Source organism: Eupeodes corollae, chromosome 3, assembly GCF_945859685.1.
Source record: "Eupeodes corollae chromosome 3, idEupCoro1.1, whole genome shotgun sequence".
Taxonomy (NCBI): Eukaryota; Metazoa; Arthropoda; class Insecta; order Diptera; family Syrphidae; genus Eupeodes; species Eupeodes corollae.
The window spans coordinates 52,121,478-52,365,270 of record NC_079149.1 but is presented as its reverse complement, the minus strand read 5'-3'; the positions used below and the strand labels follow the sequence as shown (position 1 = coordinate 52,365,270).

Sequence of the window (243,793 nt, the reverse complement as noted above, 5' to 3'; positions counted from 1 at the left end):
TTTGATATAGACGTCTGTCAAGCAGGTACTTATAGCTGTAAGAGCCACGTAATCCTATTGTAATGTTATTACTATTTTAAGGCGAAGGCTTATATAATAGACCCATTATCCACATTATATCCAAATAGGCTAAATTTCCTTGAGACTTCTGGAGTGGATAAATGAAAGGAGGAATTTATTGTGGTTGTTGCGCATTTATAGAGAATTCTTATAATTGGAATAAAGGGCTTTACGAATTCAATTATCTGTGTTGTGGTATAAAGTATCGACTTTGATTTTTGTGTAACCAGACCAAATATAAATTCCAGTTTGGAGATTATTATGTTCAGGCGAATAATCAAAGCGTTTACACCTTTTGACTTTGTGGAAAATTGGGGCATTTCTATCTCTAGTAAAATTTTGCATTCAGGATTGAAAGTTTTTTTTGAAAACTGTGCAACCGCCAAAGAAAAAAGGATCGATGAATTTTTCTTCTGAAATGTAAAAAGGGATTATAATTTTCAACCCTTTTGGAAATGTCAACTATTAAATGATATTTTAGAAATTTACCATTTCATTAGTCAATTGATAATATTTATTTGTTATAATGGACAATATTCCATACTGTTGTGAATAACAGAAAAATGTATAATTATAAAATAAATCTTCTTTTTTATTTTTTTAATAAATAAAGTTCAATTTCAGGAGGGGAGGGGGGTCAAAATTCGATGTTTATAACAGATAGTTCAATAAGGTTGTTTGTTTGGAAATATAACAACTTTATCAACAACTGTGTTAGTGTGCAGTTAAAAAAACTGCGTTAAGATTTGATTATTCCTTAACCTGAATAATTTTTGTAAAAAATTTTGTATTAATCGTAAAAATATTTGTGAACGTTTAATGGAAACTTCTCGCAAGAGAATTATACGTGAAAAAACTTTATTGGGTCCTACCCGAAGACCTCTGGTGTGACAATCCTACGCACTAACAATCACGCCGTGGGTATTACCCATCAAACAACTGAGGAAATATTGAGAACGAGTCAGAGATCAAGACGAGACTTACTTATACAAGACCGAGACTGATACCGGGAAGGGGAAAGCCCTTATCAAGTGGTTATCTCTAAAGCACTTATTTATTTAAGATATTTATATAAGATATTTCTTATATTTATGACCAGATGCTCCAATAACTTTTGATTTTCTTAGACAAAACAGAAAAGTGAGTTTTAAAAATGTTAGGTGACCTGTATTAAAATAAAATATTTGCAGCTCTTGAGTAAGCTTTAGTGTTTTCCCCTATCATAATTTTATAGATATTTTGATACATAACGTTCTAATGAAAAAGCAGGTACATTATTCAAAGGCAACCGTGTGGATGTTTAAACGTTGTGGGACGAGTTAAAAATGAATTGAACATATTCCAAAGGTGTGGACAAATAGTTAAGGATGAAAATTAGTCAAGCAACTTTTTGAATAGTTAAAAAAGTAAGAATCAAGTGCCTGTCAATAAAAGCTTTAATAATTTTCTGTTTCACCAAAATAAAGTTGACGACGACGAACCAAATTTCACTGTCAGGCAGGACGAAAGGCAACAATCCCGTCCTCCAGACTTAGACAATGTAAAGATTGCCATATCTAAGCTGAAGTCTTACAAAGCCGTTGGGGCGGATGGCTTGAATGCCGAGCTCTTTAAAGCAGCTGGAGATAATATGGTTACGAGCATGCACCAACTTATCTGTAAGGTATGATCGAAAGAAAGCATGCCCGATGAATGAAACCTCAGTATTGTTTGCTCGATCCTGAAAAAAGGAGACCCTCTAAACTGCACCAATCAGGAATCAGTCTCCTTAACATCGCTTACAAAATATTCTCTGCCGTAATATGTGAACGTCTAAAGCCCATCGTCAACAACCTGATAGGTCCTTACCAGTGTGGTTTTAGGCCAGGAAAGTCCACAGTCGATCAAATAATCATATTACGGCAGATCCTTTAAAAACCCCAAGAACACAAAATCGACAACCCACAATCTTTTCATCGATTTTAAGGCCGCATATGACACCATCTACAGAGACGAGCTGTATAGAACCATGTCTAGTTTTTGGCATCCCTGCCAAACTCGTCCGTTTGTATATGATGAGAATGGATAATTCTTGCTGCTCCATTAAGATTAAACACAACTTAACATAACCATCCGATGTCAAAAAAGTATTTAGACAAGGTGATGCCCTGTCATGCGATTTTTCTAACATCGTACTTGAAATAATAGTACAGAGCTCACACTTCAAAACTAAAGGCACTATCTTTCAAAAGGCTATCCAATAACAAGCATATGCTGATGATATTGACATAATCGGAAAAACAGAGTCCGCAAAAATGGGTTTAACAGTTAAAAAGGGCAAAACAAAGTACATGCTGTCGTCAAGAAAGAACCTACAACACCGACGTCTTGGTCAAAACGTCACCATTGACAGACTTAACTTTGAGGTAGTCCAAGAGTTCGTTTACCGAGGCTCCACTATAAACACAGAAAACAACACCAGCGCTAAGATCGAACGAAGAATAACTCTTGCTAGCCACTGTGTTTTCGGACTTAGAAAGCAATTGAGTGACAAAGGACTCTCTCGAAGGACCAAAACGTCGCTATATAAGACCTTTATCATCGCCGTTCTGCTATACGTTGCAGAAGCATGGACTATAACAAAAGCGGATGCAAGCACATTGGGTCGTTTCGAGAGAAAAGTTCTTCGTGTGATCTACGGTCCCGTATGCATCAAAGGGCAGTGGAGGAAAAGATGGAACGACGAGCTGTACAGCGACTTATACTTAGCCAGAAGGAAATTGATAGTTTAATACTTCTTGGACAAGTGTGTCTCCCTAAATCTTTCAAGACACATGCCAAAATTTTTGAAACTATGCTTCGACCCTTTTCAACATCAGTCTTGACCAATTGGTCTTTAAAAAATATTTTCCGTCTAGAATCGAAAAACTGCAAATGGTGTGGATGATCTGTAAGGATACGAAGCAACTGTTTCAAGTACCATTCGAAAAGCATCTTTATTAATCCGGTCATACGATAAAAACATTACAAAATATTTAATAGCAAACAAATTTTAGCTTAAATTTGTATTTCTTACTTTAATTCGGCAATATCTATTGGATTAGATGCCTGCGTCTTCTTTTGTTCTATAGTATACTTATGTTTCTCAACTTGCAAAACTGTATCAATGAAAATATGCATAATTTGTATGTTTATTTCATTAAAAGAACAAAACATAATAAAAACAAATAATTATACAAATTATGACAGTCAAACAAATTATTTGTTGATATATCTCAATTTCAATTACACTTGAAGTGATCTCGAAAAGTATTCAAAGTTATGAAATCGATCGAATCATAGAACTTAGAAAACAAACGATTTCAATTTACTTGATTTTGGGAACCTAGCTGATGATTAAAAAAAAATAGTAGTCACTTGTGTTGACTTACTTACATGTTTTTGAAAAAAAACTACTTTTTTTTACTGAAAAATCGAAAAATTGTTTTCTTTAAGTTTTCAAATTCATTTTTATTTCTAGAAAATATTCAATAAACTCTTTTTCACAAAAACAAGATAAAACAGTTTTGAGAATTTTTGTTTTTGTTTTTAAGAGACATAAGTTTAAGTTTTTTTTATTACTTATAGATACACATAAACATACTTAATTCTTATATGTTCTTATTTTTAAATATGTTAACATAATATATTTCTTTTTTATCTTTTGTTTTAATTATTCAGTACTTTTACTTGTTGTATTGCACATCTGCTATAATTTTTTTTTGTATTATTAAATTAAAAATTGGAGTTTGTTTCTTACAGTGATTTACTGCGAAAATTGTAATAATTTTTGTATTTATTTATAATTTCCAGATAAAAACTGTGCCCGTTCTTTGTTACATGTTTTTGTTTTTTAATAATTTTTATTTTGTTTGTTTTGTTGAAATGACACACGAATACAAAAATCAAAAGTATTATGATTAACCCAAAACTATTTAAATTCTATTTTATTTTGTTTAATTGGTAATTTATTTCTATATATTAGTTTTCGATAACATTTTCATTGAAAACAATATTGTTTTCGTTCATTCAATTTTTTACAAGATTCATTCACTTAAAATTAAGCAAGCCATTAGTTTTATTTTCGATCTATAAGCTTATTTTTTATTTCTGTAAGAAGTTTTGATTTAAGTTTTTTAAATTTATGGTATTAGAAAATTGTTTTTGGTGGATTGTCGAATCTAATCACATTTATACATATACAAGACATTAGTACTAAGTAAATTTTAAAGAACTATTTTATATATATATTTTTATTTCATTATTTGTTTTTGTTTTTTATAAAATTAAGGAATTTATGATTTAAACATTTTTTATCCCTATGTTTTTGTTTATACTTTCAAACTTAATTTAAAATATCTAATATTTTCTTTTTAAAAGTTTTTGTAAATATATTTAAGTTTGTTAAATTGAAAATGTTCAAATGTTTAATATTTGTGAAGTGAGATAATTTTTTTATTTATTAGTATTTAAGAAATATAAGACGTCTCTCTTTTGAAAAAAATTGTTTTTGAAGTCAGCTATACAAAATGGACGAAGGTAATTGCACAGATAGTGAAAGATAAAATCGAAAAAAAAAAAATAATATTAAATACCAATTTCAGTGAAATATTTTTATGATTTAATTTTAAATGTACCTACATATATCAATATATAATGAATTATGAAAAAAAGAATTACAAATTATTAATAATATTAGAGTGGGTATTTTGGATTTTTTGATAAGGGATGTAATTTGGTTAATTTGTATCATTTTTGTAGTGAATTTTTACAATATCAATGGGTTTTTGAATATTTCTAATTAAAAAATCCCTTAGTAAAATAACAATAGTTGTCAGAATTACGATTTTTTTTGTCCCAGAAATAAAACAATATTTTTTAAAGGATAACGATGTCCTTAATCTTGAATCTTGCCTTTAAATTTTTCTATCACATCAGGTTTTTAAAATATGCATTTTTAAAAATGATAAAATCAACCAAAAACGGATAAGGTTCCAACTGAAAATATCCCTTATCAATAAATTGTATGATAGTTTTGCACAAGTACAAACCTTTCTCTTCTAGATAAAATTTAAATTATTTTAGTAGCTTACTTAGTTTCTGCAAATCTCATTAGTCAAGAGTCTTTGATTGTCTTTATATGAATTTTTTGAAAAAAAACATTGAATTTGACACATTCATAGTTTTGAAAAAATAATATTTGGAATTTTTATTAAATTTGCATTTTTTTGATTTCGAATCTAAACTTAAATTTGAAGAAGTTTTAAAAATATCGGTTTTTAACATTATTGTAGTATTTTTTAACATATTTCAAAACCTTTATATAATAGAGTTATTGAGACAATGGATTCGTTTAAGGGCAAAACTTCATTTGAAACCTTTTGACGTTTTTGTGCTGAAAACAGTTTTAGCTTAATGATTTAGCATTTCATTTAGATTTTTGTAAGACAGGTGAAACAACAACTAACAACTTTACAAGATTCTAAGAATATTAAATGAAATAACATAAATATTTCAAATGTATATTAAAGAAAGGGATTATAGATTTGAAAAACCATCACTGATTTTATTGACAAAAATCTACTTTATAAATGAATATAGCCTCAAAAAGACTTATATACGTGTTTTTTTCGAATTTTATAAAGTAATACCTCATAAACCGTGAAGTGATATATTCATTTTGAAGACGGAATTGAATTAGAGCCATTAAAGCCCATTTGGGAAGGTTCAATTTTATTTCCAGGAAGAAAAACTTGCCGATCAGTGTAATTCTTTAGACTTTTAGAAAATTTAAAGAATTTTTTGGAGCAGCAATTTAGCCGAACCTTAAATGAACTATCATTATTTTTATAAACTTTCAATTGCTACTCACACACCCTTTTTGATTCCGAAGGCGGTATAGTTACCCTTTGTTCTATGGGAACATCTTACAAACATATTTGAGGCCATGGCATTGATATTGTAAGTGTTTTGTTCTCAAAAGCTCAATTTATCTCCAGACAACGAGAAAACCTCCTTGGGCTAAAAGGACTCCAAGATCAAGTTAGGTAACCCCTTAAGGCGCAATTAATGTTATATATTTATATTATCTCAGAACCGTAACTGTCATACCACACAGAATCAGTTTGGATCTTCCAACTATCGATACATAATATGGGACCCTCTTGTGCGTCTTGATAAATTGTTCCTTAAAGAAATAAATAGGGGCTTTTTTCTACCTTATCGGGTTGCTCACTCAGCCTCTAGGGTCATTTCATCATATAGCATACATATGAATCAAATTTAAGGTTTACCAAAGATCTTCCATCACCTAAAAAATCATAAAAAAGGGATGAATAATGAATTTAAGAAAAATAATATAAAATTATGTAGATGTAACTGGTGTAGGACCAAATAAACAAATAGTTTCTGGAAAAGAGTGCGTAAAGTCTTAAGCAAAATAGAAGCATCGAAATGTTTCCTTTTATCTCAAGTCAGACAAAGAATAGAAAATCATCAGTGGTTTAGTTATGAAAAGTATTTTAAAACATTTATAAACCTATAAAACACCATGTTTTGTTTATATATATTTTTTGTTTAAATATGAATTACATCTATTATATTAATATTAATGTTATTGTTAATTTTTTATTTTACTAAAAAGGTCCCTTACCAGTTTTATGTTTCTGTGTTTTTCATTTGAAAACATATTTCCATTTAAATTCTATATCAAAAAATTAAAAATAATAAAATTAAAAATATCTTCACTTCTAGTTTTGTTAATTTTAATTTATTAATAAAACTTTTATTTATAATACTTCATATTTTTTTTTATTTTTTTTGTTTAAAGTTAATTTGTATTGAATTCGATTGTGGATTGCATTTTATTTTATTGTTTTTGTTATGTTCAATTTGTTTTTTCAATTTAGGGTGCATGGAAACCGGACATTTATTATCTAACGATTATCAATTTGTAAACTTTGTTGGGTAAATAAAATAAAAAATAAAAAAACAAATTAAAATTATTTTAAATAGTTAATTTTTATTTAATATTAAATACAAAAAATGTTTACATTGAATTTAAAATTAATAGAACTTAAAAAAAAGTAAATAAATAAAATCAATATAATAATATAGATACTCGTATTATATGATAAAACAATAAAAAGTAAAATTAATTGCTATAGCTATAGTTTCTCTTTATATATATAAAACTAACCAATCACAGCTTTAATATTATACACATATATTTTAAGAATTTTCTTTATATATAAATTTCTCTTTTTGGTACATACTTTTAACTTCATATATTCTCATTTCTGTATTACTTTCTCTTCTTTTTATTTTTATACTCGTATGAATAAGATTTCTTTTTTAATATTTTCTCAATATTTTTGTAGGTTTTTTAGTTTTAAATTTTCATTTAATTCATCATAAGACTCCGCTGGTATTTCTTTGCATTTGTGTACAAAATGTTTTCCTTTTTTTTGTTTTCAATATTTCAAATATTTCGCTTGATTTTTCTTATCACAATTAATTTTAAAAAATGTTTAAGCTTTTGAAATTATTAACTCTGTATTTTTAAAAGTTGTATTTTGTACATAGAAATGATTTCTTTCTTTTTTCAAAGCTGTGTAAAATACTTACGACAGAAGGTTTTATGTTAATTAAAATAATTTAATTTTACTTTGATTATAGAAAAATGTTTGAATCAATATTTTCTTGAATGTTTTATTGATCCCTTAATCAAATGTCTTCAACCACAACTTGCACCAACATAAAAACGAAATTATAAGCCTTTAGTTCATTTTTCTAGTTGGTTCGATTTTCTGTGACATTCCTGTAAGGACTCTCTGGTTATCGATGACGCGTAAGCAACTTATAAACGAACGTATTTCACCTTCAGTCTTGGGTGAGGGTGGTTCCAAACCTGTAGATGGGAAAACCAATTTGAAAACATTCGCATAAAATATTCACAAATGCCGCATGTTATTAATTGGATGGCAAGACCATAAAGCATAGGTTAGGTACATGTATACAACTTCACTTACCAAGACTTCGTGACCGACAGAAACGTATCGTTCGCATCGTTTGGGCCATCATGTGCATCTTTTCAAAATTGACCAAACCATCGAGACTGGTTTTATTACCTTCGTGGGCAAATGTCATGTCCTTTAGGAGCAATGGCATAAATGGTATAACAGGTGGTTGCAATTTTCCAACAAATACTCTATACGCCCGGTGATTTCGACTTGGGTCAATTAAAGCTTCGAATTCTTGAAACAGTTTGCGAAACTTTGAGGGAATTTTATCCCAGGTTAATTGTAGACGAGATACTGCCATATTGGAGAGACCCATAACAATGGCAAAGAATGCATTGAGATTTTGGTATTCCTTGCAGCTATAATATTTGAGAATGCAAAATTTTTTAATTGAATTGGTTCAATTCAATGATATTGAACTTACTAAGCAGCTAATTTGATGAATTTTCGAAGGAGACCAACACGTTTACTCATACTCGATGTAGATACAATTTCCGTAACAATCCAATATTGTAATTCGTTGAAACGTCTAAGAAAAACATCAAGATTTGCAGTTATCTGGAAAACAAAAAGTTATAGTTACACAAGTAAATAATATATGAATAATGGAAGTAATTAAACAAATATTTATTATTATGAATTCATAATCTTGGAATATTTTTCTTTTTGGAAAATTTTTCCAACTAAATTCTGAGGTACTTTTCTACGAAACTTTATGGTCTTCCTTTTTCCTATAAACTTTATGGCGTTGTTATCATTTACAGAATTGAAATTTGATAAAAATTCTTCAGAAATTTAATTTCTAGTGTTTAGATCATTTTATCGTTGGTAAAAAGGTCAGCAAACTATTATTCGTCATCACCATTGTAAAATCTCAAACTTGCTTTTTAGAGTTATGATACATCCTACACCGATAACTTCCCATTAACGTCCTTCGTGGGCAAATGTCATGTCATTTAAGACATGTTTAATAAAAATCAACGTTATTATTTAAATAACTTAAAAAATGTTATTCAAAACATAAATATAGACTGATTTCTTTAAAAATATTCGAGACATCGAATATAATTATTACATTCGTTACTTTCCATAGGTGCACTTTAAACAATTATTTTATTGCAAATTAAAGTTTAGCCTCATTTGTCGACATGTTTTGGACGTTAAACAAATCACAGTGTGGCATTTTTGTTGGGATTTAACTAATTGTAAGGAAATAGTTAATGTAAATTTTTCGTACAAAGAAACTATCAGTACGATCGAAATAATAATGAATTTAAATCTTAAATGAAATTTTAAAAATAAGTAAATAAGGCTTTTTATAAATCTCTAAATATACGAAGTAGATTTTCAATAAAATCTGTGACCAAAACCTATAAACTTTCGCTTCAATATTCAGTTTAAATATTTACATATAATATTCGAAAAATCTTCATAAGTTGGTAGATTGCACCTCTCTTACAAAAACCTTAAAGAAATGCAAAGCAATATTTAAAAGAAATTGTTAGTTCAAAATAAAAAAAACATTTTTGGTTGCTTTAAACATTTTAAAGGGGCATATTTTAAACTTTTTTTTGTTAAAACCTGATCTGATAGAAAAACATAAGAATTTAGGACATCTCAATCGTTTAAAGAAGTAAAAAAAAGTTTCTTTTGTGGGACAGAACAAAAAGAAATATCAGTATTTTTAATTAAACTAAATTCGAAATCTTATCATTCTGAAAAATTCTTGATAATGTGATGGCGCATTTCAGCTGAATTCTATAAAAATGGAGCAGAAAAACAAAATTGTGGATTTTTTCTACTTAATTTATAGCAATCATCAAGTGCAGCTGTGTGGGATGGTTCAAAGTTTTCAGAATGGTTTCATACGTATACAGGTGTACCACAGGCATGTTCTTGGAGTGCCATTCTGTTCGCCTTTTACATTGATGTTCAAATTATATTCTACTGTGGAGTCTAAATCTTACGAGAGATCTCATTAAGGTTCTTCTCTATGGATATAACTTGGTAACTTGAAAACGCATTTAGTTTATCTAATAAAAGTGATGGAAAGAGATAAAATTAGTCTTCATAGATCAAACGTTCTAAGATCATTGAGAACCAATGCTTCTTCTTTCCGGGAATGGAACCAACTGGATTTATCGCATGACATCAGGCAGGACATATTTTTAATGATCATAGCTAAAGTGCACGACAGTAAATATGATTAGCACCTTACGAGACCATCATAAGTAACCCTAGACTGTTCTACACAAGCCTAAAAACCATCAATTGGCCGATTGCCATTCTTCCGTTTCTTTCGAAGGTGTTTGAAAAAACTATTTTGGGGCAGATCAAAAAATATCTTACAATCAACAACCTGTTAAGTAGCTATCAGTCTGGGTTTCGACCTGCAAATCCGCCTTACTTTTTGTCACTGATGAAATAAGGATGGCAATGGACAGTGATCATGTTACATTGCTAACACTGTTAGATTATTCAAAGGACCTTGGTACTGTTAATCACTCAATTCTTTGTAGAAAGCTGCGAATTAACTTTGGGTTTTCTTTAGAGTCCTGTAAGCTTGTTCTTTCGTATCTCAGCGCAAGGCAACAATGCGTGGTGGCCAATGGATACTCGGTCACCTTTCTCAATGTCATGAGTGGAGTGCCACAGGGATCTATCCTTGGACCAATGCTCTTCTCACTTTACATAAATGAGTTACAACGAGTTGCTAAACATTGCATATTTCATCTGTATGCTGATAATGTGTAGCTCCTTATAAGTAGACCTTGCAGTAGCTTTAATGAACGAGGATCTGCTCCGCATTTCACAGGGGTCAAAAAAGAACGATCTCCGCCTTAACCCTGTTAAATCAACATCCCTCTCCATTAATCGCAAAAACTTTAATTTATCGGGTTTAAACCCGTTGAAACTTGACGACGAATCATTGAATATGTAAGCACTGCTAGAGCCCTAGGCGTAGTATTCAATCGCACTCTCACTTGGGATGACCACCTTAATAGTGAGATTGGTAAAGTCTATGGAAGTCTCCGACTTCTTCAAGTCACTTAAAATTTCATTCCTATCAAAATTAAACTGCTACTTGCTAAGGTCCTTATACTACCGATTGCACTGTATGGGTGTGAAATCTTTTTTGTAAACTAGACTGTGTGAATAGCTGCAAATTAAATGTTGCTTATAACAATATTGCCCGCTATATTTATAATCTACGTCGTTATGATCACATATCACATATACAGACAGCTTAATAAACTTTCGATCTCTGAGTTACCTACATGAAATCATCCAAACTCAACAACCTGATTATCTATACCGTAAACGGAATTTCCCTTGCTTAAATATTCCCCCGATACAATTTTGTATGCCTTTGGAACTCTGTGCCCATCGAGAAGAATAAGAAGCATAATTAGATATAAATTTTTACTTTTCAACTACTTGGCAAATAATTGATGTTAAATTTCCATTTTTATGTAAATAGAAATCTTAGGTATGTAATTTTTATTCGAATTCGGAAATTAATGTTAACACAATCACCCTTTATTTGCCTTTTATTCTTTTTATGAAATTTCATATTCGGAAGACATCAGATTAATCATGTCCGAATTCTTAACTTAAATATTTTTATTCTTTTTTTGATATAACTTTGAAAAAATTCCCTTTTCGATGCTTTCTAATGAGAAAACTTTCAAAACCTACATTTTATGTTCGTTAACACCGAATAATAGGAGAAATGAAGTACTAATCCATTATATCTCTTAAAAATGACAATACATTTCAGTCTATCAAGATTGTACTTCAAAAATTTGTAAATTTTGAATCAGCCTAACTTTGGAGTATTATCAACCATCAACTATAGGCCTTAATCTATACCAGAATCACTTCTATCGTAATCGGCTGGAGAAATAAGTATTCCATCCACAACATAATTTTCCATTTTACAACCAAGACGTAGCCCCATCATCACAATGCACAAGTAAGATGTTTAACAATTTTCTAGAAATCGTAGGATTGAACAATCTTTTATTCAACAGATCCTTCGTCCTCTATCAATTGAAAATGAACCTAGTGCTAGGTTACAAAACAAAAAGCAAAACCCCATGACAAACAATAAAGCTTAGAAATGTTCCAACATAATGGTCTTGTTCTTGCATAAAAATATATAACTAACTATATCTCCATATAGGAAATCATGAAACATTAGCATTCCTCTTAAATTTACCACATTTGCTGGGAAAATCTCCTTACAACTCACAATGATATTATAAATAATGCAAATTGATTGCAAATGTCGCTTTTGTATTTGCAAATATAAAGGTTCTGAAGGTATACAGACAATTCTCTTCTTATAGGAAGATATATATAAAAGGTGGCATATCTAACACCGACTACAACGACTCCTCAGAAGGACAAAAATGAATCCTTTCCTTATGCGTTCCAACCACAACACAAAACAACCATCACACGTTTACGTACCTTTCCGAAATGATATCTTCCAAAGGTATGATACAGCAACTCATACTCGTGCACCGCCCAAAATAGGTCCCAATCGAAAATTGTTATATGGTAAGCCAGCTCTTTGGTACTTATAATTTCTAAATCCACATCAACTCCTTCCGTAGGTCCTTCTTGTTCGGGCAATGGAGTCTGTCAAGGAACACAAAAGCATAACACATAGAAAAACAAAAGAACAAATTAGTTTGTAATCCCTCTCTAGAGTACACTTCATGCATTTAATATTCCACTCAATAAGTGTGTGGGTATAGGGTATATATATATATAGACTTACCAGTGCGTCTAGGTGATCCTTAACAGAAACAAAGAGGCGGCCATTAAGACTTAATCCCGTTGGAATGCTAACATCGTTATCCTTAAATTTCGAACGTTCTCCGTTCGATTTTACTTCGACAAGAGCCAGGTCATCGGGTCCTCGGTTCAGTTGCAGCTTGTCAGCGGCACATGCCTTTATTATACCAGCAGTGGTGTGCAATGGGAAGCGTAGGGTGCAGTAGGTGTGGTCAGCACAATAAACTCGAAAGATGACTGTGAAATATAAGAGATGATGCACTATAAATATAGGTACCTAAATGTGGAACGAACTGAACACTCTTAAAAAGTGGTCAGTATTCAAAAGTGGAGTGGAGGTACGCTTGGAATTGCCACAAAATTCCAAATGAAATAATCGAAATTCTTCGGAAACTTACTGTCATCATCCGGTCGGATTACAGTCCTTGACGTTGTGGTATTTCCACTGAACAGACAAATTGGTTGGCCATTTGGTGGTAGCTTCCACTTTTGTCCAGCATTGGCAGTTCGGTCCTCTTGGTAGCGTGACAGTTGAGTGAGAATATTGTGAACGACGCTCGTTTCCTCATTTAAATCTGGATCAGCTTCGACATCAGCAGCCAGGTCCTATTAAAAATGAATCAACATTAAATCAACGAGCACGTCATGATGATTATGGAGCTATATTGAAATGATGGTGGTTCATGGTTGCACAGCTATAACATAGATATGCGAGTCGATGAGTTTTTTGATTATTTACCTCAATAAAATCACAGACGACAGATTCCTCGAATGCAGCATGGCGCACGGCCATTAACCATTTTTGTACGAATTGAACAACTCGCTTTTTAAAATTTAAATTATATTCTCGGTCCTCGGGCGTATTGCCCCCACCGCCACCTCCACCTGTATTCTCACAATGAAAAGTGCAAAGGAGTTAAGGAAACACAAATATTTCTATATATATGAATAAATAATAAAGTCGGTTAGAAGCGACTCCCACAAAGTACAAAGAGAACTTTAGTGTTCAGGAATTTCCTGCTCTCAAGGTTTGAATTTTAGCCCATATGATAATATTGTCTTGTGGTTTGAAATTCAACAGTAAACAAGTAAGAGTATAGGACGTATAGTAAAAGACGCACAATAAAGACTTATTTATTTTACTTTTCCTATGAAAGAGGAAATGTATAAATTCGAGGATAACTTCCTTTTCTATTCAGGCATAAAATTAACAACAAAATAAGAACTTTAAGGGCTTATCAACATCACTGTTTTGGGTTATTAAATAAAGCGCTTAAAAACCAAGTACTTCAGTCTATTGTTGTCGAAAATATTTGGTAAGAGTCTATATATCTCGGGAATTTAATGTCTAATTAATTTGTTTGTTTAATTGAGGTTAGAATTTTATATAATAAGGAAGTTGAATTAAACAAAAATTTAACCTGTGGTTAAAGCAAGTACAAACAATCACTTATACAGCCCCTTAATTTTCTGATACCTTTTATTTCTTAGTACGAGTATTTCAAGTAGCACACACCATTTTAATTTAATAACGGGTGTTTTCTTAGACTTGCTGTTTTTAATCTGGCAATACTTTTGGTTTATAAAACAATTCATTTATTGAACGAAACTTTTGTTAAGCGCAAGTTCGTACAATTTAACACTGCTGGACTATTTTCTGTAGGATTATGTAAAATTGCTTGTTGACATAGTTAAATTCGGCATATTAACGCCTAGAAGGAAAATATTTGGAGCGTCATTACTGATATACGGCCTCGAAAAGACCCCATACGGCAAAAAGTGGTAGAAAATTGGGCTTCTTGCTAGAACCGTCAACGCTAAAGGCACAATCTTCCAAAAGTCCATCCAATAACTCGGATACGCTTATGATATGAATATAATTGGAAGATGAAAGTGTGATGTCAGTGGTGTGTTTTTGAGCAATGCGACGGGAGCGGAAAAGATAGGTTTAGTGGTCAAAAAGGGCAGGAGCAAGTAGATGCTGTTATCAAAAAAGGACGTTGAACAAAGACGTCCTAGACAAAACGTCACCATTATAAGCTGTAACTGTGAGGTATCTAAGGACTTTGTCTACCTAGTCAATGCTATTAATTGAGACCACGACACCAGCGGTGAAATCAATCGAAAAATAACTTTTGGTAATCGCTGTTTCCTTGAACTTAGAAGGCAATTGAGCAGTAAAGTCCTCCTTTGAGCATATACCGACATCATCTACAAGGCACTCATCATCTCGGTTCTTAAACATGGCACTGAGGCTTGGACCCTTTCAAGGAATAATGAAAGCGTCTTAGGATGCTTTGAGAGAAAAATTCTTTGGACGATTTGTCTGCACAGATGGGAGGTGAAGAAAGTAGTAATGTAAGTGATGGTGCAGTGGAGGAAGAACTTAGACTCAGGTACCACACGTAGCTAGGTGGGAATGGACCTCAAAAAATTTGGCTACGGACTGAGTTGGCTAGAGATGCATATTGGTTCAGGCCCAGGTCCGTCGGATACTGTAACGCCACCTTAAGTAAGTAAAAAAGTTCCTGCACCAACTTGCAACTTGTAAATCACTTTTAAAACATAAAATTAAACCTTATTTTTATAATAAAGATAAATTACATTAAATTGTATGGGTTTTATTTCTTCTTGAAAATCACAGGTTAATAAAAAACACACCTTACCTTATTCACACTAAATATTATATAAAGTAAAAAAATAACATCAATTAATCCGAAATGAATATATAAACAATTGATTTTAAAAACAAGAGTACTTTATAGTACACGAAAAATAAATTAAGGTGAATCCACTATACACATAAAAACTACAAAATAACATGTTTTTAAAAGTATTTTAGTTTGTAAAATTGAGTGCTTTTGGTTATTATTAATTTTTGTAACGACAATAAAAGACCGAAGCACTTTATATTTAAACTTTAAATATTCACAAACGAATATGATACACAAACTATACAATCACTTTTAAGAACTAGGTTTGTTGATTAGCCAAAAGAAAGTTCAAGGAAAGGTGTGTTATTCGACTTAGTTACTAAGATCAGGGGTTTTACAATAAAAACGAGTATTTTTATAGATGATTATTTAGTTTTAAAGATTAAGGTATGCCATTAGGAATTGAAAAGAACGTCAGGTTAACAGCCAACATACCTGAGGTAGCAGCTTGTTATCAAAGTAACTGCCCACAAACTGCTTAGACACCACAGGAAAAAATGCGGCTTGTTGACAAAGGCATATGCAAGAGATGAAACGACGAGGAAGAACACGAGTGCACTACTAACAAAAGATACAAATTTTAAGAAAAAAAATACTTCTTCGGTAGTCTAAAAGAATTCGAAGACTTTGCAGAAAATAGTCTTTTAGGTTTTATCAAAGCCTGAAAAATGACATGAGCTAGAATCATAGGTTATACGAGGTGTGTTCAAAAAAGTACCCAGAATTTTGGTTTCGACACCATAACCGTGCACCCATGTTTCATCACCAGTTATGACCCTTTCTAGCAAACTTGGATCTTCGTTATCGTCATTTAACAGCTCCTGAGGGATGTTCATGCGATTGCTTTTTTGGTCAAAACTCAGCAGTTTTGGAATGAATTTTTCTGCCACTCCTGTCATGCCCAAAGCACTTGAAAAAAATGTATGAGAGGAGCTAATTGTTATGCCAACTTCATCAGCAACTTCTCTAATTTTAATTCGGCGATCATTCATAATCATTTCCACTTTTTTCCCATTTTAATCGATTATTGAAGTGCTGCGTCGATTGGAGCGTTTGTCATCTTCAACGAGTTCGCGGTCATTTTGGAACTGCTTATACCACTCGTAAACACTTGTTTTTTTCATAGCGGACACACCATAGGCTTTTTGTAACATTTCACGTACTTTGTTACAATTTATTTCATTTAAAACCCAAAAATTAATACAAATTCTTTGACTCTTCAATTCTTCCATTGTTTAAACAAGCAAAAATCACCAAGCTAATAAAAACACGTCGAACTTTAGCCACTTCCACAGACAAAGTAAACAGGGATTATAGCTGTTAATTGCATCATACTTTAGGGGCATGTATACCAACAAAATAAAATAAAAATGACCTTCGAACTCTCAAGACTCGCGAAATTTAAAAATTCCGGATGCTCTTCGATACACACCTCGTACACTTAATTGTCCGAGAAATTATAAGAATAATTTCAGGGAATCATAAGAGATCTAATTTGATCATTCGCCCATTCACTTAACCTAACCTAAGGTTGTAGTACCCTAACCTTTTCAAGAAATTTTCTATGAGCTATAAGTGACATAAGTGGCTATATGTACTAGATAAATTCACAAATTTCATCATATAGGTCTTAAATTGATTGTGGATTATCATTTAATGAATTTTAACAACTCCAATTCTGCCCGAGTAGCGGTTGTTTTTTTTAAATAAAATCTCGTAATGGAAAACCCTTACTTTAAATCTATGCTTTTTGAGTTGCTGACACAAATGGCGAAAAATTCTAATATCTCATGTTACTCTTTAAAAACTATCCGTATCAGTGTGTGATACAATTTCTCTAAAAAAATTCATTTTACAAAAAGGACTTAGATTTTCTTAAAGGTTAAATTTTATCAAAGGAATTAATTTTCTTGAAAAAGAATTTTATTATCACTACGTCAAGACTCTAATTGGTTTAATTCAACTGAACCAAGCTGAATGAATGTATCTATAAACAGGGACAAACCTGAAGTCTTATTGGCTATGTGGTTGTCATTTATCAACTGTGCCAAGCTTGTACCACCCCTGAATCTAAAAAATATTATCAACTTTAAAGGATTTTATAGGAATCTTTTCCTTGTTCCAGTAACAATATAAATTGATATGGGATACAATTTCAGTTTTCGTTCTATGAAATAACAGACCCATCATGTTTCAAACTCAAAAAATCTAAACCTTCTAGTTATTTGCAGTATATTTTTTATAAACAAATATTTGCATTAGAAAATTAGTTTGGCTAAAAAGTTTTGATTGCACCAATGCCAACATGAAGAATTCAAATAAATTGCGTTTGTTTATATGAAATAATATCACATTCAGGGAACAAAACACTCTCGAGAGTTTGTTTTATACAAATCTAGTTTATATTTATTTTAATGGAATGTGGAGAAAACTTTTATTGTGCTGATTTAATTTCAAATACTTAACTTTAAGTGAGTGATATTTCCACAAAAAAGCCATAGAGTTTTTGAAAATAGTTTTTTTTTGTTTCTAATAACTTTTGACGGTTTTGTGTTACGTTAACATGTTTTTAAATGTTTCGTTTCAAAATACAAATTGTGTTGTGACTAGTTACAGTTATTTAAAACCAATAGCAATGGCTGCGAAAACTTTTGTGGTAAACTTGTGTAGTGTAAAAAAATATTTAATAAAAAGCAAGAAATCTAAATGGGTTAGAAGAGCCAAAGATATAGATGTAAGTTTCGGAAAAAATCTTTGAGGAATTTCTTACCTACACGCAAGAAAATAAATAAGGAAATAATAATAAAATAAAATAAGTTTAAAAAGGATATTAATTAACCAGCTCATCGACAAGTTGAACCACAGGCATAAACACAATATGAGTCAGCAGGAAATCATCTAAAAACGGATCTATTCCCACAACTTGTCCACCCAATCGCGTCTCCAAAAGATGTTCTAACATTTTTGACGGTGTTCCCGACATTACTGTATACCTGAAAGGAAACAAAATAAAAATCAAAATTCATCAGAACTGAAATTATATTATTAATATTTATTTAAAAAAATGACAAACACAAGCAAAAATTTAGTGCTGCAAAATAGAATTGAATACAATTCTATTTAATACAATAAACAATACAATAGGTACATCTATGCAAAAGTCACACATACAGAAATAAACCTTGACAAGGGATGCGATTTTTTTAAAAACAAAGTTTTAAGAAATTTGACGGAAGACAACATTTTATGAAAAACAAATTAAACGGTCTGCGAGCAAAATCTAGAATTAAAATTACTTACCAACTTTTTCGGATGAAAAACACTTTTTTTTTTAAATTTAATTCTAAATAGAATTCAATTTATTAAAAAAAAATACATATAAAAGATAAATAAAACTTTTCAGTGAGTAGCTGCTTCGATATTGTGATTCTTCGAAATTCATAATCAGAATCAAGATCTAACGTTCAAATCTCAAATAAGCAAATAACTTTAAACTTTTGTTCGTTGGCTAATCAAGCGTTCATTAAGGTATGTATATGTATTAACAATTACAATTGTACATCTACATAACATCAAAACAACAAAAAGGACTAAGGATGTTTCAAAATTATTTCAAAAAGATTCTAATTTAACGCCTAATTAGCCTTCCCCATGCTCTCAAATTATATTCAAAAAGATAAATCCCTTTCCTATGTACAGAAATCAGCATAAGGGTTAAATTAACTTTGAACAAGGACAATAATTATGAAGGACAACCGAAAGGATTCATTATAAATTAAAACTTGAAAAGCAAAACATGTTCTTTTAGCGGCATAATATTGTAAATATATTGGATGAGGTATATTTGAGTTTTTCCCTCGCTGTCCGTCTAAAGAAAACAACAAACCATAAACACAGAAACACCGAATGGAATCTTATTTCAAGAAATAATTTTATGATGGTTGTAAGCCTTTTCATCGAGAGAAATATACCACCCAATCCATTAAAAACCAAACAGATGTGAGGTTTCATTATAAATGCCTGAGAGGATCTTATTTGAGTTGAAAAGGCGATTGGCCTGGCCTGTTTAAGAGTTTCCACATAAATCAAAAGCAAAAACTGGTCGAAGTTTATTTTATTAGTTCTTTTTTTGAATTTTGTATTATAACTTTTATGATTATTATTAGTTGTAAGTTAAGTGAAGCTGCACCAGCAGGGATTTTCATAATTAAAAGAAAATAAGCGCGGGGGTGGTCTAGATGGGAATTTAAAAATTTAATAACCCAGAAACATTAAATAAATGGCATTGATACCACCACAAACAACAACAATTATTTATTTGTTTTAGAATCCTTCGGTTTGATATTAATTAAATGAGAATGAAAGTCCTTTTTTCATTAATTGTTTGTATCATTTCTTAGAATTTTCCTTTAAATTCTTGGAATTTGTGTTTATTTGAGTTTTAACATGGCTCTTTGTTGCCATGGCGACTTGTTTAAGGGTTGGTGTCGGCCAATAATTTGGCAGGGTGTTAATAAGTGCTTGATCTAAATGCGTATTATAGTTTACTTTAAGCCAATTATGCTTAAGTTCACAAAGATGAGTTAAATGAGTTAATCTAAAAAGCGTTTGAAAAAAAAATTATGAAAAGTGCTTCAAGGGTAATTATGTATAATCAAGTCTTCACAACAATCCGAAGTGGCATTGTAACACCGGTTTTGAAAAATAGGACATCTAGCACTAACAAAGTTGCAAAGTAGAACTCAATATCGGTCCTTATTGTATCTATACTTTTGGCGAATGCTTATAAAGGGTGGTATAAATACAATTTTGTTTAAATAATAGTTTTTTGTCACACCAATTTACCAAAATTTTGTTGATGGTTTAGGGCAAATAGGATTGTTTGAATTATATTGGTTTGATTTAGTTAAACAACACAATTTCCAACAAACAAACAAAATTCCAAACGAAATTGAAAATTCGGTGAACAAAATGTAGATTGTATCTTGGGCTGTGTGAGATAATGATTTATATTGCATGTACTGATCGTTCAAACCTATGATTTTGACATTTTTAAAGAAGAATGATTCCAAAACTCCATAATTCACACCAAGAGGCATTCTTAACTAAAGAACCTAGCCAAAGCGCCTTGCTATTGGAGATGAATCTTCGCTTAAAATTATTCTTCAATTCAAGCTGCTTTAAGACCCAATCTCTGAAGCATGTCATATAACCCAAAACAATTTTATTAACAATATTTTGTTGTAAAATTTAGGCAATATTATTGAAATTTTATGAAATTTCAAATGAAAAGAAGCACAATAAAATAACGTCAAAATATTAAAAATTTCATACCGCCCAAACTGCTTGTTCACAGTGTGAGCACCTTAAGCAACCAGCATTCTAGCATACAAGCAGTGAAATATGTATTGGGGGATACTGCCCCTCTGTAACCCCCCTGGATTTGGAGTAGATTGTGTGAGGGTGTATGTATGCAAAATTTCATAAAATCCAGAATCGTTAAGTGCAAAGAGAGTACCTAACGTTTATAAATTTGGGTTTTACGATAAAGATTGGTTTGGGTTCATTTGGGCTCTGTAAATATTTTCTTTTGTATTAGGTAGTGTAAGTCCGTTGAGAACTAGGGCCTAGTGACTTCGACTCTCCAACCATTCCTGTGTGCGAGAAAAGTTGTCAGTTTTAAGCCGAATCCGAACGGCAATTTTTAAAAAAGCATTTTTCATAACAAGAATTACTCTTGGAGGATTTGTCAATTCCTCGGCAGTACCTGTGGAAAAACTTTAGATGGTATTGGCAGAGTTTCAACCCAAGACGTCTGGCATGACAGTCTAACGCACAAAGCATCACGCCACGGATACTACGTGAAGTTTTCTTAGTGATATTTTGTACGACGACGTTTCGATTTTTTGATTTTATGCCATTTGGTGTCGTTGGGTGACGAAAAAAACGACACAAATTCTAGCTATTGTAATGACCAAAATAAATGCCACAAACTCTAACTCCTAAATAAAAAAAGAGGCTGGATGTGACCAACACTGATAACTTCCCATCCCGTCTGATGATTTGGCTTTTTTAAAAGTTTGTAGATTTTCGTGTTCTGTTAAAAAATTTGTCAGTTGAATTTTTCTTAAAAAGTTAAAAAGTAAAAGTAAAGATTTTAAAAAACTATAATTTTTGTGTCGGAAACCAATTTTTACCAATTCTAGTAGCATTTCTTAAAAGTTTTTATTTCTTTTATAAACAAATACAAATTGGATGAAGGAAATTAAATTGAAAGTCAATGTATTCTATTGTTCACGAGATGTCGAGAACCGAACATTCATTTTTAACAAATTTTCGTATTATTTTTTTTTAGATTTTATTTTGTTTAAAAAAAAAACCGGCTGTTAGATCTTTATAAAAAAATTACTGAATGTCAAAAACAATATTTTTTATGAGATTAAATTAATTTGAAGTCACTATTTTTAGTTTTTGAATAGATACTTGAGTCGAAAGTAAATATTTACCAAGTTTTAGTTTTTTCTTTTAGTTTTTGGAAGAAAATTGTCACTTTGACTTTTCTCAAAATTTTACAGAACGTGGAAAACAATAGTTTTCATAAGATAAAATGAGTTTGAAGCTAATATGAAAAAAATTGTGAAAAGATATTTGAGTCGAAAATCAATTTTTTACCAACTTTTATTATCTCTTTTATTTTTCGTAAAAAATCGTCAATTTGATTTCACAATGTTAACAAAAATATTTTTTAAAAGAATCAAGTAGTTTGAAGCCAATATCTCAAACTCTTAATTCGATTTTGCTCAAAATTTTTCCGAATGCTCAAAAATATATTTCTTATACGAGTAAGTTTAAATTAGTTGGAAGCCATAATATCAATTTTTTGGAAAAGATATTTGAGTCGAAAAACAATTTTTATCAACTTTTATTAATTTTTTTGTTTAGGCGTTTAATTTTTTGTTAAAAAAAAATTTTTACCAACTTTGAGTAATGTTTTTTGTAGGTTTTTATTATATACAAAACTTTCAATTTGATTTTTCTCAAAATTTTACTGGATGTTAAAAACGTTTTTTATTCGTAAAGTTTTCGAGGTGACACATTTTTTTAAATTTATAAGTCTTTAGCGTTTTTGGTTCATGGGATATTTAGGGTTAACCACAATGTTCACCTTTTTTTGAAACTGCTATGGTGAAAAAACTATCCACACAATTTTCTTGAGAGCCCTTTCTGCATCTTTCTGCATTATTATCTGTATAACACAATTTAAATAAAGTCGATATTTCTTCTCGTTTTTGAGCTTTAGACGACGAAAAAAACGTAGCGAGCGTACGGACGTACGAACGTACGTACACAACCACGCACTGAAACCTCTATAAAAACTTTTAATTCGGCTCTAGTGACCTTAAAAAGTTGAGAAATGTCAAAATTTTCAATTTGACAAATTAGACCCATTACAATAACCCATTAATAAAAAAGCCATTCGGGTGAAATAAGATTTTTCTTTTTAAAATTATTTTGGTTTTTTGGCGATTTTTTTTAACTTTTTGTTCTTTGTGTCCAATTTTGGGCTTTATGACATGTTAGGATTTGAGCGTTACGGTTTCTGGCAAAAAGAAATAACACCGTCAAGAGATCCATGAGTATAAAATAAGTTTTCATTTTGTTCAGCAAAACTATGGTACTGACTTTTTTCAAAAATTTTGACCGGTAAACAGCTGTCAGTGTAAAATTAAACTATCATTTACTATCTATCCTGTATTAAATCTTAAGTTTGATTGAGTTTGGGTGGTGTGAATACCCTAAAATTGCACATTCCTGAATTCCTGAATATTAAAATGATTAGGAAAGACAGAGTCTAATAAGGTATTTCACATTCGCGTAGTACGGCTTAAAACAAATCTCTGTACTTGACAGTGCAACCGTATTTTGACTCGGCAGAATTCAGCATTACTAGAGTTACTAGACTAACAGTTAAACTGTTTAAATTTATAAATGTAACTGGCTATTTCTTTAAAGCATAAATTGCCTTTCTATATTTTAGTTTTGTTCAGTAAGTAAGAATTTCCGCCTCCCTCAAAAAACATATACTTTTTTATGTTTAGAGTGAATAATATTGTTAAACTCAAGATGCTACAACACAAAAGAATAAACTCCTTTGGGAAAAGATTTGTTAAGTATAATATCATAGGACACCTGTATTCAACCGCAAAGAAAAGTTTAAAAGTTGTTCATAACAATAAAACAACGTCTCTTTACAACAACTTTTCACTGATGGATATGAAAATATAAATTTTAATTTTTTCAAAATGGCTTAATCATCAAGAAAAAAAGGTTCAATATTGATTAGTAATTAAATTAATGATTTTTATATGTTTTTTGGATATTTTATTAAGATTTAACAAAGGATTTTTTGCTATATTATGCATTGTTAAAGGGAAAAGGAAAGCTATTAGTGTGCAAAAAAATCATAACTTAGTGTGTTTTTAGCATGCTTTTTAAATATCAAGTTTATAAAAATAGAAAAAAAATTATTTCTAAAAGCAATCAAAAAATAATAAAATACAAATCTACAAAGAGGTAAATATGTACAAGGAGAAGCAAATTAAAAAAATTATAAACGAAAAACAACATTAAAATCAAGTAGTTACATACATACATACATATCTATGTATGGGATATGTTTTTTTAATTTTCATATTTAACATACTTAAATGCTGAATGTTGTCCTCGTTGTTTTGCTACCCTTTCCAATACTAAAACATCCTTTCCATGCTCCTGTAACCTTAGTGTATTTGCTTCGACATCCCTAAGGATACGATTAAAGTGCTCCTTGTCCACACGCAGTAGGTGACAATTATTTTCTTTTAGTACTATTGTAGCAGCTCTATAAAAATTTAATTTTTAGTATGTTTTGTTATAGGTTGTTCAAATGTTCAATTTGTAAATACTTATTCATTTTTTTAAATTAAAAGTTACGCTTTATTTTATTAAAAAGTACAAGTTAATTACAAATAAAAGGGATCCTGATTATAGTCTCCAGCCCTTAGTTATTTATGAAAAAAAGCAACACTCAAAACACTAAAAAAATTGTAATAATACAGCGGTCAAAAACGTCTGATAAGTGTTTTCCTAAATTTTATATTTTATTATTGGAAACCCTGACACAACGAAACAATTTGACAGCTGATGATTTAGGGACCGTATCGTTTAAAATGAAAACTACTACTTGATAAATAGATAGTCGTTTTGGTGATAGCTGTCTCTGTCATGTCTATAAAGGAAATGAAGAGAGAGAGAGAAAGAAAAACCAACAATCAACTATCACCTTAGCCGATTTTACCCCAGGGTTATTTGCAAATTTCACGAATTAAAAAACAACATGTTTTGAACACATCAGAGGTCGTTTTTCGGTTGAAATAATTAATTTGTAATAACAGACACCTGTCAATTTTGCTTTTACAAACCTACACAAACTACGGAAAATTCAAACAATTTGCGATCAGACATACATTGCGTGTTTTTGTCACTTAGTTCTTTGTTTATAAATTGTAAAGTTAATGTTTCTCACACTCAATACACTAAATATTAATCAAATTAAGCAATACCGCAAAATATGTAATTTATTTCCTTCCCATCACACATTAGCTACGGGCTTTTGTTCTAAATGTAAAAGAATACTTGTTTTAACCACAATATTTTAATAGCCTCTTTTTGTTAAACCGTACATCATTGAATGAGAAGCAATCTGTTGTAAAATACCCATGGCAATATACGATGTACTTTTACTTTATTTATTAATATTTTTTTTAATGAACAATTTTCCATTGAACAATTTTGCAAACTGTGATATGTTTATAAAATTGGAAATTTAATAAAGCTTTTTGGTCCTTCGAGTCATTTAATTTAAATATACGTAGTTTTCTGCACTTCATACGGAATTATGAGAAATATTGCTTACATTGAAATAAAATAATTTTCATCAATCGGAATTTGAGACGACTGTGAAAATGGACATACTTACATGTTATGTATGCATAAAAAGCATTTTAACTCATTCAATTAAAAATATTATTGGTTTTCCGCTGATCAATTTCCAATTTCAAGTTGACAGCAGATTAATTGGTTCGTTTTTTATTTTTCATTTTTGTTTTGCCTTTCTGAATGAAAGAGTTGGTGATATTTTTTAAAAAAAGGTAAATAAAAAAATCAGCATTTATTGGGCTCTGTCGACAGAATAATTTGCAGGAATCGACAGTCTTTTTTCCAAGTAAATTGGACTGGCTAAAGTTTGGAAAAAAAAAAACCCCATCCATGTATAAATAATATATGTATGTTTGTAGTGAACAGTACATACTATACATAAAAGGAGGGATATTGGATTTAAATTCGTGCATGCGAATATGAAAAATAGACTTCTTTCCTGTGCTTAATTAAAAAGGAAAAAGTTGAATGTACGAAATTTAAATTCATGAATACGAATATATGTTTGGAGACTCATTTTTAACCCAAAGTCTAGATCGAATTTTTATTCACAACGTAATTAGAAACAACTTCGTCCATGGATTGCTTTGAAAATCAACAGAAAATAAGATTTTTAATATTCTTGAAATATGTACATATTTGGGGACATTCAAAATTTTTGTTTTGATAATTATATTTATTGAAGCCTATTAAAAGTATAAAGGAAGATTATTTTTGCTTAAGAATTCTGCCTAAGATGCTTTTTTAAAACTGTTTCTTGTGGGGAATTAACAAAATTTTACAAAAAGATCTGATGTTACGAAATGCTCAACGGTTTTCATTTAGTAATAAACTGGAGCTTTCTAACTTTTCATTCTTTGTTTGCATTAAAATATATTTTTCTTTTAACTTTGATGAAAACTCGACATAAGACCTTGGCATAACTTTTGTTTTTGATACTATTCACCACATGATCTTGGACAAAAAAGTATCTAAAAGAACACTCGTTCTCTGAACATAGATATATCCATTTCAATATCAATGTAAATGAAAACTTTAGTTCATTGGCATTTCGAAAGTATCGGATATGGATTACTGGCAGGGGTACAAACGGAAACATAATGAAAAGTTTAATACAACCCAGGTCTATTAAGTCCTTCCTTCGTGATTTTGGCAATAAAGTCAATGAAATTGCTTGTCAACTTATACTTATAAGAGGTAAGACCAACCAAAATGGTGGCCCTCAGAACTTGACTCGCTCAGAAGAGAATATACGAAACTTTTTAACCGAGCCAAAGCCATAAGAATTACTTTTCACTGGAATTCTTACAAAGAATCACTAAAAAGTTATAAGAAGGCACTAAGGAAATTTAAGCGATCTTCATGGTGGTCCGGTCCTTCTGTGGCACGAAGTAATTTCTATCATTCAAGTTGTCTGAAAAATTCAGATGGCTCCTGGATAATTTAAAGTGAAGATTCGCTGTATCTACAAGCTCAACTTGCAACAGCTAAATTCGTTCAAGTTTTAATATAATATATCCATAAGATCTGATCACAAGGGAAAATCTAAAATGGGCCCTCAATAGCTTCAAACCATTTAAATCTGCAGGGCTAACAGGCATTACACCAGCCGAACTACAAAAAGCTACATAATCACACAAATCTTTAAGGCAATTTTTACCAGCTGTCTATATCTGGTCCATATTCCCTAGGCATGGAGAGAAATGAAGCATTTACCCAAAGCAGGTAAATGCTCCCAAGTTATCATTACTTCCTAAGACCTTAGAAAGATTGATTGAAATCCATTTAAGGGCAAGTAGTGATACAAGACTTCTGTTTATATCTTAACATGCCTACTGAATTAGTAAATCTGGGGAAACAGCGTTACACACATTAGTACGCACCATTGAATACCTCTCCATCATAGAGAGTTCACTAAAGTTGGGTTTCTTGACATCGAAGGCGCTTTTAACAACATGGGCACATCTGCAATTAAACTCAAATTTATGAACGTAGAAAATGCGTTTTAATCCTGACAAAAAAATTAATTGACTCAAAACTGGGCATCTTTTCTGCTAGAAAAAATTACTGAAATTAAGTCTCTCATTCCGCCTTCCCAATCATTGTATAGCGTGTTCCAGGCGGAACTTTTGGCAATAAAGGGAGTCTTGTCCTGACTTAAAGAAAACGTGATATCAACATCTGTTATCCGTATTTTCTCAGATAGTCAGGACGCTGTCAAATCGGTGGACTCTGTCTCTTCAAACTTAATAACAGTCCGTAACAATAATTTCTAATGAAGATGGCACAACAGTTTAATATTCACCTGGGTGCCAGGCCATAGTGACATTCCAGGAAACTGTGAGGCAGATAAACATGCCAGGAATAGTACAGTACAACCAATTCTACTATGTTTGGCAAATGCTGGCATACCAATCCTTTACTAGATTTAAAGTGATCAAGGTGCTTGCTAATTCTGAGCACATCGCATATAAACTCGATAATGGATGCCATAACCGGACAATGTCTAATAAGAAAGCACGCCACGCGGCTAGGCGTATTCTCAAATGACTTTTGCAGAAGCTGTATGGACAAGGTAGGGGAGGAAACAGTTCTTCACTTTCTGTACATGCCCTGCTCTACCTCAAAAACGAAAGAATTACCTAGGAGAATTCTTCTATAACTATCTAAACGATCTAAATCGTATTAGCATAACCAGCCTCTCGCATTTCGTAAGAGACTCAAACGGGTTTCATTGAGCTTAGGAGGAAGCCTCAAGATTTTTGTGGTATTACAATGGGCCATTAAACTGGCCTAAGTGCGTCCTACTCCATCACGGACAGCCACTTTTACCTAACATAACTTACCATTAATCAAGTTAACAACTTATATAATAATGTTGAACCCAATGTATAAAGGTTGGTTGAATGTATAAAAATTGCAGTGGATATCAATGTAGTGCGGCTAAAAAAAGAATCTCTGTTATTCAGAATATAACAAAAAAATTGGGAGTTTAAAGGGTAAACTTATGTATGTTATGTATGTATCTTTATAAAAGTTCAAGATTCAATGTTAAGTTTTTCAAGGGGAGGAATGCTGAATATTACACTAAAGACAACAATATTAGCCTTGAATTTTACGCTTGTGTCCGCACTTTAAGGTCATCCATTACTATTTCAGATTATGTATACATTTTAAAGAACAAGTCAGAAACAGATTGTTAATAAGTTAAATTTGCTGGTCGGCAGAGTTTTCTTTCTAGCAATAAAATTGCACTTTTCCAATGGGTTTTGGTGGCCTTACTTAAAAATGAATGTACTATGACAGGTGTTTGAGGTACTACTTTTTAAAATACGAACAAAATCGTATACAAGACATTTTGAGACTATCTTTATTTATGAAATAGCTTTTTTGAAATAGAATCCGTGATGGTATTGTAATTTTATAATCCCTTTTTTAAATATTCAGTTGACATATTCATATTATTTCACATAATATTTTCGAAAAATCTTCATAAGCAGTTAGACTATACCTGCCTCAAAAGCAACGCTAAACCGTTTATTCTAAAATGGACTTCCACAGAAAAAGGCAAATGAAAGTAAGTTTTTTTCTTGTAATGAATCTGTTGTCTACATAATTCTATTATATACAATTTTTAAAATATATTAAAGAATAGAAAAATAATGTTGAAAACGGGTATTTTTTAAAATTGAAAATTCAAGGCATTGTCAATTCGTATAGAGTCAAATAAAGACTTATAGCTCATGAGGATCATGAGGACTAAAAAAGATACTAAAATGATTTAAATTGTATCTTGAAGAAAAAAATATTTTTCTTTGCAAAATTATCATCATCATTTCATTGTTAAGAGATATTTTGAGTTTAGAAACCCCGTTTTTGGCTGTCTTTAGCATTTTAAAAGGGACATATTTAAAAAAACCTGATGTGATCGAAAAAATTAAAGGCGATATTCGAATTTAGGACTTCTTACAAAATATAATTTTGTCAACCAGTATTATGAATATACATTTTTGGTTATTGTTTGTTTCAATCATTCTCTCGAAAACATGAAGGAAGCTACTAGAGTTATCTTCTTCACGAATCTTCAATTTGAATTTCTTATTTAATTTTGTTTCTTAAATGTATTTTACATATTTTTTTATTTAAATTTCTATTATCAACATAAAGAAATTGACGAAAATAAAACTTTAAAAAAGTACGTACACGCCTGAGTGTTCTAATATTATTAAGCGCTGAATAAAAATAAAATGTTTGACATTATAATTTGAAAACTAACGGCTGTCTGATTATTTGATTGAATCTGTTGGTCTTATTCGTTTCTAGAAATATGTAGAAAACACTTGAACACATTAAAAAAAAAGAATAATGCAGATATGGGAAATAAAAGTTTGCTGTTGATTTTTTGAATAGTCTCTCTTAAGTGGAAATGTTCTATGATCTTTCGTTTTTTTAAAAATTCACGAACTTTTTTTCAGATACGAACAATTCCGGCAGATGTATCATTTTCGAAAATAACACTCATTCCTCCCTTTTAAATATAAACAAAAAACTGATAGAGGATTCATTTGCTTGTTATACTATTACAAGGGCATTCATAAATGTTACTCCATTACCTCCAACAAATACTCTTGTTTGTTCAACATAAAATAAAATCTTTTGAAGCCATAAATTTTGTTTGTTTTGCCCATAAATAACATTATTAATATTTTACCAATCACCATGAAATTAATAAAAAATATTAAATAATACGAATTACAAAAAGTTCATACCTTGGTGCGTCGTTTATCAGAGCGAGTTTACCAAAATCATCACCAGTCTTGAGTGTTGCTACTGTTCCTTTGCCATGAATGACAACATCAACAGATCCTTTCAACAGTATATACCAGGATCGTCCTTCGTCTCCTTGATTGAATACTAGACAAAACAAAAATCAAACAATTCAAATTAAATAAAAAATACGTGCATTATAATTTTAAACAAAACTCAAAGAAAATGTATTGACCCTCCATTCGTCCTCAAAGTAAAAGTATATTTGTTAATGTTAGATTATTTTAGAGTTTTTCGGTCGGCTCTCCTTGTGGACACAGTTTTTATTTTTTTTATTTACAGTTTTATGGCACAACATATTAAAGAATTATTTTATCAATCTAGTCAATATGGATCGAAGTTACAAAGTTTGATCCTTAATTTGTTTTTGTTTTATTTTTATTGCTTTTGAGCTAATCTGGTAAATGGGATGTATAATTTTATTTACATTGCCATGTCTTCTTCTAGTTTTGTGGGGTAAAAGCAATCATAAATAAATTGACAAGTGGTTTACCCTAATCGGAAATTAAATTTAACCTCAAAGGACAACACCCTTTCATAGATAAAAAAAAGAGATTAGAGTTATAATCATCCATGGTTTTAGCCTCCAGGCAGAAATAGTTTCTTATTGAATTATCCTCCTTTTAAGAGTCCTTGGGTAAAACGTCTCAGATTTTCTCATTATTATGTCTTTGGCCTTTTTTTAACGTAAATTATTGTCAATTGACTACGGTAGTTAACTTTGTTTCTACATAAAGTGAAGTGTGCTTTCTCTGGTATGGTGTATGAATTTGTGGTGGCTTAATAGACTGCAATAATTATTGTTACACAGAGAAGTTTTCCTTTAACCTCAAGCTATTTGAAGAATTTCAAAGTACTTTTACGACGGCAATGGAAACTAAGTAAAGAACTAAAGAAAGCTCATTTCCTTTTAATTACGAAATTATGCAAATGTTTATGCGGTGGGTGTGATTTGTTTTGTGAACTACTAATTGTCTTCGAATTATCAAACAAAAATTTAAAAACTCATTTCAAAAATGTATTGTGAATAATAATAATAATAATTGCTAAAAGTTTCAACAAAAGTAAGAACTTTGTTTTTGTTTTTAGTGGAGTTGTCTTTGAATTGGTTGTAAACCAGGTATTAAGTGAAGAAGTTCAAAATATTGATTATCATATTCTTTGAGTGGGTTGTTTTAATATTGAAATGGGATTAAAAACTTTTGTTAAGGACACAAAGTGCTGAAATTTACTGCATCTGCAAAAACCAAGTAAAGCTTTACATAGTTAATAAAGGTTTTGTAGAGTTTGTAATGATTTTCAGCATTATAATTAACCTTTCGCTAAAAACGAGAATTAGTTTTTTTTTTCAATATTTCCTTTTTAAATATTCATGATAATGATTTAAAAAATTCTAGTATGTAAATTGATAAATATTACATTATTGTTTATTTTCATATTAATTGTATAATTTTTACCTATATATTGCCTTCAACGAGCATTTAGTCCTTAATTAACTTTTTATAATTGAAAACAAGTTGTCACGTTATGAAGTTATTATATTCATAAAGGTTTTAAATTTAACGAACACCACAAAAGTTAATTTTCATTTATAATCTTTATTGAAATGTAATTATTTTCTGTATATCAATTTTAATATTTTATAATCTAATTCCTCAGCATAATAATCTAAAAATTATAGTCATGGAAATAGAGTTGATTCACTGGTTCGCAAGGTTTTCCCACTGGCATTAAAATTGCAATACTGATACTGTCAGGTTTTTGATGTATTACTTTTTTACACTTCAGAATTTTCAGAAAGTAGTAAGCTTAAAGCAAGCATCAAACTACGGAAATTTGTTGCGAAAGCGTAACAGATATTTACAGTTTTTAAAATTGAAAAACAAGCATTTAATTCTATTTGAAGCTATCTAAATTTATGGATTTGATTCTTTCAATAAAATCCGTGATAGTTTTTAAATCCATAATAACTTTTTTTAATATTTGGTTGAAATATTTATTTAATATATTATTTCATATGATGTAGACATGTAAATTCAAGAGGACACAAGCGTTCACAGGTTTTTCTCAAACCCCACCTCTGTTTATCAACTCCTACTCTCACATTTTCGCGATGAACATTGGGTGCCTAGTACCTCAACTAAAGATTGGGTTCCAACCCGAATGGATAGTTGTTGGGGGCAGCAAACGAGAGAGGGGAGAAGGAGGTATTTTCACTAAGACACCTTTCCTTATACAGACGGCAGCCGACGAATTCTCGAGATGGAATCAACGGTGGCGGCTACAGTTCCAATAAAGTTGAACTACTTAGTGAACACCTTATAATGCTTCTACGACATATTCTGAGCCCAGGCCTATAAGGAGCGGCTTACCCGGCTCTTCGGGCTTTGAATTATACTAAGGATCTGGCCCTCCAGGTTGGGGGTTGTGCCGCCGGGGTGACTTCCTGACTACGTAAAAATTCCTTAGTTGCGAAGCATGAACAAGCCTCGGATATGGACGGTTGATAACCCAAGCAAACGAAATAAGGACACTGAACTTCGGATCTGTAGGTTTAATGTTAGGTCCCTTAACAGACCACGTACAGCCGAACAATTAGCGGAAGCCCTAAACTGCTGCAAGGCAGATATTGCCGCCATCCATGAAGTGCGATTTGATGGACCGGGCAAACGCAAACTAAAAGATTGGGATGTATACTACGGCGACTGCTACCGAGAACAAAGACAGTGTATATTTGGGTGTAGATTTGTTGTTGAACTAGAGTCAGGCAAAAAGTCTTGAGTTCCAACAGTGTGAGCGAGCGCATCACAACAATCCGCATCAAGGCCAAATTCGCTAACATAAGCCTTATATGTGCGCATGCCCCAACAGAAGAGAAAGATGAAGACACCAAAGGCACATTCTTCAAGCTCTTGGACAATACTTATGAGCAGTGCCTGGCTTATTATTAAAATTATCTAATGAGATCTTAACGCTAAGCTAATAAGAGAAGACATCTTTGGGGGCACATTTGGGAGATACAGCCTACACGACACCACCTCCGACAACGGATTCAGGCTGATCGATTTCGCTGCGGGGCGAGACGTTGTGGTAGCTAGTACGCAGTTCACACATCTTAATATCCACAAGATGACATGGAAATCTTCTGATCAATCAACTGTCAACCAGATTGACCACATTGCGATCGACGCACGACACTTCTCCAGTATACAGAATATCTGAACTTTCCGAGGGGCCAACATTGACTAGGACCACTACCTCGTTGCAGCCAAGGTACAGCTACGGATATCTCGGTCCAAGCCAAATCAAGAAAGTACAATCGCAAGAGACTGCCTGTCCTTTTCCGATCGAGTCTCTAGTAATCTCTTAAGGAGTCCTATGCTGCCTGCATTAAGCATTGAAAACCAGTGGCAAAATTGCCTTGCAGCCATCAGAGATGCTGCCTCTAAAGTGCTAGGTTTCATACGGCCACAACAGCGAAACCTCTTTGATGCGCGCGATCGAGGAAACAGAGGGATGTCACAACAGGAATGAGGTTCCTAAATTTTACCAAAAGGTAAAAAAAACTCTCACAGGTACAAGCCACGAACCACGAGAAAGATTCAGGCATTGTTTGCCTGATACATACAAAAGGAGACCCTTTTAATTGCGCCAACTACAGAGGCATCAATCTCCTTAACTCTGCATACAAGATCCTCCTTGCCGTATTATGTGAACGTTTGTAGCCGTTTGTCAACAACCTGATAGGTCCTTATCAGTGTGGCTTCAGACCAGGAAAGTCCACTATCGACCAAATTTTCACCACTATCTCTTTATCGATTTTAAAGCCGCGTATGACAGCATCCATAGGGAAGAGCTCTACAGAGCAATGTCTAGTTTTGGCATCCCTGTCAAACTTATGAATGATGGAGAATGCATGCTGCTCTATTAAGGTCGAAAAAGATCTCACCCTTTTAGACAAGGCGATGCACTGTCATGCGACTTTTTCAATATCGTTCTGGAAAGAATTGTGCAAAACTCAACCGTCAACACAAGAAGCACAATCTTCCAAAGGTCCATCCAATTACTCGGATACGTAGATGATATTAACATAATTGGAAGATCAAATCGTTATGTGAGTGGAGAGTTTTTGAGCATTAAGACGGATGCGAAGTAGATGGGTTAAGTGGTCAATGGAGGCAAGACCAAGTATATGCTGTCATCAAAAAAGGACATTGAACAACGAACTCTTGGACAAAGCGTCACCATGGACAGCTATAACTTTGAGGTAGTTAAGGACTTTGTCTACCTAAGCACCGCTATAAACACAGACAACGACACCAGTCCTGAAATCAAACGAAGAATAACTCCTGTTAATCGCTGCGTCTTTGGAGTTAGAAGGCAATTGAGAAGTAAACTCCTATCTCGAGCATCTAAAATCACCATCTATAAGACACTCATCATCCCGGTTCTCATTTATGGCGCTGAGGCCTGGACCCTATCAAAGAAAGATGAGAGCGTCTTATATGCATAGATGGAGAATGGAGGAGAAGATATAACGACAAACTGTACGGGCTGTACAGTGACACTGACCTAGTTAACAGAATTAAGGTCCAACGGCTTAGTCATGTAAAACGAATGGACATCAACGCTCGCGCCCAGAAAGTCTTCGAATCCGATCCCGAGGGACGGTTCTTAAAATTAACTCAAAAAATTATTTTTCAAAATTATAGAGGTATTAAATTCAAGGTTCCCTCAAAGCTTTATATAGAGTCTCAAAACTAATGATAGTTTACAGAAACTAAGTAAGATAATAAAATGATTTAAATTTTATAATTTAATTAAAAAATGAAATGTTGCGCTTTCCTAATTTATCAAAAAAAGAAGAGAGAAAAACTAAAGTTTCGTGGACTACAACACCTTATTTTCTGACTCTGACATTGGCAGCTATTTTTCTCATGAATCTTGACAGAAAGACGGCAATCTTGACAGAACAACGTTTGAAAATACTGAAAAATTATTTACAAGCAGCATTCGATGTGTAGCCAAATACAGCCTAGTGCGTCATTTGTAAAAAAATTGTGTTCGAAATGAAGCACTTACTAAAAGTTCGTTAAGCTGTGTTATAGTAAACAACACTCAAGGTTCCAGATCGTCGATTTCAAAGGCTTAATATTTCACGCACTGTTTAAGGATATCGAGTTTTGAGATCGCGATGCCCAATTAATTCTGGAAATGAAGGTACATGAATATCGATTTCGTTGTAGCATAACAGTAAGGGCCTTAGAGAAGCTTTGATTGTACGAAAAAATTTTGCGAAAAATCAGGAACTTTGTGGTAGTGGGTTGGGTTATTTTCTTTTCAAAACAGAGCTGATAACAACATTTTAGATAAAAACGGTATACATTACATACATTTTTTTAATGAAATTAAAGACATGGATTTGGAAGACCTCTGGTTGATAGAGGAAGGAACTTCATGTCATAATCAATATCTAGAGCTCAAGATTCCAAAATCGTATTAAAAGAAGTCTTAAAGACTTCAATTGGCCGCATCGGAGCTTCGGTTGGCTTTTTTTGACATTCCGTTATTTTCAGGGAATAATGTGTTTTGACAAGGACTTTATAAAATTAAGATTTAACTTACAAGTAAATTATTTACAGCCATAATTTTAATTTTGTTGTAACTCTGTCTCCTAGTCCAATAAAATCGTAGATGCAAAATAATTAGATATTTTTGTTCACATAAAATAAAATATTACACTATGTTCTCTTATCATAGTAGTGACAAACTTCAATTTAGTAACAAACTAATCCAATAATATCCATTAGCTTATGGTCCAATGGATTACTAACAAAAATCATGTTCAAATAAATCTCCAACCAAACCAACGTTATAAATAAATCGACTACCAACAGCACCATACTATGGAGTTGAGCTAAAATGGAAAATAATTGAATCAACCAACCAAACGTAACTGAAAATTCAATTAACAGAAATATTCAGCAACGAGAACGCGGACGATCAATGCCATATAAAATATCCCTCGGGACTTATGTAGGGTTGAGCAGCATAGAGTCGAACAACCAAACGGTTCACTTACTTTTCAATTTTAACACTTTCATCGAAACAGCAACAGCGAGAAACAGACAGAACGACAGGCAAGCCCGCAATCGTATCATTTGACTATGAAGATTGGGGCTTACTACATATTTCCTACATTGCTGTGCAAGGAGATTTTTCAAATTCAATCATGTTTTCTAATAAATCAGTTTCTAAAGTAGCTAATAGTTTTGAAATGCTTTCATAATTAGGATGTTGCGATAAAATAAGCCAATACGAAAATCTGATTTTTTTATGACAGTAAATTGAGATTTTTTAAAAAAATAGACCCTAACTGCCATTATATCAGAAGCGAATAAGAAAAAAAGCAATCATAAATGAAGTGTCAGCTGTCAAAAAGACTTAGTCCGAAATATTAATAAATAATATCTCCTGTAAATAATTTCTAATAATGACTTAAGCCTCAAATTATCAGCTTTCTAATGTTTTAAATAGTTAATGATTTTTGAGAAAAATCAAATTTTAAATATTATTTAAAATATATCAAATATGTAAAGAGTTTGAAAAAAGTTCTTGTTTCAAGCAAACTCAAAAAATTCTTTCTACAAATTTCCTTCCACACGCCGGCCGCCGTGTCTTTACCAATTTAATTTTGTGTTTAAATTTTCAAATACTCACAAATAGTTCCGGCTTGTGCATGTGACTCGAATACGATTATTGATGCCAATTCTCTTTTGATGCTAGTCGAAAGATGTGATAGTGCTGCAATGTGTAAAAGTTCTTCAAATACCAATTCCAGTTCCTCAGGACTTCGTTCGTGTGAACTAAATTTAGTAAAAAAAAAAGAATATGAAACAAAATAAGAAAACAAATTTTATGTTATATTTTTTTATGAAGAAAAAATCGACCAAAAATCTATATAACATCATTTAAAATATTCGTTCTTCAAGGAATTTGCCCGGGAGCAAAGAACTTTTATAACAACAACAAAAATCTATAGAGAAGTTTAAATGGGTTCGGTATATATCTAAAGGACAAGGACGACGTCGAAGACGATGCAAATATTTCTCTAGAAAAATACCAACATTTTTTCAGTATTCACCCGTGTGTGTATCCTTTGGAAGCGAACGAAGTCAGAAGGTTAAGGAAAATCTTAAAGTTCATCTTCTTGTTAGGATGCAGTTCCCTGAAGGAATATGATCAGGGCCGCACTTAATATGGTATGAAGGAGTGTTATGTTTTTATATAGGGTCTGCCATCTAACGTTTTTGTTTTTATCTAGTGCTTATGGTAAAATGTCTGATTTGACAGATAACTAGTTGTATCCTTTCTTTCAACGAATATGGTTGCGTATACGCTTGAACAACGCTAGTAAATATTGCCTGCGATCGACTCAGTGAAGATGCCCATTTTGCCAAAAAATTTTCTTTTCAGATGAAGCGTATTTTGATCTTGGCGGGCATGTAAACAGCAAAATTGTCTCATTTGGGGCATAGAAAACCCGCACAGAAAAGCCGATACAACCAAAACGAGTCACTGTTTGGTGCGGATTTTGGTATAGAGCAAGGAGTGGCCGTTACAGTTAATGGCGAATTTTTTTTTCAATTAAGGAGGAGGACATTGGCAACATTTGGTTTCAACAGGACGGCGGCGCTATGTGCCACACAGAATGACATATACTCAAAATTTCAATCGTTTTTGTTTTATCCTAAAAATACATTTTGGCCGGACTCATAACATAGATAATTTTCTCAGAAAATAAGCCATGTCCCAAAAAGCTTACTTTTGTCAGCCCAAAAGACGTTACCATGACAAGGATCTTTCAAAAATGACAATTTGATTTCAATTCAAACAAATCGCCCCCATTTTCTTTGCTTGCCTTAACTTAAAGTGATGCATGATACAATCCGGCTATGTGCATTAAAAACTTAAAAATCAAGAACTGTGATACAAGAATATATTTTAGTTCTAAGACTAGATTACTGTGCTATGTTAAGCTTAAGCAAAGCACTACTGTGTACTGCAGTACCAACAGGTACACACATAATAACCATGTACTCGTATGTATGTGGAGTAGATAATTGGATGCATCCTGTATGAGATGTAATTTCTCCGTTTTATTTTCTTTGTTGTTGTTCCTAAAGTTTGTGTTTAATCTTTAAAAATATCTCAAAATACATTATGGAGGATCTTAAAAAGAAAAGAAATTGTAGATTGAAGGTTGAAGCACAATAAGTTAATGAAAGTTTGTCTAATAGGATTCGGGGAAACTACTGAATTTTTCTTTACCATTAGATGAGTAAGCTGATTAGAGAAAATTTTATCCCTTGATACTTCGATTGGAGTATTATACTTTTTGGTAAAGGAAGAAGAAGAAAAGGAAACCGTTTATGGTTATTGTCATTCATAAAGTCATAAAATAAGAAAAGGAATTTTTTTGTCAAGATATTGGTAGTTTAAAAATTATTTTTTCTTTAGATATTTTATTTAGAAAGTTATAATAGATTATTTGGGAATGTGTATAATAATATGAAAAAGTTCCTTTATCTTTAACAAAAGTCATATTAAAGCTTCTTTAAATTTTTAAGTAAGCTGTTCGATACAGCGCAATTTATGTTTGGATATTTAAGATTTTTTTCTAATAAAAGCATCAGAGCGAATTTCGATGTTTGGAGTTGTAACTTTCATGCTGTTTAGATATTGGATATGCAATACTTCTAAAGTAATATTAAGAATGGGAAAGTCAGTTTGTTTGTTTGTTTGTTTGTTCGTCTTTAACGTCACAACGAAGCAATATTATGGAATGGTTTTTTATGTGAAGTTAGTTACGAGCCTATTGAGTAGTTTAAGTTAATTTTTACCACCCTAAAATATCTCATTTACAACTCACCCTAGCATATCCACCGGTAACACTTGTAACAAGGTATTCAATATATTCTCTTTATAGAACGCTTATTAGTAGCATATCTTTAGGCTCTACCTGTTTTTCACCCTATCATAAGTGTCTATAATAAGGCGTTTCTTGTAATGACATTTACGAACTAACTATGCTGAAACACTATTCCAAATAGGACATTAGTCTTTAAAAACTCATGGCGAAAAATAATTAAACCGTATGGGAGTGCCAGCCACATTAAACAGCTAGTATAGGTAGAATGCCCGATTAACATCCAAAATGTCAAGGTATTGCAAATACTTGTTCGCTGTACACACGAATCATTTGATACTTAAAATAAATTATTTTCCAATAAGATGTTTCAGTTTGAATAGATTGCTGTTTGGAAAACTGTTACATCTGAATTTATCATATTTTGACAATTAACATGTAAATATTACACCATAATGAATATTGAAAGCAATTGTTAAAATTTACTGGAAAAGTAGTGAACATTTTGCAGTCACAGTTTGCTTCGGATTTTTATCTAAAAACTTATCTTCATTGATGAGCTATATTTTAACCCCAGACCACAATGTCAGAATTGTCGAATGTGAGGATTTGAAAATCCAATAATACTTCCTTAAAGGCCTCTCATCCTCATCCTGTAACTGTTTGGTGCGGTAGGAGTTTGGGTTGCAAAGGCAATCGAAAATGAAGCTGGTGTTATGGTTCTGCCAAATTATTATTCCAGATTGCTTATGATCAGTATTAGAAGATATCGATGGGTATTTTCCACAAGACAGTGCAACGTGCCATACAAGCTAACAAAAAATAATCATAACATTTAGTTAGACAAATATTTTGTATGTGTTATTTTTCAAAGAGGTGATCAGAATTGGCCACTCATCATGTGGCTAAACACCTTTAGACTTTTTTTCTTGGGGACAACTATAGATGACGCATATTCTGTACTTGATTCAGGGCTCAAAAACATATAACTTCTTATTGCAATTCTCATATTTAAATCGGAAATCAAAAGAATATAATGAAATTTGTTGGAGAAGAGAGGATTAGATGTTTTAAGTATGTACTGTTCCTGTCAATTCATATAAGATTCTAAATTGAGCTTAAAAACATACTATTTATGAATACACGTTACACATACATAAGTGCACACACATTTTCAGTGTTCTTAATAGAACTATAAAACCTTAATATTCAGCAAGGACAGTTGTTATAGAATGAGACTCATAATTAAAAAAGATACATGTAAATAAATAAATCTGATCCCTTAAGAACATTTAACTGGAGCTTTTTTAAAGGATTATTGCATCCTTTATACAATTAATATCCAAGCTATCATTCAACACGCAGACAGGAAAAACTTCCATAAATCTAGGTTATTATCTTTTGGGATTTAAACTTTTGTGAAAATTATACAATATCTATCATATTTCTTATTTCATGGACACATGAGTATTTTTTTTTAAATGAAAGCTTATTAAAATGAATGCAATAAAATTCATGATAACTGCTTTAAGCGCGTAAACTACTTGTTTGGATGATAGTTTGGGGTAATTTTAAGATTTAAGCACTGCAGAGAAGAAATAATGAATTTGTATAATTAATATTAAATTACATTTTACTTTATTATATTTTTGCTTTTGAATACATGAAATAAATTAAATATAAAGAAATAAAACTAAGGGAGAAACATGAATTGTTGATATTTTGATTTTCAGAGACAAAACTTTTAGATACATTTTAGAAGAAAAACCACAGAAGTTTACATTTTTATGACTAATAAAATCTAAAAGACAAGTCAAAAGTTTAATGAATGTCATTGTTTTGTAAGATTTTTTAAGTTTTTTAAATACTACTTTTACAATCATAATTTGTGAATTTAAGAAATATGAATTTTCAAAACGCATTCAATGAAATTTTCAAGCATTATAAGTACTGAGAATAGTTAGTGAAGTTATTAGTTTCCACTTACTGACATCCATGCCAATGTTTGTTTTTCATATGTGGTTTAAAATTAAGAGATTCTATTTTGAAAAATCAAAATACGAAACTGAAATCAAAAATTTCTTTCGGTACTTTCGATTCTTGTCTAGGGCAACAGATTGTACCTTCTTCTTATCTACCAAAAAAAATATAATAATTTAATATTAGTTAAATAAATTATATAACAAATCATGTTAAGCTATTTTTGTTATGTATTATATAATGAAAAATTCTATTTTGTTAATTAGAAGAAAATAAAAAATAAAAACAAAAAAAAATTCTAACAAAGTTCAAATTTAAGTAGAGTACTTAAAGTTTAAATCTCGTGCATTTTCAGACTTTTACTTTTGGTATAATTTGTTTTGTAGAGGTAGAAGAGTATTCGTCTGTTCTTGTGGGAACATCAAGAGCGACATCGTTCTATCTAAAAGGTATGATAAACGAGACTGTATATCCACTTCGTGTCGCATGAATAAGGATAAGCTTTTTTAGTGTTTTATATTTGATAATATTTTCAAAATACTTAGGGTTTTTTAGAAAAACCCAAATGTAAAGTGTGATTTTTTTAAAGCTATAAGAAAGTTTTTCAAAAAAAATGCATAAAAGTACGGTAAATATTGATTGCGCTCAAATGGTCCATCCAATTTTGGCATACTCTTTCCAACATTTCGGCCAATGCGTCACTAGAAGTGGGCTTGTCCGTATAGACTAAAGGTCCTAAATGTAAAGAAGTACGGTCCAATGATGCCACCAGCCCATAAACCGCTCCAAACTGTGACTTTTTCTGTATGCGTTTGTAGCTCTTGAAAACTTACCAAAATCGACAATTCTGCATATTTACGTACCCATTGAGACAAAAATGAGCTTCGTCACTAAACACAATTTTTCGGTCAAAGAGTGGATCTACGGTTTCGATGAACTTTTTTAACAGAGCACGCATTTAAATAATAAAATTCAATAATTTGCAAGCGTTGTTTGTTTCTAATTGGTTAAATTATAGACCAAACTGGAGATGTTTGACAGTGAAACAAAACACGAAACGTGCGTCAGCTTGCCAAAAATATATGTAATAGCTACAAAATCACCTTTTATAAAGAAAAGGTATGTTGGAGTCTATATTACAAAGCAAGTTGATAAATACAAGTTTTATGGCAGTTTTTCTGAAGAAGGTCATACAAAGCACGTGTGTCACATGAGGAACAAGATCTTAATTTACCTGTAAGACCCTCTAAAGCAGATAAATTATCATAAATCTTATGGTTTATGTTAACACTGGTTTTTTAGAATGAATTAAGATAATTATTAGTAATGTGAGCTGCCTATTGATTTCTCAATTACTTTAAGTAACGTGCATGGATTCGTAGAGTGCTGTCATTTAATTGAGCGAAATCTGGGCCCAGAACCGTTTTAGGCCTTCAATGATCTCTTCGGTTTTTTAGTATTGTCGTCCTTCTTTGTAGACTTTTCTTGAAAGCCATCCCCAATTTTAAAATAATTCAGAAAACTGCGGAAAAGTGTGTTCCAGAATCGATTTGTGAATGATTGTCGTCATTTTAGAGCTTTGAAAATCACGATCCCGTAATAGTTGATTGCTTTCCATACCTCTACACCGCCTGCTCTGCAGTTTTTCAACATAGATTTCTTCCTTTCTTAAAGGATTGTATACCAAGCTTGATTCCACCTTACATGATTATGTGCAAAATTAAGGCGTTAGGTCTTTCGTTCAGCATTGAATGGTGGCCTTTTCTTTATTTTTTGGTATATTATATAGTATGTCAACTGTATCACCTGAGCAACAATCGATTTATTAGCATTTACTTTAGCTTCTGCCTTGACTTTACTAATAGAAAGCTTTTAATTCGTAGCAGCTCTCACTATCGTACGCATTCCTGAAATGATGTGGCTTTCTCGACTTGAATTTGGCCTATTTCATCCCTGGTCTTAAAAGTATTTTCTAGAATTAAAGATGATTGTTAAAATTGCTTACTGAAATATTTCCTAAAATATAAATATGTTTCTACAATGAGTTTAACACATTTTAGAACGTTAAATAATGAACAAAATTTAAATTTCAGTTTGTAGTCTATATTTTCAAAAACTGCGTTTAGTTGTGTTGATAAAAAGTATGTTTTCCAAGAAACTCATTAGCTATGTATACATTTTCTTCCATGTTTATTTTCTCAGTATTTTAAGACTTTGTCATTAGACTTAGGATAAAACAAATTATCCTATTCACAAGAAAAACCACCAGACAAGGTCTAAACGAGACTAATATGTATAAAACCGAGACTTTACCTAGCCGAGATTTTTTGATTTTGATGAGATTGTCAAACGCCTATAGTCTCGTTGTCAGTCCTTATTGATTAACATTCATTTTAGTTTGGAAGTATTTTTTTATCAAAATATCAGACAATGGGGTATAGGTTTTTTCCACAATAGTACAATTAAAATTAGCAGCCATTTTGTGTAATTTGTATGTATTAACCCCACTGAATCCCAAATCCTAAAAATACAGCATATACTAATATTGACTTAAAAAATAGTAAAAGACTCAGCAGTTATAAGAATTTGAAATAAAATTATTTATTTAAATTAGGCGATTTCGTCAGGAAAATAAGTAATTATTTTGACCATAGAACGCTGCACTAATACTTCTCTCTATCGACCTTTAACTTGTGAATTCTGTTGTATGACGTACGTACGTTCATAGTCATTGAAAGTCTATATTGAACGAAATATGCACTAAACCATCATAGAAAACATGAGACAAAAAACAAATTCAGCAGGACACAGCTGAAAACCTTTTAAGGTTATAAAAGCATAGACTATTACTTAAAAAACCAAGTTACTAAAATCTTAAAAAGAACTCTTTCTAAAATCGATATGGCCATCTGTGACTCAAAGTAAAAGGCTTTGAAATCAGTACCTCATACGAATTCATTTTCAAAAGAAATTCTTAAATTATCAAAAGTGCAATAGCTATGTCCTGCGTCCAAAACTTTTAGGTAATTAAAAAAAAGCCTTGTGAAGTTTTAGTGACACCAAGTGGTTTGAGTTTTGGAAACAAAAGACAACAAAAAACCGACATTTACCTAAAAATATTCCCTCAAAGCCCACAAGTCACAATATCACTAGGACTTAATTGTAAGTGGTTTTTACATGTTCTGGCCAGACTCAGTTCACCACCATCGTTTGTCAGTCTATTTTTTGAGTTATTTAAGTACTCTCCACAGTACCTATACAGTTCCACAATCAAGTGCAACATTGAGGAGAAGGTACTCACATAAGCGTAGGTTTATAAATAAAAGTTAAGGTGTTCAAAACTTCAAGTATTTTAAATGCAGCCGAGTAGAAAACACACTCGACAAACCAACTTCTACCCTACCATACCCCATAACCTCATTTTGAATGCCACAAACGTTCTACCTTTTCAATAAGGTCACATCACAAAAAAAAGTAAAATGAAATAAAAATAAAAACAAAGCAGAACTTACGGTTTCCTTAGAATCATGCGAAGTGTAGCATCTGGTCCTCGCTGGAAGAGCGTTCCTAATGCCTCACGAACATGATCGTTAGATGCATTAACATCATCCGTTTGTGGTGCTCCGCCACTTGTTCCTTCCTCGTCAACACGAAATCGATATAAAAAACATTTATCCTTAAACGGTTGTTCTTTGTTCACTGTTTTTGAAAAAAGAGAAAAACAAAAACTAAAGTGAAAGAAAATACAAGAAATGTACAAAGAAAACATGGGGAAAATTGTAAATGAAAAAGAATATCTAGCAGCATCAGCAACATAGAAGGATATACCATCAGCACACTTCGACATTCTTTACTTTGCCATCAGAGCATATAACTCAAAGCCGATGTAAGCCGGATTCAACACAAAAAAAAAGGATTATTCATACCATGTGAAAGGACCCCTTCTTCTAGTAAAGCTTGCCACATGCCCGCCGCCTGGGCTCTGGTGTGTACAATCGGTGACAGATTCAATAACCAATCGACCAATTCAGTGCCTGGAGCGCACTTTCTGATTAATTTGCCCGATACCTGTGGAAAATATTCAATTTGTAACTATTTTTCTTCGCAAGAAAAAGGATAAATAAAACGAAAACTTACTTTTCTATCTTTCAAACAACTTGAGCTATCTGTGACCAGGAGAGTTCTGAGCGCCCATCCCATGCGGGACATAGCAGGACTCGGTGACTAAAAGTATAGAAAGATGAATTGCGTTATTAGGGTTACTTATAACAGCAACAGGAAATATCGAAACTTAATACGAGTACTAAAGTTAAAGAATAATAAATGGACATATAGTGTTAACAATTATACGAATACAGTATACAGTATGTATTGCAGGTAGAGGGCCATATAACATTTTTTTGTGAACGGTTTTTATTGGTTTTACAGAGGGTGCTTACAGGTAAACATTTATAACAGGTTTACTACACAACGTTGAAATTTTGTGAATGATAAATATTCTAAGGTTTGATGATGAAATTGATTTTAAAAAAACACATTCTGAACGACACAGTTTTGACTTTTTTGACATTTATGCATATTTCTTGGGGATTCAAACTATTTATAATTGGCAGTGTCACGAAAACGTACACAACGACGAGGAAAGGGATTCAACATAGATAAGTTTAAAATTTGTATTAAGTGTACACAAATATTTTACCACTTGCTTTTTTAATCCAAGATTTTCTTTATCCCCACGTTTTTTCATTTTTTCACTTGTGTAATCCTAAATTTTAAACGTGTTAAGTTATTTTTTTGTAATAATTTTCAATTTACACAACTAAATTAAAAATAAATGAATTACAGTTGATTTAAACAAAAATCAAGTGGATGTGATTTTTTAGGAGGCAAATGTGTTTCATTGAAACATTTAAAATTCAATTATGTATATTTTTTATAAGTTAACTCATACAATTGCATTGGTACATACGTTTTTGTTCCTGGCAATCATGTACCATTTTTACCATGATTTTTCAAAATTACTCATCACATAAGGTTTGTAAGATATTAAGGTTTTTAAGGCTTTCAATATTTGTGAAGTAGATTTTCTTTAATACAATTTTTGATGGTTTTCGTCTATAATTTCTTTCTTCTATTTAAGTATTTCATAACATTTTCTAAAAATCTTCTTAAGTTTTTAGGTTTCACATGTCTCAAAATAATCTTTAAAAAAAAAACACTGAAACAAATTCGTCGTTTAAACAATTCTGTTCTTTAAGTTTTTGAATTACATAAAAACTATATAAACAATAATTTGAAAACGGGTATTTTCAAAATTTAAAAAAAGAAAACAAAACCGAAGTTCGGATTCGAAAGCATCACTACAAATTAACATCAAAACTTATTTTTTAAAACTATGACAGTATTTAGCCCGGCAAAATCCTCATTCAAACCCTCCAAGTGGGTGCCAGGCGGGCAATGATCACCACAGTAGTCCTGTGCGTTTTTGGCAGGATGGTGATTAGCTAAGGTTGAGTTGGATCGCTGAATTGTTGTAACTCCTCAATAGTGCAACGTTCGGAAACCCAATTTAATCATAGTTTAGAGGTTCCTAATTTCAGTGGTGATGTGAGCGTACTAGTACGAAAACCGTGCCGAAGAATGAAAGGCTGGGGGATAAACCAGCCGTTAACGAGCTCTTTCGGATGCTGTGGCAAGGTCCGTCATATTTCTGCCTTTCCCCGGCAAGCGGTTCTGCCGGGGCTGACCGTCTTTCCGCTTTACTCGTGGGAATACAATGAAAAAATTTAAAAATAAACAAACAAACAAAACTATTATTAAACAAAAAAATCGCACCAAGGCTGCCAATGCGGTCACATCACCTGAAAAGGCTGTCGAGCCAAATCAGGTGTGTGAACGTGTTGTCAACCCTGTGGTTGCAACTAGTGGCGAGAGTCCTTCTCCCTCTACTAGCCGCAACATATACTTGAAGGAATTACCCGTCAGTGGAACAGCTGTGACGCTCGGCAGTCCCAATGGCGGAAATTCCACACCCCACCTCTTCCCCGCTCCTGCTAGGACGTCGCAAGCGACCCCAAAAAGGGACACCCCATCCGGAGAGACAAAATCTGCGACATGTGGAATTGACTCAAAGGGTGAGGGCACACCCCGATTGGCATCGGTAGCGATTAAATCTGGAGGTGGACCCACATCTGTGACACACGGACATAGTTCTGGGCTGGCCAAAAAGAAGTCCAAGAAGTCACAGGCCAATCGAGACCAACGCAATGCCGAAAGGATTCTAGCCGCAGTCGGTGTCATACCGGCGGCGGAAAGAACCCCAGAGCAAACGCGTAAACTCGAGTGGGCTAGTGGCTTTCTTAGCAAAAAAGCTAAACCGACCTGCGGCGACTCAACGTCAAAGCGAGATAGGTCTTTCGAGGGTGACAAGCCCGAACCAAAAAGGCAGAAGGTGCTTTCCAACAGCACATCAGCCGTCAACAAAGATCTCTCCTTCAGCGACGCGCTCAAAGGTAAGATCATTGCCGCGGTCATTGACAGGAGTCATGTGGATGGTAAAATCTCTCATGATCATTGGGCAGTGGTCAAGGCTCACCTCGGTTTCAGATTTTTATCTGTTATCGAGGAAAATCCGGGGCCTCTCCCAGACACAGCCGATGCAGGATGGTACCAAAATCGTATCAAACTCATCGCCTGTGGTGATCAGAGATCTTTCGATCTATACAGGGCTGCTGTCAATGGCTTGCCAGAAGTCTGGCCGGGTGCCAAGCTCGAGGTTGTTGCAAGGGAGAATATTCCTTGCCGGCCAAGAGCACGTATAATGGTCCCGGCTCTTCACAACTGTCCAGACATGATCATGAAACTGATCAAAACAAGTAATCCGGACTTGCCTACTCACGACTGGAAAGTACCAAAGGTTGAGAAGGAGACAGTTGGTCACTATAGATCGGCTCTCGTGCTGATCAATAGGGAATCACTGGCTCCACTGGCCGCGACCAAAGGTGTGATTAGGTATGGTTTCGATGAAATCATGATGCGTATATACAAAAAAGATGAAGATACGCTAAACACGCCCCCCACAGAAGCCTCTTCAGCGGAGGGAAGCGATTAATTGAAGACCTGCTTAGGTCCTCCTCAGACGAGGAAAACGCCGACAAAACAGTGGTGGAGGTTGATCTGACTAATAGTAGCAATGCTGCGTTTAGTACAGATTAATCTCCATCACGCCATCATGGCCACGAACAACCTGATACTCCGACTGCATATGAACAAGGAAGACATCGTCTTAATACAGGAGCCGTGGGTCTCAAACTCCATCATCAGAGGTCTCAGGACTCCTGGCTATAAAATATTATATGCATCGGAGAAAGGTGAACCAAGGTCATGCATGTTAGTAAAAAATGACTTAAACATATTTTTACTCCCCAATTACAGCGACAAGGACACTACCACCGCTGTCCTTACAACAGATAAAGCCACCTACTGGCTCATATCCTCCTACCTTGGCCACGACAGCCCAATTCCAGGAAACACCTTGAGGAAGGCAATTGCGGACGCGCAATCGAAAAAAGTTGGTCTCCTAATTGGTTCAGACGCTAACGCCCATCACACGGTATGGGGTAGCTCTGATATAAATGAGAGAGGTGAGTACTTATTTGATTATTTACTAAGCACTAACCTACTCATAAGTAATATTGGTAATGAACCCACATTTGTAACCAAGAATAGGAAAGAGGTACTTGATATTACACTTACCTCTGACTCGATCCACAATATGATTTCAAACTGGCATGTCTCAAAAGAAAATTCCTTCTCTGACCACAAATACATTCAGTTTGAGCTCAAAGATGTAGCAAATACATCTACGGGATTTCGAAATCACCGGAATACCAACTGGAAGCGTTATAGAGAGGTACTAGCACAACTGCTTAATCATAACCTTCTTAAAAGCTCCTCCAGTAAAGATGAACTAGACCTTTCTGTAAATCATCTCACCGAAGCCTTAAATGAATCAATGAGATCTTCATGCCCTGTAACCATTTTAAAGGGTAAAAAGAAACCTCATTGGTGGCATAAAGAATTAGAACCATTCAGAAAGAGCTGTCGTAAACTCTTCAACAGATCTAAGTACACTAGATCTCCTTCTGACTGGGACTTATACAAACAAGCTCTAAAGCAATATAAAAAAGAATTAAGAAAGAGTAAGAGGTCTTCTTGGAGAAATTTTTGTGGTAAAATAGAAAATACTTCAGAAGCCTCAAGACTCAGGAAAATTCTCTCAAAAAGTCCAACAATACCTAGTGCTTTAAAGACAGAAACAGGCACGTGGACTATCACAGATGAAGAATCTCTTAATCTGTTATTAGACACCTACTTTCCAGGTAGTTCTAACATACTCAACGACTTAACATCAGAGTCTCAAGCTTCTACAAGCGATTTAGTTGATCTAATAACGCGGGAAAAACTGCAATGGGCCATAGACAGCTTTGATCCATATAAATCTCCAGGACCAGATGGAATCATTCCGGCCGAACTACAAAAATGCTCAGACATGATTATTCCACCATTGGAAATCATTCTGACAAGCTGTGTAAGGTTGAGATATATTCCCAAAGCCTGGAGAATGGCAAAAGTAGTCTTCATTCCCAAAGCAGGGAAACCCTCACATGTTAACCCTAAAGATCTACGACCAATCAGCCTATCATCCTTCCTTCTTAAAACCTTGGAAAGATTGATTGAAATTTATATCAGACATAATTTAAAACCATGTCTCATTTCCACAGCTCAACATGCTTACTCTAAGGGAAAATCAGTAGAATCAGCACTTCACTCACTGGTACGTACTATTGAACATTCCCTCGAATACAAAGAATATAACCTGGTAGCGTTCCTAGATATTGAAGGAGCTTTCAACAACGTCAGTTACCAGGCGATCACAACAGCAATGGATAAGCTGAAATTAGAGAAGTCACTCATAGATCTTATAAGTCTCATGCTCAAAAGCAGGACAATAATTTCTAACATGAGAAGTTTTACTACCACCAGATCGGTGAATCGAGGCACTCCCCAAGGTGGAGTTCTTTCGCCTCTTTTATGGAACATGGTAGTAAACGACTTACTTACAACATTGGAAACAGAAGGTTTCAAGGTGATTGCCTACGCTGATGACGTTGCGATATCCGTATCTGGGAAGCACCCCCAAGTTCTCTCGGAACTCCTACAAAATGCCCTAAACAGGCTAACTAAATGGGCTAATCAATGTGGATTGGACGTCAACCCACACAAAACAGAATTAATACTTTTCTCGAGAAGATATAAAATTCCTCAGATTAGCCCACCCAAGATTAAAGGAATACCATTAAGCTTTTCCGACCAAGCTAAATATTTGGGCCTCATTTTAGACAAAAAACTAAATTGGAAGGCAAATATTGATGAAAGAGTCAAAAAGGCTACTGTAGCGCTTTTTACTTGTAAAAAGGCCATAGGATCAAAATGGGGCTTCTCCCCAAAAATAACCCACTGGCTATACACTTCGGTAATCAGGCCGATACTCATTTATGGCGCCGTCGTATGGTGGACCGCACTGGATAAGATGGTAAATCTAAATAAACTCATTAAAGTCCAGCGGTCAGCAGGTATGTGCATCACAGGAGCACTTCGCACAACACCAACCGCAGCACTGGAAGTGCTTTTAAACCTTACACCACTTGACATCTTCTCTAAAAAGGTGGCTGCCAACTCATGTGTAAGGCTTAGAGCCACCTCTCAATGGACCAGTAACAATACTGGACATACAACCATTCTAGAAAATTTCAGATCTATCCCAGATCGCTTAGACTATACCACCCCAAAAATGGTATTTGGTAAAAGATTCCATGTGTCCATCCCTTCAAGATCCTCCTGGGAAGAAGAGGGACCCCTGGAAGACGATGCGGTACACTTCTACACTGACGGTTCAAAGACCGATCACGGAGTTGGAAGTGGTATCTTTTCAGAACAACTGAATCTCAGTCTATCCTATAGACTTCCCAATCAATGTTGTGTATTCCAGGCAGAAGTAATGGCGATTAAAGAAGCACTATCCTGGCTCAAAGAAAACGTTATATCTTGTAAGGATATACGAATATTCTCGGACAGCCAAGCCGCTCTTAAATCTCTCGCGTCTGTCTCCACAAACTCTCAAACAGTCCACAATTGTCAATCATCTCTGAAGGAGATGACGGAACAATTTAACATTCACCTCATTTGGGTGCCGGGCCACAGAGACATTCCGGGAAATTGCAAAGCCGATGAGCTCGCCAAAAACGGAACACTTCTGCCTTATGTTAGACAAAAACATAACATAGGAACACCACTTGCTACATGCAAATATCTTCTCAAGCACAAAGTACCACCTGCCTGGCAACCAAGGAAATATGGCCAAGTATTGACTTAAAACGGTCAAAAGGCTTGATATCACTAAGCAGACAAAGTATAAGCTCTACAATTGGAGTAATAACGGGACACTGCCTCATAGGTAGACATGCTCTGAGGCTAGGGGTCTACACAAATGACTTCTGTAGAAGCTGCATGGACGAGGAGGAAGAGGAAACAGTCCAACACCTTCTATGTACATGTCCAGCACTCTCCATTAGAAGGAATTACTTTCTCGGTAAACCCTTCTTCGATAATACCAGTGAACTGGCAAATATTGACACAAAACGTCTCTCTAACCTTATTAAAAGCACAAAATGGTTTGTTTAAATTCATTACTCTCCCATGAATAACCTCATTAGTGGTATCACAATGGACCCTTGAGGTCTACGTGTGTCAATGATATCTGGACAGCCATTCTAACCTAACCTAACCTAACATGACAGTATTTAATTTTAGGTTAGCTCAAAACTTCATTTAGAATTAAGTAAAGTCTAACTACTAATGAGAATATCCATAACCTAAATAACATATTAAAATGATTTAACCTACACAGAAGAAAAGGTTGTCATATTTAAAATCGTCTATAGTTAACATGAAATTTGGGAAATTGTGGCATTGACTACCAAAATATTCAATATGACAACCTTATTTTAAAAAATTGACTGATGGATAGTTAGTAGAACAATTTTTGATTGTCAATTTTTAGGGTAGTCAATAGGATGACTTTTTTCGTAATGTATAACTAAAAGGCAAAGATCTGGAAAATTATCGTACAGTTTAATGTTAAGAGATATATTGAGACTTAACTTAGTCTTAAAACCCCCATTTTGATTTTATTTCTTTCTTAAATTGCATATTTTAAAAACATGATGTTCTTGAAAAATTGTATTACAAGATTCAAATTAGTTACAACTTGTTTATTTAAACCGTTAACTATCTAACGTTAATATAAACTTATAGCTATTTACATAATTTTTAATTTAAAATTTTAACTAACAAAGAAATAAATAAATACTATAACATATTAAAAAAGCTTTCTTTAAATTGCTTACTTTTAACATTGTCATTAACAGATGAAATTAAATTATAAAATTTATTGTAGACTGAAATCAATTGATTTAAAGGGCTATTCATACCATAGTTAGTTCTGCTAAAGATCGGACATAAAGGTATCTGTCTTCTTATGCTAGTTTGGCTGTAGCTAAAATTTAGACGATTCAGAGCTGTTGCGGATATAATAGAACCATTAATTAATTTTTAAATAAAACAAAATTGGAGATATTGTCTATGTTGTGAAAGTGTAGGTAGGTTTATTAGCAAAAGTCTCTGACAATAAGGAGGTGGTGTGAATATTTGGGAAAATGGAAGAAAACGAAGACAAAAACGCATAAATCTTTTTTGGATACTTTCAAGTCTGTCAATATGGACTGAATAGTATGGTGCCCATATAACACAGCCGTATTCAAGTATTGGCCTGACAAATGATATATAAAGAAGTTTTAAGACGTAGACGCTTTTTTAACTATAAAGTTATAATGGTCACAGAACGTTAATTTACTGTCAAGAATAACATCTAAATCAGAGAAAACGAAAAACTAACAAAGGGAGGAAGAATTTAATAAATAGTTATAATCTATAATTGTTTTTTTTTTTGCGTGTAAAACACATAGTTTTACATTTGTCAATATTCAATAAAAGTCAGTTTGTATTGCACCATTCCCTAAAACTATGAAGATCTTCTTGAAGCGATGAGCAGTCATTAATTGAACTAATAGATTTGAAAATTTTAATGTCATCAGCGTATATTAAAACGGAGGAGTTTTTTATAACGGATGTTATGTCATTTATATATAAGATAAATAATAAAGGACCTAAATGGCGACTCTGTGAAACACCAGAGTTGACGTAAAATTGGTCGGAGAATTAATTTCTGAATATAACGCTATAAGTTCTGTTCTTGAGATCAGACGAGATCCACATCAAGAATTAGTCGTTAAAACCTAAGGCCTTAAGTTTATGGACTAAAGTCTTGAGACACAATTTGTCAAAGGCTTTGCTGAAATCTGTGAATAGGCAATCCACTTGCTTACGATCTTCGAAGGAGTCAAGGCAGAAAGAAGTGAAGTGAAGTAGGTTTGTAATTGTTGATTTATTCTGTACGAAACCATGTTGATTTTCACATACAATTGAATTACAATTAAGGGATAACATCTTACAGATAATGGACTCAAATAGTTTGAGAATAACAGAAAGTTTGGCAATCGGCCGGTAATTTTATATTTCATTCTTAGACCCTTTTTTATGAATCGGATTTATAAATGCACTTTTCCATAATAGTGGGAAAACTGAGCTTCTAACAGATTCATTGAACAAAACAAACAGAGGGTACGATAAATGAGACACACATTTTTTTAAAACACATGATGGTACTCCATCAGTGCCAATTGAATCCTCACATATTGTCAAGTCAAGTGAGTTAAGGTGAGGATAATTTTGGGCTGGAAAGAACGAATCGGGAATTTGAAAAGAAGGAGGTACGTCGAAAGCATCTTTGAAGAAATTAGCAAACATATTTGAAATTATTTGGGAGTCATGACTTGTTGTGTTATTAAAAGACATAGAGTTTGGGTAACCGTCAGTTTTTCTTTTACTTTTCACGAAATCCCAGAAGTTTTTTGGGGTCTGTTTCAATTCATTATAATATAGTCAGAGTATAGAATATTGTAGTAGTCAATGAAAATATTTTTAAGTTCGGAGTAAATCCTGGAATCTTCTTCTGCTCTAGTTTAACTAAATTTTAGCCATGCCTTATTTCTTTTATTTTTTAAGTTTTTTAGTTGAGTGTCAAACCAAGGTGGAGCTTTAATCTTTTAACAAAGTATTGTGTTGTTTGTGTAAAAGAAAAAAACCTAATTTTGTCGACCAGTGTTATTTATTTAGCTGCGTTAGCGATGCTTTGTAAAAGTAAAATTGAAAATTTAATTTTGCCTCAAGGAAAATTTAACTGTTTCAAAATTATATGGCAAAGATTTGCATTTATTTAATTTTACAATAACTAGACTTACTCGTTGTTTCATATATTCCACTTTAAAAATATCACTCATTTATAGAATAAAAGAACATAAAAGCCAACAATCCCGTCTTCCCGACTCAGGCGAAGTAAAGATTGCCATATCTAAGTTGAAGTTTAATAAAGCCGCTGGAGCCGATGTTGAATGCCGAGCTCTTCAAAGCAGCTGAAGATAATTTGGTTAGGAGCATGCACTGACTTATCTGTAAGATATATTCGGAAGAAAGCATGGAACCTCATTATTGTTTGCCCGATTCGGAAAAAAGGAAACCCTATAAACTGCACCAACTATAGAGGAATCAGTCTACTTAACATCGCCAACAAAATCTTCTCTGCCGTAATATGTAAACGTCTAAGGCCCATCATCAACAACCTGATCGGTCCTTATCAGTGTGGTTTTAGACCAGGATAGTCCACAGTCGATCAAATATTCACATTACGGCAGATCCTGCAAAAAACCCATCATCATTCATCGATTACAAGGCCGCATATGACAGTATCTACTCTTCCGTTTGTGCAGGATGGCTATAGAGAATTCGCGCTGCTCCACAAAGGTTGGAAACAACCTAAAAGAACCTTTGGATGTCAAAAAAGGTTTTAGACAAGGTGATGTGCTGTCATGTGATTTTTTTAACATCGTGCTTAAAAGAATAGTGCAGAGTTTACACGTCAATACTAGAGGCACTATCTTTCAAAAGTCTGTCCAATTACTAGCATTTGCTGATGCTGATGACATTGACATAATCGGAAGAACTCAGCGGGATGTCAATGAGGATTTTGTAAGTATTGAGGTATAGGCGTCAAAAGGGATTTAACGGTTAATGAGAGCAAAACAAAGTACATGCTGTCGTCAAGAAAGGACCTACAACACCGACGTTTTGGTCAAAACGTCACCATCGACAGACGTAACTTTGAGGTAGTCTAAGACTTCGTCTACCTAGGCTTCGCTATAAACGCAGAAAACAACATCAGCACTGAGATCCGACAAAGAATAACTCTTGCTTACCACTGTTTCTTTGGGCTAAGAAAGCAATTGAGTGGCAAAGCCCTCTCTCGAAGGACCAAAGTGTCGCTATATAAGACCCTTATCATCCCCGTCCTGCTATACGGTGGAGAAGCATGGACTATGAGAAAAGCGGATGAAAGCACCTTGGGTCATTTCGAGAGGAAAGTTCTTCGTGCGATCTACGGTCCCGTATGCATAGAAGGGGAGTGGATGAGAAGATGGAAAAACGAATAAGATGGCTGGGTAACGTAGAGCGTATTAAAACCAGATCTCCGGCCCAGAAAGTCTTCGCATCCACAACCACATGACAGAGCAGTAGAGAAAGACCTCGAATCAGCTGGCGCGCAAAAGTAGAAAGTGACCTCACCCAACTTGGAGCGCGAAACTGGAGACATCTAGCTATAGACCGAGGGTAAGAAGATGAAATCCTGTGTCGATACCAGTTATAAAACTTCAAGTAAGAGATTTAAAACTGAGTATTTTTTTAGTACCGAAATCAAAAGCATAATATCCTTTCCATAAATTAACTGCATGTCCTTTTGATAATCTCACGAATTCCATCTCTATGGTATTTAATCGATTGAATTGGAATATTGACATAGATTTTATTTTTCACGTACGTAGCTCAAAAGGCTTGATGACGGAGTCCTCTTTTGCAACAATTTATGAATTAAATAAAGGTTTTTTTTCGGAAGATGATTCATTTATTAAAAACAGGATCCTTAAAGGCACGACGTTGCTGGCAATCGGCTGAACATTAAAAGCCTTGTGTGCTGTTTTTGTCAAAAAATGTTTTTTTATTGTCGTTTATGGAATGACTATTATTCCAAAGAATGACGAGAAATTGACGAACCCGAGTTTTTGCAAACAGAACAACTAAATCATCAATACACATCGTTGTTTTTGATTGATGTACTTTAAGCACTTTAATTTATCCCAACGGTTCAAATGTTTCCAGATGTTTCACTATAAAATGTCGAGAAGTCGCTTAACGACGAACCAAAAGAATGTATAATGCTTTTTTGAAGGATGCATCGTTTTGTTTTAGTAAAGCCGAAGGTTTATTTGTAAAATATCAAATGATGAAAGCTTCAAAAGTTGCAGCTGTCCAAAAATAAAAGGCTATTTGATATATTTCCTCTTATTTGAAAAGTTTTTATTGATTTAATGATACTCTTATATTTTTATATAATCGTACATAGTTTTGGAAGACAAGAGTCTTAAAAATATCCCTAAGCCGTCAACATTTGTATGACTGGTCTAAGTTCTAATGACTAATCAAACAATCTTTAAAAACTTACTCTCCAACTAAAAAAAGTCAAATATTTTGAATAAGGATTTTGATTTTTAATTCACATTGTCCGTTTTTCATGACGTATTTTTGTAAGGGTTTTTCAGTTGTATGGTATGTTTATTAAGCAAATTTAACAAACTTGTTTAACATTTTGTTTACCATTTTAATTTGATGTAATATCTTTTGATATGAAATGAAAAACCTAAAATGTGAAACTTATTATCCCAATTGTTTCGTGCATAATACACGTGTCCTTATCTTAACAAGACAGTTGAGAATAAAGGAACCTTGTTCTTAACTTTAATTTTACAAACATTTAAGAACTTTGTTTTTGTTGGACAGTCCCTATATAAAAGGTAGCCGTTTAAGCTATCAATCTACCTACTTCATAACAAAAGCTGATTTGCCTTCAATCTATTTTGTATTCTATCAATTTAGCCAATCAAATTAATAGGCCATTGTGTTTCGATTTAGGTAAGAAAAATTGTTAAAAAAGTTTTCTTGTTTTTATTTCTTTGTTACTTTGTCTTTGAAATTTGACAAATCATCTTCTCTGAGAAACTTTAAACATGTCATTATAAATGACCCCTAAATCATCAGTTCCAACCTACTGTTTTTGAATTTTCGAAGTAGGTTGTCTAACTTTCCCAAATTAAAGGAACTTCTGACCCCAATACAGATACCTTCGGAAAACCATTAAAACCCCTATAAAAATCCATCAAACCGGATGTTGCGTTCTACCGGGTGTACTTAAAATCAAAAGAAACATGAAAAATGTCTTATTCGTAAAATGCCACACTCAAAAAAGAAAAACAAAATTGAAAAGTTTTTCATTAAATTTAAATTTTTTTCGGAACCTATTTCTTCTTTACTGTGGATAGCCGGAAATAGAAGAACCATGAGCCAAAAGAAACATTTTCAAACCAAAGGACATATTCAAAGAAGTTTCTTTTTTTTTCAATTTGTCTCATGTCCTTCTTGCTTTTTCTTTGTTCTTAAATAAATTTTTCTTGTTACTCATTCTTACCTCTGTAATTGGAAGTGCCGGATTTGGATGATCCGGGCTTAATGGCCTTTTTGTTGGAGACGCTGGAGCTGCTGACATAGCCGCCCCAAAACCTGTAATAGATAATGAGATACATACAGTAAGCACGGTGTTAAGATACGTATATATTTTTTGCAATTAAATGATTAAACATCTATGTATGTGTATATAAATAGGACACTTTTGCTGATGTTATATTATAGTGGCTATAAAAGGTTCCTGTTGAATTCTATCCAAAATCTTTACGATCCTGAACTAACTACCCCATCATAGCTCATCCCACTCTCCTACACACTACACTAATAAACAAACAGCTTGTTATTTATCCTTAAAGGGCCAAAGCAAAACCCTGACTTTTGTTAAATCGCAAAGTGCCTGGCTACCTACAGGTAGGTAAGGTATAAGATAGGTATAATATTGGATTTTTTGTTGTTGTTTTCGGTCTGTCTCGAACTCTCAGTAAGGTGATATTTGCGTTGTTCAAGGTGTGACAGGTGCGGTGAAAAATGACTGGCTGATAACTTTATTTCATGTTTCGTAAGGATAAAAGGTGTTTTCATGTTTACTTTTCATATTTGTTGCTTAAGGAAATATTAATATACGAGTATGTTTTCTTTATTTGTTATATGAAACAGTACATGTTACTTTATATATTTTTGTATGTACATATATAATATACATTTTTATGTGTAGGACTTTTTAATATGCACAACAAAGCACACCTGGTGATTTGTAAACAAAATTATATGAAAGAATATTAAATGGGGAGTATCTACATTCTGAAAGGTGTTATATTGTGTAGGACAATGAAAGTGCTTTTATCAAATTATTATTTTATGTTTCGAAAATTTATTAAATATCTTTCTCTGTGTTTTCTTATTTTTTCTTCTTCTTATGAAGTTTTTATTTTGGGAATATTATTCCTTTGCAGAAAAATAAAAGCAAATAACTGCAAGGGTTTATTTTGTATCATTTTAATATAATTTGCAGATATTTTGCGTTAAGCATGAGCTCTCTTCAGTTGTTGGATTATACTGAGAAAAGCAATTACCAGAGGATATCTTGTAGACGTAAGGAAAACATGTCATTTATTAACATTCGCCATGTGTCCCTGAGCTAAAATCTCTTTTTCTTTGGCAATTTAATGTTTTCGACCAAGAGTATTTCAAATATAGTTGTGCTTGAACTGGATGGTGGTAACTTAAGTCAAACTTTATGTGTTTTTCATAAGCTTCTTCCAATTATACTTAACATAATATGATACAAATGATATTTAATAACTTTCTTAATAGGACCGAAATACACAGAATCGTGGTGTTTAAAGAAATAAAAGACTTTGGGAGGAGGCCCATACTAAACTTCCCCTAAAAAATTGTTATAAGTAATTTTTGTCTTTTTAAGAAATTGTAAAATTCTGGAATTAAACATTTAAGTTCATCCGTTTTCTGTAGAAATATATTGGAGAAGTGAAATCACAAGCAATATTTTTGAAATGCAAAAACACTTTTTTATGAGAGGGAACAACTTTGAAGTCTGTATGGTCCACGATATTTAAGTAAAAATCCAGATGTTTTTTTGAAATTTGTATGTTATTGTCAATAGAATATTTTAAAAAGTCTTATGTCCGATTTCATAAACAAACACTAAAAGCGTTTTATCTAAAAGCTTTTTAAATTTTATCTGGCCTTTAAAGTTTGTCAGTTTCACCAAGCTTAAAATGGGAAATTTCAAGGATATTTTTGTTCAAAAGGGATTCTTGTGAACGAGGAATACTCTTGAATCTAGAATGACTTTAATGTTGTTCTTCTTCGACAGATGAAGATGTCCAATCTTATATTCTAGTTAAAAATTAAAATCATAAAAACGGTATTATAAATAGTAATGCAATGCTGTTTACCTATTCATTCTGTATCTCCAAATATTGGGAATAGAAAATTTAACAAAACAAAATATCAACTGTCAATCTGTCATATTCATTTTATAATGACACTTTTAAAATTTAATGAGCCAAAAATGGACATTTACTTTTAAAAGGAGTTTAAACGCTTGTTTACTTTAAAAACGCTTGGTAAAACTAAAATATCCTTTATTTTACAGTTTAAAATCCTGCTATGTGTATAAAAGTTGTTTATGAAATTGGGCATTAGTGCTGCATGATATTAATAATAACATTTAGTAAAACAAAGTTTGGATTCAATATTGTTCTTTTTTCTTAATATAATTGAGTTGGAAATCAATTACCAGTAGTTTTTAATTGTTTTTTTTTTTTTTTTTTGTAAAAAGAAATTTGGATTGGATTACTAAAAAAATAACAACGATATTTTTTATATGATAAAACACGTGTGATTTCAAAATGTTTCATAATAAAGAGGATGGGAAGCGGATAACTTCCCATTCCGTCTGTAGATTGGTCTTGCTAAAAGTTTTAACAAAAAATTCATAATAATTTTTGTGTGAGATAAATAATTTGAAGTCAATATAATTTTTCTTAGAACAAGCTCTAACGTTTACAACAAAATTTAGAACAGAATGTAATCATTTTAAAGTCATTCCATTTATTCACGATCAATTTTTTTTTATTTTTCGTAGATTTTAAATTTGTATGAAAAAATTGTTTTGTATTTTCATAAAAGTTGTACTGAATGTCAAAAATAATATTTTCTTTAATATGAAATTAGTTTAAAGCCAAAATATACAAAATTTTGGCCCTTTTCTGATCCTTAAAAGGATCTTTTCTCCTCATTTCCTCCTTCATACAGAAAAATGAACCTCATATCATCCTTAACGATTTTTCATCGTCTTCATTTCGTTCTGCATGAATCTTAAGAATTCTTTCCGTTTTTCTGCGAATATTTTGTGACCCTCATTTCGATCTAAATGAGGTCGACGAAGAATAAGATAACAAAGAAATTAAGATTATATTTGTGCTGTTTGTATTACTGTTAAATTAATTACTAATGTTAATAAAAACTTCTTTGTTTACTGAATAAAAAAAGAATTAAATAAAAATATGAATTGTATTATTTTTTTACAAAAAGCTTTCTAATAAATAAAATGAAACAGAGTAAGGGAGAAAGAGCAAAAGCAAGTAAGAAAGAGAGAGAGAAAAGAAAATAAGTAAGGCAGTGAATGAGCGTCTAATAAAGTAGTATGAGAGAAAGAGTCATGGTTTATTTGAGGCTTTTGCTGTCGTCCTTATTTCATCCTAGTCATTGTATTTTGTCTGATAACTGCAACTATTGGGTTCAAAAGAGGAGCAACATTTTGACAGAAAGCGATCCTCTTTTCAATCGTTTTGAACCTTAGAGAACCTGAACTTTGGAGACGAAAGTAGGGCCAACATTTCGATTTGGGTAAAGTTATTGGTTCGTGAGATATTTCAGGTTAATCAAATTGCTAAGGTTAAAACAAAACACTCTATTTTCGTTGAGAGTCCTTTCTACATCATTATCTGTATACAAAAATTTGAAGTCGATATCTCTACTGGTTTTTGAAATATGGACAGCGTAAAAAGCTTTTAGAACGTACAAACGTACGTACACACGTACGCTCAAACATACCTCTACAAATCTTTTATTAAGATTATAGGGATCTTGAAACGTCTGTTATCAATACCTTTAATCGTTGCCTATTTATATTCGAGTAGGGAGTCAATTGTTGAGTAAACATTTTTGTAGGTTTTTATTTATTATAAATATGTCAGTTCGATTTCCATATTAATTGGTCAAAAGGTTGTTAAAAAAGATATTCTAAGATTCATAATATTATTAATTATTATATTCGATTAAGTTTTTTGGATTTATAAAAATAATCGTAAGTCGATTTTTTTTGATACTGTATACCAATTTAATTTCACGTTACAATGTATAGTTTTAAATTTAAATGCAGTCGGTAGCGTTATTGGTTCATGAGATATTTGGCTTCAACCAATATTTTTAAAAATTGATTTAGTAAAAACATTACCCATTTAATTTTTTTGAAACTTCTTTCTGCATTTTTTCATGTAATTTTATGTGGAAGAAAATTTATTTTAGGCGATATCTTAAGATATGGCCGATGAAAAGGGTATCCTGAACTAACGAACGAACTTACAATCACATAACACAGACATCTAATTCACATTTTTGATTTAATAAACGTCGAAAAATGTCAACATTTTTTTTTAAATTTCAATGATTACGCTAATTTTCTATGGGAAAATAACTTTACAGATGTGAAAGATCCATCAATGCTTTAATTACATTAAATAAGTTTTAACTAAATAACAGTGTGCTAAGGAATTTACTAGAACCAGCTTGGAGCTGAAAGGCATTAAGAAAGGTGTAATAATTTTGATGCAATCCACATTCGGGTTGTACGGTTGAAGAACTTTTATCTGTACTTCATATTAGGACAGATAAATATTCCTAGAGGAATGGAAGAAATAACACATGGAATCATGTTTTTACACATACCAAAGACTAACCCCATGTTTTCAGAATAGAATAATAATCTTTCTCTTGATACCAAAATCAACGAATGATTTAAAAATGCTGTCGTTTGTCAAATGAAATAAAGTATACAAAATTGGGCAGCATTTTAATATTACCTAATTATTATTTTTGTTATTTGTATGTTGCTTCAAGATATAGCAGGATAAGTTTTTGAAACTGATTAAGACTTAGTTTCAAAATTTTTAATACAACGCCATTTAAAAGGAAACAAAAATGAAAGATGTATGAATTGATCTTTTATTTTGTTAAGACTGAGATTTTCGTATCTTAATAAAAATTGGTTTTTCAATATCAATAAAACCCAATTATTAAGCCCATATTTTATGAAAATCTACAAACACCAGCTGTTTTCAACAATAAATAAATATTATTTATTGACCACATTGATAATACAAATTAATGAGGTTATTCTTAAAACCCAAATTCTATTCTTATTTTAAGCAAATAAACAATATCCTCAAGTATGGATAACGTTGCATTCTAGGACAAGACCACACACTTTCAAGATTAATTCTAAAGGGGGCAAATTATTATTAGTTAATCAATTACACATATGAATGTTCTTAATTAATGATTATTTTCAAATATATGTGAATTAGTATATTTTCATTTCAGGCTAAAACAAAAAACATCTGCTAACATGACCTACATGCCAATATAATTATAATTGAGTGATTTTCTCGGTCATTTTTAATTAATTACTCTCTACATTCATTCTCCCGCATCATTATCTGCCATTATTGGCCATTGAAAGCAGCTTATAATGTTCATCAAAATTTATTAATATCTCACGGCACATAAATTTGTATTTAATTATCTCGTATATTAAAATCAATTTCATTTTATGGAAATTTTCAGTGTGAATCATCACTCATTTATGGCCTAACAAATTCACCACCATCATATCCATACCACCAGAGATTCCGTAAATATTCTCAAACAATTCGAATAATTTATTCTAATTATTAATTTGAAATTTTCATCTAAAAGGTTGGTCGTGTGTTTCGTCGTACAAGCAAACTGGCTTAATTCACAGGAAATATTATATAGGCCAACAAAAATATTCATCAACCATCAGATGTGGGAGAGTGTAGACCAGAATAAAATTCTGATTGCAAGTGATGTCTCTGTACATAGCGGGTCGATCTTTTGGTGTTTTGAATTAGGGTTTTGGTTTATGGGAAATTTTCAGCACTCCATTCTGAAGAACTGATTTAATTTTAATCAAATACAAAGGGAATAAATTTATTATGATTCAGGTTATCTTTTAAGCCCTGAAATTTTGTTTGAATAATTAAATGGAATAATTTAAGCAGCGCAGAGTATGTACAAGTTGCACAGTGACATGAGAAATAAAAAATAATTATTCAATTTTGAAATAGCAAGTATACGCCATGGTTTACCAAGTTGGATTATTATTCTGCTTTTTGTTTCTAACTTATTAGGAGGAAAAACTTAATCGGGAACAATCTTCTAACGATTATCTATTGAAATTCTGTTTTTTTGGTTCTTAAATTGATTGAATTCATACTTATATACATTAACATCTGACAAGATCTTACTTAACGTGTCCATATACGAGTTAATGCATAATTCTACCGCAAGTTTTCTTGCGTATTTTGGAGGAAGTTTTGGATGTATTCTAGGTTACAATGAATACGTTTACAATGATAGGAATAGCTGAAGAGAATATTGACGAAAGTTATCATCGAAGTATGATTCTAATATAATCATTGAACACTAAACTAATCACTCTTTAAGTAAGGGATATTCTATATTCACCACTCTCTAAAGCTTTGAAAGAACAAGTATTTTAAATTTAAAAAAAACGTATGACTATGAAAGCTGTATACTCTATTTCTATTCCAATAACAAGTTACTACCATTTTTATTTTTTCGATTACAATTACGTTTAATTTTAATGGAAAAAAGTGAATTGCCACTCAATTGTTACGAAAGTTGAAATTAATTATTAAAAGTAATCATTATTTCCCAGCTTCTAAACTTCTTCTGCATTTTTATAAAAGAAATAAGTTAGCGTGACTGTCTGTTGATAACTAAGGGCTAGTTACTTACAACTCTCAATCATGCTTGGCTGAGAGTCATGTCAAGGATGGAGGGGACCTAAAGTTTTATGCCGAATCCCAAAGACTAATTTGAGAAACCCTTATAATGAGTGCACATTCAAGGGGATATTTCTACCCTTATTATGCAGAGACACAGCGTGAGCATTACGATAGGGAGAGAGGGTATGAAAGAAGGTATCGTTGCACATTAGTTTTGAATTCCTGCATATTACAATGTCTTGGAAATATAGGTTGTGGTAAGTATTCCCCATTCGCGTAGTACGGCTAAAGATCGAATCTCTGTACTTGAGAGTACGGCCGAAGTTTGGCTCGAGGGTATACTGATGAACATTCTAAGAAGCGCAAGTATTATTGTTAAACTGTTTAAAATAGGGTGATATAAGAAACGACGATATTATCACCAACCAATTTAAAAGTTTTACGTTTAAAACTGTCCAAGATGCTTGAGTAAGTAAATAAAAGCACCAGCCCAGAGATGGGAGTTATACTCAAGCTTTGAAAATACATACATATGTAAGTTTTGTAATCAGAAGTGGAGCCTTAGGAACCCCAAACATCTTGCAGCATTTTTCGCCTGCATCGCATATGTGATAAGTGCCATTCATGGATAATAGCAAAGACAGCATTTCTCTCTTTAACGCAGCAATAAATTCCACGCGGTTTTGTATTCCCCTTTAAACAATGCTGTTTAGGTTGGAATTTAATATTTTTATCATATTTTGTCGTTGCAGTTCCACATCCGAAGAAAATGGGTGTGAATCTGGAAACGAATATGAACATCTAAGAGAACTATCGTCAGCGAAACAATGAATTGGATTGGGAATTTAGACGGGAAATCATTACTAAAAATTAAAAAGAGTATTGAAGATAAAACAGAGCTCTGGGGCACACCAGCATTTATTTTGTGGTTTTCAAACTTGAACCTTTCCAATATTACTTGTATTTAACGACCCGAAAAGTAGTTAATAATCAAATGAATAATTGATTAATGAAACCCGAAAACTCGCATTTTCGATAAGGGAACCTGATGCCAAACCCTATAGAATGCTTTTGAAATATTAAGTGCAATAATCTTTATTTATCCAAAACGATAAGATTTGTTCCACTGTTCGGTGAGATGAACCATGAGATCACCGGTGGACCTATTGCTGCGAAAGCTGTGATGTCGATCATTAAGGAGCTTTAATTTTTAGGAAATTTCTTGGGCTGATAAAGAATAATCTTTTCCATGACCTTGAAAAGGAGAGGCTTAAGTTTAATCCGTTGATTAGCAGAGGGTGAAGAATAGTCACCTTTTTTCTGGATGGGCTGGACAAATACTGTTTTCCATCCTCTCGGAACGAAATCTAAGGACTAGGATAGAGGAAAAAGCTTATACAGAGTAAACTTTTCTTGGAAGGTTTGTCAATTCCTCTCAAGATGCAGTTATCGCTAAAAAATACTTTAGGTGGCACAGGCAGATATTGAACCCAAGACTTCTAGTACGATTATGTGCTAGCAATCACGCCACGGGTACTACAATCTTTTGAATCTGGTACCCTTAAAACTTCAAAACGTAAGTTCTATCAAAAGACAACAACAAAAAAACACAATATAGCAGTGGGTTTTCTCTGGCATTCTTACATTATACAGAGGTTCACGATATAACTCTAAAGGATTGTTCTGTTTTTAAATGTGAACTTAATATCTCTTGTTTCGCCGACTAAAGCTCCTTTAACAATTCTTTAAAGTGATTTACAAATTAAAAAAAAGGCCGATAAAGTGTTTAGTAAGTTTGTAGGTCACGGTGAATAGACGTTAATTCTGTTATTCGAACTTCATTGCATAAACGAGAAGCCAATCTTATTGTAGCTTGTTAAAACATTTTTTTTTTGCCTATAGTTAAAATTTTTCATCTTACGACCTTACTGAATTTTCTAACCGGAGGTTTCGTTTTACAAAATAACTTTTTTTTTAAAACAGAAATCAATTAATTACTTGCGTCTAAAAAAGTCTAAAAATGTTAAATCACAAGATCTAAATGAGAAATTGTGATCAGCTCTTCGACAGGAATTATTTGGTCATGAAACTTTTCTTTCAAATGTATGATTGTTTTGTTTCTTTTATGTCACGTAATGCCTTCTTGCTGGAGACAAAAATCATACACATACATTCTTGATAAACCGGCATTAAAATTTCGGTAGCTCAATACATTTGCCGCAAAAGTTTTAACAGAGTTAATGTCGAATACGTAGGGTCCAATAATACCGCCTAATAGTGATGCATTTTACTGACCCAATCAGCGAAAAACCGATGTTGCTGCTGTTTGACTATCTTGAGTTTTTATGTTAGCCGAATCTTAAAGGCTTAATTCCAAAGATCGATGAGTAATCGATAAACTTGCTAAAATAGTCGACTATTCTAAATGGAAACCTGTTACTGAAAATCCCATTGCATATAATAGGTAAATAATATATTTTTTCATTTGTTTATGAATTTTAAATCAATCAAATGTAATTCAATCTCAATCATTAACGTCGCATTATTAATCCTATAGAGGATACGGTATAAGGAAAATTAACTATTCGCAGTTCTGAAAATCACTGACAATAAAAATAATAATATTAAAGTCGTTTGTACACTTTTGTTATCCATCCATTTCTGTGGTTTTAATTAGTAAAGAGCTTTGAATCACAGCGGAATAAACAGCTATTCTATATTATTCTATGTACAAATTCAATTTTATTATAGTGACAAAAGAAGATATAAGTTTTTCTTAGATTTCATTAATTAATAAATTGCATTCAAACTTACACATCGCCAGATACATTTTCAATTTTTTATTATAACCCTGTTTTCTATCACAGACACTTTATAGTTTCTTTACTCAGACTTGTAATCTTTTATTAAACAAAGTTATTTCATATTAAATTATCAAAACAAACTGTTAAAGTTATTTTAAAACAAAAACAACTTAGCTTAACTAATTTTATCGAAAGATATTCAAGCTGATAAAATTATTGTTATTTCTCTAAGATATTGTTATTATTATTATTTACTTACCATTTTTCAGTTTACAGTTTGTGATTATATCATTCATCAATTCTTTGTTTTTCTGCAATGAAAAAAAAAAAATAAAAAAAACACATTAAATAAATTAGTATTGGTGCCATAAAAATAGTACTCTAAGTTTTAGTTTATTTAATAGTATTGATCATAAAAAAATATTAAAAAAGAAGATATATTGAACTTAGTTAGAAGGCAAAGAGAAGTTCGTAGTGTACCTAATATGACTTTAACACTTACGCGAGTAATAGTTGCACTATCGCTATTATCGTGTTCAGACTCAATTTTTGAATATTTCATTAACACACAAGCGCCAGTTTCGAAACAGTCGCCGACGCCGCCATAGCCGCCACCACCACCGTCGGCAACGCCACTGTAAGCAAGTTTTTGAGACCATCGCTTTATGGTCGAAGATTTATTATCCATATAAATCAATAGATCTCAATCAGTCAACTTAACTGCGAAGTTATAACTTTTACTAAATTGATTTCGGAAAAAACACCCACGATACGGGGTTAACTTATACTTTAAACAAATATACTAAACAAAAATAAATAAAATATAGGTAACTTCAGTCAATCGAAGGCGCTGACACGCTAAGTTTCTATATAGATACGAGTAGGTGTTCATAAATATGACTTTACCATGCGCGCGTTCTTGACACGTACCACCACAAACACCTGAACAATTACAGTCTTATAACATGTGTTGTATTCGTATTGGCTTCATGTTGGGCTTATCAATTTTAATATGGCTTGAAGGTGTTTGGAGCGATATGACAAGCTAGCTAATTATTCGAAGTGTATAGAAACGATATCGAAAGAGAAACACAGTTAATGGCATTGAATGAAGGTTTTCCGATATTGTATGTACAGTAGCGGGCTATAAGGTACCTAGAGCCTGATTGAATGGTTCTTAATTTTTAATATTACTTAAAAATCGAATTTTTGTTTATTTGAGTGGTAGAGATTGTTAATCTGTAACTGAATACTATTTTCACTAGTTTTAAATTTTATTCACAAAAGGAATAAAAGTTCGAATAAAAAAGTGTATATATTATTTTTAAAAGTCGCTTAACAACTTTTTTCTACGTTCTATACAATTTTTTATTTTTAGTTTTTGGTTCTATGGTTCTTAACCTGCTACATGTAAATTATAAGTATGACGTTTTCCTTGAAACTAGTTGTTTTTATTGAAATGATTTACAGAATTAACTTACAAAAATAATACGAGTTTGCAATAATTTTGATGTTCTCAATTCGAAGAAAACTGAATTTCTTTCATAAAAATTGGGTCTTATAAAGTTGTATATTACAGCGGATAATTTGAAATAAACCTTTAATAATTATAAGGGAGAATTTAAATTGAAAACAAAACTAAACACTTTCTTCAAAGACCCGAACTTAATCGCCAAAAACTTCACATAGAATTACTTACCACACTAAGAAATATTTGCACAAGTATTTTGCATTCGTAAGGCATTTCAAACTACAAATTATAAAATATATACAAAATTAACTTCAAAGAAAAAAATCTAACGATTCTCGAAAATCAATTGATAAATGGTCATTAAATGTATAGATATAAACTTATTTTCCAAGTACCCCAAAATAAATGAACTATTTAAAAAAAAACTCTTTGGATACAGAAGCAAGTTCGTCTGGCTCTACATTTTTTGGAGCTAGTATTTTTGACAACTGTCACTTGATTTATGATTCATTTGGTTAGCCATTTCATAATGAGTAGATTTATACTAAAATACTAGTTCGGTTTGCACTATGCATGGAAATATCACTTTATTAAAGAAAACTTTTGGTGAGGTCAATATCTGGTCTCGTGCAACTGTGGCGTGACTTCAAGATCGAACACTTTTGGATTATTTTTTGTAAGTCACTTATCGACGCTGATAAGACCTTCTTGGTCTTATTAACGCCTTAAAGAAGAAGAACAGGAGTGTTGTTTTTAAAGTGCATACATTTTTGGTCTTTTATTTTTCTTGAAAACCACACGTCAAAAACAGCATTTATTACAAAAAAGTGAATGTTTCGTACTTTTTCGGACTTTTTTTTTGGATATTCATTGAAAGTTTTATAATGCGATACCTTTGCCTGGCTTCTTAAAAAATATAACCGTTTCTAAGGTCTCCTCAGCCGTGAAGATTCCTTTTTACGAAACGAAGCCTTGTATTTAGGGAGACCTACACAAGAGTCAGTTATGTAACCAAGGTTGTTCCCGTGGTGTGATTGTTTGTGCGTAGGACTTTAATGCCAGAGGTCTTGGGTTCAATCCCTGCCTCTTGCGAGGAATTAACCAATCCTCCAAGAGTAATTCTTGTCAAGAAAAGTGATTTCTCAAATAAGCCACTCGGATACGAAACAAAAACTCTGGGTCCTCGATCCCTAAAATGATTTGCACACAGGAATAATTGAGAGTTGTAAACCAGGTCCTGGTTCTCTACAGACTGTTGTTTAATTTAATACGGTACCGAGATTACCACTTTTTGAAAGAGACTTAAAAAGCCTCGTCAGCCTGGTAATGAAGTTCCATTCTAAATTACTGTTGAATTTTCGTAAAAGGAATACTACGAAATGTGATTTAATTTTTTCTTTTATCAAACCATTTGAACTTGTTATGAATTTAATTGATAAGTTAACGACCCTACAGTCTTTATTTTATATCCTATGACTGTTTCATGTTTACAAAAGTCATAAATAAATTTCTAAATTACAATTTTTCCCACTAGAAGAAGCCTAAATAATTCTTTTTAGAGGTCTTCTAAACCAAGTGGTAAAAATGTTTCTTAAATTTTTGGAAATCCCAGGACAAATAAATTTATGGTTTCGGAGGAGATGTGGGAAAACAAAAAAAAATTAAAGTAAAGTATTTTTGTTTTACCATTGTTAGGCCCGTACAGTAAAAACATCACTCGTGTACGCTGCCATGGAACTTTTAAACCCTACAATAACCCCTAACTAAAATATAATTTTTTACGAAAGTGAGTTAATACATTTCTTATAATTATGAAAAAACTAACAAAATGTCAAAACTAATTATTAACATTTTTCTGACACTTTACCCAACTCGGATTTTCCAATAGGGACTTGATAATGAAGACTTGAATTTAGTTTGTGAACACATCTTTTTACTTATTATGAAACTATCATTGTCAATTTATTTAAAAAAAAAAACTAAATATTTTCATCATGGTTAAAATACACAAAGGAGCAACGTCTGACAACTATACAAATTTTTCTACCGAATTTCGGAGTCGGTGACCGCAACTTTAAGAACGTTAACTCCAGTCAAATCATCTTTAATGACGAAGGTCATTTTTGGCTTAATATGCTTTGAAAACTCCAGTTTTGCTTCACATTGTCACGTTATTGCGAAGGGACAGTATTATCGTGCCTTGATTATTGATTATTTTTATATGGAATTTAAAGATATGGATTTGGGTGACATGTGATTACAATAAAATGGTCCCGAAACCACACAGCACACCTTACAATCGATTTATTGAGAAGTGAGTCTTATGAACGTTATATCTCAAAAAATGGGCCAGATTATTGGTAGATTAATCGGTGTGATTTGCCAATAAGCCAACGAACGTTTGATGAACTTTGCTGAAAGATGTGACTAAGTCAGCGGACATTGGGTCCAACGAATTGACCACTGCAAAAGTGTCCACGGTGGCCACATGAACTACTCGTATGTAAGTAGTGCTTCAGTTTTGATTGTTCTTCAAGCTAATAATAAACGCTTGAAATATGTCAAATAGTTTACATTTTATTTAAAAAAAAAAGTTGTCAAGTGCTTATTTGGTAAACCCTTTACTTGGCCTTGAATTTAAAGTATTTCATGGGTCTTAATAATGAAATATTACTATTTCAATATAATTCTGTAGGAACTTTTCCAATAAAACACCAATTATTTATCATCAACCGCTTCTCTGAGCAGTTTCTTGCTTAATCAACTTTAAAAACACTTTAACGCCAATCAGGATATCAATGCCAAAATATCCGTTTAAATATTTACTTCTCGATTAAATATAGCCTCCTATTTCCAGCCCTGATGTTAATGACATCAACTGATAAAAACTCGCTCATTTAACATAAATGTTTATCTATCTTTCTCCATTACACAGAAAAGGTTAACAACGTTATACGCACCAAAGAAAGGTGCGAAATTCTTCTAATTGAGATCTTCGATAAAAATTCCATTTAAAATTAAAAAAAAAGAAGCAATTCAAATAGAAAAACACCTCAACGAGATCTAAGATATCTTAACCTAGGTATAATAAAAGACGGGCAGACAACGGGACGCAGCGGCGGCGGCGGCTCGTTAGGACGTGCTTTTTAGAAAATAACTTTCATATTTTGCCAGACCATTAATGCTTATGCAAATGGCTTTTTGCCTCAGTTTGCCGCACGTTATTTAATCTTATCTCGTAATCGGGTGTAAGTGAGCGAAGCTATCGACTTGAAAAAATAAATGACCATGAAATTGTGAAAATTACATTGGGAAATACCCCCACTAACCCATCGTTCGCGTCGCGTCGTCATGAAATACAATTTATATTGATTTTCAGGGACATCGGACATGAATTTGATTCGCGAAATGCGTGATGAAAGAATGTTTCTTTTTTTTGAGAAAATTTGTTAGAGTCGTTTACGAATTTCCCAGTAAAATATGTCATTTTAAACAATTACTTTTATTCCATAGAATTTCCCGCTTAAATCTCGTCTCGGAAAAAACGCAATTTTCTGCTATTTAAATACACGATTATCTGCAACACATGTTTTTTGAATAAAATCCAACGTCTCCACAATATTCTGGGCAAAACAATTGCTTGGTTAGCGGAGCACATTTTGCGCGTCCTGATTTTTGGGTTGGCATTTAATGCCAAAAACATTGTCAACTCCGCATATCCACATCATAATAATTACCCACCGCTGAAATGCCATTTTCATTTTAGTCCAAGTTCTTCTGCGAACAAAGCTTTTGTGGTTTATTCTCATTTCTGGTGATATTATTTGTGTTATGAAATATTATGCTATGGTTGATCTAGAGCTAGAGGGTAATTAAGTTCCGTGAATACGAATACGATGTTTAGACTTTAGATACAAATTGCAAAAAGCCGATTTGAATAAACTTCCTCTCTATCTCTCTTACCATCATCACAACGCAACACAACCCCACTTTTAACCTTTATTATGTAGGTACCAGCCATGCTATATAACTTTTCAATTTAAGCAGAGGTGAAAAAGTGTATAAGGCTTGGTGCTTGACTTGGAGTAGAATGACAAATTAAGGGATAAATTAGGTAGCTCATGTCAGTGACAGGTTGATTTGGCATACCACCTTAACCATTAATAATAATAAAATGACATGCAGGTTTTTGGTTTTAAGTGGAGGGATTGTTTTTGTGTGGCTTTGTTTTGGGGAAAGGGAGGGGGGTAAATTTAAGTGGTCAATCAAGGTGGATTTAAAATTTGAATGAACAATGAGTTGTTAGGGAATAAAATTATAACAACAAGTATTTTAGGTATTAAGTAGTATTACTTTGTTACATCGTTTACTTTTACTTTTATGTTTTGATGATTTGACAAGAAACACTTTTCCTTTCGTTTTTTAATGATGTTCAAAGATAATCAAAAGTCGTTTGTTTGTTATTTGTGCGAGTTTTTTAGATACATTATTATTATGGAGTAGCAAAATAATTATATTAATAAATACCCAAGTCTATAGATTAAAAAACGTTTACTTATTTCAAAAAGTAATAACTTAACAAGTTATTCTCTTTAGTTGTTATAAAAAGCTTTTCTAAATTTTGAGTTTGAAAGTTATTGTGATATACGCTGCCAATTACTAGGATAAGCCCACACATGTTGAATTTGATTTTCGCTTTTTATAGCTCGTGGTTAATACATATTTCACCAATAAAAATTCATATAATTTAAGTTAAAATTAGAAACTAGCGTTAGAATTTCACAATATCAAATAAAAAACTACTAAAAGGCGTATACAAAAATGATCCACCAGGATGAGACCATTGGGAATATTTCCGTGAAGGAGTTTAGAAGTGTGGTCCTTTAAATTATTTTGTATAGAATATCGAAAAGAGTGTTGAAAACAATTGTCTTAATTTAATTTGTAGCACATATGGGCTCTAGAGATACTTTGACAACTACATAAAGAGCAAAATTAGATGCTTTGAAGAATTTAGGACTCTCGTGATGTAAAATAGGAAGGAGACTTAACTCAAGCAAGAAAGTTGAAAGCAATCATATTGCTAATCCACAAAAATATGGTAACAATCAAAATGTGTTCAAGGCAGACACAAGAACATCATGAGAAAAGTGATTAATTCTACGGCTTGTTCAGTTCAGTTTTCTTTATTGAGACTTGAAATCCTCAAATTAGTTTTAATTACAATATTTTTTAATTATGCTGCTGACTTCATTAATATGTCTGGCTTATACAAGATGTTTAATAAAGGATTACATACATACATACTTCAAGAATGTATTTCATCAATATAATTGTGTGTTTGCTCCCCACACACATGGCTCTTAAAGAACAAACTTTAAACTAATGACTAGAACTTAAGACTAAATAACAAAAGAATTATTCCATATGCAAAGCTACGATTATAAAAGAATTTTATTTTCCATCAGGTTTTTTGAGTTTGAAATGAATATAGTAAGAGCAGTTACTAAGTTCGAAATATAATTTAATATACCAGAACAAAAAACTTTTGATTTATTCAAACAAATACAAATAATAAAAAAATTAACTTAATTAACTTTAATTTAATTAAACGGCTATACCAACTATAACTGTATGTATTATATAAAATATTTGTATATATATTTTTTTTTTCAATACACAATTTTATCTTCAAGGAACGTTCAATGTGGCTTTCTTATAAAATTTAGCTTTCTATTAAATTTAGGAATCTATTATGCAAAAGATCGAATAGAGATTGATAATACTCGAAGTATAATCTTTCATTGGTAATATTTTTGTCCCATAATCCTTTGATAAGTGGATTTGGATGATTTTGATTTTGTTAAATTATACAATGTATAGTTAGAAAACCATTTTCGACTACATATTCTCCACTACAAAATCGTAAGATAGTTCTTTCAAACTTTTCGAATTCTTTTGCTGCCTTTGGAGAAATAGAGAAAACTTTACGAGATTAAAGGTCTTATCAATGCTTTAAAATCAGAATTTTAGTACTTTGGGATAGATGCTTGGAAGAAAGTAATTTTTTTAAGGATCTTGGGTTCAATCCCTGCCTGTGCTACCTTAATTTTAAAAAATAATTTTCGCGGATACTGCCTCTTGCGAGGAATTGACAAATCCTTCAAGAGTAATTCTTGTCATGAAAAAGTGCTTTCTCAAGCTAGCCGTTCGGATTCGGCCTAAAATTGTAGGTCCCTTCCATTCCTGACAACAGTACTCGCACACAGGAATGGTTGAGAGTTGTAAGTCACTAGGCCCTGGTTCACAACGGACTGTTGCGCCACCCCATTTGATTTGATTTGAAATTTTTTTAAATAGCAGTAGTCATTTTCGCTTTGTTTAATACAACATTCCGCACATGTTTGCTAAATTTTAACATATTTTGATAGTAAATCCCTAAGTACTATGTTTCTGTTTTTAATGGAACTATCTTATCATCAATACGCAAGGATAACTCCTTGCTTTCTCTAACAGCCTTTCGGTGCCCTTTTACATAGGAGTTCCTGAAACAGGTTAGCCCACATTTTTCAGTTTTTATTTTTAATCCTCAAGATTTCAAATACGAGGGTAAAATAGGTAAAGCATTTTGTAATTTTTCTAGTGACTTGTTTGGCCTTATAGCAGAAGTAAAACGTTTTGTGCAGTCTGCGTACAGAAGTGCTTCAGGCTTGGAATCAGATCTGCATAAAGGCATGTCATATAAAAATACATTAAATAGTTTTGGTCCAAGTGATGTTCCTTGAGCAACTCCTAAGAGTACTGGGAATGGATCTGATTACTCCAAACCAATCACAATCGACGCGGTTCTTGAATTAAGAAAACTGGTAATCAATCTAATGAGAGCCTTAGGACAGTTCAATCTTTTTAACTTAAAGATAAGACCTTTATAATGCCTCTAAATCAATATCCAGGGCAATTGTGCACTTTTTTTTAATCTCAGATTGTAAATAATATTATCATTAAGAACTAAAAGCCAATGTTCCGTTGAGTGGTTTTTCTTAAACCCAAATTGAGTGTTTGGTATAATATTTGAGTTATCGAGGAAACTATCAAGATATTCTACTATGACATTTTCGAACAGTTTTCCTATATTGGAGAAAAGAGGTATTGGTTGGTTATTTGTTTTTAGCTATAGGCATAATCTTTTTCCATGCAGTTGGAAAGTATCCGTTGTTTATACTATGCTTAAAGAGACAAGTTAAAGTGAGACCAATGAAAATCGGACATTTCCTTTATTCTTAGGCTTGTCTCAAATTCAACTCTACCAGTGACTAAATAAGGGCAAAAAGCTGGGTATAACAAACCAGAAAAATAATAACAACGGTTCAAAGGATAATACAAACAAAAGAGGTGCATTTTGCAAGAGAGCATGTTACTTGGAGCAGTGAATAAAAGCGCAAAGCAGTTTAACCTTGACGGTCCTTTGGTTAAAAGTTATGGCACAGACGGCTTTTATTTTTCGTCCATAATAATGAACGTGGAACTTTTCCCATGGCCCCTATATTCACAGAGCACAATTGAAAATGCTTTTTTTAAAACTTATGGAGTTTGCACACAATTTGAAGACAAGGACACCTTAATCGAAGATTTTCGTGATTCCTGAGGCAAACATTCCTGTGATAATTACAAAAAAGGAATATTTCCATTTTAAACCGTTTTTTAAAGGTTATATCCGAAATATTGGATATAATAACTACAAATTTAAAACAACGTTATAAATAAATGTTGTTAAGCCATAAAATCTAAATATTTCATTAATTTTCTTTGTTTTTTTTCTTAAATTTTGCATGTGGGTTCACCTTAGTGACGCAGTTTTGCATAACCTTTTTTAGGTAGTCTATTTTTAGAGCTTTCGATTAAAATACTGTCACCAGCTATAAAAATCGAAAATTGACTAAACCATTTCTGGCCTCTGATTTGTGGAAAAGAGAATTTTGACGAAAAGAGTCTAGACTTATGCCCAACTTTATTAGACAAATTCAAGCGTAGAGAGGTACACAATTATTGAGCAGTGTATTAAGATTGTTAAAGCATTTTTTGACAATGGTCGTTTGTGCCACTCGTACTAACCTCATTTTCGAATAACGTTGCAATCGCAACGCCATGCACCAGTCCAAAACCGTGCCCACCAGTGATACAAATTTAAAATTATTCTCATCAATGAAGAGAATCATTTCGATGCATTTTAAAGGTCTTACTAACGATGACATACGATTTTGCAGTTCGTCGACCGATTGCGAGAATTATTTTGTTAACTGAAACTTAAAAACTTTAATAACCAAGTCTTTATTTAAATAATCTAAAATATCCTTTGTATGATGTTTAAATCAACAGATGGATTGGTAATTGAGCAATGTATACGGTTTCGATTCTTCACCAATATTTCCAATTTTTCACTAATCTTATTATTATCGGCTTAGGAGGTTCTTAACTAAGTTTAAGTGTTGTGAACTATGGCTTCAAAATGTTCGTGTTTGTGTTGAATTTTGTTTCAGGCGTGTATTGTTTCATTTTTAGTATTAGGGCAGTTTTACTTGTCGAATTTCAAACCGCTTAAAAAGTGAAAAGTGACTAAAAAGTGGATTGCTCAATATGAAACATCTTTTATTACAAAATTGTTATTTGAATTAAAAAAAATTTTTTGATTATGAGAAAAATATCTGTGTTTTTCATAATTTTGATCCAGACTTAAAATTGACTAATTTTTCAACTAACAAACTCCTAACCAACTCCAAGTCCAACTAGATGAAATAAATGCTTGATAAGAAAGAGAAGTATTAGATATCTATTTCACGCACTCAGTTAATTAAACAACCAACACACATTCGAAAATCTATGGTTCTTAGTGATGTACATTTTTTAGTATGCAAGGATCTCTGCAAGTTTATTTTTATTTTTCATCGACACATATTTTCTATTCAATTAATACTCGTCTTAAGCATTTGGTCCGTTTATTTAAGTTGAAACAAAGTACCCACATACATTATATACCAAAAACAACCACTTTATCATCTGTTTACCAAAATTAATCCAACCCACACAAAACTCAATGGAATTTGAGAAAAAAAAGAAGATTAAAATAGAAATGCCATTTATCTTCGTCAAAGCACAAAATAAAAGGTAAATTTAACCAGAAAAGTGGTGAGATGGTTCTTGATTCTTTTGTTTGACTCGTTTGTTTAAAAACAAACAAAAAAAACAAACAACTGAAACCATTTTGTTTTCAAGCATTCAAAAAAATGGTAATTGAAATCGTGCTTACTAGATGCGGTAAAGTTCCTTCAATATCTTTATTCTCTGTTGGTATAAGTTTGTGAGTTACTAAATGTATTCTCATTTCTTTTTTGCATGTTTTAAAGTTTTACTTTTTTAAAGGACATATCTGTCCTTTTTTTTTGTTGTCAATTTCACGCTGACATGAAAATGAAAACAAAGTCCATTGAGTGGGATACGATTAAGATTTAATTTGTTTCCGTTTGAGGTTTTTTATTATAGGGCATTTGAAATACTTTATTTTGAATTGCAAATATAGATACATATGTCTTTTAGTTAAACACTAGTGGTAGTACTTCAAATAAATTGCAGTGTTTGTATTTTATTTAATACGTTCTTTTCTTTCAATCGCAATGTTAAGGGATCGTTTGTAAATAACTTTTAAGTTAATTTACAATCTATTTTAGTTTTTGGTGCACTCTTAGTTATTTACCTAATACAGTTACTGGAAACCGACATTAAGGTTTTGAATTTAAGACCACGAAGGATATTACAATCATTAAAATGAATATGTTATGATGTTTAGAAGCCAACGCCAATCCACCAGTAGAACATAAATTGTGTGCTCTATAAGGGATTACATTTACGATGGAGAAGAGATATTTAAATTTAAAATACACACAACGATACGTGGTCCTTACTTACATGGTAAAGGATTTTATAATATAAATTCTCATTTAAAATTAATATAAATAGATATAAATTTATTTTTAGATCTTCCTAGATTACCACAATCTATTTCAAAGATGAGTCAATATACCTATACAGGAGATACAACTGAACCCTTCTTTAAAAAGGTAAATATTCATCCACCTGTAGTAGAGGCATAGAAGTAGAGGCTTAGAAGAAGGTAACGAACATAACATTTTAAATTGATTAATGAATGTAAACAGTTGTGGTAAGCAATCTGCCTCAGCCTTTTTAAATAAAATAAATGAATATAAAAGTCAAACATGTGGTTTACCTGAAGTAAAAGGCTTCCACTGATTGAATAATAATAAATGAAAATAGAATTCAAATTTAGAAACTTACAACAAAAAAAAAAAGAAAAAACAGCAATGAGTTAAAATAAAAACTTCAAAAAAGTAAGTATGCACCACATTGAACCAGTGTATATTTTTATTTGTGTATTGTTTATTTGAAGACTTTTAAGAGTTTTGGTAAAAATATCGTTAGATAGAGGAAGACAATGCACATTGAGCCATTTCTGCCAAGTTATACAAAGCGCCACAAAAAATGTTCAAACGACAATTTAAAAGCTTACTGTTGTTCCCTTAGAAGTCTTCAAGTTAGCGTTTGATTATTAACACCATTTAAGCTTAATCATGACAGTAGAATTGATTTTCAAGTTGTAAGAAGAATTGTTAACCCTTTATAAGGTGCTTTCATTAAAATAGTCGCAATCGATCAACTTAAGAAGAAATGATATGCTTTAATGTGGATAGTGGAGCCTTCGCATAGACATTATCTTGCACTTGGCCACGATAAAAATATAAACGTTTTAAATGAAATATCCTAACTGCGAACAAAAAATTGTAACAGCATTGTTAGATTTTAACTGTCCAATGTTGAAAAACAGTAGCTTAATATTAAATAATGGGTTTTCAAAAGAATAGGGCTGAAATTCGATATCTGTCAAACTAAGTTGTTAAACCATTTTTTTTATCAGTTGAAAGTCTGAAATTTACGAAAATGTATCACTCACCTATCGCACAACGCATAATGGATGATTGGAGATTATGGCTTGCATAATCGTCGAACTTCGCAAGCAATTGGCAAAGTTGTGAAGAAATTTGAAGAAACTGGATTGGTAACAGATATGAAGGCCTATGCATCATCGTTTCGCTCGTACCACTGAAAATATCGCTGCTCTAAGTGAAAATGTTGTTGAAGCCCCAATGTTGTTGAAGCCCCAATGCCTTCATTGCAACAAAAACTTGAATCTTAAAATTTACTCCAAAACACTCTCGGAGAAGTTTGAATTAAAAGAGTTTAAATAATTTTGTTAATAATTGTAACAAATAAATTAGGGTTTAAATGCACTTCTTTTTGTCAACACCTCTTTAAATAAACTAACAAATCTTTACTGTACTGACCACTTTATATAACTAATTATGTTGTTTAAACAATGCACCTATTCCAACAAATTTCATATTTCTGAAATGTTTCATTTTCAAAAAACTAAATATTTCTATTATGTATGCAACTCCAGGCCCACCTTCATGTCTATGATTATTACCTTTCAAGGCTTGAAATATATATATGTATGGTTTGGTTAAGAAAAATCTGTTTAATTTTGATGGCAACATTTCATTTCATTAAAAATAAAGGAACTTCCAAACAAAAATAAGCGAAAGGCAAACACAAGAATTGTAAACAAAAACAACAAACAATCCGAAAATTGTATCTCATCATGTAACAAACAACTTCACTTCACATCACATCGGCAACAGTGCAGCCTCATTAGAAGAATTTTTATTTAACTCAATTATCAAACCAAAAACAAGAGTAAAACATCAAAAAATTCAAACATGAAAACGTGTACACCTACTTAATTAAGCTCGAGAGGAAAATCAGACACCCTCTTTAAGTGTTACTGTTTTTTTCCTTTTAGCTTTTATCAGAGAAAATTATATACATAAGTACATAGGCATGATTACCTACATTAAAACATTTATATAGGTACAATACATACCTCCCAAATTAGGCGAAAATCTTGTTGTTCCACACGCAGCAACTCACAAGTTGTTTTCGTAACGACCGTACTATCTCGTGGTAAATCGTGCAAAATTGATTCGCCAAATGTAGCTCCAACGCCGAGATTACATAATGTAACTGGTGTCTAAAATGATAAGAGAAGACAAAAAGACATTAAAGGAAATTATTTTGTTTTGGATGTTGGTTATGTTTTTCTTTTTTAAAGTTTTATATAAGGGTTCGAGGCATTTTTATACAGGTTTTAGCATGGAATTCAGTTTTGTTCTACATATCTGAGTATCGTTAAAATGTTCAAAAGTTCTATTTAACTTTTCTATATTCATTCACAAGGTTCAAAAAGTTCAGATTGTTATTCTTTAATAGTACTTTTTCATACAGGGTGACACAAAAGGAATATAATATATAATGTGAAAAATTAACATCATTTTTCACTTAAATTCTATTTGAAAAAATTTGTATGGATTTGCAGCAATGAAATTCAATGCCAATTGGAAAAATTAAGGTGTATTGCATAGTTAAAATCGTAAAATTGAACAAATTTAAATTTGATCGCAAGCCAAATAATTACAGTTTAAATATTCGATACGTAGTATTTTTAGAAAAAAAAATAAGCAATTTTTATAAATAAAATTTTCCCCACTATCATTTCATTACTTTTTCGAGTCCAATACTAAATTTTTGAAATACATATTCTTTATGATTATTATTTTTCTTAGAAATTTGTCATTAATGACTTTAATTTTAAATTTAAGTAGGAACAACAAAATTTAAATGAATTTAAATTTAATGAAAGCAGCAGCATTACAAAAATAAGCTCATCAAAAAAAGGAAATTAAACGTAGAGAAAAGTCAGTGTTAAGTAAATGGATTTTAACGGGGACGATAAATTGGCTAAAATTCAATAGAATTTAAAAAAGCTTAAGCAGCTTAAACAAAAATGGATCTTCTTGTTTGCAATATAAAAGTTCTTATAGTATTTAAGTTTAAAGTTCAACGAGTCGACTAAAGCTGCAGTTTTTCGAATTATTAGGTCGAAGTTTTTGAACGGATTAAACAACTTTAAATGTGTATGCAAATTTCTAGCACCAAATATGACATGGATGGAATCTGGTGGATGCAATTAGAAAGGTGAGATATGTACTTTGTCAAATTTCGTAAAAGGGTTTACAAAAAGATCAATCCTTTTCTGTAAAACATAAAGATTTTTACAGGTGCTACCTCCTGTGAGGACTTGAAAATCCTTTAAGAATAATTGATGTCATGAAAAGTGCTACCATCCGATTTTTTTTTAAAACAGTAAGAGATTTTTCTAAAAACTGGATTAGAGTAGAGAAAGTAAATTTTAAGACTAAATATTATTCATTATTTGGTTTAGCATTCACTTTACTAACACACATTTTTAGTAATTGGTAAAACTTTCTCAAACTTTAGGAAATACATATATCATAAAGAGTCAAAGGATTTTACTTAATAGATAGAGTGTGGATCAAAAGTACAACATGGGAGAAATTTTCTTAGGTGATTATTGATTAATGACAGTCAAAATAATCGGATTTGATCTCTGTAAGGTGAAAGTCAAATTTATAGCTAGAAAGCTGTCACAACAAAAATTCGAAAGTCATTTTTAAACAATATTGTCGTTAGAGCTACCAGATGCTTACACATACGGAAGGAAAATTGTATTAGTTACATTTTTGTGGCCGACAAAGGTTTCGACATTCAAAAAAATACCACAAAAGAAAGAATGTTGATAAAACACAGCCAATTTGAAACTATTATTTACATTTTTATTGGAATCATTTGAAAATTTCACCATAGCAACAATTAAAAAATTGTGACAATTCTAACCCGAAATTGTTAAATCGAATTGAATTGAGTTGAATCATCTTACACAGACGGGAAGCTAAGCCATAGTCAATGTGATAATCACTTATCATCTTAGCCGATTCCACTCCAGATATTGAAACAGAAAAACTGCCAAATTATGATTTTAATAATTGGTAACAACACTATTTTGTATAAAATAATATAAATTTTAAGTTGGTATTTGTGTCGTTATCCAGGGGTTGAATCGGCTAAGGTGATAATTGACTATCATATTTTTGATGGTCAAATTGACTTTCATTTTCATTCCTGTGTAAGATGATTCAACTCGATTCAATTCGATTGAACAATTTCAGTTTAGAATTGTCAAAAATCATTGTTGCCGTGGTAAACTTTTGAATTGATTTCTACAAAATATCCTAATTAAAATTAGCTATGATTTAATAACATTCTTACTTTTCTTGTGATTCTTCGAATGTCGTAAGCTTTGTTGGCCACAAGAATTTTGTTTAACTAAAAAAGGTAAAACTTACAATACAAAATATCTTTACAGTCACAGTTCGTGAAAATTAACAAAGCAAATACTCTTAAAGGGACCTATTAATTGGAAATTCAAGCTGTTGACTGGACTTTTTTATCCACTACTCTTGTAAGAATAACTGTACAGATGTCATTTGGATCTAGCAAATTGTTAAACTTAAAGTACTTTCTCCGTGATTTTAAATTTTGCAATTTGTTAAGAGATAGTAAGATGTTAAAATCGTTTTAAATTAGGTAAACCATCTTTAAAGCTAACTAAATTGCTAAAAACAGCTTAACCATTTTACTCAGTCATCAAAAATTGTGCTCCATTGATTCAAATAATTATATCTTATGCTGACTATTGTTTATAAAATTCATTAAATGCCATTTTTTTCATAGAATCAACAACAAGAAATTACGCAAAATTAAAATTCAAGATTTTTCTTTGAAAAATCGAATCGCTTTCTTTTTATCAGTGTGATAATAAAACGTATAAAAGTTGGTATTTTATCATATGGGTATAATAAATATTGTTGTTATTTAGGTAATTTTGAACAATATTTTACAAAACACGAAAACCTACAAAAGCAACAAAAAACTGATATGAAATGATTCTCGACTCAAATATTAGGAGAACAAGGAAGGATATTGACTTCAAAATCAAAGTCTTAGACAAATCGGCAGACGGAATGAAAAATTCTTTGTGTGGATCACATCCCAACCCTTTTTTATAAAATAGAATCTACTGGACGTCCGTATCATTATTTTTTTGAATCCATAATAATTAAAATTGCGTTAGTTTCTTTTTTTTTCTAAGCAATATAAAATATAAATGGTTTCGGTATTGTGAATTGAGAAATTTAAGGCTATTCCCTTATGTATAAAAGAGATATTTGACTTAAAAATGATGAACGCCTATTGTTGAAGAAGTTTTAAATCTAGAAAATATGCATTTTTCGGTATTTAATAAGTAAAAGTTAGTAGTAAAATTAACTATTTGAACAATTCGCTTTGAATTGATGAACTGTATTATTGGTAAAATGTATTTATTTATGTGTTGAAAATGCACTTTTCTTATATATTATATATAATATTTTGTTTTTACTTTGAAATAAGAAAACTTTGTTATGGAATAATAATTTTCTCTACAAACTAAATTTTAATTGTTCGCAATATTAGGGAGTCAAACTGACTTCCATGTAGAATCAGGGCAGCTAAGGTAAAAGCAGAACTGTAATCGGGCAAAAAGAAGTGCTTACTTGCACCTCCACGTGGGGGCTCCTGGATAGCAAGTGGAGAAATCAGTGCAGCTCGATGACGAATGATATTGTGCAATTAATAATAATTGAAAGAGGCACCGCAGAAAACTGCACTGATAAAATTCTCAATCTTGCTAGCGAACGAAAGAAGCTACGGCTAACTTCCTTCTTAAAATTAGATTTTTCGAAAGATGTTAAGAACCTTGACCATCGTCCTTCTCCTGGGTAAGGGTCTGACTTACTGATAAAAGAAATAGACCGAATCAGTAAATATACAAATCGATTGACAAAGAGAGCAACGATATTTAAAAGATTAAAAAAGTCTGAAGTCTGGAATCCAAAAATTATTTTTATGAATAATGTATATTGTAGCATTTCGCAAAACAAGAGAGAGTAACTCTATGTGTAAATCATTTTGGTAAATTTTAAAAACTAGTGTCAAAACTTGTCGTCAAATTATGGCTAACCGCTAGCCGTTGGCGTTGTAAGTGCTTATTGTTTCCTGTTCGCAATATCCCTTAATTTTATCCAACAAACTTATAAACAATTTGTATTTTCGATGTTCAATCCCACAGATGGTACCTGAGTCATCGCTTGGGCAAGAACTTAAAACAAAAATTAGTTATTAAGTTTTCGCAACGTCAAGGTCAATGTCAAATTTAAATATTTTTATTTCATGATTTCTACATTACATATATCAATACAAATATGAATATTGGTAAAGAAAAGATTCACTTTCTTATAAATATGTAAATGATTCCTGATGTTATTTGTTTTACGATCAGTTGTTGCTTATGGCTTGAATTAAAACAAAAATCATGCAACACATATATTTGCAGCAATAAAAAATTATGTCATTAATATGACTTATAAATTGTGTTGGTTTTATGACTGTAAATAAGCTCGTTATTATTATTCACAAATAAAAGTACCAGTGAACTTATAATAACTACATACTGCAATATTCATTTAAGAGCCATGAAAATACATTCGGAAGTTCGTTCAATTAAGGCAATTGAAAAGTGCTACAAGTTAAGTAATAGTAACATTAATTTTTATTTTACATGACATTTATACACTCGAAGTCATTTACATGAAACTAATTTACCTTTAGAGTTTTTTTATAGACTAAATTCTATCTTTCTAAAATTAGATTCGTCTAATGTAAGCACATTTTTTGACTTTTTGATTTTGAAGAAGAAGATTGCTTAGAAATGCACTTCACTCAAGTGAAAATAAAAGTATTGTAAAGTTAAAATGAAAAAAAAAGAGGCTGGGATGCGAACCACACTGATAACTTATAACTTTCCATCCCGTCTGTCGATTTGTCTTGCTTAAAAGTTTGTCTATATGTACTCGTATCAATTTTTACCAAATTTGCGAACTATTATGTTTAGATTTTAATTTTGTATGAAAAAACGGACTGTTTGAATTTATATACAAATTACTGAATATCGAAAACAATATTTTTTGTGAAATAAAATAAGTTTGAAGCCAATATTTTTAATTTTTGAAAAGCTATTTGAGTCGAAAGTAAATTTTTAAGAAGTTTAAGTGTTGTTTTTTAGTACTGTTTTGTTTTAGAGTTTTATTTTTTGTAAAAAAAACTGTCAATTCAATTTTTTTTTGATTTTACTTAATGTTGACAATAATATTTTTTTTTTAAATTAAAAAATGCCAATATCTACAATTTTTGAAAAGATATTTGAGTCGAAAATCAATTTTTATCATCTTTTATACATTTTTTTTTAAGTTTTTATTTTTTGTAAGAAATCTGTCAATTCGATTTTTCTCAAAATTTGTCCTAATGTTGAAAATAATATTTTTTATAAATAAAAAATAGTTAGAAGCTACTATCTCAAATTTTTGAAAAGATATTTGAGTCGAAAATCATTTTTTTCCATTTTTGTTAGGTTTTTATTTTTTATAAAAAAAAAAACTGTCAATTCGGTTTTTCTCAACATTTTTCAGAATGTCGGGAACAATATTTCTTATAAGATGAAATAAGTTTGAAGCCTAAATTTCAAGTTTTTGATGATGTTTGAATCGATATTCAATTTTTACCAGCTTTGAGTAATGTTTTTTCAGGTTTTTATTTTTTATAAAAAAAACTGTGAATTCGATTTTTTCCAAAATTTTATCAGATGTCAACAACATTATTCTCCGTTGCACAAAATTGTTTTGGAGATGAAATCATATTTTAATGGTAAAATTTTGGAGGTGACACATTTTTTTTCCAGTTTTTTTTTGATTTATAACAAAAAAAAGGTTTAATGGATTTTTTACAAAACTATACTTCTTTGATGTTTCTAAAAATCTTTTATTTCGACTTAAGGGACCTTAAAACGTCAAGAAATGTCAAAATTTTCAATTTGACAAATCGGACCCATTACAATAACTTCCTATGGGAAGTTAAAAACTACTGAATATGGAAAAAAATATTTTGTGAAATAAAAACAAGTTTGAAGACAATATTTTTAATTCTTAAAAGCTCTTTGAGTCGTACGTACATTTTTACCAAGTTTTAGTATTGTTTTTTTTTTTTTTTTTTTTTTTTTTGAGCACAACCTCAAGGCTCGTAGTGTATCTTCCATCATATAAGGTCAATCTTCTACAAACAGCTTTTATTATTTGTTTCGGAAGCTTACTTCTGAGAATAAAAATAAAAATACGAATTCGAATGTTCTGTTAGTATGGATGTGGACTTGAACTACTGCTGTACTGGCGGCGGAGATGAATAAGCGGAATTGTTCAATGTGCATATAATGATGAAAAACGACTTGCTACTTTTTATTACAATAAAAATGTTCTCTCAGCAAGGTTAATCCATACATCCGTGAGATAAAAAAAAATCGTTTATACCAAATTTTTAAACGAAATAAAAATGTTGTTCAAAGTAACCGTAAACAAAACTTTTATGCATTAAAGATCTCTGGCAGCAAAGTTTGTGAATTCCCTTCCACTTTATCAGAAGTTCTAAAATAGTTCTCAATTATTGTTGTTTGTTTTTTTCTTCATCTTTTATTTTTCTTCTTTAAACAAACATTTACATGACTGTATGTAATCAGCTTAGAATTACCTACTGGGAGTTAATTAATTAAAAATTCACGAGTTAATTATGTATAATGTTAGTTTGTTATAAATATAAAGTACAGTTTGTGTAAAGTCTCACACAATGAACTGAATAAACGTTTGTTTCTAGGACTATTATGTATATGCTACGCATTCAAAATCTAGGGCAGGTTTACAGTTGTAAAAGTCGAATGGCATAGGAATATGTGGTCCGGAATTTATACCATTTATACCTACCTACATTCAAAACAGTCATAAATCTTCACACACTATTGTTATACTTGTTTTTGTTTATGTTTTATAAATTGAAAGTTTACCAATGACTCATACTCAGTTAATTAAGCAAACTTTTACTGAAAAGAATTATTTTAATGGTATGATATGACCTTGTTTAAGTTTCTGCCTTGCAAATGAACGAGTAGGTTTAACTTATAAATTATTACCTTCTGTACAGTGAGCTATTCTCTAGAGAAAGGGACACTCATTATTATAAATAAATGCTTTAGAGAGTGTTATGTAATGTCTACATAAATATATGTGAATTATAATTTGTTGTTTGAATGATGGACTGGACTGAACTGAACAGGTGGTAAGGGGAGAAGAGATTAACATAATATTTATTATTAATTAATAAAAAATAATTTCGTTTTTCAATTCAATGTGGTATCCATCCGAAAGAATATCCAAGGCACACCTTTTTAAAGGGAATACTGTAACACCTTGCATTCGGACTCTAATTGAAAGGCCACCAAGTCAAAGGGAGTGTCTTCAATTAAAAGGTTTCCTACAGCTTAAATTAATATTTTTACTTGTAATACTGACATGAATTTGATAATGTATATTTTTAAAAGATAATTCAATTAATTGTTTTATTGAAACAGTGTGGTTTACTCATATTTTAAAATAGAATTTAGAGGAATTAATTACTTAATAATATTAAGAGAAATTAAATGATTAGTTATTAATATTAAGCAGTTTCTTTCACACTGACAGAATTTGACGAAAGTTAGTGTCATGACCCTTCAATTTCATTAACTTAGCTGTGCAGTATGGGATATTTAGGGCAGTTTGGGCCAATTGCAACATCTGAGGCCCGGAAACTCCGCATGTTATTATTGAGAAGCCAAAGTATCTAAAGAGTGGCAATTTTGTACAGATTGTTGAGTGTTGCATAATTTGACCATCTACTTACTTCGAAAATGGGACTCAGAATAACGTTGCGGTCAACCGGTGTCCCAGACTCATGCTAACCGATATTTTGTTGTTACTGATATTGAAAAGATCTCAAATTTGGAAATCGTGTTAAAAGTCGTATTGGCGACGATAATTATTAACTTAGTATAAAAAGTTATTGTTATTTAAATTACATTACAAAAAAATAAAACCTAAAAAACCTCACTATAAGTTGGTAAAAATGAATTTTCGAATCAGATATCTTTTCAAACATTTGAGATATTGGCTTCAAATTAGTTTTATCTTATAAGCTTAAACTTTATCTTATTCAAAGCATTGTTGTCAACATTCCGTTCAATTTTGACAAAAATCAAATTGACAGTTTTTTTTTTACAAAAAAAAATAAAAATTAAAAAAAAAACAGTACTAAAACTTGGTAAAAATTTACTTTCGACTAAAATATCTTGCCGGCAAGCGCACGTAGCGAAACAAGAGCCATATAAAATGTCGCTGCACAGAAGGACCAGAGCTGCTCGCGAGCTCTACGAGCAGAAGAGGAGAGAGGAACACCGGCTTCTTAGGTGAAAAAAAGTGAATATGAGAATCGCGCGATCGAGGAGATAGAGAGATGTCACAACAGGAATGAGGTGCGTAAATTTTACCAAAAGGTACAAAAAAAAAGTCCCAAGGGTACCAGCCACGAACCGAAGCCTATGAGTGATGAGGAGAACATCGTAGTAAAACTGCAGTCTATGGTGAGAACATGGAAAGACCACTTCTCCAAATTATATAAGGGCGATGACGAACCGAGTTCCGCTGTAAGGGCACCACCTCGACGAAGTGAAGATAGCTATATTTAAATTATTACCAAAAAAAGCTGCTGGAGCTGACTTCATCGCTTTTGAACTATTTAAAGCAGCAACTCATCTGCAAAATATGATCGGAAGAAAGCATGTCCGATGAGTGGAATCGCAGAATAGTTTGCCCGATACATAAAAAAGGAGACCCTCTAAATTGTGCCAACTACAGAAGCATCAGCCTCCTAAACATAGCATACAAGATCCTCCTTCCGTATTATGTGAACGTGTTGAAGCCGTTCGTCAACAACCTAATATGTCCTTATCAGTGTGACTTCATACCAGAAAAGTCCACTATCAACCAAATATTCACACTACGGTCAAATATTCGGATACGCAGATGATATTGACATAATTGGAAGATCAAAGCGTGAAGTCAGTAGAGCGTTTTTGATCATTGCGACGGAAGAGAGAAAGATGGGTTAGTGGTCAATGAGGGAAACAACTTCGAAGTAGTTAAGGACTTTGTCTACCTAGGCCCCGTTATAAACACAGAAAACGACACCAGCGCTGAAATGAAACGAAGAATAACTCTTACAAATCGCTGAGGCCTGGGCCCTGCCAAAGAAAGATGAGAGCGTCTTACGAGTAGCATGCTTCGAGAGAAAAATTCTTTGGGTGATTTTTGGTCCCGTATGCATAGAAAGAGAATAGAGGGGACAATATAATGACGAACTGTACGGGCTGTACAGCGACACTGACCTATTAAGTAGAATTTAAGTCATACGGCTTTGATGGCTAGGTCATGTAGATCGAATGGACATCAACGCTCCAGCCCGGAAGGTCTTCGAATCAAATGCGGAGGGACGGCGCAGTAGAGGAAGACAGGTGACTCAGGTGGCGCACGCAGTTGGGTGAAGACCTCAACCAACTTGGCTTGCGAAACTGGAGAGCTAGCTAGGGACCGAGCTGGCTGGAGACTCATGTTGGTTGAGGCCCTGGTCCACCCCGGGCTGTAGCGCCATCTTAAGTAAGTAAGTAAAATATCATTTCAAAAATCATAAAATATTGGCTTCAAAGTAATTTTATCTCACACTAAATATTGTTTTTGAAATTCAGATTTTTTATAAAATCCAACAGTCTGTTTTTTTCATAAAAAAGTAGAAGCAAAAAAAAGGAGATTGGGTTTCGACTATAAATCTCTTTAACAAAAACAGATTTTTAAATCAAACTATTTCATCATACACAAAATATTGTCGGTTATTTTGAATTTTTGTTTGAAATTTTGTTTAGCAAAACTAATCGGCAGACGTAATGGGAAGCTGTCAGTGTTGGTCGCATCTCAGCCTATTTTTTGGTATCTGCGATTTGAAATGTTTTCTTCTACTAATACAGCCATAAGCATCGAAAAATTACAATTCAATAATTTTAATGAATTTTTTAAAAGAATTTTTTTTTAAAGTACTAGGAGTCCTTTTTACCTTCAGTCTTATTATTAAGGTATTTGAATTATTGGAATGTGCGGTGTTGTTGGAGAATACACAATACAAAAATTCGACACGTGAGGTTTTTCGCTGGCCATTTTTAATGAATTTCGTGTGTTTTTTTATCATTCATGATTTTTTCAAAAATTTGCAATCAAGTTTTATGGGGACAACATTTTGAACTCTTTTTTTTCAAACATTAAACCATCAAATCTACTTCACCTTCCTAAAAGATTTATTGGTAAAAATATACGATTTCTCCTTGATTGAAAAATTAAAGCAATTTAAAAAATCAATGTGGTTAACAATTTTATAAAAACGTTTTATGGCAAGAAACTTTTTCTGTGTAAGTTACCAATTATCAACTTAGTTCTTTTTAGTCAAAGGATATTCTCCGCACTAGATTTCCCTTGATTGCGAATGAAAATGTAATCGCGAAACCAATAGAGTTCCTTTGATTACAGAAATGTACCTTTGTAAGCTTTATACCTACCAAGTCAAAGCATAATAATGAGGCTTATAATTGCAAGTTCAATTTCCTCTAAAAACTTTCCCGTATCCGGATTGTTATTATGATGCTTCAAATTAATTGGTATATCGTTAACGAATGAAGAAATTTTTGATTATAATTTGGTTGTCATTTTATATTATTGATTGAACGTTATGTGGGTGAAATTTATTCTGAGAAGATGATGTTCCACTTCAACGAAACAGAAAATTTATCATGGGAATACAATTTTCCGGAGGAAACACAAAAAAATAAAAAAAATTCTCTTTAACCCACATAGGACCCAATTATAAAATAAAATTGGTATTGTAATGTTCTACAATGTACATATGTCATTTTGTAATGAAAATGATTCGTAGGAATAATACATGTAGAACTAACCTTCAAATCACTAAGTTCATGAGGTTGGAGATTTATGTGTCACTCAAAAAAGTATGTCCCCAACTTTTGACACTGAAATAATATTGTTTATATTGTACCATTGCGTGACACTTAATGTTTAAACTTACAAGACTTATCATTTGAAAGTTATTTTATTTATACAGATCTATATGTACATATATTAGAGTTGTTGGATGCAATTTTAATTTTAATTTAAGAACATGTTTTTTTGTTAATTGAAAATTTTAATAACGTTCAAAATGTAAGTATTTATAACATAAATTGACATACGGAATTAATTTACATACATCAATATTTTTGGTTTTATTTTTCTAGGATTAAGATAAAATTCAATTTAAAATTGAAAAGTGCACATATTTACATATAATTATAGTACTTCTGGTGTTTGATTTGTTTTCCAGTAATTAGATGATTATTTATTTATTTCTAAAGCTTAAATTTTAATTGCAAATAAATTACAAATTGTTTGTTTATCAAATTGGCTTTTTGAAATTAGCGTGAATGGATTATGTTCATAAACAAAAAAAAGGAATATTTAATGGTTTTCAACATTTTATAATTAACTTTACCATCGCTGATTGACACAATATTTTCAAAAAACAGAAATAAATAATTAATGTTTTAAATAGTTTACTTTATATTGGTTTGAATTTTATAGGCGTACATGTTTTGGGTTTTCATTGGAAACAAATTTAATTAGGAAATAAAGATAACCTAATTATAATTATAGAATCAAATAAATCAGAAAATTCCAAGGATTACAGAGCACAACTTTATTCGTAGAAAATTATTAAAACCAAATTAAAATAAAAATTTTATGTAGTTGTATTGTGACTTGTTAAGCGCACTCAATTGGTTAAACCTTATGTTGGTATTAAATCGGTAACAATACGGATCGGATCATCCCTAACCGACACAGGATGATTAAAATCCACCAAACCTCCCTTCCTTCCCAATCATTACAAATATAATCTTCCAATTCCAATTTACCTTCTTTTCTTTATTTATTTTCCCGTAAAATGATTCCCTCACACTGAAACCAATGCGATAAAGATGTGGATAGGGATGGGGAGATATTTCATTTACAATAAATCTTCTATTTTCGAATGATATTATATCTTGTTCAGCACCGCAAAACCTACCCTCTACCATTTCTGTCAAACAATCACAATCACAGTCACAACAGAAATAATATTCGACTTTCCTTTTGATTCTCATCACAATGGATGCGATGCTGCTGCGACAATCTGTGCTGAAGCTGTGAGATACTTTAATATAAGTATACGAAGAAGAAGCCGAGTGCGCTATTATTAAATTCAACATGAACTTTTCAATTAATTTAATGTATCGAATGTCTTTTGATATCAACAATGATCCGATTAGAAATTCGTCGTCGAATTGCAACGGAAGCATTTTCTTAGAGTGAAGCGAGCTAGAGTCTTGAAAGAATAAAAAAAAGAATGCACGAAGATGCAGCTAGCAACCTGTGTTGAGATAGATACTGTGGGATTGTGGTGGCAAAGACCTTGTAATTCGATGCGTTCGTCGTCGTTGCTGTTGTCCGCCCCTAGCATGAATATTCATCAGTCAAACTAGCGGTCTACCGGAATAGAAACGGCAACTTTACAGATACAGATTGAATTTATATTTTCTATTTTCTATGAAATTTAATCGATATTATTCAAAGGGAGATTTATTTTTGAGGTTTAATACCTATGAGCTTCGTTGTTGTTGTTTACTTTGTCTGGTTGAAATTAGTTTTATTTGTTAAGTGATAAATGGATTGGTTTTAAATAGTTACATATTTGTATGTGTGTAACTATTTTCCTGTCGTCATGTATAACATAGATAAAGTTGTGGTTAATAGTTTTCACTTTGAGGCGAACGGTTTTGATTTCCATTTGCTAAAGGTTTTATTTAATTTTATATTGATTTGATGATTTAATGTTTACTTCCTCAAATGATTAAATATATGTACATATATGCTAATACAAATATTATGGAAATGGAATTTTCGAAAAATACCTAATTGTAATTATTTAAATGTGGCTTTGGAATGTTTGGTGTGGACTATGTTTATATAACTGATTATTCTGGAATAAATTATATAGAGATTTATTTGCTTATTGGCATATTTAATTAGCAGTTCATTTCAATAGCAAATCCCAATAGCCAAAATAAATATCGTAATCAATTTAGTTCAAGAAAGTATGTATCAGTTTTCTTTGGGAAATATTTTGGCATATTCAACTTACCTAAATAGTTTTAAAAATTATAAAAACAGCGGTATTGCTGAGTAACTGAACAAAGTTAATTTTTGGATTTTTACATTTTTTTTTAAGATTTATTACATTTGAATAAAAAGTAAAAGACAGGAAAGCCAGTAAAGCAACTATTTTTGAATAATGATATTATTGAATCCATTTAAATTTTCCAGTATGAGACTTCATTTTAAATAGATAGTTTTTTTGGCAGATACCACTTTAAAAGCTGCTATCTTTTGACATTTTTGATATTATAAAACTGTGCTATTAATTAAATTAGATGATAATTGATTTAAAAACAGATTGAAATTATTAATATTAATTTTTTACAGTCTTGTTCCGAAAACTAAAGCAAACTGTGTGTGTAGCTTAAAAACAAGTAAGAAAGCCTCCGATATGGAAATAAGACATTCCACATTTAGCGTTTTATTGTATTTGCTTAGAGACCTAGGTCTCAAAACCTTTAAGTTCAGTAAACAAAATAACTTAATTAAATTGTTGGTTCCTTAAAATTGGCATAAATTGTCCACATCTTCAGTCATAAAGAATGACCCATTTTTAACCTCGAATGCTTCGTTAATAAGAAGAAATATCGTATTTAAGTCTCGGAATATACACGAGTGATTGTTGAAAAATCCTATCACTTGTGTCTTGTGTAACTATTGGGGTGAATAGATTGCGCTGTAGAGCTACATATGATTTATGATTTTTATGGCTGGAAAACGAATAACGAAACAATTGTTTACATTTTTTTCTATGGAATCTAATAGATAAAAGACGTGATACAAAACTGATTTTATCTTCAAAATAATAGTATTCAACGAAAAATAACGTTTCTGACATCTGGTGAAATTTTGAGAAAAATAGAATTGACAGTTTCTTACAAAAAAAAGAGGCTGGGATGCGACCCACACTGATAACCCAGACCCATCCGTCGGTCGATTTGTATTGCTTAAAAGTTTGTAGTTTTTTTGGGTTAAAAAGTTTCCCGTTGAATTATTTGTAAAAAAATTTAAATTACTAAAAATATTTTCCATATAAAGAAATAGTTTAGCTTGAAGATCTAGTTTTTTAAACAGATTTTTAGTCGAAAACAAATTTTTACCAGTTTTGGTAGCATTTCTTAAATATTTACAAATTGTATGAGTGAAATAAATTTGAGAGATATCAACAACCGAGAATCAATTTTTAAAAAATGTGCGTACTATTTCTTGTAGACTTTATTTTTTTATGAAAAAACGGACTGTTGGATTTTTATAAAAAAAACTACTGAATATCAAAAATATTTTCGAAAATGGAACTGGCAGTATTTTTTACAAACAATTAAAATCCTAAACAAAAATTAACAAAAGCTGATAACATTTGATTTTCGACTTAAATTTATTTTCAAAAATTTGAGATATTGGCTTTAAACCAATTTTATCTTATGAGAAATATTGTTTTTAACATTCAGTAAAATTTTGAAAAAAATCGGATTGACATTTTTCCTTAAAAAAATAAAATCCTAAAAAAAATTAATAAACGTTTTTAAAAATTGATTTAAGACTCAAATATCTTTTCAAAAATGTAAGATATAGGCTTCATATTAATTAAATTCTATAAAAAAATAATATTTTCAACATTCCATAATTTTGTTTATTAAAGCTTCTCATACAAAGTTAAAATCTACAAAAAATGGTACGCAAAATTGGTACAAGTTTATGTTCAGTTCTCGATATCTCGTGAATAATAGAAAACATTGGCTTCATATTAATTTAATTCATTCAATTTGTATTTGTAAAAATTGGTTTTCGAATAAACCCCGTTAACCAAAATAAATTTTCAAAATACACTATTTCATCATGTGCAAATATTTTGAATTTTTTTAGAATAATTCAACTGACAACTTTTTTATCAAAACACGAAAACCTACAAACCTTTTGAGCAAGGCAATTCAACAGAAGGGATGGGAAGTTATCAGTGTGGGTCGCATCGGGACTCTTTATTAATTAAAATTGAAACCTATTAGTGGAGAACTCTGTTTATGCATTATCAGCACATAAAGAAAATTTTTGATCAAGATTTCTATAGGTTTTTTGAACAACAACAAGTATTAGGTACATGTACAATTGTACATGTTATTGCCTTCAGTATCCTTTACACTTTACTATACTATTTTTTTCGCCTCATTGTTTACGTAACACTTTCAAAGAAATGTCTTAAGTTGTTGAAACAGAAGATGATACGAGATAACCTTGTTCATTTTGAATACAAACTTTTTATTTTCATGCCAAGCTTAGAACATCTTAAAAAATCTAAAATAAGCATACAATTAAAAAAAGTAATATTTCAATAATTAAATTACTGCCCAATGTGTTTTTCTTTACTTTAAAAGCTGGAGAACAATGTCGGGACAGTTTTATAAAAAAAAAATTAACCTTAAACACTAAACAAATATTAAACCTCAAAACTGCCCAGGGCTTGCAGTTCCTTGGAAACTGACCGATGTCACTTAGACATACATATATAAGTAAACTATACAAAACATTTGCATCAAAACTTGGTCAAAAACTTTTCATTTTACAATATTTTGTAAACCAGTGTTCTAAACATGCAGTGCGGTATTCCATAACTGTTTTAGCCCATTACTACAAAACACTTTGATTGTTAAAAGAAACTTTTTCACACAATTCCACACAAAGTTTTGTTTTTTTTTTTTCTATTCCACAAGCTAAATAACCCCAATACGAGTATAAAACAAGATGTTGTGCACTTTTTTAATTTTCCACAAAATATATTTTCAATGATAAACTTTTTGAAATCAGTGTTGCAAATTACGAATAATTGTAGAACGAGAGCACGAGTATGGAAAAGTTAATTTAGGAAAAAAGAAGTCAAATCTATGTACACCACAAAATAAACATCCCTCAAACCAGACAAAAACTTCCATAAAACTTACCTTCATGTTTTGCCGAATGGATTTTTCCACATTGTACCATCCCCTTCGACGCCGTGGTAACATTTTGCAAAAATTAAAAAAAAGGAATGCAAAAACTTCCAAACGTATTTCTTGTAATTGGAAAAAATTAAATCTTTCCAGTAATTGATATAAAACTTTTTGAACACCTCATTTATCGATTGCACAACAGGGAATTCATTTTTAACAAAAGCAAACGGAGGTGAAAATTTGAAAATATATAAAACTTTTTTTAATCAAATTCGTTTGGCACAAGTTTGCCCATAACCCCAAATTTGCACACTTAAACCACGCACAGCACAACACACACTCAATTACGCACTTAAAATTGATTGAGATGCTTATTTTGACAAACGAACCAATTTGCTGTCAAAATATTTGACAAAAAAAGCGTGATCACCCGCAGATACAAACACTCATCGCAGGAAGCCAGAAGACTCAAGAAAACTAATTAACGAAGTTTCTCGCGTAGATGCATCATCCTCAACGTCAGCGACAGACGCAGACGATTCGATATTTTTGTTCGTTTGCTGCAAGCCCGTTCGAAAGGTAAAAGCGATCTAACCGTCTAATGTTTACAATCAGTGGCGGTGGCAATGACGATGACGACTGTGAACACACGCGGCAGAACAGATCCAAGACAATAACAACAACAAAAAAATAACATAAAAGATACTTCGCCGTCAGAGAATCACACGGCAAAAGATACATAGATACATTAGCTCTTGGTGTAGTTATAGAGTCGCTCTGCAACATGGTAGTGGGGCAGCTTGTGGCGGTGCATCAACAACTCGGCTGGGTCTTCTTTTGGGAGTTCCCCAGAGGAGAGGAGGGGGGATAGATTTGTGTTCGTTTGTGGATACTCAAAGTTCCTATCCAATCTTCTCTAGGGTCGACTGTCGTCGTGTCGTCGTTTCGGAAGCTGAAATTTCACATTCACACAAAAGTTTTATGCTTCGTGTGCCATCAAGCTTGATGATGGTGACACCCTTCACAAAGCCACATAAATGATTATGGCTTTGGTTGGGAACGTGAGGGTAAGAATTGGTCTTATTTTTTGTTTGGCTTTTTGAAAGAGTGCAGCTACTACACAATGGCTTACCATGTTTTGTTACAGTTGCTTATCACTGTAAAGTGTTGTATGCGCACTGCAATGACAGAATGTAAACCTTACCTTACATCATTGTGGGCCTGGCTGGGGCTTTGCTGATGGAAGTTTTTGTATTTGAGTATGGCGAAGCGTAGATCCGTTTTAGGGTGTAGCTTGTGCTGAGCTGGCTGTGTATAAACTATCGGCCACGGCGGCGGTCGAAGATACGAATATTCTTTTATGTTTGCCCTTTTATGCTCTTTACACATGAGAGGCTAACAAGAAAACAGAGTTTAAACAATATGAAATGCGAAATGCGTTTGTTGGATATTGGAATTGTATGCGATAAGTTTATGCTCTGTTCTTCTATACGAGTAAAAAGATTTCATATACGAGTTGGTATGTATAGGCGTTTTTATCGAAGGCAAAACCACAAAATCCATTTTCAAGCTTTACATTCGGATCAGGGTTGTTATTGGTGTATTCGTATCCATTTGGCCAATGGCTCTTATGCACAGTATGGGGAGATGTTTTTACTGAACCTCGAAGTGAATATTAAATTTACTAAACCATGAAACTTGTATAGGGTTCAACTCTGTTTCTGATGCGAGGGCATGGTTATGGGTAGCAACTATGTTGGGAATATGATAGCGTTACAAAAACAATAGCGATTAAAGAGTAAGTATGAGCATTTTCACTGCACAAAAAAACAAAATTAAATTGAATAAATGACAGAGTGATATGTGATTGTTAAAGTACAATGACTTTCCATACAAACTTACAAAAAAGCGAATGTGAGCTCGAAAGAAATTTGCCAATTTACATATTAATGAGAGAAACAAATTGAAAGATTTATGGTCATTATACGTATTACCTATTCGTTACTTGCTTTTTTGTAATTCAAGGGCATTCAAATATGTAAATTGAAAATTATTAATTTGTTTTGTGAAAGTGAAATTTCGATATATATAGAAACGAAAAGAAGAGAAACTGCGAACATGATTTGGTCATAAATGGTTCTATGCTCTTCATTCATCAGTGGGACATTGTGAGCAACAATCGCTGCCATTGATACAGTATTGTGTAAACGCAAAAAATTACATTTCATTGCCACAGAAATTCCACATTTTGTTGTGATGTTGGTGATGTTGGTGGTGATGTTGTGTCACAAAATTCCAAAAAATAATAAAATTTGGTAATAGAACATTTTTTAGAAACTTTGGTTCAAAAATCAATCTCCATTTATGAATAAAAAGATATATGTGAGCTAGAACTTATAATATTCAAGTATCATGCTTCGTATTTTCAACTTTTTTAACCCTTAGACCAAAGCACCATAAATTGACCCCTTACAGATTTATTATAAGATACTCAGTCTTCCGAAGTTGCTTTGGTGTATGCATTCCAAATGGAAAAAAAAGAAATGGCCAAAAAGTGTGGTCTAAAACTGGCTTCGTTTTAGCCTCCCGTTAGTCAAATTGAAAATTTTGAAATTTCTCGACATTTCAAGGTCCCTAGAGTCGAAATATAAGGTTTTTAGAAAGATGTAGTTGCTTGCGTGTGTACGCACGTTCGTACGTCCATACGTTAGGGACGTTTTTTTCGTCGTCCATTGCTCAAAAATCAGTTGAAATATCAACTCCAAATAAATTACTATATACAGATAATAATGTAGAAAGGGCTCTCAAGAAAATTGCGTGGGTGGTTTTTTTACAACAGTTTAAAAAAGGTGAAAATGTAGGTTAACCTTAATATCTTACGAACCAATAACTTGAATTAAATTTTATATTATATATTGTAAGTCGATACTAAATAAGTATATTTTTCGAAAAAATAAATTAACGGTTTTTCTTAAAATCAAAAAAACTGAAAAAAAATTGCCACCTCGAAAATTTTACGAATAAAAAAAGATTTTATCTCCAACCAATTTTGAGCAGCGAAAATTTACGTTTTTTACATCTGGTAGAATTTAAAAAAAAAAACGAATTGACAGTTTTCTTACAAAAAATAAAAACCTAAAAAAATGTATAAGAGTTGGTAACAATTGTTTTTCGACTCAAATATCTTTTCAAAACTTTGAGACATTTGCATCAAACTAATTTTATCCTATAAGAAATATTGTTTGATAAAATTTTGAGAAAATCGAATTGGCAATTTTTTACAAAAAAATAGAAACCTCAAAAAAAATATAATACTAATACTTGGTAAAAGTTTGCTTTCGACTCAAACAGCTTTTCAAGAATTAAAATTATTGGCTTCAAACTTATTTTATTTCACAGAAAAAATTATTTTCCATATTCAATAAAATAAAATATCCAAATATAGTACGCACATTTGGTAAAAGAACTGTATAATTCTATTATTCGACCTGAGCTTGAAACTACTCTGAGTAAAATGAAAAATAATAACGCTCCTGACATAAATGGAATTCTACAAGAATAGTACGGAACCGTTTAAAAATCATCTTCTGGCATATTTCAACAAACTTTATGAAAATTCTTTTGTTCCAAACAATTTTAACAAAGCAGTTATATCCTCAATCTTCAAAGAAAAGAGATATACCAATCAGCCAGAGAACTATAAAGGAATCTCGATTCTGAACTCGCTAAGAAAGGTTGATGGATTGGATTGAGAACAACAACCGACTCACCATATTCCAGGCAGGATTTCGGTCAGGTTTCTTCTCAACGCAAGAACATACATATATTCGCTCTAACGAGTATTGCCAGGAGATTGATTGAGCAGAAAAATAAATTATATGCCTGTTTTGTGGATTTTAAGCCAGCCTTTGAAAAGGTAAATAAAATACTTTGATGTACAAATTGTCATCCTTAGAAATTTCACGTAAATTCTTAATGTTTTATTTCAACTTTCTTGCCTCATCTACTGCATCAGTGTGGGACGGAACTAAATTCTCTGAATGATTTGAAACAACATCAGTTGTCCCCCAAGGGTTTATATTAAGCCCGATATTATTCGCCTTGCTTATTGATGACGTTTGTGTTGTACTTCCAGGTGAAATACTCTTTGTCGGTATACAAATCAAAATTTTGATCTAAGCCGACGAATTAGTTTTACTGGCAAACAACCCATCTACCCTTCAGCTGCAAATTAACAAACTTAAAATATTTTGTGAATCCTGGAGTCCCTGCGACAATACTTACAAGACAAAAATAATGATTTTTGAAACGCGTTAGAGCAGAAGACTTGCAGAAGAAAACTGATCCTTAAACAACGCGCCTATTGAGGTCGTTTATTATTTCAAATATCTTGGAGTTTTGCTGTCTTACAATCTTAATGTTTTGAAAAACGTGCAAGAAAAAAGCAACGAAGCCAAAGTAGCTCTAAACTTGATGTGGCTTAAGTTTTACTCTAACAAAAAAATCGATCTTCAATCCAAATATCGTGTTTTTAAGCAAATGTGAACTGCTTCATGCGCTACGGTACCCAAGTTTTTGGATATTTACAACTAGAGGAGTTTGAATCCGTGCAAAGGTATTTCTTGAAACGCTTGTTCCGATTGCCTTCTTCAACGCCCAATTATGCTAACCAACTCAGACTATATATTGAAAGTTATAAGGAGAGATGAAAGAAGCCTTCACAAATTAATTATGACAAGACTTATGCAAACAAATGCTTCCTTGTTTAAGGAATGGAAGCAAATAGTTTCTTCAAACGGCAGTAATCTATTCTTTTTGGAGTCCAATTTAAATCAATGGCACACCATGTTCAATGATCTGATCGCCAGAACTGATAAACATATATTCAGTGAACATCTTTTAAGAGCCTCAACAACATTATCAAGAATTGTTTATAGAAACCTCAACCACCAAATAACATCACAGACTAATTATTGCAGTGACGAGTTTTCTTCTGAGGCTATTAGATACATATTTAGAGCACAACTCGAAATACTGCATCTTAATTATATGCCGCATCCAAGTGATCTTCCACAAATCCGTAGCCTTTGTAACACCGGAGAACTAGAAGACATCACACACTTCTTTGCATCGTGTCCTCTACTCCAAGAGATTCAACGGCTGTATTTGAAATCCTTAATGGAGACTGTCTATAGATACTGCAATCATGCTCTAAATTACCGCCATAGTTTTCCATAAATCTACAAGCAGTTATTGCAATTGAAGGTTCAACCAAAGTTTCCTAATTATTATTTTGTGTTTGAAATCATGTAAAAATTGATGTATTTTTTATTTCAAAATCATCTCAAAATTGTTGAATTCGCACTTTATGCTTTAACAAACTATAATTTTCTTATTTTGAACTATTGTTTATTATTTTATTTAATTTCTTTACACTTAAATTCTGTTTTTGTTATGAAATTTCGATTAAGCAGACGTCAGAATTGCTATGTCCATATTCTTAAAGAAAACATTTGTTAATAATTTATATCTTAAAATATAGAAACTATCTATCTAAAAAATTGTTTAAAAAGAAACATTGGCGTGAAATATGCACTAGGTTCTTATTGCATTTTAAAAATCTTAATGTGGCTATAGAAAATTAAACCTTTATCATCGCATATTTCTTTATAATCTACAATTTATTAAGGTATTAAATATTAGAAGCAAAAAATTGAACAAACATGATTTAAAATAATACTTTTTAGAATATGAACTGATTTTAATAATTTAATTAAAAATGCAATTAAAATTGTTGTGAACAGTTTTCAATGTTCATTAATCAAACACAGTTTAGAGTGGTAACAAATGGTATATGGTCTTTAACTATTCAAAAAATATTTAAATTCAATTAATATACAACATATCATGGGAAAACGTAAATAATAAATCAAAAACTAAAACGTTATCAACTAATCAAATATTATTCTCTTTTAAAAATGAATAACTAGGGACTAACATGCAATCTAGATTTCTTTTATTTTTTGTAATTTATTCTCACACATAGTTTTCGTATGTAGGCCTTTGTTTGTGTTGATTTGGAAATTATCATAAAATAAATATAGAAATGTTGTTTTTTTTCAAATGTTTCACATATTGAGCTTAATCAAATTAGTCAAATTGATAAATTAATTTACACACAAATTCTCTTTCAAGTGTTTGATGTTTAAGCGGATCGTGTTTTTTGAATTTGAACGAGTTTCGTGAGAAATATTTTTTCTATTTCATTCCATTTAAAAAATGAAACTTAATTGAGAGAATTAAATAAATTTGTGAATTTGCTGAGACCCGATTGGAAAAACATTTATCATTAGCTTAAGCACAAACGGGCCTTCATATTTTTACTTTTAAGAAGTTTTTAACTAACTTTTTTATTTGCTTTTCTTTCTCCATTATGATAATTTTATGTTTTTAATTTTAACTAAAAGAAAATCAACAATTCAATAAATCATTTCACTTTTATTTCAAGGGTCATAATTTATACATAATGTTATTTTTTCATTTTCAATTTTCTTAAAACCGCCTTTGGATTTAAAATTCGAAAGATGTTAAGAGTTATTAATTATGATTTTAAATCAGAATTAAATTTTATTGAAAATGCATTCAAAGCATAATTCTTTGTTTGAAAACAAGACACTATTAGTTCCATTTCATTAGAAATGATTTACGATGCTTTTTGTCCTTCATCTAAAAATTATAAGAAAATATACATACTTTAAAATTTCTATGCCTTTTTGATTTGTTTCTCTGCTAAATTTACACTATTTTCAGATGATTGCAGTAAGTTTAAATCTTTCAAAAATTATCAAAAATAAATTAATTTTTCATTCAAGCTTTATTAAAATTAGTTTAACTTTCTGTGAGGAAAAAAAGCACCTTTCAATCTCAAAACAGGGAGTATCTACCATATCAACTTAAATTATGAAAAAAAAAACAAAAAACGTACCTATCTAATCTTGTTTTTAGTTTAAAAAACACCACCGTATGACAACGATCTTTAAGAACTTTTCCACTTAAACGATATTACACAATGTCCTTTTCTTCCAAAAGCAAGTAAAGTATATCTGTAGGTATAAATAAATGTACATCAAACCACAAACTTTTACGAAATAATAAAATTAATGAGGAAAAATATCCTTTAACGTAGCCTTATCTCTCCAGCTTCGCACTATCATCTTCCTTTATTTTTTAAAGTAGGCCAGCTTTTTAGTTGTTGTTGTTGGTTTGTTTTCATCGTTTGATACTCGTTGGAAAAAGTTTTCTTTTTTCACCTCACTTGTTGGCAAATTGCTATTACCAACCATTTACGTGTAATAGAAACGCAAGTCATTTCTTATCTAGGTGTCCTCTTTTGGTAAAGCTTTTTGAAATAAAGTAGGTATAAGGTACTCGTAAGTGCGGGCTATTTGAGTGAAAATAATACTTTAATTTTGTGGAAACATTTTAGTGCTAGTTATAACTTTTTGAGCGCTAGAAATAGAAATGGGAAGGATTACAACTTGTTTTTCGTTGTGTCCCTGTCTCTTGCAGAGATTAATGAATTTCTCGAAAAAAAAATATTATTGGGGTTTTCAGGACAGTATTGAACTTATAAATAAGAGAGCAAGTCTAAAAATTTGAGAAATTAGCTAAGAGTATCCTTTCATCATTTTTGAATTAGCTAATGTTTAAAAAGCCCTCACATTACTCGCACACAGGAATGACCTGGGGTTTGTTAATCTCTACAAGCTGTTGATCTGCCTTATTTATTTATTTCTGTTTTATAATTTCATAATTTTTGAGAAAAGTTAATTGTCTAAAACGCTGTTGCAACAAACAACACATACAAAAAATGATATTTTTATTTCGATTTTATTTTCTTACTTTGGAAGCCTGTTAAATAACTTTCCAATCTTTTGAAATATGTAGCTTTCTACTTGTCTTTTGTTTTTAAATTTTGCTTAAGTGTCACTACTTTTTAAAAATTGTTTAAAAACGAAAACACATTAGTTTTTTTTACATTCTAATTCTTATAAATATCCTATTGGAATGTTTCACTTTAAAAATCTGCTTATTGTCACTTATAACTGTCCCTTATTTTATTAATAACTTTAGAAAAATTATAAAAATATCATTAGTTACTGAAAAGTCGAGACTGTCTTAAATGTTACAACTATACACAAATGAGTCTCTTTTTAGCACCGTATAAAAAATATTCTCTGTCGGAATATGTGAAAGTCTAAAGTTCATCGTCAACATCCAGATAGGTCCTTATCAGTTAGATTAGGAAAGAGTTGGACCAGGAAGGTCCACAGTCGATCAAATATTTACATTACAAAAAACTCCGAAGAACACCAAATCGACAACCACCATCTTTATGCCGTTTATGACAGCATGAGCTGTATAGAGCCGTATCTAGTTTAAGCATCCCGGCCAGGCTCTCCCGTTAGTGCAGGATGACCGGGAGAATTCGTGCTGCACCATAAATGTTGGAAACAACATTACCGAACCTTTTGTTGCAAAAAAAACTTTAGATAAGGTCATACGCTGTCATGTGATTTCTTTATCATCGTCCTTGAATGAATAGTGCAGAACTCCCTAGTGAACACCATCTTTCAAACATCAGTCTAACTATTTGCATATGCTCAGATATTGATGTAATCGGAAGAATAGCGTGATATCAGTGAGGCTTTTGTGAGTATTGAGGCAGAGGAGGAAACAAATAAGTTACCGGTTAATAAGGGCCAAATATAACAAAGTACATGTTGTCTTCAAGAAAAGATTTAAACACTGACGTCTTAAAAAAAAAACCGATACCAACAAATACCAACGCTGAGATCAAGTGAAGAATTATTCTTTTGTAACTGATGTTTCTTTGGGCTCAGAAAGCAGTTGAGTAGTAAAGTAAAGCCTTCTCTCGAACAAGCTCACCATATAAGGCCCTCATATCATCACCGCCCTGCTGTACGGTTCAGAAGCATGGACCATGCTAAAAGCAGATGAATCCTCCTTGGGTCGTTTCGATAGAAAAGTTCTTTAAGTGATCTACAGTCCTGTACGCATAGAAGGTGAGTGGAGGAAAAAATGGAACGACCAGCTGCACGGGCTAAGCAGGGGCGTATAGACTTAGCCAGAAGGTTAAAAGTTCACGCCTGAGATGACTGGATCCCATAGAGCGCATAGAAACCGCCAAGGAAAGTATAAGCTTATGTACGTTTCACATTTGTATATCATTTAACTCCCCCTACTTCTACGCCTGAAGTCAATCGATGCGATTTAGGCTTTAGAAGCGAAGACACAATTCGATTTCCTTACCATCGTATTGTCATGTTTCTTTAAATTCTTGATATTACCAATGTAATTCTTGAAATTCATACAATAAGTGTGCCAATATGGGGCAAGAAAAAAATATTTAACTGTTTGGAAGAAATTTCATAATAAACAAACTAACTTAACTTGAGATAATAAACTAAGCAAATCAAACTCGTTCTTCATCACTATTGATAGCATTGCTTTATTACAAATATAAAAAGATACTACGAAGTCCTCAGAAGATAATTCTTCATTTTCTTTCGTTTTTTTTACTACATAAGTTGGTCAGTGGTTAATGATAAGCTTTTACAATAAAGAGGTCAAGTTAAACGTTAAGGTCTTTGTTGTGGTATAGTGAAGTGAAGTAAAGTTGTTTACAATTTTTTTTGTTGTTTTATTTTTTTCTTGCAATTTTATAACATTTACAAAAGAACAAAAAAAAAGAGGACAAGAGCAATAATTAGAAGGTAGGATAATCAATTTTACATTTCTTAGACTTTTATTTTAGATAATTTTTTTATAGTAGGTCATATAGTATAGTTAGGTACATAAATAGTTGTGTATAGCATTGTGCTATTTATTTTTCTTCATCTTCAAAGTTTAATCACAAGACTTAATTGCTTTTCCGTAGAAGAAATTAAATAAAATAAAAACAAACTTGTGTCTATATTGATGGACTTTTAATTAGTTGCTGAGACTGGGCAGAAAAAAGAGATAAAGGTTTTTGTCGATGTTTTAAGGTAACATTTCAAGGTTCTGTAGAATTGCTTACTTTATTTATTTAAGTTCTTCTACTTTTCATAATTTGTATTTTTAAATTTTAACTTAAAGAGAAAACAAAGTCTTGACTTATTGAATGACCATTCGGTAAATGGAAAGCTGGACGTATATGAAGTTTTTGAGTGAATTAAGCATATCGATCCCTTCTTGCCAATTTATCGTAAGTGAATTTTAGCGTAAACGACAAATCAAAAGCTTACTGCTGGTCCTTCAAACCACTTATACCTGAGGCAGTATGAGAAAATATTAATTATGCTTAAACTAAGGCATGACAAAAGCCTTCAAGGCTTCATAAGTTAATGGCAAATTTTAATAATTAATATTTCTTTTTTATTGAAAAAGTTGCTTACGATAAAATGGTGGAAAAGGCTTGATTAGAAAATTATATATGCACTTTAAAAATTATGTGAAATTTAGTGTAAAGTGTCACTATTACGTCTCATGAATTGTTTTAACTAAAAAATATATGTTAAACATCTAAACCTTAAGCACAAAATGTTATCAAACAGAGCAGAAATGAATTTAATACAATTTTACTTTCCAACAGATACAACTATACTTCACCCTCTACTCTTCTTGAAGCTGTTTCACACCGCATTCAGAGTGCTATTTAGAAATTGTTAATAAAGTAAAGGAAGGTTTTTTGTATCGAACTGAACTACATAGCTTCTATGACTCATTTCTTCAGCAAACAATATGTACAAAAATCGGGTTACTTTTGGTTGGTTAATATATTTGCAATATTGTTTAAAAATTAAAAAAAAAAACACATTATTTAATAATCAAACAATCATTTCACCGCGTACTCATAGCGAACTTTCTTTGAATATTTGAAATTTAGCATTTTCCTTGACTCAATCTAAAGACGACTCAATAACTTCGATAAATTTAATTTATTCTAAACGTTTTCGAAAACATTTATGGCAAAATTGTCTAAAAGAATAAGTTTTTGGTGACCTTTGATAAATTGGACACAGTATTTGAGATGAGAACAGAAATAATTATGGTTTTTAAAATCTGCTAACTTTATTGCAAAAATTTTGTTGTTTCTTTCCCACATTCACAAAATACTAATTCTGAAGACGGTTCTTCCTCCTAACTTAGTTGCACTCATTAAAATCAGAAACAGTTTCTGAAGGAGACGAATACGGACTAGAAATAATTATTTTTTAACCGAAATGAAAATTCTTACAAATTTGATTAAAGAAGGTATTGCTAGTGTTAGAAACAATGAATGGATCAAAAAATTAAGAGTGCTATAAAAGGTGGCAAACCTTTCTGGAACATTGTAAAGGTTATTAAGAAGCCTTACTTAAATGTACCCGCATTGAAACTAGATAATGGGCTAGCAGCCTTATCTGATTCTGAAAAGGCGTACGCTTTATGCAAAATATTTAACGATAGCCATATTCTAACAAACAACTCCACAACAAATAGCAATGTGGAATCACAAGTTCTGTTATCATTGCATTTAATTCACTAAAGCATCTTAAATGACCAAGACGAGTATGTTACAATTAAAGAAGTTATTGACACACTCCTTGAATTGAAAACTCAAAAGTCAGCTGGCTTTGATATCATAAAAAATCTTTTTTTTTTGAAAAAAAAAACTTCCAAGGTCAGAGATAAATTTTCTTTTAAATTTGTTCAAATCAAAAGCTTCTTTCCAATAGATTGTAAAAATCCGAAAATTATTCCAATTTTGAAACCTGAAAAAACGTAAGCTATCCATCCTGTCAACAATTATAATATTCTGCCTCCTGAGCAAATCGAAACCACCAAATCGATCGAATAACCAAAATCAATAAAATTAATTTTACCAATGGTAAAAGTACTGGCATGGTTTTACTTGACGTTGAAAAAGCATTTGATTCTGTTTGGCATGTCGGGCTCTTACACAAACTTTTGAAGCTCAACTTTACCATGTACATGTATTATAAATATTGTGAAGTCCTTTCTGTCATCAAGAACTTTAGTTGTTTCTGTTAACAAAAATCTTTCGAAAATGTTTGAGTGCATAGCAGGAGTGCCTCAAGGATCCGTTCTTGATCCAATACTCTATACAGTTTTTGCTGCTGATTTTCCTGTCTTGCGAAATTGCAATAAAGCTATTCTTGCAGATGACACCTGTATATTAACGATTGGAAGATTAAGATAAGTGCTTTGAAATCTTTTTTACACGAAAAAGAAAAGCCTGTTTTTTGCAAAGAAATTCCCTCTTAATCAACGGTGTAGAAGCAAACTTTAAACCAAATGTTAAATACCTTGGCGTCCACTTTGACAGTGAACTAACTTTTGGAATTCATGTCCCAGAAATCATAAAAAAAGTATACGTAACCATTAAAATTCTCTATCCTTTTATTAATCGTAAATCAATGTTAAGTCATGAAAATAAACTTGGGGCAACTGCGCAAAAAGCCCTATTCGAAAGTTGCAAACTTCTCACAACAAATTGTTATAAATGATGTTAAACCTTCTTTGGCATTTTTTAACTAACGAATTACACATGTTAGCTAATGTTAAACATATCTTTGATAGAATTGTAAGAAGCATTGTTAGCTTTTGACTGCATTCCACCACTTCTCTCTTCTCTATATATTAATGTAAGTAATTATTTATAAATTTTTTTTTATTTAATGAAGATTTTCTTATATTAAAAACTCATTTAAACTTGGCAGTAGCAAGGTAGATTATAAACCAATCTCTGTAAATTGTGCAATTTATATTTAAGATATAAATAATGTAATATTTTAAGCTACAATACAAATCTAATCTAATTTAATTCTGAAGTTAAAAAATTCGTTCTCTTATAATTCCTCAATATTTGCACTTAAAATTAGCAAAAAATATTATATTTATTTTTATTACGCAACAAAAATAAACCTACATATAACCTAACTTTAAGTTTTCTCACGAACTCAATTATCGACACCACACTCACTAAAATCTTTACAAAAAATCTACATTATTATCTCTAAAACTGTTAAGGTTAAAACCCTTTTTTTAAATAATAAAAAAAAAAATAAAAAGAATAAATAAATTCCTTCTAACACTTGTGCGAAAAATTCCCACATCAATAATTTTCCCAGTGTTATTAAAAATACATTTAACAAAGTTTAACCAACTTTTCTCGCGAAGTGCTCAATTAGCCATAGCCCATCATCATTCACGTCGCTCGTCGTAACATAATCTTTTATGAATGCACCAGCTATGCCACCATTACCTCACCACCACTAGCACCAGCAGTCAGCACCCATCAGCAGTTGAAAAGTCTTGCAATTTCAAAACAAAAACAAAACCAAAAAAAAAAGAATGTTCGTGCATTATATCTCAAAAATGAATATGATCCTCTAACCAACCATCAAGTTATAGTCTACACGCTCAAAAAACATTACTTTACAATGGCGTATCACCATATCGACATCAAGACTTCACTTCCTTATTTGGCGTCTAAAAAACTATGATGTGTGTTCTCAGTATCCGAAATTAAAACAAGCAACACGTTACACGACCAACTCCCAAATGAGTAGGTTAGGTACATATATCGAAGGCGAGCGAGGAGTGTTCCTATAATTAAGCTAATTACACAAAAACATGGTTAAAAAACAGTTCACATTTCGCGCTTCTTTGAATGCGAAATTGTGTTTTCTAAACACGTAAATACATATACAATGAACACAACGCCTTCGCATTACAGTGGGCTATAATATCAAACAAATGAAATTAAATGGTTCTAAAAATTTGGACGAAAGTTTTATTAAAAATTGAAGTTAGAAAATACTCTTTTAACAAATAGGTGTTTAATTACTTTCATTTTATTTCGTCTAGTTTAGTTGTTGTTAATGGGCCAGTTATTGCTTTCATTGAAAATTTAGTTTTGAGATTTAAAAAGCGTCAATTTTGTATATATTTTGTGTCAAAATTAATCTGATGAGTTGTACATTTTTTACTAAAAAATACTTTTTTTAAGCCAGCAATTTTCTTCTATTACATTTTTAATTTTTCAATTATGAAATCGTTTTCAATGAATAACTAAGTCTTCGGTTTATGATTCGGAACAAATTCGTTAAACTAGAAGCCTTTCATTTTGTAAGTATCTCCACCTTTCAGTTTTACATTTAATCACCTCAACACTTTGTTTCCTTGTGGTTAAGCAGTAAAACCACAAAATTAATACTTTTCTAATATCTTCCTAGAGGTTTCATGACGAAAACCAAATCCATTTGTGCAAAATGTAATCGACACCTTACCTTCAGGAACAATGGTTTAAGTAATCCTAATGAAGAAAAGCATAAGTCTAGGCGATAAATTTGTCTCCGATGACAGAAATTTTGAATGATACCCTCAACCAACCTATCAAACATTTCCAGTGATTGCTTGTAAATTTGAAAACTAATGAAAGCTTACTAGTCCCTTAATAAATAAAACTACCTACCTGTTTTTTACGTAGAATTTGTTTCACTGTCATTATCGCTTCATAGGGTTACGTCCGATTTTCAAACATTAAAAACAAAAGTCTTTAAAACAAGAGTACAACTATGGTTTTCATAAACTGAATAATTAGAAGCCTAAAACTTATAGACTATCGTTACTAGTAGGTATATATCCTCTCTGAACTCAAAATGGTACTACAAATTTTAATAAAATCTAAAAGTGACCAAATTTTTGGATCGTTTATTGTTGACGTGTGACATTAATTTTAAGCATTCCATTGTATTAAGAACCATAATTGAAAATTAAATATGCTGTCATTAGATAATGATTATTATCGTCTAAAAACATGAATGAAAGTCAATAAAACGATTGTCAATATTATATCATGGATGGTGTTGGTTGTTGTGGCTGGTGATGTCGGTAAACGGTGAATGACATGATTTCATCCTCAATGCGGTTGACAATCGATGTGATAGAGACTATATAGAGTGGACATGCAGAATCAGCATTAAATTAAATTTGTGTGCATAGGGTAAACTAGGAAATATTTGTCACTTTGAGACTTAAATTAAAAAAAAAATACATGTTCAAAATTACGGTTTCAGATATATGAAATGGTTTGAGATAATTTGTTTGGGATTGAAACTACTCCTAGCGTTCTTTGAAGTTATTTTTACTTGCTACACAGAGGAACTATATGGCAAGTTTGCATTTGTAAAAATTTCGAACGCGACATTTTAATCAAACAAGACTTTACGATGGGTAGCCCCGAAACTGTCCATCTGCCTTTTGTCCTGGCAACTACAGCCCAAACTATTGGGTCGATTGCCTTAAAATTTGGAAAATAAGGGCTTGAGCCGATTTGCGTTAGATGTTTTGCGTCATTTGTTTTTAACACTGGAAAGAACAGTGGTCCCCGGACCAATTCTTTGATCGAAAATCGAGAATTCGAGTTTTCTCAAAAACTCGCGATAGATTTTTTTGTTTAGTTTTCTCTAATTTGTTTTCTTAATTTGGCTCATTTCAATATAAAAAAAGAGGCTGGGATGCGACCCACACTGATAACTTCCCATTCCGTTTGCCGATCTGTCTTGCTTAAAAGGTTTGTAGGTTTTCGTGTTTTATTAAAAAAGTTATCAGTTGAATTATTCTAAAAAACTCAAAAATTACCAACAATACTTTGCATATGATTAAAGAATTTGATTTGAATATCTATTTTGTTTAAGGAGAGCTTTATCCGAAAACCAATTTTTACCAATTTTAGTAGCATTTCTTAAATACAAATTTGATGAATGAAATTAATTTGAAGTCAATGTCCTATTATTCACGAGATATCGAGAACCGAACATCATTTTTTTTGTAGATTTAATTTTTGTAGGAAAAAAACCGATTGTCATATTTTTACTACAAAAATTAGCGAATGTAGAGAACAAAATGTCTTATAAAAAAAATTATTTGAAGCCTATATCTTCAATTTTTGACAAGATATTTGAGTCGAAAATCAATTTCTACCAATTTTTATTAATTTTTTTGTTTAGGTTTTTATTTTTTTGTAAAAAAAACTGTCAATTCGATTTTTTTCAAAATTCTTCCGAATGTTGAAAACAATATTTCTCATAAGATAAAATTAGTTCGAAACCATAATTTCAAATTTTTGAAAAGATAATTGTGTCGAAAATTAATTTTACCAACTTTTGTTAAATTGTCTTTTAAGTTCTTATTTTTTTATTAAAAAACTGTCAATTCGATTTTGTCAAAATTCCCCCAAATGTTGAAAACAATATTTCTTAGCAGATATATTAGTTTTGAAGCTATAATCATAAGTTTTTGAAAAGATATTTGAGCCGAAATTCAATTTTTCCAACTTTTTTTAGGTTTTTATCTCTTATAAAAAAAACTGTCAATTTGGTTTTTCTCAAAATTTTACCAAATATCAAAAACGTTGTTTTTCGTTGCACAAAATTTTCGAGGTACAGTTTTTTTTGATTTATAAAAAACCGTTAATGGGATTTTTTCCAAAAAATATACTCACTCACTTAGTATCACGTCACAACAAATTATATACAATTTAATATAAGCCTCTAGAGTTTTTGATTCGTAAGTTATTTAGGGTTAACCAAAATGTTCACCTTTTTTTTATAACAAAATTTATTTGAAGTCGATACCTCTTCTTGTTCTTGAGCTATGGACGACAAAAAAAACGTCACGAACGCACGTACGGAAGTACGAACGTACGTACACATCCACGCACAGACATCTTTCTAAAAAAAATGTATTTCGACGCTAGAAATGTCGAGAAATGTATTATTTTTGTATTCGAAACTCAATATCTTGAAAATGGGTCATCACTTTTTTAGGAAATTGGAATAATTTTAAACAAAAATTGAAAATATTTAGTTATCACGAAAAAGTTCAAATACAATTTTTGAAAGTTTAAGGTTTCTTTGAGAAATCAAATGGCAATTAAATTTTTAAAACAATTTTGTGTAAAGGTACATTTTAAAATCTTTGAATACAGGAAATATTTTTCAACAGACTTGCGAGCAAGTTCTTTCGACCCAGTCGTGCATTTTATTTTACCTTGTTTCTGTAGATTTAAAAGATTCCAAATGAGAGGTATTGAAAAATTATCCGAAATAAGTTTTTCGCAAAAAACAAACGAATATTTGCTTTTGATAACAAAAACCGAAATACTGCCTGAGGTATTCCATACCAATTAAGTCGAAATTTCAAAAAGAATACAAAAATGGTACCGGATTGGGTTTATATCAGCTTGTTGAGGCGGGATTGGCTTATTTAAGAAAACGAAGTTAATCTAATGACTGAAATACAACAATATCTTAAATATTCTGAAAAAAAAATGTTTAAACAAGTTTTGGAAAAAGACGAGTTTCTTATATGTTTGTTTAGTTCAGAAAGCTGGAAGCCATCCAAAGAAAGCTTTTATATTTATTAATAAAAAAATACATCGTATTATCTAAGATGTTATGAAGTTGACTATAAACTGCTCCACCTAAAATACTACTCTGAGAAAAAACGATAAGACTGTTAACTCTCTTGTAAAAAGTGAAGGCTGTACATATTATTTTTGAATAATAAATGTAAAAATAAATTAAAAGAATTATTGGTTATGTCTTTATACAAAATGCTTTGAAATGTTTGTGAAAGACTAATTCCGTAGATGGACTGGACAGTTCTAATATTTGTCAACAACCTTTTTACTATTGGCAGATGAGGAGGTGCTTCGCGAAGTATATAAAAGTGCTTTCTGTTTGCTAACTGTGAATGAAAAGTTTTTACGATTTTTGTAGTGAATTCTAAAAATTTTAATGAAGTTGTTGAAGTGTCTATATTTTTAATAAAGTCTCAGTTTTTACTTGTCAAAATATCAAAGCTTTAAGAATGGTATGTGCGGAAAAAGCAAAATAAATTTGTTTTCCAAAATATTTATTTTAACTTTTCAAACTAATTTCATACTCTAAAATATATTATCATAGAAATTAAAATTTACAGAAAATAGTACGCAAAATTTGTAGATTTTTTTATTCTATTCTTGATACCTCCTAAATAATTAAATGTACTAAAATTTAAAAAAAAAATTCGAAAGGAATAGATTTTGAAATCAAACTACATAACACAACGTTTAAAAAAAAAACACAAAAACAACAATAAACTAATAAGAAATAGTTTTCGAATAAAAAAAGATAGACATTGACTTAAAATTGTGTATCTCAAACAAAATATTGTTACGAATATTTTGTTACAAATATTTTGTTAAAGTCTTAAGCAAATCGAAAGACGGGATGGCAAGAAATCAGTGAGTTGCATTCACAAGAACAAGGCAATTAAGGCTACCTACCTAATTATATGATTGTTATACCAAAAAACATTAAAGCCATAACCAAAATCCAAAGGACATGCAAATATTTTCCTCCATTATAATTTATTCTATTCGTATCTACTACTACGCATACAATTATGTGAATTAAACATTCTGTATTATTTGAAAAGGACAATGACCTAAAGGGCTTTTCTTTTTGTCACAATAATTTATTAGGGTAATTTTGTGGTTAACATTAAAGAAAATTACAACAACATTTTCAAACAAACATACAATGTCTAAGGGAAATGGAGCAAGCCAATTATAATAATATGACAAGAGGCTGTGATGCGACTCACACCGATAATCCCGTCTGTCAATTTGTCTTGCTTAAAAGGTTTGTAGGTTTTCGCGTTTTGTTAAAAAAGTTGTCAGTTGAATTATTCTAAAAAAATTAAAATTACCAACAATATTTTGCATCTTAATCAAATAGTTTTATATCAAATTCTTTTTTCAGTTAACGAGATTTTTAGTAGAAAACCAATTTTACCAATTTTTGTAGTAAAAGTTTTTATTTCTTATACAAACACATATAAATTGGATGAATGAAATTATTTTGAAGTCAATGTCTTCTATAATTCACGAGATATTGAAAAACCGAATATCAATTTTTGCGTACTACTTTATGTAGATTTTAATTTTGTATGAAAAAACCTGACTGTTGGATGTTTCTAATAAAAAAATTTACAGGATGTCAAAAACAATATTTTCGGTGAGATAAAAATAGTTTGAAGCCAATATTTTTAAATATTAAAAAGATATTTGAGTCGAAAGTAAATTTTTACCAAGTCTTAGGATTATTTTTTTTTAAGTTTTTATTTTTGTACATAATACTGTCAATTCAACTTTTCTCAAAATTTAACGAATGTTGAAAACAATTATAATTAATTATGAGATAAAATTAATGTAAGGCGTATATCCCAAATTTATGAAAGGATATTTGAGTCTAAATTCAATTTTTACAAACTGTCAATTCGATATTTCTCATAAGATGAAACTAGTTTGAAGCCAAAATCTCAAATTTTTGAAAAGATATTTGAGTCGAAATTCAGTTTTAACCAACTTTGAGTTATTTTTTTTTTAAGTTTTTTTTTTTTATAAAAAAACCAGTAGATTTGATTTTTCTCAAAATTGACAAATATTTTTTTTAATTTATTTAATCTTTACATTTGTTTTTCAAAAAATAAACTTGTTTGGTGTCACGTTACTATATATAATACAAAATTTAATTCAAGTCTCTGGTGTTATTGGTTCGTGAGATATTTATGGTTAGCCAAAATGTTTACCTTTTTTTGCAAAATGCTATGGTAAAAAAACCACCCTCGCAATTTTTTTGAGCGTCCTTTCTGCATTATTATCTGTATAACAAAATGTATTTAAAGTCAATATCTCTATTGGTCCTTGACCTATGGACGACGAAAAAAACGTACGGACGTATAGACGTTCTTACGTATGAACGCACGCACAGTCATCTATTTTAAAATCTATTATTTCGACTCTAGGAAACTTGAAACGTCGAGAATTGTCAAAATGTTCAATTCGTCAAATCGGAGCCATTACAATAACTTCCTATGAGAAGTTTATAATGTAGAAATGGTAAACACAGACTTTATAGCTGGAGCCTAAGAACAAAAATCACATCGAAATATATTGCAAGAGCTTACGTATTTGGTCTACAGACAATCACACAATTTTATCGTTTATTTATCATTATGTCATACCATCGAATTGTAACAAAAATTTATGACATCATAGACATCCGAAAAGACAAATCCAAAGGGCTTAATTGGGAAAGGAAATGTTTGTGTTTAGTAAACAATTTGCAAAATTTGTTTACCTATTAAAGGTACTTTGAATAGAATAAATCAATGTACATAATTTACTACTATATTTCAAATAAGACCAAAATTCAAGAAAACAGCGTGATTTCTATATAGACAAATCAATTTAGTCAAAACATTCCATCAAATTGTTATAAGCATGCTGTTAGAACAAACTATCTATCAGAGTTGAAGTTCAAGAAAGAATGACCATGACGTCAGCAAATTCAACTATATAATATGTAGACTGTAGAGATTTTGTTTATTTTATAATATATTTTCTTTTTTCTTTAAGAAAAAAGAGAGAAAAAGTTACTTCATATAATTAAATTAATTTGTTTTGATTATGACCAATTAGCCCCTCTCTACCCTATTTTCCAACTACTTTCCTCTTGGGATGCGTTTAGTAAAAGGAAATTGAACTATTTTTAATCGTGTGATGTGCGTATGTATTAATTACACATCATTGAATGATTTTATTACACATTTACCAGCAAGTAAAGAGGTTAAAATTCAGGTCTGAAGGTTACAAACTTATTTACTCTATTTGTTACAATAATGAACCACCACTCTGCACCATTGCGATGGTTTAAAAATGCATCACCTTAATAGGCAATTTTCCATTACATACTCGTATATGTTGGTGATGTTTAATTTTTCCTCCCCAACACTTTTATATTTCACAAGGGGATGTTTATAAAGTGCACAAGCACATTAACTACATATATAAATACAAAATGCACAATTTCAATGAAATTTAAATTAATATTCAAGGCTTATTTATCAAAAATATTTCCAATAAAATTGTTTAAATAAATAATAATAATTTGTTTGAATTTTGTAACTTTTCCCTTCGTTCATAATAAATGCAAATGCCAAATGAAAAACAATACCACCAAGGGATTAATTAAATAATTTATTCAAATAATTATGTTGTATGTTCAACACCTGGGTCTGATGGGATTATTTGATAAATAATAATAATAATTATACATTGAATTGTGTGCTTAAAAATGTTCATTAAAATAAAAAAAATTAATGAAATTCAAAAACAAATTTATTCTATGAACAAATTTTTTTAAATTTAAATTTTGTATCTAAAGTGTTAGGATAAACAATTTTTTTTTTACTTCAAGATTTACACTTTTTAAAAATCCTTTCAAATCATTATGAAAAGATAAACAATCACGGTCTTTTTTATGTTTATGTCGAATTAACATAACTCTTTTATAGGTGGATTTGAGTATTAGAACGTTTGTAAGTGTATTCGGGGGAAACCATCATGTAACTTCCATAAAATCTTACTAAAATTAACCCTAAAATCTCGTAAGAAATCGATTTAAAGATTGTACGCATCTAAGCCTTCCTGAATACTTCATTTATTCTTGGTTCTCGGATCTTGGGATAAAAATCTCAATTTATCATCCTTTATTTTTTCTTACTAAAAAAAGACATAAAGTACCACAAAATGTTCCACGTGGCTCGTATCCTTTTTTATATTTACTGTCTTATTTTAGAATTTGATCCTGAAGCATTTTTATTAGTAAAAATCTCATAAATATTAAAAGGCATTGAAGGTAGGAAGAGGTAGGTATAGTGTAGTGTATGCTGTGTCCTTATTTTGTTTAGGACGAATTGGATTTATTAATGAAAATACAACATTCGTGACAAACATTCCGGAATACAACATCATGAATCTATAAGAGTGAACATAAGGATTTTTCTGAGAAAAATCACAACATAAAGATGGTTTATTTTTGTCGGTTGTTTTATTAAGCCTGAAAATTTAAACTTATTGAAAAACTTCGAAATTCGTTTAGATTCACCCATCGATATCATTCACTCTTTCTTCTGTGTATTTTTATCACATTTTTGTATTCCCATAAAATTTAATTAATCCATAATCTTAAATCATAAAATCCCTGACACCCACCAATATCTCATAATAATCCTCAAGATCCCAAGCTCCGAAAGTCTGAAAGATGGCGACTTCAATGGGAAGGAGATTTAGTTTCAGGAGATGGTGGTGGTGGCAGACCGTTCGTCGTCGTCGTCATCGTCGTAGGGTGCCTAGGGCCTAGAGGCTGAAACTCATTACGAGGATATTGCCAGTGCGGGCTGTGTGATGTTGGCGTTGTTATAGGATATACAGTGTACAACTGTTGATGGGGAAGGACAATGTTTTGTCAGTTGTTATTTCCTTCGCCCATCATCATGATGATGGAAGAAATGTCAAAGACGTTGTCGTGGTCCTTTGCCGCACGTTTGTCCTGTCCTTAAATATTTGTATCCTATAATATTTATTAATATCGACGTGTTTCGTTCAAATTGAAAGGAAATTATTCTTATAAACCGTTCATTACGGCACTCCAGCTGTTAGAAGTTTTCCCAAAAGAATAACTTGAAGAAAGGGAAGCTGAAGGTGCTGCTGTTCTGTGATGAAAGGTGAATTTTGTATTCTTGTAAGACACTGAGCAAAAATTGATTTGGATTGTTGTTTTTTTTTTGTTGCTTGTTTCCATCCTGAAGGTATATTCCCACACTCGGGAGGAATGGTGGAGTTTTAATTAAGTACCTCAGATGGTTGGAGAATTTAAAGGATTTACTTGAAATATAATATGTATATTCTCGTGCACACAAGTCCCTAAGGTATGATTACATAAATCAGATGATTTTATCCATCACAAAAGTCCTTAATTGGAATTTTTTTAAGGCTGAATTATTTATGCGGATTTGTCAGGGACCTTTTTTTTGTGTATCTTAGTATAAGTACTCCGGGTATTGGTTATGGTTTGTAACCGGAGACCTCTCTTTCTCTCTGTAGAAATCAATTTTGTCAGAAGTTTAAATGTTGATCCGGAATTCTGTACTTTTTTGTTTTTGAATACTTAATGAACTCAATGGATCGATGGATGTGTAGGCTGGAAATTTCCTCAGGAGACATGACCCAAAAAAAGTTCAGATAAACTTTTAAACTTCTATTGACTCATTAGAGGAAGTTAAGTCCCTATAAGAAAAAACACAGGAGTACGATGTTTGAAAGTGTGTCAGAATTAGTACTAAGGTAAGGATTTTGTAATTTTAATGCTCCCTGTGCTTATATATAACTGAATTAATTTACTTATGGCAATTTACACACATGGATTGTGCAGATTTTTGTATGTTACAGCAAATTAAAACAAAAATTACGTATACGCCTGAGTGTACCACTATTGTGTTGAATGTTACTTTAAATACGTCAAAAGATATACATACATGTATTATATATAATTATTATACTTTTTGATAAGGTTTAATCAAGTTACCACTGTTTCTTATAACATTAATTTTGATGAAATAATTAAACTCACCATATCTTTCAAATAAAAACATTAGTTATGGATTTCTTACCTGAAAAGAAAAACAACAGGAGTTGTAGTATGAGATATTTTTAATGTTTTTATATTTTAAATTATTATATCATATTCAATTTTTACATACGTTTGTAAATTATCCAAAATATTTGTATGGTGTATTTTCTAGATGTTTGGAATAACTTTCAAAAATAAAACACACAAATTTAGTGAAATTACCAACATTTTAATTTGAATGCTTAAAGAATTAATTTTTCAGTTTCGAAAGTAAATCTTAATAGAACCCACATACACATTTTTGAACCCATCGTTCCGCATTGACTTTAAACGTCTGCGTTTTTTGGGACTTTCGAACAATCATTCGCATTTGTTGTTTTTTCTTCTTCAGGGAATCCTTAATTGCAAATGTCAATTATTAAACTAATTTAACTATACACTACACTTTTATTGACACAAGAGTTTAAAAACCACAAAATAAATTATGGCATATAAATGGGTGTCTTTAGTACGATTTTAATGTCAAATACGGGTACAGCCTCTTGCGAGGAATTGACAAATTCTCCAAGAGTAATTCTTGTCATGAAAAGTGCTTTCTCAAATTTGCCGTTCGGATTCGGCTTAAAACAGTAGGTCCTCCATTTCTGGTAACAGTACTTGCACAAGATTGTTTGTTATGCTTTCAGAATCTTGAAGTACTCGCCATGATTTGAAAGGCAGTCTATGGTATAAATGAGTGCAGCGTAGAGAGTCCAACCGAAAGATTCCTTTTTTTGTTGGTTTATCTTGAACTTGAAGTAAGTTCATTTCCTTCTGCGGCCAGGCGTTGCACCACAGATATAACATCTTGATGTAGAATTTGTGTTTGGCAAAATATTACATATTCTCCAATCAACCATAGTAAACATCCCCTTGAATAAAATTGTTAAACTAAACCTGTTTTTATGAAAGACACGTCAAAGTGAGCTTGTCTATAACGAAAAAGGCAAAGGCAACATTTTAAAAAAGTTCTTAAAAGAAGACAAGGCGTTTTTTACTCAAACATAGATGGACACGCATTTATAAATTCGAAGCTTTCTTGTCAAAATGTTGAGTATTAAACATTTAGCAAATTACAGGATAAAAACAAATGGTTAGGTATGAGAGATATCATTTTAGCGTCCTTATTTTGCACAAGTTCTGGACATTGTCTTACAAACATAGATTTAATTGGTGGGTAAAATTTTGCTGGGCTTTTTTAAAACTCCAAATCCAAAACTAGACCAACTTCATTTCACTCTGAATCTGTACAAATTTGCTTTTATTTGCTATGGCGGGAACTCCTATCATTTTCCATAATCGTTGCATCATCATGTATTCCTGAAATGTCAGCAATACTTTTGCCAATCTTGCTCTGAAGTTTCTAAAGAAGTTTTCAACACCCGATTTTTCAGTAACATCTCTTTTAATTAGAAGCATAAACTTTTTTGTCAACTAGTCAACGCAATATGGGAGGTTTCTGCCGGTACTCACATATCGATCCTGGGTGCTTTGTAAAAGGCAGTCTAACTTTTTAGTCGCGTTCGAGAGGAAGGTCGTACGGAAAATTTTGTGTTCCTTATGTTAGAAAGGACGGAGACGCTTCAATCATAAACTGTATAAAAAATAAAGCTCGGTAAACTCCAGTGGGCTAGACATCTAGCTCATTATGGTAAAGAGGAACTAGTTTAGAAAGTCCTTTATAGATAAATGTATGGAGAAATGTCGTCGACCGATGCCCGATGACTTTCGCATCTGGATGGCGTCGTCGGATCGTGATCAAGATTAATTGAGGCACTTGTTGTATGGGGCTTTTCTCTGGGCTGCGCTAGCTCTCTAGCGCTGCTGCTTTACCAATCAACATGCAATGTGTAAGAAGGGATTTTTAAAAAAAAAAGGTTTTAAAATTTTGAAAATGTCTATATGATTATTTATTAACTAATCTATCTTAAATAAAAAATTAGTTGTTTTCAAATTTATCACCAACGAATAAAATTTCATCGACTTGAAGTAATTGTTTTTCTTTACACATATTTATAAGTTATTGTGAAAAAGCTGGCAACATTATTACGAGTATATCGAACAAGGATTTTGTACTTATAAAAAGTTCTTGAATGGAATTAAACAATCACCTAAAAACCTATTCATCGGAATCTGTATTTAATTTCATAGATTTAGGGACAATTTTTTAAGACGTAGAACATTCTTCTTCTAACTCTGCTGAGAAAACAAACAAAATTCAGCAATAATTTTCCAACCTAGAAATCGCATTAACTCATTCACCTTGAATGCCATCCATCGACCGCGAAACCTCCATGTTACGTGAAGATGGATACCCTCGTATAAGAAGATGCCCCATATATCTTTTCAAATGCAGATGCGCCGTTATAAATATTATCTGCATCATGTATTCTATTACACTTTTCTAAATTACCATTTTTTTCTATCTTAAAGTGTGCGATTTATTCCTTCATTCAATGCCAACGACTTTAGTGTTTGCTTCTGCCTGCTGCGCTTGTGCACTCTAAGTGCCCCCTTTTTTATTCATATTCAAGAATTGAATACGAAGACGCACGAGGAGCAAGAATCTTACCCTACAAATATATAGCTACAGATATACACCTCTTTAACTGGGTGGTGTTGATCCATCAGCAATAAACAAAAGAAAGTAATGAGAGAAAAAGTCATGTCATTATGTAAACAACTAAATGCGAACGCACTACCATGTCAGATCTCAGATGCAACAGATATTGTTGATACCTATCCTATATGTTTATAGCTATATACCTGGGTAGACGATTCTCTGATTACCAAGTCTATTCAACTTGGCGTAAGTGCACTTTGCTTACAACATATAGATTCAGATGGATGCACACAATATGCACTTCAAGTGATTGTCAGTGAATATGGTATAGAAAATTCTGACTTTACATTTTTTTACGTTTATACGTATTGGTAGTAACAATACTGTGATATAAAATTATGAGGGCTTGAAAAACAAACTTGAAAATAAATCGCTACTCAAAAAATGTGCATATACTTATATAGGTACCCACTTAAGGTTAAGGACACATCATTTTGTAAGTAGAAGTTCTTCGTAGGATTTTAAGAAATGTGTGGTGGGACGTAAATCCACATAAGAATGGTGAAGGCACAAACATGTATCATATGTTCAGCTCACTCTCAAACTTGAATGAAATTCAAAAATCTTTCGTGTTAAAATATATATTTTCTAATCGCTTTCGTTTCGAACGTTTTTACTATGACCTGCATAGACTTTTTCTAAAAAGCTCTAACTCTAATACAGAGCGGAAACAGACCTTTAAACAGGTCAGACAATTAATACAGAAGAGTCTTTGGATACGGCTCAAAACTGTTCTTTAATGTTCTGTAAAAGAGGCTTAGAAAATTACAATAACATTATGTAGTAACCATCTTAGATTTATAAATTGTTTTTCTATTGGCGCGGGTACATTTTGGAGTTCCTCGGCGGCCATTTTGTTTTGGAGACATCTGTCAAATTTTGCTTGGGAACTTGGTCCTACACAAGTACAAGATCCAACTGACCCAGGAGCTGAAAGTTCATGACCATAGACAACACCGCTTGCCCGCTGACTGGTCCTCGAATTTTTTGGAAGAGGAACCCGATTTTGGGCAAAAATCATCATAATTGACGAGGCGTATTTTTGGATGAATGGCTGGTGTTAACAATCAAAAGTGCCTTATGTGGGACAACTCACGCCAGGTTGACCAGGTGATAATGAATCCTTAAAAAGTTACCGTTTGGTGTGGATTTTGGATCGGGGGCGTAATTGATCCGTACTTTTTTAAAAACAACGTAAGTTAGGCCGTCATTTAATCTGGCCCAAATTGAACCATATTGACCTAGACGACATGTGGTTCCAGCAGGACGGCGGCACGGCGCTAAATGCTACACAGCTAAACCTGCAACATCCACACACAACATCTACCTGCCCTTATTGAAAAACCCTTTAATTAACTATTTAAAATGGCAGTTTTTATTATAAGATTCTTTTAGAACACTGAGTTGTTCAGCAAGTCATAGTCTAACTACTTAATCTGGACGAATCACTTCATATGAAAGCATTTCAAGATTCGATACGTTTTCTAAATATGCCCTATTCAAGAGAAAATATACAAACGCTTGAAGGGGTTTTGGGTGCAGAAATGTTATAAATTGTACTAAAACGTAGCTTTTAACAAAAATAATTTAATCTGTTCTTGTTGTTATTTCTATGAATGTGAAAAACGTTACAAAAATTAAGAAACAAAAAAGCCAGAAAATGGAAAAACTTGCTAAAAAAATGTGATCAATTTTCCTAGAAAAATAAAACAGGATTTAATATAAAGAATTGTCTGGCTTTTTTTTGGTCTGTTTTCTTCTGAAGAAATTTCCTTGCTTCTATTCCATGTTATTTTTAGCTTAAAGATGCTGATGCTAGACGACAAATTTAAAAAAAATTGAATTAAACTTTAGCAAAAATATACAAAATAGAAAACTTACAAATTAGAGTGAGAAAATTGTAGTTTTCTTATATATAACGAAATAGGCTTGGATATAGTGCGCGCACTAAAGGGGTTATGAATACCCTTATGATTAAACACAGTGCGAGCAATAAGGAAATGAGGATAGGTATAGAAAGGGGAAATATTGAGTCAGGTAAAGCATTCCACATTCGCGTAGTGCGGGTAAAGAAAAAATCTCTGTACTTAACAGTACGTCCAAAATTGGGCTCAAGGGTAAACTGATGGGCATTCCTAGCAATACGGGTATTACGGTTGAATTGTTTAAGGGAAGGATTGCAACTGGTTATTTCGTTATAGCACTGGGCACTCTTCTCACTTTTAGGACATTTGCATTCTTAAATTTCATGTTTCAATCTTAATTCTAGAGAATTCAAATTGACTTCAAAAAGTAAATTTTTTAAATTTTTTTAAGGTCTTAAGAGTTTTGTATTTAATATACTAAAATTTGATAGACAGTATGTAAATATAAGGGGGGTCATATCAATTAACGTATATATTTTCACTGAGAATCGTTCAAATATTCTACAAAATATATATGTAAATATGTATGTATGTATGTACAAACCTTTTCTCAATCAGCTCCATTGTGTTGGAGTTATCTCTTATTCTTCTACGTTCAATTTGCTTGTACCATTCTTCATTTCTTTGCAAATTGAACCAAATTCCAACGGTGTCCATTTTTGTTATAATTATTCTTGTCCAAAAATTTGAGTTTTAATTTTGTTTTTAAAACTGTCAAACAACTCGATACTTGTTCCAAAGTACAAGTTTTTTTGAAAACAAGTTATTATAACCGGCATCCGATACTACTTTCATACGTAATACGTTTTGAAAGTAGAATTGGAAATAAGTTTCGGAAGTAGAATCGAGTTACATAGTAGGGCAACAGGTTTGTCGACTTCAAATTCATCATCCATCTTTTTAATTAGGAAATCCAGAAACGACATCACATAATATTTTGCATGAAATTTTAGATCCTAAAGCTTTTAAAGTTCAGTTAAGACAAGAACTTTAGCCGCCGCCGACCACCGTTTAGTCTCATCCCAATGCATCAATATTTTTTGAAAAGAGTCTCAATCTCCGTAACTGCTTGTTGCGGTTTGTAGACTGTATCTTTAAGATGCAATTTGTGTATTTATCGAAAACAAATAGAAGTGAATATGTGAAATTGCCCTTGAACCTTTCTAAAGAAAAGGTAGTGTTACTGCAACTATGGCCACCATTTGGCTGATGTCTTTTTATATTCTTAATGGTCAGCCTAGCCTTCCTCTTTAAAAAAAATAAAAATAAATTTTAATACTAGTTTTTATTATCAAAATATAACCTCTTATTGGGAAACCTTGCGCTTACTTTATTTTAAAAACAATAACAATCTTTTAAGAATTATCCCTCAAATGAATATAGAATATAGCTCATATCCGCTCCATCCGTCAATGTCAAGGAATCCGTTATATTCCTAATTTTTTTTCTTATCTAACCTCAATATTTCGCTTTTGTTTTATGTTGTAAGGTTTATGAATCACTATTATATTGACAAAAGTCAGTGAAGATAAACACAAGTTTGATTTTTACTTAAATGTTGCATTTGCACAGCACTGTTGAATGTTGATACATATGCATTAGTTAATGGTTGGGTGTTTCTACACAAGAAATATACTATGGGTTCGACGGAACCGTTCATGAAGCACGTATCTCATATTTGTATAGGATTGGCGGCCCAACCGAACGACCGACCGACCCCATCACATGTATTATGATCTTTACCCGCAATGACTGCGACTTTATTCCGTTGCTGCAACTGTGGAATCCATTAAAGGTAGATATGTTAAGCCATGCCATGCATTGTATATACATATGATTGCACCTCTGCGTGCACACAATGGAGCCCAAACCCAAGGGATATGTGCATTAATCTCCTCCGAACGTGAGTGATATGCCGCAGCCATTGCACCAGGAGAGTGGCATTGGGGGGAAATATTCTCAAAGGATGCGCTTAGCATGCCTTTGTGAATATATATGTAGCTTCCAAGGGTAATAACGGCCAATGTGTCTTCTATTGTTTGTCGACATCAGAAAAGGTTTCACTGGAAATGTTTCACAGGAAGTTACTGTAATTGACATGTTGTAGAGGGAGGCGAAAAAGGTTAATATGCAAATTGATATCTTCCGGAATACTCTATACATTTACGTATACTCTGTTTTATATAGATCGGTTAAGAGGCTCGGCTGCCATTAAGGATTTTTTAAGGCCACTACTGCTATATTCATAAGGGAGGGACTATAATTGAAGCAGAATTCAGTTTTGCAAGTGGTTTTTCTGATGCATTCCTTCCTTCGTTATCCATCTACTCATCGCCATCGTCCTAGATTCCTTGCACCTTGAGAACTAACTAAACGAACTTGACGGTCAATTAGCTGCATTGTGATGGCTCGGAAAATAGGAACCTCACTTCAATAAAATGATGGCCTCTAGTGTTCAAAATGAAAGTGATTTTCTGAAGTAGCAACCGCAGAGTTTTTTTTCTGTATAAATAGGGAAAAAAGAGGATGCCTTGATGGATTGATGGCCGTTAAATTGTGATGGTGGAAGTAGGTATAAGGAAAGATCGACCGACGACGAACGCTGACGATAACGACGATGACGACGTGGGTTGGATACTTTGCACAAAAGCTTTATGTGTTCCATGAAATTGCAGTTTAAATTATGTAAATGGGTATTTATGGCAGCTTAAGTCTAGGCAAACGGTGTTGTTGTTGGGTGTCGTTGGTGGTGGTGCGTGAAAAATATTCATAAGGATTTTTTTAAGATTTCTTTTTTTTGTGAAGTCCTTAACGTGCTGAAACTTGGAAAAAAGGATCTACTTCAGAACCAACAACACAAGAATAAGAAACATTTTAAAGATTTTTAAATATATTGTTAACACGTCATTTGAAATAGGATTATGATGGAGGTTCTTGGCTTTAAGAAGAGTCTTAGACACAATAAAGACATAACATTAAAAAAAATGAGCTTAAGAAAAATCAAAAAGGTTTTCTTGACTTTTTACACTGTATAATATAAATATATGTATGTGTAAGACATGTTATGTATTTATAAAGATTTAGAATATTTTTTTTTGGTAGAAAGTAGACTTGAATTTGGCATTATTGAAGAATTTTTGATCACTATAAAATGTGTAAAATTTCTACTTAGGCTATCTTAATTTGAAGTTTAAGAATGGAGGCTATAAAAATCATTAATATTGAAAAAACCAAACCAATATATTCAAATAGGGTTTTTGGTTGTTATACTATAGGAAAACCATACCAACAAAAAGCTTTAATGCGACCCACACTGATAACTTCCCATTGTTATCCGGTAAACATTCAACTAGTATTTCTTAAAAAGAACATTTTATTGAGAAATTGAAAGAGTAGATAAGATATGCAATCAAAAATTTAAGTTTAAGCTTTTTTATTTGGAGATGTATTCGAGGACTTAAATCAATTTGGTTTTATAGGAAAAAGCTGGTGCAAAATTTTAAACAACCTATTGTTTTTTTTTCGTACATTGCTAATTACCTTTTATAAAAACGAGTATTCAAAATATTCTAAAATTAGGTAAATTATCTTTTCAGCTAAGTAAGTTGCTCCGAACGGCTTTAATAATTTACTAAATTGTTAAAAATTTTGCAATACTGTATTTTAAAAATACAAAACATTTACAAACATATTTGTATGGTATTGAACTATTGGAATATATTTACAACAAAAATTTGGAAAAGATGGAGAAAGTTTGAAGTCAATGGTTTTTTTTTTATTATTAAGATACTTTAGTCGAAAATTATGTTTTACCAAATTTTATAAAAAAAAGAGACAAAGATTCGACTCACACTGATAACTTCCCGATTTGTCTTGCTTAAAAGTTTGATGGTAATCGTGTTGTGTTAAAAAAGTTGTTAGTTGAATTATTCTTAAAAAATTTAAAATTACCAACAATATTTTTCATATAGAGAAAGATTTTTGTTTGAAAATCTTGTTTTGTTAAATAAATTTTTAGTCGAAAGCAAATGTTTACCAATTTAAGTAGCATTTCTCAAATTTTTACAAATTAGATGAATGAAATTAATTTGATAGATATAAAAAACCGAACATTAATTTTTACCGAATTTGCGTACTTTTTTTGTAGATTTTATTTTGTTTTATAAAAAAACAGACTGTTGAATTTAAAAAAAAAGCTATTGAATATCGAAAACAATATTTTCTGTGAAATACAAATTTTGAAGAGAATATTTTTAATTTTGAAAAGCTCTTTGAGTCGAAAGTACATTTTTACCAACTTTTAGTATTGTTTGTTTTTTGTTAGATTTTTATTTTTTGTAAGAAAACAGTATATTAGATTTTTCTCGAAATTTTACTGAATGTGGACAACAAAATTTCTTAAAAGATAAAAGTAGTTTGAAGAAAATATCTTAAAGTTTTGAAAAGATATTTCTGTCAAAATTTTTTTTACAGTTTCTATTAATTTATTTGGTAAGGTTTTTATTTTTTATAAAAAACTATCAATTCGATTTTTCTCAAAATTTTAACAGATGTTAAAAACCTTATATGAAAAATATTTTTTCGCATAACGTGAGGTGAGGTGACAACATTTTTTTCAGTTTTTTCGATTTATAAAAAAACTGTTAATTAGATTTTTTTTTCAAAAATATACTTGTTTGGTAACCTACAATATATTATTTTAAATTTAATTCAAATCTCTAGCGATTTTGTTCGTAAGATCTTTAAGGTTAACCAAAATGTTCAACTCCTTTTTAACTGATATGGTAAAAAAACCACATACGCAATTTTCTTGAGAGCCCTTTCTGCCTAATTATGTGTATAACAAAATTTATTTGATGTCGATAACCCTTCTGGTTCTTGAGCTATGGACGACGAAAAAAACGTCGAGAACGTACGTACGTACGAACGTACGTACACACGCACGACTCTAGGGACCTTGCAACGTCGAGAAATTTAAAAAATTTCAATTTGACAAATCGGACCCATTACAATAATTCCTATAGGAAGTTAAAAAAAACCCAGAGACAAACCATGAAGATGAACCCGATCATGACATTTTTGAGTCAACACAACACTTTTATGATTCTCGTCCTTGTTTTTCGGATGTGGACTACTATCAACGGCAGCATATGATTTAATTTAATCATTTAATTCTTATCTTGCCAGCATTGTAGAATGGTTAATACAAAATCGTGTAGAATTAAATGCTTCGAAAGCTCAATGCTGTCTACTGTCTCAAAAGTGTAACTATCCCCTAATTCCACTATCTATGAATAGTACTTGCATCGAGGAGCTTTCAATTCTAGGAATGTGCATCCTAAACCACTTGTTGTGAAGTGATCATACATTCGACATTGCCAAAAACAAATTTAGGTTTTCTAAGACAAAGCTTTTATTCGTCCAAAACTCGATTATAGATCTCATATTTCTGCTGGTACCCCAATAACGTACTTTAGTCTTTTGGAAAAAATTGAAAAGAGAGCTCTTAAAATGACAGGAGATCGTTCTCGTACCGAGACATGTGCTTCTTTTTAACACCGCCACTAGGTCTCATGCCTGAAATTCTCTCATGGTTATTTTTATAAAAAATGTGAAATATAGTCAGTTTCATTCCTCCCTTTCAACAATTCAACCGTAAAACCCGTACTGCTAGAAATCCCCATCGGTAGTGTTAAATACAATAATTCTTTCTTTAGCCCCACTACACGAATGTGAAATGCTTTACCAGGCTCAAAATTTCGCACTCATTACAATGTGCAGACATTCATACATAGGTATTCCATTACTGATCCTATCCTACTTTTCTTATAAAAAATACGACAAGGTAAGGCATAGGAAGGTAGAAATGGCGATCTCAAGACAACCTAGCCTGAGATCCAATTAGAGCTGTAGTGCGCCGTTTTGATAAAGGTAAGGCATACTCCTTAAAATAAATATCCATTTAATTTCTCCAAAGAAGAATTTTTTTAATTTCAAAATGAAACCTCTTATTGGAGAACCCAAAACTCTTTGTTTTTAAAATGGCTAAAGAACCTCTTCATTCTCCCTACAAAAATAGTTGTTTGTTTCAATAATTAAGGGCAGAACAAAATTAAGCTAATAAGAACACCCTTTCAATTCCCATTCTCATTAATGAATACACAATAAAAGCAAACAATTTAACTGTGTTGCAATTATTTATTTACACAACACACACTCTGTTCTAGATAATAAATAAACCATCACTAAACGAGCAAATAACATACATAGCTATAAAAATGTAGGTGGCAATTTATTTATGATGAACTTAATATTTAGTATTTTATTTTGCTGCTGTGAAAATTAATATTTCCATCCAGACATTGCCGTTGCCATCATCATCCGTCAATTAATAATCAACTTTTAACGAAACGATGAGGATGGTACTTGAATTTGAGTGCAGATTAAATAGTATTACACTATACAATAATATTATTTATATCTTTAGCAGATGAAGATTACTCTACAAACCTACAATGAATAGTATCATATAACGTAGGTTTATAGAGAAACAGTAAAATTGACTTAATTATTATTTTCCTCGCCTTGTAACTGTTTGTACAAATCTAATTTTCGTGCTAGAAATCATTTAGTTAGTGAGCAGCAGATGCTGCATCAGGCAGCAAAAGTAACAGTTAATTGTTTTTAAAAACGTTAAATAAAATACGCAACTTAATTGGGGTTAGTTGTATTAAAAACAAATAAAAAGCATGACTTACTTCCAACAACTTTTTGCTATTATGTGATTCGAAGACAAAATTCTGCGAGACACGAATAAATTGCATTATTTAATTTTTAAAACTTTTTAAATAGCAATGAAATCAGTTTGTGAAGATGGATTTCATATTTGTTTATCAGAAAATTTTGAAGGCCAATAAAAGAGCTCACGTTGACCAAGGCTTTCAATATAAACATTCTTGGATTTTTTAAGAGAACATTTTTACAATCCTTAATAAAAAAAACCTCATCATTGAATTTTCCAATTAAAATTCAGAACTGTCTAATGTATTAAAAGGATCTAATCAGCAAAGAGGCGATGTTACTTTTACACAATAAACTTGTGTTCTTGTACTACCTCCACTTTAAAATTTGTAAGCCACTTTCACTATTGCCAGTACTTTACAGTGACCCAACTGTGCCTGCTATGAATTATAGGAGTTCCAAAGCTTGTTAAAAGTAATACCTTTAGCGTAATGGTTAGTGCGTTCAATTCCCGCCTGTACCTTATAAATTTTATCACGGGTAGTGCCTCTTGCGCGCAATTGACAAATCCTCCAAGATTATTTATCGTCATGAAAAGTGATTCCTCAAATAAGACGTTCGGATTCGGCTCCATCCCTGACAACATTACTAGCACACAGGAATGGTTGTAAGTCACTAGGCCCTAGTTCTCAACGGACTGTTGCGCCACCTAATTTATTTATTTATCAGAAGAAAGCGATCTTAAATCTTAACGTTAAGAACACCGGACGAATAATTTAAACAACGAAAACGTTTTTTTGTCATTTTTGTATGTTATTAAGCACTATTAACCTCCCATAGGAAGTTATTGTAATGGGTCCGATTTGTCAAATTGAAAATTTTGAAATTTCTCGACGTTGCAAGGTCCCTAGAGTCGAAATAAAAGATTTTTAGAAAGATGTCTGAGCGAGCGTGTGTACGTACGTTCGTACGTCCGTAATTTCGCTACGTTTTTTTCGTCGTCCATAGCTCAAGAACCAGAAGAGACATCAACTTCAAACATTTTGTTATACAGATAATGAGGCAGAAAGATGCAAAAACGGCTCTCAAAAACATTGTGTGGTTAGTTATTTTACCATAGCAGTTTCAAAAATAGGTGAAAATGTTGATTAACCGTAAATATATTACGAACCAAAAACGCTAGAGACTTAAATTAAATTGTATATAATAAAATGTAACGTGATACAAAATAAGTATATTTTTTGAAAAAAATCCAACCTCGAAAATTTTACGAATACAAAATGATTTTAACTCCAAAACAATTTTGTACAACGAAAAATAAAGTTTTAAACATCTGGTAAAATTTTATGAAAAATCGAAATGACAGTTTTTTTACAAAAAATAAAAACCTAAAAAAAACCTTACTTAAAATTGGTAAAAATTGATTTTCCACTCAAACATCTTTTCAAAACTTTGAGATTATGGCTTCAAACTTATTTTCACTTGTAAGAAATATTGTTTTCAATGTTCGGAAAAATTTTGAGAAAAATCGAATGGAAGGTTTTTTTTACAAAAAATAAAAACCTTAATAATAAAATGTTAAAATGTTGATATTAAAAATTTATTTTCGCACAAATATCTTCTCAAAACTTTGAGATATTGGCTTTAATCTGCTTTTATATTTTAAAAAAATATTGTTGTCAACATTCAGTACAATATTGAGAAAAATCCGTCAGTTTTTTTAACAATGAATAAAAACCTAACAAAAAAACAATACTAAAACTTTTTATTAAAAATATTGTTGGTAATTTCAAAATTTTTAAGAATAATTCAACTAACAACTTTTTTAACCCATCACGAAAAATTACAAACTTTTAAGCAACACAAATTGACAAACGGGATGTTAACTCATCAGATGGTGAACAAAAATATTTTAGACCTCTTTCGGTCTTAATAAGGCTTAATTAATTGTGACGTATTGTGGTTTTCATGATATTTTTTAAATAAACCTTCTCTTTGACGACTACTCACCCCAATGTATACACTTTGTATATTATCACACTCACAATGCCTACAAACACTGTCTACCAGCATTTATAATAAAAATAACCTACAATGTTTAAACTTCCATTTTTAGCTGGCATTTTAATAAGAGATTTATTTTTATAGCAAACCAAATCCAGAATCGAACATCATATCCATCAGATCGTATGTCCCACCTACATGCAACTCTCATCCATAGCTGTTGCTATAGTAGTATAGACGTTTAATAAAAGTTTTGGTTTCTTATTTTCAATGTCGACTGTGTCAATGTAAATACAGCCATCAGATGCCTCCATTATTGTCTATGAAACCCGCACTTCCGCCAAAACAAATAAAATAAAATAAAAAAAGAAAACAACTTTCAATGTTTATTCTCAACACACCACTCCGCACCCACATGTTATGGTGTTGACTTTGGCTCTTGGCTCTTTGCTCTTGATGCCGTGTCGGTCGAGTCAGCTGATGGTTCACCTGCCATCACTTTGTCCCAGTTGACTCAAATTCCATTCCAAGGTTAGGAGAATGTCCTACCAAAAAGAGTCTAACCAAAACTTCAACATACCATAAGAGTATTAAGAAAAAATAACACAAAATCCAACCCTTATGTGCGTCTGTAAACATCCATAAGACCCCACTCGATCAGGTAGAGGTAAAAGCCGTTGAACTTCGAGGCTTATTTGATTCAATTGTTTTTGTTGTGAATGGTTTTTACGACTTTTATTTTTATAATATTTTGTTTGGATTATTTCGCTGAGTGTGTTTTTTATCTTCTTTTTGTTTTGTTTAACTCTTTAACTCGAATTCCTTTGTGGCGGTTTTTATCGTCCATCATCAACACACACACACAAAAAAGATATAAGCTTCTTTTTGGTCTTATGATCCAAATAAATCAACCGAAAGGTCTCGAAAAAAGGTCAAGTTATTAGAGTAGACCATTTATTTAAAAATATAGATACGAGTGTATCATAACTGGCCTTATGCCAAAATACTTGCTATTTTTATTTTCCAGACCTACTTTGCTTTTGGGTCAGATTTGGAACTTATGTCAAACTGGATGCGGCGGCCGGCGTATGGCTAATTTGAAGGAAACCCTTTTTAAATAATCTTCTACATTTAGAATGGAGCAGGTATAGAAAAAGTGGCATAATTTAAGTTCACTTTTGATGGAGATTTATTGGGGAAGTTTTGAAATATATATTTTATGAAAATGTCTTGATCTAAAATAAAATCCCTTCAAGTATTGGATATGGGAACTTGTCACAACCAAAACCTGATAGTTTATATGTGGATAAAGAATGCGAATAAAAACTATGTTGTCGGCATTTTTCAATTAAATTTCGAAATGGAAATGGCCAAGTCAACAGGCCGGAGGCTATTTTTGTCCATGCATGAAAAATGGGCAGTACACAAATTCAAAGATGCGGAAGACTGGTTTTTTCGAAACTTTGCGTCACACGACATAAAACATGTCATGATTGTGAGGTTGCAGATGTTTTTACTTGGAATTGGAATATGGCAAGCTTAAGTTAGATAATGTATAAAGTTGTAGGTACACATATACAAAAATTTAGATTTGCAAATTTGATGAAATATATTTAAGTATGTAGCACAAAAAAGGGTAAATGAGTTGTTATGCGTGTCATGGTTGAAGAATATGTTTGTGGGGAAAAGGTTATATAGATAGATTTTTTTATTTTCGTATTTGAATTACATTTGATAGGCTATCGCACAGTTTACATATACAGAGATTTGATATAAGATAGATACATTACATCTTTCTACTGAATCAGTATTTAAATTATTAAAATTAAGAATTGTATGATGATATAAATATTTGAAGGAAAGTACAAAAAAAACCTTCAATATGAAAAAAAAGTGTTCAGGTACAGTGTGTCTTAACATAGTTTTTTAAATTATACATATTTAAATGGGTTAGTATTTTGGGTTAGTATCAAAATTCATAAATAATATATAAATATACTTATGTTTATATTTTAGTATGAGTTAGTGACTAGTTAACACCTCGCGCCAACACGCGCGACTATGATTTGCCAATTCAGCATAACAGCATATTCTCATAAGTTCCCACGATTGGTGGGTATCATATTCTGGACAACGGTGCATTGAGGTGAATGCACCGACACTACGAGTATCAAGGTCGCTGACGCAGCAATCATCGATGCACGCCGTTAGGTGTTATTTTAGGGAATTAGTTTTAAGTTAGGCAGTTCAATTGTGAGCCCGGACCTGATTAGTCGTTAAATAAATATATTGTCAAATTTAATAACCGTTTATTTATTCCGTAAGTCGAACCGTTGGGCCAGCCCCTCAGGGGTTGGCGTTCGCTTTTTTTTCATATACGAATCCGCGATTCGTTAATTGGCGCCCGAGCAGGGACCGCGTTGCAAAACTGTATCCTTTTCGCCTGTAGATCCTAGTTCATTACCAATACGCTCTATTTGAGTGAACGTCACTGTTAACATGGGAACACAGTTGACCATTTTGGATAATAACTAAACTTTTCGCATAAACATGGGAACATGCGAATATCTGTTAAGGCTAAAGGATACGACGGTGATGGTGATCGTTCCATTAGTAGGCTGCTTGCGGCTAAACGGGATTCAAACGACACCTCCCACGCAACACGGTTCCTTGGAAACCCTATTCCGTCGGTTAAGGGGAGTACTAAATCTAAACCCTTTTTTTCAGGAAAAAATATTTCAACAAAAAATATATATCTTTTAAAAGACTAAAGACTAAAGCGAGGAAGTTATGATAATTGTGTGAGTGGGAAAAAAGAGCCCATAATTTATCTATATTCTATAGAAAAAGTGATCCTTGAAGCATTAAGCTATTCAAAGAAAAGATATATATATATTATTCCTAATTTGAAAAGAATAATCATATTTAATTTATTAATTGTTATTAATTGTGCAAGTGTGAGTGTGTGCAGTTATTTGATATAAAAGAAAAAAGAAGGTTAATAAGGTGAAAAATAATCTTTCATAATCTGTGCCTAGTGTCTGTTAAGGTAAGCCTACATTTTACATTTTTTTTATTCTTATTTTATTTTTTGAGAGAGATTTTTAAAATAAAAACATAAACTATGGATCAAGTCGCCCAACAAATTGTTGAATTGACTGGGGCAGTCAGTAGCTTGATTTCCCAATTGAAAAGCTTTGAGAGGAGAATCGAAGCTGTCGAAGGAAAAACAAATTCGTCAGCCTCCTCAGCTGCACCTTCTTCGGCTGTTAGCCATTTTGAGCTTAGTCCTCCTCAAACAGAGGCTGATCTCAGGGAAATAAGTAAGCTACCTGACTGCGTTAAAGAACTTCAGGTCTTTAATGGAAATCCTACTCAATATGTATCATGGATACATACTGTAGAGGGAATCCTTAAAGACTATGAAATAGTTAAATCAAAACCGCTTTACCGTGCGATTTTACAACACATTCGGGGTAAAATCAGAGGTCCGGCTGACGCCGCTCTAGTTAGTTACAATATCTTTGATGGTGACTGGAGTGAGATGAAGACTTGCTTATCTCTACATTATGCAGATAAGCGAGACCTTCGAACTCTGGAGCACCAGCTCAACCAGCTTGCTCAAAAGGGCAGCAAGCTGGATGAATTCTATGCGGCTGTTAACCATCAATTATCGTTGATGGTTAACAAAATAAAAACGGAGTCGCATAGTGAGGAAACCGTAAGGGCTTTGGTAGAAACCTACCGGAATAGGGCTCTGGATGTGTTCGTGCGTGGCCTCAATGGTGATATCTCACGAATGTTGATGATTCAACGGCCACGGACACTCCCAGAAGCTTACTCTGCCTGCCTGGAAATACAGAACGTCAACTATCGGAGTAGTTCTGTACACTCCTCTTCCTTCTCTAACACCATCACGTCTCCTATGAATCAACATTTTGGTAATAGAGACGTGAGACCCAATATTCCTCCGAGAAGGCCCCAACAAAATTCAATAGGGAAGCATAACAGGTTTGCCTGGAATGCTCCTCAGGAAAATGTTCCTGCACCGAAGCCTTCGGAGAAGATGGATGTTGATCGAAGCATCCAGAGCAAACAAGTGAACTATGCAAATCGATCAAAGTTCCAGGGCAACCCCTTTAAACGTAGAGCAGCCTCTGATAACTTCCCTAACAAGCAGCAACGCTTGTACAACATCGAAGCGGAAGACGAAGTGGATTTAGAAAGCTACTCCGCATCTGCGGAGGAAGCTACTTGTGACGAGATAAATTTTATGTCAGGGGGCCATCTAGCGTACCATACATAGAGTATGTTGCAAAGGATGGAGTAGTGTTGAAGTTTCTTGTTGATACGGGGGCCAACAAGAATTTCATTAGCCCAAAAATCGACCAGCCCTCAATCTCGCTTCCAAAACCTTTTTCTGTAAAGTCTGCCGCTGGTAATGTTAAAATTTCTAATTATGTCGAGGGAAGATTTTTCTCTAAGGTTGGCAATGATACTCCTGTTAAATTCTTTGTACTACCTGGACTCGATTCTTTCGATGGAATCATTGGGGATGACACCCTCAAAGAATTGGAGGCTGTCATTGATAGAAAAAACAACCTTCTAACGATAAAACCCAATATAGAGATTCCGCTCAAAGCAAAGATATCACGACAGGTGAACGTTGTGCTTAATGAGGATCTTCCCCACGACATTAGACAGGGATTGGAAAAATTGATTAGGAAACACGAATCGCTTTTCGGGCCGATCAATATTAACGAAGTAATCGATACTTCCATTCAGGCCGAAATCAAAACAAATACAGATGAGCCTATATATACAAAGAGCTATCCGTACCCGTCATCCTTAAGAGAAGTTGTTGAGGAAGAAATAAATAAACTTCTAGACGAAGGGATAATAAGGCCTTCCAGAAGTCCTTATAATTCACCAATTTGGGTTGTGCCCAAAAAACCTAAGGCGAATGGCGAGAAGCAATTCAGAATGGTCATCGACTACAAAAGACTTAACAGCGTGACAATTTCTGATGCATATCCAATACCGGATATAAATGCCACTCTTGCTAGCCTAGGGAACGCCCGATACTTCACAACCCTAGACTTGACCTCGGGATTTCACCAAATTCCCATGAAACCCTCAGACATTCAAAAAACAGCCTTTTCCTCCATGAATGGTAAGTATGAGTTCTTGAGATTGCCATTCGGACTCAAGAACGCGCCAGCTATTTTCCAACGGACAATTGATGATGTCCTTAAACCATTCATAGGAAAGATATGTTATGTCTATATCGATGACATAATAGTCTTTAGCAAGAATGAAGAAGAGCATTTAAAAAACCTTGACATGGTCCTCGGAAGGCTTAACGAAGCTCACTTAAAAGTGAACCTTGAAAAAACCCATTTCATGGACACTTCCGTAGAGTTTCTTGGCTATGTTATAACGGCCAATGGTGTATTACCTGATAAAAAGAAAATTGAGGCTATCCGAAACATACAACCTCCAAGTAATTTGAAGGAGCTTAAATCGTTTCTCGGATTAACCTCATATTACAGAAAATTTATTAGAGATTATGCCAAAGTCGCTAAACCCCTTACCAATTTAACAAGAGGCGAAAACGCTCAAGTCAAGGCCAACCAATCAAGGAAAATATCAATAGAACTTGATGAAAAAGCCACACAAGCGTTTAATGACCTAAAAGAGCTCCTCACATCTGCTGAAGTACTTGCATTCCCAGATTTTAGTAAACCATTTTCTCTTACTACTGACGCATCCAACATAGCCATTGGAGCAGTTTTGTCCCAAGGAGACGGAGGTAAGGAAAGACCAATTGCCTTTATTTCCAGATCACTAACCGCAAGTGAAGAAAACTACGCCACAAATGAGAAAGAAATGTTGGCGATAGTTTGGGCACTGGATAACCTGAGATCCTATTTATATGGTGCAAAACAAATTAAAATATTCACTGACCACCAACCTCTTACCTATGCTTTGGGTAATCGCAATTACAACGCAAAGTTGAAGCGATGGAAAGCTAGGATAGAAGAATATAATTGTGAATTAATTTACAAGCCTGGAAAATCAAATGTGGTAGCAGATGCACTATCGAGACTTAATATTGTAAACGACCACTCGACTGTCTCAGCTAAAGCTGAAACAGAATGTGAAGTGAATGCGTTACAGAACACATCTTCAACAGACACAGCTTCCGAACAAAATTTCGCTGATGGTAGATCCGATACTGATACAGCTTTCGAACAGGTTTCCTCCTTAGGATCACAAGATGTCGAATCGGCTTCAACTGTGTCGGCCAGTGGAACAATGCACAGTGCAGAGCAGGATTCAACGGATCTGATTCCTCATGTGGAAGCTCCATTGAATGTTTTCCGAAACCAGATTATTATCAGGGTTTCAGATAATAAACTTGATTCGATGGAGGAACCACATCCCGGTTACATAAGACACTACTTCTCAACTCCGTATCTAGATAACGTTGCCCTAACAGCTGTCCTTAAAGCCAAACTTAGGCCCAATATAGTTAATGGCATTAAAATTCCTGAACTTTGTATGGAACTTCTGCAAAAGGTATATTTGGAAACGTTTTCCAGCTATAAGATTAGGCTGACACAAAGAATTGTTGAAGATGTCACAGACGAGAATCGAGTGTGGGAACTCATTAGTAAGGAACACAAGCGAGCTCATAGAAATGCTCGAGAGAACAAGGAACAACTCCTTGAAAGATATTACTTCCCGAAAATGAATAGCTTAATAACACGCTATGTAAAGTCCTGTGACATTTGCCTTACAAACAAGTATGATCGACATCCGGCGACCCCTATGTTTCAGCCTACTCCTATTCCCTCTTATCCTTGTGAGATATTGCACATGGATATTATGGAAATCCAGGGTGAAAAGTTTATATCATGTATCGACAAGTTTTCAAAGTTTGCTAAATTATTCCACATTAGGAACAAGTCCTCTCTATATCTAAGGGACAAAGTGATGAAAGTACTTCACTATTTTACAGTCCCCAGGATATTAGTTACAGACAATGAAAAAAGTTTTCTCAGCCCCATAATAATTAACTTTATCAAAATGCTCGACATAAAGATGTACCAAACACCCGTTAATCGTAGCGAGGTTAACGGCCAAGTTGAAAGATTTCATTCAACAGTTCTCGAAATTTTTCGATGTTTGAGAGCCGAGTATAAAGAACTTAAGCTAAGGGAGCTGATACACATATCGGTCGATCGATATAACAATACAATTCACTCGGTCACTGGCAGAAAACCATCTGACATGTTTTTTAACAGAAGTTCCAGAGTAAATTATCAAAAGATGTCAAATTATCGGATAAAAGTAAATCAGGAACTTAGGGAAAAGATAGAAAAAAATCAAAAGGCCAAAAACCAATGGCATAATAAAAAGAAATCTATCCCGAAGAAATACAAAAAAGGTGACGTAGTCTACACATCCTTCAAGAGGATTCAGGGCAAACATAAGCCGCTGTATCGGAAGGAAGTGGTAGCAAAAGATAACAAGGTAACCATTATAACAGACACAGGTAGAAAAATTCACAAATCCCAATTAAAGAATATTTAACTACAGAACACACACCCGCACAAAGAAAGCACACATCGAAAAAAAAAAAAAAAAAAAAAAAAAAAAAAAAATGTACCCTTGCAATGTAATGTAAAAAGACATAAAATGATAAAATGTAATGAAACAAATACATAAAATGTATAAAATAGTACATTTAATAAAATGACATAGGTAACGAAACCTTAATGTCAAAGCCAAAGCATAGAATAATGAAATGAATAAAATGCAGAAAAATTGTATATTTATTAAATGTATGGCAAAAATCATCATACTAATGAAATACATGCATACATAAAATTGCATAAAAATTGCAAAAAATTATTTATATATAAAAATTTAATTTTTTATAATATATATGTATAAAAAAAAAAAAAAAAAAAAAAAAAAAAAAAAAAAAAAAAAAAAGGTCAATGGCACCATGCCTAAACAAAAACCAAACTATATTATCTATATTATTACATAATTAATAACCATTTCTTTTTCAGAATATTAATTTTAATTTTTCCATTTTTTCTAGATATTTTAATAACGATATTACATTATTAATATTTTTAAACTTTTCATGACCTATTTTTTTCCTTATTAAGTTTATATTTAACTGATTTATTTATATTTAACCAATGTAACAAATTTAAAACACAATATAGCTTATTATTCCTAACGGCCGTGCAAGGCTTCACTATCTTCGAGTACCAGTCCCCAATGGTAACAATAAAGGAAGGACCAGGGTGGATTATCGATGGACACTTCAAATTGGTGCATTTGATCCGGTTAGATGAATTTGAAGATCTGCTCAACAAAATGACTTTAGCTGTCCAAGCTGTAATCAAGCAACCTGAAAAGAAAATCGTGGCACGCCATCACCTTACCCAGCTTCACGAACGAATCGATATGCTCAAAGGAAAAATGCATAGAAGGCAAAGGTCGATTAATTGGATTGGTTCTGCGTGGAAATGGTTGGCCGGTAACCCTGACGCAGCAGATTGGGATGAAGTGCTCAAAAACGAGAACAACATAATCGAGAATAATAATCATCAATACAAAATAAACGAGAGGATCCTTAGGATAACAAAGGATATCACCCAAAGGATCAACCAGGTCATTAACAGCACCGTAATCCAAACGTCATCGTCTAATAGGGCTATCCACGAGCAAAACGTTATGGACGAATTATTAGTGGTGAAAGAAGATGTAAACGAAATTGTTCGCGCCTGCCAGATGGCGAGAAGCGGAATCGTAAATACAAATCTCTTGGACCATGAAGAGATCAACAGGCTTATCAGCGAAGTTGAAACTTTACCATATGCTAACGTTGTGGAGGCTTTGCAATTTGGTAAACCATCAGTCTATACCAACGATTCCATCCTACTGTACGTACTATCTATGCCTAAAGTCAGCAGGACTGAGTACAACTTGTTATTGACCAGAGCGTCAATCCTGGGAGGAAAGCAAGTCGACCTACCTTATTCTAAGATTCTAGCAAACCATGAAGATACCTATGGCATAATATCCAACTGCCTTAGTATGGGCAACATGACGACTTGTGATGAAAGCTCTTTAGAAAAATTGGAAGAAGAGGGATGCGTAGTTCGGTTGCTTAAAGGAGGGCACGCTAATTGTGCAATTCGTACCAATACAGCCAGTATTACGGAACTGATCAAGGAAGACACGATATTTGTCACAAACTTCCAAGGAAAATTATATAGCAAGAACATATCAAAGGATCTCTCCGGTACATATTTGATCCAGCTCTACAATGAATCAATTCGACTAAATAACAGAACATTTGTTAGCCTGACGGCAACATCGCTTCAAGCGCTTCCACCAGTTTTAACCAACACATCCTTGAAAGTGAACAAAGTGGACATCGAATACCTTCATGACATGAGCATCAAGAACATCAAGATCCTGAATGGCCTATCATATCGGCTAAACACCTATACTGCTACGGATGTGACGATCCTCCTGATATTGGCAATAGTTGTATGGATGATATGGCGCAAGCTGCACAGGAAGATTGACTTACCAAAGATCCAAATCCTACCACCACCGGTGCTACCTACCCCTAACATCTCATCTTAAAATACTGATCTACGGGACGTAGATTTTCAAAGGGGGAGGAGTTAACACCTCGCGCCAACACGCGCGACTATGATTTGCCAATTCAGCATAACAGCATATTCTCATAAGTTCCCACGATTGGTGGGTATCATATTCTGGACAACGGTGCATTGAGGTGAATGCACCGACACTACGAGTATCAAGGTCGCTGACGCAGCAATCATCGATGCACGCCGTTAGGTGTTATTTTAGGGAATTAGTTTTAAGTTAGGCAGTTCAATTGTGAGCCCGGACCTGATTAGTCGTTAAATAAATATATTGTCAAATTTAATAACCGTTTATTTATTCCGTAAGTCGAACCGTTGGGCCAGCCCCTCAGGGGTTGGCGTTCGCTTTTTTTTCATATACGAATCCGCGATTCGTTAATTTGACTTTATAATTTTAAATGTATTAATAAATAAATAAACAATTTGATTATTAAGCAATAAATTAAATAAATAAATAAATTAAATAAATAAATAAATAAATAAATAAATAATAATAAAAAAAAATAATAAATAAATTAGTTATTTAATAAATAATTTAGTAAATACAAAACAAACAATCAAACTAATAGTTATTTAACTATTACTGCACAAAGAAATTGATAAATAAATAAACAAACTTATAAATAAATAAATATACATAATATGTTAATTAATTGATTGTAATACATTAAAAACAAGTAGACAAATAATTATGTAACTCACATAGAGGTAAATATATAATAAATAAACATTAAATCAATTAAGTAAATTATAAAGCATAATTTAATATCACAATGTGTTTAAGTAAATACATAAATAACATAATTTAAATATCTAGAAGAATCGAAACATAACAATAAGTAAAATAACAAGTTTTAACAGAAAATTATATTAGTTGGCAGAAAAGTGGTTAGGATATAAGTTGGTTGATCAATGGATTATCCGAAAAATCACATTTTAATACAAATGAATTATTCAGCTTTTCAATTCTATCACAAATTTTTTCAACATTTGCTCTTGCATGCAAGTCGGCTGTAGAATAATAACAAGGAAGATTAAGCATCATTTTAAGCAATTTATTTTGAGATATCTGCAGTTTTTGTATATGACACTTTGCACACTTCCCCCATATCTGGCAACCATACAAGAGAATTGCCTGAAAAACGACTTTATAAATTATAATTTTACTGTCGTTACTAAGACCTGACTTTCTATTGATAAAGGGATATAGAAGTTTTATCGCAATACCAACTTTTTTTAATGTTTTTTCGATATGTTCTCTGTAAATAAGTTTTTGGTCTAAGCAAACCCCTAGATACCTTACGCTCGTTTCCCAGTTTATGTTGACACCGTTAACATTTATCTGGTTGCTTGGAAGAAAACAAGACTTTCTTTTTCTACTAAATATAGCTTGTACCTTATCAGCATTTAGTTTTATTTTCCATTTAGAATAATACTGAGTTATAAGATCAATTGCATGGTTTAAATTTGTCTCTATATTGAGACCAAATTCATGCGATGAAAAAATACCAGTATCATCAGCAAAAATAGCTAATTGACATTCAGGAAGCTTGGGAATATCGGACGTATAGATGTTGTAAAGGAATGGCCCTAATACAGATCCTTGTGGAACACCATGTTCAACATGGTAACAATTTGACGAACAGTTATTAACATAAACACTAAAACACCTATCAGACAGGAAACTTTGAATAATTTTTATTAGATAAGTTGGAAAGCCTAAGCAAACTAGTTTATGGACCATTCCATCGTGCCACACAGTATCAAAAGCTTTTTCTATGTCTAGTAAAATGAGACCAGTTGATTTGCCAAGCAAACGATTCTTTTTCACATACTGACATACTCGCAATATTTGGTGAGTAGTACTGTGAAATTTTCTAAACCCAAATTGTTCATTAGGAATAATGTTCAATTGATCAGAAATTTGTAATATTTTTTCTTTTAAGTTAGATAATGTATAAAGTTGTAGGTACATATATACAAAAATTTTGATTTGCAAATTTGATGAAATGGATTTACTCGTAAGAATGTAGCACAGAAAAGGGTAAATGAGTTGCTATGCGTGTCATGGTTGAAGAATATGTACTTCTTTTACTGATTATAAGTTGGTGCAAAGGTGAATGCAAAATTTGAAGGACAAGCCATCTAGTGATTTGATTTTAAATCGTAGATAATTTTCAAACTGACAGCTCTTTTCCCATAGAAATAATGACAGAAAGTCAGTATCATTTCGCCACGGAAGGAAACGATTCTCTTACGATTAAAGAACTTTTAAAAATATTGACAACTTATTTCGAAAGCGAGTGCTGAGTTGCCTAAATTTCTCTCGTCATCAATTTTAATAGCTCGATTTTCTATCCGTTAGTCTGAAAAGGATTCTCCTCAAAGATCTCGGATTATTTGCTTAAGAAATAAATTATGTGACGCAAAAATCCGGTGAGAACTAGGGCCTAGTGACACAAAACTCTCAACCATTCCTGTTTGCCAATAGTGGATGAAGGGGAGCTACAGTTTTAAGCCGAATCCGAACGAATGCTTTGAGAAAGCACTTTTCATGACAAGAATTACTCTTGGAGGAATTGTCAATTCCTCGCAAGAGGCAGTACCCGTGAAATTAACTTAAGACGGTTCAGGCAGGGATTGAACCCAAGACCTCTGACATGACAGTTGAACGCACTAACCATCATGCCACAGGTACTACGGTTTATTTGTTTAGAAAGTAAAAAATTCAAATTGCAATACTATACTATTTGCTATAGCTTTATGGTTTTGAAATAAGGCCCTTAAAGGCTTCAATTGGGTTTGGGTAAGAAATGTGCATTTCCGCTTTGGCAACTAAGTTAGCAAAGAAAATTGTCGCATTTGGGGATTGGAAGATCCTCACGAAGGCAATTCTTCCATAAAAAAAGACAGTGGATTGTAGAGTATTGATATCAGAGGACCATATTTCGTCACAAATGAGACTGAAAACAAAATTTTGGAAAACAGTGGGAGTTACATAGTCATTAATATACTTTTTTTCAACTAAAATAGAAGACATTAATTTGGACTATAGCTCTTGTTCAGAATAGGATCGTGTTCCAATCTTTCATCCCAAAACGTGTAATAAACCAAATTCGAATTTCAATTTGACCCCTTTGGACTTTTTTTTGTGGAAAGCCATGCGTCGACGACTGAAGCAATTTGAGATTAAATGCTTAATCAATTACATTTACTCCTCCACAGAAAATTACTTGTTTATTCGTCATTACTTCCATTTTGGCTCTTATTAAATTCGAATCCATTTTCTGTATTTTAATCATTTCAACTCTGATGCAAGTTATCATCAGTTCTCAGACAGAAAACACAGACAACATGACATTTGAAATTGGAATATCAATTATTAAGGCAATTCGAAAACACATTTCCTGGAAATGTTAATCCTTTACCTATTTTGAATCTTTTAACAGGAATCCTCTTTTATGTCACATGCATGTTCAATTTTTTACTCTTTTTACTTTTATCTGATGTCTGAATAAGAGCCAATAGAAATTTCGTTTATGGTGGTTTCAATAGTGGAGATTATAAACTTTAAAATAAATTAAAATACAAAAAAATTTCCACTGAAATATCCGCAAAGAGCAAAATTGTTTTGTATTTTTAATATTAAATCCATATAAATATTCATTACGAGTATAAATCATTTAGATGCTGAAACTATTCTTGGAAACCAATGAAAGAGGACTTTAAATCCTCAATAATTTTCTTTGCTACCAAAATAGTTGCGAAAACCTACAATCTAGCCGAATTCAACAGTTATTATAACTTTTTTCCAAGTAATTTAAAAAGTTTTTAAAATGACAACAACTGCAATAATGCTTCTACTAAAATTCAAAATATGAATTTTGTAGCTTTACTCTATTCAAATATTTGCTTTTCAATTCTAAGGTATTCATTCTAAGTATACGAGTGAGTACCTATGTATGTAAAAAGTGAACAATATAAATCATAAAATAAAGTACACAAAATTTCAACAGCACATCCGTTTCTTGGTGACAGAAAATCGTAATTTAGCTTGAACCTTCACAAAAACTTTTGACGAATTGCTTTTTCAAAATTCTTTTCAACCATAAAAATTTCTAGGTTTGGTTCAGTAAAATGATGAATGTGTGAGGAAAAATTTTGTCACTTATGATGATAAAGGAAAAAGCTGAAATGTTTATTCCTCAAGGTTTCACAATATAGGTAGATATTCAGATTTCATTTTGTATCTATGTTCCTTTGATGGCCATTTTTGCATCTGTAGGTACCTTAATTTATTTTCCTTCATACTATTCATACATTCAAACATAACAGTATCAATATACTCGTACATACATATATGAGGCTTTACATTTTCAGGACTGGATACAGGAATGTGTTGTAATTACCTAAAAGTGTCTAATATGAAGTGTTGGTAGTATGTATTTAGCTAACATTTTGAAAAATATATTACAAATAAAATTTTTTAAATTATTATTCTTTGTTCTTATTTTTTAAAACGAGATTTTTAGTGGAAAACCAATTTCTACCAATTTTTGAAGCAATTTTTTATTTCTTACGTAAAGAAATTGGATTTTTCTAAAAGAAAATTTAGCACAGAATGAATTATTTTGAATCTATTGACGAGATATCGAACATCAATTTTTAGAAATTTTGCTTACTATTTGTTGTAGCTACATCTTAATTTTTATGAAAAAAGCTGTTAGACTTCTATACAAATTTTACTGAATGTCGAACATATAATATTTTCTTTAAGGTGAAGTTAGTTAGCGCCAATATCTTACATTTTTGAGTAGAATATAGTTTTTACCAACTTTTTTTTAAAGTTTTACCAGATGTCAAACATTTTGTTCTTCGTTGCATACAATTATTTTGGAGATAAAATCGTTTAATTTCGTAAAATATTCAAAGTGAAAATGATTTTGTTTGTCAGTTTTTTTGATTTTATAGCCCTTTCTGCATTATTATCTGTATAACAACATTTCTTTGAAGTCGATGTCTTCACTGATTCTTGGGATATTGAAGACAAAAAAGCTTGGCAAACATACGGACGTACGAAAGTAAGAACATACGTAAACACGCAAGCAAAAAAATTGGTCTAAAAATCTTTCATTGAGATTCTAGGAAATTTTCTATTAGAAAAATCGCACCGATTACAATAAGTTCCTATATCAAGTTGAAAAGTTGTTGTAAACTATACCCCGCAATACATTTTTTTATTAATATATCATTTAACAAACTGAGTGCACTAACTTTATGTAATTTTAATTTCTTAGTTTCATACTTTTTTTTTAAATTTTATTGTTTACAGAAAAAATCCAATTGGATTATAATTTGTATGAACATAATCTCATTATTTTTGCATATTTAAATAAATAAATAATTACATACGTATTCTGATAATCATACGTCTTTTTTGATAGAAAGTGATTTGTTTTGATTAAATTACAGGCTCACTTTCAGTTAAAAAAAATTAATTAAGAACGCATAAATCATTCAATTAACGAATTATAGTTCGTCAGAAAGCGTTGCCAATTTGATAAAGTTATTCTGAAAACGCATCAACAGTATAACTGAAGTGTTAATGTCCGCTCTACTGACAATAACATCCTCCATGAGCGTCAATTGTTTTAAGTTGACTAAATAATTTTTAATTTTAGGAATCTAAAGGGTTTTTAAATAAGTGTGGGTAGATGTTGAAATGGAATAACAAAAGCTGTTTGTGGGGTATTAACAAAATCATTTTAAAGGCGCATGCATGCCATTCAGTGTGAAATATGACATCATTCAAATGCCCGTCACGGTGGCACATATCGCAGTGGTCCAATTTTCAATGACTCTTCCGCATAGATCCTGCGACTTCAAGAAACCCCACAGCAAAAAGTCTAGGGGTCAAATCGCATGGCCTTGGTGGTCAATTCACATCAACTTTGCAAAATGTCTATCGCGGCGTTTGCTGTGTAGTACAAAGCGCCGCCGCCGTACTCGAGCTCGCTGTTGACGGTGACCGCAGCACTAACGTCGTTTTTGAAGAAGTACGGACCAATCACGCCGCCGCCGCCGCTCGCTGGCCTTAAATCCACGCTAAACGGTAACTTTTTGAAGATGCATTATCACCTGGTGAACCTACAGTGGGTTGAGGTGTCCCATATGAGGCAATTTTGCTTGTTAACAGAGACATTCATCCAAAAATGCGCCTCGTCAATAAAGATGATTTTTCGCCCAAAATTGTTTCTCTTCCAAACGATTCGAATTCCAATCAGCGAACAAACGGCGTTGTCTATGGTCATGAACTTTGAGCTCCTGTGTCAGTAAGACCTTGTTCAGGTATAGTCCCAAGTCCCGAGCTAAATGCGCCAAGTTTAAGTCTGCGAAAGGCAGAGTTCTTGTGCACGGCTCCCTAGAGTTCTGATGTACACTTACGGACTGCGGCGATGTTCTCTACCCATCTTGCGTTCCTTAAACGTACGGGTGTCGGTTGATTGTTTACTGAACCGATCGTCTCAACAACTGAATAATACACAAGCGATTTGACAGATGCCACCAAAAACAAAAAGGCAGCCACGGGCGAACAAATTTACCCGCGCCAATTGAAAAACCGTTTACATCAATATCGATTGATTTTTAAAAACGTTTTCAAAGTTTGAATACTATTTTAAAGAACAACCTTCTAGTGAAAAAGCCAGTTTTCATTGCTGCATTCAAGCAATTCCAAGTTCAGAAAATGCACATACATTTCAAACTCGAACTCGGACCTGCTATTAAATTTAGGGATTCTCTATTCTGTAGAACTATACCAAACCATTGAATATTCCGCTATTTAGGCCTTCAAAGGGTAAGTCATAATCCCTCTAGTGTATCTGAGGTCTCACCCTATTCGGTGATTTAAATACCCACAATCTTTTCTTTGTGGCTTTTCCAACGACTGACGACGGTCCGCAACGTGACGTTCCTTGAATTCTTGCTGATTCATACAATTTCTGTTTGTTTAGATATTGAAATATAAAATCAGAACTACTTTTTAGATTAGTCACGTTCATATCGCATTTACATGCGTGAATAGTTTTTCATATTGTTTCTTATAACTTTGCTATCGCACGTCCTGCAACTTTATTGTTAAACATTATATCTTCACACACTCTTGATTTTCCAAAAATCGAAATAAAAGATACTCTTGTAATTTGTAACAGAAAGATAGACACTTTTTTGAAATCATCTTCTCTTCTTTCTTTTTTCTAGACAGGAAACATATCGTTTTATATGACCCTAAGGATTCGATAAGGACACTCAGATCTGGATACAACATTAGTGCTTTGAATATGATTCGGGTATGCCTAACCCAAATACATAAATGTTGTATACTTCATTGAATCTAATATGTTTATACGAACAGAAGAGATACGAATATTTAACGTACATAGAATCCTGTCAGAGAATATACAAAAAGGGAGGGCATCATATACACCCAACATAACAACGAGACAAAACGAGAAAAAAAAAACAAACAGGACATCCTTAAATGTTTCCGGTTTGTCATGAATTTCCGTTTAAAGGAGTTGGCAAAAGAAAAATGTGTTTATTATTCAGGACACATTCTAACGACATAGAAGAACGATCAACGAGAAGAAGAAAAAGTAGAAGAAGACACTGCCAAACGCGTTCACGAACTCTTTTTGTCTCGCTTGAAGAATTGGTTTTGGTATCAAACAAGCTCTATCGCCATCAACAGCAACATTGCCGTTTATATAGAACACGACGAGTATATAAGGATGTGTAGTATACTACGAAAGAATTTGTTCATCAGCCAGTTCCAAATTCTGATATTCAATTGAAATCCATCAACATGCAAAAAAGGAATCGGGTCGGTTGGTTTTGGGCGTTCGAAGTGTGAATATCCAGCAAAAAAAAAGGTTTCAGCCACTGTAAAGGACTCGTTTCCAATTTGTGTCCTCGATTTTTTTTTTGCGTTTGTTTCCTTTGTCAACTTTTCAATGATCCAAAAACCTACATCTGTGAAAAATATGAGCAGGAAAGGGTGGGAGTTGGGTGGATACCAAAATGTCAACACTCTGTATAGAGAAAAATACCCCAATTTATTTGGCGCCAAAAAGGGAGTCAAGGAAGTAGAAAGTACTTCAATTCTAAGGTTTAAGCTGACTCTGGGAAATTTCATTTCTACGTGAAAAGGTAATCTGCGAAGAAAATTCAATTTTATGACAACGTTATGGTGCGGTATTGGCGCTCTTCGTCTTTCTCCTCTCCGTCGGTCGTCAGCAATGGGTGCGGATTGGAGAAGAATATTGAATTGAGTACCTATTTCTTGGTAAGCATTATTTTGTGGTTCGTCGTTTATAGGTAGGTAGGTAATAGGTAGGTATAGAACTTATACAGAGTCTCGGATGGGATAACACCTTCGTGCCTTTTTTGAAGGTTTAACAGGTGAACGTAAGGAAAAGCAGACAGTTTTTCGTATTATTTATAGGAATGGCAATTAATTTTAACTTTTATGTTTTGCCAAAAATACAAAACGAAGAGGAAATAATATGAAAATGTTTGTGGATATAGAAAATGGAAATAAGCTAAATTGAGTAAATGGGTAGAGCAATTGGGGCATTTAAATTTGTCATGAATAAAGAGATGCGAACGCTTGGAATGTTTTTTTAAGAGCAACACGTGCATTCTTCTACTTCAAGTTCTAGTCGTTATTTTTTATTTTTTTGGTTCATTCGCAATGAATGCCAAATTGTAATAATTTATTTTATTTTTTATTTTATTCTCTTGAAATACTTAGTTTTTAGAGAGTTCAGAGTACCCTTTTTCGACATATGTTGAAATGTTTAATCGTCTACGTACGTATAATAAAAACCATCCTTCCTGAAAGAACAAAATAAACATTGAGTATCAAAAGGGCAATACCTTAGCTTAATGCTTTTCTTATAAGCAATATTTCAAGACCTTTTTTTTTATTTATGGCTTTATGCGTTTATGCGTTATGAGCTATAAATTATTGCATTAAATTGAAATATAAATATTGTGTAGGAAATATTGCATATTTTTAAGGTTAGCCCCTTTATTTATGAAATGTGTAGGTATAAACCTTTTATCTATTTTTTATAATGAATCAGGTCTAAAATTGAGAAAATAACGCTTAAGAGTTAAGAACTTTATCTACTCTAGGCTCTTCTATTACACGTGACACGTTAAAAGTGAAGATGTGTTTTTGGAGCACCAAATGCAATAATTCTGTAACGTAGTGATTTTATAATGAAAATCCGGATATTTAGCATGTTCAAATACGCTATCAACGAACACGACGATAACGTCGCTTATGATAGCTGATTAAGTTTTGAAGACTTAAAGCTCTAAGAACTAATGTCGTTTATGGAATGTCTTATTTACTTCCCATTTGACGGTAATGTAATCAATCCGATTTGTCACACTTTCGTACGTTCGGGTTACCATTTTTCGTCGTCCTTATCTGAACAATCAGTAAAGTTATCGACATCAAATAAGTAGCGTTTTAGACACCTGGTGAAATTTAAGCAAACATCGAAGAATACGTTTTTTTAACAAAAAAAAACCTAAAAACACACTTCTAAGAGTTGCTAAGGATGGATTTTCAAGTCAAATATTGTGACAAAATTAAAAATATTTCTTCGAAACTAGTTTTATTTTATAAAAATACTATTTTTAATATTGGGTAAAATTTTTAGAATAATTAAAGTTATAGTTTTTGTACGCAAAAACGATAAAAACCAATGACCGATTATTGTTCTTCGAAAAATTCAATTGATATTATTTTATAAAAACAATACTGCTAAAATTGATAAAAATTGGTTTTCCATTATAAAATTTCGAGACCAAAAATAAATAATGAAATCAAAATTGTTTCTTACTTTTAGTAAATTTGTACAAAACACAAACAAAACATAAAACTGATAAGCAACTATTTTCAACTAAAGTATTATGAAAAGAAGGAAAGATATTGACTTGTATCTGACACCAAATATTGTTATTAACATTTTATAAGTTTTAGAAAACTCGACAGACGGGGACGCATGGGAAGTTACCAGTGTGGGTCGCATTCTAGCCTCTTTCTTTAAAGACCGAATAGAGATTCTTTAATAAAAGAATGTTAAAAAATCACACTGCTTCGATTCTTCACATCAACTACTTGTTTAAACAACTCAAATTTTTCACCAACTAAGAAGGTGATTCAATTTAACTGTTTTTTTTCCATTTTTGTAAGTTTATAAATCTTTAAGCGTTAGTTAAGGGTGTTTAGTTTCAAATTTTAGTAATTGCGACTTTTTACTCGTTAAATACCAAAAGCTTTTTAAAAATTCAAAATAAAACTTCCTATCGGAAAACATTTAAAAACTTAATAAACTTAAATTCTTTTTACAAGTCCATAAAATAAACATTAATACAATAATTTATAATTGTAAGGAAATAAACAAAAATTATAAATATTCAAATATTGAAAACATTAATTTTAAGTTTTTATGGAAAAAAAATATCATAATGATGCTAGAACTTCAAGATACATAATTATAGACCTTGTTTATTTTTATTATAAACTTATTTTTACGAAGTAAAGTATTTTTTTTTCATTTCAAAACAAAATAAAAAACTTCCTGACTCTCTGAACTGTTTTCATTTTTAGCAATCAAAATCTTTAATTTCCTTAACATCTGTGAGCATAAAAAGTTACGTTATCTTAATTCTTGTATTTAAAAATGTTTGCAATATACCATCAACTTATTTTAAACACGCAGAGAAAAATAATTTATAAACATTTTTTTAATTGAACATAAACCACTGAAAAGCCTTAATAAAATAAATATTGCTGTATAACTAGTTCTCTATAATTAATTGCCATTTAAAGCTCAATGGATTTTAAATTATCTTAATTAAGCGGAAGAACTCTTTAAAAGGTATTATGGGGGAAAACTTAAGAATGGAAAAACTAAAACTTACCTGTACAAATTGTAATCAAATTTATCAAACAGCTAGTGGTGCCAATGGCTTGAAATGCGGCGCTAAAAATATTCTGTAGGTGTTTTGGATGAGTTATAAGCCGTAAACAATCACAGCAGGTTATTGTGTATAGTATTATTTATTTATTCGGATTTATAATACCAAATCTTTATTTTTGTATCAGAAGTTATATAATAATGGTGAATCATAACTTTTGAATTAATTCGCTTACAAGAAGTATTCATTTGAGGTTAATGTATATATATTTTTTTAAAACAAACCGCACTCGTATATCAAGAGAAAGATGCAAATTACAAAATTAAAAACCACCCGCCCACTGTTATCATGAATTGACACAACGGGATATGATCATAATCGACCGATGATACCGCCGCTGCCGCCGCGTTGCCGCCACACTCAAACTCTAACAAAAGAACAAATTAATTTACTGAAGATTAGGATTGTGAGTGGGAAAGGTAAACAACATGATTCAAGAAAGACTGTTTTATGTTAGTTTGTGGTTAAACAGTGTTCCCACATCAACTGCTTCCGTTAAAAAAAATGAATTTAAAAATAGGATTACTAAGATACACGAAGTAATTTTGTTTTCATCAGGTTTTCGATAATTTTTTAATTTTTTTTATGTTTAAGTTACTTCCTAAGCCATAAAATTCATTTTATCATGAATTGTATGGGTTTTAAGATATATTCAAATAGGGGTATCAAAAATGAGATTTTTAAATAAAGTGGCAACACTTTTCATAAACAAAAACAAAAGAATAAAAACAGGATGTAATTAAAATCAAACAAAATGCAATCAATACAAGTTAACTTAAAGTGGGCTACACATATTTTCAACCATTTCGGACGAGTACCAGATGCTCACTCAAAAATTCCTCAACACCGTACTCGTGCACCACACTTTTATCCTTAAGGATGCACCGCCACTCCACTCGAGTTTCCGGAAATTCTTTATCCAAAAACAAACAAACAACACAGAGTTACGATATGCACACAAACTGGCGAATCGCGTTTCAGCGAGCAACAAAATTTGCGTCTGAAACAACAATCCGGAGTTCTACCGAACCGTTCGAAAAAACAATTTTCACGCTACCGATTAAGATGATAAATCTTCGAGTTTACAATCGATGTTGGGTTTTATGTAAGTGCAAGGGCACAATATGGCACGAGACACGATATACACGAAAATATTCGAGTACCTGGGGTATTTATGGTTTGTAGGAAAAAGGTAGAAAAATATGATAATCCACAGCGACAGCCGACGTGCTGGAGCTCTCAAATTGAATTAATTGAAAGATACAATTTGAGAATTCATGCAAGCGTCTCTCGTCCACAATCAACAGATCTATACCTACCGACATAAAACTCGCAGTCAGAGCAGCAACAGACATCAACTCCTCCACCTCTATGCTCTTGAGCTCTATCTATCTAAAAATCCAAACCTCTATCCTATAATAATAAAGCATGTCTGCGAGATATGAATTTATTTTGTTCTGTTTAGGTCGCCGATATGCTTAGAAGCATAGAGATAGCCGCTAATAAAAAGAAAACAAGGGGAAAGATGATGTATCTAGTTTCTACTACAATGTATCTGTATCTGCTGCATGCTGTGTGCTAGATTAAAGATTATCATTATAGTCTGGGGAAACAACAATTTAGGGTTAAGATACGCACGAAAAGTCGGATATGGGAAGTAAACAAACTCTGTGTTTTGTTATGGATACAATACTCGCAGAATGCTAATATACTAAAAGGTGAATTTCTTCAGCGTTATTATTATTTGTTCGCTTGCTGTTTTTATTAAAAGTGATTTATGTTGATTTTTATACATTTCGAGATATTTAAGGGTTTATGTGTGTCAGTGGCTAAAAATATAAGTAAATGTTACAGAATTAAAACGATTTTCCAATCTTAAAATGCATGACAATTTCTTGAAAATCTCAAATAAAGGTCAACTGTTTTTAACTTCCATCGATAGTTATTGTAATTGATCCCTAGAGTCAAAATAAAAGTTTTTTAGAAAGATGTCGGTACGTGCGTGTGTACGTATGTTCGCGAAGTTTTTTTTCGTAGTCTAAAAAATCAGAAGAGAAAGGACTTTCGGGAATATTGCGTGTTTTTTTACAATAGCAGTTTAAAAAAGGTGAACATTTTCGTTAACCTAAATATCTCACGAACCATTGACGCTAAAGACTTGAATAAAATTCTATATTGTATTTTTTTTATAAATCGAAAAAAACTGAACAAAATATTTCACCGCGAAAATTTTACGAATAAAAAATGATTTCATCTCCAAAACAATTGTGTGCAACAAAAAAAAAAACGTTTTTAACATCTGCTGAAATTTTAAGAAAAAACTAATTTTTATAAAAGATACAAACCTAAAGAAAACATTACTCAAAGTTGGTAAAAATTGAACTTCGACTCCAATATCTTTTACAAAAATTTGAGATTATGGTTTCAAACTTATTTTAACTTATAAGAAATATTGTTTTTTACATTCGGACAAATTTTGAGAAAAATCGAATTGACAGTTTTTTTTTTTAAAAAAAGGTAAAAACCTAAAGAAAACATTACTCAAAGTTGGTAAAAATTGAACTTCGAAACCAATCTCTTTTCAAAAATTTGATATTATGGTTTCAAACTTATTTTAAGTTATAAGAAATATTATTTTCAATATTCACAACGATTTTGAGAAAAAATCCAACTGACAGTTTTCTTACAAAATATAAAAACTTAAAAAAAAAATTTAAAAAAAATGGTAAACATTGATTTTCGACTCAAATAACTTTTCAAAACTTAAAGACATTGGCTTTTAACTAATTTTATTTTTTGAAAAATATTGTTTTTAAAATGGAGTAACATTTTGAAAATCGGATTGACAGTTTTTTTTACAAAAAACTAAAAACCTGAAAAAAAATTAACAAAAGTAGGTAAAAATAAATTGTCAACTTTAATATCTCGTCAAAACTTTGTTTAAAACATTCTATAAAATTGTTTGAAAAATCGAATTGAAATTTTTTAACAAAAAATTTAAAATATAGCATTTCTAAAAGTTCGTATAAATTAATTTTCGACTTTAATGTCTTTTCAATATATTACAAAAAATATTTTTTTCTACATTCAGTGAATTTTTGGATTTTGAATTTTCCAACAGTCTTTTTTTCCATAAAAAAATAAATCTACAAAAAAACAGTACGAACATTTGGTAAAAATGATGTTCGGTTCTCGATATCTCGTGAACTACTGGTTTGAAATTAATTTCATTCATCCAATTTGTATTTGTTTATAAAAGAAATAAAAACTTGTAATAAATGCTACTTATATTGATAAAAATTGCTTAACGACTAAAAAATCTCGTTAACAAAAATAGATTTTGAAATCAAATTATTTCATCATATGCAAAATATTGTTATTACTTTTAAAATTTTTTAGAATAATTCAATTTACAACTTGTTTAACAAAATACGAAAGACTACAAACCTTTTGAGCAAGTCAAATTGACAGACAGCCTCTTTTTAAAAAAGTTGTTAGTAAAATTTTTCTAAAGAATTAACTAACAATTACCAACAATATTTTCTGTAAATAGTTTGATTTCAAAATATATTTTTTAAAACCACATTCTTAGTTGAAAAACCATTCTTACCGTTCTTATTAATAGTACCATTTCTTGAAATTTTGTATTTCTTAAATAATACAGATCGGATTTTTCTAAAAAATGTAGCACAGAATAAAATCATTTTAAAGTCAATATATGCAAAGTCGATATATGCAAGAGATATAGAGAATCGAACTTCAAGTTTTACAAATTTTGTGTAGTATCTTTATGTCGATTTAAATTTTTATGAAAAAACTGTCTGTTGATTTTTAAATATTAAAATCAATATTTTCTATAATATAAAATAAATAAGATCTCAATTTTTTTCAATTTTAAAAATGATATATGAGTCAAAAATCAATTCTTACCAAGCTTTAGTAATAATTTTGTAGGTTGTTTTTTTTTGTATTAACCAAAATGTTCCTTTTTTTAATTTCTATGGTAAAAAAACACTCACATAATTTATTTGGGAATCCTATTGCATCTGTCTGTGTTTTTATCTGTATAAAAAAGTTTATTTGAAGTCGATACTGGTTCTTGAGATATAAACCACGAACGTATGTACACACGCACACACAGACATCTCTCTAAAAATATATTATTTTGATTCAAGGGACTTTGAAAGGTCGAAAAATGTCAAAATTGTCTATTAAACAAATAGAATTCATTTTTGATTTAAGTATTTTTTTCAAAACCTTGAGATATTGGCTTTAAATTACTTTTAAAAATATTGTTTTCTATTTTCAAAAGTTTTTTTAGAAAAATCCAACGGTTCGTTTTTTCATAAAAAATAAAATCTACAAAAAAAGAGTACATTTGGTAAAAATTGATGTTCGGTTTTTGATATGTCTCAAATTAATTTCATTCATCCAATTTGTAAAAATTTAAGAAATGATACCTAAATTGGTAAACGTTTGTTTTCGACGAAAAATCTATTTAACAAAATTAGATTTTCAAACTAAGCTATTTCTTTTTATGAAAAATATTGTTGGTAATTTTAAAATTTTTAAGAATAATTCAAGTAACAACTTTTTTAACCCAACCATAAAAACTTTTATGCAAGACAAATCGACAGCAGGATGGGAAGTTATCAAAGTGGGTGGCATCCTAGCCTTTTTTTTATATTATATATTTCGCAATTGACAGATTAAAAAAAAAGAACTACTACTATATAACTTTAACGTCTCAAGAACTCAGGTTATAAATTTGGACACTATTTGTTATCTGCGTGAGTCAAATTTTAACCTCATTTACCTTAGCTTATTATTATTTAATCATTTTATCTTATAATTCAAACACTTTTAGTTTGTAAAAACAAATATAATAAAAACATAACAAAAATTACTGACTTTTTGTGAAATTCACCTTCTCTTTCTCTAATCCTCCCTAATCACACCTTAATCGGTAGGATTTTATTTGCTGACGAAAATAAATTCCTTAAGTGACATTTTGATTTGGGATTTGTACACTTAAAGAGGCACACATTTCAATCTAAATCTGATGGAATGTTTCTATTTGATGTTATGACATTTTAAACGGGAATGATAAGATATAGGGTGATGTTGGGTTTGGGTTTGGGTTGTTGAAACTATTTTCGTTTTTGTTCAAATAATTCTTTCATCAAAACTAATTGTGTCGAATATTATTTTTAGAATTCGATATTTATTTTTTGTATTAAAAGGTAAAATGAGAAAGTGTTATAATATATGGAAGATATAGGGTGCTATCGACCGAATAACCATAACCATATATACAATGTTGTGGCACGTGAAAGATTTTTATGCATTCATTTTTAAATGAAGCTTCAAAGTGAAAAATGCAGAAATATCACGTTTCTGTGTTTATAAATGACGTCGTAAATTAATAAGAGTTTAAAGTCATTGTGATGTGGTTTTTGTATGAGATTTTTTTATTGATGTTGTTGTTATAATGGAAATATATTTTAAGACTGACAGGGATTTAAGTAGTATTTTGTGGTGTTGTTTTTTTTCAAACGAATATAATAATGCTTCATTTATAAATAGTTCTTGACAAAAACATCAAAGGATTATTTTAAATTAGGTTAATTAAAAGGATGGCATACAAATATGGTAGATATTATGTGAGTATTTACCTAAGGAAAACAAAAGGCTTGCTGAACAACAGTCCCACACGTGAGATATTTTCATTTTTTTCATATTTGAAATAGACAGCATCCTTTTATTCTCAAAGGAAGACACTGTAGGGTACTTCATGCACTCAAAATGAGGCAATACATTATAAAAGTTTTAGTCTGACAATTTGTATACAAAATATGTATATGGGCTAAAAGTTTATCTTTAGGTAGATATCATACCTACGTATATATGGTTTCCCCTTTTCTATAACATGTGTCTTGTGCTTGAGGCGTGTAGATATAATGTGTTCCCTTTGGTGAAGAAATATAGCCTAATTTTGAATTGTTAAGAACTGCCCAATCAGTTCTTTCCTTATAATTATACACTTAAAAAGTTAATAAGCACTCTTGAGACTTTGTACCATACCAAAATACTGTGGGGAAGTTCTTGGTGTAAAGTCTTCTGATGAACATGTTTGGAAAGTAAAATACAACATTTCCGTCATCCCCTTGAAGTGCGTTGCATATAATTACACCAAAAATAAAGTGTCACCTTCTTGACCGGCTGAAGTACAATTATGAAGTTTTTTTTATAGGATATAGCCTTGTATGTATTTATATGTATGTAAAATGTGCATGCATATTTCAAACAATGCGGAAATCAAAAAGAGAATTTAAGAGCCCTATTTAAAGATAAGTAGTATCACTTTACATATATTCTCAAAGTCCTTTAAAAAGTTCATATCAGTGTTAGAGGGTATGCTACTTCCTCTCTTTATATAGCTCAGAAATTAGTATAGTAGTTTGTTTTTAGCAGAAAGTCTAATCACAGCGTCATTTCAAAGTACTTTTAAACAATTAAAATGGTTTGAGCCTAGGAACTTGACTCTAAGAGCCATGATAAATTACTTTTTCGTGCCTGAATTGGAGTATGTTGAAGTTGACGACCGTTGGTTCAAAAAAAACAGCAACACATGCCATGCAATCAATCAAGGACATTTTTGGTGCCTCCAAGATCGTGCGATTGTATGCCGCTGGACTTTTTTATGTTAGACTATGTGAAGACGCTTGTCTTTGTAGATATGGCCGAGACGATTGAAACCTTGGAAAAGAAAATTCAGTGCGTTATTACTGGAATCACTGCTGTAAAAAGTGACCGAAAATTAGCCTTCTTAGCTGGAATTTATTCGAGCTCATTAGAATTAATTTTTAAAACCTAATGGCAATAAAGCTACATTTTGTCGATAACATTCACTAATATCAGCTTCTTGATAGAGACATTAAACATAAAGGAACATACTTTTCTTTGAAATCCAATCTAATATTTTATAACTTTTGAAATTGTTTGGAATTTAATTTATATGTCTTAATATCCTTGAGCATATAAACAAATGTATTAAACACAGAATATCTTCTCAATTGAGTATGTTCATACATTTGTAGAAAAGTATGTCTGAAGTTTCCAACAGAAATTGAAAATGATAAATATATACGAGAAATATATAGTCACAATCATGACTTCTGTTTTAATTTAGTAAACATCCTGCAAGCTATTTTGTTCAGATTTATATTATGGCCGGGATCTTCTTACCCATAAAGTTGACCTTTGGAACAAACATCAAATATTTAATAACAAATTAACCCACCATAGCATTATGTACATATTATTGCATAGTATAACCTTTGAATATACGGAGAAAAGAGGTCAAATTTAATTTCGTTTCGATGTATATTGACATGGAGCAGAATGTAATTGCTTACACCAGCACAACTTTGATGGACATAAGGGAACAACTTTTGACTGTTTACCCTTAAGAAGATCGGCGGCATATTATTTTTGGATAAACAAAAAGAGGCTGGTTCAACCATAATGGACGGTATGAATTGTGAGTCACACTTAATTTAATATTTTCTACATTAGTCATTATGGACAATATTTAAAACTAACAATTGTTGATATTTTTGGACAGCATATATTTTGTTTACCTTTTCCATACATTAATTGCATTTATTAATTTATTCGCTAATACTTAATAACTTTATAATACAATATCTTATAAATTTGTTACAAGTTAATAATACAGATGGTAGAGCAATCGAAATCTTGTTAAAAAAAAGACTGGTTACAATTGTACAATTGAGCTTTTGTAATTCTTGATATCCTTAAAATCGCGTCGGACTGAGCTCCACAACCGGACAGAGTTTATAAAAATTTGACGGTTGGACGTTAAACCAGTACAGCGGTGCGGCAATGTATCAATTGGCGAGATCGAGGAAATTAATATTTTCAAAACAGCATTGTGGTACATCAGGTTAGGTTAGGTTAAAGTGGCTGTCCATGATGGAATAGGACACATTTAGGCCAGTTTGATGGCCCATTGTGATACTACATGAATCTTGAGGCTTCCTCCTAAGCTTAATGGAATCAGTTTGAATCACTTACGAAACGTGAGAGACTCATCGTTAAATCTTTAAAGAAGAATTCTCTAGAGTAATTCTTACGTTTTTGAGCTTAAGCAGGGCATGTGCAGAGAAGATGAAGAACCGTTTCCTCCTCTTCCTCGTCCAAACACCTTCTGCAAAAGTCATTTGAGAATACGCCTAGTCTCGCGGCGTACTTTCCTATTAGACAGTGTCCGGTTATGACACCTATTATAGAGCTGATATGCGATCTGCTTAGAGATAGCAAGCACCTTGAACGCTTTACATCTAGTGTTGGCCAGCCTGGAAGGTTGAAATAGAACAGTTAGAGATCCATATTTCGGAAATCGAAGAAGGTCTTTTAAATTTAAATAACGATTGCAAGCAAGGCCCTGATGAAATTCCACTAATTATTTTGAAGAATTTCTTTCAGTGTGGAAAAAATCATTTCTTTCTCCAATTCATAAAAATGGTTCTAAGCCTTAAGTAAATAACTACCGTCCTATTTGTAAATTATCAAGTATACTGAAACTATTGGAGAAAATTATATGTGAAAAGTTGACATTTCTCCTTAAGGAGCATATTTCACCTTTTCAACATGGCTTTATTGCAGGAAGAACCACTACCACTAATCTTTCTATCTTTTCCAATTTCGGCTACCAAATTAACGTTATATAATATACTGATTTTGGGAAGGCTTTTGATAGAGTTAGTCATACTATTTTGATTGGAAAACTGAAACAATTTGGTTTTCACTCAAATATGTTGAAATGGTTGGAGTTCTATCTTAGAGATCGTGTACAATTCGTTTGTATTGATCAAGTGCTCTCTAGTCTAATTATTCTTACCTCGGGTGTTCCGCAAGGAAGCCATCTTGGTCCCCTTCTTTTTTTCTTAATATTTATCAACGATCTGGCTGATAACTTCTTAAATTCTAGTACACATTTATTTGCAGATGATTTAAAGTGTTTCAGATGCATACATTCTTTAAATGATTGTATTCTTCTGCAAAATGATCTCCGAAAGCTAACAGAATGATGTACAACTAACCAATTATTTTTGAACGTTAATAAATGCCAATTTTTTTTATCGCAATTTTTCGAAAATTTCTTTTGATTAGAAAGTTAATAACTTTGTTCTTGAAAGAGTTTTGGAGAAAAAGGACCTTGGTGTATTGTTTGATTCAAAACTAAACTTTAGCAAGCATGTAGAATACATTGTAGCTAAATCTAATTCAAGACTCTTTTGTCCTCAAATCTCTATTTAACTCCTATGTTTCTCGTAGATCAAACTTAGAATAATGTTGTGTGATTTGGAATCCTTACTACAATATTTATTCAAATAGAATTGAAATTATCAAAACAAAATTACAAGGTTTATTATTCAGAATTTAGGTTGGAACATCGAAATCCCACCGTTCTCGACTAGATGTAAACTTCTTGGAAATTAGTCACTTGAAAAAAGAAGGAAAATGTTTTCAGTAATGTTTTTAAGAGACATTTTGTCGCATCAAATTAAATACCCTTTCCTTTTATAGTTGATAGATTTGTATTCTCGTTTGTGTCAAATAAAAGAACGTTGCTTATTCCGAGAAAAGGAACTTAGGGTAAACTATGCTCGTAATGAACCTTTAACTCGTTGTGTTAAAGAAACTAGTCTCATTTCAAATCATATTGATTATAATTTTCAACAGATGCACTTAGAAAAATAATATATTTTTGTTCTTTTCGAATTGTTTAATCAAACCATCTTTATATTATTGTTATTTTAAAAACTTATGGTTTATATATGATTATTTATTTCTTGACCTTTTGTAATCTAATTGTAGATGTTAAGATCTCTAATTGATGTGAATAAATAAATATATAAATAATTTCAATCGTTCAAAGTACACACCTCCAGCAGCCCTTTCTTTTAGTTTTTGAACCATCTGTATAAAAATGGATTGACTCGTCTTCTAGGAATGCCCTATCCTAGTATAGAAATTTGGAAGTTTCTGTCGAATTGCAGTTGGGGGATGGTGTAGTCTGTGTGCTTTAGAATTGATTCTAAATACCCAAAAATTTCGGAGTGGTCAATGCTGTTTTTAATCCACTGCGACAAAGCTTTGAGGAAAATTGCAGCGCTTGCAGCTATTTGTTTGCTTAATATATCAAGAGGTGTTACGTAGAGTTAGGTAACCAGGGCCACACCGATCAACCCAAATTATTAGGCTGTTCAAGGCATTTTGTAAGAGTTCTTTTAAGGTGTTAAGATGCTTTGCTGAAACCGCTTTTTAGCAATGTCGTCCGCATAGGCGATTACCCTGAAACCCTCAGGATCCAGACTAGTTAGCCAAAGTAGATGCAAAACTGGAAAAACAGAATTTTTAACTGCTTCTTTTCTATTAATGAAATAAGAATATAGAAACCTGGCGGAACTTGCTGAAATATTAAGAACTGTTTGTCTTACACAGAATGACATGGTTGACAATGTCAAAAACCTAAGACGAATCAAGCAAAACCAAGAAAGTCACAAACAAATTTAAGGTTAATATTATCCAGACAGACGACGGCACCAGACTTCACAGAAAATAGACTTTCTACAACATCAGTAGCATCCTTAGAACGAAAACCAATAAACATCGTTACGCACAATGTTTCACAGTTTACGTCCATTACTCTAGTTTAGGGTCATCTAGTGATTTTAAAAATCACTACAAATCTGTTTGATTTATATCAAATCAAACAAAGTATTAATTTGGGGGTCATAACAGAGAGCGACAGCTTGGTGCAGATTGAGAACTAGTGTCTAGTGACTTACAACTTTTAATCATTCCTGTGTGGGAGTGCTGTTGTCAGGGACGGGGAAACCTACAGTTTCAAGCCGAATGCAAACGACTATTTTGAGAAAGCATTATTAAGAGTAGAACAACTCATGTAGAATTTGTCAATTTCTTTCAAGAGGCAGTACCTATGAAAAAAAAAACTTTAGATGGCACAGTCAGGGATTGATCATAAGACCTCCGTCCAACGCACTTTTTTTTCCCACGCACTAACCATCACGCCATCAAAATTCCAAAATGAAGCATCCATATAAGCACACACGTAAAAATATGTTTGCAAATTTTTTTCATTTTTCTGGTGTCCCCCAGGGTAGTCACCATGGTATTATTCTATTTGTTTTATATAAAATGACTTGGTTTCGATCATACAAAATTCGTCTTTATGCTGATGACATTAAAAATTAAAAAAAAAAACTCTTCATCTGACTGTTTTCTCTTGCAAGAAGACTTAATGTTATTCAGAGAATGGTACAAAATAATCGTCTTGCTTTATATGTTGACACATGTTGACAAATTAAAACTGAGATTTATTCAATTTAACACATGGGGCTTAACCCACTTGGTGAATTATGTTTATAAACTTCGGAAAAAAACTATAAAAAGAATGAAACCCAAACATCTAATTATCAACTACTTCGAATACCTTCCTAGCTATCGAAATTTGCATCAAATGCCTGACACTTTTCTTTCTATTAATTTCGTCTAAGAATTTGTATAAAAAAAGCACAAACTTGATCGCAAAAACGTGCCCTTGTGAACCTACATACTTTGGTAATAAATTAATTTGGTAATGAGAAAGTTAAACGTTTTTAAAAATAGATGACCTAACAATTGTTTTACTTTACTGTCGAAATCGCGTACCATTCCTTAGATAGTGAAGGAGCTATATATAGATAGTGCAAATAGACCAATAAAACATCAGACTGGTAATTTGAAAAAGTTTTTGTTACATCATTTGTTCGAGGTTCAACTTGCCAATAAGTTCACTGTTCACATCAATGTCATCATCTTAAGAGCCTTCAACTTTGTCGTCGTTCTTGCCACCGTACGTTGTCGTCGTCATCATCGTCATAGACTTCGACATCGCCGTCGACTTCAATTGTTTTGCGTTCATCATGCACGAATGGCTCAACAGTTGCCACTTGAAAAGTCTTTCTTCTTTTTCTTTTTTTTCTGCCTCCTGAGATACTAATGTTATGTACGAGTATGTATCGAACTTTGAAGACGAACGTGTTTTGAAATTCTTTTCCAGGTGAAGGAGTTTTCTTTTCTCAGTGGAGAAACACCATAATAATAACGTGGGATGTGATGATGACGAGAGGTGAGTGTTTAGGCTTTGGAGGGAGGACGAAGAGAGTTCAAGAATAGCTAGTTCTGACATTCATCGATTTGTTGAATTTTCTTGGAATTTTCAAAGAAAAAATTGTTTTGCAAAAAGAGAGCTTGTTTCTTGCCTCTCAAGTTTCAAGTGTGATATTTTAATACAAAAATATCTTAACATTTACAAATAAGAAGGCATTTTTACCATTCAAAAGAAACAAGATTCTATATAAAACTTGTTGTGTATAAATTGATATGTATTTTATATTATTGAGTTAATAAGATTTTAAATCTGTGACGGAATATGTCCTTTTATGCATAAGAAATCGGGTCTTTTACCTTGTTCGATATAACTGCGTAGGTACCTAATGTGATAAAATCAAATTTGCTTGTATACCATGTATATACATAGGTATATATTTATTTAAATAAAACACCAATTATGCATTATATTTTATAATAATGTCATTTCGCCCCCTTTCAACGTGATTCTCGTGTCTTTAAAAAAAGAGATTATTTCTTCTATTTAAATTAACAACATTAAAAATTAACTTTTTAATAATCATCGATAATTTATAATGTTATTGTGTTGTATTATTTTAAAGGTGTTATTCTTAAATCCTTAAGCATAGTGCAAACATTAGTAATATAGTGAAGGACTTAAGAGAAAACATTGGTGCACACTGGTCTTATGGTTTTGTATATCAAAATTGGCAAGGAAAAACCCAGTTGTGTAAAGCACTCATAATTCTTGAGGTGCGGTTGCCAAAAGAATCTCTTCACTTGACAGAACGTCCAAAATTAAGCTCGAAGTGTAAACGTATTGATATTTCTAGAAGTTCTAGTTGTAGAACTGGCAATTTCGTGAGAACATAGTTTGTAAAAATACTGGTTAAACAACAAAAGACGTGAAATATTGTGCCGTTATTCAAGCGATATAAAATATTCGTTTATAGTTTTATAGCCTATATTTTTTAAAACTCTCAATTCAAAAAATTCGGTCCCAAAGACAACTAAACTTGTTCAGGGGTGCCTACCCTCCAAATATGCGAGTTTTATTCATGTCCTTGGTCGAAAAAAGGCTTTGCAAACTACGGCCAGGTCAGGAGTGACAAATTTCTTGCATTTTTTGTAACTCTGAATATGTGATCGTTCCATTAGAACATATCTGTGACACATTAAAAGTGATTGCTCCAAGTTGGTTGAGGTGCTCTACAGCGCCGCCGTCCTTCGGGATGGACGGTTACAATTCATTATACCTAATTTACTAGACCTAAAATAACGTATTTAACGCATATTTTTGCTAACGAAGCCTTTTAACAGAAAATACGGCTTATCAATTAATTTGAATATGTTTCTTGAAAATGCTATTTGTGCACAGTTATGTTTAAAGTTGACTTTAAATATTTGTCAATAATGGTTTAAATTTCAGTTTACCTATAGTTTTATTTTTGTGATTTAAAACACATAAATTGGATTTTTTGTATAACACAATTAAACATTTTGAATATTTATATTTTATGTCACAAATAGATTATGTTTCTGCCTTCATTTCCATGAAATGTTCCATGGCCAATTCGTGCTTTACGACTGTATGTGATTGTTAACTTTAGGGTCTTGAATAAGCTGTCGCACATCAGCAGATACTAAAAGGTGTTAAATCGACAGATCTTGGTGGATGATTATGTTCACCACTTCTGAATCACGAAACCTCAAAACTTTTAAGAATAAAAAATGGTTTTATCTCCGAAACGATTTTCGACTCAAATATCTTTTCAAAAATTTTAGATATTGGCTTTAAACTACTTTCATCTTTTAATTTATATTGTTGTCAATATTCAGTCAATTTTTTATCAAAATCAAATTAATAGTTTGTTTTTTTTTAACCTAAAAAAAAAACAATACTAAAACTTTACTTTCGACTCAAATAGCTTTTAAAAAATTAAAAATATTGGCTTCAAAACTTATTTTATTTCACAGAAAATATTGTTTTCGATATTCAGTATTTTTTTATAAAAATCCAACAAAAAAATCTACAAAAAATAGTACGCAAATTGATGTTCGGTTTTTGATATCTCTCAAATAAATTTCACTCATCCAATTTGTAAAAATTTAAAAAATGCTACTAAAATTGGTAAAAATTTATTTTTACCGAAACAAAATATTGAAAATAAAGTAGTTTATTATATGAAAAATATTGTTGGTAATTTTGAAATTTTAAAGAATTTCTCTACTGACAACTTTTTTAACTAAAAACCCAATAGCAATACAAACCGACAGACGGGATGGGAAGTTATCAGTGTGGGTCGCATCCCAACCTCTTTTTTTGTCTTCCCAATCACTGTAGCGTTTTCTATGCTAAACTTCATAAAAAAAAACAACCTTTTGATTTAGAGGAATAGTGATAACTAAGGGTATAGACATCACCTTTCATTGGAAATTCCAGGAAATTACAAAGCTTTCGAACTTTCAAAAAATAAAACGACTTTTTTGATGGGCAACAAATCCAACATCGTTAATCGTTATACTTTAAGCTATTTGGTACTCGCAAAGTTATGCGAAAACATGATACCATTCCAAAAATCAAACCACAAATGGTCTTATAGCTAGCGCTTACTGGTTTAGCGAGTAAGGTTGATCTTAAAATCAATGTTGTATAACAACGGACGGTTTTCATAGATACTATATTAATAATCTTTAAGTTCCTTAGTAAGACAAGTTCTACACTTTTTAGTATAAAAGGTTATATTTTAAATTGTTTCTTACATCAAAAACATTAAATATGAAAGGACTCAGATATTTGAAACTAAAAGTTTTCATCAGTTTTATAAATTCACAAATTTTAACCTAATAATTGATTTATACGATGTATTAGCATTGTGCTGTGTAGCTTAGGTACTTACATCCTTCTCATTTATTAATAAACTTGTTTCAACGATTTTATTCAAGCTCACTTATCGATTCTTCCTATACACTTAAATTACATACCTAATCTCTAAGGCTAGACAAACACCAACTTCTATCCGCTGTAAAATTTAATTTTCAACTTTTAAACTAAAAGCTACAACAAAAAAACACATCAGCTTTACATTGTAAAATATTTCTTTTCATCTTTTACTGTCTATTCCTCTAATAACTCACCCTAAGCTCAATAAGCAAACCAAAGCTTCCCTGGAGATTTATATAAAAGGGTAGAAGTAAATACATATATGTATGTATTAAGGTAGGTACCATGGGTACATAGGTACTCTGAAGTTCAAATTAAATTAATGCAAACTTTACCTTGCCATCTGTATCCGGTGCATGATATCTGACCTCTAGTGAGCCACCTAAAACAGCATACCAGAATCGTCCTTGTTCGCCAGCTCGGAAAACTACAAAGAGAAAAATAAAATATAAAATAACATCCAACCACTGAATAAAGAGTTGAAAAAATAAACTGTGTTTGTTAAAATTCCTTGTATCCATCTACATCCTCTAAAATTACACGAAAATAATAAAACAGGATGAGGGTGATGTATGGCAACCGAAAAAGTACCACAAATAATAAATTTAATAGGGACGAATAATAAGTTCAAAAGGATCTAAGAGAACTATAAAAAGATGACACATGATGTCTTTGCTCTTTGGGGCAGAACGAACAAAAAAAAAATAAAAACAGAAAAGTTCCTTATAAAATATGTATTTTATGTTATACTCACGAGTGACTCCTTTTTCCAAATCCTCATAGAATCCACACATTGCAAGTTGTTGTAGCGCTGATCCCGGGAGGCGACATAGTGGTTCGACCCGTCTCAAGCGGCAGGATATTAACTCCGCATCTCGTAAATTTCTATCACAAGGCCTGCAATGAGGGAAGAAATTGAGTATACAATTAGGTTTTGGTGGATAAAAGTTTTCGTTAAAGTGGATGTATAAGTACGAGTATATTTTAAGGAACATAATCAAGCATCGTCTGTATGGGATATAGGATGTCGTCGTTTTTGAAATTAACAGATGGTGGAAATTCATGTGGGTAAAATGTAAAACATGGTTCTATAGCGCTATGGTGCCGGTACCTGCAGCTTTAATGGGATATGGGATATTTTTCGGCAAACAAGGGTTAAAAATATTGATTTCTTGCCATATTCATTCGTACATAGAGGTATATTTTATTTTGTTAGATAAAGGTATAGCGTAATTATTATGAAATACAATTTGAGCACGAGTCACGCAATAACTGCGCTTGTGGTGTAAATTGTTTCCTGTCAGTCGAAATGCCAATTTGTAATAAGTTGAGAGAATTTATAGAAATACTTGGTTGTATGCTTCTTATCGATTTTCTATTTTATATTTATGATATAGACATATTTATTTTTTTCCAACATTAAATTAAGTTTTAAAAATAATTTTTAAAATACTTTCAACTTAAAAACTATATCATGCAGAATATAGGATGTCAGTCTTACATCTAATACAAAATTTGAGTAAAACACTAAAAGTATGTTCAAATTTTTGTGATCGTGGAAGCTTAAAGGTTTGTAGGTAACAAATGATCGGCTCTGAATGTGGAATCTTTTTGTCCTTTGTTGTTATATTCGACCCGACCAACAAATTAAAGCATACCAAGCTGCTGTTAATGCCATTGATTATCTGCTTGAACTAGTGCAACCTAATGATTTGATCATTGTTCTTGGAGACTTTAATCTTCCCCATCTCAATTTTTCCACCTCAGATGATCAGATATCCTTCTTTCCAACTAACATCTCTTCTGAATCTGAATCTCTGTTCATTGATCGTCTGTCTGATTGTGGTCTTTTTCAACTAAATGGAGTAGCAAACTTTATGGGGAGACACCTCGATCTCATATTCTCATCTGATTGCGATAACTGTGATGTCATCGCGAACCCTCTCCTTCTCTCAACCTTGTAAACAACTTTTTGGAAATGGAGAATTACTGTTATGATTTTCGTAGGGCTGATTTCTCCAAACTTAACAATCTTCTTAGCTCAACCGACTTTGAATTAAGATCCCTCCACTTAACATTAGAGTCCCTTACAAATTGGTTTTATTTGATTCTTTCATACTGTATTGAAGATTCAGTACCGTTCTCTCGTAAAAAAGATTTCATCTCTGCTTCCCCTTGGTACAACAGAGAGCTCCGTAGCCTAAGAAATACCTGTAACAATCTTTCGAAGATCTTTTTACAGTCCAAATCTGATACTGATCACAACATTTATCTTCTCGCCTATAATTCTTTTTCTGAATCAATCGTATATTGAACATCTGCATGATCCTGATCCACACTACTATACTTATTTAGATAGTTGCACTCAAACCTCTCTTTCATCGTTTACAATAACTGAAGAAATGGTACTTGCCAAAATCGGAAGCCTTAAAAAAAACTTTATAGCCCTGGTCCTGATGGCGTCCGATCAGTTGTTCTAAAAAAATGTATGCATTCTCTGTCAAAGCCTCTAACTGCACTCTTTGAACTCTCTCTTTCCCCAAGGTGTGTTTCTCCATATATGGAAATATTCATTTATGTTTCCCATTTGTAAACAAGGCAATAAAACTGAAATTAACAATTATAGACCTATTGCTAAACTTTCATGCATTCCAAAACTTTTTGAAAGCTTAGTTTATGATTCCATTTATTTCCATTGCAATCCTTTATTCTCCTTCGCTCAACATGGTTTTCTTAAAGGAAGATCCACTACGTCTAACTTAATTGAATTTATATCCAAAGTTTTGTCAGCCCTTGAGAATGGCAAACAAGTTGACGTTGTATACACTGATTATAGCAAAGCCTTTGATAAAATATCCCGTAAGATAATTTATCTCAAACTAAGAGCCCCAGGCTTTCCATCTATATTTATAAACTGGATAAGCTCCTAACTTGCGAATAGAACTTATAGAGTCCTTTTCCGTAACTCAGTCTCCAGTCCCATACATGCAACTACTGGAGATCCACAAGGTAGTCACATTGGCCCCTTCTCTTTGTCTTATCTGTTAACGATGTCTGTCTTAAATTAAATAACTCTGAAATCCTAATGTTTGCGGATGATAAGAACATTTTTAAGATTATCTCTACTGCATCTGATTCCTAACTTTTACAAAATGATCTTAATATCTTTTTTGTTTGGTGCATGCATAATTTCCTAGAGTTAAATGTAGGTAAATTTAAGCTAATGACTTGTTCGCGCAAACAAATCCCATCTCATAGAGTATACTACTTCCTTAATGACGCCGTCAACGTAGTCGATTCTATTAGAGACCTTGGTATTATGTGTGACAAACACCTGAATTTCCATTCCCATTTTGACCAAATTATGAATAAAGCTATAAGATCTCTCATTGAGTATACTCCTTCCTTAATGACGCCGTCTTGCCCAAATTATTAATAAAGCCATTAGATCCCTCGGTTTTATTAAGAGATGGTCAAAAGAATTTTCCAACCCCTATGTAACTAAAGCGCTTTACATTTCGCTAGTCCGTCCTCATCTTGAATATGCAAGCCAAGTATGGTCTCCCTTTTATGAAAATCATTCACTCAGAATTGAAAATATTCGTTTGATTTGCCTTACGTGGCCTCACCTGGGATGATACATCCAACTTGTCTCCTTATGCCGATCGACTAAAACTGATAGACGTAAAAACGTTGATATGCTCACCAATTGTTAATGGGCAATATAGATTCCCCGTCACTCCTGAGTGATATTCATCTAAACACCAATCCTCGAAATCTGCGATCTGTTTCCCTATTCTATATACCTCATCACCGCACTAATTACGGGCACTTTAAACCAATGTCCAGAATTCTTCGTCGCTGCAACGCTGCTATGGTAGTCTTCGATTTTAACATTTCCAAATCCCATCTGAAAGATACCCTTTACTTTTTCCCTATTTGAGTCCGAATTCCTCGTCCCTTGTAATTTTAAGTCTAATAGAATCAGGATTGTTAGTTCTTGTACATTAAAGAGCTTTTATGTGGGCCATGATAACAAGAACTTAAAAAAAAAATGTTAAGCTAGTGCTAAGTTAAGTTAAGTTATGTTAAGTTATAGCTTGTTTTAAGCTGAATAAATTAATAAATATAAGTTATCTTATTACGTATACTTCAAAAGGCTATAGCTAACAGATCCTGATCAATATTTCACACATTCTTAATTGCAACATATACGTCGCGAACGTACTGACGTACGGACTTACGATCGTTCCAACGTACGTATACACGAACGCAAAACATCTTTCTTAAAATCTTTTATTTCGACTCTAGGAACCTTGAAACATCGAGAAATTTCCAAATTTTCAATTCGATAATTCGGACCCATTACAATAAATTCCCATGGGAAGTTAATAAACCTTCTTATTTTTTAGCTATGTATTTATTCAAAACAATTTATCATAATTTGGAATTTTGTTTAATATAAGTTTATGCATTTTCACCACAGCAAAAGTAAATTATTGATTTTATTTTTCATTTCTTTTATTTTTGAAACGAACTCCACCTATTATACACTCTACTAAAAACTCATACTCAGGTACAATATTGCAGAAGGATAAACCAAAATATGAGAAAATAGATATAGCTCGAATAAAATTCTAAATAAATATTTTTATAGCTCTTGTATTTTTATTATTTTTTTCTTCAGAATATCGTTTTGTATCGTCCATTTTGAACAACAGCCAAAGGTATCCTTGCTAAAATATATATAATTTTGTTGGTTAATGGCTTTCAAAATCGAATGGAGTGGTTTAGTAAAAGGGGAGGCATTCAGACTAAAAGTTTTTAAATAAAACGATTCTTTTGTTTTTCTTTGAGTTCGTTGTTTTTTTTTTAGAAAATAACTTTCACAGACACTCGTTTTTCAACAAAAAATAAAAATACAAATAAAAAAAGTAAAATAAAAACAAAGAAAATCCATAACTACTGATGCTGTCATCAGTACGAAAGTGCATTGAAAATAAACAATTTAGACACAGTAGACAATTTTTTGAAATGTGAATTTGTTTAAGTACCTATAGCTTTCCATATATGCAGATACATTTTTTGTTATTGGAGTTTAGAAAAATATTTATTGCATCATTGACCTAAAACTGTGTCAATGCTTTATTATTTTTTAGTTTAAAAGGATATAGTATAGACATTAGAAACTTTTGGAATTGGATTGAAACAACTTTTGTTTTGTTTGTGTCCGTTGGCCGTGGATTGAAACTTTGTGAATAAACCTATTAAGTTACCAAAGAATTCCTGACATACGAAGACCAAAAAATAGTAGTATTTTTATTATTAATAAATTAATGGGAATGTTCCAATTAATTTCATAAAGGAAAAAATCTGACATTTTTAGTCCATGAGCTTGCATGAATAACAATGACATTTAAAAAAGGTGATTGTTAGTTTAATTAAAATCGCATTATTATGCAACAAAGTTTCAACTATCAAAAACGTTGCCTCTAATACTTTCCTATCTTTTAATTCTCAATATTTATCAAAAATATAATTTTAAATTTAAAAGAGAATCCATCTGGTAAATTTTCTTGTAACAAAGTTACCAAATTACGAAATAGATGTGAATTTAAAATATGATTGCAACTTGAAATTGTAAGCATTCGTAAAATATCGATTCGAAGTGAATTACATAAAATATTAAAAATGCAAGTAAATTTTCAAGTGATTACTTTCATTCATGGTTGCCAACAGAAATTAAACATTTTAACCAAAACTAGCCATTTTTCTTGTTTCTGGTACAATTTTAACAGCTTTTCATAACTAAAGGGTGATTTTTTTGAGGTTAGGATTTTCATGCATTAGTATTTGACAGATCACGCAGGATTTCAGACATGGTGTCAAAGAGAAAGATGCTCAGTATGCTTTGACATTTTATCATGAATAGACTTACTAACGAGCAACGCTTGCAAATCATTGAATTTTATTACCAAAATCAGTGTTCGGTTCGAAATGTGTTTCGCGCTTTACGTCCGATTTATGGTCTACATAATCGACCAAGTGAGCAAACAATTAATGCGATTGTGACCAAGTTTCGCACTCAGTTTACTTTATTGGACATTAAACCAACCACACGAATGCGTACAGTGCGTACAGAAGAGAATATTGCGTCTGTTTCTGAGAGTGTTGCTGAAAACCGTGAAATGTCGATTCGTCGCCGTTCGCAGCAATTAGGTTTGTGTTATTCGACCACATGGAAGATTTTACGGAAAGATCTTGGTGTAAAAACGATCTGCCACAACGTCGAATATTCAGTGAATGGGCCCTAGAAAAGTTGGCAGAAAATCCGCTTTTTTATCGACAAATTTTGTTCAGCGATGAGGCTCATTTCTGGTTGAATGGCTACGTAAATAAGAAAAATTGCCGCATTTGGAGTGAAGAGCAACCAGAAGCCGTTCAAGAACTGCCCATGCATCCCGAAAAATGCACTGTTTGGTGTGGTTTGTACGCTGGTGGAATCATTGGACCGTATTTTTTCAAAGATGCTGTTGGACGCAACGTTACGGTGAATGGCGATCGCTATCGTTCAATGCTAACAAACTTTTTGTTGCCAAAAATGGAAGAACTGAACTTGGTTGACATGTGGTTTCAACAAGATGGCGCTACATGCCACACAGCTCGCGATTCTATGGCCATTTTGAGGGAAAACTTCGGAGAACAATTCATCTCAAGGAATGGACCGGTAAGTTGGCCACCAAGATCATGCGATTTGACGCCTTTAGACTATTTTTTGTGAGGCTACGTCAAGTCTAAAGTCTACACAAATAAGCCAGCAACTATTCCAGCTTTGGAAGACAACATTTCCGAAGAAATTCGGGCTATTCCGGCCGAAATGCTCGAAAAAGTTACCCAAAATTGGACTTTCCGAATGGACGCAGACGCAGCCGCGGTCAACATTTAAATGAAATTATCTTCAAAAAGTAAATGTCATGGACCAATCTAACGTTTCAAATAAAGAATCGATGAGATTTTGCAAATTTTATGCGTTTTTTTTTTAAAGTTTTCAAGTTCTTAAAAAATCACCGTTTATAAGAAAAAGAGACAGGGATGCGGTACACACTGATAATTTTCCATCCCATTGTACATTTATCTAAAACCTTAACTTTAATATTTTAAGGCCTGTACATCATCGTTTCGCTCGTACCACTAAAAATATCGCTGCTGTAAGTAAAAGTGTTTATTTAAATGTATCTTTTTATTTTTAACTTCCCATAGGAAGTTATTGTCGAAATAAAAGATTTTTAGAAAGATGTCTGTGAGTGCGTGTGTACGTACGTTTGTACGTCCGTACGTTCGCTACGTTTTTTTCGTCCTCCATAGCTCAAGAACCAGAAGAGATATCAACTTCAAATAAATTTTGTTATACAGATAATAAGGCAGAAAGATGCAGAAAGGGCTCTCAAGAAAATTGCTTGGTTGGTTTTTTTACCATAGCAGTTTGAACAAAAAGGTGAAAATTTTGGTTAACCCTAAATATGTTACGAACCAAAAACGCTAGAGACTGGAATTAAATTTTGTATAATATATTGTAACGTGATATCAAAGAAGTATATTTTTTGAAAAAAATCCATTTAACTGTTTTTTGTATAAATCAAAAAAAAACTGAAAAAAAATATGTCACCTCCAAAATTTTACGACTTAAATATGATTTTATCTCCAAAACAAATTTGTGCAACGAAGAATAATGTTTTTGACATCTGATAAAATTTTGAGAAAAATCGAATTGACAGTTTTTTTTATAAAAAATAAAAATGTAAAAAAAACATCACTCAAAGTTGGTAAAAATTGAATATCGTTTCAAATATCTTTTCAAAAACTTGAAATTTAGGCTTCAAACTTATATTATCTTATAAGAAATATTGATTTCAACATTTTGAAAAATGTTTAGAAAAATCGAATTGACAGTTTTTTTACAAAAAATTGAAAACCGAAAAAAAATTAAAGAAAGTTGGTAAAAAATGATTTTCGACTCAAATATCTATTCAAAAATTTTATATAATAGCTTCTGACTAATTTTTCCTTATAAGAAATATTGTTTGCAGCATTAGGACAAATTTTGAGAAAAATCAAACTGACAGTTTTGTTTTACGAAAAATAAAAATCTAAAAAAAAATGTATAAAAGTTGGTAAAAACTGATTTTCGACTCAAATATCTTTTCAAAAATTGTAGATATTGGCTTTAAACTACTTTTATCTTTCAAAAAATATTGTTGTTAATATTCAGTAAAATTTAGAAAAAAATCGAATTGACAGTTTTTTTACAAAAAATAAAAACCTAAAAAAAAAATGTATAAAAGTTGGTAAAAATTGATTTTCGACTCAAATATCTTTTCAAAAATTGTAGATTTTCTTTAAACTACTTTTATCTTGCAAAAAATGTTTTTGTTAACATTCAATAAAATTTTGAAAAAATCTAATTGACAGTTTTTTGTACCAAAAATTTAAAACCTAAAAACATTAAACAAAAGTTGGTAAAAATTGATTTTCGACTCAAATATCTTTCCAAAAATTTGAAATATTGGCTTCAAACTTATTTTTTTTTCACAGAAAATATTGTTTTCGATATTCAGTAATTTTTGTATAAAAATCCAACAGTCTGTTTTTTCATAAAAAATTAAATCTACATAAAATAGTACGCAAATTTGGTAAACATTGATACGAGTACATATAGACAAACTTTTAAGCAAGACAATCCGACAGACGGGATGGGAAGTTATCAGTGGTGGTCGCATCACAGCCTCTTTTTTCTCTTGAATTCTGTTTACTTTTTCGCTTAAATTGTCAAAAATATTGCATCCATCTTTAAAACAGCAAACAGAAACAAAATAAAAATGAATGATCCTTCAGTTCTGACAGTTCGAAGCAATTTCAAAGTCGATCGAATTGAAGAACATGCAATTTCATTCCACGTGAAATTAAAAAGTGATTTCAATTCACTTTCGAACGAAACATGCGATTTTCACTATTTGGTGCGCTCTTTGGTTTGGAGGTGTGATTGGACCTTACTTCTTCGACAACGACGATGTAAAGACTCTCACGGTCAATTCGGAACGTAATTTTTGCCTGCTATTAAATAATACGCCTTGGAGAATATGGGGTTTCAACAAGACGGTGCCAAATGCCACAAAACAAGAGACATTTCCTGGCCGTGTACCAAGATTATGCGATTTGACATCGCTTGATGGACTTTACTATGCCAAACACTGTGTCTATGCAGATAAACCTTTAACTCCTGAGCACTTAAAAACCAACATTCGTCAAGTTGTGGCTGAGATACCGCCCATATGTGTCAAAAAGTGGTCAAAAATTACCTCAAAATAATCGATGCTTGCAACAATTCACGATATGGCCCTTTACATGATGTAGCGTTTTATACAAAAAGTCAACGTTCAAACTTTGTAAGTAAAAAGAAATAATCATGAAAATTAAATTGTTCATTTGTTTTATTTACGTTTAAATCGCAAAATGAAAAACCCTGTATTTTTCTAAGGTCATTAACTTACGTTAAAACAAAATCTAGCACAGAATGAAATCACTCTAAAGCCAATACCTTAATTTATTCATGAGATATCGAAAATCGAACATCAATCTTTAACAATTTAGAGTCGTATTTCTTGTAAATTTAAATTTTTATAAACAAATTAGCAGTTAAATTTGTACTGAAATTTTACTGAATGTTGATATTTTTGTAGATGCTGAGTTTACTTTAAAACCCAACATCATTAATTTTTGTCAAGATATTCTGTAAATATTTAGCAACTTTTAGAATTGTTAATTTTAGGTTTTATTTTTTTTTTGTAAAAAAAAATTACTTTGATTTCCTCCAAATTTTACGTTGTTCTTCGTTGCATAAAATTATATATATTATTTTTTATTTTTTTTTTATAATCTTAAAATATTGGAGGTGACACATATTTTGTATCCGTTTGTTTGATTTATTAGAAAAAACCTTCAATTGATTTATACAATTATATAAGTTTAGTGTCACGTTACATTATTAAAGTTATTGATTCATTAGACGTTTTCTGTCAACCAAAGTTTTGCATTCGTAAAAATTTCGATCTCGGTATTTTAATGAAACATGACATTAGATGGTAGAGAAGTAAAAAAAAAAATGGGTCCTCCAATTCCGTCCTTATGTCTGTCCTAGCACCTAAAGGTCAAAGCATTGGGTCGGTAGACTTCAAATTTGGAAACTAAAACTGTCTTTAATTTGGATTCTAGGGACCTTGAAACTTCGAGAAATGCCAACATTTTCAAGTTTATAAATCGGACTAGCACTGAATAGCTTTTCGTACGCCAATATTTTCGAGGTATTAGCTGATACAGTCTCTCAAGCTTAGTTTTTGATAAAAAATAGCTATTATGAGTTCAAAACCTTTAATCTAAATTGTCTGTCACAACGGTCCATAATTGCACAACCTCTTCAAGTGTCATGCCCAAAATGTATGTACATTTAAAAAATGTAATGTTAAAGTACGGATAGGCAGGATTCCGTCAAATTACATAGCATCCTGTCACGAATTTCTGTAATTTAAATATAGACTTGGATACATTAAATAAATTCATACATCCAAATGTACAAACCCACCCGATGTACAGGTTTAATCATAATACCAAAACAAGTGAAAATGCGTATTACAAAAACATCAGATTTAATGTCAAGTTGAAATTGTATTTTTCTCAAAATTGCGAAAGAAGAAAATCCTTTGCGAAAAACTTTGAAACTTAACATTTCAGCTTTTTACGAAATGTGAATTGTTGAATCTTTTTGTTTATATCATGCGAAAGGAGGTAACTTTTTTTCTACTTTTATAGGACTTTGATTGACTGCGTAAAAATTGAAGCCATTTACTTAAAATCTCTCAGAGTAATGTTATACACGTCAGAAAAGGAATTCTCCAGTGCTGTGTTTTTTGTTTGCTTTCTTTTTTAAATGTTTTAAATGTCTTTATTTTTCTGCTATGGGAACCATTTTTGTTGTTTTTATTGTTTTACTTGGGTCCTTGAAGTTGTTTTCTGCTTTCTGTGTTTTTGTTTTTATTTGTTGTTGTTTTTTTATTTCTTTTTGTTCGTTCGATTAAGTTCGACTGAAAATAATATTATTCAATTGTGTATGTGTACATGTATATAACTTTGAAACAGTTATAACGAATTTGCAAAAGAAAACAAAAACAGGAAATGGCTATAATTGAAAGCTATCATTGACGATCAATCAATTTTATGTTTTTATTTTTAAGACTTAAACTTAAAGGTAACGTTGAAGCATTTCTATGTGGATTATTCACGTACCTAGAGAGAAACGTATAAAGGTTAGTGTTTAAAAGGACACTTAACTGGGATACTGTCTACCATGAAAGCATTAAAAAAGGATATATATATATATATATTCCGTATATACCCAACCTACCTACCAAAAAAAAAAGAGTAAACGAAAAATTATGGTTCCGGGCTCATAATAAATTTATATAAAAGGTGACACATTGTTCAGCAGAGCAGTAGAATAGAGGGTCATTTGTTTCAATTGGTTCAATGAAGTAGATGGTATATGAACCGGCAAAAATAAAGGATAAGGGCTGTTTAGGTATGTTAATGGAAGATTAAACACAAAATTATTATTTTTATTCCCTTTGGAGAGTTATTTGAGATAAACAAAAATAGATATAAATGCCAAAATAACGATAAATTATTATTGATATTAGATGCTTTAGTATAAGAGCAATTTTTATGGAATTTTCAACATAAAACAAAATGTATCTTAGAACATTGCCAAGCTTATGTGTACATTTAGGGATTCTTTTTGCTATTAATTTTAAAGATATATCACAGTGGCGATGGATGTTGTAACTTTTCAACCAAAATATAGCTCATTCATAAGGGTTATGATTAAAATAATACGCTAACTTAAACCGTCAGAGCAGTATTAAATTTATTAAAAAAAATAAGAGGAAATTTATGAGTACCTCATAAGGATACTGGCTTATAACTCTTAACCATAAATGCTGTCTACCTAAATCAATAATACGAAGGAATGTAAATGCTGCATCTCAAAAGCTTTCTTAGAAGAATTTTCTTCGTAATATTTTCTAATACAAAATTTAACTCTGCATTCATGTGGGAATTTTTTGTTTATGAACTTTTACTATTGTTTAAGAGGTATGGTTACAAGTATGATGTCTACCTATTACATTTAACAAGTTTAAACTAATCACATGAAAAAATCCCAAACATCTATACAAAATATTAATAATTTCAGTCTTGTCTCAGTATCGGTCCCTTTCAACGGAATAATGTCTCTGTCTTGGTTTTTCTCATCAATTATTTCATCGGCATATTTTATAATTTTAATAATTTAAATAATTTGATTTGGCTGTTGCAAATTAAAAAATCTAATTCACACGTTACATTATAAGCATTGTTGAATGATTCTTAAAGCGTAAAGTTCAGGGTGATTTGATTGTCAAATAATTGTGCTACGAAGAAGACTCATGAATAACGATAGGCTAAATGTTACGGGCATTCAAATTCCAATAATTGCTATTTTATAATGGATTTTGTCAAAACTACATAATATTCTATAAAAAAATAAATGCTAACATCTTTTTCTGGGCAACAGTTCAATTTTTTGGAATTTTCTTTATGCATAGAAATCGTAGCCATTCATCAATGAAATCTAAAAGCAATTGTCGGTTATCGGGTACACGAGTCGAGACCGAGACTAGATTCTTAATCAAGACACGCAATAATTTTGTTGGTGTTTTAATGCTTATGTTATACTTGCAGTGAAAATTAAAAGCATTAGGAATAAAAGTCATCCCTAAAGTGTCTTCAAATATAGTTTTTGTCAGCGGAACTGATACCATAACCTATTTGTTTCTTAAATTATTTCTTATACGGAAAAGTTTTCACTCTTAAGTTTTATACAAAATTCTTATCATTAGCATTCAAATAGCAAATGCATTAAAGGGTACTCAAACCGAATGTGTATAAGTAAGTATTAAACGAATCATTTACTTACATATAACACGGGAAAAGGAATATTTTAATGATTACAGAATAACTATGGAACTCAAAATTGTGCCGACCAAAAATTGCTTTAAGATTTAAGCGTTATATTTGGACATCTTATTTCAATTAAAACTTAGTGCAGAAAAATTGTAAATAAATATTTAAAAAAATACAGGAAATTGTTTTTCTTCTGACACCTAATTTTTGAAAATAATAGATATGATATTTTAATGAGAATCCACAAGAACGAAGCTTTTTTTTGTAGGTACTTCAATGAACTATTGTTAGCTCTTTTAGGTTGTTTTTGTCTACTGGTAAGGAAATTATGCATGAAAAAGTTCATTAAATAAGAGAAAATAAAAATTCAAATATCGAAGTAATAATTTTTTTTTTAAACTTAACCTTGGAATCTGTTAATGCTTACAGGTAATTATGATTCGGTATCAGTTTTGTAAAAATATACATATATGATGTTTTTAATAGCTGATGGGAGCGATTGTAAAAATTGCACTGGCACAAACATTACATAAAACGTTATTTTTATCGTCATTTAGTTTACAAAAGTGAGAAACCCAGATTTTTCTTATTTCACTCAATTAAGCACTTAATATATTGACTTTAAATGATAAAAAATACAGGGGAAATATATAAAAATATTTCCAAATCAAGTCTAGAAATTAACAGTAAGTTGAGATCATACTAAACTTGTTACTTTTTACTAACACATGCACTTATGATGAAATTCTGATCGTATTTTGAAGCTTGCTATAAGCTAACTTATTTCTGAAAATTCTGAAGTGTAAGAAAAAGAAACTTAAAATTATGAACAGTAACAATGCTCTATAAATTATAAATTTTTATAAAAATTCATCGTGCTATTCAAAGCTAAGGTATATCAGGTTCAGGTTGGCAGTTTGCATTGGGCCTTTAATCATTATTCTTATGATATTATTTGGCAGAAATAATTTGTTATCAGAATTTAATTTGATTCGGTAATTCAATAAATGAAATAATATTAATTATCTTGTCTTATATTTTTAATTTAAGTTAATGATTTATTTATACTGTAATGTGTATACACTCTTTATCCCTTTTACTTTCATATTGTGTAATAGTAGAATAAGTGTTTAGCAACCGTTTATTTGTGGTAGTAAACACTTGTGTAGAACATTTAGAATATGGGGCAACATCTAGAGATTAAGAAGAGAACTGGCTTCGCTAAGCATAGATAACAATCAGGGCATACAAGAACCTAGAAGGGGCAACATCTAGTGATTAAAAGTAGAACTCGCTTCGTTAAGCATCGAGAACATTGAGCTCCTACAAGAACCTAGTAGTTTCTCGAACCGATTTGAGGCGTATAAATAGGCGATCGGAAGCGAAGCGGGTTATTATTGATTGTGAACTACGAAACAGTAAAGACTGTGTTTGAAAAGTAATAATTGAAAGTGTTCAGTAAATAAGTTTGGAGCTATTTAAATAAAATAAATTAGTGTTTTATTTACAATTGTGGACCTAGCCGAATATATTACAATACTATATTCATACAAATCCGTGAATCCAACCAGTATTATAGTACTTGGCTACTTTTCGGGCACCCTTTAATGCATCTGGTACACAGAACTTATGTATGTCTAATGGATACTTGAGAAGCAGACCGAGGAATACCGATAAACGTTGGTACTACTTGGATGCAATCAACAGCTACAGGAAAGTTAATTGCAATATAAAGCTTGTGTCATTAAATATAGGAGTAAAATATGATGTTTAAATGTTCACAGTTTTAATTTATATAAATTTTGAAAGACCATCAATTAGGAAAGTATTTGAAAAACTTCCTACAAGTTCGGTCTTGTTTTTGGCACCCATGCTCTCTTTCTGTTAATCGTACATCCTCAGAACGTAAATAATTGTTGTAATGATAGTCCAATATTCTATTTCAAATACGTGGGTGGTATACTTTTCATCTTTCAATAAACATAACCACTAAATTGATCGACTTGAATATTTTATATCCTAGACCATTAGAGCAATATGACCGCATAATATACGAAGCAAATAAGATGTCTTTATAAATAATTGGAAAATTAAAACCAACAACAAATCAAATTCGGAAAACAAAACTCACAAATGTTGATAATAAATATCAAACCACCGCATCGTTTTTCTTACTATATCGTATACAATGATAAATTGCATACATAACTCTTTAAATAACTCAAAATGCTGATCAACTTGTTGGCTCCTTGACGTTCAATTATGCCTGTCCATAAAGCAAAATGATAATAATAAAAATAAAAACAACAACACTGACTTTAATTACAAACTGCAGAAAACTTGATGATGAGAAGAAGCCAGTGAAAGAAGAAAACATTAATTACACCAACCTGATGTTTTCCCCCGGAAAATGAATAAGGAACAAAACGAAGAGATGGACATCATGCGATGGTGTGCCTCTTTGTTATATTAAAATCAGACCTTCCGTTTGGGGACAGAGAGTTTAACTTTCCTCTGTACCATTCTACTGGTATATCGTCTTTCATTATAAATAAATAAATAAATTGGGTGGCGCGACAGTCCATTGAGAACCAAGGCCTAGTGACTTACAACTCTCAACCATTCCTGTGTGCGAGTAATGTTGTCAGGAATGGAGGGGACCTACAGTTTATATGCCGACTCCGAACGGCTAATTTTGAGAAAGCACTTTTTCATGACAATAGTTACTCTTGGAGAAGTTGTCAATTCCTCGCAAGAGGCAGTACCCGTGAAAAGATTTTAGATGGCATAGGCAGGGATCGAACCCAAGACCTCTAGCATGACAGTCCAACGCACTAACCATCATGCCACGGGTACCACCGTCTTTCATTATACGTTTATAAAAATATCAGGAATGTTCATCTACTTTTTCAACAGAATCCATCCAGGACATTCTTAATTTTACAAATCACCCACCAGTTTACACTCAAACTCTTGTACTCTGTTTCCATTAATTTCCGCTGACTGTTTTTTCAAATGAAACGAAGACCAAAAAAGACTAAAAAATAAATGCAAACTTCCATAAAATTGTTTCCACAATTAAAATCTCCGTTGTCTTTCTTCAGTTTCATCCCAGGGTAAGTACATTTTAAATAAGAGACCCCTCCCCTTTGCCCCTTCAACGACAACCGCACTTCTACCACCCACAATTGGAATATTTAGCCCACAAAGCCCTACCATCATGCATTAAATTGTATGAATAATTCATAGCGCAATGACGATGCTGTACACTCCCGATGAGATCCTTTCAACTTATAGCTGCCATCAGCATTAAACCACGTAAATCCTCGAATGAGTAGTGTAGTTCATGTATGGATATACGAGTAGCATACATGCGTACATACATACATATGTGGAAATCATGATGATGGAGGCACTTAACAGTATCAGCATCAGCCATCACTATATAAGACGCACCTTTATAGTCTGACTGGGACATATTGAACTTTCTCTCTTTTTTGTTTTCCTTGGTGATGGAATCCTTCTTTAAAGTGCCCCTTGGATAATAGCTAGAGACTTGGAGATATGTGTATACCTACACTTTTGCAAAGTCATAATGTTATTGAGTTCGAATTTCATTGCGGTATGGCAAGCAAAAGTTTTCCTAAAAACGTCTATTTCTGATAAAGTTTTCACAGGGTGTTTCAGATATGTGCTTATTCTCATGTTAATCAATATCAAATCTTATTGAATAGTAAATGACCACTGCCGACTTCTAGTTTAGGAGAAGCAGTATGAATACTATCAGTATCAGTAGCAGTTATAGCTATCATCGATTTTCGTCATTAAAACCAATCATTGGAATTATTTAGAATTTTTATCATTGGACAAAATTCCTGAATGGAATTAAGCATTTGAGGTTAGAGTTGTCCATTCAAAGGAAAATTCACAGGTGAAAATACAAAGAAAATTGAAAAGTTGTTAGGTGAATTATCCTTAAAAATTTTAAAATTACTAACAATATTTTTCTTCTAAATAAATTGTTTAGTTTGAGAATCTTGTTTTTGCGTACTATTTTTTGTAGATTTTATTTTTACTGAAAAAAAAAACGAAGTGTTAAATTTGTATAAAAAAAAATACTGAATATCGAAAACAATATTTTCTGCGAAATAAAAAATTTGAAGACAATATTTTTAATTTTTGAAAAGTTATTTCAGTCGAAAGTAAATTTTTACAAAGTAAAAGTATTGTTTTTTAGGTTTTTTTATTTTTTATAAAAAAAACTGTCAATTTGATTTTTATCAAAATTTTACCAGATGTTAAAAACATTATTTTTCGTTGTACAAAATTGTTTTGTAAGATTTTCGAGGTGACAAATTTTTTCCAGTTTTGTTGATTTATAAAAAACCGTTAGTTGGATTTTTTTCAAAAAATATACTTGTATGATATCACGTTACAAAATATTGTACAAAATTTAATTTAATGCAAGTCTCTAGCGTTTTTGGTTCGTAAGACATTTAGGGTTAACCAAATTTTTCTCTTTTTTTTAAACTGCTATGGTAAAAAAAACACGAACGAAATTTTCTTGAGAGCCTGTTCTGCATCTATCTGCCTTATTATCTATATAAAAAAATTTATTTGAAGTAGTTATCTTTTCTGGTTCTTGAGCTATGGACGACGAAAACAACGTCGTGAACGTACGGTCGTACAGATGTACGTGCGTACAAACGTACGTACACACGCTTTCTACAAATCTTTTATTTCGACTCTAAGGTAGGGACCTTGAAAAATGTCAAGTTTTTCAATTTGACAAGTCGGACTCATTACAATAACTTCCTATGGGAAGTTAAAAACCAAAAAAAACAATACGAAAAATAACACAAAACATCTAACCTTATTACGACTGTTAATTAAAAGGCTATATTATGGCTGCTCAGAATAGCAGCAGTCTTGAAGCGTGATTTAATGCCCGTTTATAATAAAGCGTGCCTGGTGTTTTCAAAACGAATTAGAACAATATTGTAAACAGAGAAATATAATTTTTGGAAGTGAACATGAGTCTTTAAAAAAAATGTTGACGACATCGACCTAGCCAATTTGTTTTGACACCCTTGAGATGTTTTTTTTTTAATTGAAACTGCAATATGGCTTACAATCCCTACTCTCGGCTACAGACTTGAACAAAACCAATTCAGTATGACATTGAAAGTTAGCAAAAATAGCTTACAACACATAATTCACGTAAAGTTTTCAACAGGTATCGCAAAGTTCACACCCTCTAGCAAAATCGAGAGCAAATCATTCTACGTGTAGAATGGTTTCTGCTGCTAGCTTAGCCTCTAGTATAGCTACCTATAATGCAAGAGGCCATTGGGGTTCCCCTTAAAACAAATACTAAACATTTTTAATCAAACCTTCACAAGCACATTACCACACAATCACATTGCACATTGAAATAGTAACTCTAATCAGCTTAGTCTAAAACTCATTGTTTATGATTATGAAAGGCAAGAACACATTGTCCTTAGATAAGAGAACATGGAACCATATTAATCTACTGAGTAATTTACTTCAACTATAAGCTCACTTCCAAGTAAACCATAAGCATCATCATCAAAGCACTTTTTTAGTTTCCTTCAAAGCGAACTATCTCAGGGTTGAACGTTTCATTTTGGACGATATTGTCTGCTGGAATAATTGTCTTCTTTTATGACTCCGATAATATGGGTGGCTTTTTGGAAAGTTTCACCATTAAAAGCATCAATTTTACGAAATTATGGTTTGAGGGACAAAGACGTGTCCTTAATACAAATCAAATGCCATACATAAGAGTATAAAGATTACGTAGGAATTTGCGCACATAACGAGAGATACTGTGTGCGAGATATCTAGGTTATGTTACCTAACTTAAGCTGAAACAAAAGACCCCCGTAAGGAATGTTGTGTTAATTAATTTGCTATGTACAACCGAATCGGATAAGTTTCTCAATTATTTGCATTGAATTTTATTGACGTGGAAGGCACAGCGGCCGGCGGCGCAGCGCGGCGGTGTCGTAACGACCGGTGAGTTGGATAGAAGCAAAAGTTGTAATTATGTTTGACATACATATAAGAATGATAGGTCTTATCATTCTCATGATGTCGGTGGTAATATCTAATATAAATGTTATCGTAGACATATTTTATGTCAAAATGAGAATACGTGCTGCTTATGGTAACATACGTAACTATATTCCTTGTATAGACCTAGTTTTATAGGTTAAGGATGTCACTATATAGTACATATTATATAGTGAGCAATAAAATAATTTTATTTCCTTTTGGTCCTTTTGACATAAAACGTAATTATCTATCATTAGTTTTATTGATAGCATTAAACTTTTCGGCTATTTAAGCAATTATTTTGGGGCCGAGGGATGATATTAAAACGTGCGGAATGATAGTACAATTTTTAAATCTGGGTGTTCGGTAAGATCATTTTATATTTTATGTCACGTTTCAATTTCAGGTGTCTGTTACGTAGACACGGGAAATTAAATTTTTCTTTTCCAATCCTTTAGATTAAAATTGAGTTGTAGCATTTAATTTATGTTTAATATTAAAGAAGTAAAATAAATGTGAATTATTTGACGAATTTTAACAAAGCTGAATAAGTTGTTTAATTTATGAAAAAAATATATGCAAAAGTAATTCTCAGTATAGATTTCATTCAAAAAGAGTACCCAAGAGTTCTATTATAATAATGAAGGAAGTTGTGATGCACTTTATTGATAACTTTCTATTGATGACCTTAAAAATATGCATATGCCAAAAGGAAAAAAATTAAAATCAAACTGATTTCTGAAAAGATATTTTAGCCGTTACATGAATTTAATAGTGTTTTTAGAAGAACTAGGGCTCTTATTTTTGTTAAAACAATATTGTCTATTGAATATTACTAAGAATTAAATAAAATTTTAACAAAAATATTTTATATTATTCGTACTTTATTTATTTTCAAAATGTGTAAAATTCATAATCAAGTTGATGTTTGTGTAGCCTTTTATTATTATTTTTTGTAAATATTTGACGGCGAAATATTTATTTTCAGCTCTTTTGATTTATGGAAATAAAATTAAAACTATTAATGGTTCAAGACATATTTTGGTTAAACTTGTTTTTCACATTTTTTCAATTGCGATACTTAAAAAACTAATAATTTTTTGTACATATTTTATGTTATTATCTGTAAGTCAAACGTTATTTGATGTCGTTGTTACACGCTGTTTTTTTTGTCATATGTTCAGAAAAAGAAGCTAAGTGTGTTTTTTAGACGTTTAGTTTTTTAGAAGAAACAAAACGCCTAAAGTTTATTGTTATGAACAAGACTGTAGTATTATTATAAAGATAAGACTTTTCCCTTATGTTTTAAAAATAATTTTGGACAAGTCGATTCAACGGCTGGCTTGAGGCCACGCCATCCATAGCTCCTTGACGCTAGATAATCAGCACACAAAAGGTTTGATTTATTAAATTAATTTTTTCGTTGTGCCATGTGAAACGAACCATCATTTTGGTAATACATTTGATCAACTTTATTCATTATGATATAGCGAACAAAACTCAGCAAAAATCACACCTATCAAAGAGACAACTTCGATAAAAAATTGTGTGGCATAGCCCATCATGTTGCATGAACCATAGAGGTCGTATAAATGTATGTTTTTAATTTCAGTAAAAACAATTAATTCTTTAATTGTAAAGCCTACGATTGTTTGCCCTAAATTGTTGTCCGATTCAAGTTGCTCGTAGGTCTAAACGGTCCTAGCCATGAAATGATGGTAAATGCCTTAGGTCTTGGGTCGAATCACCTATGCCACCTTAAGCTTTATTCATGAGTACTGCCTCTTGCGAAGAATTCTTGCCATCAAATGTACTTTCTTAAACTTGAGTTCATGTTCGGCATAAGAACTGTAGGTCCCCTTCATCCCTTGAATGAAAGTTGTAAGTCACTAGAGCCTATGCACTGTTGTGCCACCTAATTTATTTATTTGTGTAAGGTTCAAACTACGAAGCAATAACAAAGAGTATGGTTCTGATCTGAGTTCGGTCTTTTGAAAAATATAAAAATATCATGAATTAATTCCAATTGTAAATACAAAAATAATTCAAAACTTGGGAATTAAAATACCTTTTGCTAATGGAAGTGCATTAAAAATATTTTCTGTTTATTTTCCGGGAGGTTCAGCTAGTGCGGAAAAACGTTTTCATTTGAATAACGACTTGAGAAAGATGATAGGTATAAATGATAAATATCTTATTGGGGGTGATTTTAATTGTAGGCATAGAAGTTGGGGTTGTCTAAGAGCAAATACATGGGGTAATATTCTTGCTAGCCTTAACTCCAGGCATCAATTTGAAATTTTGTACCCTCCTCACCCAACTTACTATCCTACTAATAATAGATCAAACCCATCAACTTTAGATTTTTATTTAAGTAATATGCCTAATCTTTTTAACCAACCTATGGTCATAAACGAGCTTAGTTCAGATCATTTACCTGTTCTTATAAAATCTTTTGATTCACCTATGGAAAACGAAAATGAAATATTAGACATTAAAAATGCTAATTGGTCTAGATATAAAAATGAAATTAGATCCAAGTTGACATGTATACATGCACCTTCAATCGATGTTGTCGATCAGCAACAAATAGACTTTGCAGTTTCTTGTTTCACGACTGCTGTTGAAGAAAGTGTTGACATTTCAGTTCCTAAAAAACAAATATTATGTCATGACAGGGCCAACTTATTACCACCTAACATTTTACGTCTAATAAAAACTCGGAATAGCAACCGAAGAAAATGGATAAGAACAAGAGACCCTCATTATAATTCAGAAGTTAAGGTACTTAATATCTTAATAAAGGATTCAATTTTAGCTTATAGGAACCAAGCATGGAATCAAAAATTACAGAGATTAGACAAAGGGAGTAAACCTTTTTGGAATTTAGTCAAAATAATCAAAAAGAAAAATACGTATATTCCAGCTTTCAAAGTTGGGAATAATGTAATGATTTCAAGTGTTGAAAAAGCGAATGCCTTGGCTGAAACCTTTTATGTAAACCATTTGACTACTACAGGTATCCCTTGTAATACTACAGTTGAGTCAGTGGTCAGTGACTCAATCAATTTTATAAACTCAAGTACTGCAAATGATATTTATGGGCATGTTTCATTTCAAGACGTCAAAGATGTACTTATGGCACTTAAAACAAGAAAATCTGCGGGTTTTGATGGTATTAAAAATTTGTATTTAAGGAATTTGCCAAAATCGGGAATTAAGTTCTTACAACTCTTATTTAACTGTTGTTTGAAGGTGAGCTACTTTCCTAATGTTTGGAAAACAGCCAAAATAATACCCATTTTGAAGCCTGGTAAAAGTGCAAATTCACCAAGCAATTATAGACCAATAAGTTTATTAAGCTCACTAAGCAAATGTTTCGAACAGATTCTAAAAAGTAAACTTGTGTCTCAAGTAACTAGAAATAATATTTTACCGCTTGAGCAATTTGGCTTTAGGGCTCACCACAGCACAGTACATCAAGTTCATCGAATTACCAAACACATTAAAAATAATTTTAGAATGGGTAAAAGTACGGGCATGGTACTCCTTGACATTGAAAAAGCATTTGATACTGTTTGGCATAATGCATTATTACACAAACTTTTAAGACTCAATTTCCCAATGTACCTTATAAAGACCATTCAATCCTTTCTGTCTGAAAGGAAGTTTAAGGTTTCAATAAATAATTGGTCTTCTGAATCTTACAATATCATGGCAGGTGTACCTCAAGGCTCGGTGCTAGGTCCAATCTTATACACTATCTTTACCTACGACTTTCCATGTTTAACAAACTGTGATAAAGCTACATTCGCTGACGATACTTGTATCTTTTCATCAGATTCAGTTGGTTTCATTATTGAAACAAATCTGCAATCTGCTCTTAATGTAGTTCAAGATTATTTGTTTGATTGGAAGATAAAAATAAATGCCTCAAAGACTCAGGCTATCTTTTTCTCAAGAAAAAGAAAAGCCTGTTTCTTGCCAAGCAATAATCTTCAAGTTGGTGGAATAAGTACAGAATGGCGTTCAAGTGCTAAGTATCTTGGAGTTCATTTAGATAAAACTTTAACTTTTGGCTTGCATGTACAAGAAGTAATCAAGAAGGTTAATATAACTATCAAAACTCTTTATCCATTCATAAACCGCAAATCTAAACTGAGTAATGATAATAAGCTCCTGATATTTAAAGCAGTTTTTCAAGCAATTATGTTTTATGGTTCACCGTGTTGGGGGATATGTGCAAAAAGCCATATTCGTAGACTTCAAATAGCTCAAAATAAAGTTTTAAAAATGATTCTGAAGCTTCCATGGTCGTTTTCAACAGCTGAACTTCACGCTATGTCAAACATAGAACCAGTTCTGCAAAGAATTGACAAAATCAATGTACGCTATAATTTATCTTGTTTATCTTCAGATAACATATTGATTTCAAACCTAGCTTCTTAGTTATATATAATTATTATTGAAAGTACATTTTCGTTCTTTTTTCTTATTTTCCTTTTAAGACTGATTTGTGATATTAATTTTATAATTTACTTTAAATTTAGTTATTTATTATTATTTTTCTATTTATTTATTCTTTATCTATTAATTTATTTATTAACTTATTTACTATTTATTTATTTATTTATTTATTTATTTATTTATTTATTTATTTATTTATTTATTTATTTATCTATTTATATATTTCATTATTTATTTATTTATTTATTTGATAGCTAATTTATTAATTTATTTATCAATTATTTGTTTAATTTATTTAATTTATTTGATTTTTTGTTTATTTATTATTTTTTTGTTTATTATTGTTTGTTCATTAATTTATTTACTATTAATTTTTCTTTTTTTTTTCTTTGTTTGTTTTTTGAACTGTCTTATATATATTTTGTTATTTATTTATTTAATTTTGTTTATATATTTATTTATTTAATTGTTTATTTATTTATTAATCCATTTGTTAACTATTTACCATATAATGAATATATGTAAAACTTTAAGTTGGGTTTGATTTAAATACCTCACCGCCCACCCTTCTCCTCTCTAAATCCTCAAAACAATTTAATGAAGGTTTTTATGTAGCTTTTCCTTCAATATACTGTTAGTTGCTTTTCATTACTTGTATTAAAAAATTTATTATTTGTCAGTAGTAAGGTAGATTTATACCGTAACTCTGTAAATTGTGCAATATAGTTTAAGAAAAAATGTAAGAATATTCTGCTACAATAAATACAATACAATACAATACAATAAAAATATCACCAAAACAAAATAGCCACCACGGGGTGCCAAAACTTACCCGCGCCAATTAAAAAACCCTTAAAATACAGACATTTCTGAGATTTTGAAAAATTAGTATAAACTGGTCAAATAAATTGGCTGAAATTGTATACCAATTAATATAGAGTTATTTAAATAAAGCTGGTTAATGAAAAAATATTTGACAAAACAGTAAGTATGGCTGCTGGTTTCCTGCTCTATGCGTAGATTTCAATGTTCCTTTCAATAATAATCGAACATTTTCTGACAGTTTCTAATTTTCTTTTTTAAACCCCAGACCTTAAATCATCTATAACTCTGCTTATCTCTTATGACCTTTTAAGTATGTTACTTCTACCAAAAAAAGATCTGCTGATTTTACCCTTATTTGTGGCTCTTTCCACGAAAAGACAAATATATTAGGAAGGGGTTTGGTGGGGAATAAACATAAGGGCAAACCAATTGGCATAAATGACAACATGAACATGAAAATGACAAGGGCTCCTTTTCTGTTTCTAATGACGGCAGCTTTATCTTTCCAATAAATAAATACATCCATCCGATGATGGTCGTTTTGGGAGAGATTTTATACACTTTTTTTGAAAATGTATTTCTTTACGAACATATACTTATGAATGTTTATGATGGTTATAATTCCCAACAAGGTTTTCGTAATAAATTACAAAAGCACAATGCTTGAACATGACAAGCTCAAATGATAATATTTTCCTCTCTTCTGTTCAACTGTTTTACAAACAAGACAAAAATAAAAATACAAAAAAAAACATTTAAGAAAACACACACATAAATAAGAAAAACCCTTTTGGCTTATAAGGACCTAAATATTAACATTTTATATGAATACAAAACAAGTTTGTATCATTATACCAAAACCACATGTTTAAGTCAAAAACAAAAATATAAATCCCTCCTGTTTTATAATTCAGACATTAATTTGTGTCTTCTGTTTGAAAACATATTATAGCCCGCCACCACCTGTGGAACCAATTTCAAAAGGTCCACTTACCAAAGTCGGACTTTAAAGCTTTGAGGATACCTATGTTCAATAATAAATTGGATAGGATGTTTAATTTTAGTGAAAGAGGAAAACATTCCCTTGCTAGCCAGTCTTAATTATTTCATGGTAATACCTGAGAATTGCATAAAGTATACCGACCTATTGGTTTCTAAAGCAGACGGATGAGACTTTTAACTAGCACATTTCGGGGTATTGTGGTTCTAGCTTTGCTAATTGGATTCTTGTTTTAATTGAACCACAACACAGAGGTTCTAAAATAAACTTCCAATACGAATTTATTTGGTGTGATTTTGATTAGTGTTCTGACAACATTCATTTAGAAGCTAGTGAGTCTCTAGGGCATAGATGTTCCTTTCCTGTTCAAAAAGGATACAAATAAACTTTATGTTGGGCTTAGGAGTTATCGAATCTAATCTGGGAGCTCTGTTTATAGGTTAAAGCCTACGTATAATTCTTCTGAATTGCAGTTGACATAGCTGATGACTTTTAAAGACAAACAGTCCTTTAGCTATGATGATATTTCGTTTATTTCCAATTAGGTAATTTTTTGTCAATGAGGTCATTTTTAGATTTATGACATTTTTTTGTACTTGAATATCACTCCTGTAATCACGATGACTATCAGACCCGTATTTAATCTACCCTTGCTAAATTAAAAAAAAACGTACTTTCTGCCAAATTTTCAAATAATAAAGGTCCAATAAATCGCCAGCAATCACTAACCCAAAAACCGATTGAAACGATGACACTTTATTGACACTAGCTGAAAGCATTTTGAACAATCATTCTTGGATTTTCCAAGCCCCAACACTACACGTGAAAAAAGATCTCTTCGCACTGAAGATGATTTTTCTCTGAAAATCCGGATCAGTTTTATTTGCAGGAGGCAATTGGCGTACACACGACATTGCAGGTAAGAGGCTTAAGTTCTTGTGTTAGCAGAACTTTAAGAACATGAAAATATATCTTTATACAGAAAATGTTGTTTTGTTGTTTGGGGTACTCCTGATTCGAAAACCTACAAGGAATCACCAAAACTGAGTTAACGTCACTTCGGGCTCAGTAGCAATATTGATGGTTATTTTTAAGCGACGACGCACGCTGATTCCATTCTTCAAATCACTAATCTGTCCTAAATGCTAATTGATCCACTTAAACTTTGCTATGAGCTTAAGTTTTTCTAACGGAGACCACAAAATAGTCCTCAATTTTTTAGTGAGTTTAAACAACTTCAATAGGTTGTTGATAACCAGTTTGTTGTTTTTTTATGACAACTCTAAAGGAAACAGCTGCCCAAAGAATTCTTATTAAAAAATCCTTAACAAAAATAGTAATCGATACCCAAGGCAAATACTATTAAAGTCTTCAGCACAATACGAAACTACAGGATGGAACAGCGAGATGTGTTCAATTTCGCTTGGTGTGTTTGTTTACAGCACGTTTAATGAAACGGGCCGTTGAATCATTTAAACATAGATAATGTTGGTGGCCTCGATAGTGTTCCAAAATTTAATATGACCATGAATTGCTTGAATAGCTTTTACAGACCTGGTTCTTTGAGACTTGGAACTGAGCAAGGAGATGACCAAACAGTTAAGACTTAAGAAAATGTTGAAAGAGTGCATCAAGTAGTTGAAGCCAGCCTTCGTTGATCAGCTGTATGTCAAACTAGGGGTCTAGGGATGTCAGACAACTCGGTTTGGAGAATTTTGCACTTTGGTTTGCATTTTACTCATTTAAGAAGATGGTTGTTCAAGAATTTCAGCAAAACCAACCGAATACAGTAGAAGGATGAGGTTTGTATACGCAATGTTGGAAATCTTTAATAATGAGCGACGAAGTCCACACACATTTATCAGGAGTGGTTAATGAACAAAACTTCTGTTATTGGGCCTTTGACAACTTGAAAGAGTTCAATGAACGACATATTTACAGTCTCAAAGTAATTTGTTGGTTTGGCATTAGTTGACACTTCATTATTGGTCCATTACTTTTTTCGTGAAAATGGCCCTCAACTTCACTGTGTACTCAGTTCCTTACTATCAGATGCTGCGTGTTTTTTTTTGCCAAAATTAAAAGGACCACCACTAGAATTCTATATGGTTTCAAAAGGATAAGGCAACTTGGCATACATCAAGAGCAACAATGGTTTTTTAAAGAGAAACATGCCCTGAAGGTGTGATTTCATTGCGAGGAGATGTGGAATGGCCCCCTCGATCTTTACTTTTTATAATGATATCTTAAGGTAAGAGTATATACAAACAAACCAAGTACACTCAAAGCCCTAAGTGAGACAATAACCCAGGACATTCAGTAAGTTCCACGTAAAATGCTTCAGAGGAGTATGCAGAACTTCTCACAACTTCTGCGGTAGTGTTTTGACAAAAATGGATATTTGTGTATTTCTTTTGACTGGTTTTGCTATGGCAACTTTTAAATACGTTGATACATTCACAAATAAAATTTGAGTTTTGTTGAAAAATAAGAGTTCGACAATTTTTGTCTAACCTTAAATACCTCGCTGTCGGACCCTGTGTTTCTAAAATACCATTGAAATTCCTTATTATTCTTTATTTTTGTTCGTCGAACACGCAAATTGTTCAACAATTTTAAAATAGTGAGTTGGTGGAACATCAGCAACTTACTCTGATTTTTATCGTTTAAAAGGCCATCACTAACAAATACAGAGATAAGCTTAACTTTTTAATCCAATAAGATTAAGAATTACTAAAGTAGTTGTAATTAATTCAAGTCGTTTGTTCAAAGGTGCAAATTTAAGCGCTTTGACAGTTTAGTTTTAATTAAGTTAGTAAAGTAATTTATTAGGCTGGAAATATTTAAAATTTTAATACATTTTCGTCTAGCTTCAAGAAAGTTTTAAGACCTCTGACTCGAGCATATGATGCAACAAACATTATCTAATAAATATTAAATACAAAAATACAAAATTTCAATAAATGTTAAGAAAAACTTAAGATTAAAACGCAGAAATGTAATCAAAACAATTCAAACCATTTTTAGTTCAATTAACCCATTTCACAATAGTTTGAAGGCAGATCCCTAAAACATAAATTTAAGCATAACTTATGTCTTCAACATACTCATACGCACATATGTATATAGACATTTGATTTAAGTCCCACTTTACTTACAACGTAGATACATAAGATGCCATACATGATTTTTAAGTCTTTAAGGGTTTTAAACCGGGCGCCAATTAACTTCTAGTTGAGACTGCAAAGTTCCAGGGAATAAAACATAAAACATTTATCCTTCCCAGAATTACTCGTATACTTATACATAACTTCTACTTTTCAAATATAAAGATATTTCGTTTCACTAAATGTTGACATTACCTTTTGTCAATGGCCGTAATCCATTCCATCGCCATCTTTTTGTTTGATTATATATGCGGTTTGTTTGCCAACTTTTGGCAATAAACGAAATAAAGGTCAGTCTGAGGGGCGGCAGCTACGACAACGAGGACGATGACGATGACGAAACTTTGCTTTGGGTATCCTCTTTTTTGTTGTCTTGAAAATGTATTCCTCGCACGAACAACAAAAACGAAATTGAAAGTATACCTATTCCTTGTTGTGTTCGATGCTTGCTTCGTAGCAGCAAATTAAGTGGTGAGCCTTCATCAAGGACCAAAGAAGCCTCCAATTGAGGCGGTTTATGTATATTGTTTATTCAAAATGTTAAACAAAAAAATAATACAGCTGGAGCAGGAGCTGGCCTAGTGGTACACGAGCAGTCATTCGAGCTTGCCACTTTTCATTGTCCGCACCTTTTGAATTGTTTCCCTTTGCAAAACAATATTGATATTCACTTGAGATAGAATCCTGACGCCTTTTGATATTCTAAGGACTCTCATTCCTATCCTTTAATCTACTCTATCTAAAATACACTCTGTTGCTGTTGCTTTTGTTGTTGATTATGTCGTGTTATCGTTAAGCAGACAAACTTGTGTTCTGGATCCTGGTTAAATCGTGTTGGCAGAACTTTGAGAAGACTACTTTTTCACTTTGGAGTGGACTACTTAAGGATGTGCCACTTTGTCTCGCAGGATGTCCTTTACCTAGAAAATAGAACAAAACAAAAATAATCGTTATTTTTAATTACAAAACCAGATGACCTGTAAATGTGAGAAGCCAAAATAGAACATAACCAGGCAGTCAACAAACACACACACATAAACAGAACACACCACACAAAATAACATGCACGAGAAAAAGCTTAAAGGTGTATAATCTATAGCATATGAAATTTAGTTTAGGTATGTAGGAGCATGTTAGTTGAATTGGGAATATCGTTTTTGTTAGATATCCTTTGGCCTTGACTTGACGCTCGTTGGTGATTAAATCAGTGAGATTTGAGACAAGTTTTTGTGTATGTGCTTTTAGTGACACAAAAGTACCTAGCTACTTACCTAGGTACCTGAATAGAATATAGCATGCCATAAGCAAGCGAGAGGACATCTTTTTTTGCTATTCTATAATATCCTGGAGAAGACTTGCACGTTTCACAAGAAAGCCAGCATCACTTAATTAACTTTTATAAGTGTGAGTGTGTGAGACGGTGTTTTGTGTTGATATATGTAGTTCAATTTGTAAGCACCTTTTTGTGTAGATAGATGAAGAGACTCAAAGAAATTATATTTGCTTGAGTACTTTAGTTGAAGTGTTGTATAGAATTAATTATTGCTTTAATTAAAACGTCCTGTTTTTATGTGCCACATAAAATTAAAAATACAAATGTTTTTTTTTAAGAAAAGAACCAAGGAGAGGCGGCTTTTATAAAAAAATGCAAATGTTTAAATGTTTAAATAATAAAATAAAGGATTAAGAAGAAAGACATTCTCAGAAACAACATAAGCACATTTTTCACAAAGGAATCTTTGGCAACCTACTGCCTTACATTTTCTTCCCATTTTGCGACGAACATATATAATATATCTTATTTTTGTTGCCCTTAAATTAGTTTCATTTCTTTTTTAACAAAGGGTTACTCTTTCAAGCTAGGAAGGGAAGAAGGGAAAAAAGCTTGTACGACAACACTGCCGAAAATGGATTCAGGCCCTTCAATTTTTCTATGAGATTAAAGGTCATGGTAGCCAGTATGCGTTTTCTGCACTACACTATCCATAAAGGAACCTGGAGTTCTCCAGATCAATCTACCGTCAACCAGATTGACAATATTGCGATCGACGCCAGACACGCTTCCAGCATCATGGATGTCCAAACTTTCCTAGGAGCTAACATCGACTCGGACCACTACCTTGTTGTTGTAAACGTAGCACTTCGGGTTTCCAGACACAATGCAAAACAGGAAAATCCTGGGAGAGGATACAATGGCTACAATCGCAAGGGATCGCAAAATCCTTCTACGACTGAGTCACAAGTAACCTTTTTCGAAGTTATCTGCCGAACATCAAATCGACACCCACCATCTTTTCATCGATTTCAAGGCCGAGCTGTATAAAGCCATGTCTAGCTATAGCATCTCTATTAAACTCGTATGGATGACCACGGAGAGCTTGCGCTGCTGCATAAAGGTTTTACACAACTTAACAAAATCTTTCGATGTCAAAAAAGACTTTAGACAAGGTGATGCACCGCTGTCATGCGATTTCTTTAACATCGTATTTGAGAGAATAGCACGTCAACACTAGAGGCACTATCTTTTAAAAGTCTGTCTTATTACTAGCATATTATGCTGATGGCATTGACATAGTCGGAAGAACTCAGCGTAATTTCAATAGGGATTTTGTGAATATTGAGGAAAATCGTCAAAAATGGGCTTAAAGGTGGGCCAAGAAAGGACCTACAACACCTATGTCTCGGTCAAAACGTCACCATCGACAAACGTAACTTTGATGTAGTCCAGGACTTCGTCTATCTAGGCTCCGCTATTAATGCAGAAAACAATACCAGTGCTGAGACCAAACCAAGAATAACTCTTGCTAACTGATGTTTTGGGCTTAGAAAGTAATTGAATAGCAAAGCCCTGTCTCGAGGGAACAAAGTGTTGCTATGTAAGACTCTCACCAGGCCTGCTATAAAGTACAGAAGCATGGAATATGGCAAAAGTGGATGAAAGCACCTTATGTCGTTTCGAGAGAAAAGTTCTTCGTGTGATCTACGGTCCCGTATGCATCGAAGGAGAGAGAAGGAGAAGATGAAACGATAGTCCGTACAGTGAAGTAGACTGAAGCAGAAGGGTAAGAGTCCAATGAATAAGATGTCTGGGTCACGTAGAGCTCATTTAAACTAATGCTCCGGCCTGGAAAGTCTTCGAATCCACACCACACGAATCAGGTGGCGTGCACAAGTGAAACGTTACTCCACCCAACTTGGAGCGCGAAACTGGAGGCATCTAGCTAGGGACCGAGCTAGATTTATTTATTGGGTGATGTCTTAGTTCGCAGAGGACTTTAGTACCACCTTATGTAAGTAACTAAGTCATCCTTTTCTAAATGAAGAACAGTTTAGAATACTGTCAAGCTGACATCAAAAATGGCACTTCAAACGCACCAGATCGAAACCCAGGATTTGAAAACAAATAATTGCTTCTTAGCAAGACATTATCTAAGTATTGACAATTTGGAGTACAAATCACCATCACCATATTAGTAAGTCACAGTCAAGGACTAAGTTGTCCTATAGATTACACTATTACCTCAGATCATATGAATATTTATTTATTTATTTATTTATTTTTTTTTTTCGTCTTTCAAGTAACATGACTTTATAGAGACTACATTTGAATCAAGTAATAATATGAATTTATAAAATATGAGTTCAATATAATTAACTTAAAATAATACAGTTTATAATAAATTTAATAAATTTCTCTTAATATCTAACCTACTATTATTAAAATCAATTAAAAAATCAAATTCATTAAAAGCAATACAGGAATCAGTAATTGGGTTGTGTTTGGCATAATTTGTACTATGAAAAGGAACATGTAAAAAATTTCCATCTCTAGGTCGAAAACTACGAGAAGGTACGTAAATATTAAACATTGATAGCAAATTAGAACAATCTATGTTAGAATTCAAAACATCGAAAGCAAAGAGTATCGAATATAGCTTTCTTCTTTGCACTAAAGGTTTTAAATCAATTAATTTACACCTGGTCTCATAAGATGGAATATCTGAGTTTCGAAAAACCTTACGTAAGGCGAATTTGGTAAATCTTTTCTGAACTTTTTCAATCCTAAGGATACTTGATTGAGTAAAGGGATTCCATATAATGCAACAATACTCAAGCAAAGGTCTGACAAGGGATAAATAAAGAGTTTTTAGAGTATATGGATCTTCAAAAGACTTAGAACTTCTAGATATAAAACCCAACATCGCGTTAGCCCTAGAAATAATGTGGTCAATATGAAGCGAAAAACTCATTTTATAGTCAAAGATAACTCCAAGATCTTTTTGTCTTGTTAACCTTTGTAATGGATGATTATCAATTTTGTAATTGAAACTTAATGGATCTAGTATCTTAAAAAATGTAACAACACTGCATTTTTTAATATTAAAATATAAACCATGCATAGCACACCAGTTAACAATGCAGTCAATATCAGTTTGAATTTTACTAGCATCTAATGGAGATCTTACACAGCTAAAAATCTTGAGATCATCGGCATATAAGAGGCACTTTGCATAGGAAATATAATTTGGCAAATCATTAATAAAAAGAATAAAAAGGAGTGGCCCAAGGTGGCTGCCTTGAGGAACACCTGAAAAGTTTATTATTTTATTTGATAAAACATCACCAATTTTTACATATTGACTACGTCCAACCAAATAACTTTTAATCCAGTCAAGGAGAGAAGAGTGAAACCCAATCAGCTCAAGTTTTTTCAAAAGAATATTGTGTTGCACACGATCAAATGCCTTTGAAAAATCGGTGTAAATAACGTCGACTTGCAAGCGATTTTCTAAGCAACCAAGACAATAATTCGTAAATATTGATAAATTGGTTGCTGTCGATCTACCACTCATAAAGCCATGCTGATGTTGAGAAATATGATTTTTAACTAAATTATACAGTTTATTTTTAACAATTGCTTCAAATACTTTTGGAATTAACTGAAGTTTAGCAATAGGTCTATAATTTTCTACAGATCCCTTAGATCCAGATTTATGCAGAGGAGTAATCTGAGAATGTTTCCATGTATCTAAAAATATACCTTGTCGCAAAGACATGTTGAAAATATAACACAGTGGGGCTGCTAAATTATATTTACAAAATTTTAAAAGAAGTGGAGGAATATTATCTGGTGCAGCGGAGAAACTATTGTCCAGAGATGATAAAGCTGACAACACATCATCTAAAGATAAACAAAGGCTACCAGCATTTATATTAGAATTGGAATTATTAAAATCTTGATCATAATTTATTCCCAAGTCAGCAAAATTTGATTGAAAAAATAAAGCAAAATTATTACAAATATCACTTAAGTTCTTTGAAAAGACCCCATTGTAAGATACACTAGATGGAATCCCAACTGATTTTCTTTTCGTATTCAAAAATGACCAAAAAACTTTCGAATTACTCTTTATTTTTGACTCCAGAGACCAAATATATTGTTTATAAGTAAATTTTTTTAAAAATTCATACTCTTTCCTAGTTCTATTAAATTGTTCTCGAATAGAGACAGAAATTTTACTTTTTTTATGAAGTTTAATCATAACATTTTTTAGCCTTGATAAACTTTTATTAAACCAAATTGGTCTTTTTGAATTTTTAAATTTCTTTATGGGAACAAAATTAAAAACAGCTTGATCCAATATATTCCTAAACATAGTAAAAGCTAACTCTAAGTTATTACAATTTAAAATTATTTCCCAATTAACTGATTCAAAATATCTATTCATAGAAACAAAATCAGCATTTTTAAAATCATGTTTAATAACTACATTAGAATCAAATTGGGATTCAATTAAAACAGAAAAATTGAATTTAATCTCAAGTGCTTTATGATGTATACTGTCATTTGCTAAATTAAAACTAGCTGCATTTAATTGAGCTTCAAGATTTTTATCAATAAAAACTAGATCTAAAATATGTCCAATAGAATTACAAATTATATTAATCTGATGCAAATTCAAAGCCGTTAAACTATCTATTAAATTATACTCGAAATCTTTAGACAAGTTATAAGGAAACGTTTGTTTTTCATCATTTGAAAATAACCATTTTACATTAGGTAAATTAAAATCTCCAAGAATTACAATATAACAATTTTCATCTAAATTTTTTGCAATATCATTTATATTTTTTATGTGAGCATCATAAACTGAACATTGAGATAACGGAGGAATGTATGAAACAAAAAAATAAACATGAATATTTTTATAAGATAAAATAGATAAATCTACACATATACAGATTTGTTCAATATTAGTATCAGATAGAATAATTTCTCTACTTATATATTCTGATCGTATAGCAAATAAAACACCTCCTCCTCTATTTAAACCCGTCTGTACGGAGCAGCGATCTTTTCGAAAAACATTATAATCAGATGTGAAAAACTCGGTTGAAAGAAATCTATCATTTAACCATGTCTCGGTTAAAACGATAATATGATAACAACAATCAGCAACAGAAATAAAAAAATCATTCGATTTTGTTCTCATACCTCCAATATTATGGTAAAAAATCGTAAGGCATTCATCAAAAGGAGCAGCAGTACACGTTTTGTTTAGGTCTGAGAATTTTGTTGTTTTGGGTGCAATTCGTTTTTTGGACGACTTGTAAACTGCTTAATCTGGACTCCAACAGGCCAGATAGATGTATTAAGAGCATCATTAAGTGATCCAGCAGGAACACCCAGTTTAAAATTAATAAAATGAAGAGATGAAATGTCTGCATCTTTTTTCACTAATTTAGAGCAAACAAAACTAGTCTTAGGCAGGTTCAATCGACGCGCAGTGTAATTTATGACACACTCTTCGGTAACCGTCTTATTTAGTCGTGATATGTGAATAAAACGCCGTCGGGGTATAGATGGAAGAGCATTTATAGCATCAGCATCACTGCCAAACAGCTGTTTATGTTTACTCTTTTTGTTATGAACGTGAGAAAATGGAATTTGTTTATCCAAATAATGAGCACCCAAAGAATCCTGAGGAGGAACAGCTGTTGAGTTTGACAGTTCATAAACAATTTGAGAATAATAGTCTCGCAAGTTAAGGTGTTCATTAAGTCACGTTTATGGTGTTGAAGCACTATCTATTTTAAAGGTGAACGAAAAAGTGTTTAAATTGAATCATATAATATAAATTCAATTAAAGGCCCATAAATTAAAGGACAGAAGGGACAATACAATAGGTAGAATAGCAAAATAAGGGACACAATGTAACTTCGTTCTAGATTCCAACCGAACTCAAGTTCCAGTAAATAAGCTAAACTTCCTACCAGAAAATCAAATTAATCTAATGTTTGTATTGAAGAAAATAATAATAGGAGGTTTGGTAGTCACAGCTTAAAATGTAGAAATGGTGCACTTGGGCGTATACGCACATTTTTATTTCATCGATTGTTTTGCTTTCGATTTTTTTTATTTTTATTGTTTTGTGAAAAATGCTACCTGTTTTCTTAGAATCGAAAATGCTTGGCCAACCTTACACAACACAGAAACTAATTTGAAACCTTTTTTTTCTCTGTGTCTCCCCTTCGTTTTTCACCGCATATAAGTATTTTACTAAATCAATAACCGCAATGCAAATTTAAAGAACTAACGAAAACAAAATTCCTAAAAATCAACTCAAACAAAATAAAGCGTAACCTTTTATTACTCTTGGAATTTTCTAAAATCGGTTTATTACTTCCAGAATTCATCCTCAAAACAGAAACAAACAAATTTTGTATAAAATAAGCATGGAATCGATTCATAAAGAATTTTTAGTAACGTGTCTAGATTCAAGGAATGTTTCAAGTATCCCATAGACCTTTAGGAAAGAAGAAATGTGGTACATTAAACCTAGTTTGTTTTTTTTTGTTCGTCCTTCAGCCTATGCTCCTACTTTATAAAGTATACATACATAAATATATGTGAAATAATGTAATGACTATCCCTACGTATCTTTTATATCTTTATTTTAGGTATTCGTTTTCTCAAAGGACCACCAAATATTTCGAACTCTAACCTTTTGATAGATTATTTTTATTGTTGATTATGTGTAGTACAAGGTGATGTTATGTGCTTAGTGTATTTTTCGACGTTGCCACGAATAAATTTACAAAAGGTTGTCTAAATTTAAACCGTTTCGTAAGGAGCACATACCAATACTGTTGTTTTAACCTTTGATATTTTTGATTTTTTAAGCCATGTTCTGTTCGTTCTAATCGATTTATTTTCAAATTAAAATTTAAATGTTTTGAAAGTACATACTTCCAAAAATGTGGATTTTAATTTACCACCTCCAAATTCAACGAAACGAGTATGATCATTTATTTAACTACTTTAAATTTAATTATTGAAAAAGAAATAGAATTAATAGATCTATTAAAATTATTTAATAAAAAATGTGTTATTATGCATTAAATATTAAATAGTATAAACCAACATTTTATAATCAATGTGTGTTCTTTGAAGATATTCGAGACGCTACACAGATTAAGAAGTATTTGAGAAGCTTGAGTATAACTTATATATTTGGACAGTTGGACAGAATGCAAAAAATAATTTTTAAACTTTTTAAATAGAGATATAACTTTAACATCGTTTAAATACCATCCAAATGTTTCCAGTCTTTCCGATATTTTTATAAACAATAGTCTATTGAAATAGCCAATTCCTTCTTAAACAATTCTAACGCAACACTTGCACATCCGCTGCACATCATGAATGTAGAATATATCGACCATATTAATTTCTGTTTTTCTGTCCAATTTGTACACTCAAAACTTAAAACCAATGACCATTGGAACCTATAAATAAATAAATTAGATGACCCAACAGTCTCACCCATTCCTGTGTGCGAGTACTGTTGGCAGGAATGGAGGGTAACTAGATTCAAGCCGCACTTGAACGGCTAATTTGAGAAAGCACCTTTCATGACAAGAATTACTCTTGGAGGATTTGTCAATTCGTCACATGAGGCAATAGCCGTGAAAAAACTTTAGATGTGCAGGCAGGGATTGAAACCAAGACCTATTGCATGATAGTCCAACACACTAACCATCATGCCACGGGTACTCTGTACCTGCGCCTATATTTTTCTCTCAATTTTCGAAAGCCACCGTGTTTTTTTTTTTATTTAAGGGTAGTCATAACCCCACCTTATATAAAAAAATATAAACTGTTATCATTCAGGATTAAGTCAAGCTGTAAGATATTTCAAAACTTTTGTATACAAAGTTTCTATGATCTTAAGCTATACAAACTTTTCGAAATAATCTTGAATAATATCATGAATCATTTTTTTAAAGTCGTAAAACTCCGGTTTTAAAATCGATTTTATTAATCTAAAATGTATGTTTTTCGTTTTATATACAAACAAAAAGAAAAGGTTTACATTTTGAATTAGATGTACGTCAATAAATCAGTATATCAGATTCAACTAACTTGGCATGTATATTTATTTTAAAACAGGGTAGAAGGGTTATTTTAATATATGTATGTATGCAAATAAAGTATTAAGCCTATTCTGTATCATCACATTCCCGTATCTATGAAGACTAAAATAAAGTAGGGATTTTATCGATATTCCAAAGGAATTGAATTTGATTATCTTTTCTTATCAATATGCTATATACAATATAACAAAGCTTTAACACACGTTAGCTTTTATTTACATATGAGGAAAGTTTTCCTGTTGTAATAAAAACTCAATGCTTATATTAATTTGAAGGTATCAACATCAAATTGAGCCATTTGGTGTGTCGTGTGCAGGTAAGATTAATGTTTCAATTTAAAATCTAAATAGATCTATTTAAGGTAAATTCTTCAGAATCATTTGAAGGTTTTCACGGGGCAATAAATCCTGTTTATAGCTTACTTTATAGAATTTTTTGTAAACATATAAACATATGTTGTATGGGTGACAAATTTTCAAATTTGTCTCAAAGAAACATGGTTACAGTTCAGAAAGGTAGGCTGCAGGTTTTATAAAATAATAATATAATTTAATTTGCATCCTTAAAATTTTGTGTGTAAAAATAAATAGGAGTAATTTATATCTGCAAAAATTTGAACGTTTATAAATTCTTCACACTGAAAGCTCTTCTAGAATCGGTCCGTTTTGAAGAACTCAGTATTTTGATATTTTTTCCATGTATGTGTTGCATATGTACTTTTTTTCGTACGTTCGGGATTCCTTATTCATCTTCTATATCTTGTAAATAAAAAAAGTTTCCGCAGCTAAAGAACTTCTTGGTCGTTGGCGTGAAGCACCTTGGCTGGAAATGTTGAGAGATGTTAAAAAATTCCACCTGTTGTTGAGTCAAGTTAGTGATGTGAAGAATTGTCAACTTAATTTTTTAATCAGGAGACAAATGCCAATTTTCCATTTTTCAGTAAACTGGCAGGGACTCCAAAAGCTTCTTGATAAAACAGTAAAAAATAAATAATAAGCTAGTTTTCCATATGGTTTTTTCAGTGGTCAATCAATTAATACAAACTTGACTTGCTTTTCTAGCCAGGTGCCCTAAAGCATTTAAAAAATAACGTTAAATGGATGTGGTGTATACTGATTTCGTGAAAGATTTCACTTGAATTAATTACCATATTTTAATGAAGAAATTAAAATTATATGACTTTAACGGTATTAATTAGTTTTGGTCCTATCTAACTGGTAGAGAACAAATTGTGACAGTTGGTGATTTGGAATCAATTCCCATAACAGTTCATTCAGGTGTTCTTGAAGGTAGTCTATTAGGTCCACTACTGTTTTATTTATGTATCAATAATTTTACATCAGAATGCTCAGTATTTTCCGATATTATAAAAATGTTCAAAGTTATGAGGAGTTAAAATAATAGCATTGTATTTAAAGAAGACATTAATAACTTTGAAAAACTGTGCAAACAAAATCATTTGCTTGTTTTATCTGTTTCATCTTTAAGTTGTTTATTAGTTCCAATTGCTTTTAATTACTCTCCAGGAAGTTTTAAATTAATAAGGCAGAGTACTTGAAATCAAAGGCCTAGGTGTAATTGTTGAGTCACATGCAACATATATTTTATATTGTTTTTAAATCTAATTCTATGTTAAATTTTTTGAGAAGAACTTATGCTGCTTTTAAGGCACCTAACATTTTGAATGCAATTTGTTGTTCAATTGTTCCTAATCTGTTGGAGTATTGTTCAATTATTCAAAATATTTTTTTTAGATTTGCTTTGAGTAAGCTCTTAGTAAATGGTGTTACCAATCTTATTTACAACGGGGTATCCATTTTGCGGTTTCAAAAGTAAAGCGCTAGAATTCAACATCTGTCAATGCAATTACTTACGTATTTTTTTTCTTCTAATTTTGTTTACGTCATTTTGTTGACTACTTTTTTTGTAATAATTTTTCGTTTGAAAAAAATAGAATAGAGCGTAACCTGAAACTTACTAGTTCCCCAAGTCTTCCCCTATATTCCCACTTCAATTATAAAGTTATGCAAATATTTTAAATAACTACCACTGTTTATTCTAAACGCCATCGTATTCATACAATGCTTTAAATATAGCATTTCAAGTTCTGTGTAAACGACATGTGACAAAGGTATACCTATATACTACACATTTCAATTAATTAAAATTCTACCAGAAATGCAAAAATATAGTTCCTCCCTCGAAAGCATTTTCAACTCCTCCTCTGTGCACATAATTTTGATAATTTTTCCAAATATCCGTTTTTGTTTATCTAAATTTTCCTTCATAACCTTTCTAACGAATTCCCTGGAAGAAGAACAACAACAACAAATCGTTTTCCATTGCTTAATGCTAAACCCAGAGGACGTCTAAAATTCAAACAGGTATGAACGTTGTACTTACGTTTACATATTTTTGTTTCTTGTTTTTGTAATACGCTCACTCCACGAGAATATTATGAACTTGCCGGGAGGAAGAATTTAATTTAAATTCCTTGCATATATACAAAATTTATATAAAAGAAAGTTTCATTGATTTATGGATAAATAGAGCATTTTTAAATAATAAATCTTCCAATTTTGTAAAAAAGCAAACTTTGAAGTTTTAGATGCAAGAAAAAAGAACCACCACCTGTTTAATTGTGAGGCCAAAAGTGATTTATGTGTTAATTTTCTAAAAATAACTAACAATACGCGTTTAAATCTTTTGGCCGAAAATTTAATTTATTCCGAAGTTGAGAATTTATTCTGGCTAGACAGAAACTATTAAATGTGGATTTGTGTTTTTATTTAAAAATTTAAGAAACACCTTTCAGAGCTCTTTGATGCAAAGCAAGATTATGCTTTATACATTTTATTCTTTGATTGAGGGATTTTATTGGATTTCTTTTGTTCTTCGAGAAAGAGCTTTATAAACAATTAAACCTTATTGAGATTTCGAATGAAAGACTTCTTTTATAAATTCAATCCAAAAATCACACAAACAAAATTATGATTCTATGCATTAGAATAGAGAAGTAAGAAAAAATGGCGCCCAACAAAGGACCCTTATACAAAAAATACATAAACAAGAATCCTTATTGAATAATACATACAATAAAAAGCAAAGAAAACAAAACAAACATGATGACACAAAAGGTCTGCCTTGAATGACAAGCAGAGCACAGCTTCATGGGCAAAAGGTTATTCGAGTTCCTTTAATAATTATACCGCAGAGACGAAACTCCAAAAGTGAAACCTAACAAATTTCTTTTTCCAATGACCCGTCCAGAGATTCACACCTCCCTGTGAGGCTCACTACGGCGCGGCGGCGGCGACGACACAGGCGTTCTAATGCTCATAGGAAAGTACCAAAACCAGGCAGGCAACCAGGTACCTACACTTGCTTTGGGGACGAATGAATAACACAATTTATGCGATTTAGAGGTGGGCGCTATGTGTTATGTGATGGGGTGGTATTGGGTGTATCTGTATATTGCTTAAAAGGATACCAAACTGGCAGCATCTGTCTTGTTTGCCGGAAGACTTGCACGTAGGATGTAATGTCACATCATAATGAAATAGTAGAGAGGTGTTCCTTTACAGACTGCTAGCCCTGGCAGTGTCCGTATTCCGTGTCCCCTGTCTATATGTTTGGCTAAGTTGATGCTGTCGTTTGGTTTGGTGTGAGCTGTGAAGCTGAAATGATATTTTACTCGCATAATAATGTGGCTTATGTGTTGATTCGTATCCTTGAAGTCACATACCGTTCGGCTTTATTTTGTGTTGCCAACTAATTTACATTTGTTCTACCTTCTTGCGGTTGGTCGGAACGGAACGAAAGCCCAGAAAGATGAGTTCTGCATATGCAAAGTCAAATGAGTTATTTTGGCCATTTTTAAGTACACACAAGGTAATGGATGCCATTTGTTTGAGTCAAAAATGGTTTAGTTTATCATTTGTCTCTTTTTAAATATGCAAATTACGAGTATTGTTACAAAAAGTAATTTATTCACAAAAAAAAAAACAGAAACCTTGTTTAGACTTTTTGTTAAACCCTTTTTGATAAAAATATCAATTTTAAACGGAAAAAAGTTCTAAAAGGTTATATTATACGTTTTAAATAACCATTTCTGAGTTCCGAGATTTTTGTTGGTTTTTTTGTTTTTCATATTGACTTTTCTTGTTGGTTTGGGTTTTCCCTTTCTATTTGAATTCGAGCCAAAAGGGAACGAAAAACCATCACCTGGATTAAGGAAGATTAATGAAAATTGAATGGAAATTTATGGAGGAAATATATATGTATGTATTTTGTAGGTCAAAATAACTACTTAACTTGGGTCTAATAAGGGTTTAATTGAAATTTCTTTTGATTTTATTTCTTGGTTATATATTTTGATAACCCAAAACACGTAGATGTTTTTGGTTTAAGAGTATATATAGTTTGTTTCTATTTATATATGGGAAGGTTAAAATTATTTTGGCCTAAATTTGGACACAAACAAAATTAATTAAGAAATAAAACCCTCGCAAAGCTAAAACATGAAACTTTTTTGGATATAAATCCTAAAATAAATTTCCTATCTACAAAAAAAAAGGATAATAAATATAAATTGATGGTTTATTAAACAATGAATTAAGTTGTAAATTGGTTGTTGTGAACTAACTTACAGCATTCTTACAGTTAAAAATACTTATTGTTATGAAAAGTGAACAATGCGATGCTTCAAGAACTGCAGTATGTTGTTTAAATGTTTGTAACTTTGAATGTTCGGAATACATGAACTAATCTTTATATCTCAAGAACCAACCGAGATTAAAAATTATTTTTTTTTAAAGATAATAACATCATTTATTAAAACAGTTAAGAAAAAGTTAAAATTTCCAGTATCTCAAGAACTTATCATACTGTTTTAAACATTTTGAAGAGCTATATGAAGTAAAAAGAAAAACACATATCAATCCAGAAAAAGGCATAAAACTTTAATTCGATCGACATAATTTATTTTTTGAACTTGATTTAATGACAATTTTGTCCACGTCTTCACTTTAAGTGGTCCATCCACTTGGTCTAATTTTGGCATACTCTTTCTAAAATTTCGGAAATTCTCAAGAATATAAGCTTTAATGTTATCAGCTTATGTGTCAATTGCCGCTTTAGACGTGGGCCTTAACTTAGCTGCACACACATTTTCTAGAGGCGTTAAATCACACAATATAGGCGAACTAGCCTCCAAATTGATGTAATGTTACGCGTTATGTTTGGAATGTGTCTTTCTTAAACAACGTATCATGTAAATTCAAGATTGGCATCATTTTTGAAAAAATTACTGCTCATACTCCGCATCAAAAAATAATTTTTTTATAATGCATTAGAAGCTTTGACATTGCTTCTGGCTGTTCTTCACTCAGTTTTGTTTGTACACTTATCTATTCCACCAGAAAAGAGCTTCATCGTTCAACACAATTTTTCGATACAAAATTGGATCTTTGGCTTACTTTTCAGGAACCCATTCACTTAAAATAAGGCGTTACATTTTGATAAGACTTCACACTTAAATATATACGCAAAATTTTCTTAGAAGTGAAGTAACAGATGCCAAATTAACTTTTAACTTTGAGGCATAGATTTTCTATAGGCTTTCGTTCTTCCTTTTTAATACTGGGTAGGTAGTTAATTAGTTAGTTTATTGACTTCAAAAGATACAATAACAAAACATTATTTTCTTAATTGTAAAATAACACAAGTCTTTAAGGCTCCCTGAAATTACGCCATAGGAAATTACGCCAAAAAAATAAAATGGAAAAAACGCCAAAAATTCTCCATACAATTTTTTGACTTTTTTTCCTAGGAAAAAAAACCTAAAGAGTTTGGTGTTAATTCCGAATTTTTTGGCTATTTTTTCCGAAAATTTCTTGGCGATTTTTCCTTTTAGAATAATGAAAAAAGGACTTTTTGGGCTTTAATTCCAAACTAATTTTGAAAATTAAACCAGGAAAAGCTTTGTTCATTCTTTAAAGGCTCAATTTCCAAAACTAATTTGGAAATTACACCAAAAAGTTCTTATTTTTTAGGGCGTTTTTTCCATTTTAGTATTTTGGCTCTTTTTCCAAAAGTTTGGCGTAATTTCCACACTTTTTGGCGTATTTTCCTTTTTGTTTTTGGGCCCTTTTTCCTATTTTTTTACGCCAAAATTATTTGGGCTTTTTTTCCAAAACAGTTTTTGGTGTAATTTCCTATGGCGTAATTTCAGGGAGCCGTCTTTAAATGGTTTGGCCGAGGGCCGCCTACCAGACTGACATTTTTTTTTTAAATTTATGTATACGAAAAAAAGCTAATTAGATACAATTTAATAAAATAATCTTTATAAATTTTAAACTATAAAACCCTAAACATTTTTCTAAACTATTCTGGTCCTTTAGCGAAGGGCGTTCAATGAGTATTCATGCAGAAGGTCCCAACCTAGTTCTCCATTCAAGATATTGATCGTTTCTTCTTAACCGAGTATATCTATCCCAAAATAGGGCTTTTGGAACTACTTGAGTATTGGACAAACTCCCAGGAAATGAAATACATCTTAGCGTTCTTTGCGATTTGCAGAAATCACACAATATTGGAAATTCTGGAGGGTGAGGAATGTAGTTCAAATTAATGAGTTCACTTCGTACTTTAAATAACCATCTGATTTTTTGTGTACTTTTTTTGTCCAAGAATTAGATGTTTTGGTTCAAGAAATGGTTAACTTTACTGTAGTAAGATCTGTAAATAGATGCTTAAGCTTAACTCATGGACTTATCGTAAATCATGTTACCGACTTTCGTCAGCAAGTCATTAAAAATCAACTTCAACCTCGATACTTTCGTCTGCTGGTATTGAAAAAGAAGTTGAGCATTCAATTGCCAGTTTTTTTCACTCTTTAACACACAAAACTTCAGAATTGATAGCTTGTGTGAGTACTATTAGCGGAATTCTTTCGTCACCCTTCGCCAAAACTCTTGACGCGTTGTGGAAATGTAATTTAAGTGTGTCTAAAGAGAGGGGTTCTATTCTTGTTTCAAGATGTAACATATAGTTGATCGTCGTACTTGGCAATTTGAAAGTACTTATAAAAAAATGGAGGAACTTTTCCACAGCTTCAAACGATCGATACCTCAATACTTGCGCTCCGTGAAACAGTATTCCAATTGCGGTAGCTAGATATAATTTGTGTATTTAGCAATGTGCGAAAATCTATTTCTTAGAATGCCCCTTCTCCCCACAGAACACATAAAACACTGCGATAATTCGGATGGATTGTAAATGTTTTTTCTAGATTCAAGTTAGATGCAATCAAAACTCTCAGATACTTGTATTCCCTTACTATTTCTATCGGTTCCTCGTCAAACGTCTACTTCTCCTCCTGGAATATCTCCCACCACCGTTTCTGAATATCATCATTTTTGATTTAGAAAGATTCCTTGTTTTGCAATAAAGTTAAAGGGTATTTATCATTAGCTGCATCCCGTCTATACTTTCAGCTAGGAAAACTATATCATCCGTGAACATCAGTCCTTAATACTGGGTATATTGCGATAAAATGTTGCTTGCATTCTATCTGCAAGAATTTGCATAGGGTGCATGTCGATTCAGAGTTTCGTATAGTTTGTAGTTTAAGGGTAAGAGTTTATCACTTTTCTTACAGATTTTCGATATCATATCTCTACTAAGGTGATGAAGGAACTAATTCCGAAAATTCTGTTGCACATACTTGTAGGTCAATTTCCTTTGGTTATCTTGGATTTGATGGTGGAAGCTTGAAAATTGGGGGTACCCAACATTGCATTCCCTGCAGAACCTAGACCTCTCCTTTAAGCATTGTTTGTAGCAGTTTCTTAGATGCAAAGGAATTTTAAATATAAGTCGATGTACTGGTAGGTTTAACACTTTCTTCACGTAGTCACGAGGAGCTTAAGGGGTGATATTTATTTGATACAATATTTTCTTTTATGAAAATTTTACACCAGGTGTTGTTAGGTTGTTAGTTTATCTTTTTACCTCTTTCAACTTATCTTGCAAGTAAATCTTAAAGGAAATTTGTAAGCTTTCCTAACTCTTCGTTTCTCCAGTACCATTTCTCATTTCTTGCATACCATTCGATTTCATTTGGGAAAAACAGGACTTTTAATTTGCTTGTGCTTAGCTTTAAGTTCAGTAAGAATATGTGTGAAATGTTTTGATTATCGGATGTTTCATATTCGTACTGTAAGCCAATATTACTAACATCAGAAATTTCATTTTAGTTACCGTTTTAGATATTCATATCTTCTGTAAGTAGAAAAAAAAAGACTAAGGAGACAGCCTTGTTTTACTTCTATTTCTGTTTGAAACCATTTCGATAATGTGTTGTAATAAGGATGTTATAATATTTCAAGAACCTTCGTAACCATGATTGTTAGATTCATTTGTAAAAAAAATTAAGTTTAAAAGTTTAAAGTTTTTCCTTCCAAACAATCGTAACTTTAAAGAAGATTTCATTATAAATATTTTATTCTATTTGTAAATAAAAACCTTATTGTGCTCCTTTAAAGAGTAGCACAAAATAAATGAAATTCCATTCTTAATTAAAAGTCATTATCAACAATATTCAACAATTTCCCTCTTATTTAAATATTCAAATATTTAAATATTCATATTTGCTGACGTTAGCATGATGTCCTTCCGATGACAGGAATTTTAATTTTTTTTTTGCATTAAATCTCCCACCACCGCTGGCATGATTGGAATTTCCTACCCAATACTCGTATATATTCAAAACGTTCATTTATACTGTTTGGAAAATTCAATGTACCAATATGTTAATTACCACCTTTTTTCCTGCAGCTAAATATTTACATATAGCAGACGTACTATTTATATGTAGCTATTATAATTTATTCAAAAGCTTTTCGATCTCAATTTATTTAATTGCTAGAAAAATGTTCTACGTACATACACAAAAATGTCTGTGAGAGGAGATCTGCGAATAGCTTAGTTGCAGTCTTTTTGGCTACTAAATTTTTATTTCTAGGTCTACATTCACTCAGGAGTTAATTCACTAAGTGAGAACAAAAACAATACTCCTTTTACGTTCTACCCTGTACGAGTACTTCCATTGCCACCGCTGCCACCTCCACCTCCATCAGCGATAATCCGTATTGCTACAATTATTTAGCTACCTAGAACAAGAGGGTTGATTATACGCTTGAACATAAAAATCATTTTTAATAGCTTCATTGCTCATTTGTGTTTACTTTTATTACCACCGCCTGTGCCTGTTTTCTATAGCTGATAGGATTGTGTCCCGCCCGTTCCGTTGCTTTCTGAGTGAATGAATAAGCGTATCTGGCTATTATCATTTTGAGGTTTTTGTTTTTCTTTATTTTGCAAATACAGTCTTCTTACCTACGTTTGAGGTATAAATTTTGTGCGCCTTAGATTGAGGAATCAATACTTCATTCATTCGCTTAGGTTCTATTTTAACGATACTGTAATGTGCGATGGAAATTGAGGTGCAAGAAATAACAATGAATAATTAATGGAATTAAATGTGAACGTCTTCCTTTTTTTCCTACGCATCGGTGCAGAAATCGAAGAGTTATTTATGTGCAATAAATAAATTGTGTTTAGTTGAAGTTGTCGGTTAAAATTAAATACATAAAATTGTAAATAGAAACAGAATTCTTTAAAAAAAAAGTACGTATACGCCATAGGCTATTGATTTTTGTTTGGGATAGGGCTATTAAATAGGTTGATTCGACTTGTTAAATTTATTTTGTTAGTATAATGAAGAACAATTTGTATGTTTTAATACCTTGACCTTGGGACCGATTTAAGAGTTCATATAATTTTTCTACAGATACATAAATATCAAAAATGAAAGAAATAACATTTTGAAAAGGTAATGGAAGTATTTTAAAAAAGTATACTTCAATTCCTTAACATATGAACATCTTCTAAATGTCTGTTGAGTTATTTAAAAAGTTAGATTGAGTAAATGAAGGACTTTCATGATGGAGGTTTGGGATCTCTGGCTGTGTTTTATTTTACGGGTACTGCCTCTTGTGAGGAATTGACAAATTCTCACAAAAGTAATTCTTCTTTTGGCACTTCTTTTTATTCGTCTTTAAAAGCATTTCATATATCTGTATTCCATATAATTGAGCAAGACAGTAGAATGGTGTAAAAATCTAATCGAAAGGAACTTGAAAGAATACCCTTTTTGCAAGTCGTAAGACTAATTTGTGTTGAAAATTATAATAAATAAATTGGATGGCATAACAGTCCATTGATAACTAGGGCCTAGTGACTTACAACTCTCAACCATTCTTGTGTGCGAGTACTGTTTTTAGTGATGGAGCGGACCCTATAGTTTTAAGCTGAATCCACACGGCTAATTTGAGAAAGCGCTTTTCATGAAAAGAATTACTTTTGGAGAATTTGTCAATTTCTAGCAAGAGGCAGTACCTGTGAAAAAAACTTTAGGTGGCACAGGCAGGGATCGAATCCAATACCTCTCGCATGACAGTCCAACGCACTAACCATTATGCCACGGGTACTACCGTGTTGAAAATTATTAAAGCAACAAATTACATTAAAAAGTGTAAGTACGATTGTGATTCATTTTGCTAAATGATAAATTTATTAAATAAGCAGAGATAAAATATGAAATTAGTAAAAACGCAAAACTTTGTGAAGCATATAAAAAATATTTTAAGTTTCCCATAAAGAATTAAAATAAGCCAAGTGCTCCGCATGTCCCTTGTAATAGCTGTACAAAATTTTGAAAAGGTAAAATATTCAATCAATTTCAACAATTGGTCGTTTTTTTAAATAATTAATTTAATTTTATAAAGGTTGGTACCGAGGGGAGAAAATAAGTATGAAGTTTAACGAAAACCTTTGACCATTTCAACAACTGCTAGTTTTGTATGGTTAATCCACATAAACGCCGCCTTCGAAAAAGAAGAAAGAACCAACCAATTGCATATCCAGACTTGCGTTCATATGCAACAGTCTCACATAGTGAGGAGCTTTCAATGCCTTAACCTGCAGATAAATGTTCTCAGTCAAGCTTATCCCAACGTTCAAACAGAAATGCCGGAGATAAAGAGTTTATACGCTCACAGAAACAATCAAAACCTTTTCATCTTAATACAGCGGAAGACTTTCACGGCTTAGTACGAGATTTGAATTTACCAAAATGTTAAGCAGAAAATTTGGGTTTTCACTGAAAACAGTGGAATTTACCGGCTGGTGTCAAAGTAGCTGACAATCGACACGAGATGTTTCACACATTTTTTTTAAAAAGAGATGCTTTTTATTTATGCAACGAACTAACAGGTTTATTCTAAACAATTGGGGTACCTCGCCTTCCTAGTGAATGGCGTATGTTTATTGATAGCTGAAAGAAAAGCCTGAAAGCACTTTTACTGCACAATGAAAATCTGTTTCGATCTCCTCCAGTTGCTAATTCCGTGGACCTCAAAGAAAATTTAGACAGCGTTCAAATTTTATTTGGCGCTTTAAAATATAAAGAATATAAGTAGAAACTTATAGGAGATTTTAAAATGGTTGGATTTCTGATGAGACGTCAAGGTAGGTACACTAAATTTTCATGTTAATTCTGCTTATAGCAGACCAGTTGATTACCACTATTGTCGAAAATCATGGGCAGAAAGGACAGTTTTTTAGATCGGAAGCCAAAATGTGAAATACGAACCTTTAGTTAAACCGGATGTTTTGTTTTGGCCAACATTATATATCAAATAAGGATCGATAAAAAACTTATTAAGGCTTTGAGTCAATTTTTAAAAACATTTTTTCCAAAACTCTCGGAGGCCAAAATTTAGGTTGGAATCTTTGCTGATTCCACAGATTAAAAAAGAAATTACAAAGAATAAAAAATGTATACAAATGTATGATGACAGACAATATTTGGGGTCTTGTTAGGGAGAAAGTTTTAATTTCTATTGTATAAATTTATTAAGCCTGCTTATGCACCTTAGTATATACAGTTATGGACATAAATTTAGCACACTTGAAATGTCGTTAATTTACTTGTACAAGTTTTATTATAAGCAACTTTTATTTTCTAAATAAATACATTTGTTTTGGTTTGGAAAACTGCATAAGTTTGTAATTCAATAATAATTATTTTTAGCTGGACATAAATGTATCACATTTTAGTCCTAATACATACATTTTGTAATCCGTTTCGTTGAACAGAAGTGCAATTTTCAAGGTAATCCGGTATTTTTTAAAATCAACTTTTTAAATAAATCAAAATGTTCTTAAATAGTCATAGCAAAAGGACAATTGTGATCAAAAGATAAACGAAATTTGCAGTTGAAAGACAAGGAAAGGACAGTTTCTGACCTATCCAAGCTGTTGGGAGTGTTTCCGAAAAATGATTAACAACGCGCTTCGGCATTTAGAAGAATTTTGAAATATTCAAAACATCGAGCAATGTTCTCGTAAACAGTGGACCACACACAAAAGATCTGTTTCAAAGCTCCAGTGCCATCCACAACGAACTGAAAGAAATTTATGATGTCAAGGACGGTAAGACGCGCACCGATTAAATGGAAAAAATGTATGTGGTTGCGTGTCCCAGCGAAAGCCACTCTTTAAAAAAAAAACTTGAAAGCCAGATTAGAGTTTGCAAAAACAAATTTGAACAAACTACTCAGTTTTTGAAAAAAAACGTGCTTTAAGCGAGGAATCCAAATTCTGTCGGTTTGGTTCAGATGGCAAAAAGTATGTTGACGTTAACAGAATATGCAACACAATTCTCGATATACTGTTAAAACAGCAAAACATGGTGGTGGGAATTTTATGGCTTAGGCTGCACTGTGTTGGCCCTATAGTAAAAATTGAAACCAAAATGGACCAACATGTGTACAAAAGTATACTGGTTCACCATATGATTCCATTTTCAGAAGAGCAATCAACGTTCTAAAGAGGCCAGCGCAATCACCCGATCTTAACCCGATCGAAAATTTGTGGAACATCTAATTGAAAAAAGAAAACCGAAAAATTTGAAAAAATTATGGCAGTTTATTCAAGATGCATGGTATGGTATTCGAAGACAACGATTTGTGGCTTTGGTTGAAAGTTTAATTAGAAGAATCAATGCAGTCATAAAAAACAAATTATTCCCTACCAAAAACTGAATCATCCATAATGGTAAGTAGCATACATAAAATTTTATCCTTTTAAAACTTAAAATGTGCTAAGCAAATGCCCAGGTAAAAAAAGTTTTTTAATGTTCTTTTCGGTAAAAACATATATCTCACCATATAGCATATAAATAAAATAAACTTGCAGCTTTCATAGCAACAAAAACTTTTAAATACAAGATTTTTAATTTCGTCAAATAAGTGTGCTAAATTCTTGGCCACCACCGTATTCAGATACAAAATAATAAAAATACTATTCGAACAAATTAATTTGTTTTTTCAATAAATAAAGAATTTCAATATGAACTAGTTTGGCTACCTTTTGTATACAGTTATTTGTGTAAGCAGTTATTTTTGTACATTAAAGGTGAATTACTTTTACCATAAATTTTGGGAACAGCAGGTATCGAGTAATATCTCAAGTTCCCATTTGACAAAAAAAAAAAACGTTCAAAATTATTAACAAATTTTTAATTTTAACTCAAAATTTTTCAAACCGTCAAAATGTATCATGAAAATTTTAAGCATTTCATTTGAAACATTCAATTCACTTACTTTAAAATGCAATATTCACCTTTTTATATTATTTTGAATTAGATGACTAAATATTTGACTTTTAATATGGTCTTGTCTGAGATAAACCAGACTAGACATAATATCACCATAAAAAGGAAAAACTTCATGGTCCTTGTCAGCACATCCTTAAATTCAATTTATATTTGATATTTATCAAAAACAGTTTTCTATTTATCCAAAATGTCCTTGAACATAAAAAAACACAACAAAAGTTCCCAAAAAAGGGTCCTTGAATCTAAAACGTGTTTTCTTTAATCAGAAAATAAAATTCAATTATATTGAATTTAAGAAAAAATATTCCATTTCTATACCTTTTTTATATTCTTTTAGAATAATAAAATAAAAGTATCAATGTATTCGTATGTGTATATTCAAGGGACACAAAATTTAAAGTCCTTTTTTGTGTATTTAATTATTTTTTAGAAAAGCTACAACAAATAAAAAAGTTTTGCTATAAAAATAAATCTATTTTTAATAGTTTTGTTTACTTTTCAACAATAGAAAGTTTCTACATGAAATTCAATTGGCTTGTGATTTTTTTCTTTTATAGGTCGTTAATAGTGGCCATGGTTATAAGATACAGTTTTTTCATACAAGAACTTATACAATTAAATTATATAACTTTTTTAATGGTTCAAAATTGACTCACAAAATATGTCATTTATTGAAAGATCAATTTAATTAAGTAATTTTTTAACATTTAGCTATGATTTCAATAGTTTAAGTTCTTGAAGATTATCAGAGATTTTTCTCTGGAAGTTCTTTTCTGATATTATACCTTACCTTAGCTTAGATGTTTATCACCCAAAGAGTTGAAAGGTATTGCATCAATAAAACCTTTTAGTTTAGAAAAAATTCAATTCAATTATATTTTTGGTGTCTAGGAAAAACGCCCAAATTATTTTTATAATATTCGAGACCTTTTTCGTTAAAATTTCTGTCGATTAACAGAAATGGATTGGAAAATACTTAAAAGTCAGCTGATTTAGGAAAATATTTGTTTGCTGTACAGACAAAATTAATTACTTTTCATAGAATATTCAATTAGTATACAAGCCGTGGGCTGATTGTTAGTGCGTAGGACTTCATGCTTAAGATCTTTACCCGTATTTATAAAGAAAGCATAGTTAAAATTAATTATTACAGACGCCGTGTTTAGGAAAATTACACAGCGGAATAAAAGTATTCCGGACTCAAATGGAGAGGTAGGCCTCTGCTTTTAGTTTGAGTTTCGAAAATTCTTATTCCATGTGTAGTTTTCCTAAACACGGGAGCTGAAATAACTTATTTTATGTATATTTTCTTTATAAAAAGGGGGCTTGAGTTCAATCCCTGCACATGCCAAAGCTTTTCACATTTACTGTCTCTTGCGAGAAATTTAAAAATTCTTCAAGGGTTGGGATCAAACAAATTTCTAATTATATATTACGAAAATGTATATATTCCTTGGTAGTAATATAATCGTTGATTTTTAACAAATATATTAATAATGGTTATTTTCCAAACATTTGGAAACGAGCTATGATCTTAAAAATTGAAAAAATCAAAGCTACAAGTATAGTAGTGTTTGACCTATCTTTCTTCTTTCTAATATTGGTAAACTGTTTGTGTTTGAACTGAACTGCGAATACAGGAATGTCATTGTATGCAATCAATTTGGTTTTAAAAAAGGAAATTCAACGGAACAGGCTTTGCTTCTATTTCAAGACAAGGTCATTCAAAATCTAAGAAATAAAATGTGCACAGTGAGTCTAGATATTGACCTTCAAAAAGACTTCGATTCACTTTGGCATCGGGGATTTGTATACAAAATTATAAAGCTTAATTTTCTGATTTGGATCATCAACATAATTTTAATTTTTGTACAAACAAAAAAAACTCAATTTGTATTAATTCTGAGCATACTGATTTTTTCAATGTAGGTATATACACTATACAGGTGTGCCTCAGGAATCTATATTGGGTCCGTCTTTATTCAAAATTTATTTCCAAGACTTCCCTCTTTCAGTATACTATTTTAATGAACCTGGTTCAATAGATTATGCTGCTGATACTATCATATTAGCAAGTGAATTCGTCTAATTTTAGCTTTTAATAAAACTAAACGCAGGTTGCCACTTATAGAAAACTATTTCAAAAAATCTAGATTAAAAATCAATATTGGTAAGTGTAGATTGATTTGTTTCAGAAACGCTAGTGGAAAAGGACACTGTTTCACTGTTAAAGAAAGCAAGTTTCTAGATTTCAAAATAAATAACGCAGCAATCCCACTACTCCTAGAAACGAACTACCTAGGAATAAACTTACAGAAGCGATTTCAATTCAATAAACATGCTAGGACGGTACTAAAAAAAGCAAAAAATTAACACTGCATTATTAAAAGTACTGTTTAATTCAAGGTTTCTTTTAGCAAGTTAAATATTTAATGTACAAGACACTTGCCAGGTGGATTCTGACACACAATTTTTGTACTTGTTTCAGCATCACCATATCACCGAAATGGTTTCAAATTAATTAAAAGTGTTTGAAAGAAAATTATTTTGCTGTGGATTGTTCCGAAAGCCTGATAAAAATTACTATTAATAACTCAATTATTGAGGGTATTCACACTACACCTTCGATGAAATATCAAATAAGTCTTCACTTTAAAAAATAAATTTGCATGGAAACCCATTAATAAGATCCCTAATGGACTCTAATGGCAAATTGTCACCATTTAAAATTCTTAATGAGGGGTCAATCACTGATTTAAAACCAGATGCAAACGGTAACCAAACCATTTTATGAAGAAAGCAAACAAGTCAAAACTTGTGTATTTTAAAAATAATAATGGAATTGGTTTTGTTTTTGAATGTTTATAATTTTGTTTAAGGCAGCCATATAACTCTAAGTTGACCAAATTAAGTTTTTGAGATTTTTTTTCTTCAAATTGTAATGGTTTTAATTTTCTCAATAAAGCTTGAATTTGCACTTCAAGAGTTATTCTCCTCATGGAAAGAGGTTTCTCAAATAAGCCGTTCGGATTCGGCATAAAACTGTAAGTTCCCTCCTTTGTTGACATGACTCGCTCACGGGAATGGTTGAGAGTTATGTTTTTGAGTAAATCACTTCTATACAGACTGTTGCGCCACCTAATTTATTTAATACCGTTTTTTTAAACTTAAGTAAATAAAAGCATAGTTATTAAAAAGAAATATTATGATGATTTTTCAAAGTAAACCTCATTTTTCAAATTTCCATCTAGTTTCTTTAAATTCTTATAAGTTGTATGAGTTTACTAAAGTTTCCAAAAGTTTAACGTGGAGAGATAAGATAAGCAACTAATGAGAATTTTTCACAGAGATTATTAACTAAGATTTTAAATTTAATTAAATTTAAAAAATGATCGCAAGCTCAGTATGAGCAAAACTACCTCACTAATTTAGTCGTACATAGCCTCGAAAAGCCTCATGAAACCATTGTAAAAACTTTGATAGATGATATTTTCATAATCGGTCCTTTTTACTTGCGACATATAGGAAAAATATCATTGTTTTAATTTTGGATTTTCGAAATTTAATATTTTGAGAGTGGGTCACCATTTGCTCTAAATAACTGGATGCTAAAAATATAAATTCAAATAGAAAAATTAAAGTAGATTTTTTTGAAAAATAAAGTTTTTTTGAAGTTGAAATTTTTGCGAACTAACATTTTTGAAGGTACATTTTTAAATCTTAAAATACAGACAATATTTTAAAACATAAGCAATCGACATTTAAAAAATATGTCCAAAGTTGCTCAATTGTATAAATTCAAGAATTAATTTGTCCATATAAAGAAAATGTAAATATGATATCCAGTCATGTTTATGTTCATAAATTATAACTTTATAGCGTACGGTTTTATAGAGTTAAAGTTTTCGAATTTTTATAAAAACAAAGAATATTTTATTTCTTAAAAAAGAAAATATACAATTTTGAATACTGAAAAAAAGAATGAGCTTAACAAATTAAAAACATTGGAACTTATGAGTTTTTCAAAAAAGAAGATGAATTTGTTTTTAATTTCACTATGGATCTCATTTACTTATTTTCTTAGCTAGTTTTTTTGTTTTCAATTTAATTTGCTCGGAACTACTACACGACCCAAGTTTAAAAAAATTGTTTCTGATATTATGTCATAGACACACTTTTTTTTTAAATTGAATTCAAATGTTTTAATTTGAAAGGTAAAACTAAACTTTATTATATCTAGTAGGTGTATATTTGTATTTTATTTTTAAAAGATATAAAAAAAACATATTAAAAAGACTGCTAATGACTTCAAGTGTAAAATTTTACTTATTTTTTTATCTAAGTAGAATTGGGAGTAGACAATTAAAATTAACCTTTTCAGGTGTTATAGATGTAATGGTTCAGTAATAAATTTTATTATTTTGAATACAATTTAATAGTTTTCAACATAGATTACAAAAATTATATATATTTTAATTATATTTCTCAAAAACAACAAAACGGTGAATCGAACAATTTGACTTTGTTAAATTAAAATTATATGGAATTCAATAAGCTATTATTGTTTTACAGAATAATAAAAAGTTTTCGAAGAATTTTGTTTGAAAATCCTTTTTTTAATGCAAATCTGTAGATCCATAGATAGTATACTAAATATATACTTATACGTATAGGTTCAAATTTATTTGGAAAAACTTTGCAGCGACAGCTAAAGCAGTGTTATGATTGATGTCATATCATTTTTTTATAATTGGATGTCACTTGTTTGCTGGAAATTAAATTGAAGAAAAACAAAAAGGTTTTAATTCCAATAAATTTCATCACTTGTCATTCATTACAAACAAAAAACGTGTGTCATTTTCATTTTCTATTAAAATTAATTATTTTTAGTACTTTTGATAAATCGTTTTAAATTATTTTTTAAGGATGAAGAGTATGACTGAGTTCGTAATTGCAGGCTTTAATGCCTATGCCTTGCCTAAAATATGTTTAGATTATTATAAACACAAATTTAATTGCCTGCTGGCTATCATGTTTTGTTTAAAATGTGTTAATAATAGAAAACTTTGACAAAATGGCAAATACAAAATATTTATTAGAAACTTTACATATATTTTGGAAATGGATATGAATTTGAACATTTTAAAACTTATTGATTAAATCTTTGCGAAAGAAAGCGTTTTTTTTTTAAATGGGACACAAGTGCGGAGAGAAATACGAAAATAATTTAAAAAAAGGATAATATTTTTCAATATGAAACCCTTTAGAAAGATGTTTGTAGGAAATATTTCATAGCTTAAAAACTCCTCAAAACGATCGAATAATATTCGGATGGCATTAAAGGCATTCATGATAAGTGAATGTTAAATAGTTTCGAAAAAAGATCATATTACGATAAATAAAATTTATTAAAACGCTCGTATTCTTTTTTTTGCAATTTTCGTGAACATTCAGCAAAGTAATAAGAACAAGTGCTAACCTGACCGCAAATTGCCTGTGGCCCTACTTTTATGAACACGAGTTTTAGAATACTCAAAGAGTTTATATGATGTCTGTTAACATTTATGAACAGAATTTGGGCATTACCAACCATTACAATATAATCTTGGTGAACAGTTTAAACATGTAAAAAATTGTCTATAAGACAGTGATTTAGGCGGTCACTAGACGCTTATTATTATTAAAGAAAATATTGCACAATATTATTGGCTAGGCGTCCCAGACGATTCAATACAATAATTTAGTTGAAAACTAATACTTGGGTCGTGTAGACAACATGCATCTGCATCGAGTCCTCGCGTCAAAATATCATTATGTCAGCTGCTAAACTTTACTTATTACTTGCTGTTTATCAGTCTTCGAAATTTTGTATTTTGTTAACGCTCAATAATATTGTGCAATAGCAAACATTGTAAAATAATGTTAGAAGAGTTGCAATTATAATTTAAGATTTTAGTTAATTTTTGTATGAGACAGAAATTAAATAGAATTATCAATGGCCAACAACGGTATGGCGGTGTAGATAATTTACAACATTTTCTAAAAGAAATCGATTTCTGAAATTATCTTTAAAAAAGTTTTTTCTATCTTAATGGTTTAACTTTTTATTCTTTGAGAGATTTTAGAATGTCTAACAGCCACATTATTGATTTTTTCGGAAAAAAGTTTTGCGGCAAAATTAGTTCAAAACTGTTTCGAGTCTTAGGTTTTTCACAAATTTGAATTATATTAAATAGTATAGCTGATACTACAATTTTGAAAAATTTAATTCTTAAAAATATAGACTTTTCAGGCAAATTTGAAAATTGACGGCTGTCTAAAAAAAATGTTTCAAATTTGTATTCTTTAAGTTATTATAGTTAATACCTGACAACATTACTAGCACACATGAATGGTTGAGAGTTTTAAGTCACTTGGCAATAGTTCTCAATAGACTTTGGGAGTAATTTTGCTATGAAGTAACTTAACTTCGCATTCATACAAAGTTTAAAATAAGTAAAATGTACCAAATTCACTTTCGAAAAGATCCAAAATATAATAGAATTCAAAAATTATTCTTTACAAAACTCAAATTCAAGAATAATCGAAAAACAGGAAAAAGGAACTGTTTTACAAAGTTTCAATTATGACAACATTTTGTGTAAGATACACAACTTTGAAATTAATATCATACTTTTTTCTCAAGACATTTGAGCCGAAAATCATTTGCTTAACTGTTTTAAGTTGTTAACAAAAAAACAACAACAATAAATTGATATTTTGAATTGAATAAAGCAGTTTGAAATCAAAATACCACAATTTATTCTCTAGATATTCGAATTGAACATCAGTTTTCAACAATTTTTGTGTAATATTTTTTGTTGCTAGATTTTTATTTCTTATACGAAAATTGTCAATTGAATTGAATTTGTTTTTATATGATATGCCAAGACATTCAAGTCAAAAATCAATCTTTACAAATTGATTCAACTTTGTTAAATGTTTTTTTTTATTTCAGATACATTGATTCTTCTAAAAATTTTAGCATACATATTTTACATATAATTAGTTTTTAATTTATATAAGTTTTTTTTTGCAATATATTCGAGGTGAATCATATTTTTTAAGTTTTTTTATTTGTAAATGTATGCGTACCAATTTAATATCACGTCACAATATTTTACATAGGATTCAATTGAAGTCACCAGAGTCATTGGTTGGAGAGATATTTGGATTCAACCAAATGTTTCACCTTTCTTAAAATTTGTATATTAAAAAAACATATACTAAATTATTTTGATTAATTAAATAATCAAATTAGTTTTTTTCAAAGTCCTTTTTGCATCTTTTGATGTTACTATCTATAAAGGTAAATTTATTTGAAGTCAATATCTCTGACAGGTCGTGAGATTATGACCAACGAAAAAAATATCCCTTACATGCAGAAACCCCTCTCTAAAAAGATTTTAGTTTGGTTCTAGGTACGTCGAGAAATATCAAAATTTTCAATTCCAAAAATTGGACGGACCTACAAATCAATTTGAAGCATATTAAGAATTTTTAAATTTTAAGAGTATCTCTAAAGCATTGAATGTTAAAAAAAATATTTTGGTTATTCCATTTTTAACTTCACATAGGAAGTATTTATAATGGGTCAGATTTATCAAATTGAAAATTTTGACATTTTTCGAAGTTTCAAGGTTCCAAGAGAAATCTTTTAAGAAAGATGTCTGTTTCCGACGTTTTTTCGTCGTCCATAGCTCATGAACCAGAAGAGATATCGATTTCTAATACATTTTGTTATACCGAAAATCAGGCAGAAAAGGCACTAAAGAAAATTGAGTGGGTGGTTTTTTTACCATAGCAGTTTAAAAAAAGGTGAAAATTATTATTAAACCTAAAAAATGTTGAGAAAATAGAATTGATAGTTTTACAAAAAAAAATCCAAAAATAATAAAAGTTGGTAAAAATTGATTTTCGACCCATATATCTTTTCAAAGCTTTTAGATATTGGCTTCAAACTTATTTTGTCTTTCAAGATATATTATTTTCAACATTCTGAAAAATGTTGAGAAAAATCACATTGACAGTTTTTCTTACAAAAAATAAAAACCGAAAAAAAAAATTAATAAAAGCTGGTAAAAATGGATTTTCGAAACAAATGTCTTTTCAAAACTTTGAGATATTGGCTTTAACCTACTAGTTTCTTTGAAAAAATATTGTTGTCAACATTCAGTAAAATTTTGAGAAAAAATCTAATTGACAGTTCTTTGCACAAAAAATAAAAACCTAAAATAAAAAACAATACTAAAACTTGGTAAAAATTTACTTTCGACTCAAATGGTTTTTAAAAATTGAAAATATTGTCTTCCAACTTTATTGTTTCACAGAAAATATTGTTTTTGAAATTCAGTGGTTTTTTTTATAAAAATCCAAAAGCCCGTTTTTTATAAAAAAAAATTAAATCTTCAAAAAATATTATGCAAATTTGGTAAGATTTGATGTTCGGTTCTTGAAAGCTCTCAAATTAATTTCATTCATCAAACTTGTGAAAATTTAAGAAATGCTACTAAAAGTGGTAAACATTTGTAAAAATCTATTAAACAAAACTAGATTTTCAAACTAAACTATCTCTAAACTAAAAAATATTGTTGGTCATTTTAAAATTTTTAAAAATAATTTAACTGACAACTTCTTTAACCCAACACGAAAACCAACAAACTTTTAAGCAAGACAAATCGACAGACGAGATGGAAAGTTATCAGTGTAGGTCCCACCCAGCCTCATTTTTAGCTTTACATATCTTACAGAGAAATAATATTAAATAATTTTAACAACATTTTGATAAATCAAATCTTAGAGAAATTTTTAACAGTATTTTAAATTTCAATTTAACTAGACTTGCACAGAACGCATATCGCTGGCAAGAAAACTCATCGGGCGGTAAGACAGAATCAATTTTTCAATCTTTTCTATCATCTCTTAATAAGATTTTTTAACGAAACCAATTTTGTAAACGAAACCATTGCTACATTATCTAAATTAAGCGTAAAATATAAAAATTAAAATTTGTATTTGAAATTAATTAAAATCACTTTATCAACAAACACATAGATCTATTTAAAATTCCTGAATAATGAATTGATAAAAGCCATAATAATAGTTTTCTTTAAAAAAATATCCAAATATTTATTTTATAAAATTTAATAGTAAAAAAAAACTAAAATAAATAATAATTTGTATTTATCGTGATTTCACAAATCACAATCAATAACCGCACAAAACAAAAAATGCTTGAATTTTCAATATTTTTTTAAATTGTTTTGTTAATTAAAATTCCTAAGTGCTTTTATTTTGCAATCAATATTTTATATCAAATAAAAACCAAATAAATATAAATAAAACAATTAAACATCATTTCCTCACGACACACGACACAAAAATATGTACATTTATACATCTAAACCATCATCAACTCACCTCTCTAACTATGTTAAGTGCAATGTGCAATGGAAAACCACAAAAAGCCAACCAAATCAATTCAACCCACTGCCCTGTGCGGAAGTCAATATTTATCCATTTTTCATTTGAATTTTTACACACGATTTATCAGCGATGCAAAATCGAAACCGCAAAATCCATTTACGCTTCACCGAAAACAGTAATCCTCACGTAGCGTAGGTTTATCTGATGGTTTGTTTTTGTTATTTTTTTTAAGTATTTTTTGGGTAAAATTATTTATCGAGCCAATTAATGAAACAATTTAAAGCTCTTTTAATTCACTAAATTATTACACCAGATACTCAAAACATGCAAGTATATCTACTTTTTTTCAACTTAACTTCACAAAAAGATACAATTAAAATAACTATCAAAGATACTCTATCTTTCAATGCATTTTCTCTTATAGACTTGTCGTTGCCGAGCCTACTCAATTTCAAATAATTTATTTTTTTTTATTTTGTTGTCTACTTTCAAGATTGAGAATACGGCTTTAAAGAGAAAAAAACGAGAAAATCTAAGTAAGTAAACAAAACCCTTGCAGTTTTCAATATTCAAACGAACTCACAGCACAAAACAAGTTTCAACCCACGTATCGTCTTCGTCACATCCCAAAAAAAGAAACACCGCGAGTATACTCGTATCTTTTTAATGGAAAAAATATTCAAAACTCACTTTGATATTGCTTGAAAAGAGTGAATATTAAATTTTCAAGATTAAGGTACACACTCAAAAAAAAAACATTTTTTAAATCACTGTTTGGCGCCACCTTTCCTTTGTAACAAGGCCAACACTGTCGTTTGTCGGAGGTATATCTGAATTTCTCAATCTCGTTTTTAAATTGTATCCAAATTAATGAGACGTCACTGAAAGGACCTTCTTTTATCATCAACCCGAGCGTTGGATATGGTTATGTTGTGACATTATAAATAAAACACCTTGGGATTCAGCGGGGACGAAGCGCCTTGACAAAATTAATTCCAAAGATACAGATACTTTATCTTTTAAATAACAGACACGTCTTAATCACATCGAGCCAAAACTAAGACTGCGAAAAAGACATCGGTTCGGTTCGTTTTGGTTTGGTTTCGTTTCCAAAGTGCCCGCACGCAGTTCTTTGAATTCAACACTGAATCTGGTTTCTTTAACTGCCGCCCACAGTTGTAGGACAAATTATTGCCGAAGTGAATTAAAGTATCTTTTTATTTGTTTTGTAGACAAAAATCGTTGTAAATCGCAGACACAAAAACGTATAACCAATAAATAAAAATGGAAAACGAAAAATGAAAAATAAAAACTAAGAAAAAATCATTGAATATTCAAAAGTTTTTCTAATGTATGTTGTTGTTGTTGCTATAGAGATCCCGGCGAGCAAGCGAAAATCTATCTATACCACCTTGAGATTTATAATATTTCTAATGTAGTCAATACCGTACCGATCGACAGCTGCTGAACAACTGAAGACTTCCAGCCAGGTAAATGTACCTTTTGACCAACATGAGAGAACAAACCAAAACTTAATTCTTCTCAGTGCAATAATCCTGGAAAATTGAAAAAAGCTTTTTTGTTTAGAAAATATAGCAACAGGGTTATAAAATACGAAAGTGCGGACATGCGCCGAAGTAGTCAAAAAAGTTACTGCAGTTAATTTTCTCCTGCTTAAATATTTATTTGAACTTCCAGTTTCCAGGATATGAATTTATAACATGGCACTGGGACATGTACGTGTACACAGAGTACAACAGGACTGAGTGTTGTGTTTTTTGTATAATATATCCAATGTTTTGACTTGTGGGACTTGAGCTGAGCTGATATTATGATGAAAGCAAGCAGCAATAGACTTTTCTTTGAGCAACAGTGTGGTTATGCCAAATAAGGTGAATATCTATACCTGGTTAAGTTTAAGATAATGAACGTGCGGTGAAGCGGCGGTGACGACTGCCAGCGAGTGTCTTTGTTTACGAATTATTTTTAGGCATCTTTTTTAGGTGTATACTCGAACACAATGCTGTTAAATAGATACATAGACATACATAGGTACATATATATTTGATTGATGCAATCTTCCTTTAATCTCCTTAAAGCTCAAAAAATATATAAAAAAAGGCTAAGATAGTCGTTACTTTTCCTCGTACCTACTTATATATCAAGAGATACTTTAAAAATATATTTTCGTGGAGAAAAAATAGAACAGGGGGATATTTTAGGCCAATAGAAGTCACTTCAAGTTCTAAGCTTTCTATAAATACCTATACAATCAGGATTTATTGTTTATTTTTTTTTCAAATCGAACGAAAGGTCAAGTGCATATACAAACTTGGAATTAACTACCTTAAAGGATTTTTCGAAAAGCTAAGATTCTCAAACACTGATTTTTTTAGTAGAAGTAGAATCAGTTCTTTTAGATAATAATAAGAATATTGTTAACTCCCTTTTTTTATTGTTGTTTGTTCGTTATTTGAATGCACTAATCAGAAACGAGGTCCCAGAAAGGTTTATCTTCTCAAACATTGTTGAAAATTCCAAAATTCTTTTTCTGCGCGTTTTCAGGAGAACACACACACCAAGCATATTGTATTGTTTCGGTTATTATAATCGGCATGAATATGTGTGTATGCACGGCTGTAAAGGCTAACATTATACATATGTACGCCTTTCAAATATATTTTATATTTTAAAAATTCAATTTGTTTTTTTTTTCACACATTATAAATTTGTTTTCTTTTTACATTAGTCATTGGTATTTATTATTCATTTATATAGAGGAGTAACCTTGTATTTAACTAGGAGGAGACCTTCCTTAATTTCCAGCGGTTCAGGTTTTTTGGGGGCTGTTTATGATTCTCAATAACAAAAAAACTGAAACGTCTACCTTTTTTGTAATTTTAATTCTGAATATCATTTTCTTTCAATGCAATTATTATGTTAAGCGATCTTAATTCTAAATTAACTTAGTCTAAAATTGAGTGTTTAGATAAAAAGAGTAATTAAAAAATTATCTCAAACACGTTTTCCTCACCAAACATTTACGAATGAATAGCAAACTGAGGAACCGTTAGACCTACGGAAGAAAAGAGTTTTACTTGAAACCAGAAATACATTCTTAAGTAACCTTTTAAAATAAAGTCTTTTCTGTCTACAGATTCAAAAAATTATTTTTTTTTTGTATAATAACCGCACACTCAAGGGGATATTTTGTGATTACTGGGATAGGGAGAGAGGGGTTGAAAAGAGGTGTTGGTGCATATTGGTTTTCAATTCCTGAATATTGCAATGGCTGGGAAAAACAGAGTGTGATAAGGCATTCCACACTCGCATAGTACGGCTAAAGAACGAATCTCTGTATTTGACAGTTAGACTGAAGTTGGACTCGAGAATTCCTAGAAGCGCGATTATTACGGTTGAACTGTTTAAGGGGAGGCATGCGGCTTGCTATTTCTCTTGAGCATAAACGGGGAAAAACATTGAAACAAGAAACTTTACGAAGGTGTTCAAGCGACGTAAAGATCATTACTATCACCAATCAATGTGAATGCTGTACGTTCAATGCTGTCCAAGATGATTAAGTAAGTTGCAGGAGCACTAGCCCAGAGATGAGAGTTATACTCAATCTTTGGACTTATGCAAATTTTGTAGATAACAGCCATATCAAAGGGGAAGAAAAACTGCTTACATCGCGTATGTGATTGTTCCACAAGAATTGGTTGATGATGCACATACCGAGATAGAGATGCCCAGTCTTCTGGAAGGAAGTACCATCCATGGATAATGGCAAGGGGCAACTCTTCTGGTAGACGATTTGTTAGTGGAGGGACACCGCAAGGTGGTGTTCTATCCCCTCTCATCTGGAACCTAGTGGTGAATGAAATACTAACTAGTCTGGATCAGGAGGGTTTCAGAGTGATAGCCTATGCGGATGACGTTGATATAGCGGTTTCAGGAAAGCATCTTAATATCCTAAAAGAACTCTTACAAAATGCCTTGTTCCGACTAATACTTTGGGCTGATCGGTGTGAAATGGGTGTTAACCCACATAAAACCGATCTGGTCTTATTTCTGAGGAGATACAAAGTTCCATTTGTCAACCCTCCCTATATTAATATAATAATATAATATATTGTAATTCTCAGACGAGGCTAAATACCTGGGTCTTGTGTTAGATAAAAACTAAATTGGAAACGCAACGTACAGGAAAGAGTCAAAAAAGCTACTGTAGCTCTCTTTTCTTGCAAAAAAGCTATTGGTAATAAATGGGGTTTACAACCCAGAATCACGAATTGGCTATACACATCGGTAATCAGACCGATTTTAACGTACGGTTTGGCAGTATGGTGGACTGCTTTAGAGAAAGGTATAGACAGGGATAAGCTAAATAAAGTCCAACGTTCAGTTTGCTTATGTATAAGCGGATCGCTTCGCACGACCCCGTCTGCGGTATATTGACATATTTAGCAAACAAATAGCTGTAAGCTCTGCTATTTGCCTCAAAGCTTCGTCGCAGTGGACTAACAACAACATTGGCCACTCCGTAATTCTAAGGTATTTAGAATCAATTCCAAAGCACACAATTCGACAGAAACTTCCAGATTTCTATACCTCCCAAATATTTTTGGGAGGATAGAACATTCTTGGAGGATGAGTTAATCCATTTTTACACAGATGGGTCGAAAACCAAATAAGGGGTTGGTGGAGCTGTGTACTCTGAACGACTGAAATTAAGTCTCTAATTCCCACTTCCCAATCACTGTAGCGTGTTCCAGGCGGAACTTTTGGCGATAAAGGATGTCTTGTCCTGGCTCAAAGAAAACTTGATATCAACATCTGATATCCGTATTTTCTCTGATAGACAGGCCGCTATCAAATCTCTGGACTCTGTCTTAAGAAACTCTATAACAGTCCATAACTGTCGATCATCTCTAATGGAGATGGCGCAGCAGTTTAATATTCAAGTACTGGCATACCAATAGCTTCTTGTAAACTGCTGCTAATGCAAAACGCTGTGAGGAGGGCAGGCACGAGGTGTCAAGACGTGTCAAGTCACAAAAAACATCTGGCCAACACTGGATTTAAAACGTTCAAGGTGCTTGCTCTCTCTTAGCAGATCGCATATAAGCTCGATAATAGGTGTCATAACCGGTCACTGTCTAATAGGAAAGTACGCCACGAGACTAAGCGTATTCTCAAATGACTTTTGCAGAAGCTGTATGGACGAGGAAGAGGAAGAAACGGTTCTTCATCTTCTCTGCACATGTCCTGCTCTGGGTCGAAAACGCAGGAATTACCTAGGAGAATTCTTCTTTAACAATCTGAACGATCTAAATCATATCGGTACAATAAGCCTCTCACGTTTCGTAAGGGACTCAAGCTGGTTCCATTGCGCTAAGGAAGAAGCCTCAAGATTCATTTGGTATCACAATGGGCCATTAAACTGGCCTAAGTGTGTCCGTTCCCATCTTGGACAGCCACTATAACCTAACCTTACTTATGGGTTTATGTTAACTTTACACGTTGTAAAACTGTCAGCGTACAAAACATTTTACATTTACAGCTAAGAACTAGTTCTTTGGAAGAAGTAAATCATTGCTAAACAGAGTTCTTATATTCTAGACTTCTAAACGTGAGGGTCTAATAAATCAAAGTTCTATCTAACACTAAGATCTAAATCAGATTTCTAACGCTTGAGAACTTGATGAAGAAATGAATTACAATTCAACCGAGTCCTATACATTTATCAGTAAAATTACACTTATCAATAAAATGAAATTTGTCAAGAAATTGGCCGTAAACATAACAAATTTTACTTTTTTACTCGTTTTTAAATTTGTAAACAAAATGTTCAATAATGAAAACCAATGATCTCTATAACTTGCCCTTACATCAATTTTTCCATATGTTTTCCTGACAATAATGGTAAGACATTGTCATAGTAATAACAATCCTTTAACTTCAAAATTGTTTGATTTATTGTAATATCAGATTTTGATTTGATGTAACTTTAATGCCTTATTTGTTTAAAGTAAATTTCCTATTTTTTTCCCAAAAATTGTAAGTAGGCATTTATTTACATTCAACAATTGAATAACTCTTTAACCTATGAACAACTTCAACTAGAAAAATTGGTAATTTATAAAACGCTTATCACTTCATGAATTTGTCTTTATAATTAGCAAAAAACTTCCCTTCTATTAACCAAAATTCCACCTAAACGCTTTTCAAAACCCATTACACTATTTTCATCTGTGACTTAATTTTTAGTTACTTTTAAAACATCCGAAGTATTATTCTCAGAAAGTTTGGTTATTTAATTTTGTTTGCTATAAATATTTATTTATACAAAAAAGGTACACACCTTTAATTTGATATTTTTGAAGTTTTTTTTTTCTTTTTTGAGCTTTAAATATCGGGAGTTAAATAAGTACAAGAGGTATCCTTTGAAAAAAAGGTATTCATGCCCTCAAGCGTTACCTTGACATAATTATTATTATTGTATACTTCGGACTTCTTATTTTATTTTTATTTTAGGTGTGTTTTGACATCTTGTTTCTTTTTTCTTTTCGTGTAGGGATAGATACGAATATAATAGAACCATGATATTTTCTTTTTGTTTTTGAATTTGTTTGCATGCATAGCTTGAGGGACTTGAGAATTAATTAGATTTTCTTATATAAATACGACGCAAAAAATTAGAATGGTGGTATATGTATCTGGTGTATATTTAAAAAATCAGTATTCCTAGAAGGAATGTTTATATTTATTTGGTGGTTTTAATTTAAGATTGTACAGTAATTAAAAACTTCAACTGAAAATTAATAATGTCAAAATTTGAGTGTGAAAAGATCAATGGTTGACTTGAGGCGATTGTTTTAATTGGAGTAAATTCCATACTGTTTCTTACATCGTATTCCCTTAATAGGGACACACTAATCACTTTAATTCTTTAAAGCAAGGGAGGTCGTAGGAGTAATGAATCTCATTCCTAAGCCATGAGAGTCATAGAGTTTCGTTGTAAAGACTATGACTTTATTCATAGATTTGTGTAGGTTAAATAAAATAAGTAAATTAGGGCAAAAGGGCGTACGACTCTCAAACATTACTGCGTGCAAAAAATGTCAAGGATTGTAGGGACCTTAAGTTTTTGTATAACAAATCCAAACGTCTAACTTAAAAAAAAAAACACTTTTCAGATGCAGATACGGATGCGGATGTTAGATTTTATTAAATAAAAACAATTTGAAGTCCGTAAATAAAGGAACATTTTATTGATTATCTTTGCGTTTAATAAATTAATTAAAAAATGGTTGAGTTATATTTAATAAAAGGCAAGATTGCAGCCTTCTCAGACTTGTATCTATTTTTTTTTTGTGGATAGTATATTAATCCAGCTCTACGAAATAGTTGTTAAATTTGTCTGCAATGATGTCACCTGTATGGCGATCCTCGATCGCATTTTAATACGATTGATCGCTCAAAGTTTTCTGATACTCCATGGCAAGTTAAGCTCAGCAAGGAAACACTTGAGCTGGGATCTGTCATGTTGTCATATTTTTCAAGCAATTCTCTGACTTTTCTGTAGGTTCATTGCAAATAAAATCAGTAAAAAAGTTTCGTCCTCTAAAATTATATTTGGGTGCTAGTTCTTGTATAAAACGGCGAAATCCAAGTAAATTCTGAAGCACTATCATTTCTCCAATCAGTTTGTCAATTTTAAATCAGTTGCTGCTGCTAATATTCCATTTTTTCTCTTTTGACTTCGAGTGGTTTTTCAACGAAGAAGTCGTGTGTCATTATCATGAGTATGTTTTACGACATATTTTGGATTCGTTCTTGTCAGGATCATTTTTATTAAAATTAAAATAGATCCAGATGCTGATTTTTTTTGGTGGCGGCATTTATTTTCTGTATCTGTATCACTTTTTAACTTAATATATACAAATAAAATGTGTCCTCTGGCCACTTGCAGAGTTTGTATGTCGTCAAATGTGTGACCATTGCATATGACTTAATGTTGCTTTTGTCGTCGTCTACTTGGGACCGAGATTTTTTAATTTAAAATTTTTACTAAGGGTGAAAGGGTCGTTTTTAAAGATCATAGTATAGTATGCAGTGCTGCTGCTATTTTCCGAATATCAAAAAAGCGTTACAAAACATCCGCATCCGCAACAAACTCCGCATCAGTTCATGCGGATGCGGATGCTGATGTTGGAATTATTGCGGATGCGGATGCGAATATTAGCAACATCCCTACTTTAAACTAAAAGAAAAAATTAAGACAAAATAAGAAATCTTGACAAAATCGTTCTTTACACAAACTCGAATTCATTTTTGAAAAAATTGTTTACATCATATCAATGTCGGAAATTCATCGTCAGCTTCATTTTAGTTTCCTTGCGCACATTTAAAATTGAATGCTTTTTAAAAGTAGGCTATATCCAAATCTCATTGAATATCATATAAATACTATTGTAAATTTTGGATTAACTGTTGACAACCCACGCAAACGAATTAAGGAAAACGAATTTCGGATATGCAATTGGAATGTTATGTCACTTTACAGACCACGTGCAGCTGAAGAATTAGGATGCCCTAGACTGGTATCACCACCGCCATCTAAGAAATACGATGAGATGGGCCGAGCAAAAGAAACAAACAGCTCTTATTTGGATGCTTTGTCATTGGAGACAGACTTAGGCAACAAGTCATGAGCTATAGGTGCATCAACGAGCGCATCATGACCATCCTTATCAAGGCTAAATTCGGCAACATTAGCCTGATATGCACGCAAGTTATATATATGTTGTTCCGAAAGAAAACAGTGTTGTTTGTTCTTCGGGTCGATAGCGACTGCCGAATTAGTTTTATTATTCAAATTAATCACTTAAAGCTAAGGTCAATGCATCCACTTCCCGTTGGCCTTCGGATATTGCAATGAATCGATTGTCAGCGGAAAGTGGTGTTGAATTACATTATGGGTTGCGAAGTAACACATATGTTCCGTCATCAAGTTTGCTGACTTGCATCTGTGTAACTCGCACGCCCCCACGCCAGTAAGCGTTTTCTACACCTCCAAATCCACAAAAGAATTTGGAGCTCTCCAGATCAATCTACCGGCGACTAGATCGACCATATTGCGATCAACGCTATACACGGTTTCAACATCATGGAAGTCCGAGCTTCCCAAGGAGCTAACATCGACTCGGATCACTACCTACTTGTAGCCAAGGAAGCATTTCGTGTTTCCAGACCCAAGGCACGTAGTCGAACGGCTACAAAGTAAAGTCTCTCGAAGTTTTGTGCCGCAAGCAAAAACACAATGCATCGAAAACCAGTGGCAACAGTGCCAAGGTGCAATCAGAGAAGCCGCCTTTGACGTGCTGGGTTTCAAGCTACCACCAACAAGGAACCCCTAGTTTGACGAGGAATGTCGGCAGGCAGCAGCCAAACAACAGGCACGCAAGCAGCCCTGCATAAATAGACGAGAGCTGGGCATGAGCTCTATGAGCAGAAGAGGTGAGTGGAACACCGACTTCTTAGAAGGAAAACGAGAGAGCATAAGAAGCGTGGGGTCAAAGATGTTGAGAGGTTCCAAAGTAGAAATGAAGTTCGAAAGATTTATGAGCAGGTGACTCTTAAAACCGAAGGCTGCAAAGACGAAAGTGTAAACTTCATAGTGGAACCGCAGTCAATGTTGGGAATATGGAAGGACCACTTCTCCAGACTGTATAACTGCGACGATGAACCAAATTCCGCTGTCAGGCAGAATGATCCGTTCAACATAGTCGACAAAAGCCAACAATCCCGTCCTCCCGACTTAGACGAATTAAATATTGCCATATCTAAGCTAAAGTCTAACAAAGCCGCTGGAGCGGATGGCTTGAATGATGCCGAGCTCTTCAAAGCAGCTGGGCATAAGTTCATGCACCAATTTATCTGTAAGATATAGTCGGAAGAAAGCATGCCCGATAAATGGAACCTTAGTGTTGTGTGGCCGATTCTCAGAAAGGGAGACTCTCTAAACTGCACCAACTATTGAGTAATCAGTCTACTGTGAACGTCCTAAGCCCATCGTCAACAAGCTGATAGGTCCTTATCAGTGTGGTTTTAGGCCAGGAAAGTCCACAGTTGATCAAATATTCACATTACGGCAGATCCTGGAAAAAATCCAAGAACACCAAATCGACACCCACCATCTAATCATCGACAACATCTCCACGGACGAGCTGTATATGTAGAGCCATGTCAAGTTTTGGCATCCCTGCCAAACTCATCCGTTTGTGCAGGATGACCATAGAGAATTCATTCTCCATAAAGGTTGGAAACAACTTAACAGAACCTTTCGAAGTCAAAAAAAAGAACGGATGTCAATGGGGCTTTTGTGAGTATTGAAGCAAAGCAAAAGGCTGCAAAAATGGGTTCAGAGGTTAATGAGGGCAAAACAAAGTACATGCTGTCGTCAAGAAAGGACTTTCAACACAGACGTCTCGGTTGAAATGTCGCCATCGAAAGACGTAACTTTGAGGTAGTCAAGGACAACGTCTATCTAGGCTTCACTATAAACACTCATCAAACAAATAATAACTCTTGCTAACCGCTGTAAAAGTCCAAGAACTAAGATGGCTGGGACATATAGACCGCATGGAAATAAATTCCCAGAAAGTCTTCGAATCCACACCCAAATGACATCTAGCTAGGGACCGTGCTAGATGGAGAAGTTTTTTTGCATGAAGTTACTGTGGGGCTTTAAGTATTGTAGTTTTAATGTCTCAACTGATTTTTATGAACATTTCCAGACTTTTTGATAATGTTTTTGAAAATAATAATACTTTACATGCATGATATGGTTGGTATTTTTCATCTTCTAAAATTCTCTTTAGCTTTTTAAAAGGAAGTTATTGTGGGGTCCGATTTGTAAAATTAAAAAAAGTTTACATTTCTCGACGTTTCAAGGTCCTTAGAGTCAAAATAAATTTTTTTTAGAAAGATGTACGTGCGTGCGTGTGTACGTCCGTACGTTTGCGTTTTTTTCGTCCCGTTTTTTCGTCGTTCATAGCTCTAGAACCAGAAGAGATATCGACTTAAAATAAATTTTGTTATACAGATAATACTGCAAAAAGATACGGAAAGGACTCTCAAGAAAATTACGTATGTGTTTTTTTTATCATAGCAATTTAAAAAAAATAAACATTTTGGTAAACCCTAAATATCTCATGAACCAAAAACGCTAGAGACGTAATTAAATTATATATTATATATTGTAACGCAATACCAAACAAGCACGTATATTTAAAAAAAAATCCAATTAACGATTTTTTCATAAACCAAAAAAACTAAAAAAAAAAGAATTTGTCACCCCGAAAATTTTACGAATACAAAATGATCTTATCTCCAAAACAATTTTGTGCAACTTAAAAGAACGTAAGTAGTACCCGTGGCATAATAGTTAGTGCGTTGGACTGTCTATGGTTCAATTCCTGCCTATGCCACCTAAAGTTTTTTTTCCTCTTACGAGGAGTTGACAAATTCCCCAAGAGTAATTCTTGTCATGAAAAGTGATTTCTCAAATTTGCGTTCGGATTCGGCTTAAAACTGTAGGTCCCTTCGATTGCAACACCCAATATATAAATAACGTTTTTAACATCGGGTAAAATTTTTAGAAAAATCGAATTGACAGTTTTTTTGTATAAAAAATAAAAACCTATAAAAACCTAAAAAAACATTACTCAAAATTGGTAAAAATTGAATTTCGACGCAAATATCTTTTCAAAAAACGCAAATTTTATTAAAAATTGATGTTTGATTCTTGATATCTCTTAAATAAATTTCATTCATCCAACTTGTAAAAATGTATAAATGCTACTTAAATTAAATGTTAATGAGGGCCTCTTTTTGTAGAATGTTAGTTCAACTGCTTTTCTAATTAATAATAAGAAAGACACACAATTATAACTTCCCGTCTGTGCCCCATCTGTCTATCGAGTTTTCTTAAACCTCAACGAAATATTAATAACAATATTTTGTGTAAGATGCAAAATTTCGAAGTCAATAACTTTCTTTGTTCTTATAATATACTTAAGTCAAAAACCATTTTCTATCAGTTGTTTATTGTTTTTGTAGGTTTTCATGTTTTCTAAAAAAATTATGTCAATTGAATTTTTCCAAGACATTAACTCAAAGTTAGCAAAAATATTTTTCATATGAAAGAATAAATTGATTTCAATATCTGTTTTTATTTCTGACATTAAAGTTTTTAGAATCGAACTTCAGTTTTTGCCAATTAAAAAATACTGAATGTTAAATTTTTCTGAAAATTTGAACATATTTTAAAATTATATTTTGTATAAGATTAAATAAGTTCGGAAGCAACATTTTTAATTATTGCCAATATAATTGAAACCTAAATCAATTTTTACTAAATTTAGTAG

General features: G+C 31.7%; 1 protein-coding gene and 1 long non-coding RNA gene across 9 annotated transcripts; one reads left to right on the top strand and one right to left on the bottom strand.

Moving 5' to 3' along the window:
* Positions 1–7,173: 7,173 nt before the first annotated feature.
* Positions 7,174–232,806, bottom strand: LOC129952461 (rap guanine nucleotide exchange factor 4). Of its 8 annotated transcripts, XM_056065047.1 has the most exons (22): positions 231,354–232,805; positions 198,908–199,632; positions 170,877–171,019; positions 170,458–170,549; positions 81,009–81,155; positions 67,787–67,838; positions 58,147–58,238; positions 46,033–46,098; positions 45,471–45,557; positions 45,260–45,401; positions 44,846–45,032; positions 37,145–37,290; positions 30,367–30,511; positions 24,324–24,500; positions 18,451–18,612; positions 13,645–13,810; positions 13,304–13,511; positions 12,889–13,142; positions 12,576–12,746; positions 8,524–8,657; positions 8,109–8,458; positions 7,175–7,987 (listed from the first exon to the last, which is right to left on the bottom strand). In XM_056065047.1, the coding sequence occupies exons 2-22, from the start codon at positions 198,940–198,942 to the stop codon at positions 7,857–7,859; spliced, it is 3,087 nt and encodes a 1,028-aa protein (XP_055921022.1). In that variant the 5' UTR covers positions 198,943–199,632; positions 231,354–232,805; the 3' UTR covers positions 7,175–7,856. The 8 variants fall into 8 exon arrangements, with proteins under 8 accessions (XP_055921024.1, XP_055921022.1, XP_055921027.1 ...); XM_056065049.1 differs by lacking the exon at positions 24,324–24,500 and having other exon boundaries at positions 7,174–7,987; positions 231,354–232,806; XM_056065048.1 differs by lacking the exon at positions 46,033–46,098 and having other exon boundaries at positions 7,178–7,987; positions 231,354–232,804.
* Positions 68,054–79,265, top strand: LOC129952462 (uncharacterized). Its single transcript, XR_008782310.1, has 3 exons — positions 68,054–68,164; positions 78,721–78,961; positions 79,028–79,265. It is a non-coding gene; the product is annotated as an uncharacterized LOC129952462 (long non-coding RNA).
* Positions 232,807–243,793: the final 10,987 nt, after the last annotated feature.

What these genes read in the sequence shown, in the direction of transcription:
- LOC129952461 (XM_056065047.1), bottom strand. Translation starts at nt 198,942, where the DNA reads ATGGCGATGGAATGGATTACGGCCATTGACAAAAG. An exon ending in TTTGGAAAAAGGAGTCACTC is followed by an intron (nt 170,550 to 170,876) that starts GTGAGTATAACA and finishes TTCTCTTTGTAG; the next exon opens with TTTTCCGAGCTGGCGAACAA. An exon ending in GAAGATATCATTTCGGAAAG is followed by an intron (nt 8,658 to 12,575) that starts GTACGTAAACGT and finishes TTTGTTTTCCAG; the next exon opens with ATAACTGCAAATCTTGATGT.